This window comes from Colletes latitarsis, chromosome 7 (assembly GCF_051014445.1).
Source record: "Colletes latitarsis isolate SP2378_abdomen chromosome 7, iyColLati1, whole genome shotgun sequence".
Taxonomy (NCBI): domain Eukaryota; kingdom Metazoa; phylum Arthropoda; class Insecta; order Hymenoptera; family Colletidae; genus Colletes; species Colletes latitarsis.
Window position 1 is genome coordinate 15,551,542 of NC_135140.1, and position 269,146 is coordinate 15,820,687.

Below are 269,146 nucleotides of genomic sequence, written 5' to 3' on the forward strand. Positions count from 1 at the left end.
TTCTTTCGAATCAATTTTGGAATAATATTATGGTGGTATTCGCTATATTAGAAGAACTGAGTAGCAAAAGGAGAGTGCTAGTGAGAGAGCATAGCCCCCTGCTGGCAAATACGTGAAGTGTCGCGTTACTAATACATCGTATCGTTCCAAAATCCCCTTGTTCCTATATTCCCTACAAAATGAAGCGTACGATCAAAAATTCCCCAGATTTCCCCTACTTTTAAGACTACTCGAAGTGCAAATAACGAATCCAACGATACTGATGTACCCAACAAGGGAGCGTGATGCTCTAAGGTTACCAACGAAACTCCGCGTTGAGTTGTCCTTCTTCGCAGATGTTTATTGCCCGGTTAATCACGGGATTAGGTTTTTTTTTTCGAGCTAGACGGTGGTCTCGGAAGGCGTGTAACTACCTGTCCGTGAGTGTGGGTATCCCGGTACACTTGATGCATGAGAGATCTGTTGGATTTTCTGGTTACCGAGGTTGCTCACGGAGCCGGAGTTGCGTTGCAGCTTTCACTTCGCGCCGTGGCTGCGTTATTTAATGCTTTCGGTAAGCTTATATTCTTAGTTATTTTCACGCCTGAACCGTCCGATCGAAAGGCGTTTCGCGGTACCAGAGGCATCGGAGACCCCCGTTGACGTCGTCCACTGCGTTCGGTTTCTCTTTGTCTAGTTCTTTCGCGTTGGGTATACCTACGTAACGAGGGCTAGAGCCTGTATACAAATAAGCGTCGCGTCTTCCGTGCACACTTGGCAGGCGACGTTATTTATCACTAGGAAACGCAGAACTCTGATTAACGAAGGTCAACGACGGTATAGAGTCTTCGTACTGTTCCTTCGGGTCTCCGAACCCTTTAAACTCTATGCACGTCGATAAAAAATTGGTAACTCGTTGGAAGAAAAAATGTCGGATACAGCGCATTTCTACAGTTGAACGCATTTCTAAATCAAACGTTTTCGATCATTACCATATACCGGGCTACGAACGATCGAGGATCCAATCCAGAGGGACAAACACATTAATTAGTCCTTAAAATAATGGTACGGGATGCGACGAATGGTAACGAGCAACACTGGTACACGTGGCTCCTTAGCCACCGATGCAACATGCATCTCCGCGGCCCACGAGCAAAAAGGGCCCGGGGAACCACCATTTTTGGGCACTCCGGAACGCCCATTGCTTGCAGAGGCACATTCGAAAAGTCAACGAGACGGAAACCGAGGATGGCCATTAAACGAATCGACAAACGCGTTCTTTTCGACAGTGCACGAACCACGGGACGTAAAATATATCTTTTAGTAAGTTCGTCTCTAGAAGAGAATTAGAGCTACTATGTAACAAATATCGAAGTAGACTCAACAACCCATCGAGTATCAAACTATTTTTACAAAATTGATGTTCACTTTCTATACAGGGTGTTCGGCCACACCTGGGAAAAATTTCAATGGGAGATTCTGCAGGCCAAAATAAGACGAAAATCAAGAATATTAATTTGTTGATGGAAATTTCGTTAAAAAGTTATTAACGTTTAAAGTTCCGCCCGTACTGAATTTTTTTCTAGAAAAGGGGTAGGTTTTCGGGGGTATATCTATTCACCGAAAATGCTTGTAATTGACCCCTGCAGCCAAAAATATTTTTTTTAGAACGATTTGAAATTTTTTAATTCTGTCGAAAAATTTCACAACTTCTCGAATTTTTTTCTAAAAGGTGGGTAGGATTTCGGGGGTAGGTCTATTCACCGAAAATGCTTGTAATTGACCCCCACAACTAAAAATAATTTTTTTAGAACGATTTGAAATTTTTTAATTCCGTCGAAAAATTTCACACCTTCTCGAATTTTTTTCTAAAAAGTGGGTAGGATTTCGGGGGTAGGTCTATTCACTGAAAATGTTTATAATTGACCCCTGCAACTAAAAACAATTTTTCCAGAACTATCTGAAAATTTTTGATTTTCGTCTTATTTTGGTCTCTAAAATCCCCCAGTAAAATTTTTCCCAGGGGTGGCCGAACACCCTGTATATTGCATTTAAATATATTTTACATTAGTACTTAATACTCCTCAGTGAAAAGCAATCTCATCGACCAATTCCACAGAAGTCATACGAAAAGATACCTTTTTCAAAAAAGAATTTTAATTTTATTCCAGAGTCATTAATATCGTCTATTTCAAATTATGCCCGTAAGTCCTGGTGCACCCTGTATCCGCGTTACTTATTAATTTAAAATATATGAAACTGATTTATCCGAAGATAATGATAGATCATATCGATGAAACTCTAACCGACTTCGATCACGATAACATTGTAGCAAAAGACGGTTATCTGATTACTCGATAAGTGCAGGAAATAGAAGATCTTATCCTTCAAATAGAAGATCTTGTTCTTCAATATCTAAAAGTGGTGGAAGTTGCAAACACGTAGCGAATGGACGGTGAAAACGTAACATTACCGACTAGGATTACTCTACACTGCAATGCGTTCACTCTAATATACGTGTAGCTTATTATTTATGTGCTTGCAAACACTATTATTCGGACAGAGTCAATAAACTCGTAAATATCGTGTCATTCTCGTTTTACGAGCCCTGCACAATCAATGACAAAAATGAAAAAAGAATCCTACAACTGTTGTACTTCAAGGCTACCATCTTTGATCTTAATATGCCTTTGCACAGTGATAGTGTATGGGTCTCTGATAAAATTTGTCAAATAGGCGTGAATATTCGATAATTTTTAAGATACAAACAATCAAAGTCACCAAAGATACAAGATGCAAACAACTATTTCAAATGTTAAAAACTTCGATACAGTATTGTTCTACTATTGCTAAAGGAAATGGTTGATTTAAGAGTGTAAAATGGTTTCTGCAAATCATTCTGGTGCTAGTAAAGTTTGGTTCGTGCCGCAGGTTCGCCACTACCAGGGTCTTTGGTTCCCCGATTGCAAACAGGTTGCCCCCTGGCGTTCGATTGTAAAAGTAGAGCGATTTGGGGAACACCGGTGAATAGCTCGCGCCTCTGCGCGCTTACCGATAGAATACTGACGTAACCTCCGCGTAATCGTGGCGGTTGATCGACTCGCGTCTGCGTCTCCGTCGCTCTACGTTGGACGCTGTAGGAGTTCCCTCGGTAAACAGATTTTCTTCTCTTTTCAGTGTCACGGGAAAGAGACGAGACAGAAGAGGACGTCGAAGCAGGCTAAGATCGGGGGCCCCCGCGAGTACCGTTACCTTCCTCGGGGGCTCCCGGGACCAGACGTGTAATTTATATATCTCCTCGTGGACTCTGCGAAAGTATACAGTGTTTTTTACGACTCGCCGGGAAGGGAACGAATAAAAAGAGCAAAAGATTGGGGGGGGGGCCCGGAGAGTTGGCCAGCCACTTCTTTCTCCGCGCTGCCAAAGCAGCTCGCGAAACAATGCGCGCACGTCAATTACGATCACGGTAGCGGCTCGCCTCCCCGACGATGTTGCCTGTCATTATTCTGTTACGTTTTTCTCGGCTCGCCACTGTTTCTTATTGCGCCCCGTTGCCAAAACGATGACGGGGGGACGCGTATGATCGGTCAATCCGGAAACCAGATTTCCAACGGTTTGTTTACGACGTTTTTGCCGCTAACAAACCTTTGGATACCCTGAATAGATCAATGATCGCGAACCTGTGCCAAGGAAATCATTTCACACCCCCTAACTTTCCCCTTTTTGTAACGCGTAAAAGCAAATTTTTAAGTTTGCTTCGTTTCTATGCGATAATAAGATTAAATACGAGGTTTCAACATTTCTCAACAATATGTAATTTCCTTTTGTTAAAGTGTTTCGGTCAGATCAAGTGTTTCGTTCCAACGTTTTTGCACAGGGTACTGTAACACCAATATGGCGTCCATCGTGAGTCCGCAGGATATCGCAACATGCTACGAGACAATAATAATTATCTCTGGGATAGTCATATTGTATTTACTGTACCAGGCGTGATAGGTTACCAAGGTCGTAACCAGGAACTCCGCGTCCAGGATTAATCCTATTTAGTCATGGAACGGATTAGCCGGTGGAAAGAGGTCACCGGCAGCTTAGTCATGCTAGTTCTGCCAGGCAAGTTTTTTTCTTTCCCGGATAAATCGTTAGGTCAACCGAAGACGAGCAAAACAACGCGTCCAGCATCTCTGGTTAATTTTCCAGCGTGAGAAACCAACTGTTAAGAAGTATAACGCGAACGGAGTCCGTGATTTATAACTTGATTATTTAGCTACTCGTAGAATCAATCATTCCTCGGGCATTACTGATTCATTATAAATTACTTGTCCAGATATTGGAAAAAGTACTAAAATCGATTTTACCCTGAGAAGACTGAATCGAGTTTATCCGGGAATATTAACTTCAAAAATATCGCCGCCTCGAGCTTCAAAAAAAAGGGGTAAAATGGCCACGATCACTTAGAATTAAATTATAATACACGCATGAAGCGAACGCTTTCCGCGTAACTGTGTGCGTGCTTGCAAGGCCCACGCAGCTCGTTAAAAAAAAAAATGTATTAATTTAATCAAGATAGAATATGTTGCGTATAAAGTAGCAACATTATCGCGGTAACAAAAAAAGAAAAAAAAAAAAGGAACACGGACTCGCGTTCCCCCCCTAGCAATTCAGTAGTAACGCCGAGGCAGAAATAATGTAGAAGGAAATCCCACCGACCAGCATTTTTCCCATGCACATAATTCCCGTAATGAGGGACGCCGATCGTGCCACTCGCCTAACAGGAATGCGAAATCGCGCGCTTAACCCCACGTCGCAAGCTAAACGCGCGGACGACCAATCGACTATCACGTTTTTTCACCCGCGGTTCGCCGTATTCAGTGTGCTTTGACACGAAAAGATCGCGATGACCTGCGATTTATGCCGCTCGGTTGAGCGTAACTACGTCCGCGAACTACGAGGGTATACAGGGTGTTCCTCAACTTGTTGCTGGTAGCGTGAGAATGAGTCCGGGACTCGGTTAGCCGAAGGCAGGATAAGTGGTTACGTCGTACGGATGCTGCACAACGTTGTATTTTGTCTAGGGTCAACTATGTTTCCAATATGGCATCGTTCTTTGGTACCACTCTTCGGGGATATTGAATTTCAGCAAATATCAAACTATTAGTAAAACTATTAACTTCAGTTCAGTACAGATAGTAAATTATTATTATTTTATATAGATGTGTGTTGAATGGCAAGAGTGGTGTAAGTCGAAGAGGTTAATTTTTCGTGGCGACACCTCCTGCATTCGCCAGCAGAGGGCTACGCTCTCTCACTAGTGCTCGACTGTACTCCTATTCTAAGGGAGACTTTGTAAAATGCAACATACAAAACTGTGACACTTACATATGTACTGTATTCTGTGTCAATAAATTACTTGGATCGACTAACTTATCAATTCATTTAACCTTGCCCTCAGTTTAACACTCAAAAAAGGATAATATCAACTTAAAATATTAAAATTCACCCTGGATCCATTACCGAACATTTCTGTGAGGCTTAAAATGTTCATCTTCGATTTTGCTTAAAGAAGGTTGATTTATTCGAAAGCTCGAGGGGTGTTCGAAAGTTCCGAAGCGTCAGCGTGGCTGTTGCCAGAGCCCGTGCTGGCAGCGCGCATTAAGAAACACCCTGTATACGCATGCAAATGCACGTGCGGCGCTGATGCGACCACGTCTATTAGAATTGATCGGCAACATTAATACAAGTTAGTGCCGACATGCTTGGAACTCGTTGGACTCTCTTGGCTCGATCTCTCTTTCGCGTCCTCGTCTGGACCGTTGGTACGCCATTGGTACCGTCCCTTGCTGGCGTTCGCGTGATCTCCGATCTTACGATTCAACAGCGTGCCACGCAGTTTCGAAGCAGTCCCCGGTTCAGTCTACGTCGGGACGAGAGCTATCGGCCATCAATGTCTACTTCCGACAAGATACCTTCCCTCCTCTATCTGTACACGACGAGCAAGGATCGTGAGGAGTCTGCCAAATCACGGATTCAATGACCTGCTATGCAAACCGCGAGTCCACGGGACCCTGTTCGATACGGAGAAAATTAAGCGGCTCTTTTGATCCGTGCTTTTCCTATTTCAGGGCCCTGTTATCGCGCGATTATTCGTCGACCGTACGTGGACAGCAATGGCGGCGATCCGATCTTTCCGCGTGGACATCGGCCAACGATCGGATAGCGTTCGAGTTAGGTTAGAGTTAGACCGTGGAAACTGGTCGTGTTTAATCGCTGGTCGTCGAATCAAATTGTTTTTAAACGTCTTCTAACGGCGGAAGGGACTCCGGAGACGAACCGTGACCTAGGTACTGCGACGACCACGGTCACCATTTTGTTGGGGCATCGTCTCGTGGGACGATGAACTGCTGGGATACCCTAACTCAGCCACACTCGACCTATGGAACACTCACACTCGTCGATAAGTGAACAATTATACGGTGACTGTCGCTTAAAATCTGAAGATGAAGTATCTTTACTCCATTCTTTATTTAAGTAATTTTTTTAAGTAATATTCTTCAGTTTGATTATTGTGTTACTTGATTCGAAGGAGAATTGAGATTTTTGAGTTGACAATTTAAGAACACGTTAATATTCATTTAGAAAGGTATTACCGGACGTGAATAATACTTGTTGATTATTATACCGGGAAAAAAAAATGAATAACTATTCGACTCAGCAATGAATATTTCAATGATGAATCAGAGAATGTTGGCACAACGAGGAAAGAATTTCAATTCTTAAAATGCTAATAAGTGGGACAGATATTTGAATAAAAATTTGAATATATATTCGATTTTCAGGACAATGAACCTACGAAAGAGTGAAATGCGAAATTTCTTTGGAAACAAAGACTCGTTAAAATAAAATTAAATCTGCATAATATTTATGACTCTAGTAGTAATTAAATTTGAAGTTTCTGTTCAACGCATTTTCTACGAACTGAGAACTCGTTCCACCTATCGCATACATACACGAAACATCGCATATCTAAAGTTTGATCTCGATAAACAAGCACTGATAAAAAAAAATCACGATCACGAAATTACTGCTTTTCCGACGTATCACGGTCTTTTCTTCAATTATTTCTACTCGACGTTGGGGGCGGCAGAGTGCAAGCCGCCATAACCTTTATGTTTAACCCCCGATACTTACACCGATTTTGCCACATTGTATATAATTTGTGCACACTGTAATTTGTTAACGTCCACTCGTCCCCAATGATAGAACGTTCCATCTTTCGGTGCTAGTCGTGATACGTAACCAATTTAATCGCTATCACGAAATCTCATTCCACATAAATTCCCTAGTATCCATAACGAGAAAAGAAAAATAATAAACTACACAAAATGTGCCCACGAAGAGCCACAGGAAATATTCGAGAAATAAGAATTCCGCTTTAGGAGGTTCCAATCAAGTTCGACGTGAGTGGTTCGGACAGAGACGAGCAACGAGCAACAACCCTAAACTCGTAAACGTACGACACCGTTGTACCGTTCGCCGGCGTTGGAGAAACGAAAAACGCGATGGCTCGTCATCCGCGAGCACGACCGCGGTCTTCCTCGCCGAACGGTCAAAAGAAACCATCTTTCTTTCTCTCTCTCTCTCCCGGTGAAATGGCACAAAAACATAGTTTGCAGACCGTTACACGTCTCTGGCTCATAGTGCCCATACGGACCCAGGAATCGACGACGTTCAATCAACGTGTACCAAGCGTGGCACACGTGTGTCAAGTCACGCCGTGAGGCGGACCACACGTTCGACGTCGGGAAGTTGCTTTCTCGGAGTCATGCCAAAGTCAAGTCGCGCGTAATCGTGGCCGAACGATCTGTCGTCTAGTCAGGTAGATCAAGCGTGTCGGTTGGCATCACTCCTCCGGAACACCGTGGTAGATTCCACGACACACGTTGCACACGTGCACACTTCGAAACGTTCTTAAAACCTGGACGTTCGAGAAAGGATGCACGAAGACACAAAAATAGAAAAAAACACCTAAATATCTGCGTTAAGATTGGGACTGAGGAACAGTGTCGAAGAAACACTATGATGGTTGTTCATGTCACTTTGTAGCAACCTTAAAGACAAAGCTAACAGCTGCTTGTAAGACATTGGTGTACTTAGTTTACCTGGTTTCGTGTGAGTCTTTCTTCAGAGGCAGATGATGCAGATTATCAGTGGTTGCAGAGGAATTTGGAGAGGATCACTTTGTAGCAACCTGAAAGACAAAACTCTATTAGCAACTTAAAAGACACTGGTATATTTAGTTTTCTTGCTTACGTGCAAGTCTTTCTTCACAGATGATGCAGAAGAATTTGGAGAGTATCACTTTGTAGCAACCTGAAAAACAAAACTATTAGCAACTTGAAGAACATATTAACTTTCATTATACAATTCTCTATTATACAATATCCTAATTGTTTCATTTTTCTATTGTTTATTTAGCGTATAATAATTCCTAGAGTTAGAATAAGGTTCCCAGAAGCAAAAAGTTCGGATATGTTAGGTCGTGGAGGTAGAAATATTTTCCTCGCGTGTAGCCCTTGGACTCCTGGAGGGTGTTGCGCGCCCAACTCTCTCGGTGTCGACGAGTTGAAAATAAAGGCCACGGAGAAGGCAAGCACGTCGCTTATTATACCTCCGACCCTCTTAAGGACCACGTACGTAAACCGTGCACCCGCAAAAATTACGACTCGGTGAAACGATAAAAGTTTCACGCCACACATGCACGCGTACCCGGGGCGACACGAGGGGCTTTTGGGCAACCCAGGCTATTAAAGTTAAGGATTGGCTACGCCCACCGCAATCATAGTGATTACCCGCCGCGTATTACAATGCAAATGCTGGTTAATTCTCACGTGCCCGTGCGCCTCCAAGATCGTTGCGCTAAATCGTACCCTCCTCCCTCGTTTTTTGCCCTGACCCTTCTGCCCGGGACTTCGAACGTGATTTTCGTCGGGCGAAAAAAGAAAATGGACGCCGCGGCGGCGGAATAACCGAAGGGATTTACTTTTAACGGGTGTTTAGAAGGCTTTACGAGTTGTTTGTTGTGCAGGCGTGATTAGTTGAATGCATTTGGCCAAGATTTTGGCGAGATGGAGGAGCTGTTCTCGATTATTATCGTGGGTTGTAGAGAAAATAGGTCTCTAACCTCTACCATCGAAGTAGATGGCGCTAACATTCAATTATTTAAAGTAGAAAGCAAAAGGGGTAGGTGAGGTTTAATTGTAAGGTATTATAAGCTCTACTGTTTCAACTATTATATATAAATAAAATTGATGAAAAAAGATGGATCTTGTAACCTCTACCAGTGAAATAAGTTTTATAAAATTCGAGTATTCATAGTGGAAAACAGGACTTATGATAAGTTATTATGTTTCGATGATTATATAAGTAAAACTGATGACTGGAAACTGTAAGGATATTAAAATAATCGAACTTAATCTCTCATGCGTACATTCTACAACAAAGTTGATCGTTTTAGAACGTTTTTCTCTGGGAGAGCCAGTCGACTTATCTTTTACTTGTATTGCTAGAATGTGCGGGCATGTTCGTTACGGAATTGATTCGCAAACCGGATTAGTTAATTAAATAGTTTAGTCGGAAGTCTTTATTGTGAGTTTACTGCTGTGAACAACCAGTGGGTCCCGTACGCAAATTCTAAACGAACATCGTGAAAAGACTAGTTTCTCGTATCGAAAAATTTAGATACAAATTTTATTGGTAACAGTTACACCGGCGTCCATTTTGCTGAATATTCGCTACGAAAGAAAACAACCCTAATTGGTACCTTCGAGAAAAAGAAGAGAGAAATTCCACGGAACTCCCAGCTCGTACGGAAAAACCGGTGTTGCCAATTTCGTTTTCGTTTCGATGATATGATTTACGATAAGTTTTATTTATTTATTGTCGTGCTTGACTTTTCTTTTGCAGTTATAACATGCTTAAACGTAAAGTACTAGCCAGTCGTAAAAATTACGACACGCGGCCGCTCGCGTTGAAGTATTAGCCGCGCCCGCTGGAAGGTTAACCGCTTCCATGCCGAGTTTTTACCGGTAGTCTGTCTAAAAAACGCTACGTTTTCTTGTTTCGCCCTTTAAATGTTCAAGGGCAGTTATTAAAATTAAAAAAAAAAAAAAAATATAGCCAAACCATTATGCACTTAAAAAATAAAATGAAACGTTGCTGTGCTATTAACATTATTAATAATAAAATAAAACACGTAAAATGCAAATTTTAATAGTATAGCAATGTGAACTTCAAAAAGTTTTAAGGATCTCGATGCTTCAAAGCACAAATTAGAAATATTAAAATGAGGACACTGCCAAAAAATATACTTTCGTCTAAGAACGAAGTTATCTCTTCTTATATAACGTGTACACCTCGGTCTCACGCTGTGTGCAAGAAATTTACTTACAATTCTTTTTTTCTTCGATTGCAACGACTGTTCCCATACATAAATACTCGATATCTAAACACCGTTTCATTGAATCTCGAAGATTGTCTTTGTTCCATTCTCACGTTAATTTTCTCAATAGTCGTGTTTCTATCAAAGGTACAAAATTATACTTAACGTTTAAATTACTAACTTCTTTAATTACGTTCACACTCTTCTTTAAATGCACACAGGATGAACAGAACGTTTTCGCACATAACCGTGGGCAATAATTCGTTTCTGATTTCGTGGCGTCTAATCTCGATAAGCAATTAATAATTTATGATTCTCAACACCCTCTCCCCTTTGTTTCGTTATTTTTCTTTCGGATGGAAGATTTATTATCCAAGGATATTTAAAGAGCTGGCATTAATTAAAGATTTTTAAAAAATATTCTTATTTAAATGTACCTCTCATCGTTTCTTCACAAAATTTTATTAAAATATTCCCGAAAATAACGAAGTTACAATCTTTTATATCATTTTTCGAGAAATTTGATTTAAAAAAATGGCGAATATGAATTTGATTTAATTGGTTTAAAGAAATAATATTTGTTGTTTTAAGTAAAAATTAACAAAGATATCTGTGGTTGTATTGAGAAATTTTGAAACGCGTCTTGTGAAAGATGCCGAGGGGTTCATAATGGCCGACATGTAAACAGCGGGATAGGAACATTTGCCTCCATAGTTGCGTTAAAACGGCTGAATCCCTCGTCTTAAATGGCGTCTTCCTTTTGCACAACTTAGCGCGGACTTTTATGATTGAGACTGATGCTGCGATAATAAGCAGCCTTATCGCGTAGGGGACACCCGTAAAAAGGAGAATTAATGTTGGAAGGTAACGCGTCTGGACGAGGAACCGATAATCGACATTAATCGATTAGCTCGTTAGCAATAATTCGCCAGGGCTGCTGGATGTCTATGGACACCTTCCATTTTCTTTTTCATTCTATCGGGTGTAACCAAACGAAATAAATCTAGCTTCAATGAAACTTTAACCCCTATAGCTTACTATTTTAGACGCATAACATTACCAAAATTAGTACTAAGTTATTAAGCAATACAATTTCCCCAACTATAGTCCTCTGTCTCCAAAATGGAATAAGAATATTGCAAAAAAGGAGGGTAATGGTGACCTTGACTCTAACCTTATATCTGTCATTTCCACCTCCTGTTTCACTCGTAAGTAAAGATGCAACCAACCAGGTTGCATCTATCGAGAGTCTACGAAGAGATAATTAAACATGGCCTTGTTAGAATAAAAATTGATTAATGAAAAAGTCCCCTCATAGTGACCAAGAGAAATGTGGTCATAAGACTCGAAAAAAAAAGACACGTAACGAAGCTGGTAATTACACGTGTAATAAATAACAAGTCCGCTCGTTTAATGTGAACTGGGAATTGAAATTAACCATAGAATGACTTGATAATTCTCGTTAACTATTACGATTGGCATTAAGATTAAAACTCGATGTTAGGAACAACCGGAGCTTAAATTACTTACTAATCTTGATCGTTTTCGAATTCTTTCTTATTTCAACATAACGAGACGAAGACACCTTTTAGCTGCGTTATCATCTTCGGGGGATATATTCAATGATACCATGTGTAGCTCAACAGGTTTAATAAGGTCTCTGAAAGTGTGGCTCGAGCAAATGACAGGGGATGAGACTATCGTTGAGGCCTATAGTCTAGCTATCGAGTGGTACTGTTTGCAAGGTCTTTGTTTTCTACCCTAAGAGGCCTTCTTTAATCCCTCAGCTACTGATCCGATTCCAAAATAGCCGGGACTCTAGGCTATGATAATAATCGTACTAATCACGAAAGTGAGATCTGAATTTGCTGTTTTCAGAATTGAATCTCAACGCCAATTAATGAAAATAATCCAGCCATCTCGGTTTCCAGTTCACGTCAAACGAAGATTTCATTTATTTGGCGCACAGGTATCTAGTTTCTAATCTGCCTTTCAAAGAGTATTCTCCCTGCAACCACGCCGTCCACGTTGCTCTTATTCGCCATTAAAAGGCTTTCTATCAATTAATATTCTCGCTCTCGATTAGCATCTCCGAACGACACGCCAATAGTTTTTGATATAGTATCTATTAAATTAATGGATAATTTATATGCAGGTGCAAGTGTCCCTTCCCACGTCTCGCATTAATTAAGATTACCGCTAGCTAAGCAACCGCTTTGGATCAATTTAAGGCGTACGATGAACGTAAAATTATTGTTCGATTCGATAATTTAGTAATCGTTGCGAAGTTAATCGCAAATCATGGGCCCGTTCGTGATTAATTATCTTACTTTTCCACTTGCACGTTGCACCGGACTCAGATTTTTTTTAAAAAAAACTTCGATGAATTTAAATAAATAAAAAATTAAAGAACGACGTTGCAATTAATTTCTATGCGTGTAATTGACGACTGGGTCAACGGTTGGAGTTGAAACGCAACGTTCCGTGAAAAAACCGTGGACGCAAGGTGGCCGCGGGGACAAAATGGCGCGGGACAATGGCCCCAGAAAACGAAGACGTGCTCGATGGCCCTGAAAGGTTGCCCGTTGGCCTAAGAGCGCGTGTTCCCGTCGCGAAGGCCGCGTCCAAGGATTTTAATATCAACGGGTCGCGCTCGCCGCTAATTATAACGATTTCAAATTAACGGCGTGTGTGCATAGGAACGAGCAGTGTCGTAAACGACGATGTTTGTAGATACGAAAGAGAAAAGAAAAAAAAAATAGAAAAAAAAAAGACGGAGGGAGCGCGGAGAACATTTGCCGTGCAATTGCACGGGTCGAAAGTGTATCTAAATAAAGTTATTACTCGACGTGTCGCTCGCGTTACATTAAGCCGAGCAAATCGCGTCGTAACCGAGTGTACATAACCGAGCGAGCAACCCGAGAGTGTGTGAGCGCCTGTGTACACACGAATGGTCACGGTACGTAATAATAATCCGATGCTGATGAGCGGGAGGATCTCCGTTCGCGAGCTTGACCTCGCGGGTCTCGAGTATTCCACCGATGGCCGGAGTCGCCATGCTTGTCCTTGTTCGTTGCATCTCGAGATGTTTGTGGGACAACGGGCACCGCCATTACGCTTGAAAATGACGATAAGTCTTCCGGACAGGGGCACTTTTGTCGCCGGCCGGGGATCTCGGGGGTTGTTATTGGGCTAATTATTTACGAAAACTTATACCTCACCGACGACCTTCGTCCTTGAAATATACACACTATTACGGAGGGTTGGGAAGCCTGGATAACCTGCGCTTTGAATCACGTTGGAAGCCCGTGGCCGTTGCGATACGCTGCTTTAAAGTTCTCAAATTTATATATGGGTTGGCTCGATCACTTTAACCTCCGTATTGCAAGCTCGATCTCGGCTGTTTCCAATGGCGAGGCGTCGCCATGTTCGTCTTTGTTCGTTGCTGCTTGGGATGTTTGTGGGACAACGATACGATAAGTCTTCTGCCTTTGTATCTCCAAGCTGTTATTTGGCTAATTATTTGCAAGAACTTGCACCTCGGTGACCTTCGTCCTTGAAATTATGCAAGGTATGAGCCTGCGGTTGTTGAAACATGATGCTTTAACGTTATATAGGTTGCATTATCAAAATGTTTCCCATGATTATACTCCATATTATCTGAAGTGACTCTATTCATCGAGGTTTCGATGGCTGAACTGATGAGTTTAGGCACGTTTTAGATTCGAGTCGATTCCGTATGCCAGGTCGAAGCATCTCTTACGTATCAAAATATCGAGGAACCAGTTTCGTTCTCGTTTGCACTTTCATCGACGATTTTGGTTGGCCCGGATACACGACTGCCTCTCGTCGTCCTCCCCACCTCCCCCACCCGTTCGTCGTCCGGGTAAAAACTGGTTAACCCACGCCTCCTGCAAAATCCCCGAGGGCTGCAGCTGCATCGCGAGGTGTCGTTGCCACCTGACGTGCATGCGGCGTCGCGTGTGACGTAAGCGGAGAATAAACTTTCGTCGAGTCAGCGACGTCTTCGGGGTCCTTCGTGTCGTCGTCATCGGCCAGCAACCTTGAAAAGTTCATCGCCGCCCATATGGAGAATCCGCGCGCCTCCCGAAACTCTCCAACGGCACTTCTGTGCCTTCGTGCCCCGGGGATTCCAACGATTTCTTCGAGAAACATCATTTCCAGAAGCCATTTTGGTCCTAGAAACCACGCCACTGTTTGGTACCACGTTGCAGAACATTTACAATTACTCTTTAACGATCGAAAATATTTAAGACACGAATCTTCTTGAGGATCATTTAAATTCGTGGTTAATATAAATTACTGAAAATTTAACGTTGCATTCAATCTGAACTTATTACATGAAAATCATTATCCATCAATGATATTTTTCCAGAAGGAGTCTGGACATTATTTTGCTTTCAAAACATCGTAGAAAAATATTAACAACGAGAATTCCTGGGTGCTCTATGACCCATATTGCATTTAAAATCGCGTGTGACACGTTACGATTTCACAGAAAGTCAGTTGAAAAAAGCGACCTCATTACGCGGAATTACAACACGCGGTGCATGACGTGATCCAATTTAAGCTCGGGAGGATTCCTTGCACGCGATCAGGAAAAAGGAGGCGGTCTAATTAAGTTGACAGTCACGTCCCGATGCCGAGGATTTTAACAATGTAGCTCAATCAACGAACGGAGTGCTCGAGGTTTACGATATTGGAAATCACGGTCATTAATTTACGGATCTGATCGAATAATATATTCATGTACGGTCAACCCTCGTACAACACAATTATGCTTCCTACTATTGTACTTTGGTATCTTTAAAAAATAATTTTGTACGTTTTCCATTAATAATGCAGGAGTCTTACAACTTTGTCAACTTTGTACTTTTCAGTCCTTCATCGCCATTTTAACCAATGTTACTACATTGCTGACATTTTAACGTTTGGACATTCTGTCTCCAGTATTTTTTTCGGCTCTCTTTTGCATGATGGCATCATTGTGCACCTCCTTGAAGCTGAAACGTTCTTAATCACTTCAAGGTTCGCCAATATGACGTCGTCATAATTTATGTTCCACTGTAGCAAAGGAATAAAAGAAAATTTGCATTTCGTCACTTTTAGTGGGTCAAGGTAGTCGTTACAATGTAGCGTAGGTGCACGGGAATCACTATACCCCTATTATTTATAGGCTATTGTTATGTATGTACAATACTGCCACCCTGAACCAAAAAGAATCATCTCTAGTGAACACTTAATTCTACTAAAATTTGTAAAATCGACTAAATTACTATTGTAATCACTTCTTAATTTTGCCTAGCTTCATCCTTGACACCAATTCGACTAACAGTAATTTTCTAAGAAATGTTTGCGACTGTTTAAAAGTCTACCGTTACCGAAGAGTATAGAAGAACAATTTTATAATCGATTCGACGAACAGAATGTTCAATGCATAATGCCGTTGGTCAATTAGTATTCTGTTCTTGACAGACTGTTAGCAGAACCGTCGGTATACGTACTTCCTGCAACGAAATCCTCGACGTCGAATCGATAATTTGGCACACGATTAACGCTATGGCCGCGACATCGCGAAGAATTCCTGTGCAAACGATACAGGGAATTCCGACGATTAAATTTTATGATGTACTAACGCACGGAACAAATACATTTCGATCGAAACGAAGGGTTTCCGTGTGTACAATTTACGAAAACCGGAGGATCGCGCGAGGCTTCCTCGTCGCAGGGAATTAGCACGACCTGCAAACTGCTGTGCTAGTTAGGATACTCGTTGAAATTGAAAAAAACCGCGCAATATTTTACAACCTGCAGTCAATTTGGCGAAGAAACACGAAACAAAATTGAAACAGAAAAATAAGAAATTTTGGCACGCTACAGTATTCATCAGCATTCACGAATACATAAAAAAATCTTACATAAATATTTTAAATATTATAAAATTAAATTCCAACGATTCAGTTTTGAACATTACGAGATATTTATAATATCGCTATGATGATGACTTTGCATCGTTCCCACAGAAACAATAAAAATTTTCCACGCCGCCATCTTTGTCCCAGTCGGAGCATCCTCCCTCGGACCTGTTGTACCGTGTGACGCGCGGAAATAATCTGTTGCAAGTAGCACGATGAGGCGAACGACACCGACGGAATGTTAATTCATCGGTAGACAAAAGTATCGCCGGGGACGGGGCAATTCCGGAGCTCGAATTGGCGTGTCGCGACGTGTGCCTCCATGATTTTATGCTAATTCCAAGCACCATGCAACACCTTGCATTCGAATGGTATCTTTGTCAATAAAACAGCGTCGATGCTAATCTCTGACGAATCTCGGGTGCGATTCGAAACGACGCCGGAAAGTCTCGTGATCGCTAGACCACTGGCCGCCATTGTTACATAATTATAAAATTTTAATCTCCAAGAAGGTCCACTTATCCATTTGAAACTTCAGGTTTAGGGGACGAAAACTATCGTGGATGAAATACTTATCTATTTGAGCCTTTGTTGCATAGGATTGTATAGTGCAAGACTGGAAAGATGGCACCTGAGAAAATTGACGAATATAAACCCTTATCTGCAAACCTAGACTAACATAAACGTTGTTGTTATTGATCGAACAGTGCTACAAAGAGAATAACTGTAGCAAGTGTCAACTTTTCAGCTTTGCACAGTACATGTACAACAAAGCCTCTTCCAAGAGACTCTTACAAACAAAATCGTTTTTGGACTGTAAAAATTAATATGTGGAAATGTTTGATGACAAATCTGGAGTTGAGAATACCAAATCCAACATGGCTGACCCAATCTAAGGAACTGTATAAGTACCATTGAATATTTATTTCACCCTCCCTTCGAGAAAAAAAAACACCAGGACCCAGGACGTTAAATATTACTGTCACTCTTATTTTTGTCGTGAATATACGCCCAACGCCTTCTTACACCGACAGTAGGAAGCAAGTACATACATTAGGAAAAGAAAGAACGCGACAGACGTTGTCAGCAGGACGTGTCGTTCAATAAAAGGATCTGAAAGCTCTGGGAAGCATTAAACAGACGTGTACATTGTACGTCGAGTTTAGCTTTCGTGTGGGCGCATAAAAAGGCGAATTCTTTTCGTAACGACACGTCCCGTCGTATATCGGAAGGATTTTTACGGGCACAACGACCTGTCCAGACCTAACCTGCTATACGTGGCGCGTTCGAACGATAACGTTCGCGCTACCGTTTCGTCTTATCGGTTTCACGGTTGGCGCGTGGTACCGTTTCATCCACATTTGCATAGAGCCTCGTGCGGTCGCTATCAAGGACCATTCGAGTAATAAGTTTCGCGAGACTTTCGGAATAAATCTCTACACTTTTCGTTTCGACCACGGACCCATCGCGATATCGCGAGGATAGCCAAAGTCAACGATCGAGCGGACTGTCGAACGCAAAAACGAACAATTTTCACTATATTTATATTTTCGTAAAATTCGAAATTTAAAAATTTAATTCAAAAGCAATTTAATTAGGAATTACTATCTTTTGTTTCGGAGGAGTTAATAAAAATAAGGAACCCCGAAATATTCTGATTATTCGAACGCAATTGCGCTGGGTCAAAAAAGAAATTTTGAATTGCATTTATAGCATCGCGTGTTTGCAAATTAATTATTCGGTATAGGAATAATTTGTCATTAAAGAAAAGATGTTTAAGTTCGAACGATGAATATTGAACAAAAATTTTGTTTCTCCGTTACACCTCGCCGCAGACGAATAATTTATGTAGTAGGGACACGCAGGATGATGGCATTCAGATTACTCGCAGTAGCTGCGGCCAATTGACAGCGCGAGTGATGAAAAACACGCGACCTCAAACATATATTGCCCTTTGTCCATTCCCATTTGGAATTCTTAAGAGTGCACGCTTCTCCTCTGCATTCGTTTTTTCGCCTTAAAGGCGAGAACACCAGACAACAATAAGATGAAGAGTGCTCGGTCGATTAAAGTGGCGGTGAAGACGATAAAAATACCAAGTACCTAGCAATTACATCTGCAGGTAAGCAAGTGAGTAGTAATGGCTACGAACCATCCAGAGAAAATGATCTTTCTTCCATATTTTAACAAATCTATCACAATTCCCTACCAACTTCTACACCATGAATATTTCCCATGTCTCGAATTTGAAAAGTTCCCATTGAAATGGAATTGGAAAAAAACAATACGAAGTGATTGAAAAATTAACAAAAATAGTACTGATCGAGTAGGGATCATTCAATTTGCGTGTCCTCAATGATTATACATCCTAAAGTCATTTTTTCTCGAGAAAACATCAATATTCAAGCCATTCTTCCACCAACGCGACGCAGCGCCATCTACAAGCACGGATTAAGTTCCAGTTGCTTCGACGCTTGTTTTTCTCAATTACATCGTCGTAAAATTTCTACTTCTTTTTCACTATTACATATTTCAGACATAAAACGTATAAACTAATTAACTATTATATCTATTAATATAACCAAAATTTTCTTTCCCCCTACGTTCAGAACTAAATCACCGAGTATCTAAAACAGAATATATGTTTCCTGGAACTTGTTTATTTGTTCGTGCTGGTTCCATTAACGAGTCGAACTTGCATTTAGAGTTCCAAGGCGTGTTGTATATTAAAACTCGCTATTATAATTTTAACTCGAATAAGAAGTAGCTCGTACACGTTTCTATCGCTAGATACGCCATGACAGCTTTGTGGGTACGCAAAGCCGAGACGCTTGGCTTTTGCGGCTACTAATGGAAGATGTTCTCTGAAAAAAGGAGGGTTTCGCGCAACACCTGCTCCATCTTCCACTTCAATCGCTTTGCTTAATTGGTTCGATGTTGGGCGAAGAGTTCTTAGAATTTTAATAAAGTTTTGCAGACAACCGTGATCCTTGATATTTAAGTAACTTTATCGTGGATCAATTAAAAGCAATAAGACAATAATTTTACTTCGGATTCTCGCTCACGAATACCAGCGAAACTTAAATATTCAAAAGAACCTTTCCGAGTGGAAGGAAATGGCGTCAAGGGAAGATAACAAATCATTGAAAACTCTGATAATATTTAAAAGACAGCAAACTGTAATTTCTCACACGAATTTCGATGGAAATTTGACTTTTTCGGAAGACAGAACTATGCATAATTAGAAACTGAAAGTTTGTAGTGCAACATCAAAAGACAGAGTACCATTTCTGTGACGTTTTCGAATCGAGATACACGCGGTGTAGACAATTTTTCAACCTTTAAACGCGTTGGATCCCCTTGCTGTCCCATAATTTGTCTCCCTTTCGACATTTTACGGTCTTTTTTGTCGAAATCTGAGAAGAGAAATCGATATGACCTCGCGCCAAGTCCAATTAAATGGACGAGGTTCTCGGTAAGAAGCCGATGACCGCTGCAGGGATGGGATTCCCAGTACAGCAGGGTTAACCTTAGAAACGAATTCCTACTGTTCGACCACGGTCCCTCCTTACGTTCGCCTAATCGGAGGGAATAACCATACAATTTCTCTCAGGTAGCCGGAAAATAAACTGGTAATGGCAGCAACGACTTACGAGAACCTTTCGGCCATTGCGTTTAGTTATTACTCTAAATCTCGACGCTTACTAACATTACTATATCGCCATTAGGGATAATAACAAAAAAAGGCTCCAAAGTGAAACACTGATTTTTTAAAAAATTGAAATTAACGACGCTTTCGGGAACCATCAATTTTTTATGAGATATTCAATATTGAACTTGTTTATGTTAGACAAACTAATAAATCTCGAAACTTTATTTCTATTTAGAATTTCTAGAGTGAGACTGGAATGCTCGACATCTCGATTTCTCCTTCTCGTTTCGGTTCTAGATCCGTCATTTTGAGAACGATCACCGTACGAAAACAGTCGAATTTATCGCGAACGAAGAACGATGGATCATCATCGTCATCGTATTCATGCGAGAACGGATCGTGAGGTGCGCGAAGGTGCGGTCAGCGGTTTAACGTGACACTAATGAGCAGAACGGCCAGTCCCGCTGTAATTGGTTAGTTAGCACATTTATTTCATATGAAACGCCGAGTGAAAAATGCGAAGCGCGTGCGTCCTAATTGGCGACCGTGCCATTCTCGGTGTGAATCGTGAATCGATCGATCCGCACGATATCGAACCGTTGCCTCGCTGGTGACCGAATAACGTTGCCCTTAACCTTTTCAGACGTGCAATACATTGTACTGTACGTAGAATTTAAGATTAGTTTTCAGTAAGAAATAATTCATTTTTTTAAATGAAGAAACCGACCCCCCCAAAAAAGCTCAAACATTCTTGCAAACTGTTACACGTTTTAGTTCGTGAATTGTAATTTTGTATTCCGTCGATAAAAATTGTTCTGTTTACCAACAATTGTACAGAAAGACACGGATAACAACAGGAAATGACTCTCTCCATAGCATGACTGATTATTTCAATTACTGCCAACTTTCTCTGTAAACGAAAGTCATGTCAGTCTTATTTTTGCTCGAGTAGCTCATGGTGAAAAGTTGATTAATAACTCGTAGATTAATTTAGAGATTTAATGGCAGGTAGACTTTCTAGACAGTATGTTGATAAACATACGGTTGTTTTTCACCTGGCCGTGATAGAATTTATTGATCTAGGTAGATCGTTTTCCGCAACGAACTAAATCATAAACCCAAAGCCAGTATTAATACCTGTCTCTGGCTAACGTTCTTATTAACGGTACACGAAGATCTTATCTGCAACGAATCACTGGAATTTCAATCTCTATTTTCATTGGTCTCGTCAAAAATTACAATCAGAATTGCAATTCTAAATGATCTACAATAACTAAAAAGAATATTCGTGTTTACGAAAGTAAAAATATAAATTAAAAATGTAAAGTTGGTTACTAAAGTAGTGTAATACTCGTACAAGAATAAGACGAGCTAGAGCATGATCCCCGAGTACTATAAGAACGTAAGATCAAGTATAAGACGCGTTCATGGATAAAAACTATGTACAACATGGCAAATGTGTAAAACCATTTACAGAGTTTTATCGTGAAAAACAAACATTCCACGGTCTGTATGTCTGTGAACGTTTAAGGAAGTTCCTCTTTTTCTAAATGCGGAGAAACGCGTGATGAGAGGGTAACATTGAATACTGTTGGTAAACGCGAGAGAAATTGAATCAAATCATAAGTCGTAAAGAGCAGTAAAGTTCATAGCCTCTGTTTAACCTGCTAAAACTACGTATTGGAATGTTTCTAATACTCCCAATAATTCTAGTCCTCGCGAAACTCTTGAGTAATGCACTGCTACAAATTTTACTGCTTCTAATACTTCCAGTTCTTCCAACACTCACAAACCTCCTAATGCTTTTAGCTCTCATACTTCTTCCAACACTTCTAACTTTCGTAACACTCCTGGTATTCTATTTCCAGTACTCAAAATACTCTTGGAACACATTTTTAATACCTTTAATACATCTAGAGCTACATTGTCATTTTCATGTCACTCACAACATTAACAACAGGTTAGAGAAATTAATACACGAGGCAGTGAGACAGATATTAGATTTTCGTTAAAGAATTTTTTTCTCGAAAATACGTAGGATTTCGGGGGTATGTCTATTGACCAAAAATGCTCATAATTGACCCCTGCAACTAAATATAATTTTTTTACAACGATTTGAAATGTTTTAATTTTGTTGAAAAATTTCACACCTACTCGAATTTTTTTCTCGAAAGTGGATAGGATTTCGGAGGTATATCTACTGACCAAAAATTATTGTAATTGACCCCTGCAGCCAAAAATATTTTTTTTAGAACGATTTGAAATTTTTTTTTTCGTCGAAAAATTTAGGCACCTACTCGATTTTTTTTCTCGAAATTGAGTAGGATTTCGGGGGTATGTCTGTTGACCAAAAATGATTGTCATTGACCCCAGAATCTAGAAATAATTTTTTTAGAACGATTTGAAATATTTTTTTTTCGTCGAAAAAATTAGGCACCTACCCCCTGTCGATTTTTCTTAGTAAATTCGTTTTTCATTTGTAATAAATTTATTTGACGCTCTACAGATATGTTGTCTAATACTTTTTTGTAGGTACCCACGGGCTCTACTCTAGAAAAAAATTTCATTGAAATATATTCACTATTGTAAGAGTTATGGCTGTTTGAAAATTTGACCACTTTTATAGGGTTTTTCAAACTTTTCGAGGTTAAAGAACAATTTTTCAAATATTTTTACAATTTCTACATATTCTACACTAAAATACGCGTCGTTTGCTTTTTTAAACGTTAAAATCGTCCAATCCGTTCAGGAGTTATGGTGTTTTAAAGATACGCATGAAATTTCGGGGAACGATTTCTGACCTGAAATTAGATTTTACATAAGAGACCTGGAACAATGTTTGAAAACGATTATTTTCTCTGTAGATCAAAATTTCACGTTACACGAAGCACCGGAACTAGCATCGTTACTATCTCGGGGACATAATTTATGGTCGAAAAGATTGATTTCGTTCGCATTCTGAACGTCGCTCAGAGCCATTCTTTGCGACTGCTCGCGGTGCACCTGTACCGCTCGCGGCTGAAGAGACAAACGCGTGAAATAATTGTTGCACTCTATTACGATTCCTCGTCCCTGACCTTGGGCCCCGTAAAAGTCCTTAATCGCGCATTCTGCATCTTCATACCACTTTCCATCGTCCCTTGCGCCGATTCTCTCCCTCCCCCCTCCCTCCCCCCTCCCCCCACCACCATCACTCGATCGCGGCCAGGCGTCCAAGCGAGCTTTGTCTTCAGAGAGAAACACCGATGCCGCCACACCCTGGCTCACCGGGTAATAATAATTGTTTGCGCGCTTACATCTAAAATGGCGTCCTTGTCCTTGCAAGGCTGCGCTCGCGCCGCGGCGGCTACGCTTCTTTCCGACGATCCGGCAGCCAGCACACCGTGGGAAGATCGTCGTTGCGCGATCTCGATGGACCCACCGGCTCGCCTTGACTGATCCTTTCCACAGATTAGTACGCTATCTCGCGTACCTACTAAACGCGACCGCGGTAAATATAGAATTAAATGGACCGAGACATCGCTACCGACGGTATTAATAAACTCGACGTTTCACGTATCCTTGCTTACGCGTGCAGCGACCTTCCATCCGTTTCTAGGATCAACAGATTCCCCGGAATCCAGAATTCGGTCTCGTTCGGTCGCACAAACGTTACAACTACTATCGGAATCGAACTACTGAACCGAATCTCCGGTATTAGGTGGCCATTTTGTTTTCTGGCAATTGGAATCTACGTAACCTAAACTTTGTCGTAGTATTTACTCTTATAACTTTGTAGAAAATAAGTCCTGTACTGATTAAGTTTCTGTGGAACTTTCTATGACGCCATCTTGCTTTTGAGCAATTGCGAACTGCATAACCTATACTTTAGAGTGCGATATCTAACTTGGGATCCGTTGTAGTTTACCATTCTTTGCACTAAACTAATGTCTAATCGTTGCTTGGATGTTAATAGGCTAAATGGTTTATTAAAATGTATTTTTTAAAAAAATAACACGTACGATGCGACTCCTTTCGAGACACAACAACCACGATAGGGGTCTCAATGGTCCCGATTTCTTATGCATGCCCAAGGAATCTTGTCCAACAAGCCATAAAGAAATATAACGGTCAAATAAATGCTACTATAATGCATTGCGAAGCTACGGGAGCCCAGCGACTTTGTACTCATAAATGTTTATCAAGATGAGCTGTGCTGGTTTTGCCTGGCCCATTAGCAGCGCCGTTTCGATGCTTTGAATATCGCGATGGCCTGCCGGGCAACGTAATTTTCTAGAAGAACGAACCGTTCGAACGAACTTTTCTATAAAAATATTCTAAAAATCACGAGTACAAGTAATTCAAAAACTGTACCCGAAGCGTCTCGCGTTTCTCGATGTGGCAAGAAACTCGATTTCCACGTCGTTGTTACGCGCCATGACACACGCAATCAACGAACAAAAGAGTGTGATTCTCGTAAAAAAAAAAAAAGCGTCGCGAAAGAATCGTGCGAACTCGTATCACTCCCAACTATGACGCAATCGAGAACGCCCGTTGTTCTCGCGGGGATCTGTTCGACAATGAAACTCAAGGTCGTTCCACTTTCCAAGCTTCCCAGGAACCATTGTCGTTCCTTCGTGATTTTTATTATCTGGTAGCGTGCATCGCGAATTGAAAATAGGAGGATAGCGAATAAAACGATACAATTAAATATACATTTAGCAAAATGGGCCATGTACCATTTCCCTTTAGTGTCGGAGATAACTGTATAAGGGAAGGCAACGCGAGGACGGGTTTCACAGGCGCCATAAAGTTTTACTTTGGATCATCTTTTATAAGGATCCTGTTTCTCTTTGTGCATTTGTTGGCGGAGGCTACTTTTTAAGGCGTTACAGCCGTATCATTAAAAATTCAGGGTATTGAATTATCCCTGGGCGCTGGGAATATTCAAAAATATATATAAGACTTTTAAAAAATAAAAAATTTCTTTACCAAATAGTATCTGTGCTATAAATAAATATTCTAGTCTAGGCAGGATAAGTACCCTTGCAATTATTGTTTTACAGCAGTTGCTATGTGATTAGCACAACCAACTGCATCATTTGTCTAATACTCTATGATTTTAGAAGACTGGTGAGAGGTTGGTAATTGGTTACGATAATTTACTAAGAATCTTCTCTTTCGATTCGAGTAAAATCTCCTTTTGTTTGGCGTGTCGAGCAATGCAAAAACCGCGACTACTCGACTCCAACCACGCATGCAATTCTCCGGCTAATTCGCCGGTAGCGAACAGTATCAGCGTTCTTGTACGCTGTCAAACTATTGATACTCGTAACCGGAGACGCGTACACGCAGCAACTTCACTTACCACACCCGATTACGTTTCCAGAGAAACTATTAAGGGCGGTTCGCCGCTGTCGGAGACTGAACAGCTCCCCGAACACAATGGAACCTGTATTGAATAAGCCCACTTCTCGTAGGTCGGCCGCGCATAGGCGCGTATTCTGTTAGCCTGTACTCCAGGCAAAGTTCGCCAAGCGATGCTGGTAGTACGGCCACTGACAGTGGTACGTGTAGTGGAGGCGGCTCGATGCAAGTTGCGAGCGTGTTAGTGTCAGCGGGCCTCTTACGCTCCGCTCAGTCACGCTGGGCTCAGTGACTTCGCGTCCGCCGGTTCGATCGGTTCTTCCCCGGAGTCTGCACAGCGCCTCCGCGACGACTGTGACCCGTGCATCGAAAAAATTCTTTGGTAAACCTCGCCTCCTCCACCTGGGCCTTCGACGGATCGGGTACTCCTGCGGAAAAGAGAAAATTTTTTTAGTCATAGTCCTGGTGACCGATCCTAACATCGGTTAGGATGTTGCACGTGCCTCGTGGGCCACTGCAGCTTCAGACTCCTTGAGATTCGAACGTTCTGGCATCCAGGACTACCGGAATGCAGTCGAGACCCAGGAGTCTGAAGGTTGGCGGTTACGTGCCCCTTCGAGAGTTCTTGGATACGAGGAGATAAAACCCAGCTACATTAAATCATAAACGCCACGGGAATCGAACCGCGGGGCACCTCTTTCCCGTAGAGAGAAGGAACAGTTGGACGAACCAGCGGATCGGGTGCCATACGACGATCCGTCTTTCCGCGGAATCTTTAATTACCCCGTGGTTCCATCGTCGAAATCGCGACGCAATCGACCGAGTCAGCTGCTCGGGGAGAATGACGCAACGGTTGTTTCTCCCTGGAATCTTCGCGCGAGAGGAAAAGATGATCGTTCGACGCGACCGGTGCAACGTCCACGGCGGACAGTTCGCGAAGGACACCAAGGCGTTCAAGAAAAGAGTCGACGCGGTGCTAAGGATTCGTAACGCCAGAGATTGAACGACCCCGATCCATGTTTCGCAAGGACGCTCGGTCGTACCGTGATCCTTGGTCTCACTGCGTGCTGTTGCCCGCGGTAACAGTCAGTGTACAGTGAATGAACCCTAGGATTGCACGATCCTTTTCAGGTGGAATCGTGATAGTTCGTATTCTACGACCGCTGAGTGGAAAGTGACAACCACGGCCAGACACCGGCAGTGACACGATCGAGGAAAGTGTTCCGAGCTAATTGCCGAGTTCCCGTCCCGGATAAAAGAAAAGAAAAAGTGTTTGTTCCAAGTATACGCGAGATCCGTTCCTGTGAGGTTGAACGTGTCGTTCCGATAAGTCTTCCTGTGCGGTACCAGAAGGTTTCTCCGTGTAGCTGGTCCCTAGACTCTGTCTAGGTTTAACGATGCGCGATAGTGCCAGGGGACAGGTCTCGTTTCCGATCTGGCCGTAGAACGCGCGATCAAAGTGCGCAGAACAATGTCGTCGCACGGTGAGTTCTCGACGATGTCCAGCGAAGAGGTGCCCTCGCTGCCAAAGTCCCTGCCGAGTTCCAGGGAGGCGACAGCCGAGGGTAGTTCCAGTTCCAGCGGCAGTTACATGCCCCTTCGAGAGTTCCTCGATCGATTCTCGTTGCCCAGAGTGGTCAGGCTCGAAGGCACTAGTGGCAGACCGGTGTTGCTCTATAAGCAGCAACAGAAATCGCTACGAGTCACTGCTACCTTATTGATACATCGGTATAGGCACGACGTCAAGGTGGGACCGGAAATAGTCATCCCAGAGGGTTATCCGGGTAAGTCGCGAGTAAATTCCTTGAATAAAACTGCCTTGAGCATCTGTAGAGTTGATCGTTTCGGAGAAAAATTCTTTTCCAATTTCTGTGGAACGATGACGCAAGTTTTGGAGAACCACTTGCGAGGTATTGACTCTTGATCGTCTCGGGGAGTCCATTTTGATCCAAATCTGAATTTTATTACTTCATATTCCAGGACAAGGTTTCCAATTGAACTTGTGCACTCTTTTTTTAGTATTTTCTGTCGTTTTTAAAACTCACTTGTTATTTATTAAAAACTAGCATCGCACGACGCTGAAATGACCTGGGAAATGAACCTAGTTTTTCTTATTAAAATGGCTATCTAAATATGGCTGTATTCTATTATTCTATAATTTTTTTTATATCGAAGCATATATAATTTACTTCTCCCTTTCCCTTTTTAACCTCGAGTTGCAAGTTAAATGAGAATAGCATGAATATTCGCACTATAAATCTCATAAATCTAATATTCTGCACCTCAAAGCAATATGTATGCTTTCACCATGTAATTTCTTCAATTCAACACGCTAAGAGTGAGAAGGATTATGCTCGCCGTGCTTAATTAATTCTCCAGAGAACTCGTTTAAATAGTATGCCCAGGACAATTCTACGATCCACCATATTCGAATCTGAAGCATATTAGTGACCGTATACCTTCTATGTCTGGAGTATATAATCTGGTGAACACATAGGGTAGAAATAGGCAAAATTTTATCCAAAAAATAAAAATTTACTCGATCGTAACATCATTTACAAAAAGCAAATTCCAACAGCTTCAAAAATTTTCTTATATTCTTGTTTTAAACATGGAAAACTATTTCGAGAGCATTAAGTTTACTAACAAAAACATAACAAATAGGCTCTACGTTTCCCGAAAGAAAAAAGAATATAAATTACTACTAGTTTGATTATGCATTTTAACCATGACTTCATAAATTATATAAGCGAGAAAGATTACGTTCGTTATATTTAATTAATTCTCCTGAGAACTTGTTTATATAGTCTGCCCAGGATAGTTCTACCTACCGTGCTCAGACCTAGATCATGTTAATGACTATACACCTCCTATTCTTAGTATCTGTAACCTCCTGTTCATTGTAAAATATTTAATTCTATAAATGAAAATTTTATTCTCACTTAACGAGTAACGGATTAGGATTAACCGTTATATTTTATTTGTACGAAATTTCTATTCAAATTTGAGAAATTAAATATTTCTTAAAATACGATATAAAAGAAAATAATCATCTGGTATTCGACAAATTTTACATATATCGAAACATACGAATAAAAGTCGCAAATAATACGCTTCTACTTTTATTTAACCCCTTAACGCTCATATTTTTCGGGTTAACTAAGAATGATCAGTTTTTCTTTATAGGGTTTGTTTCTAAAAATGCAGTTTTTATTAATTACAATGTTGAAAACAAATATTATCATCCCCTAAACTGTTGGATTAAACAAACATCGTTTTTCAAAGCAGTCAGACAAGTTAGGGAGGGGTTAAGCCCTCCCTAACTTCCTATTCGTCAAACCGCGCGGAATCTTCTTCCCAATTTTTAGAAGCGATATCGGAGCGCGCGAAACCTGTTCCTAGCCAAATAGTTGAAAAAAATACATAGGAAAAAAAGGGGAGGAGGGTTGGTTATAGTTGACAGTGAACCATAATCGCCGACAACCAGCGGTTAGCTTTTAATGGGCCCGGTATCCGGTAGACATTTTCAGAAAAACGTAAATTATGTCCAGCAAAGCAAACGGGAACGGTTGTGATAACCAGCTTAGATCACTGAAACTGGTTATACAGTGCACTCCGCGAAAGAGTCGGGGGCCTCATGGTGGACGCTAATGCTCCGCCGGCGAGAACTCGGTTGCACTATCGGGGCCCCCGTCCCTTTCCTTTTGAATCGTAAACCACTTTGTAGGGCAATAAGTTGCAAAACTGGCCCTGACCACGGTCGCCGTCGACCTCTTCCAGACGATATCTTCGCGCGAACCCTTTATATTGGTTTTCTGACATCTGAAACGGAAATTACGAGGCAATAAAATGGGGTAATGCGGACCTATTAGTTCGAATGGGCGAGAGTAAAGCAGAGAAAGTTTAAGACCGCGATGGCTGTTCGTCTGACCAGCAGTTCCATAACGATGTCCGATTTCTGAAAAAGATGACCGGGCGCAGGGGCCCCGATTTACTAACGTTCGAACACGAACAAGCTCGAACGCGGCCTTTCCGACTTCGATAATGTCAGGACTAATGCACCGACGTCGTCTATTAACTCTTTAAAACGCTAATTTTTAGAATAAAATACCCCCACGTTGCAGAACCATTTTCTAGTTATTTTTATTTTTCACTATTGCCTACAGAGTTAAGGTTGGACTGCCAGTAACTTTAAACATTTTCTTTTGCAAACAAAAATAATTTAAAATGTACTGTATACATTTTAACTGAAATGAGGCATTTGTTTGACAAAATGGCCACCCACATAAAGAGTTACAGAATCGTTTACTTCTTCCAGTAATAAATTTTGTTTCGCACGATAAAGGATCTACTTAATATGTGTGAAAGATTTGAAGATTCATCGATCCATTCTTTAGATATCATGGCAGCCATTCAAAACAATAGACTGCAGGAAACACGCAATAACTTGAGTAATAATAAAGATTATTACACAAAAATTATATCGTGTTGCCTTGAAAAATTTTAACAATACTTGTACTGTAATTATATAATTCTTTGTTTTAAAAATCGACACCTCCAAATATCTCCTTGAGTTGGTCCAATGAACAGCTTTGGAAATTCTCTATAAATCTCCCAAAGTTGAGTGGGCATGATAGTTAGCGTACCAGCCTGTTACTCGAGTTGCGACACAACTCGGGTGTTATTGAAACGACGCCTATCCGATTAACCTGTTGATTCGATCGACCGTGATGAAAGGAGGTTGCAACGATCGCGTCACGCGCAAAAAATCCTGTTACGAATTTCGTTTTTATAATCGTCGCGTGATTCATCGGGAAAAAGTGTTACGTTGCAACACTTTTACTATTGGCGTCGGTCAATCGGCCCACGTCCCTTGTTTACGCGAACGAACCGTGAATGAATCACTGTTTTTAGATACTCGAACGACGATAGGTTCACAGCGGAGTGGCGCACTGACCTTTCCATCTGGAATATAAATTGATTCATAGAGTAAACATGGTTTCGCGCTGTGCCTCGTAGGAAGCGTACGAAATTCGTGGAAAGTACAGTTTGATGCATTGGAAAATTTTTATACGTACCGTGAAAGTTCCTCGGTGCGCATGCGCTGACCTTTCAAACTGAAATGAAGCGTAGCCCACAATAAAAACGACAGTTTCACTTCCTGCCTGTCGTTTGGAATCGTATTATTAATTTTCTCATGTAAACGAGCAGCTAGTTGTTATGTAGAAAATGGAGATGCTCGGTATCGAGTAATTATTGAAAATCTGCGTAGCACAAAAGAAAATAGAAACTTTTGTGTATCGTCTCCGAGACGTACGCTCCTACACGTGCTGTTGTAAATTATTCCGACAGACGATCGTTATCACCGCCAATAAGGATGATCATTCCGTAAAACCTACAAGCACGAGACAAGTTGGCCTGCTCCAATTTATCGTAGCAAATAGTGCAACACACGCGTCTAAGCGAACTTTACGGCTCGCTCGTAAATATGCGATCCGTGCTGGTCGATGGAGGTTATATCGAACAAGCACTAACAGTAAATTGACTAAGGAAACATTATTTAACGCCTACGAATTCGCTATAAGTGCCGCACAATTCACGATGAGCCTCGAATGATAAAAATTACCGGGGCCCGTGCCCACGTGACATCGGATCCATTCATTCCTGCCAGACCGTTCGACGTCTTCGCGACATTTAGACGCCGAGATGGGCAAAATTATCTGGTCGAACGTTTCGAACAATGAACGAAGGATAAACCTGTTATTCGTTCGATTTGTATTTAAACGATCACAGAGAAAGAGATAGACAAAGTGTTGATATTTGTATTGAAAAGATTGCATGACTCACATAACCTCGAAAACAGTTGAATCCTACAGTCTTGGGTCGGTCCTCGTTGAGAATGCACATCTTCCGTTAGGGCGATGAATCCACTTCAACTGAACACTCACTATGGTTTCACAGACGTTTAAAAGTATTTACAGACGGAAATGATACTAGTATCTTACGACGCGACGCGTCGACAACAGAACGCGCGCGAGCAATGCAAGAAGAACCGCGTGATTGGTTCTCGCCACCAGAGCGCGTGACCAGTAGACGCACAGCGCCAATACCGCGAGTTTCAAACGCTAACATATTCATAGAATAAATATGGTACATCGAGAGTGTTTTGTTTCTAATTTCTCTATGGGAATTTTATACGTGGGGCACGAACCAAAAGAGGTTGGGAGACACTTTACCCTGTGGATGCACATTACGTAAAAGTTCCTCTTTCCCAACGAGTTCCAAAAATGGCCATTTTCAAGCATTGTCCTTTACAGTCGGTTGGCGTACGCTCGTTCGGTGAAATTGATTTCTTCGTATTTCGTAGGCTACTTTCTTTCGCCGTGTAACACGGGACGCGGAGATCCGCGTTTCCTTATACCTCAGGTGGTTTCATTAGGCGAATCGATCTCACGTCGGGCCAATCAGCCAGCGAGGACTCTTTGTGATTCGCGTGCAGCAAGAAATTCTCAGGTGCTGGCAGCAAATAGAACGCGGGTCTCGATCCCTGAGTAACTGTTCCACCGGCCACTTTTCCTTCTGCGTCATCGTGGAATTTCAACCGGCCACGATCGGTTCCGTTCCGAGCCGTACACTTTCGTCACCCGACTAATCTCATTTGTCCGACGCACGTGCATAAAATGCGCGATCGACGCTGCCCGATCCGAATCCGATTACATCCAACTTCGCGCTACTCGGACGGACGATTCCTGCTGGGTCATTTCGAAGGGTTCGCGACACCGAACCCCCCGGGACTTAACATTTTTAACCCCTAACGATCGACGATCTGATCGTAGTCAATTTTCAAAGTTGTTCCACAGTTATTTCGTAAAGTATTTCGTGTGAAAAATAAATTGATACATTTCCAATTGAACGACTCGTTCGCCAGTTCAAAAAACAAATTCGCTGATATTACGTGCGCCATATTAAATTGATTTAGAAACGGATCATTTATTTTTCGTTTTCATTTTCATTTGTAGATACCTTGCACAATAACTTTGATATAACTGTTTGAAGATATTAATGGAACGCCAACAAATAAAATATACGTATAGGCATTATCTTTCATTAGAAACTAATAGCTGCTAATCAGGACTATGGTTACGACGAAAGTTTATTACTTTGTAAATAGTGCCGTAAAACCTGGAAGAATGTGGCGGTGATGAAACCTGAAATGTAGTGTTATGGCTGTAAAGTGACGTGACTCGTAAAATAATTAAAAGTCAGTAAAGAAGTTATTTTACCATCTGCGGGGATTCTTCACGGAACTAATGCCAACGTTCGCGGGGCATAAAAATCATGATGTGCTTAGAGAAATAAAGGACGTAACCGAGTCTATATTTGCTGGATATTTAAACAAACCACTGGAGTAGAACAATTGCAAACACTTGTAAATAGTCTTTTTCAACAAATATCGAGATTAAAAATAAACTTAATTTCAAAAGGCTATTACTTCGAAAAGCTACTTTTGTGTCAGAAAAATTCATCAAAGTCAGACTTCCCAGTTCGCGAATGCTACGTGGTAGCAAAAGGAAGACACGCGAAGAATAAAGGAAGACCACGAGGCACAGTGAACAACAAAGTGTACACCAGAAGCACGCTTGTACCCGCCATAAATCAATGTAATCAGCTTACGACGGGCAGCAAAAAGTTCTAAACATTTTTATCGCAACGAGGGAACGTTTTCCCGGACACACGCAGTAACCAGTGGAACAAAATGAAGACGTTCGAAAGGCGCAAAAAAAGGACGTCGCTGATCCCCGGGACGTATCCTGAATGAAATCGCATGAAACACCGCGAACGAATGGATCCTGCGGCAACCACGGATGCCTCCTGGACGCTACTTATGAAATTGTAATGACGGCTGAACGCCGATCGGCAAGGACGATGCATCGATTTTAATTTCACCTGAGGAGCCGGGGCTGCCGTTTGCCTCGCGACTCCGTCCACGAGAGACTTTGCTCGAGAGAAAGAGAGAGAGAGACCGCTGATTACTGTTCGAATCGGTAGTAAAAGGTAGGGGAAAACGGAATCTTTGTCGAGGGAACTTGAACCTTCAACCGGGATAAAATTACCGAGGAAGATTCAACCGTGCATCCGATTCCAGGGACTGATAGCGACGATGGACGATATCGCACAAATCACCGGCTCACTTAACTACTATTCGTGCAAACCCTCGGCTACGACTACGGGCTCCAGTTTACAGTAATTTATTAGGCGTGTAAACCTCCAGCTCTCGCCGGGGTCGACGGCCTCGTTCCTCTCATCAGGAGACCTTCGACTCCCTTGCATTTTTTTCCCCCCCTTCGCCGCGACGACGTTGAAATGCGTTCGTCGAAGAATGCCAAGTTTTGCGGAACTTGTACCGGGGAATTATCGAGCAGGGTAGAAGAGCGAGAGACTCGTTTTGTAACGACAGGGCAAGAGGAACGATGGCCCGCTCAGTTGTTTAAAAAAAAAGTGCATTGCAAGCAGGGTCAGATCAATACCAATCGACTATAGGTAGCTTTTTCTTGGATTTTATAGTTTAATATTAATATTGACATCTACGAGTTTGAGGTATATTGTGAGTAATATTTGACAGTATTTTTGCAATCTTTTGAAGAGTCAATTGGTGTCCCTAAAGGCTCAACATAAAAATAACTAGCTGTTCTAGTGGTTCCCTCTTAGGATTTGTCTTTAACTACACTTTCTAAACCCTACAAAATTTTAAAGATACCCCATTTGGTATCAGAAAAATATTTTAACATACTTCCATTTGTTGAGAGCTTGCAGAAAAACTCTAAGAAAACAAATACTTCTAATTTAACTTCTAAAGTTAAAAATGTATTATTAATCTCTCCAGTACCAAAATAATATGAAATAATTAGATTACTCAACGATGGAAACTATAAATTTGATATACCATCGTGAGAACAGAAAATTAGAACACACTGAAGCTTATCTTACGCCATACAATTAATGTATATTATGTGTACACACTATTGATACGTGTTACATATTTATACATTATTTATATGCACGCTGATAGTGTATTTATTTAATCTAGAAAAGAAGCAGCTCAATTAATAAAAGTGGCTACTAACATTGATTACAACAAGAACCGATAAACCAAACATGAAAAAATACTTAGCGAGATTACACTCATGCATTCATACATACACTAACTGTTACTTCGCAACAGCGATGTCAAGGAGCCAACGGATGTAGTTATTCATAGTTCAGACATTGGAATTTTCGTTTATAGCTACATATCACGAATGCAATCCGTTAGACAGAAATTTTCCGGTTTTATCTGCATATTCCTCAGATTCGTGTCTTTTATGAGTTTACGACTAACGAGACCATTTGTACGGTGCATATGGAATTTCTGTGCATAACAGGCAATGTATCGCGTACCCAACGCAGCAATTCCCGTTTTCAAGTGAAACTTTTTACATTTGGTTCGAGTGACAGAATCATTGTGGGGATAAAACTCTACGTTAGCACGTTGGTACAGTACGACCCGGATATATGAAACAATCTCTACCTCTATATGTGAAATGGAGCAAATTTCATTCGTTAAAGAAAATCAAAATTTGTATTTTTGGCATTATATCGTCATGAAAGTATTATGAATGGGTTTCTAAGACTTCCGTGATTAAAACGAGTACAAACACGACTTTATTCCGACTATAATTAATTATATAGGGTGTTCGGCCACCCCTGGGAAAAATTTTAATGGGAGATTCTAGAGGCCAAAATAAGACGAAAATCAAGAATATCAATTTCTTGACTGAGGCTTCATTAAAAAGTTATTAACAATTAAATTCAAAAATTTCAAATCATTCTGGAAAAATTATTTTTGGTTGCAGAGGTCAATTACAATCATTTTTGGTGAACAGACGTACCCTCGAATTCCTAACCAGTTTCGAGAAAAAAATTCATTACTGGCGGAACTTTAAACATTAATAACTTTTTAACATAGCTTCAATCAACAAATTGATATTCTTGATTTTCGTCTTATTTTGGCCTCTAGAATCTCCCATTAAAGTAGGTTTCGTATCTTTTATACGAAAGCCATTACTGAAATTGTGAATAAATGTTCGTAATTAAATTTACCAATGATATAATGCCGCAATATTGTCGTAAGATTGATCGGTGTCACGGGTCACGATTAATTTTAAGTTTTGCTTATTACAAACGAAATAATTCGTCCCTCGGGAGATTAAGATAATGAACGTATGAAAAGTTACAGAGACGGATAGTTCCTGTCACGTTGGTTATACACTGCGTCGACATCCCATCTCCTCTTATTCTCTTACATTTTGCTTTTATCTTGAATCCTAGTCGTACAAATCAATCATACCTTCCTGTATCTCGCCGCATCGTTCGCTGTTGCGTTTTAAAATTCAACGACTACTTTCCCTTCAGCTTCCCCCCTCGCAATGTCTCAAAAATGTTCCCCGCGTAGCAATAAACTTTTATCCAATTAATCAAATTAGTGGTGAGTCTTCTTATTACTTTCTTGTAATTAAACGCCACGATCTACCATTCTAATCAGTTTCGATTAGAATATCGTAGCATGGCAGCTACTTTCTTGCAATTAAATCCCGCGATCTAACATTCTAATCGGTTTTGAAAATTCCAAAACGAAATTCACGGATACTAAATCAATTTTTAAGAGACCTATCTTCGATATCTTCTCCCGATGATACGAAATTTTCAAACGTTTCACAACCCACTGCCTTTGCAAAATGCCTTCGTAGCACATCCAGCAGGACTTTAAGGCTACTGTATCCGAATTCATGGTCAGTATTTTACGCAAACTTGTTTGGAAGTCATTTAACGCTTATCTTCGGCTTCGTGGCTAAATCTGGTGTCCCATAATGTCCGATAGGCTTCGTTCGAACGAAGTCCCGTCTTCCGTTGACGCTAGACTCGGGTACGAATCCGAAGACTGTCGGTTGAACGACACGGGACGTACAATTTTTAATAAAATATCGTCGAGAACCGGACTACAGCAGCGCTAAAAACCTACACGACGTCGCCGTGAAAGCATTCGCCGCGGGAGTGGGCAGAGACGTTTAAAAGTCCCGTGCCCCAAAGGGAAGATAAACATCTGGAGTTGCGGGGGCCATTGTCCGTTTCATTGAAAAGGGAGGCCTCCTTTCACAGAGCCACAGAAAAATCTGAATCAGAATTAATTCCTGAAGAGCGTTACAATGTGACGTGGGTCTACGCGGGCGCACCTGGATCAAGCGAACATCTGGTTCCTCGAGGGGTAACAACCTTAAGCACAGTTCCACCCGTGATCCTCGAGGCCATTTACAGTTTCTAGACGGAACAAACGCGCGACACGGCCTTTATTCGCCGTCTCTGCCCTGAAATTTATACCCAGACACGTGCCGCGAATGCGTTTCCAACGCGGTTCCGTTTCGTAACGCAACGGCACGCGCGTCAACCGCCAATGCGTCATTTTCGATTACCCGGGGAAATTGGTACTCGTTAAAAATACCGACTGAGTCAGTAAACATTGAAATCCCCGTCCACTGAGTCACTTATTCGTTGACACATCGTCGAAGCTTTGATATTTCTATTCTTTGTTACCCTTCGAATACTTCTAGATCCGCCATTCTGTTATTTTCGAAAAGAACTGTGCAAGGTGTTGTGTTTCGAAAGGGGCAAATAGTTTTTCCCTATTATGATAATCAACTTGTTGGATGACTTCCCGTTTGCAACAATGTGGATTGAAAATGTTCCCGGAAGAAAATGGGTGAACCAAATTGCATTGTGCATTCGGCTGACAATGACTTTGACGCATGCTTAGACCCAGTCCTTTCTCAGACATTACCCGCGGAATAATCAATCAAAAAACCGTGTAATTGCGTAATTAATTTCGCGGTAGCATATACTAATTAGTCGTGGAAGAGGCTGACTCGCGAAATCGTTACCGGGTTCACGTGACGCGTACTGGCGTTCGACTTGAAATTTCGAGGCGTTTTTCCAACGGATACGACGATCTTTTCGATTAGAATCTGAACAAGTCGCGTCAACTGTGTCAGGTACGCGCGTGGAGATGGAAAGTGGAGGAAGCACTCTTGTGTAATTTTTTGTTGATTACGAGGGATACGCGACGTTTCTTTTCCGGAATACACGGTCCCGGAGTATCCTGCGTACCGCCATGCTTAATTTCCTTGGAACTTGGCCCTCTATGACGCCAGGTGGCTCTTAAATCGCACACACATATATCAATCTTTGCGAGAGCCATTGTTTATAATTGCTATTGGTTGCAATTTTGTACACTGGAATCTTTCACAGGCTAATTTTGTTAAAAATTATATTGCAATTGTATCTATGATCTATTATATAACTCTTTCAGAAGCCAAAAATGTTTTGGGCCATAGAGAGACAATTCTTTAACGAAATTCCAGCATGGAATTTTTTCTTTGATCTTAAATATCCTGATGAATGCACCCACGTCACATTAATTCAGATATTTGACGTATTTAAATACCGGCTCATACATGGATGCACGAACTATTTGAATACAAAAACGATTCTGCAAGTATAAGCAACGCCTATAAGTATATCCTCGAGGCCTATTTCGAATCACCATTACCACCGCCGAATCTTCACCGGCGCACTGAATAATATCTTACGGGGAGCATCGAGGACGAAAAAAAAAAATAAGGCTCCGTTGTCCAAATGCATTCTCCGTGTTCGCGTTCCCGTATCAAAAACAAATTCTACAACGACCGCGGCGGCGCGAGGGGGGTAAAACCGAGAGCTCGAGCGAAAGATTTAGGTCCGCGCGCGGCTAGGATCGTCCGTGGAAGCCCGTGGCATTCCAGGACGGACGATCAGCGCTCGCGCGCGCGCGCGCTAAAAGGCCGGATTCGAGGCGCAGCGTGCGTGCATTCGCATCGGGGCGGCATTCTTAAATCAATTAGCGACAACCAAAAGAACCAGCCGACCTTCGGTCAGCCAACCACTCGGCTACCGTGTCCCCGTTGCCGCGGCTCGCTGGCTATTACCGCCGCGGGGCGCGCGCCTGCTATCGTCTCGAACTTTGGAACGCTTTTTACAGACGAACCGAAACACGCCGCCGTGTATTTCCTTCCTACTAAATGGCTACATCCTTTGTCCTTCTACGAAAGACCACCAACCGCGAACACGGCGGAACGCGAGCCCCCCGATTTATTTAAAATCTCTAGACCAAACGTTTTTCCACGGGGAGTTTCAGAGAGACAGTTCCACCGACCAGTCCCCGAATAAGGGGACTCGTAGGATCACCGTTTGCGTCCCCGCGATGAGATTCACGACTCAGTTTCGTTAGATTTTAGATTATCGGGCCGAGGAACGTCGTTTGAAAGTGGCTGACAAGCTCGTGGGTTCGTGAACACGCTTGTAACATTAATCCTCGGTTTAGATAGTCTGTTGGGACCAGTGGTTCTCAAGCTTTCTCTGGTTTATCGCTCCCTTTGGTGTTGCGGCGATTTCCTGTGTCGTCCTGGGTCTGCTTGTGGAACTTATCGGTAAGAGCTTGCGAGAGAGAGGTCCCTCTGGTGGCGAGTACGCGAACTGTCGTTCACAGTATCGTACGCTGATCCCCCAATGCTTGGAAATAGGCTTCAGAGTCCATTTGTCTTCTTTCTTCGACATTAGTTTAGAGAAATATGTTTCACTTTGTACTGTAGGCTCTGTGTGTCTATACTGATCGGTTCCAAAGCTTTTTAAAACCACTACTGTCTCTAGATGGACCCAGCTGATTAACCGTAACTCATAAACTGGCATGATGGTCCAACCTCATCAGCCTGCTGGAGGACTAAAGTTTATGCATCTTGCCAATCCTGAGACTTCAGAGGGTTTGAGATATAAATACTCAACCTTGTGAGGTACCACTTCCAGTCTAAGTAATTTGCAGTCCTCAGTACTGATCAACTAGCATAGTAACTAGAGACACTATACATCATCAGCCAGTAGTTTCCAAGATGCAAAAATTATACCAGGTCGTTGATTATTGTCCCAAAGATCACAAACACTATTTCTAGGAAGTTATTACACCGAGACTTGTCTTCTCGTTTTTCAAACGATTTGTTGTCAGTTTGAATTCAATCAATTTTCTTGATTATCAAATAAGGGTTCACGATAAAAGGCATCCCGTCGGTTTCACCGTGCAGACAACTTATAAATTCGCTCGAAAATTGCTGTTTAATGAAGTGCCTTCGGTGGTTGATTCGCGATCGCGGTACAGGATGATTACAACTAAAAAGAACAGCGCAGAGCACGAACCAGGGAACAATTTGTGCCAAACTTGACAGAGGATGAACAACGTGGAACGGTACACAACATTTAGAACGTCGTAATTTTATTTTGTACGCTGATCGCTGCGCAGTTACCGTAATTGCACGCGCATCGGGGAGCGCGCTAGTCTCCAAGGAGTTCGTAAATTAGCAGGAATAACAGAACAACGTATTACGCGCGTTACTTATGATCCGCAAAACGAAATGGAAAATGCGAAACGCGCGGAGCGTAAAATTGGCGTTTGCCAGTAAATCATGCGTAAGTATACACGCCTATCGTTGGAACGTTACCATACCGATGGTTATACCCGAAGACGTAGCATGGAAGCCCGTTACGAATGACATAACGGCAACTTCGATCTTATACCAGTCGGAGAAAACGAGGCAAAACACGAGCAATAGTCCAAAGCACGGTAATACTTGGAAGTAGATTGATATTTCTTTTCTTCGGCGGATCGTTTGTGGTCGACTAGATCGCCCAAGAGGACAAATCGAACGAGAAACAAAATGGAGATGCTTAACCAGTTTCGAATAGGGCTGTGACTACTCGTTTAAATTGTCGTTCAAACGTTTGGTAAATATAACTCGTAATTCGGAAGCTGCGCACGATAATTTACATTTGAATTTTACTGTTCGGTGAATATGCAATAGCTTTTTGCTTGTATCTCGGGAACTAAAGTCACCCTGCACTTTTTTCAAAGCGAAGAGTTTAAAATCTCTTGCTTTATAGCCTTTTTAAAAATCAATATAAGTTGAACAGTAATATACCGAATACTCAAATATTCGAAGTGTATTCGTAGCCTTGGAATATCCACACAATCTCAAACATTCGTGAGAAAGTATTTGTGGACCGTTCGAGGAAACTGGTAAACGGTAAAGTATAGTTCTGGGGAACAACTTCACGATCGCAATAAGGAAGGAACATGTAACCTGAAGTTACTCCTCTGTACATTGTTACTATTCTGATTTCGTATTATACTACGACTCGTGTATCCTGGACCAAATGGTTCGTCCATCTTTATCTCTAGTACCCAATAATTGCTTTGATGACCAATTTTGAACACAAATGTGACAAAATAAATCTGATCATCAAACTTTCGCGACATTTCACTGCAAAATACAATACAAAATATTAGATTACAATATATATGTATGTATAGTACAAACTGAAAAAAAATACACCTAGAAAAGAAAAATATTTTATAATTCACTGTAAGTTTTGAAACATGTTTTATTCGCGAAGAAAGGCTTAGTAAAACCGAAAAACCATGCACGCGCTATATTTCCAAGATCAAAACAATCTCATTGTCTCCGAGAATAAATTAAACGGAAACGCAATGACCAGTCGCATTCCGGTCCCGCAGCTCGCGCGAGCGCGCCTCGGAGAACGCGACCAATTACAGCCAGAAGAAAACTCGACGGTTTCCGGCGTGTTTCAGTGGAAATCCCGCGACATTCACTATCCAAACATGGAAAAAATTTTATTTCCATTATGGAATTTCTACGCCCGTGATTTACAGATTAAAAAACCGGTTACGTAAGGATCTTTTCTCTCGGGTCTTGCTATTCCGGTAAAAACTGATTTTTACCACTCACTCGTTCGCACCCTGTACTAACGTCAGTCGATACAGGGTCCCAGGGGCCCCACGTGGAGGTGAGGTGAGTGGATTTGACCAGAATGGGCCCGCCAACTTCGCCGGAAATTCTCTGCGCCAGGCTACTACCGAGATAATAGCCCAGATATAAGAGAACATCAGCTCGATCGGGGTTTTCGACCTGACGGAAGCCAGGAAGTCCCAATTCTAGCCTCATGCCCCCATATATTGCTACAGTTATTGTAAATTGACTAGTTGCAAGTCCTCACCAGTTCTTAAAACTGACTTCCTACTTGTTTCGATGGCCAAAGTTTATATAATCTCACTTGCACTCTCTGATTACAATTGTGGCTCTGAATCTAGTGAACTCATCGGTAAGGCAACCCTAGCAGGCCTTGCCTTAGGCGCCACTTGTGAGAGAGTCAAGAGCGTAGCCCTCTGGTGGCGAGCGCTCAAAGTGTCGCTGCATTCTGATCCTTCTATATATAAAATATTCTTTCGCGCCCCGTAAGATCCCTCTAGGTGTCGTGTCCCCTTTCGCGCATCGAAAGACACTGGCTTAAACTGTATCGCAATTACCCGAATCGCGGCTGTAACTCGTTGGCGGCTATAATAACAACGCGGGGTAATTTTATATGCATAACGTGTATCGGTTAGCGGCCGATACGAGGCCACACACCGTATTCACCGACGCGTTTAACTATAATTTAAAAGCATCTCGTTATATTTCTTCTCACGTTTCTCGTTACCCGTCGCACACCAGCCTCAAGACGGAGGCCCCCGTTCGCCGAATACGCATGTGCGTGAGGGTGTAATATAATTCAGCGCCTGCCTGCCTGCCTCCTCCGCCCCGTCGCGGTAACGTTTCGCCTGGACGATATACCGCGTGAATTACTTGCGCGTAATATACTGCGAAACAAAGCCCGTTAACGTCACGAAACGGTAAGCTGCAAGGTATTTTGTTTAGTGTCCCGTAACTTATGCTGTCCACGGACGACTTTGTAAGAGCCGGGGTAATTGAGTACTCGCGCTGGACGACGGGCTAATACGGCCGGGTTGTTTTTATGCGCGCCGAACCCGAACGTAAATCTGTTTCGTCCGGGGCGATATCTGAAAATGTTCCCGCTGATTTATGCCCCGGATCAGCTACGCGAGTATATAAGACGTTTCATTATTGGTAGGATATCTCTGGGTAAATGGATTCTGCGTTGGTAAAAAGAGTCTAAAAAGTTTGTATGACTCGTTCGACCTTGCCTCTGAGTTACAGCTGTTTTTTGCGAATCATCGTTTTATAGCCATGCACGAGACGCGGCTATAAAATAACCAGACTGATGCAATAATGATGGTACCATATTTTTAGAGAATTTTACATTTTAACTCTTATCTGCATTAATGCGCACCCGATGACACCGAATCGTATACCGCCCGAGGGACCAATGACTCAGTTCGCGTTACCCCCTCCGTTGTCACGCTATTCGAACACTAGATGGCGACGCTGCAACGATGCACCGATTGCACATAGTGGAGGGGATGAAACCGCACAAAGCATATGTACAATGGACCAAAGAATAGTTGTCCCGATGGAAATGACAACTATACCTGCGCAGGAGCTAGCTGGAGATGTATCTTTCGCGCAGGTATAGTCGTCGCGCTCTATCGTACTCTAAGAATTAACATTCCATAACTAATTCTGAAAATTAATAGAGCTACGTCCTCGTTCGCGATATGAATCATATATGAAAATAATTTCCTTTTACTTTCATCATAATTAGTCTGCTTCTATTTATCCGCTATTAAACGTTACATATGTAACTTCAATGCAAAATTATTTATCCTTATAACATCATCTTCGTACTCAAAATTACGAGCTCATAATTTATCTTGCTACCGAGCACGATCGCTGCATTTCATTAACATAATCTTCATAAATCTCGGATGAAGCTTTTATCACGCGTGTAAGTATGTTCATTCTCATCTTTTTGCTCTGTCCCCTTGCGTACCCTGTCCAACAAAAGGGAAGAGAATAAATATTTTCTAAGCTAACATTTAAATGTCGAAAGGAACATTCCTTATATTTTTAAATAATTAAAATTTCCAACTACTTTACGAGGATCAATTTGAACTACTACTTGGTTACCGGCGTCATTCAGCCACTTACTCCATCATTCATTAATTATGCCGTGCCTTGACGTTCGATGCATTCGTCAAATTTTTCACAAGAAGAATTATTCAACTTTTCGTTCCATGAATGATAGTTCAGAGGAAACAAATACTTTCAGCGTAACGATTGTGCAAGTCGATGCCTTTGAAAATCGAATACACAGCAGAATGAACTTACTTCGTGTAAGTATACGAGCGAAAGATTCAATAATAATGAAACTGAAATGTCACTTCCTTTATTATAAATTCTATTAACATACTAGCAACGACCACAAACGTTCGCTGTTAGAATCTGAATATCATTATTCCCCAAGTAATTGAGTAGTGAAATTTGCATTCAATCGTAGAAACTATTATTCCTATACGCCTAATGCTTATGCAGGGAGCATTCCTTTTAAACGTTATAATCGAAAGCACGAACTCTTACGACATCTCGCTTACACATCGCGTTAATTTTCACCGTCTAATCACAGGTATCTATAACATGAATTCAAATATTAATCGTTAATCTGAACAATTATATCAGACGTGTTAAAACCATTTGCGTTTACTACTTCGTTTTACAAATGACCTGAGTTTCCGTTTCCTTTGGTTTCAGGATGGTTTTCTGTGATATCTGGCACCAATACAACGGGTGGCGCGCGCGTTTACAGAAGAGTGGATTCCCTAGTGCGAGCAGGAGTGCCCACGTTTCTATTGGCGGCGCCACTGCGAGCGTATATTTTGACGCACTCGAAAATGGGTAAGTGACAATATCGCGGACACGAATATCTAGCAGGCTTAGAATTGGACGTGTCGTTGCGACATACGCACGAGGCTGTGCAGGACCTCGTTAGCCGAGCGATCCGTGAATTAACTTCTTGCACCATCGCCTTTTTACCGATCTGCTCGTGTCCCTCTGGGGCCTTAATTAAGAGCACGGGTCAGCGAATGAAAAAATCCGATCGAGATTGACGACGGGAGAGTGTACGAAAGAGGAGAAGCAGAAGACAATAAGAGAGTGTAGAATAGGGTAAGAGAAGATAAGGACGGGCGTAAGGCAGCCAAAGAATGGACAAAAGGGAATGAGAGAGGACTGTAGAATACGAGTCCTCGACTTACACGGTTAATTCGTTCTGCAGCTTTACCTGTAAGTCGAATTGTATACCGGGTGAGTCGTTTGAATCGATCCCCTTCAGAAGTGGACCAACCTGTAAGCAAAATAAGCACAAGCTTAGGAGGCTGCTGGGCCTGATCTAGCTCTACACGGTACATTTACTACACGCTCTTCGTTACAAAAGCGAATGGGTTGTTAAACAGATCCATAGATGCTGTTTTGCGAAGGGAAGAATCGAAGAAAACTTGATTTCATATATGAATATAAATGCACGCCCAATGTACGTAGTGTATACCTACACTGCAGACACCTATTCGCTCTCAAAATCTGTATGTTTTGTATTCAATAACAACCGGGAAAGTAATAAAACCTGTTTTATAACCTGTTATAAAACCTGACCTCAATTAATCCTGTATCTTATAAAGCTGAACTCATCAGTTTATCTAGCGAATCCAATCGAAACTGAAATTGAAACAAAGGTTAAGTGTTAATGGATTGTAAAAAAACTTTACAGTTAGAATAAAAGTGATTAAGGAAAGAGCAAAGTATAGCTACAAGGGGTAATGAATAATAGTAAATAACAAACTATGCCAGAAAATAAACGGAAATACATTTAAAATGAGAATAGAAACGGGCAAACGCGTAAAGATAGAGAGAATTGTACAAGGAAGCAACGACCAAAGGGATAGAATGAAAAATAATGACACTCGTGAACGTAATACCTTTCGTGATATCCAGGAACAACGTTCTTGACCCAAATGCATGTATAAATATCAACGTGCGTACTCTGGGCTCCGGTAAAAAGATAAATACGAGGAATGTGCAAATTACACGTTTGTAGCGGAAGCAGAAAGTTAAATGCGTTAAATAGATTGTACAGAGACAGAAATGCATAAAGCAGCGATAAAGGTGACGTAAAGCCGCTGGTATCCGAGTTTCGATTTCTGCTTTGAAACTGGAACTATTAATACTGCTGCAGAAAACTCTGCACGCAGACAGAGTACTTGACGATATTAACTATCGAAAATAACTACGAAATAACTATCTAGTCGAATTCCTTGAAAACTAACAGTGTACATCCGCAATAAAGATTGCCATTTTTCGGCGACTTCGGCCATATTGTATTTATATTTATCTTCTTCCCGCGTTACTAAAAGTGTTATCTGTTCGCAGAAAATGGCAATTTACGAGCTCACTACACGAAGACTACGATCAGGGCCGGAGAAATTCTAAGATTAATAGCGGTGTTCCAGGACACGAGGAAGTGCAGCACGGTCTCCTTCGGGATTTCCGGTAGCTCTTCCGAAAAGGATCAGTACGCGCAGTGCTTGGATCCGCATGGTCGCGAGGTGTTTGCACCATTGTCGGCGAGAGGCGAATTTTATGCCATTTGTCAAAACGGAAGCATCGATACCGGAAGCGACGAAGTGCTGTACAAAGTGCACCACCTAGCGAAGAGACCCTTACCTCTAAGAGTGAGTACTCTTATTACTCTGTCGATTAATCTGTGTTAAAGACCTACTATAGCAAAAGCAACCTAAGCCTAGCAATTTCTGTTTTAAACAACAGGATATTAAATAGTCACTCGAGAAGCGTTCACTCGGAAAAATTTTAACGAGAGATTCTAGAGGCCAAAATAAGACGAAAATTAAGAATACTAATTTGTTGATGGAGGCTTCGTTAAAAAGTTATTAACGTTTAAAATTTCGACAGTACTGAATTTTTTTCTAGAAAGTGGGTAGGATTTCGGGGGTAGGTCTATTCACCAAAAATGCTTGTAATTGACCCCTGTAACTAAATATAATTTTTTTAGTATGATTTGAAATTTTTTAATTTCGTCTAAAAATTTCAATACCTACTCGAATTTTTTTCTAGAAAGTGGGTAGGATTTCGAGGGTATGTGTAATGACCAAAAATTATTGTAATTGACCCCTGCAGCCAAAAATATTTTTTTTAGAACGATTCAAAATTTTATAACTTAATTTTTTAATAACTCTTTAATGAAGCCTCAGTCAAGAAATTGATATTCTTGATTTTCGTTTTATTTTGACCTCTAGAATCATCTCTAATTAAAATTTTTCCCAGGGGGTGGCTGAACACCCTGTATATAGAAATAGGAGGTCGGTTAAATGCTTGTGAGAGAGAACAGCCCTCTGCTGGCGAACACAAGAAGTGTCGCCACAAAGAGATTAACTTCTAACCTCTATAAACCTTTGCAAATTAGTCTTTCAAATAAAATATTGAAATTATATTTGTTGAATCATTAAAATATTCGAAACAAATTTGACATGCAATACCAGAGTCTTAATCTTATTTACGACTCACCGTTGTTGACTTGTCACCGTCGCTGAAGATTCATGTTTTTCAGGTTCGTTTAATAGCTGGTCCTCTTCCTGTACCTTTGCCAAGAGAATATGGTGGTTTAATGCAGCTGGAAAGTTCGACACGAGGACCCATAGTTCTAGGATGTATCGTACCAGAGAGGCCAGTCCACAATCCCGAAATGCTCGAACTCGTAGTGACAGGAAGCGGTGCTCCGAGAGTGAGAAGAGCGCGGTTAGGTTATCCATCGGAAGCTAGGCTGTTGGCATCGCCAAAAATGCAACGATTATTATCTGCTTGCAGGTAAATCACATTTCTGTAAACATTATTTTACCTTTAATTCACTATATCGATACTTTGATACGTATTCAATGCGTTCCCGGTTCCCCCGTTTACATTACTACGTTCGTAGTCGCTCGAATATCGTGATGTTAGGTACGAACCGTTTAACAATCGATAAATCAAAGGAATATCGATTCCATGCATACGTAGGCGCATCGATAGAGCAGAAATACGTTATACGCGATCACCGATGTTAGATAATATACCGTACTCTGTCCCGTATTACCGCGATATTCGAAAGATGCAAAACATTTGAAAATATATAATCTATGTTGCTTAACCTGTTCTTCCACTCCAGCCGGGCGGTCGGGGATCGTGCAACGGAACCAAGAGTGGCACCTTTGAAGCTGCATCCAACCAGCGAAAACTTGAAGGAGATGCATTTGAAGAAGATCAAACCCAAGACGGAAACGAAGCCCATCTTGCAGAGCTTGAAGGACGGGCTGGAACAACTGAAAAAGACCACCGTTAGAGAGAAGAGTCAGACTAGACAGAATTCTCGGAACGGGTTCCTGGAACGTATCTCGAAATTCACTCAGGGTGGTCGTAGCAGAAATCCAGCGAAGAAATCGGCCTCGTTTACGTTCGCGGTGAAACCGGAAGTCGCAATAAGGTGTCAGGAGCGTTACTCCAGCCTGGAGCCAGAAACTACCTCTCATCCGAGTCATTCCAACTCCAAGCAACCTGTACAAAGATCGGTATCCACGAGCGTTTTAGAGATGCCAGCGAACGTCGAACTGCAGCCCAATTATTCACGAGTCAGAGACAGTCTGACGCCAGTGCCATCCCTTCCAAAACTAACCAGGACCAAAGCTGACGATATTTACGCGGAGATTTGCGAGAACGCGGCTGCGCAGGTCCAAAAGTGTCCCGGAAGTCACGTGATGGCCAGGATTAAAATTATCGTGAAAGGACGCGATTCGCCCGCGGAATTACCGAGCAAGATCAGCAACGATCGATACGCGAACTCGATGGTAACGAGCGAGCGAATCGACTCGATAATCAGCACGGAAGACGAGGTTATTTACAACACGATATTTTAAGTACGATGAATTTTAGAATTATAAGCAGGGATGGGCAAAATGTATTCGTGCACGGTAGAAGTAAACGGGAATTTTATAATTACCTGATCAACGAATGCAGAATACATTAACATTCGATAGCTGAGTAAGTACAGAATACTTTATTCGGTTTCGATACCCAGTAGATATTAATTTAGGTAACAAATAACGAATGAATGTATTTCAATTACAAAAATCATTCAAACGTGCCCATTCCTAATTATAAGTTAACCGGCTGTGTTTGATGATTGAAAATCCGTTGTTTTTTCGACGTGCAATTACGAATTGAATGTGTATTATATTATATAAAGAGCACCATAAAATGACACTTAATATTGTAGAAACCATAATAGTTGCATGTACATACCTCTGCCATATGTACTAACAATAACAATGAAATTTGATAGATTCTAAAGAGTGAAAGGCTCAAGTTTGTTTTCTGAACGACAGAATCGATGTAATATTTGTGAAAAACTTGAAACAACGTTTTCGAAAACTTGTTTCAGCTAACGCGATAGAAAAATATAAATGATTACCCAAGAAACCGAGTGTAGACAATAAAATAGATCTATAAAAATTTATTAAATATTTGTTTATTTTCCTTCGTCGCAGGAATCCACGTTACGATGCTTTTATTTTCGATTTTTTTGATTTCTTGTTTTTGAGAAAAGTTTTCTTATACCTAGATTTTTTATTTTCCTCCTTCCGTTTCTTTGGAATTTCTTCGATAACGTGTTTCATAACGTCAACAGCTTTCTGGTTTTCTTCATTTAACTTATATTCAATATTAGTGTCAAGATATTTTCCAGAAAATCCTTTTGGAAATAGCGGTTTTGATATAAGAGACTCCAATTGGCGCTTTTTCACTTTCAATCGGTGTTTTAAATCTGCTACTTCTTTTACTTCTAATTCCAGTTCGCTAAAAAATAAAATTATCTTCGTTGTGAGAAAAGATAAGTGATGCCAGGTGATAACTATGAATTTGTTGAATCTTACTCTTCATCTTCCTCTAAAACCAAATCCATATCCTCAACTGCTTTACGTAACCAGCCCTTTTGTGAATTATCTCGGCGACATTTTAATTCTAATTTATCAATTTCTCGAGCAATATCGACTCTTTCTTTGACTGCAATTAGCAGCCTATCTACTACAGGAAATGTAGGTAAATCTTCCGCTAAAATTAAATTATTAATTAATTCACCTCAGAATTATCGATTAGCAATATTATTAAATTTGATCACTTACTACGATCAAGCGTTTTACACAATTTGGTGTAATTTTGTTTCTCAGATGGTTCCATCATAAGAACTGTTATTCCTTCTTTCTGTGCTCTTGCAGTCCGTCCACTTCTATGTACATAACTCTATAAAATAATTAAAAGTAAAAGACAAGAAGTACGTACGCATAGTTAATTAAACTCATTTGTACATACTTCACTTGTTCTGGGGACTTGATAATGTATCACATGCTCAACATTCGGAATATCCAAACCTCTTGCAGCTACATCCGTAGCTATTAACAATCCATCCTTATCTGCCTGGAATCTATAATTATTTACTGTTTTTTATCGAAAATTTTATTTATTAAAATCTTATTACCTTTCAAGATTTTTCAATCGTTGCCTTTGTTGCATACTGGCATGCAAAGGTAAAGGTTTGCAGTCAAGAATCCCGAAAAGAGTAGCTAGGCGTTTTACACAGCCGATACTATTACAGAATACCAATGTTCTACCAATATGCCTTTTCAGAAAATAGTAAAGATAATAATCTTTATGATCTATTGTGCACACTATTCTACATTCTGTTAGATTACTAGCAGTACCTAAGAGTAAAACATCTTCATTCATTTTGTATTGCTACACTAAGTGTAACACGTTTGATTAGTTTATGTAAAAATACACAACCTGTTTCTTTCGTGATGTCAACAATTTTCGGATTTTTTATTCCTACTAATTCTATTATTTTTTGTAATTTCTGACCAGCCGTAAGCTTGGATATCTTGCTTTTATGATGCTTATTTTTTTTTCTTTGCAAATACTCTGGAATATCATGCACCATGGTTAATGTAGCAGAAAATACAAATGTCTGTCGTTTCTCTAACTTGTTTTTATGCATATTTATTTTTTCTAGCAATTGTTGCAATTCTTGAAAATGCCCCTTTTCCAACATTCTATCGGTTTCGTCAATAGCTAAATACCTATTGTAATGTTGTTAATTTTTTTATAATTTCAAACTGAGCACAAGAAGAAAGTACAGTAGTGCCCAGATAAGTGACCGAGGCCGGGCCCAAGCATGGTCACTTAAGTGGGCACTGCTGTACTCGACAAAACTTACTTAATCGAATCCACTTGATTAAGGTGTGGATTACCTTGCTGTATTAATTCCCATAATCTACCAGGTGTAGCAATTACAATTTCAGGACCTTTACTTAATATTCTTTCCTGTTTAACTGCAGCCATCCCACCTAACACTACTGCTATCTAAATAATATAAATATTTAGTGAGCATTCCTGACTGTCTGACTCATTTCATATGTCAAAATACTCACTTTAACATCAGTATATTTTGCTACTTTAGTCAGGTGATTTTTTATTTGAACAGCTAATTCGCGAGTTGGTGTTAAAATTAATGCATACAATGGCTTTTGTGAATAATTTCTTGGTTTATTAATTTCTATATTATTGATTACACGTATGCAACCTATACTTTCGTTAATATCATCATCCCCCTCATAATCAGATTCAGATGAACTATGATTGTTTTCTACAGTTTTACTTTCTGTACAAATCCAACCTTTGTTCTTAGAATCAATAGACTTTGCATCTGATTTATTAGACTCTTTGCTTTTCAATTCCAAAATGCCATTTATAATTGGAATTCCAAAAGCTAATGTCTTCCCACTGCCTGTTTCAGCAGCACCCAATATATCTCTGTGACCTAATATTGCTGATGGTAGGGTTAATGCCTGTATAGTAGTAGGTGAACGAAATTGTTGATCTTTTAATGCTTTTATTATAATTGTAGGTACACCTAGATTACTCCATACTTGAACATCAGTATCATACATATTACTTTCATCATCTGTACTTTGATTACAATCATCATTAGAATCAATATCTAAATCATCTTTTACAGACTGATTTGTTATTATCTTCTTATTGCTTTTCTTACGTTTTTTAATCTTTATTTTTTTTAATACAGGCTCGTTATCATCAACAGTATCTTCTTGCCATTTATTTAAATTTTTACGCTTTGATGACGCCTATAAACCATACAAGAATTATCCATACCGACTTTCCACAATAATAAATCTCATCGCTGTTAGTATCATACAAATCATTTTCTTTCTCACCTTATCTTTTTCTTTATTACTTTTCTCCTCGCAAATTGAAATTTTCGTTTTACTATCTGTTCTTTCCAATTTATAATCAGTTAATTCTTCTATGCCAATTAAACCCTCTATACCACCCGAAAATACAGAACCTTCTAATTTCAGCGGCTTCCATCCACTTAAACTATTTTGTTTCGTTTTAGACATAGTTTTTACAACACTGGTACTACTCGTTATAATTAACAAAAACCGATTAAAAGATTGAGAAACAATTATTTTGAGCGTTATAACCTTACTTAGTCAACATGAAAGCACGTGCTCAACGTTGGACACTAAACACCGATGCAAAGACGATTTCTTTTTTGCGTGGACTCCTTTCGATTGGCTAACATCTAGTATATTTTTCCGGCTTGTATACCAACTACAATGATTTTTGTCATTTACAGAAAAAGTTACTAGCTTTGAGACGAATTAAAATTCCTGCCTAAAAAATAAAACGTTCTCATTAGTGCTAAAACTAGTGACTTTCTCTTGCCAGGGCAAACATCATTGTTGCTTAACGTACAATATGTAATATCATATCGATTGTTTTATTTTGAATTAACACACCACGATTGATATTACAGGCGGAGGTTAATTGTATACAATACAAAAGTGCGAATTCTTTGTTGCGATAGTTATAAACGAACTTATCGCAAGTATAGCATAGTTTAAGTATAATTATTATCTGCTTACAATGAACAATTAATGTTGAATAAGTTATGTGTTTCGTTAAGTTTCTATAGATTGTTGTTTTCCTTTGCATAATAAGATACTATTTGCAAATGAGTTAAAAAAGAAAAGTAATAGAGAAACCTCTAATGACTATGGTATATGTGTTACACATTTTAAGGACAAAGATATGTCCAAAGAATTAGCACAGTGCAACAATTTAAAACAGTTTTTCACCTACCAACTTCATGCAAGCAAATGCAAGTATGCATCAGGAGGTTAATAACTTAAACATACTAAAAGATGGTAGTGAAGAAAATAATCTTTTGACAATGCAACCACCTACTGTAATTCCTAAATTAAAAACTCAGTCTCCAAACAACTTGGGAATTAGAAAACTAATTCCTATAACCCAAATGCAATTTAATGAAGCTCTATCAAGATTCAACTCTAATAAAGTAGTAAATTCAAAATCCAACAGAGCAGTATCAAGTATTAAGGATATGAGTACAAATACAGTAAAAAAAGTTTCAAATGTAAAAGCCACAACAAAAGTCCCAATTTTAAAAATAACTATAAACAAACAATATAATAAACCTCCTAGGCCAAATTTGAATGAAAGTAAAAATGTATTGAATGTTACCAAGAATATCAGTCATAGTAAAACAAATATAACTAATAACAATGCAAAAACTGATCAAAAAGTTTATGTACCAAACATTGTTATTTCTCCAAAACCAGTTATATTTAAGTTAATACCTATTGTAGTAGAGAAACCTATTAAGTGTGAAAACACTGTAGTGGAAACAAAAAATACTTGTACATCAAAAATTGCATATACTAGGAAAGGAGAGTTAACAAGAGATTATACGTATGTATCATAAACAACAATAAATATGATTTTTAAACTTTAATAAATTAAAGATTTTTAAAGTTAAAAATTGTTTAGGCGGATTCAAACATCAACAGATAGAATACGATATCTATATACAAAAGCACAACGAGACTGTGATGTATTAAGAATACGCTTGAAAGCATTAAGGGAAAGGCATAAACAAGAGGAAGAAGAAATAAAAAAGTTACAGACACATTTAGATAATCATTATAGAAATACAGAGGAAAAATCTTGTGTTGAAATATCTACGAGACATTTCAAAAGAAAAAGATCATATATGTCTTCAGAAAATCCGGAGGAGAAAGATGAATATGAAAAGTTGCTTAGAGAAGTTAGAAAAATTAAACAAGACATTCTAAATCCAAAGTATCCTGTCACAGCATCAAATATCGAGTTAGAACAAACAAATATATTTAATCACAATGAGAGTAAAATAAGGAAAGAATATAAAAGACTGATAATAAACAATATGTCAGAAGCAAATGTTATGAAAAGTAGACAGATAAGTACCAAAATTTACAACAATGATTTTAAAAAAACACGTTTTAACGTTAAATCTAGTGATATTGTAATACCAAAAGCTGAACAAAATTTGGAGCTAGTTTTTATGGAATCATGATATTTTGAATGACACAAATGAAAAATTAGTTATTTAAAATTCTTTGTACAGTAGTGCCCACTTAAGTGACCACGCTCGGGACCGGCCGCGGTCACTTATGTGGGCATGGTTACTTCTTAAAATTTAACGAAATTAAGGAAAGAGGATAAGTGCGAGTGAGATACCGACTCGATTGGGCTTCTAAGAATTGCGGGATAATCGCGGACATTTAAGTGGGCAAAAATGCGGTCATTTATATGGGCACTACTGTACATCTATTTTGTATTCTGTAATAATATTTAGTGGTCTTAACTAAGACCTCTGTACTAAATGACATTAAGTATGGATAGTTTAATTATTTTATGTAAATTTTGAAAAAGACGCAATAATATTTACTACAGTTGAACATAACACTAAGGTTTAATATCTCTTACGATACTACTGTATTTTTCATTTTGAGTAGTAATTAACCATAGGAATAACGAAATATTTTTTATTTTGTAATAAAAAATAATGTTAAACTAATAAATTCATAAAAAATGTAAACATTAAGTTTCTTGCATTGGATTGAGTTTTAGTAAACGTGTATCAGAAAAAGAAAAGATATTAACTTAAAAAACTATTCTTTTTTATTTACAATATTCTTGTATACAACGACATGGAGCGAAATTGATAACAATTTACAGTTACCTATTCTGATTTGCACCATCGCTCGAGCTATTTGCATTAATTTTAATGTCTTTGTTTGATACCACAGTTTTTTCTTGCGAATCGGTAGATACCATTGTTTGCTCTGCAGATTCGTGTAATTCAGACTGTTTTATTTGTTTCGATTGTTCAAAAGTTGCATCTACTTCCGTATTTTCAGACATCGAAGATACTTCATTGGAAAGTTTTTGCATTACTAATGATCGTGTATTAGAGGTAGGTAATGAGGAAATGATAGAATCTTTCCCGTTTTTTGGAATTGGTAATAAAAGAGCCAAAGGTTCCAAGATACTATCTCTATTTAAATACGTGATTCCCTGTAGAAAATGTACTTAATATTTTTATGTATTTGTATATTGTTAAATAATATCTATAATTTGACAGTAAAGTAATTCAATTTTTTTATTACGAAAATTTTTAGAAATTAATGACATCTTTGCATACCTCGGTTTGTAGCAAATTCTCTGAAATGCCTAAATGAATCGCAATTTGATTTGGCGGGAAAATAACATGAATACAGTACTGTACATAAGGAATCAATTGTTCGCTTAAACATTCTGTGAATTTGAGCATATTTTCTCTTTCTGCTGCAGCAAATGCCTGAAAAGAATGCATTAAACCAAACACATAAATTATATAATTAAGGAACTAAAAAATTACATAAAATAAAAGTATGGATTTACTTGTTGTTCCTGTTTATAAAAAATTAATATAGATTTTGCTACATTGTATAAAGACTCCTGTAAAATGATTGTACAGAAAGCAGAAAGTGCTACCGGCGGACAAAGTCGTATTTCGTTGAAAGCAGATATAAGACCATTACAGTATTCAGCTAAAGGGTAAAATTCCACTAATTGTTCTGGTGGATACTCCTATAGAAAATAATTTTCTATAATATAAATCCGTGAATAATCAATGAAAGCAATTACTTACGGATTTTATTGTAGTGTTCATTTTTATATTAGTTTTGTATGTTTTATTAATTAGTGTAAATGATTCCATGTCTTTTTCAAACTTCTTTGTCGTTTTACGAACACCCGACTCGAACTTTTCACCAATAACACGTACAAATATATCAGACATTCGTCCAGTAAAATCAGCACCCACTCTACCAAATGATAAACCAAAATATGTACATTGGCCTAAAATAGAATCTATGGACGTTACGCCAGGTAAATCTTGTTCCAAGGTCATTAGAAACTGAGATATCTAAAAGGGAAAAATAGTTAAACTATAATACCATATCGTAGCTTAAAACACTGATGTACCTTTTCTTCTAGCCAATGATAAAATATGGCACTTTCGTTTACAGTCGGATCTCTCCCTGGTATCATGAGTTCGTCATCATTAAACATAGCCCTATATTGTGTTATTATATTAAACAAATGTATCCTCGATAACTCGATTGTTTTTGTAATATGAAGATTAGCTAATAAGAATAAACGTTTAATGTTACTAAATCGTACCATGTAACAATCGGTAGTTACAAAGTAACTTACGATCATCTTTGGGTATAGCGTTCAGAAGACTTTGAAGCCAACTATCGCGCGCTTGAAGAAATTTAATACGTAATTCTGGTTCTGTAAAAGCATCCATTGATCGTAATAATCCGACGAGCTGTAAACATCTTGGAAGCGGTAAATCTCCCCTTAATGACCCTACAACTTGTCCTACCATGCCTGACCAACTGCTTTCAATTTCTGCCACTATGGACTATATCGTTAATGAATAAAGTGAAATACAGTAGTGCCCACATAAGTGACCGCACTTTTGCCCACTTAAGTGTCCGCGGTTATCTCCCACCAATTCTTAGAAGCACTTGACGCACTTATCCTCTTTGCTTATCTCCGTTGAATTCTGATAAGTAACCATGCCCACTTAAACGACCGCGACCGGTCCCGAGCGCGGACACTTAAGTGGGCACAGTAGTACATTTTTCATTATTTTTTTTACATTAAATCATACCGATATAATCGGAATATCTCCATGTTTGGTTCCTAACTGACGTGCATACTGAGATAATTCTAATGCTTCATTATATTGATTACTCCTTAAACAAGATTCCATCAATTGAGGCATTTCAAGTACTTCCAGCAATTCTGCATTTCTTGTTAATGTTAAACTGTTTACTCTCCTATGAGAATTTATATCCTTTGAAGCATCACAGAATAATTGGCACTTCTCTACAAACTTCGGAATTTTTTGTACAAGTCCATCTAGCCGATTTTCAGTTTGATTAAACTTGAAATTATATAACAAAGAATCAGTAAATATGTCGCTAATGCTACTGAAATTGTCAAAATCTATTTTATTATTACTTGTTTAAATATCTCCCTGGAACTTTCTGCTGTTTGAATAAATGTTTTATAATTAGCAAATACTAACTCTTGTGTTGTTTGCAATACTGATGTTCTCTCATCATTCAGATGGTCAGGTTCTTTACCTAATAAATATAAACATTTTTTAAACTCTGTAAATTCTTTTAATATCTGTAAATTAACTTACTAAGCTGATCAACATCGTAACCACCAAGTTTTGACAAGTACTGATAAAACTCAGGGTTTTCTTTCCATGATTCTATTTAAAAAAAAATACATTATAAGTATATGTTTAAAAATTACAATAATTTTGAATAGTTTAACTATACAACAACATTAGAGACACAAACAGTGAATAGATTTTCAATATTAAACTCTATGAACATAAGTCACCTTGTATACCATCCGGAAATATAAGGTTTATAACATTCTCAGTTTCGATATCCATTTTTTATTTAAACAACACATTTATATTTTCTTGCGGAATGCTTATCGTCTTTACACGTTACATGTCTCATACACGTCTACAATATATTTCTCGATCTTGACATATCTTCGTAACTAGAATAGCGGTACTGTTATGCAAAAAGAACCTGTCAATAATATTGTAGAAACAATGAAAAGACTAGGCGCTATCTTATTTCTGATTGGTAGAATGTATAGAAATTAATTTTCTAACTAGATTTTTAAGAAATTTAAAGTCTTATTGTAATGGTATTATGGTACTTATTCTTCGAAATAGTACTTGATAAAAAGCATTTATTGTAACAATAACTTCCATTCATGAAAATTGTTCATAGTGTGTTCAACTCAAAAGCCTTTCCGTACACTGTACCATGTGAACAAGGTCGAAACTACGAGCTGTAAGTTCTATCGGCAGTGGTTGTCAACCAGTATCAACTCGATACTAACAAATTGTATCAATAAAGTCAAATACACGTGGATGGGCGTTAAATATCTACTTCAACGAATTTGCCTAACATTGATATTAAATACTTATATACAAATTGTATAATTATAATTTTTAACTATATACAAATATTACACGGTGCATGTTAAAAATTATATATCGATGATCCGAATTTGACACATATTTCCAAGAAAAGGTTATAAATTAAAAAACATTATTTTGTAATTATATGTGAAAGACAGATTTGAATTACTGGTGACAAAGGTAAGAAGAATAATTTTAAGCATGTACAGTTACGATGTTCACAAGAGAAATAATTTTTTTTTTCGAATTACTACCTCGCGTATAACTAGAATGTCTTCATGTATTTCTTAATAATATTGTAAATTACACAAAACATAATAATAATAATGTGAATTAAACTTTAACTTAAAATTTTCCTTTAAAATACCAAAGTATTTCATAAATATTTTAAAGATCGAACGAATATACTCAAAAAAGAAGTTTACTTTCATTTTTTATTTCAGAATACAAATTTTTATGTACTTCATGTAGATATAAAGGTACTAGACAATGGTTAAAACAAAAAAGAAATCTTTGTCCGAGCTTTCTCAGCAAAAGCGAAGTCAACAAAAGAAAGAACGCTTGAATCCGTTTGAAGTACATATAAATAGAGACAAACAGAATGTTTTGGGAAGAAAAAGCAAGGCAGACAATGGACTTCCAGGAGTATCACGAGCAAAAGCAATCAACAAACGCAAAAAAACACTTCTACAAGAATATAAATTAAAAAATAAAGATAATATATTTTTAGATAAACGTATAGGTGAAAAAGGTTTTTCAATGAATGAAGAAGATAAAGCTATGGCAAGATTTGTCAAAGAACGTATGAAAGCTCACAAGAAAAAAAATATTTATAGTTTAAATGATGAAGAGGTGTTAACACACAGGGGTCAAACTTTAGAAGAGATTGAAAAGTTTGATGACCCAAAAAGTGATGATGAATCTAGCGATGATGGGAATAGGACTGGAAAACTGGAAGATAAATTTGTCGGCGAAGCTCATTTTGGCGGCGGTGTTTTGTCAAAATCAGAATCTGGAAAGTCCAGAAAAGATCTCATAAACGAACTTATAGCTGAATCAAAAAAACGAAAAGCTGAGAAACAGATGATACGCGAACAAACTGTTGATTTAACAGAGAAACTTGATTCTGAATGGAGGGATCTTCTTCCAATTGTGACGGCGGCTAATAAATCTGCCGAGGAAACAGTTGATAAGATAAAAGCTGATGATTATGATATTTCCGTACGAAAATTAAAGTTTGAAGCCCGAGGTACGCCATCGGATAAATTAAAATCGGAGGAAGAAATTATAAAGGAAGAAAAGGAAAAACTGGAAGCCCTCGAAGCAGATCGATTAGCGAGAATGAAAGGATTTGTAAATGATCCGAATAATGAAATTAGGCACAAGTCGGCGGACGACCTTGATGATGGTTTTACAGTAGAAACCATAAATGATGAAGCATCGATTGGCGAAGAAAACAGTTTGGCCAAGAATGCAGAAGGCGATTCTAGCAGTGATGATGACGACGACGATAATGATGGCGATGATGATGATGATGACAATTTAATTTCTGACAATGAAGGAAAAGCTATAAATGACCAAAAAGACGACCAATCAGACACTCAGATGAACAGTAACACTGTTAAAAACAAAAATAAAACAAAGAGTTCTGCAGAAAATGAACCGGACGAAAATTCGGATGCAGAAGTCTCGGAAACTACGAGTTCCGAAGAAGACAATTTATCAGATTTAAAAGAATCTTCTAGCGAAGATGAAACCATGTCGCCTAAAAAGAGTGTTACATTTGCAAAAACTAACAAAGCTGTTTCAAAGGAATCTAATTCCAGTTCTATAGTAGGAAAGTCAATTTTGAAGACAAAAAATGATACGAGTGATTTTCAGTTAAGCAATGAAGATAAAAAGCAAGAAATTAGAGATGACTTATTAAAAAGAAAAGAAATTATGGAGAAAGCGAGAAAAGAATTACCTTATACTTATAAAGTACCCGAAAATTACGAAGAATTGCAGGAACTATTGGTCAATCGTAATGCCGAATATCAATCGGTTATCATAGATCGTATTATAAAGTGCAATCATTGGACATTAGATGGTAAAAATAAAGAAAAATTATCAAGTTTGTTTTTATTTTTACTGCAACACTTAAATGATTGTGCCGTAGAAGACGATGTTGAAAGCATAGTTAATTGCTTTCAAATAATAGATAGGTAATACACAACTTTACCGGTAACAAAACTATTCAATTATAAATTTAAGTATTTGTATTACCTACATTTGAACGCACATATTATTTTAGATTAGCCCCTTTTCTGTACGATCTTGCGCAAATGAATCCAGAAAATGCTAAAACTGTTATACAAGAAATAATTAAAGAAAAACACGAAGAGTTTGAAAACAATAAAAAGAAATATCCTGATTTAGATACAGTACGCGTACTATATTACTCAACTAAAAGAAGCACATTAAAAAATGTAAACTTATGACAAATATTCCTTGTTTCAGCTTATTTTCTTCAAATTAGTTTCTTTGATATTCCCAACATCTGACTTTAGACACCCTGTGGTTACACCTTGTTTAATATTTATGTCTCAAATATTACTTAGATGCCGTGTTAGAAATAAAGTAGATATTTCGAAAGGTCTTTTCATATGTACGCTCGTTTTAGAGGTAAGAAAAGTCTTAAATTGTATTACTGTAATAAGTTATAATGCGCATCGTAAACGTTTATAAATAATATTTACAGTACACGCTTTTAAGCAAACGATTTGCACCATCTGTAATAAATTATTTACGTGGTGTCATTTACGTATCTATACCAAAGCACGTAATTCAGGGAATGAAGATTATACCACCCTTTAAAAGAATGGGCGAATTAAGCAATTTATTAATAGTTAACGAAAATCAAACTGATTTGGATATTGATCCCAGTAGCACGCTTATGAAAGCAGCTGATTTAATACACGGGGAGTTGGACGATGACTTTAAAATAAGAAGTCTACTAACAGCTGTAAATTTAATAGGCGAATTTAAAAACCAACTTGAAGAATTGGAAGCAGTGTATACAATATTTGAGCCAATTTTGAATTTACTTAAGCTAAACGCCTTCGATAGGTATCCGTTAAAAGTGAAAAAGCATATTAAAAAATTACGAAAAGACTTGAAAGAATTGAAAAACAAAAAGTTAGAGTATATGGTGATCGAAAAGAAGAAGCCAAAACCACTAAGGCTGTACGAACCCCGAATCGAGACCGTGTATGTAACAAGTTTGGATTACATTATTCATATTAATATACTTCTTGTAAGTTGTAAGTATTAAATGCTTTTACAGATACGACGGTAAGAGACACAAGACCATGTCCAAAGAGAAAGCAGAGAGAGAAAAGCTATTGCATAAATACAAGAAAGAGATGAAAGGCGCTGTCCGTGAAATACGAAGGGACAGGGCCTTCATAGCAAAACTGCAAATCAAACAACAAATTAAGAATGACGAGGAACGCAAACGTAAAGTAAAGGAAATCTTTGGCGAAGCTGCAATGCAACAAAGCGAATTGAAAAAACTGAAATGGAAGAAATAAAAGATATAGAAGCAAAGCATGGAGGCATACTACAGTTGTAAAATAATTCTATGAGATCATAATTATTTTATTTGACGATCTTGGGCAAGCTAATGTTAATGATAAAATAATCGTAAACGCTATATTAGCGACTCATAAGATTTTTGTAATTCGAAAATTAAATTAAATTTTGTTGAAATTAAATATTTCCGTGAAAAAATATATCGACCCCCTTTGCTTGATTTTAATACAATACAACAATTGTACTATGCAGACTGATATCTAAGACAATAGACTGTACATACATAAACGATGTATTTATAATAAAACAATTTATATAAATTTATTTCTTTCGATCTTTATTGTATTCTGAGAAAGACTGGACACAATGTATATCTTTATGAAAAATGTTATGCATAGATGTATAATTCGATTTACACGAATTAAAATAAAATTTGCTGAAGGGATAGAGGTAGAGAAAACTAAACATGTGCCTTCGATGTCGAGTATATTGTTACACGACGATCGAGGATCTATAAACTGGAAATAATCATTTTTTGTAACTTCACATAAAAAGTTCAAATTATTTTTTAAATAAATTAAGAAGTGTCATTTATCGAAGTATTCTTTTAAACTTTTGTAATTTTTATACTTGTGGCCCCCTTCGAAATTATTATTTTTTCCTAACTCCAATCATAAATCAATATCAGTATAATTCAAATTTATGTTTTTTATTTCGTAAAATACTGAGTGTTGGTACCTATGATCTCGGTATTGTAAATTGTCTTTTGCATAATTTTCGACATATTGTTATATTTAATCGAAGGATTTTGTGATACAACACGCTTATACCAATAACGTAGCGATTGTAATTCTAAATTATACATACAATTCTTATTATCTGTTGAATTCATTATTCTATCATTTTACTACACCCTAATCTTGCTGTTTAAAGATTTTTATATATTTATATAATATATAAATAATTATTATGAATTTGTATAGCATCGGTCATTTAGTGGCAAAACTGGGAACTATTTCTCTAAAAACTTATAACTATTTTCTAGCACAAAATTAAGTTTATGGCAAGAATACGTAATCAATGTTTTGTATATTTTATTTAAATGGTATATACACAAATGTATTCGAATGAAACGATACCTATTTAATAAACAATAATTTGTTCATTGTATTGATAACCTATTATAAAGTGAAATAACGTCATTTGTAGCAACGCTTAAATTTTTTTACCTACATCCTCATTTTAAAAAACAATGTAAGCTTTATGGTTTTTTTGTTATCATTACCGTGTTTCACTAATTGACCAAGAGTATCGATGAGGTATGGACAGCAAAATTTTAAAAGCAATAATATACAGTTCCGAAAACGTTTCGAAAGATCTTGAAAAATCGGAAGAATATCAGAAGCTAGGTCAGGAAGGAAAATTTTTACCAACGTCCGATAGGATATTTAATGTATTGTGTTTATCTTTGACGAATTTGTTGTCTTACAAAGTATCGAAAGAAGCTTGTCAGCGTTATACTGTACGACTTAACGTAATTGTATGTACTTTTGCGATTAGAAACGTTTATGCAATTTCGTTGTGTTATTTTACAGCCTAATTTTGTTCTAGGATGTTCTACGGGATTGGTGTAGAATTACGGATGTCTTTAAAAATTTAAGAATATTTACAGATGAGAAGCACACTTCTGCATTCTTAAAAAATCTATTGGAAAAATATTTAACAAACAATGTTTTAGACACCTGTGAAACCAGTGATAATTTATTGCCACTTACTAGTGCATTGATGTGTTTAACATCCACAAATCCATATTATAAACGTTATGTGGAAAAATTACTTTTAAAACTTTTAGAATTGGAACCCTGTGATGAAAGTGAACGATTATTATGCTATGCAGTGCAAAAGAACTCCAACTTGAATCTTGAGTTTTTAACAACAGAAAACATATATGATTCTCAAAGATGCAAGTTAATAGAACAACCATTGTTAAACTATTTTGTGTCGTCGTTTGATGTAAATAAAGATGGTAATATGGACAATTCAGAGAACATGAATTTGGTAGAACAATTGTTTGAATTTGCCAGTATGTCTCCATGTATTTTCTTGTTAATATGTGCCTTTTTAAAAGAATTGTTAATACAATTAGAGTATTGTCCTACAGTTATGAATTTTATACAGACAATTTTGACTAATATTAAAAAATGTTGCAAAGATCGAGACAAAGATATACTAGACCTTTACCCAAGAAATTTGCAATCTGTTATAATTTTATTACGAATTGAACCAATGTATCATACAATTGATTCAAAAAATTCTACATTAAGAATATTAGAAAGCATACATTTGGAAGATAAAGATACTGCAACAGTTTTGTTGTCGCATTTCCCTCAGTGGTTAAAGCTATTCGGAGAACTTCTACTTTCAAATTCAGACATTTAATGAGAAACATACATATGTACAGTTAGAACATTTAGAAACTTATTTATACTCGTGATATTAAAAATAATGTATATTTTCTTCTTTTAATACATATAATTTATTTCGAACGCAGAGAAATGTATTTATTTATTTAAACTATGATTTCATAAAAAACCAACGTATTAAAATCAAGATTTAAAAGTTATCGTATCAAAAGAAAGTATCTTTATTAAATTATTATTTGACTGCATAATATAAATTTAATCGTCCTGAACATAATGTAACAACTAAATTAAGTCATTACTCGTGTACAATAGGTGTTCTTGTTTCGTGTTTATCCCTACTTAATTGTTTCTTACTTGGTGCTACGAGTATCTCGGGTCGAATCCAATTATTAATCAGGTATTTTTATCACAAAACTTATCCCTATATCTCACGCAAAAACAAGCAACGTTAATCTAACAACACCGATCCATTTTTATTAGAACGAGAGAAAAAAAAACAAACAGAAACTTCGCGTCAAATGATTCGAGACTTCTTTCCTCTGCTCTGACAAAATTTACGGTTTCTTCGTTTCCAAGTTATGAACCATCGAATGAAAATCGTACGAAAGAGCTGTACTTTGAATTTTTCAACAGTCTTAAATCCACAAAGGTAATTATAATTGTTTGATGCCTAACATTTCGTTTGAAAAAGTGTTTAAATTCTCGGATATTAAATTCATCGCTAATCAATGTCGCGTTGAAAACGGTTTCGTTTTGAAAACGTTTGTATCGTTAAGTCACGCGTTTGAAATTTGAATATGACCGTTAATCTTTAACCGTCCATGAGAAGTAGAATCCTTTGAACGCGCGCGCACGCGTATCATTTGCCTCGGCAACTCAAAATCCGCGTTCGTTCGAAACTAATCTAAACGTTTCGACAAATTAACAAGCAACTACACCTGTACAGGTCTCGAATTAGTGATGTGAAACGTATACGTATTCGAAGTTATCGAAGCTCAATCTAAAATACCGAGACTTCGAAGCTTATAGGTACTTACACGAAGTTCGAGGTTCGAGGTTCGAGCCTTTACGACTTAAACCATACATTGTTATTCGAGATAGCTAATAACACTTTATGCAGATAGATCTTATTAATTATTCTTACTCACTATGTGAATTAGGGCTGTCGAATTCGTGATCCGCGGGGCCACACACGCTGCTCCTTCTCCTACCACTTAAATACTCCTTTCGCCATATCTATGAAGCTTCAAAAGGGGACTCGAGACTCGACGACCGTTTCAACAACACTAACTCGAATTACCCGCGTCGACGGAGAAACTAAACTATGCACGAAGTATTCGCTACACGGCGTTGCGAAATGCAACAGAACAAATTGAACGATGGTTCCGTTTACGAACGGATATAGGCACAGGTGGCGCCAAAGAAGGTGAACCTGCACGGTATTAAGCTTGCGCAGTATCTAAGCGCGGCAATCCTTGGATCTCCTGCGATGCCGTCGAACCGTTAGAAACGTTTTCCTCGGATGCCGTACTTTTGCTTGCGCTCGACATCGTTACAACGGAGCCAGAAGATACCGGGATATCGTTGGACATCGGGACTTGGGAATCAGGAGCAGAGATGGACTTTTCAGGATTGACGGAGGTTGATTGTTCTGTCTGGCGTGGCAAGGATTTGCGTCTTTTCAAGGACTCGCGTTGCCGCTGATCGGCCTGCCGTTTTTCCGTTTTGTTCTTAACACCACCCGGCGGCTTCTGCGTTACCTATCGAAGCCAACATATCAGTGCAAGATCTTCTATGGGTAAGTCGATCAATATACCTTAAAGGATCATTTATAAAGAGAGAACAATAACAGAGTACCGGGAAGAATGTACACTGGATGCAAACGGAATCGTTATGGCGGGAATTTTTGAATAGTAATGGCGGAAGATCAGATTTATGACGTCGGATTCAATAACTTCGAACATTAACCGATACCGGGAGTTCTTGAAATTTGTAGCGAAACGTGGACCATATCGCATGAAATATCGATGGAAAATTAGAAAACATTAACAATTTAAGAATTGAATTACCACAAATACATTTACACTAAATTTTAGATAATTATCTATATTTGCTTAAACATTCACAATCTAGCAATATTTATTTAAAGATGTTTATATTTTCGTGCTTCAATATTTCGTATCAAGTTTCGAAGCATTACAAATTTCAAAAACTTTGGTATCGAATTACGTTCGAATCTGTTTGAAGCACCAGATTCCAACGCTCATTACTGCATACAATAACATCGAAAATAATGTTTGTAGGGCTCACTCTTTCTTCCAGGAACTCTATTCGTTGTACAGGGTGAGTCATATAAACGAAATCATTTGTAAACGTTTCTCAAAATGAAAGATAGAAAAAACAAACGATAAATTTTCAAACGTGGAAAATGAAAATAACTGCAAATAAAGTATTCGCTTCTTTTTGATAAACTTTATCCTTGCAAAGCTGATTCGAAGAAAATATAGTTACAGTTAAAATAAACATGTGTAATTGCAGTTTACCGAGTAGCAAAGTCACAGAAAGTTAACTTCCGCTGACAATACTTTCCTCTATAAATGTTTTTCGTCAGATTTCGCCTTGTAATTAGATACAGACAGTCGTATGAATCGCCCTGTACACAAAACATGTGATCAAAAAATAAGCATTCATCGTGAAGGTTCAAGTAATGTTACTCTTTTGATTTAATCATAATCTTCACCGTGTTCGGTTTCGAATCCTACTTATTTTTTCTTCTTCTCTATTAACAGAAGCGATCAAAATCGTTTAAGTTCAACATTTAGTTTCTACATGTTCATGCACGTAACGTGCACATACCGTTCGTGGTACACCTTGAAAATATAAAATGTCCTTTTTCTAAAACAACTCGCGTGGACGTTTAGAGACGAATTCTAACTACCGACAAGACCTCTAAATGATAACTTTTTTAGAATATCGAAGGCGAACGCCCGAATAGCCACTGCTCTTTTCTTGCACTTTTGGTGAAAAACGAAAAAGAATTATGGCTTGTGTTCGGGACTCGTTATCGCGGCATATACAAACGTTCCATTCTTTTGAACATTAATCGATTCTTTTGGAATCGAGTACGTTCGCCACGATAAATTTTTATAGCATTCGAATCGAAATGGTTGCTCAAAGCCACTTCTTGATAACTTGCCTTCGTATTGAAAGCGAGAGAGGTGGGATTTATTTTTTAATCGTCGAAAGAAACGCTTGCAGCGATAACGTGTGCCGAACACGTGCTTATGCGTAGCACATTTGCAATCGATAGAAAGAGGAGGTGTGGGGGGGTTTTGGAGGGAGCACATGGACCGCCTACTTCTTTCGTCTACTCGTGAGAATGTCCGGGTGAAAGTATAGACAGTAGAAATGTTATAAAATGAAATGCTCTGTTACCTTGTAAAACGTGTTACATTTAACATCGAGGCGATGAATCATTTTTTTTTTTTTTGTTTTTTGTTTGTTTAAATGTTTTGTTTTCAAACGTGTGAGCCGTCGCAGTACTGTTACTATTTTTTCCCATTGTTTTCTCGTTTCCATTTTTTTTTTTTTTTTTTTTTTTTTTACTTTTTTTTCGTCGAACACACAAGTCAAATAGACGGACAGCTGTCGTGCTTAAAATGAGTATCGGTTCCTCTTATCGTTACTTTTTTTCTTTCCATCTCTCTCTCTCACTCTGCCTATGTATTTTGTTTCCGTTCGATCGCGATTTATCTTGTCCTTCGACCATACAATTAATCCAACAAAAATACGCGCGTACACGACCGTGTATACGTGTACCCAGTGGTTCGTTTTTTATTTTTTTTTTTATCGCTTTTAGTAACACTCTTAGTATTTCTTTTTTATTTTTTTTTCATCGTTCTTTTCCCTTGCAACGCGGGCGAAAGGTCGTCGCTTATTCGCGATCCGCGCAAGTCGATCAGCGATCGCAAGGCGAGCTAGCAATCATCAACCGTGCGCCACGCGGTCCGATCTTTCGCCCCACCCGACACGGACTTGCTCCCTCTCTTCTCCTCTCGTTTTTTTTTTTATCCCTTTTAATAATTAATATATTAAAATATTACAAACTATGGCGAGAAAACGTTGATCCGAAGAAATAATTAGTATGAACCGTATCCGACAGATCATCCTCGTGCTCGTAACATTTTGAAAACTTGACTCGATTAGTTTATATAACAATAGTATTATGCTGTTATCGATCCTCGAAATAAATAACGTTTAAGAGCTGCGAACCGTTTAAACGTTCTTAGTATCGCGTCTCTGTAACGTTCACCCGATATCGGAAACGATGCACCTGAAGTTCAACGAAAGTCAGTTGGATTTTTTCATTTAAAAAAGAAAAAAAATTCGATTACGTTGCTGTGATGGATTTTTTGGAATTTTCACTCTACCGAGCAAAAAGCTGAAGATCGGGATCCAAAAGAAAAACGGGCGAATAATTTTGCAAACGACGTACAATTGCGCGAAAGCTTGAATTTGTTCGATCGCCTATCGACTACTTTGCATTCTTTGATAGTAAACGAATGCAGAGTGCTGAGTGCTTACTATTATCCCTTAGAACTATTTACAAAGTTCGTTAACCGAAGCTTATTAAGAAACACTGAAACATGACCGATGAAAAGGCACGACCTGCTGGCATTTGCAAAACTTATTTAACAGCGCTCAATGAGAAATGCTTTGCACGCTACACCAAAATATTAATCCTCTGGGGGACGAAGGCCATCGTACATATCAGGCAGTGATATCATTTACACGTTTAAACGTTAGTCGATAATCTTTTTCAAATTAAATTGAAAAAAACGTATCTTCTACGAGTATGCTAAATAGTTTATTAACCCCTTGCACTTTGAACTTTTCCGGGTTAGTTGGCCAGCAACTTCAGAAAAGCTTTGGAACCAAAGACGACGGTATATCGTTAAGGAAAGAACAATTTTTAAAACTATCGTACACATTTTTAAAACATTGCCGCCTATCACGAAGGATGCAATTGTCGGATTAGTCGAGACTGTTCGAGGAATGTGTTGCTGCGGGATACACGTTAAGTGCGAAGGGTTAAAGCAACGGTTTAACCGTACCCAGTTGCACTCTACATTCTGACGATTACGTACACAATTTGCTCGCGGTGCAAAGCAACGGTATTAAAAAAAACAACGTTAAATTGTCGTTACATATACATTCGGTAATTAATTCGAAAGATTGATTTCTAACGCCTACAACGGTGCATCATTCCCGCGATCGGTTTTCGTATTTATTACTTCCTTGCCTTAATGAAGAGACAGCTCGCTCTCTTCGATTATCTCTATACACGCACATGAACACATACACGCACGCATGCACACACGCGAGAGCGCGCCTAGAGGAAGAAAAGAAAACGCCACGCTCAAAGGTGATCCCCTTATGTTTCTTTCATTTTCATGGTTTTCATTTTCATTCGAAAAAGAAATGTGGGGGGAAGGTAGGTGGTGGGCGATTTTCGTGAAATCGCGAGCCTAATTCTAAAACGTCGTCGATCGAAGTTTTCGGGTTGGCGTCGTTCGGTCATCCGGTCGTTATCTTGTTCTCTCATTCTTGTGTTCGTTTTCTTGCCCGTTTCCCTTTGCACAGAGTTTGCATTTGCGCGTACGTTTTTTTCTTTTTTTTTTTATATACCTTGACTCTACGCCAGACCTGAGTGGGCCGATTGGAAGGTGAGAGAAGTGAACGATACTGGGGAAAGGGGAGCCATCGAGAAACGATGAAAAATTAGAAGACAGAAACAGAGACAGCAGTAGTATTAGGAAGGTGTGAAAAAGATTGTTGTTAAGAGAGACAGACTGACGACAATCGACGTGCGAGTTAACCCTCTATTGCATGAACTTCATTTTATATATAATACGTATGTACATATGACAATCATTGTGTCTTATATATGACTCTATCAGTTTTCATAGATATACAATTATTATGATTTTATAGTTTTGTTTACATATATAACATAGACCATTGTCAGTCCAAACTCTGATGTTTTTTTTTTTACTTCAACGTAACTTTTTTTTTTCTTTTTTTTTAATATTTACAATTTCTTTATATACCGAAGAGGACCCAAAACCTGGGGTCTAGAACGTTTTAATGAACCTTGCTCAGACTACACTGATTACGAATAATAATTATTATAAAGCAAACCATCAATCTAATTCTGAATTTCATTTTATCTCTCGAAGAAGAAATTATTTCTTAATTATTTATACATATATATATATATATACTCATGAATTAATTAAATGTATGAACTAAACGATAAGTGGCTGAATATGCAGAGCTATTAGATGTCCCTACGAGAAAACATGGTACGCAAATCCTCTAAAATGTCCTCGGTGAACTTTACAGGGATTCTTTTTTTTCTTGGGTTCCCGATCGGGCACATTATGCAATAGAGGGTTAAAGAAAAAAAAAACAAAAAAAAAAAAAACAAACAAACAGAAGAAAAATCAGCCCGCTCGTGGCCGGTCCTGCGATCAGTGGATCAGGACACACTTGCTAGTGCTCTGGTAATAAATGGTACTAATAGTAATAATAGTAATAATAAAGAGGATAATCGTAATAATAAGTATAATGACAATATAATCGTAATAATAATAATGATAATAAGAATAATCGCAGCGAGCGCAGGGTTTTCATACCGTGGCATTTTAATCTCCTGTCGCAAGCTGCGAGAAAAACAGCTTAATGCGAGTTAAAAAGTTTGGCGCGATTAGGTTTACAATTAATCTAACGTTCCGCCATAGATAAGAGCTACACTAACAAGAAGTGTAGAATTAATGAAGGGTAACATGCACACTCTCTCTCTCTCTCCCGTGGGAGACCGATTATTGTATAATTAGTAACAGGACATCATTGGTTCTACGCGCACAGCTTGCGAAAACACCGTGGCCATGGTATGGAAACCCTACGTGATAATAGCAGTGATAATGATAACAGTAGTGGACAAGCCCCACCAAATATAAACGTAGGCGTGGACTTCGGCTACCTTTTTGACATCAACATCTAGCAAAAGGTTCGCCGATTGCCAACCATTACAACGTTTGTAAAACAGCAAACGAAACACCAAGCTATTCTCTAACAATCACCTTCTCCGCTATATGAAAAAAAAAAAAAGAACATTCGATAGACAACTAATGGTCATTATAAACTGTGTTAATCCATGTGTGGCGATAGTAAATTTTTTGTTTTTTTGTTTTACTTCAATAGTACTTCTCTCACTAGACACGATTCAACATATAGAAAGTTTATCGTTATTATTTAATAATAATTATTATTTATCATTTATAATTATTATCTTAAAGCTGTCTAAGGACTCGCTGCGTGGCAGGAGCGTCGTGTTTTCATCTTTCTTTCATCTTTTTTTTACTTTTATATTACTTTGCTTACTTTTACGTGTCAGACGATTTTTTTTTTCCCCCTTGTTTATAATCTGTCTCTCTGTGTTTCTTTGTTTTTTATTTTTCTGTTTTTTTTTTGTTTTGCTTAGTTAGGTACGTTGTAGTCGTCCTCACTTTTAATAACGTGTTTTTTCTTTCCGTGTGTACATGTCTATACACGCGATCGCGAACATAGTTAGACAATGTGTCTAGGTCACCGTAGGTGTACGTGTGTGTATTTATATCTTAAATATCTACTACTTGTTGATGCTTTGTAATTTGTAATTTGTATAGATCACAATGTCATACCATCTGCGCCAGTGAACGATTTTTCTATGCCTTTTCTTTGCCGTTTCCATCAGAACGCTCGGTTTGGACAATATGCTTGTGCACAGATCGCGGGCTTATACACCGACCCCCTTGAACTCAACAATGTTTGACAAGTTGCATACAAGAAAAAAAAACAAACAAAAAAAAAACGAACAAGTTGTACAGTCAAAAACACTAGCGTGCAAACAATCGATTCGAGGTTCACTCTTCAGCGTTAGCTATTTCATTCTACGTCCGGTACTCCGTCGACATAATCGTTCGGTGTGTAAAAAAAAAAAAAAAAATAAAAAAATTGACAACAATAATAATAATGATAATAGTAATAAAATAATATTAATAATAATACAACGAGAAGAAAGGATAATCACATAAAGTTCAAACTATTCTTAAATTGAAGAGGATCGGGGGATCTTCGTCTTCGACAGTTTACCCACTCGTGCGTATTCGAATTTGTTATTGTGATTTATATTTCATTATATCATCAAAAACCTACGTGCTAAGTAAATTCAGACCAGCCGAAATTGTCGATTTAGAAGGAAATGCAATCAAAGAAATATCTTATCGAAATAGATAATAGGTTCATTGCTAAAAAATAAATAAAATTTTACTCATCTCTTCAAACGTGAGACGCGTCCGATAACGCACGAACCGGACGCGTCCTTTAATTAAATAGCACTTTATGCGTTTAATGCATCTATGCCGTTCACTGCTCGATTAATTCCGCACCAGTGCGAAACATCCACGATTAATTAGTTCGGTTTATCGTTTCAATTAGAAGAAACGCAAGGGAACGGATAGATATCTTCACTTATTTTTTTTTTTTTTCTTCTTTTCTTTTATCATTGTTGATATTAGCACAGCGTTGCAGAATCAAAGCGTATTAAGATTTTCCATTTCCACTGAGAAATAACTCGACTGCGTTAATTCTCCTCCAACTCGGTCGTTCGTTTTGAAATATTATTTGCCTTTTCCTTTCCCATTCGTTTTGTCTCATTAATCTTTCTTCCTGCGTCCAGGGACTTTGGACCTAAGCGACTGCAGGCCCGCAACACCTTCAATTCGATTGATCCACACGTTGTCAGGTGATACAGTTGCCTGGGTCCATGGACATTGGCATTTCGTTACAATTATACAGTTATATAGATTCTATATAAATACCTAATATGCATTCGTATAATACATACCTAATATGCAATTGTGTTAGAACTCGGCCGTCACTCAAACGTAACGTAATTACGTACGCGTGCACACCGTCTCTTGTACCGTTCATCTTTCATGATGGAAATTATTTCGTGTTTGCTCTGTGTGTGCGTGTGTGTGTATGTATGAAATTTGATTTCCCGTGTGTCTCCTGTGTGACAGTGTATCTTTTTTCTTTTTCATTTTTCTTTCAGTGCATGCGTGTACATGTCTAATGTATCGACGTGTGTGTATATATGTATATATATATATTTATGACTCGTGTATTGCATTCTGTACTGGCGTCTCTATATCCAGACACCATGCATTCGTGTCTGTACGCGCACTTTTCGTACGAATCGATGAAACAAAACATAACATAATTAACTTTTTATAATATACATATTATAGGGATTCGTATTCGCCTAGCATCATTTTTTTTTTTTTCTTCGCCTATGTTATATATTATTTCATAATTACTTTAATAGAGACGTCGTTCAGTTTGTAAACGAGTGTGTGCGGCGTCGCGGTCTAAATTGTGATTTAACGTTCTCGCGCGGCGAGCGTGTAAACACTTTGCTTTGTCACTAACGACTAGACTTTTGACAAAGAATAACGCGCGCGCGTGCGCGCGTTCGCGCATGCTTGAAAGGAAAAGAAATAGAGTGAATCAACAGCGTCGGGTCACGCAAAGGTACTGTAAGGAGCTACAAAGAATTCCCCATTAGCGATATTTGCATCAGATTTGGGCACTTTTGCAATAATAATGTTTAAAATATTATTTAAAATATGTCATCTTATTCTTTTAAACAACGTTGAAAATAATATTTCTGCATTTGAAGAATAAAATAACGAAATACTCCTGGGAATGGCTAATGTGTTCACAAAAATTAAATGCTTCGAAATACCTCTTATTTCAAATAGAATTTGTCGAAGCTTGATATTGCGAAATAAACCCATACTACGTTCAAAAATTCAATTTCCACGACAGTAACGCTGCCAATTGTCAGTCTACGCTTTACGAACTCCTGGTCGATATTCGAACAAACTATTTTCCCAAAATTTTCGTCACCAATCCTGAATTTCATCCAGTGGCATTCTCATCGGCTCTCCAGTTTCGTTGCGCACGACGAACGATAAATTCGACGAGATTTTAGAAACGTCCGAATCGCCACGCGCGCCAGCATATTCTCTCTTTTAAGTCTATGCAACGTGATACCGCTTTCCAACGCTTGACTTTTGTCTAACGCGACTACCCCACACCACGCTCTCCTTTCTCCCTGCGATATAATCGTTAATATAACAATTCATTTATTCATAAATTCTGAACGATCAAATTCAATTGTAACGTGATCTTCGCTACGGTTCATTTCCCGCCATGAATTTGTCTCTTTTTCAATATTTTCTCGTTTTCTTTTCGTAACACGTCGATCGAGGTTTAGCAAGATTCTTCTTTTTTTTTTTTACAAGCGGAAACAAGCGTGAAGAGTAAAGGAATCGAATATTAATGCGTGGAAAAGGAAAGAAATAGCCAGGAAATGAACGGTAGCATTCATAACGTTAATCGATGGCAACTTGTATCCACCTAAGGACGTTATCGCGCGATAATTCTTATATCCTCGATTCCCGTCGTTGCGTTATTTTTCTATCTCCTGTGTTAATCACACGAGCGGCAGGACTCGTTTTTTTTTTTTCGTACACTCACACACACTCACACACACACACACATACGCACATACGCGCGTGCGCACGCGTATGCGTACGCACATCATCATCTATCCTCCTTCCACTATTCTTCATCGTTTCTCTTCAACGTGCGCCGATATTATCGATCGGTTGATAACGTTTGATCGGATCACACGACCACTTTAGCGAATCTGTGCGATCGCGAATCTATGCTCAACGATCAGCTGACGGTTGTGATTTCTCTGCGATAATATATAACCATTCCAGGCGAGTTTTGGTGTTTTCAGTTGACGACGAGTGACGGTGATAGTGACGGTGACGATAACGATGACGGTGATGGTGACGGTGACAATGACGATGACAATGTCGATGTCGATGAAAATGGCGATGACGATGGCATAGACTCTGACAAGTTCCTTTAGTTCGCTTAATGACTTGAAAACGAGTTACGGTTATAATTCCAATATTCGAGTTAAGTTAAAGCCTTTTTCACTTCATTAAGGGAGAGTCTAAATTTGGATTGGGGTTAGGCTGTTGTGAGGTCGATGGTGATGGTACCTGTGCCACCACCGAGCCCCTCCCCTCGGGCAAGACATTTCCTCCGCCTCCGCTGTTCATACCAACGTTGGTTCCGGCACCCCTTTCCCTCATACTTTCGCAGTAATCTGCAAATATATCACGGAAACGCGCCCAGGATTTCTCTGGTACAGTGATTGCTGTTCTAAAGTGCGTCTTCACCTGGAAAAAACAAAATTACCCATTTGCGTCATGTTTATCACAACTGCATGGGTAAATTAATCCCTTGCCGTACAATGACGAAGCTCCACTCGTCACCGAACTTTCGTACATTAAAATCAATACATTCCCGAGACATTTGCAAAACAAATCAACAAATCATTTGCATACAAATGATAGTACACGTCAAGGGATTAATAAAATTGCTAAACGTGTTGCAATAAGATACATATTCTCGATCACTTTCACACAAAACTCAATGAAAACGCGCGTCGAAACGATAGAATGGCATCTTCTTCCTAGACACCTTGTTTACTAAAGGATTTTTGCTTACTGTAAGTACTTGCTATCACGAAATGTCAGCTCCAAAAGTAGCAACTTAAGAAAAAAGGTAACCATAAACGTTGTTAAATTATTGGAACGGTGAAGCCTCCGTTTGTCAGAAGGTTTGATTTCCACGATAGCGTGCTTGTGATATTTTTGCAAGCTACTCGCGACAAAATACACAGTTTAAAGCACAAGGTAGAGAATTCTTGCTCGAGTAGACGATCCTCCAATTATATCGAGTAGTATGTCACGCATATATTTTCTGTAAACGCTGCTCGATAGCAAAGCATAAGTTGCTCCGGGTGGAGAGATGTGCACCCGAAGCTGCAGCCTATTTTAAAAATAGGTGAATACTCATGGCGGTAAATAAAAACGGCTGCAACTCGAAAGCTGACTGAAATAGGACATTGTTCCGAATCCACCCCTGAAGCGATGCTCGCGCGTTACGATACACCCAAGTGTATATCTTTAGTCTGCACTGTATATATACCTCGGAAATTCTCATGTAGATACCACGGTTATTCTGGCCGATATCAAAATAGAAATTCTTGCTATCCACGCGCATGTACCGTCCCTCTGGCAAGTCACCCTTGAAGCCGTCGTCCGTACCGTATTCCTCGAGAAGGTCCGTCAACGCGTCACGGAACTCGATCATACCCTGTGCCGGTATCGCGATCTGCGTCCTGGGACCCCCTCGTGTGATCGTCTGCGACACCTGTGAACCAAACGTTGGGTCTTCGATAAATGTCTCCAACACGGTTCCCTTTCAAACGTGTGCGTGTACATGACGGAAGTCCACCGGTGACAATGAACGCTCGCTCCCTAAATTCAGAACTGACTATCCTAAGTGCTTTTTACCCTGCGAAACAGATTGCACCTCAAGATGATATCCACGACAGACTGTTTGCGACCCTCCTTATCACCTATCGTACAAAGTAGATGCATTGGCTGGTACATACAGGGTGACTCACCCGCAGGAAACGGCCGCGCGTATTTTCCTTGAGGTCCAAGTAATACCGCCTGTTATCCTTCGTCATCACTTCTGACTTCAGTTTCCCATCGTTTGGTACGTTCTCCGAGCTCGGTGGACCTACAAGGTACCAGACCCGGGACAGAAGAGAACCTTTAGTTTACACGTTATCTTTCTTAACCCCTTAAGGCACGGCAAATGTTTGCAAACGTATTTAAAAATAAATTACAGACGTCAGGCACCTGCAATGTTCACTATTTTCTACAATTGACGTTTAGAGGTCCTTTCAACATTTGTTGTGCATCTTATTTTTATTGACTAGGTGCAAACAGGGATTGTCTTCGAGTAGTAAATATGAAGAAATATTTCATTACAAAGTTTAAATTGTTCTCTTATGGGACTCGTTTGGCTCCTCCTTAGGAGAATATCTCATTGATGCCTTAAGAGGTTGAAGACGCAAGTGACGATAAATAATATTTAGGTAACATTTCCCTCCCCCCTTTACCCTATCTTTCTAAGGACAAACGACTATTTTACATGTTATTAATCTTGCGAGAATCGCAGTTTACCTAAGGATGCATAAAAGTCGCTAAACGTCGAAAGGTAGTTCCGAAACTCGGACGCTGTGCTGAGCGCCAGGTAGATTTGGCTTCTCCTTCCGTCTACACCAATCTGCAAAAAGAACAGTCACCTTTCCATTCCTTTCTCTCTGCTTAAGACGATTTCTTATCCGCTAGCGGCTCGTCACGAGCCCCTTAAGAATATTATAAAATACCTCGGCTACTTTGATAAACCTCCCACGTCTGTTCTGCTTTACATCGAGATAGAATCTTTTACTCTGAATTTGAAGCATCTTCGTCGCCAACTCCTGCTCGCCCTGCTGACTCTGCTGACCTGGAACGTCGTACAAACGGAGTTAGGCTAATCACCGCGACTGTATCGGTTTTTTTTTTTTACAAAGACTGTCTCAGATATTTAGCCTCGAACGTGAATAAACTTTCTAAGATAAAGCGGATAATATTAACGAAATAGGAGCAAAAAGTCCTCGATTTAATAGAGAATCGTTTCTAACAAATTCTGTGTATTATCGAATTTTAGTATACCAGCCGTTATCGGCCATTGTCACGTGTACGTGAGTTTCCGTTTCGGCCATCTTGTCATCATCCATTCAATTTAATACGCTTGTCGAGGTTCGAATTTTGCACCGTGTGCTCGTTATGGCTGCCCAACGTTTATTGTTCTTTGTAGTAATATTCCCAAACAAATTCCACGACCCACTTGTTCCATGGCCGTAGCAATCATCATGGCTGTTTCATGGCTGTCGAAGGGGACGACGAGGAATGGGTGGGATAGGGAGTCCAGAAATAGGTCACCCAGTGTTTATTGGGTCAGCCTGCGCTCGAAGCTCTCTCTGCTGAATTCCCCCAAGCTTTCTGGGTCGAAGCAGCGAAATTCGAAGATTAAGATTCGAACAAGAATCAGAGTAACGAGGAGTAATTGTCGGTTGAATCCGAGGTTTTTCGCGCAGGAGAACAGGTCCTTCGGGACAGGACGAACGGAGTTCGACAAAACGGCGAAGCGATGTTGCTAGTCCTCGCCGATCAATAACAGCTGCAGAGAGGTCAATGACCTCTTTGGTACCCCACTACCGGCCGGATACACCTCTACCTACTTTTTCGCGCTATCGGCGTCGTCTTATCCTTTCCCTCGAGCAAACCACATCTCTGATTTCGACCCAGAAATTCGATCGAATCGCGTACAGTCGACGGGGATAACGGGAAAAAGACTAAAGGGACAAAGTTCGTGAGTTGGGTACTTGGGTCAGCGATGACGTAGAGGAAATAATGGATGTAGGTCATGGGTGTCCATGTTTTGAGAATATTAATCGATTCGTAACTAAGGACGAAGCGTGCTCGGTTTTTCAGTATTTAAAAGAGTGTTCCTATTTGGGGGATGTCGACTTTAAGCGATTTTTAAAATACAGAATTATTATACAGGGAGTTCGGCCACCCCTGTGAAAAAATTTTAATGGGAGATTCGAGGCTTCGTTAAAAAGTTGTTAAAAAATTTCAAATCATTCACGGAAAAATTATTTTCGGTTGCGGGGGTCAATTATAATCATTTTTTATGAATAGACATATCCTCGAAATCTTAACCAGTTTCGAGAAAAAAAATTCAATAAGTGGATAAATTTTTCGACAAAATTAAAACATTTCAAATCGTTCTAAAAAAATTATTTTTAGTTTCAGGGGTCAATCACAATCATTTTTGGTGAAGACACATACCCCTGAAATCCTAACCAGTTTCGAGAAAAAAATTCGAGAAGATGTGAAATTATTCGACAAAATTAAAAAATTTCAAATCGTTCTGGAAAAAATATTTTTGGTTGTGGGGGTCAATTACAAGCATTTTTGGTCAATAGACATACCCCCGAATTCCTAACCAGTTTCGAGAAAAAAATTCCTTACCAAAAATATAATTTCTGGCCAGAAATGTCTGCCCGAATTTTCATGCGAATCTTTAAAACATCATAACTTCTGAACGGATTGGACGATTTTAATGTTTAAGAAAGCAAATTACGCGTATTTTGATGGAGAATATGTACAAATTGCAAAAATATTCGAAAAGTTGGTCCTTAACCCCGCAAAATGAGAAAAACCCCATAAAAATGGTCCAATTTTCAAACAGCCATAATTCCTACAATTGTGAATATATTTTAATGAAACTTTTCTGAAGTAGAGCTCATGGGTATCTACAAAAAAGTATTAGACAATTTTTCTGTAGGGCGTCAAACAAAAATACTAAAAATGAAAAACGAATTTTCAAGAGAAATCGACAGGGGGTAGGTGCCTAATTTTTTCGACGAAAAAAAATTTTTCAAATCGTTTTAAAAAAATTATTTTCGGTTGCGGGGGTCTATTACAATCATTTTTGGTCAATAGACATACCCCCGAAATCCTACGCACTTTCGAGAAAAAAAATTCTTTACCGAAAGTATACTGTGTGGCCAGAAATATTTCTATAACTTTTTAACGAAGCCTCAATCAACAAATTAGTATCCTTGATTTTCGTCTTATTTTGGCCTCTAGAATCTCCCATTAAAATTTTTTCCAGGGGTGGCTGAACACTCTGTATAATAATAATATTCATAAACAATATATATAATTATAGATTGAACGCTTTTTATCTAAGATGTACAATCAATCAGCGAGGTTTAATCTAAATATTAAATTTACAATAGAAAAAGTGAATAGAAAATGTAGAATAAAATTTCTTAATACGACGCTTTGTACTCGAGGAAATTGATTTTAAATATTCGTTGGGCACCGATGCCATCGAGTACGACTAATATCTGACCATCGCTCGTTATTTCTACTTACGTTGGTATTTTAACATCGATTGTGGTACGGCATTATCTATTTTTCATTGATCTTACCGTCTTGTAACTAGCTAGAACCAGTCGAAACAAATAATTCACGTTAAGTATGACAAAGTCAATAATTGCGTCCGTACCCAATAGATTTTCAACGTCGTTCGCCTCGAAAACAAGAGCTTGCACGAAACAAACTTTATTCTATACTTTTGATTCATGTTTTTCACGCGGAATTACCATACTATCGTTCGTTAAAATGTTTCGGACAAATGTTGGACGGTTTTGGGGGGCCACATAATCTAGTATCAGTTATATATATACTTTTTAATATATTAATTGCTGCAACTCGTAATTCCCTAGATCAATCTAGCTATGGAATTAAAAAGTTAATTCATAGATGTTGGTAAATAAAATTTCTTGCACCAAAAGTCAGCATTAGAAAAAGACTGCTTCTGATAGTTTGTTATGTACCAATTACTAAATCCAATATGATTGTATAACAAAGAAAAGGTTTGTTTAATAATTCAAGGGCTCTCGTGGAAAGCAGCGTAGGTGCCAAAATTATAAAACAAATGCCACGTGTAAGAGTACAATTTCATTTCTTCGATAGTAAAAAGCCCCAGCATTAGTTTTCATTTGTTTACAGTTTGACCAACAGACTTTCGTGAACAACGTGGAGCATACTGATCAATGCCATCGTTGGTCCCCAGTATTTACTACTAACACATTAACGACGGGGCATTTTCATTAAATATGTATACTAAAAACGTGATAAATATTTTTGTAATTAATATATTTTATTGAATTGTTTTCTTGCATTATCGGAGAAATTACTAGAAAAGCACACACTTGTAAAACGAGAATGTGTTGACACGTTCACTACCAGACCCCTCGAATCGTCCACGAAAACGAAACTTTGTTTTCGAACAATTGCAAACTAGCATAGAGTCCTACCTATCTTGAAAACTAATATTTTTAGCTCCTAGATGAAAATTCGTGTCACAAATGAAATTGCACTCGAATTGCATACAAAATTTTTTTAACGAGTAAAAAGATTCCCTTTTTTTCTCAATTGTTTGGCACTTACGCTATTCCCCCCCGCGACCCATGAATTTATTTTCGAGTAAAAGGGCGGGGTGCCGAGTATCCGAGCCAATTCCCGCGGTGGCCCATAAGTCAGAACCCTGAAGGATTGATCCCCTGCGCGAACAGCGCGACGAACGATCGATCAAACCGTAAGGGGTTTCTCTGATTACGTACTGGACTGTTGCAGGCTGCCTGGAATTGGGACAGGGCTGAGGTCGCCCTGGAAGATCCTGCTCTTGAACATTCTGTCTATGCTACGAAAGTCCATGCACCTGCACATTCTTCGCGTTCGCCGCGTTCCCAGTCCTCCCTCCTTCTCTCCTGCCCCCTGACCCCCCTTTGATAGCTTACTCTCCGCTACCCCTAATCGATTACTATTTTCAATTCTGGACGAGAAGCTCCTTCCCCCGTCTCCGAGACCCGGTCAAGCGCGGCCTCGTCAATCCGTAGCATCGTCCCTATCGAGCCTCGGGCCGGGAAATTGGGACAGGGTCGAGAACACTCCGTGACGGAATCTCGGCTTCGCATCCCCGTCGATACGTCGTCGCGCACTCCTCTTCACCCTTCCCCTTCATAACAGTCTCCGGTATTTATCAGCGCCGGCACCAGCGCGAACAATATACGGACTCGACGCGACAGACGATCCTCCTCGACTCGGTCATGATCGTTGGCTAGGTGTTCATCTCCCTCGGGCCTGGTGCATGTCCCCCCCTGCGACCATTACACCGACGATTCACCCTGGTCGTCCTCGTCGCCGTCGAGCTGCGTCTCCGCGCAACCTGGCTCGCCTTCCTCCGTCATCCTCCAATCTCGCGTGCCCTCTCGCTTCGACTCCACCTTCCGTGCACCTGCCTCGCCTAGGTCACCATCGGGAGACCAAGGATTCATCGGAAGCTCCCCAGCCGCGAGCTTACAGCCATACGGCTACCATTCTCGCTACTCGGACAACCAAAGGGTTAAATGTTCTTCCTTCGATCACTGCCTTCCTCCGAGCCTAGGATGCGGTTACTTTTCGAGAGTATCGAACACCGGTCCGCGGACATCTCCGGGTGTACCCCTGCCAGCGGTTTCACGACGTCCCTTTCGCGTGCTTTCTTCTTACGTAACCGGGGTATCTTCCCATTTCTTCTCGTCCAGGCCCAGGCGAGGCTAGTCCTCGCTGTACCGTTCGCGGATTTACGAGGCGGACTCGACGTGGACGTCGACGGCGAGCCGCGAAGGAGGCGGGTGCATTGATCTCTGCGCCTGGAGCGCGACTCGTGGCGCTGCACCGACCTGCCTCAATACGAACTGCATATTTCCGTTCTCCCTTCCAGAACGGCCCCACCGCCACGCCGTTTCCATGAACGACCGCCCCGACGACGGTTGCTCTGCCTTCGACGCCTCGGCGCGTCGACGCGTTAACCTTAGCGCCTCCGCTACCGTCGGTAGCCACCGCGACGCTCACCCGCCAGAGAGAGCTCGTCTTCCACGAAATTTCCACCGATTTCGGTTCGAATTTCGAATCGGAAGACGGCCAGGAACGTTCCGGCGGTTTCCACGGGAGCAACAGGTTCGCTAGACGGTGATGCTCGCTGGAAGGGGAAGGGACTTCGAGCTGAGTATGGTGGATACGTTTCAGCGGATTTTTCACAATTTTTTTAGATATTCAGAATTCGATACTTTTTTAAAACTCTGCGTAGCTAATCGAGACATATGTGATCAGGACTTTCAAGACTTTGAAAAATCTTACTTTCAAATTTTTTAATTATTGTCACTGAAAAGTGTGTCTCGAGTTTGATGGATTTAACCCTCCACAAGTTTAAACTAATATTGTACAATATATGTCAATATTAGTTTGAAAATTTATGTAATCCTCCATCAGTTATAATTAATTCTATTTCCCTAATTCAGTTGAGATTGGGAGTCCACTTAAAGAACCTTAACTCTGACCTTTTGAAAAGTTTGTAAAATACAAATGAAAATATTTGCAGAAATTTAAGTCTTGAAAAATATTAAGTCCGTGCGCGGTCAAGGGCAGTAACATTTCAAGGGGTGTAATTTTTCGCATTAAAATAGATCCCGAGACTTTGCAACGCGTTCGAAGCGATTTAAAGCGTCTTGAGCACATAGTTAGGTATATCTTCTGATCTTGCTTCCTTCCTGCCCCTCGACCCTTGCGCGTTACGCATCAGCAATAGTTGAAGCTTGACGTCCGTGCGCTATGAATGCACCGCTCCGCATGCATGATTCATGATGGGCACGAGCTCATTGAATTTTTGTACCGTTAGTGGTTTTCTAGCAACGCCTTCCGACCATGCCTCGGGTTCGTAAAATTTTTCATATCCCAAACCTAATTTGAAAATATAGGTCAACCTTTCCGTCACACCGACCTCGACGTATGCATTTGAAATATAGAAATGTTTGATGTCTCGGGGCCCTCGAAATTTTACTCTTAGGTACATACGTTCCCATGCGTGCATAACATAGGCAACTTGCCACAACGACGAGCGTGAATGTCCACGTCATAACATACAGGATTTTCCTGTCCTTGAACTAAAAAGGTCGCGCACACTCTATTTTTAACCATTATCGAGATAACTGTCGTTAAGATTTCTATCGTGCGGGCAAACGTATTCGATTTGAAATTAAACCACAACAGAATAAAACTATAGAACTTAACTTTCTTTTAATTAATGTTACGATATTACATTTTGATCAACTTCGAGGCTCTATCGGAAACCTTTAATTTTTCTGGGTCAAGCATATTTTAGATTTAATTATTGAGTTAATTGTTTACGTTTTCCTCGGGCCAGCTGTTCGTTATTATTCAATAACGTCCTTTAGTTTTGACGTTGAACGTTGTAGTTCATGCAACACGATCGGTATAAAATCAAATAGATCAAACAGGATTTCTACGTTTGTATTTTGTCTTCTTCGTTAAGAGCCAGAGGGCGTGTGTTTCGCAGAGACAAGACACACAGTAGTGGGGGTAGTCAAGTGTTATAGTAGAGGGGGTGGCGTTCCAGTGGCCTTGAGCGGCCAACTCATATTGTTCGAACTGGAACTACGGACTATTCTACTTCTATTTACTCTTCGCAGTGCTTTGATATTTTTAAATGCAGAATACACTATTATCGTGTCCATATACAGCTTATAAGATGACGTTCTTGTATTCTATGAACACATACAATTGTGTTGATACTTCAAACTCCAGATTCTGGATCCTACGTTTCTATTTTTCTTTTTTGTTCTCATTACACATAAATTGTGTTGTTTTAGCTCGTTAAAATGCTAAGACAGCTTTCACTCAACAGTCGCCATCCTAGTGAATTGTTTTAATTAATTTATCCTTTCCGTAAATCACTATCGCTTCAAGTGCATCACGTGGACATCGTGTAGGACTTGGTACGCCCTGGCATTGTGTTTCTACGACCTAATTAATTTAGAAAGATGTAAATTGAAGGAGGAACTCAGCTCTTGGTGCGTATGTAGAACATCGTCGTTTGAATAATAATGAGAATCTCGTTAACAGGTCAGCATAATACGCCGAAAATTACATGACTCGATAGCTAAATTTTTAAATATGCATGGTCCAGCAAGAATTTAAGATTTTGGCAATGAACTTGGAAGTAGGTCAAAAGATATCGTTGCGATTATAAGAGTATAACGTTCAATTATAAGAAAGTTAATTTAAAAACTGAAGAATTCAAGTTTTATCTTACCTTAATTACAAATCGAATAACACGTTTGCCTATATGATAGACATCTTTATTGATTGTATGACACTACAGCCCTAGCACTTGTAATTGTTCAAGGTCACGGCCTTCGAGGTAATAACTGTCATCCATATTTATGGTTTTCCTTCATAGGTTATTGCCTTTACATTCCAATTGAAATGAATTGTTCTCAATTTAGAAAGTATCAACAACAGCATAATAAATACTACTCTCAGACAAAGATTATTTAGGTTATTATGTTATACGTTCGTAGAAATAAATATTTGCGATATACTGCTTATCAACTTCGAAGCGGAAGCGTGGTTAATCATTTGTTTTGTCAGCAACAAGAAAAGTCACTTATAAACGAATTTTTCTTTCCCGCTGGCTCAGTGCACAAGTATCGATATTTCGTTATCACTGACAGTTCATATTTAAAATGAAAATATTATCTAAAACAATAAAAAGAAAAAGATTAAATATTTTCAGATTCTTAATATATAATATGTAATCATAGTAATTGATTCGAGTGTAATTCTTCGATATTGTTTTCCTGATTTTTACCTGGAATTTCGAGACGCCTAAATACCAACTTCTGCACCGCGTTAAATTCCCTATAAAAATGAGCGATTGAAATCCGCCTTTAATTTTTGTCAGTACTTAAAACCACGAGCTTATCGCTTCACGCGAGCATTCCAACCGTTCAAAGTCTAACGACGCTCGTCTAAAAGATCGCAATATCATTCAACAGAATCGAAGAGTAAACTCACTGACGTAGCGAGCATTAATTACGAGACAATTTTTAACGAACCCCGAGTCGGGATAAATGTGAGGTTATATCGGGCACGATTCCTGATCCGACGATTATCCATGCTAAAAATTTCGAACGACGTGTTCCTACGCACGAAACGGAAAGTGCACGTATTCGTCGTGAAATGCAGTGGCCCATAACCTTTGATACCGTTACAATATTCGTTAGAACGAGTGACGAAAGCGCCAATGGATTTCTGCGAATTCCGCGTTCGTATCTTTCTCACGGTCGGTAAATTATCTCCGTGGGAGACACGAAGGCTGATAAAGAACGACACCCAGATTCTCCAAGCTGCATGCACATCGTTTTCCAATTAGTTTAAATTAATATTCTGTGTTTGTCAACTTCGATTGTTGCTGTGCAAGGGATTTCCTAACTATCGTAAGATACGAGTGAAAAGCATATTCCTCTCTTTTTACAACGAACAAATTCATCATTTTGAATATGAAATTCTTAACATTTATCGTAATTGCCGAATTATCGAGCAAGTATTTCAATACTTGTGCTCGAGTTTCTAAAACTTTTTCCCAACTTCACGAAAATGCCAACGTTTAAGAAATCCAGACGTCGGCTTATTTCAGACCTTGCGTCACGCAACCTAACCTAGACCGTCCACGTATTATTTCTAGGGATGTTTAAGAGTGATCGTTACGACGAAAAGGGAATTAGAACTCGTAATATTTATCGTATTTAGAATATGCCCGGAACTTCGAATCGTTGGTCAGCCGTTTCGTAATGTCTCCGCAGAATATAGTACTAAAATTATTTGTGTACACTAATGTCAATTTTAGAAAAATTAAAAATCGATCAGAAAAAGGTGATTTTTACTTAAATATTTATAATTCGTCGTAAAAACTGAAACAGATAAAACTGACGATAGAAAACGAATATCGTTTCGTATTTCTCTCGAATGACATATGATTAATCTCGAATTACCACGATTAATGAATAACAGCTACCTTCAGGACACCAGTACTGTATTTTGCCCATAGTGTCGCCCCAGCCATTCACAGCATCTGGTTGAGTATCACTTTGCGATATTTCTATAATTTCACCCATTGCATCACTTATTTAACGAAAAAAAAAAAATAAAATAAAAAAAATCCACTATATTGTCGTTGCCCACTTCGACAGAAGTTTTATCCGTGGCGTAGTATTACTTGTAAAATTTCGTAGGACGAAGGCATAGGACGAATTTAGGAAGGCACTTGGTAAATTGCAAGTTCAATGTACTTGCGAGGGCAAGGGCACTAACAAAGGTGAAACTATAAAAAAAATTGCGCACAGGTCACTTTTTCGTCGAGAAGAAAGCCACAACATTTTTCTAAATGCCACTTATTCGATTTAGAACGACTCCGCGCTCGGCGATAAAATAAGACACTCCCGTAACCGTTCCGCCAGAAAATTACTCGCAGATTTCACGCGCGTCGCTGTGAACACGATTGATCGCGAAAGCGACTCGTGAGTGAGTCGGCCGACCGATCGCGGACACGCGCTATCTTCACAGTGCAACGGACTTCAAGCCGGCTTTGCCGCTGACAGATTAAAGCAGGATTTCCAAGCGACGAACGAGAATACACCGCGGATGCGATCCACTCGAAACTTTCACAGGGACGGGGAGAACAAGAGAAGAAAAAGGTGTAGAGAGAAATCGCCGTGATGATGTGTCACAACGAGAACTGGGTGAAAAAAACCGTCAGCGCAACAGCACAGTCATCTCAAGATGACACATCGCGTTTCGTTGACTGGTCGCGCACGTTGTGGTCGCGGTTCCTTCCATTTGTCGGCGCACACCACGACGCGTGACCATACGGAACATATTGTCCGACGAGAAGCTGGACACAGGAACGACACCGAGCGACGACGACGTGTCGTCGGACGCGAAATCCTACACGAATGACGTGCCGGTCATTCATGGAGCCCGCCGTCATGCCGATGGAATGCGTACATCATGGTGGTGAAATCGTCCTGACCAATCAGCGATCGCCTAGCACCGGCTTCTGCGTCGCGAACCACGCGCGCCACGTGACTTCACAGCCTGACCACGTGACACCGTTGCACCTCCCACCACGCGACCCAGCTCCACGACATGATCGCGTGACGTCACGACCAGCTGACTGCGCTAGTACGGTTCCCTACTCCTTTTCCTCGTCCTGCCGCTACTGCTGCTACTTGTGTTTCTTCTCCCGTCTTCCATTTTTCGATGAATCCGTTTCTAACGCACCGAAATTGATGCGACGCGTCTCGCGCGCTATGCGAACCGAGAATAGGCTCGTGATGTAGCTTTCCCGCTGGAGGTGCATTTTACCGCAGCCAGAGGGGGAAGTGTATACGAAGACGAGTTTTGAGACTAGATTCTGAAAACGGATCTATGATTTGGCGCACAGATATACAGATCTAAATAGTATCCTTCGCTGCCAGTCTTCCACATTGATATCTTTCTCCGGAAATTTTGTCAAACCCAAAAGTATAATGCAAGATGTTTCTATTATCTTGCACATTCTAATGTCTTGTAGCGGAATATGGTCAAAAATAATCATAAACTGAGTGTAATGAAAAAGTACAACATAAATATAAAAATGTCACCAAAGAATAATCCGAGTATGTCCAACATCGACAGTCATTGTCCTTATTTTAACTCAGTACGTGAACCAATGAATATTAATTATATCAACTTCTTTTGTATTTTATTTATTTACTCACTAGGGTCGAAGTCAGCTCCGCCCGCATCCATTCCGCCTGGATTGCCATATTCTAAAGAAAAATAGAAAGAAATCACTATTAGAAATGGCTACAAAGAAAAGATGAACATTGAAGTGGTCCTACTTGCTAATGATGTCATTAAATATTTCCTGTTTTATAAATCGGAAAAAGTACGCCAGGTAGCGTGTACATCGTAATAACCTAACCCATAAACCTCGTTATAAAATTCCAATATTTCGTTTAAAATCGAAATTAAAAACCTATCTCAAACTATACGGATATAGTTTATGAATGCATACCGTATATTATATGATAGAAAGCGCAACACACCTAACCTAATCAAATTCCATGTTACATTAGTAAAACAAATGGAATAATCAGAGAGATCGATGTCGTAGTCATGACATTTTGGAATACTACAACAACGAACCGAAAATGAGAGATAATAACAAATAATTGATTCGATATTGAACAGTGAAAATGGTGTCTTTACAAATGGCAATAATTTTGAAAAGAAAACACGAATTATTATAGATATTTGGTGAAAAAATAATATATATCACTTCATTGCCATCTTTGTATTGGTACAACATTCGTATATGGAAAGTATTATATAATCCTTCACATTGTCAACTAGATTACATCGATTGAATTTATTTCTTTATATTTGACTTACAAACGTATCTCTGATTTAAGTATGTAGTTATAAACATTGAATATGTAGAGCGTCAATATGTGTTACTAAATACCGATCGATCATTCGCCTCGCTGAATATTAACATTGTGGAATCGGTGTTGGGCTCGGGTTACGTTTCCAGTGTCAATTTCTACCCGATACCGCCGAAAGATTATCTAGCCTCGAATCGATTGAACGTTTTTAAACGATAAATTGAATTACTCCCGTTGCTAGCAGATACATGTCGTGACCGTTTCGTTTCGAGGCCAAGATCCACTAGCTCCTGGGGGTGGGGGTTGCCTATGGCACGTGTGAAATTTACGCGAATCGTGGCCAGACGGTTCCTTCGTTTTGCATGCGCGCATTTATCACGGTGTTGGTACAACTTCCGTGGCTGTGTTCCGTGCGTGTGTGCCAGATATGTGGATCGGCAAGTTACATCACGCGTGTTCATTCGAGGACCATTCCGGTTGTCTCGTCTAGCGCGGTCAGGGTGCCTGTCACACGGAACTGACAACAGAGAACGGTTCCCAGAGGCCGCGACTTTCAAAAAGAACACCTGGAGGGAACTGGCATCGTTGGTGCACAACGCATCGGTGATGAGCAAAACTCTTATTTAGACTCTGGACACGCACACACATCAAATAAGAAATAAAAGATGAACAACATTCGATCCGTTCTGTTTTTGACGAAAACTACAATTTTAGTTGTAAAATGAGGTTAGGCCTGACAATGAAACTTCCAGCTACCCTTTGTTTTGCCTTTTTCGTAGCACATATGCACTGTTCTCGCCGTGTATTTATTTTGTCCGTATTATCAAAATTCGGTGCAATAAAAGCATAAGGTATTGAATGTACCAAACATGTTTTCATTCGTCATTTATTATTCGAACAGAATTTTGCCCATGCTGTTGCGAATGCGACTCGGGGCTGAAGGGAAGAAACAGAATTGGAGAAAAGGGGGAAGAAAAACTTAAAAGCACGAAGTAGAAAAAGATGAGAGTGCGTGCGAGCGCGAGGGGTGAACAAGCGATAAAGAGAGAGAAAATAGGAGTACGAAGCGCGAGGTAAAGAGGGAGCCAGAGGGGAAGAAAGAGACCAGAGAGCGTGCGAAAGAGACGAGGTGAGAGCGAGAGGGTACGACGCAGGAGGAAAGAGGACAGGGTTTGTCTCTCGGCCGATACGCGGCCGGCCATCTTGGATCCTGGGTATCGTTGAAAAATAGCGATTCTTTTCGGCGGTTGACAGAACGCCACGAGGGCTGAAAGGAACGATCGGGCGTGTGCGAGCCCGCGGTGCTCACGGACCGTGCGCGGAGTAACCGCGCGGGTCAACCGCGACGGAGGTCGTCGCGTTTGCTCATGGAAACGACGGTCCTGGTGACCGGAATCGCAGCACACGGTGCCACAGCCACAGAAAGATGTCGGTTCGCGCACGTTTGCAACACGTATCGGAGATCGTGCGCGATACGGGACACGTCGAGCAATCGTGCACGCAGGTTCGTGCAATCTCTGGATCCTTACTTTGCTGTTGATCGTCCAGGCTTTCCCGGTCAGACATTGCTCTTAACGCGGTCTCTTTCTTCGGTTCCACGCGTCGTCCCTCGACGTCTCGGCAACAGGCCCCGACGACCAAAATCCCCGGCACTGTCCGTGGCGCGACCCCGATATATCACCACTAACCAGCCAGCTCACCAACCCAGCACACCACTTGCGAATTTTTCACTTCTTCACACACCACGGTCCGACCGCCGACCGACCGTCCGTCCACGGCACCAGTCGTCACCACCACCACCACACGCTCGCTCGCTCGCTCTACACCGTTCCACGCTCGCTGGCCCGACTCGCGCTCGCCCTCGCTCGCTCGCTCGCTCGCTTCTTCGTCTTTCACTCGTGCTCCGCCACCGATCCCCGTCGCGGTGCGAGTGAGTGAGATACCGCTATTACTTACTCTACGCGAACGCACACACTCCTGACCTTTCGTCGTGAGACCTGCGCGTGTCCATCTATATAAGACTGCTTCATAGCCACGGTACGATCCACTATGCCCGACTTCTTCGCTCCAACGCCAACTCTACTTTCTACTCTCTCTCGCGCCCGTTCGCTCTTTTTAGCGGTTCCTATCGGTTTATCTCTTTCCAACCGACTGGTAGACTACTCTTCCAGCCGATTGGTGGCACCACGGTATGCTCGGTTAATATCGTTCACGTACTTACGTATCGTATCGTATCGCGCTCGCGTCCATCTTGCGTTCGAGATATCGAATCGTCTCGGTGGCAACAGAGCTATACTTCGTCCAGCAAACGAAGACTCGAATCAACAAAACCACGTGACTCACATCAGGGCCGTGACGATGCGAGCGTTGGATTGTGCATTTGGGGAGGCCTCAAATTACTAGTTAATATAATAATTTCTCATTTGTGGTGAATTGTTAGTTCTATTTAATGGTTCTGAGGTTGGCAATAATTTCTTAACGGATGCTCCAGTATCAGTTTTTCAACACTTTGTCAAGTATTTTTGTGTTTAGAGTCGAAACTTTCGATTCACTATACGACAAACCTATGACACACTCCTGAACAGAGACACAAGCGGACCAATAAGATCGTATCGCAGTCATATGGTTTTGTTTATTCAGTCTTTCGACTCACTGAACGAACTATAGACGCCTGTAGACGTTGGTTGCAGAGATGCCAGAAAGGCACCGAAGGTGCACTCTCACACTATGTCAGATCACGCGTACGTGAGCTCGTGGAGTTTCGGAAACCCGACAAAGACAAAATGACATATGCCCTCTTTTTCGATTCACCGAAGCTGCCCAAAGTAAGTTCGAACCGTCTCGTGGGAGTCGAGAGAGAAAGGCTCACACTTCCCTTCTCGCTCTTGAACAACTAATATCCGACCTCCCGTCAACAGGTCTCCACTGGCCTCTGCTGACGGCTGCTGACCACTCCTGGAATTTCTGACAACGTATAACGATTACGACTGGCTACTGTTAGTCTCTCCCAGTCTCTGCTGACCGCAGCTGACCACTCCTGGAATTTCTGACAACGTATAACGATTACTACTGACGTCTGCCAGCCTCCGCTGGCCTCTGCTGACCGCTGCTGACCACTCCTGTTGCTTCTGACAACGTATAACGATTACTATTGACTTCTGCTTGCCTCCGCTGGTCTCTGCTGACCGCTGCTGACCACTGCTGACCACCGTTTATATTTCTGGCAACGTACAACGATTACTACTGGCTACTGCCACCCTCTACTGACCCCTGCCAACATCTCCCGACATCAGCTGGCCTCTGCCAACATCTCCCGACGTCAGCAGATGTTGGCAGAGGTCAGCAGAGGGTGGCAGTAGTCAGTAGTAATCGTTGTACGTTGCCAGAAATATAAACGGTGGTCAGCAGTGGTCAGCAGCGGTCAGCAGAGACCAGCGGAGGCAAGCAGAAGTCAGTAGTAATCGTTATACGTTGTCAGAAGCATCAGGGGTGGTCAGCAGTGTTCAGCAGAGGCCAGCAAAGGCAAGCACAGGCAAGCAGAAACCTGCAAAGGCAAGCAGCGACTTGTAGGGACATGCAGTAGTAAGTATTAATCGTTATGCATTATCAGAAATACCTGCAGTGGTCAGTAGCGCTCGGCAGAGGCCAGGAAAATTCAGTAGAGACAAGCACACGCTGACAGAGATCAGCAAAGACCAACAGAGGTTAGCAGAAGTCTGTAGTAATCGTTATAGGTTGTCAGAAATATAAGCGATGGTCAGCAGAGTCCAGCAGAGGCAAGCAGTAAGCAGGAGCAGTCAGTAACAGTCGCTGTATGGTGTCAAAAGTTGTCGGGAGTTTTGTTCTTTTGTCAGCATTGGTCATCAGAGGTTATCAGAGGCAAATAGAAACCAGGAGTAATTTGCAGAGTTCAGTAATGAACTCTAGGAAAGGCAAGTAAAAATACCTGGCCAGTCGAGATTCCAAATCGTATGCCGTAGACGGGAGGTCGGATTTCAGTTGTTAAGAGCGAGAAGGCAAATGTGAGCCTTTCTCTCTCGACTCCCACGAGGCGGTCCGAAATTACATCGGGCAGCTTCGGAATAATCGAGAAAGAGGGCATATGTCAGTTTGCCTTTGTCGACTTTCCGAAACTCTACGAGCTCACGTACGTGTGATCTGGTATGTGTGAGTAGGGCACCGGGTGCTGAATCTGGCATCTCTGGTTGGTTGCTAATATGAATTCGAATAAAACAGTATTTTAAGTGCAATGAAAGAACTTAACAAATACAATTTTATAACGATCGATCGTAAGGTAGATTGGTACTCGTTCGTAGCAATATTCTGCTTAGTTTGACGTAGAGATCTTCGATTTCTTTTTTCGCGCGCGATGCTTCCCTCATCCTCTCGGTCCTTTAAGCCAATCAGAAGTAGTGGCTAGGCTATCCTTTGGGTGTCCCTTCTCTCTCGCGCGGTCTTCCGCGTTTTCGCGCCATTTTCGGAGTGGTAGTGGAAAGCGCGCTTTTTCGTTACGACACGGTGGGCACACGTGGGAAAAGAAAATATGCCCTGCGATTAATTTTGAGCCTTGATTTCTTTCCTGTTCTTATTGATATACGTATCACTACAAAATAAAAGGCCTTTTAAATTTCGCTGACTATAGAATCTCCAAGTTTCGATTCCATGCCTATATTCACATCATATGATATACATGTCGTTGGTAGACTTGCAACAGGTTAATCCATCTTGTGGTGTTTTGTTTTATGGCGCGTCTCCATGCTCGTACATGAATTTTCGAAATTTGAAATCGTGATTAGTTCAAATTAAAAGTTTATTTGTTAAAAAAAGTATTTTACGCATAAAAGCAAGTTTAGTCAATTGTAATTTCTAGACTTTATACGAACTCTGTGTTGTGACATTGGTTCCCGCTCTTTTTACGATCCGAAGAAATTGCAGACGCAACAAATTCAACTGTTTTATGACGAGGTAAGCAAATAGTTTACATACATGAAAATTATACTTTGAAGTATTAATTATATAATTTTTAAATTACGCTTTATTCGTTGCTTGCGAAAATCGTAAGCGTGAAATATTCGTTCACAATCGAATTATATTTTGGTGACGAATTAAAAATACCGTAAGTTAATTGAAACATTTTATTCATATTTTTTAAGCAAAAACACAAGAAAATTCAAGTACACTTATTCCTTACACGTTTACTTTACTTCAACTAAAATGTAATTATACGATAACATGACTCGTGCAAGATGTAATGTTAATGCCTATGTGCTTAATGAATGTATGCATGTCAGTTGTAAATACGCAATGAACATGTTAGTTGATGTATGAAAAAAAAAAAAAATAAAATCAATGTACTCGTTTCTGTATGCGTGCTCAGATAAAACCGTCAACGTCACGGAACATAACAAGCTCCGCTTAATCGCTATCATTTTCTTATTTTAACAAATTTCAACTGTTCACAAATCACTTGACGACCCCTTATTCTCATATCAAGGAGGATGCTCTGAAATGGTTACAAAAATGGTAGCCGCAGAATAAGGCACACAATTGATGCAACGTGCATGTAGTATAGCAATATATTTATCTTTAATGGTATTTGGATGTCAATGAATTTCTATAAGTATATGGATCGTCCTGAACATTATGTTATGCATATGATGCCTAGGGAATCTAAAGCTTTGCAGGAACGATTGTGCCTATATTGTTGTTGTGATAATAGTTTTATCATTATTATTACCAGTATAATAATTATTATTATTACCATTATAATTATTATTAATATTATTATTATTGTTATTATTATTAATATTATTATTATTATAGTTGATGTTACTAATGCTCGGATGATCAGTAGTTTTGTATATACAGGTTTTTTGAGGTATGTTTTGCACCTTATGATATGGGGTGTATGTATATATGATTTTCACGAACCACGTCTATCAATCAACTTATATAATATGCAACCTGAGGTATTCGATCTACTTGACACAACTCAACTAAAGCGTGAACTATGTTGTAACAAGTGCAATTTCCGTATGTGTACATTTATGTGTATAGGGTGAAATGTGCTCTCCTATTTCAGATTCAAACATCTATTACAAAACAACATGCTCGTCCGTTACTCACATAACAAAAACCAGTAATGTAATTCAGTTTTTTTTTATAAGTTTCACCTATATACATCTTATGTCAGCTTGTAACAGCTACCATTACAGCTAATTAGTTTGCTGCTTTACCAATTCACATAGTATCTTCAATGACTACTCTGCACCTAGCAGGATGTATGACTCTATCCTGTATTGCTGTTGTACACTATTATCCAAAGCATAGCACAATTATTCAATCGTTTCTGAAATCTGCTAGTTTCATTTTTATTGTTGTTCTGGAAATTTAAAACGAAGAACGCACGTTACAGATTACAATTCTTACGTTTAAAATTGTCTACAAGCAGACCTGGGCAAATTTTATTCGATAGGAAAATAAGAAATATTTATTTGAAATAACTTTTCAGTCTTCTGTTTCCCCGCAACGTTAATTCGAAATAACCGAAATATCGATTTATTTGGAATAATGGATACACGAGAACCTATTGGATACCTTGTATGATTATAATTTGTATTAATCTGTGGTTTTCAAATTTTTTTTTTTAAAGGCACCGCGCTAAAGAAACGAGAAAATCTCTGCGCCCGAAATGTATAAAGAAGCGAGTGTTGGCTTCATTTTAATTCACTCAAAATTAAGATACATCGAAGATAAAAAATTACTTAAAGAAAGTCTGAATATTGCAAAATGATGTAAGACCAAAAACGATGAAAGTCCAAGTAAAGTAATTGTAAAAGGTCTTTTAATAAGAGCTATCGAATGTATCTTCACTTCCGAGTCTCGTATTCTGAATAAACGTACAAATTATAAATTATTATCAAATGTGTATTTTAGGTTCTTATGACGAATTTCATTCATAACAATAGAATCGTAGAGATAATTGAATATTTGAACTCGAATCTTGAGTTGTACGATTACGAAATGACTATACCCGCTAACCTACCTGGATGTCTACCTAATGCATCATTGGACGATTACAATCTTTATTGTTAAACATCTCATAAACTATTGAGCGTTGACTCCTGGTAAGAGTCTATGGAAGCGTTTTTTTGAGGGTTTATACAAGATGTTTCAAAAAGATGGGAAAAGCCAAAACATACAGATTCCCCGTACGAAAAGAAATCGAAAAGCCTTTTACTATTCAAAAATTTGAGGCCTCGTTTTCGAGATATAAGCAATTAAAGTTTAGTGACGGGGGGTTTCCGGGTCGCGCCATATCTCAGTCAGCTGATCGCCCGGCGCCATTTGCACGCATTCAGTTTTTGCTCCTCTAAAATCTCTTCTTAAAATCCGCAAGCTCTTATTAAAAGACCCTATACAATTTTCTTGGACCACAAAATTAGAAATGGGAGCATTTATTAAAATAGATATTTAAAAATATACTTCTACAGTTATCAAACTTTAACCACGAACGTATTAATTTGAAAACGCTGTAATAAATCGTTATCGCCTCGTGTATTTGAAACTGTAAGTATATACGATGGACGGTTCTTATATTAATTTCTTTCTCATTTCGAATCGTTATCACTTCGTCGTTTCAATGACGCAAATAGATTTGTAATCCCATCCATTACGACAAACAGAACATTCCATTATTAGAACACGTCGGTTATTTCCAATAGCACTTTGTTATTTCATTAGTTTAAATACAGAAATATTATTTTCAAAGTTATTTCACAAAGGTAACGCAATTGTATGTCGCAAATGAAACAACCATGAAACATGACAACGTTATTTCAAAGGTGCCTAGGTCTGTTTACGAGTAGTCGACACTTCCCTAAGCAAAATGTCTTTTAACGTGGTACGTGGAAAAACCCTACTGTTTCTCGTGCTTTAAAATTTATGTTCTAGATAAGTTTTGTAAAAAATATGCCTTAGTCACTTTGATGTAGGATAATTCGTGTAATGCTTATAAAATATTACGGCGAGAACAACGAAAGCAATAACGTGACACAAGTATGCTTCGATCATTTTCTGTTTATTCTCTTCCACAGAGTTTCAGACTTAACAATTCATCGTATTTATAATTCAGAGAACGGATTACTCGAATCTCAATAAGCTCGATTCATTCAAAAATTATACTTAATAATGAAACTTTTTCATAATGAGACTTACAATGAAACAACCGTTTTTTTTTTTTTCGAAAGAAAGAAAAAAAGAAGAATATGTGCACCAAGTTATATTGACAATAACGTCAAAAAATATCGTATATGCTTCCATGCATACGTAATAATTTACCGAAGTTTTCGTGAAGCACGATTTGCAAACGATCTCTTAAAAGCTATTTACAAAAATGAATAGCAATACGTAGGCTTCCGCTACATCATCAGCTGCCCTTGAGCATATGCCTCTAAGTCAGTAAATTTTTCAACTTACGTCGATCCACAGGGTTGTCTTTCAAGATTCCTTAACGCGATTAAGAACGTAATAATGAATGCGTGGTGTGTATGTCCATCGATACGCGCTATACCAGCAATGAGTACAACGTCAGAGGCATACGTTATTCAGAAAAGGACGGCCTTGACATCGGTACTGTTCCGCGATTGTCCCTGTGGAGAATTGCTCGTGACTAGAGATGGGCTTAACGATATAGTTACTGATAAAATATCGATAACTCGGCGATATTAAACGCGAACATTGCATTATCGACACATCGACAACGTATCGATAACTAACATGCAGTACCGTCAGTCTCCTCTATCGAATGTTCGAGCATTAGCCGCGTACGCAAACATCGATACATTAGGTCATATAACATTTTTTCGCGTTCTTTTCTTTAATACGTTAACCGCCGTTACAAAAAATGAAACGATGAGATTTTCATAGCAATCAATATTTTTAGAAAAACACTAACGAGTGTTTACATCCCCACTTTAGTTTACCAGCTTCTCTACCAATCATGCGTGCGACGGGAGGGTAGACTATACACTAGAGCAGGGGTGTGAGCAATCGTCATTAATTTCAACAGATATGGATGACAAGACTCTTCACTGTGGAATTAAAACAATTAATTTTCAAGCTGAAACGTTAAAAGAAATAAATTTGATTAGGATCCGTGAGTATTAGCTATGTTACAAAAATAAATACAGCGACAAATTTTAGGTTTACTAGTTCTCTAAAATCAAAGTTCTCATTTTGTAGAAAGTTTTATGGTTAATGATGAGAATTCTAGAACTCGAATCACTTTTGTATCCGTCTTGTGATGATGACATTTATGTTTTTATTTTTACGAGCAACAAAATATAGTAACGAGTTAAGCTAACTCCTTACAAATGCACTGTTGCTCCACGATGAGAGCTCACGGCTCGTTGCACCGCCATGTTTGACGCTGTTGCGCGGCGTAGACGGAAAAATGAACCCAGTTAGCTCGACGTTTAACGTGTTAAGAGTCGCGTACGATAGTTTCAGATGTCTGAAAAATGCACCCTCACAAGAGAAAATTTAACCCTTTGTTTTGGTGGTCTAACAACATTACTATATAATATTGTACGTGTTCCTCAAACATTTTAAAGCACTTATCAGTATGCTCGCGCGGTGGCATTGAAAGTGACTCGCGACAAATTCAATGCCGCCAACTGCATAATAGGTGGCGCAGCACTTGTTTTGGCGCGAAGGCTTCCCATTGGCGGACCACGAATCACCGACCAATCGGAAGCTCCCGTGTCCGTGACTCACAAGTCTTGGGCCTTTTATCGTCTCGACCAAAGCGGACGAATATTTTCCATATAGCGAGGGAAATGCCTTCGAACCGTAGTACGCGATTACAACCGAAACGTGTAAATGCTCTTACTGCGATCGAATAAGAAAATAAATGGATCGAACATAACGAATTGTACATTCTTTTATTGTCGATATTTAAACGCGATATCGACAAGGTACCGATAAACCGGTAAACCCATCTCTATTCGAGGCTCTCAACAATCATTGAACGTTGCAACAAATCGCTCTGCATGGTATAGGACCCTCGCCATCTTGACCGTATAACGTTCGTGACTTGAAAACTTTCGTATCGATGCCCATAAACGGGGCATTCCCCGTGTAACAGCTCTCGTATATCTCGAAAGCTTCGTCGATGGGTATGTCGTTCTTCTCCCCCTGGACGCCCGTCTCCGTCAGAATCTCCACTTGCTCAGACTTATTTGGCACTGATTTCGATGCAGACGGATCTACGTTTACCTTAGAGGTTATCTCCTCCTCCACGCTGGTGGCGCTACCGCGCGCCAATCTATAGTACTTCTGCACGTAATCCAGGTTGATTTTCTTGGCCACGATGTTGTCCTCTTCGGCGGCCTCGCCCTCGCACGATACTCCTCGACATTGCAGCATCCTCTTCGGGGTTATCACAGGTTCAATCGTTTCGGCTTCCCAGCACTCCAACACGTCAGGCTCCTCTATGCTGCTCAAGGAATTCATCCTGCTACCTTTCTCGTCGTCGTTTTGTCTCTTGCTCTCCGCCTTAGCCGTCTCTCTCGCCCCATCGTTGCTGGTCGTTTTCTCAATCGTGAAAGCATCGTTTCTGGAAGTCGTCAACAACTTCCCGTCATCCAACACGATGATCGTCCCCTTCTCGTACGTCTTGATCACATCCTTCACGATACCCTCGTCGTTCTCGTCGTCCACGTCATCTATACGTCGTATCTTCGTGTCGATATTCGCGGGATCCTTGCCGGATCTACCTTGTCTTTTCGTTCGCCTTGCATTGACTCTCTTCGAGTCCGTCATCCGAGAGCTTGAAGCAACCCTCATACCCGCAACGCTATCCTTCTCAGTAAATTCGCAAACGTCACCAACGTCCTGCTGTTTCGCAGGGTTGTTCTTCCTTCTCGCGGCGTTCGCGGGGACCTCTCGCTGTCCGCAGGAATCCGACGACGACATGGCCTCGTTCTCCAGCTTGCCCTCGACGTGCCTGACCCGTCTCCGTTCCCCAGACCGTTTCTTCGCGTCCCTCTTCTTCCTCAAACCGCCGTTGCTGGCCTCCTGCTCCTGGCCCTTGACGTTGCTGATCCTTGCGAATTCGCCGTAGCTAGTCGCACGCGACAATACCGCATTGTCTGCGCCGCTATTAGCAGATAGTGCAGGCATGGGGTTGCCTTGCAAGTTTTTTGGCGGCTGTTCGTCCACCTCGTCCTCGTCTTCCGTCTCGCTGTCCGACGCGTTCGTGATGAACACGTCGGGCGAGTTCGCTCTTCGTAGCCACTCCGTCACCGCCTCCGTGATGGGAAAGTCCGACACCCGTGTCTGGCTCTCGAAACCAGAGTCCTCGTTCATCGCCTCGACGTGGTCGTCCTTGCTTCGATGATTGCTCGCGTTCTCCGACGCGAAGTTGCTCGACACGTCGATCTTGTCGCTGGAGTCGAGCGTCGACTCCGTCTTCAACGACGAGTCGTTGGACAGGTTCACGCCGTTCAGGCTCTGGGTCAGATCGTTCATCGCTTTCTCGTTCTTCAGCGCGTTCTCTGGTTGTTCCGCGGTGTTGTCCAGATCGGGCCCAGGCGTTGGCTCTCTCACGAACTTCGTACCCTTGGCGCTGTACTTCCTCTTTGGCAGTTTGATGTTCGACAAGGATTCGTGGTTCTCCAGCTCCTCCTTCGGTACAGTCTTGGACGTTTTCTCGTCGTTGCACGAAGACGATGATTTCGTCAGCATTTTCTCGTTGCTCGAGTTCAATTTCCCGTTCACCAGGGTCTCCTCGACCCCGTTCATCGCTTCGTCCGTCAATCGTTCGCGCGACTCGTTCGCACTCGCTGCATCTTTAACGCACGTAGACTCGACCTCGACCAGCTCGTCGACTGGCAGAACGTCGTCCTTCTCAGCGAGGCAACACGTCAATCCGTTCGTTTCCGCGTCAGGATCAGCGTCGTGCAACGTCGGTTCGTTCTTCTCCGACGGAGATCCAGATGCTTGATCGGAATTGCTGTCCGTCAGCTGCTCGTCCTCCTGCTTCTGGTTGTCGGAATCGACACCGTTGCACGTCTTTTGGTTCTGGTCGATCGATGCCGTCTCCGACGACAACGTGCTCGACTGATTCATGGCTGAACCCTCACCGGAGGTCGACGAGGTGGCGGACGTCGGCGTAGCGGACATCGAGGCGTCCAGCTTCACTGGCTGCAACTGGAACTCCTGGCTTTGAGGGTTCAGCGGTCGATTGGTGGCTGTTGTCGAAGTTGAGCACGCTGTCCTGGACAGCCGGGAAGACAGTACACCAGTATCATATTCGGAGCTGTATTCTGCCTCCTCTTCGTCCTCCGTGTTACCCTACGTTACAAAAAGAATTTTAGAATCACTCAAGTTTCAATGAATCGTTTGTTTGTTTGAAAATTCGTTTACGCAATCGTTTCTATAATCAGAGAAACCTGTGCTGAAATTTTTCGGTGAAAAAAAAAAATTTCAAATTGTTCTAAAAAAATTATTTTTAGTTGCAAGGGTCAATCACAATCACTTTTGGTGAATAGACATACCCCCGAATTCCTACGCACTCGCGAGAAAAAAAATCCTTATCGAAAATATACTGTCTGACCATATCATTGACACGTTTCCCTGAAATTTCATGCGTAATCTTTAAACCGTCATAACTTACTCTTGTGTTCATTGTATTCTATGAACACTTCCTCCTAGTATCTCATGTGAGAAGTTTCTTTAATTTGTAATGGATATGCGCATAAATAGACTTGCTTGGTAAAAGACAGTGTTTGGTAAAGCAGGTTTGCAAGCTTGTGCTTGTATGCAAAGACACATCTTTGCCCCCCCTCTGAGAGTGTATAGAGATTGATATTTACCACAGCTAATCTTCTCTGGTTTCTTCCCTTTTTTTTCTTTTTTCGGTTGGTATAGGTCGTCGACATAGCCGCCACGTCCGTAATTCTGATCATAGGCCCGCCCTGTATTGTAACACCTTGGACAGCAAAAATACCAAGCATTATCTCTCCGTGCGACAACGTACACGCAGTATGGCGGAGCGTCGATGCGACCAAACGTCTCTCGGAATTCGACCAGGGTGCACCGGGTCGAATTCGGAAACCACGTCGGAATCGACGCGCGTCGAAGGGCGCGAAGACTGAACTTGGCTTTCCGTGGCCGCCTCCTCACCCTTCGCCTCTTACATCAAACAGCTTCGCGCACGGTATCTATTTAAAACCATTTCTATTCGAGGCTCGGCGACGCTGCCCGAGGCTCTGCCAAATCCTCCCTTGACGCCCCTCGCGCGACCAACAGACATTATTTCTAACATTAAATGTCGATGGAACAGCGGCATCCTCGTGATATCGTTATGAGTCAATGGACCCCCGGGTGAATACGCCTCTTCGCTTGTGCTACGTGCGCGGCTGCGTGCTGGAGAATATATGCTCGATGTCGGAGTTACAGTGAAGAATGACGGATCAGAAATTAATCGTATGCACACACACGCACACACACAGACATACGCACACATACCGAGCGTGTATAGAATCTTGGACTTTAGGTACGATCGTCGGATCGCGATTAGCCAATTTTAGTTCGCATTACGATCCCCAATGATGAAAATTACAATTTACTTCTACGATATTAAAAATTGGAGCAAAGTTGAACGTTCATTGCTTGCATTTCCGTCTGGATTGCTTTCCTGGAAATTGTGAAGCAGTGAACGATGAACATGGCGGGCGTGTTCGCCAATATGGCCGCCATGGAGAAGAGTGGTACCAGGAAAACTCAAGTTTTAGCAGACCACCGAAGTATCGAATTTAAGTTAACGAACAAATTTTTGATCTCGAAAATAAAAAAATTATAACTTTGCTTAAGAGAAGGTGCGTCTCTGCGAATTATTACCTTTTACCTTGACTGTGGTAGAGGCACGGCGGTAATAAAACAGCAATGATGCCGATGGACGGGACAGCAGTCGTGTATCTGGGTATATCCCTTTCCCCTCGCCGCGCATCCGACCGACACTGTTCTCGTTTAACATTAGAAACAGGTACAATCAAACGTACTAACGCCTAGACTGTTGCAGTGCGGGGAAGGAGCGTCCGATGCATCTCAGCGCGCAATGTGTCATCCGCTACAATGTACTCTTTCGTTCCTAGTTAAATATAAACTTCTTGGCGGGCAGCGTGGGTTCTCACGCGGCCGACAATTTAACCGTCGTTACGCAATACGTACTTCCGATATTCTTGCGACTATGGGCGCTTAACGATCTCCGTCTGTACGTTCTATTATTATTTACGTGCCATGCTACTGTTACCTTTCGTTATCGTTTACCGATTCACGGAGATTCGTATTAGTGACAGGGCCGGGGAGCATGCAGATCTCACGACTCGACGTCAAGCGCAACAAGGGGTGAACGCAGAAAGCTGGCTGGGATCGACTAACATCGCGAAACTCTGATCCTGAGGGGATCGGAGCTTCCAATGCAACCGACGATTAACCCTTTCGCTAACAGACTGCAAAACGCACCGTGCAAACGGCAAAAAAACATTTCGAAATGTCTCGAATACTCTAAACGCTCGATACTGTTGCACTACAAGTTGCGCTTCTTGCGTTCTCAGCGAGAAAGGGTTAACATCGACGTGCAACGTCAGGATGCATCGCTCCCTCCCCAGGGGTTCGTGTTTGCGCAGATTCTCTCAGCCACGAGAACACAACCTTCGCTAGTTCGTCCGTTGTTCCGTCCATCTGTCCGTGAACAGAACGAAAGCTACGAGAGAGCGAGAGCGTTCGTCTACCCATGCGGTAGCAAAGGAGAAAAACTAAATAGTAACTTTCGAGAATCCACCGACCCGAGCAGAGACTTCGAAAAATCAACTAACCGTTCAGGTTGACCAAAGGAGGACCGAACATGTAATGGCCGGGATACATGTACGGTTGAGGCACCGGTATCACGTGCGAGACGTGCATCGGTTGCTGCACCAGGACCGGCTCTAGGTACTGTTCCCCGTTGAAACCGTTCTCCAAAGGCTGCTCCTCCACCTGGTACTCCATCTGTTCCTCCATCTGGTGCTCGTCGGTCTGATCCTTCGTCGCTGCGTCGATCTCCGTCGGCTGCTTCTCCGTCTCGCCCGTCACGCTTTCGCTGCAGCTCGCGCTCCATGTACCGCTCTCGTTGCACATACCGTTCGTGTTCTCTACTGGCAATAACGTGCTATCCTGTTCCATCGCCAGGGTCGAGTCCTTTGTGCTTTGCTCGTTCTGCAATTCCAACCAACTGTTTCTTAAGACGGTTCTTGTCGATGAAAAACGGTGATCGGAGGAGTATTGGGCAGTGGGTGACATGGCAAAGCAGTTGGAAAGGGTATAGGAGTCTAGATAGAGCCGATTGGGTTCGTTACTTAGCCTTTCTAGGGTATAAGAATCCTATAGAACCACCTAGAGGAGAAGTAGGACTCTGGTGAAGCCTTTGTCTTGGTCCTCCACAACAGTTGCATTGTCTTCTTTGATGAGACACAGGGATTAGAGAAGTTCTGGACAGTAGGTAGCATGGCAAAGCAGTTGAAAAGGGTGTAGGAGTCTAGATAGAGCGGATTGGGTTCGTTACTCGACCTTCCCAGGGTATAGGAATCCTATAGAAATACCTGGAGTGGGAGTAGGACTCTGGTGGAGCTCTTGTCTTCGTCTACAACCAATGGTAGTTTAAATTACTCTATATTTTTGCCAGTCTATAACCGACCATAGTGTTAAAGGTTATAAGAGGCCAAGACAGTGGATATATTACACATGATATTTCTATGAATCTACTTATGTCAGTTCCTGGTTTTCAATCGATTCAAGAGGGTATTTTGGTCTCAAAGATAGGAAAAGTCAGTCACACGTAGCATACTTAATTCTCACTATAACGAGACTTGGAAAAGGTTCCTGACAAAGGCTTCTGTTTTCTCAGGGCGTACCTGGTAATCCATCATGCAATAGTGTTGTCCAGGTAGTTTAGGCATAAAGGCAGGGTTGATCCATTCTATCGGCCTCAGAGGCACGGGATCACAAGGTACAGCTGCTAGGATATTTGGTCCAACCTGCGCTGGAACTGGTGCAGGGCCAAGCAACATCACCGGGTACTCGTAGTAGTAGCCACTATTGTGGTCGTAGAATCTTCCGTAGGCCACGTGCGCCCCGGACTTCATCATCGGTGGATATTCTCCGGTACTGTAGTCTCTGTCCAACAGCTGATCCTCAGTCGTTTCGCTACCATCTGTGTTCCCAGGGGAGAATAGAAATGTATTAAAGGTCTAGACTGGTCAGCTTCGTTGGTGTTATTGACGTATGGCAGTGAAGCGCAGTCGTCGGTAAATTATCGAGTGTTTTATGCTTCAGGGACGAGGAATCTCAAAGGATCGTTTAGAACTTGAACGCAGATCAAGCATAGTAGTTTCAGGAGTGTTCGTAGGGGTTCAATCAAATTAATAACACGAATGTTTGCTTCGAGTCGACTTAACATGGCTGCACAAGAAAAAGTCTAATGGCGTCGAGTCGTAAGATCTTGGCCACCAGTTGACAACTGCATTCCTCGACATAATCTTATCGTTGAACTTCGATCTCAATAAGACGATAGTTTCAGCAGAAGCGTGGCGTGTGGTATCGTCTTGTTGAAACCACATCTTAGACAAATCAGATCCACGCAATTCGCGTTAAAGAATAGATGAAATCGTCGAACCTTCTTCGTTTTGAAAAAGGACCACACCACGTAACTTTTTGTGGGTAGAATGGATCGTTGACTGAGGATTAGCATCTTCCAAAATTCATCCATCCGAAAATGAGAAAGTGAACAAACGAATAACAAACATGGCGGCTGTGATAATTGAAAGATCTATCGCTCTTATTGGAAGACCCTATACGTATCGCCTTAACAATTTAGACTATCATTGCCTAGATAGGAGCTACAACCTGGTCCAGTTCCCAGTATCACCATATACGTTTCTCGACCGACCACCGAACGTCCTGACGTCTAAAGCAGGGTTTGCTGGGTAGCCTTACCGACGAGTCCTCTAGCAGGCCCAGGACAACACGTACACCTTCCTTCCTTCATTTCCCCTCTCTCATCTCTCTTCTAGCTTTTCCATAACCAACCCCCGAACTGTTCGATCGTGATTGCCTACCTGCAACGTTAGAAGACAGTTTCCAGATGTATGACTCTTGACACGGCTACCTTAATAGAAAACAGAATAGTTCCACTCCAAAATCGTGTGCCTAGCCGTCTCGTATTGCAACGCCTGCCATATTCTGTCCAAATACTATCAAAACTTTAGATTGCCAGAGATACTTTTGCTTTTTAATCGAATTAATGACTCGTCAGCTTCCGTATAAACAACAGCTTGAAACAACCCTTAACATCGACAGGAATGAACTGGTCACTCGAAACTACCAACGAGACACCTCCATCGTGCTAACGATCTACAGACTCGTGGAGACAAACGTAATACTCTCTTTTAAGTGGCAATCTTAACCCCGGATTCGAGCAACTCCATCCCCTCTTATATCATTCTTAAGTAGATTCCAACAAATGCTCAATTTTCTAGCTCCAATTAAAGACGAAAACTCGAGGAAAAATAGGGATTCGAGAAACGTTTATCCTCTCATACTTATCTATAACTGAAAGAACACTAACCAAAGAAGTTTGGTTCGCCTCCCCCCCAACTAAGAGAAACTCCATGTGACTTTTGGGGATCCGTGTTGCGACGAAGGATGAAAAAAAGACCGGACAAAAAAGAACAGAAATTCGATGAAATGCGTTACGCTTCTACCTATACCTCTACCTGCGGTGGAGTGCGAAGCTGATTGGCTCTCGGTGGTCGAGGGGGTGGCGCTGGTGCTCGCGTTGCTCGCCCAGAGCTTTCTGCGCGAGAGGTAGCCCTTCTTGAACAGCATGTCCTGCCTGGGCGTCGTGATTTTCGCGTACTCGTCCTCGTTGAAGATGATCTTGGGCTGCGACGGCGACCCCGAAGAATCGTCCTTGTGGGACCTGGTCCCGCCCGCGTACCCGCTACCGCCCACGTTCCCCGCCCTCTTCGACTTGTAGGTGCCCTGGCCATTCCGATTGAAACTATGGGCGCTCGTGTCATTATCCTGGTCCTTCACGTAACCGTTTCGCAATCCTTCCTCCTCGTCTTCCTCGCCGGGCGGAGCTGTCGACAGAAACAAAACAACACGTTAGAAGGTCCATTTCGCATTTGAGTTAAGCAGACTCAAGCGTTGTGATTTTATTCCATCTTTGGTTGCTACCACACAGTGCACTCGTTTTATTACAGACATACAGGATGAAAAATTCATGGTACAAATTAGACTCTATGGCTTTGTTTTCGAGAAAATTAAATTTGCTCTGAAAGCATCGCCAGTCTGGATCATTTAAGGGTGAATACCCCTCTAAACCACAATTTTTTAATAGTTTAATACTTTAAACATATAGAGTCAACCTAACCCAGACCCTCTGTGCCATAAATTATGAAACACCTTGAATACCCCTTGTATCAAGGGCCATATTTATCGCGGATACGTTTCGTTCACCTGCAATGGCGAATGTACAAGTGTTATTAACACTCGTTAGGCTGATAACGCGTTCACGTACCCGGGTCAAGTTGCGTAGGAATTCGTTACACGAGTGCACCCGGTTATCTGCGAGCAACATCGTACATTCGTGATAAGCGTCACACGAGGACGAAGAAATCACACTCGACATTCCTCGATGGGATGTTTGGCTGTCGCCTCTGGTCTAGCTTGCAATTAGATTCCTGAGCAATGTCATCGAGCACCTAATCGCGACGCGTGTCGAGCTAAAAGTTTCGTTTTGGGTCGGTCGCTAGGGTGTTCGAGTATCCGAAATTGGTTCTTTCCACGACGTTATTTATCATATTACATAATACGATAACACCTAAAGTCTAAATGGAGCATCTGAGAAAAGAATCAAGAAGCAGAAGGAAAAGTAATTTCGAGTAATCGAACACTCCTGCATTGTTGTGCAAGTGGTATTTAGATCCCGATGATATCAATCGGTGTACTCTGCTCGAATTATAAAAGATTGTCTACAAAATTAAAAAGCCGTCCAAGTGCACGGGCGTAATCTAAAAAACTATAATACCTCTCAAGGTGCACCTACGAAGCTTGCATATAATTCGATCACATTAACCCATTAGCAGCCAATGTTCCAATCTCTCGACGCGGATACTGTCCCTTCGAGCGATTTCCATCGACACCAATTAACGTAACTACCTGTTACCACGGTATAAAAGGCGTACGGTTTCGTACTTTCTGCTTAACGTGATCCTGACTGGTCATGGGTTAAACGAAGCGTACGCACTATCTCCAGGAACATTATTATCTACAACGAAAGAAAAGATCTAAGCTTCCCGGGCGTCTGTACAACTAAAGAAAAAGTGTAAGCTCTTCGTTCAAGTCCATGATCAGCCTCTTCCTCAAGGTTCCGTACCGTCTTGGTACCTCGCTAATAGTAGAACGTGATTGGAGGAGCCGATCACGTGGGTGATCCTTCGCTGTCGACGCCACTGCATTTCTCCCCTTCCGCGCCCTCTAAGTCACACTGTCGCCACCGACGCAGTTTCAGAATCCTCTTTTCCTCACCCGCGCTACCAGGACGACCACTCCTGCACCCCGATTCACTCCGGACACTAGTTTCTCGTCTCTGTCCTTGCACGATGGAAAATTTCCGCGGCACTGGTACCGAGGTGTCCCGAAAGCGCGATTACGCCAATGGCTTTCGCGGCCAGCGGTCGATCTTCGCGTCCTTTCTCCCGCCGTTATCAGTTTCAGGGTAAACGTAACGCGACTGATAACGCACCGGATAAAACGAGGATGTGCACGGATAATCTGGCGCACGCGATGCCTCGAGAACGACTGCGGTTGACACGAGGAACGGGGTACAGAGGGGGATGGAGCAGAGGAGAACGTTCACTGGCGGACGTAGCCCATTGGCCGGCGTTCGCGAACTAGAATAGCATCAAAATTAGAATAGAAAACGGACGAGGACCAGTGGCCACTGCTGCTCGCCGTTCCCTCGAAGATGAGCCCCGACGCGTTCAATAGACTAGTTAATTAGCAAAATTTTACGTTGCAACAGACTGTGAACGCTATTTCGGAAATAACTTGAATTTTAGAGAATAGTTTTAGATCGTAGAGCTAACGAATCATTTAGATTTTTGATCTCGTCTCGTGGCCTTTCAAATTAAGTTAGTTAACGTGGAAAGTTTATAATTTGCATATTTTACTTCTGTAATTTCGAAACATATCCTGACTTTCTAAATTCCTCCAAATTGGATGAATCTAATTTTTTAGAATACTTGCTTGCTTTTTATCTTCTTTAATCGGCATAAAAGGTATTACCTAAATTTCGTCCCAAGAGGATATAATACAAACTACATAGAATTTGTAAAACTAGAACCAGTAATAGGTATACCAAGCCTCGCAAACGTGATTTTAGAAATTGCTTGAAAGCTTTTCCTCCCAAGTGATCTTCTGGGAGCAGGTTTACCCTTTAAGCTTATTCCTGAAACGAATTTCTCGAAAGAGGTCATCGGACCCTGCACTCTTTGACTGTATTTGGTTTCCTTAAAAGGCCAAGGCACGTTTAGAGGTTTATTTAATTAATTTAAAATAGAAATACGAGACTGAAACACTTCAAACGAGAGTGCTTGATTTCGTTTTATAATCTTGAAGTTAAGTTTTCCCTAAGTGACTTGTGTTTACGCAATCTTACAGGCCTGAGGAGTTCGTGATTTGTGTTTTCAGTGGAAATGTAATTTCGATAAAACAAATGAAACGTTTTACATCGTTAGAAATTTTAATCCAGATAAGAATTTGGTTCATTTCTGTTTCTGACTACGGTGCACGCAAAGCAGGCTGTTCTAGTTTTAATCAGATTTTAGGGTTCAACGTACCCGGGGCTGTATTTTAAGTAGCAAATAGAAAGCGCTTCAAATACTTTGCTTCATCCAGTTACACTCAGTGTGCCGAAGACTTTCTTGCAGAACTGCAAGCGTTCGATAATTCGTGCATACGGAAAAGGAAGAACAATTAATGAGATAATTTATGTTTAATCCAAAGATAATTTCTATATTAGGGTATCCATTTTTGGTGAATTTTTATTTCCTCGTTAAAATATTTACATTGCGATACGTAAGAGTTAATTTTTTTACAAATTTTATATCGAGCTTTTAATCAAAGTGATCAACGGATAACCAACGTCCAAAAGTTTCAAAATTCATGAATGTTCGTTCGAACTACGATACGTCGAATTAAATTTGTTGGCAACCGAGGGGGTCGAAGCGCGCCAGCACGTGAAATAACTAATTTCGTTTCAAGTAAGAGAACAATTACATTGTCTTAAATGTTTGACACGCAGACAACACCCCGTTGATACCCCTGAGAAGAAATACGACGGTACGAGAAACCTGTATTATTTGTTGCACGATAACTCGGCCGCCAAGTAGGTTGCACGGCGATTTATTGTCGCGTTACATAAAACGCGACACCATTTATTGTTTCCTCGGAGAGGGACCAGAAGGACTGGTAACCCTAGAACGCCACGTGAATCCAAACACAAACTGTTAACAACAGTGAGATCATTGAACCATTTTATATTCATGCATTCCATGCTGAATTAAACACTACTCCAAGTGCCATTTTTGTTGAAATCTAAACACGTCGAAGCTTATAGCAATTTTGAAAAATTATTTGCGAAAGTGTCTTTGATCAATTGGCGAGGTTTTCCCGGTGAAAACGAGACCAAACACGACCTTATTCCGACTATTTTTAATTTTCACGTTATTCGTGTCAAATGTTATCTAATTTTTTATTTTTGCTAATAAAACACAAGCCTTGTGGAACTTCGTAAAATGGTAACCATTAAAAGAACTTGAATCTAAAATAAAAATTTTACTAGTGATCGTTTGACGCCACTGAAGATATAGCTATTACTGTAGAAGGAGGATCATTTTTAAAAACATTAGAATGATTATTTCAAAAAATGGTGTCAGTAGTACACCTCCAAGAATGGCAAAAATGGCACCACAATGGAACTTTACGTTGCAGTGGTTCAAAACCTTCTGGAACAATGTAATTGCAGTTGACTGTTCTAAATACTACCAAAGGAGATTTGCTACGCCTTTTTTTTTAAAATGGCCGCAATTTACCGAACACTGAGATTTAAAAATCTTCCTAGTTTCCTGGTGCTCGTTCAACGCGATTGAAATCACAATTGGTGGCCAGAAATTCTTCACCTGAGGTAACGATAAACGCAGAAAGGTCACGAACGAGAAGCAACGCTTCAGCGCGCTGCAATTATGGCATCGCCACTAAATGACACTAATTTCTGCTCGCAGCACTAGCTCGCCGCGATCTTTAATCAGTGACGCACACACCGAGGGAAATTGTTGGCTCGCGTTGTTTCTACTTCTCTTTAGCGACCAACGCAAATAACACGTTCAGTGTGACCACGAACGAATCAAAATTTCGATGCACGTCGAAATTATAGCAATTATTATCCCAAACTAAATTACATCGATGTTTGTTATACAAATATAAGAAATTAAAAATGTAATTCAGCTATCGACTGATTACAAATTGATCGCGCCAAGTTTGAAAATATGTGATAAATTCCAGTCTTGAGCCATTTTTGGTCACATTTCTTTTTACATTTTTAAAACCGTATCAATTTCTAACCACAGATTTTGGTGAATGGTAATTCGAATTTATCGACCCAAGAATATGAAAAATATTCTATTGGATCATTTTTTGGTGGCCGAAAGAACTCTTAATGGCACCTTTAAAAAAAAAAAACTCATTGACACTTGAACTTCCATGAATCTTTGAGGCGTCTTGTGAAACTCAGTTACAAGCAAAAAGTGGCTACAACTGTGTCGTAACTGCGTCTTCTAGACAGATATCATCAAGAAAAATGACGGAAAAGTGTCTTCTAATAAAACGATCGATAAACCCGCACATTTTGGTCGCGCGTTCTATGATCGATCGTGTCGCTTTTCGAAATTCTATTGATAGTAATACGTTTTGTTCGAATACGCACGAGAGGATCGAGCAAATAGGTCAACCATCGAATGGACAGACATCCGTGCAAATGAAGTTGCAAAACAAAATGATGATGCAGAGATCGATGAGCCAAATGTCGAAAGCCTAAAAGGCTGCCAGAAATTGTTATGCGAAATGAATCAATGATTGCTCGTGCAAATAAAGTCTAGTATTGCACTAGGTTTCGTTTTCTCGAGTGTAAGAATACACTGGGTGGTTCTTATGAAACGTGGAAGTTTCAAGAATTATTCTTTTAGTCCAAGATATTTCTTTTTAAAGTGTGTGAAATTTTTCTGAACAATTCCGAAAGAAAATGTGTGTAAATTTGCGAATTTATAATAAAGAAATAGATTGGAGACAGTGGGTGTAATAACCTTTCGCCAACCTTGAAAGATGCTCGACGCAACTATAATCGTATCGAACTCAATCTTCGACGGTTCATATATTTTTTATAAACTTTTAATTAAACATTTTTCTAAGCACATTTAATAATAATTATGTATACTGTTCAGTGTAATTGAACAATTTAATTATCTTCGTATCTTGGCTAACGGAAATTACAATACACCGAAATACTGATAATGATTTTTTCCCCCTAAATGAAGGTGCTTCGAAGATATAGAGGTCATACTTGCTTCATTTATGTGGACTACTTTTCACTGTGATAACAGCTTTCGAAACGAGACGTTACAAAATCGGTGAAATATATCTTGAGCAGGAAGATTATCAGGGTTGTGTAAGATTTTCGAAATCACTAAATTGGTCACAGTGAACTCCGGTCAGGTTTGGGCCATTTTTTAAATTTTAAATAAAACTTAAGAAGAAAAATGTTGGTTTGGTGGAACTAATATTTTCATTGGCCAACAGTGTCAACTTGCAATGGCTACCAAAAGAAATCTTTCATCTTCGTTAACACTTTAACTGCCATTTACTATTGCGATATAAGAAAACTTAATTCTCAAGTTAAGACGTCGAGGGAAATAAATTTCAATAGAGTTTGTGAATTTTAAGGTTACGAAAATAAGTACTGAAACAAATTTTAAGTTATGTAGCTTACAATGGTCCAAAATCAAAATTTTACTTCTGCAGAATATTATACGGTTTTGATCTGGCAGTGAACGTGATAATAAGTATTTGATCTAATCGATCTTTGTATGATATTCGTATCATAGAACTGTGGTCACGGAAATTCTGCATGAATATTAACAATTCTCACTTAACCCCCTCGAATAAAACCGCTTGGAACTGGCCCCTTTTGTTGGCGACACGGCTGCCACGGAATCCACGCACGCTTTAGATTCCCATACATCCTACATTCGAGTTATAGTCGTGCAGTCCGTGTGTGATCATATCTAGTGCATACCGGTATAGTAACACATTTCATTGATCGTCTGGAATCTTAACTTTTGCTTCCAGCCAGGAAACAACTGATAAACGCAATTTTTGCATTACCCGATGCAACACTTGCAATTTTACAGTCCTAAATAGTTTCAGGAATGTTTGTTTTTTCTGATTTCAGACAGGATGCAAGCGATGCACACGGTCTCGCAATTACGCGATTTAAAAGATGCAATTTTCTACCTCGAGTAAGTTGAGAATTTTTATTTTTATTTCCTCTGACGTCCGATCGACGTGGTTTTTCTATTTTCCGATTTAAGGGATGCAATCTTCCCCTTTCGATGTTTTTATTTTAAACGAATCCCAGTATCTTTTTTTTATTTTTTGTTACAAGTGTAAAATGGTGCAAAAGTTGCAGTTTTCCACCTTGAATAGAATCGAGTGTCAGTACTGTGTCTTTCTGTTCTCTCAGGAAGCGAGTAATGAACGTAGATCCTCTATCTTGTGATTGAAGAAGTAATTTTCCACCTCCAGTGTTTTAAGTTTCTCTAATATCGCAAAACGTAATTTTTCCAACGAGTCCAGAATTTTCTTTGCATTTTAGCTTCCCCACCATAAAACCAATGATCCTGATTTGCATTGTTTTTGATTTAAAAAAAAAGTAAGCAAATGTATACACAGGGTGTTCGACCACACTTGGGAAAAATTTTAATGGGGGATTCTAGAGGCCAAAATAAGGCGAAAATCAAGAATAACAATTTGTTGATGGAGGCTTCGTTAAAAAGTTATTAACGTTTAAAGTTTCGACCGTACTGAATTTTTTTCTCGAAACTGGTTAGGAATTCGAGGGTATGTCTATTGACCAAAAATGCTTGTAATTGACCCCCACAACCAAAAATATTTTTTTCAGAACGATTTGAAATTTTTTAATTTTGTCGAATAATTTCACACTTTCTCGAATTTTTTTCTCGAAACTGGTTAGGAATTCGGGGGTATGTCTATTGACCAAAAATGCTTGTAATTGACCCCCACAACCGAAAATAATTTTTCCAGAACGATTAGAAATTTTTGAATTTAATTGTTAATAACTTTTTAACAAAACTTCCATGAATAAATTAGTATTCTTGATTTTCGTCTTATTTTGGTCTCTAGAATCCCCCATTAAAATTTTTCCCAGGGGTGGCCGAATACCCTGTATAATTAAATATACTCTGTATGTAACAGAGAATAAATAATGTAACTATTTATTAACTAAACACAAATTGTGTTCACGTTTCCAGCATCTCGTATTTTTGTCTCACCGGCTAGACCCTTCTAAAATTTAAGTTCCTCGGTGTAGATAACACGTTATCGGAGGAGAACATACTCGTTATCGTCGGTTACGTAACAGACCGCTATCTCGCTCACCTACTCTTGCAACGTCCTTACAATTACGTTCCGTGGAAACGAGTTGCGTGCAACGAGACACAGATACATTTCAGACACACATCGATCGGTATAATGACATTTGCAGAGAGCTGAATCGGTCGACTATACCACAGACTTCGGATTTTCATCGTTCGAGGCTGTTACGAGAACGAATTTAGCTCCTAATTTGATAAAACATATTGATTTACTGCTCCTAGTGATATTTTACGAATCGTGAAATCATCAAGATAAGTTCTTAGTTTAAACACGTCACACTATTTTTTCGTTTGAAATCACGAGTTAATTATGCCTCTGCTCAACGTTTTATCTTAACTTATACCTGGCTGACGTTTTGTATAAACATTTAAGTAATGATTTATTGGAATAGACATTCAGATTTGTCTATGCAAACAAGTGAATTGGGCCCTTTTCGGATACATCGTTAAATTCTGTATATCAAAGCTGCAGATATTTACAACGTCTGTGTGTTTGTGATCTCCCTGTAACTCCTGCTATTTTTGTTGGATTCGAATGAAATTTTATTCAGTTGCTCTTTATGTTGCAACGAAAGGTATGGACCATTTAATTGACAGAATCGAAACAATATACCGAAATTAGGGACATTTAATTTCGATAAGAGGGTTGTTCGTTTCGCGGACGCCCCCGTTGAGTTTCTGTCGACGTTAGAAATTTTTGAAATCATACTTGTCAGGTTTCCCGGGCTTGCGTGAAACACGTTACGCCCCCCTTCCCCCTCCCACGTGACAGATGACGTATGACACTGTCACTTAGTCGTTCCACGTGCTCGCTCGGTCCTCTAATTAATCTTGATCCTTGCCAATCTTCGAGAAAACAGTGTCAATGTATTATTTGTAAAACAGTATCATTGCTTTGTATAAATATTTATACGAAACTATTGTACTTCTTGCAAGAAAATTGGAATCGACTCTAGATCGAAGTACATTCATCCAAACGATACGAAGCAGCTTGGAACGTGACTCGAAAGTGTAGTAAAACGATCAATGAACGAGCACAGCCTCCACGTTTATCGGTACCCATTTTATCTACACATTACTCGACAGATTCGAGATCGACGACTCACTGTATGAGTCATGCAACAGTAGACTCGCCTAGTCAATGACGTAGCATGTGGTTCAGAATAGTACAGCAATACCGTCGACCATTGGTGACAGACCCGTAATAACATGTCTGCCGTTTTGGGCACGTTAAGTCTTATTTACGAAGTCGACGATGCGTGTAACTACGAGCAAAACATCCAAAGAAACGTGCTACGAGTACCAGCGACAAGTCCCCGATTTCCTAGCTCCTCTCTAATCTCCATTTCTCCCCTGTCGACTCAATAATCGCGCGACACCGGCAGCCAATCCGAATCGAGGGAACCGGATTTCCATGTGTTCGAGAAAAATTGAAAATCGCGACACGATCGTTCGACCTCGATGAAAATCATGTTTCCCCGTAAACAAAATGGCGGTCGTGGATATTTTATAGAATCAGTCCGAGGATCGATCGTAGCCACTGGTAACACGGAATCGGTCTCGCTCTGGCGTTTAAAACGTATCACCGACGTTAATCCCGTGGACGGACACTTCCGATCGGCGATCTTCCTCCCGATTGGGAGTCGCGAGTCAACCAGCGTCGAGCAGCATGGCTCCGAATGGTCGGTCGAAGACGCTCGATCGAAACGGAAGCGAATGCTGCGCTGGTGTGCGGCACACTGGCGCGGCGGGCTTCGATTTTCCTGCGACTGTGCAGCCAGAACGATTTTGCATCGGCCCACCCTTCCTGCGCACGCTTTCTATCCGCCAACCCCTTTTCTCTACCACCGTTGTTTCCCACTATCTTGTTACGGTCTAACTTTTGCTTCTTTTTCATCAACCTCCCTTTCCTATTCGCGATTTTTACTATTATTCCCTTTCCGCAAATCTAACAACTCGTTTTTCCCTTGCAGATTGTTTTAATAATTGTCCTCTTTAGGGGGAAAGTAATTTTAATTGAAAAACGACAATGACCAACCTTCGTTTTTGGGGGGACTCGAGAATAATTATTTTTTTACACTGCAAAGTCATTAACGACAAATAATAGAGATTTAATGGCACGTTTAATGGATACACTCGATACCTCGTTTATTTTACAAGTATTTGTGGTTAAATACGTCCTCGACATTTTCTCAAATTATAGCGTGAAATATAAAAATATTCGCGTGCCTCGTATTTTACAGTATTCCTGATGTAAATTTACAATTTTACGTATACTAAAGTTACACGAATTAATATTAAGTTTTAAGCATCGTCGCCAATTACAATCGTATCAATAATGACAGAGATCGGTAAATTTCTACCTCGATCTTTTTTATTTCCCAACCACCACTTCCATAATTCACTTTTCCCCCAGTTTTGATCCATCCTGTCCAAATATTTCCCTACGTTCCTCATCCTCGGTGTTTGCATTTTTCACCCCTTCCATCGCTTTTACACTTTCTCCCTCCCCACCTTTTTATCCTCTTTAACTTCTCCACGGTGTATGTGCATCTCACCCCCTCCTCCCCCTCTCCTCCGTCTGTCTACCCCTACTTCCCCCACCCTCGTTACAGATGCATTCGGCCAACACCCCCTGTCGCATGCGTGATTCCGAGCCAGTTCTCATACTTCCGCTCGCAGATCTGCGCAAGACGAGTCTTGTCGTCAGGCGAAGTCGCCTCGGTGTCTACGACCGAGAGTGAATGTACAGGGTGATTAGGGTATCACGGTTTTCTTTCGACCCCCTCGTCGTGCAATTATTTTCTCGGTTCAAGAACCCGCGACGCCCCGGAATAATTAATTACGACCTTCTGAATGGGTTAGCTCATCGTATAAGGGCAATTTTAAAACTGCAACCTCAGGAGCAATCGTTTATTTTCATACCATGGAACTCGAACCCCCCGATCTTTTGATGTTAAATGCACATACGTTCGAGCTGACTTTTTACCCCAAAAATAATCGTAACTGTATTTTATAATATAAAAAATATGAAGGTGTAAAACACCCACTATTTGCTGTAAATTGCAATTGCGTAAGATAACTTGATGAATAGTAAACTAAATAAGATTACGGTTGCGAGGGGGCTAGGGAAAGAGAAGGCTCGCAAGGGGTTATCAACCCTCTAATAAAAATTTATTCTGGCTCGTGGTTAATCCGACAATAGCAAAGCTTAAAATACCGGGATTAGATGTTTGCCAAGTTAAAACAGACGTTGCTTCTTAACTTCTCTGCAGTTATTAACCGCAGAACGATAGTATGAATTATCACTCTTATTCACCCCTCGTTCGCCTGGTGTGTTCGCGTAGTCGCGTGCTTCTAGTCTCGTCAAGATATTACGAGGTAAAAGAACAATAATCCGTTTAACGTTACCCCGCAGACGCGTTATTCGATTATATTGTTACGACGATAGTCCGATGTCAACGAGCTCACCCCTGCAATTCAACTTTTTTCCACCCTCCTTTCGGAACTTTCCTCGACGCTACATCGTCGCGTTGTAAAATTCTAAAACTTTCAAATGCGCCAAGTGCTATCGCCGCCAACGATGGTAACGGTGTTAGAGTCTTTGCATTCGTTATGAAGTTTCGTACCACGTCGATCAGCGTGGAGGAATTTTCATTCTAATCGATGTTATTAACACTAAAAATACGACGTTACCAAACGAAAGTAGTATCGAATTTCTATTTAACTCGTGTGATATACAGGGTGTTCGACCATCTATGGGGAAAAAATTTGATGGGAGATACTAGAGGTCAAAATAAGACGAAAATCAAGAATATTAGTGACTTGACTGAGGCTTCATTAAAAAGTTATTAAAAAATGAAATTAAAAGATTTCAAATCATTCTGGAAAAATTACTTTCGGTTGCAGGGGTCAATTACAATCATTTTTGGTGAATACACATACCCCTGAAATCCTACCCACTTTCGAGAAAAAAATTCGAGTAGGTACCGAATTTTTAGACGAAATTAAAAAATTTCAAATGATTCTGAAAAAATTCTTTTTGGTTGCAGGGGTCAATTATAAACATTTTTGGTGAATAAACATACCCTCGAAATCCTGCCCACTTTCGAGAAAAAAATTCGAGTAGGTGTGAAATTTTTAGACGAAATTGAAAAATTTCAAATCGTTCTGAAAAAATTATTTTTGGTTGCAGGGGTCAATTACAAGCATTTTTGGTGAATAGACGTACCCTCAAAATCCTACCCACTTCCGAGAAAAAAATTCGAATAGGTACTGAATTTTTAGACGAAATTGAAAAATTTCAAATCGTTCTGAAAAAATTATTTTTGGTTGCAGGGGTCAATTACAAGTATTTTTGGTGAATAGACATATCCTCGAAATCCTACGCTCTTTCGAGAAAAAAATTCTAGTAGGTGTGAAATTTTTCGACAAAATTGAAAAATTTCAAATCGTTCAAGAAAAATTATTTTTAGTTGCAGGGGTCAATTTCAAGCATTTTTGGTGAATAGACGTACCCTCAAAATCCTACCCACTTCCGAGAAAAAAATTCGAATAGGTACTGAATTTTTAGACGAAATTAAAAAATTTCAAATCGTTCTAGAAAAAATATTTTTGGTTGCAGGGGTCAATTACAAGCATTTTTGGTGAATAGACATATCCTCGAAATCCTACGCTCTTTCGAGAAAAAAATTCTAGTAGGTGTGAAATTTTTCGACAAAATTGAAAAATTTCAAATCGTTCTAGAAAAATTATTTTTAGTTGCAGGGGTCAATTACAAGCATTTTTGGTGAATAGACATACCCCCGAAATCCTACGCATTTTCAAGAAAAAAATTCATTACCGAAAATACAATGTCTGACCCTGACACTCCGATTCCTCTGAAATTTCGACGAAAATAAAAAATTTCAAATCGTTTCAAAAAAATTATTTTCGGTTGCAGGGGTCAATTGCAATAATTTTTGGTGAATAGACATACCCTCGAAATTCTACCCACTTTCGAGAAAAAAATTCGAAAATGTGTGAAATTTTTCAACGAAATTAAAAAATTTAAAATCATTATAAAAAAATTATTTTTGACTACAGGGGTCAATTACAATAATTTTTGGTCAATAGACATACCCTCGAAATTTTACCCTCTTTCTAGAAAAAAATTCAGTACATGCGGAACTTTAAACGTTAATAACTTTTTGACGAAGCTTCCATCGACAAATTAGAATTCTTGATTTTCGTCTTATTTTGATCTCTAGAATCTCCCATTAAAATTTTTCCTAGGGATGGTCGAACACCCTGTATACTTTCTATGCAGTCTAACAAAAATATCAACATTAACGAGATGTACGTATTCCAATATTTAATAGTAACATCATGTACAGTGTAATCATCGCGTGCAGTGCACTTATTATTATACAGGTGATCGGTGACCCGCGCGTGACCTTTTATTTCGAGTAATACTTTCGCTATCGATAGAATTGTTCCGTTTTGAACGAGGGTTTTCACTGCACAGTATAATGCAACGCGCGAAAAATCGATGCAGCTTACCAACAATAAGCCACGGTATTCCTCCTCGCGAAAGCAAATCGCCAATTAAATCTTCACTGACCCAAGAAAAGGAATATTGCCGGCCAATGTAGTCGACGTAGTGGCTAAAAGGGAAGAGGGTGGCTACTATAAAAACGGAAGCGCGGCTGCGCGAACGAACGATTGGCCACGGAGCAAGGAACGAAGTTGCCTTCTGTTATGCAATGTACAATGCACCTCGTGCAACGTGTACCGCGTGAAATATTTTTACCTCGAATAAAATATACCGTGCAATTTACCTACAATGAAAATATCTCGACGCTAAAAAATATTTCGGAGAAACGTCGATGGAGGGGAATTTTGTTTTTCTTCAAATTAAATGAATTTGTAAACAATAGCCACTTTGACGACCTATGCCTATGAAGTCTTTCAGAGACATCAAGGATTTTATTAGATTTTTGATAACATTTCTCTAAAAGTTAGTTGCTTTTATACATTTTCCATTTTTAGCACTCTAGATAATAGTATGTTTATTTATGAATAATTTTAAGATGCTCAATAAGTCACGTAAATATTCACATTAGTTTCAATACACTACTTCCTTGTTTATTTTTGAAATCTTGTTATAAACCTATATAACCAACCCAGCATAATATTTCACATGTGTATATTAATAAACTACTATTAATAGTAGTTAACCCGATTCCTGAATGACTAAACTTAACTGCACAGATGCCTCTATTCTCTCCACATTCTTTGCATTCCTCTTTTCCATCAATGTACAGAATCAAAAGTTTCGTAAATTTGTGTAAAAAAATTAGTCGTGCCATTTTGGTAAAGCAATACATAATGTAGAAAGGTAATAATTTTAGTTATGAAATCGTCGAATGGTTGTCAAAATCAATGTGAAATCATTTCGTAAACTCGAATGGTTCGCAGAGTTCACCGACCGACGTTTGTTTAAAAAGCCTAGAAAAGCTAGTAGCGGAGTTGCCAGGATAAACTAGCGGTCGATATAACGTGACAAATAGACGCAGTTGAGAATCTGTTGCCGGGTGCAGCCTCGAATTCGCGTCTACGATCCGACACTGTATCATCGATGAAAATGGAAAAGCGTCTGCGCACACGAACCGTTCCTACAAAATGAACAACCTGCCCCCGATAAGTTCCTCTCTTATTTCTATTTTTTACTTCCTTCGTGCTCCATTTCTTTACCGCCATTCACTTCTATCATACTCCCCCTGCATTTCCACAGTTTTTTGTATTTTACTGCATTCAAACAACAACTCTCCATAACATTCCATCAATACATCAACTTAATTATACAACAGTGACGTCGATACTAAACAGTTGACGTATAAATCGTTGGAATTTTATATATTTTATTTTGTACTAATAAATTGTATTATTACATTACCCATAATTGAGCTTATTAAAAATCAAAAACAATTTTTGAAAAAAATAGACGTGATAGCTGCTGAAATTTTTCGATGAAAAAAAAAACTTTCAAATCGTTCTGAAAAAAATATTTTTGATTGTGGGGGTCAATTACAAGCATTTTTGGTGAATAGACATACCCTCGAAATCCTACGCACTTTCGAGAAAAAAATTCGAGAAATTGTGAAATTTTTAGACGAAATTAAAAAATATCAAATCATTATAAAAAAATTATATTTAGTTACAGGGGTCAATTGCAAGCATTTTTGGTCAATAGACATACCCTCGAAATCCTACGCACTTTCGAGAAAAAAATTCGAGAAAGTGTGAAATTTTTAGACGAAATTAAAAAATATCAAATCATTATAAAAAAATTATATTTAGCTACAGGGGTCAATTGCAAGCATTTTTGGTGAAGAGATATACCCCCGAATTCCTACGCATTTTCGAGAAAAAAATTCTTTACCGAAAATACAATGTCTGATCCTGACATTCTGATTCCCCTGAATTTTCAAGCGTATCTTTAAAAAATCATAACTTCTAAACGGATTGGAGGATTATAATGTTTCGAAATGCAAACAACGCGTATTTTTAGTTCTCTTAATATTCAATTTTCTTTTCACCAATTCTAATTCCATAAAAGTTGGAAATTTCCAATAATATGAGATTCTATTTTCGCAAACGATACAAATCTGCGATGTTACAGGTTTTTCTGTTCAGTCTGGCGGCAATCGCATTTGTCGTGTCCGGGGTTCCTGCGTGAGGGTTGTCGCTTACGTAACACGCCCACGCATCCAAATATTCTGAGAGGAACATTTTATCTGTATTTGTAGAGCTTATCCTTCCAACGTGTTATCACACTACTGTCCACCTCTAAGCTGTACAACCTTTCAAGTGGCAGAACAGATGTTACTGTATGCGTCCATTACATTTTGTAACCTGATGTTTCCGTCGGAACAACAAACAAATGAATCTAGAAGTTTTAACTACCAATGATAAAACGTTTCTTTTTCTAAAAAATTCTCAATTATTAACTGGTATTAGCAGAATCCTCGTAATATAATCAGAATGGCTGACGCCTTTATTTGTAGTTCATTAAATAATAAATAAAGTAGCTAGTTCATCGCATAATGTATCGCTTTATCAATCAGCGAACAAACAGAAGCTTCTTAATTTTCTAATCCTAAATACGATTTTCAGGCGATTGATTACTCCGACGATAGTTACTTTGTTATCCAGATACATGGTTTGTTCTAAACTTACTTTGACGCGTACATTGCATCAAAGTTTCTTCGACGAGCCTATTCAGGATCAGAGCCTGAATTGTTCGATCGATTTAAACTTCTGCAATTTAATAATTAATTTCTAATCATATCCGGGATCTGTCACTATATCAACGACAATCTCGCGATCGTAACGAATTAATCGTTTCGAGATAACGAACCAAAAATAAATACGATATCTGTTTCTATTTAAGTACTCTCTATTTGTTTGCAAGTCGTCGAAGATTAGTCACTATTTTAAATCGCGCCTTTCAATATTTTCTACGAGCACACTCTTAACCGTGACTGCTAAACATTATCGATAGCAAGCAGTCTTATCAGAGGCGATGGTAAAACGAGGATAAAGAGTTGTGTAATCATACAATAGTCACAGACAACAAAATCAAACGTTTTAAAGAATTATCAAAAATTCTCCAGTCGCTATATATTCCTGCTAATGTAATTGCAGTTTCACTATTTTGCAACTTCTATATTACACTACTGCCTCGCGAAGTAATTGAAGAAGATTGCAACCTTCCGTTCATAGCCGAACAAGTGTTGACCCGATTCACGATCAGTTAGCGAGGTATTACTTTATCCCATGTTTCGCTTCAATAGTTGACAACAAAGACACGCAAAATTCAATAACACAATTTTTAATAAGGAACGAAGGATAAACCACTATTTGCCCATTATTCGTTGAATAAATCTAAAAATTTCAACCATCGAACGAAACATTTTGTGTTAAACTTTTATATCATTATGTGCGTATGTGTACTTCTTAACAAATTTCATGCAAGATAACTTTGTTAAAATTTTAATGAGGGATTCTAGAGGCCAAAATAAGACGAAAATCAAGAATACCAATTTGTTGATAGAGGCTTCGTTAAACAGTTATTAACGTTTAAAGTTCCGACCGTACTGAATTTTTTTCTAGAAAGTGGGTAGGATTTCGAGGGTATGTCTATTCACCAAAAATGATTGTAATTGACCCCCACAATCAAAAATATTTTTTTCTGAACGATTTAAAATATTTTAATTTCGTCTAAAAATTTCACTTTCTCGAATTTTTTTCTAGAAAGTGGGTAGGATTTCAGCGATATGACTCTTCACCAAAAATGATTGTAATTGACCCCTACAGCCAAAAATGTTTTTTTTAGAACGATTAGAAATTTTTTTTTTTCGTCGAAAAATTTAGGCACCTACTACACCCCCCCCTGTCGATTTTTCTTAAAAATTCGTTTTTCATTTTTAGTAATTTTATTTGACGCCCTACAGAAAAGTTGTCTAATACTTTTTTGTAGGTACCCATGAGCTCTACTTCAGAAAAATGTTTCATTAAAATATATTCACAATTGTAGGAGTTATGGCTGTTTGAAAATTTGACTATTTTTATGGGGTTTTTCTCATTTTGCGGGGCCAAGGACCAACTTTTTGAATATTTTTACGATTTGTACATATTCTCCATCAAAATACGCGTAGTTTGCTTTTTTAAACATTAAAATCGTCCAATCCGTTCAGAAGTTATGACGTTTTAAAGATTCGCATGAAAATTCGGGCAGACATTTCTGACCAGAAATTATATTTTCGGTAAGGAATTTTTTTCTCGAAACTGAGTAGGATTTCGGGAGTATGTATAATGACCAAAAATGATTGTAATTGCCCACTGTAACTAAATATAATTTTTTTAGTATGATTTGAAATTTTTTAATTTCGTCTAAAAATTTCACTACCTACTCGAATTTTTTTCTAGAAAATGGGTAGGATTTCAGGGGTATGTGTCTTCACCAAAAATGATTGTAATTGACCCCCTGAACCGAAAATAATTTTTCCAGAACGATTTGAAATTTTTGAATTTAATTCTTAATAACTTTTTAAAGAAGCCTCCATGAACAAATTGGTATTCTTGATTTTCGTCTTATTTTGGCCCCTAGAATCCTCATTTTTACGGATAATTCAAATGGCAGAACTCGAACAAATATTTCGTCGTACCACTCGCGAGTCGTTCAAACCCATCGCTAGTCACGAATAATAAAGAACACACCTCCTATTACCAGAAGTTTATGTTTCGATTTTAGGGCCCAGAACTTTCTTAAACGACTCAAACGGAAGCTTGGCGTTCCCAACGAGCCTCGAGCTGCTCTCAATCGTCATTTTCGTTTTGACTTTCGTAATCTACGATTAAGCGCGAGTCAATGAAAACGATAAGAGACCGCGTGAATCGAGTTAGACCGTTTTACGACGTTGAATCGTTATCGCGCGGTTGTGCAAGCCAACACAGAAACGAAATTTTTTCTTTTTTTTTCTCTCGAAAGATGCATTTCACAATTGCGAGTGGAAAAACGGCGTTTCATGCCCGACAAAGCCCGACGCGGATCTAAAATTCTAATACATTCCACGGTTGCGTTTGAACTATGCACTTTAGGTTGCGAATCGATTAAAATAAATTATGGCGCGTAAAAATTCGCGGCTACGGCCGCGGATTATGCGACCAACAGTTCGAGCTTTGTTCGCGTCACAAAGCTTCCTGGATTTTGGCACGAAAAGGGAATGTTCATCCTGTGGGACGGAACCGGTCCTTTGAAAAATGCACAGACTTTGTGTTACTTGTCGGAACAAGTTTTTTTCGTTTTTTTTCTAGTATTATTTTAGCCGACAATCCGAGTACAATGAAGATATCGTTACTCTTACTATTAATGTACTTTACTGGAAAAAATATGACAATAGATTCGTGAAATATAAAAGTTTGCAAGGAAACCCAGAATATAGAGATCATGTAGAAAAAAGAATAAGCTAAAGACTGAAGCCAATGGACTTTCTAGCAGATCCAAAGAAGAGAATACACAAGTATGCAGCTATGACCTTAATACAAAAGAATTTGTAACTGCTTAAGGCAGACTGGGAACATCAATCTACTTGTCATAAAATAGTGGAAGAAATAACTCTATTTTTTTGGAACTAAATACTGGATTCACGATTGCTTTTATAAACACGGAATTGGTAATGGTAATAAGCGGATAAAAATTTTGCAAGAATACTAGATATCAGAGAAAAAGAACAGTGGCTGCAGAGAAATAATCCAAGTTGGAAAGAATACGTAAGAACATAGTCTGTAGGCATTAAGGTACAGTTTAGAACTGCTTAGAAATAGCAGAATGTAGATCAGTAATGCTGGACAGGAGTTGCAAGCTAGCAAATCGTGGAAATACTGAAACAGGAACAAACTAAAGTTCTGAATAGTTGTGAAATATTCAAGTACTGAACTCTATATAAAGAGTTGTGGGATCATGGAAGCGTACCACTGTGTGGAAATGGTTAACATATAAAAAGTGTTCAGCAAGAATATTAATGAAGCTTGAACAAGCTCAAAATTTGAAAATTAATCTACGTGGAAAATGGTAGCAATAGTTAAAAAAAAAAAATGATAGATAGTATTCAGAAGAGGATCAATTTTTCAGCAAGTGTAATATAAATAATCTAATGGTGTATTTAAGCTCGAGGAACTAATAACAGATGCAAAGACGAAAGTATTCCACAACAACTATGCCTTCTGGTCATAGTTCACAACTGCCTAGAAATAGCAGAATATAGGAACGGTGCTATGCAAAAGGAGATACGGGAACAATTCAAGTACTAAACTTTTATATAAAGAGCAGCGGATGGTGGCGATAAAAGCTACTTAGGAACATCAAAACATATCGAAAAGTGAAATGTACGCAACAGGGGTACTAACCAGGTTCAGAGAAGGCTAGAGTTTGCAAGAATGCTAGAAAAGAAAATCAATTGCACAGAAGGTGCGATGTGCCTGTATACTCATAGCATATTAAAGCATGCAGAACTGGTAGCAGATGCAAAGACCAAAAGAATGCTCAACTATTCAGATAGTAGAGTCCAGAAAAACGATACTAGACCAGGGGAACCGACAGCCGGAAAATGGACGACTAACAATGGATTGCTAGGAAGGGAAAACAAAGTGGGCAGAAATTGCACGGTGAACAGTTGTAGAGAGTTTTCAAGTCAGAATTTGAAATATTTATCGCAAATGATTATTCGGATCAAATAGGGGTGAAGGCCGAACGGTATTCCATCAGCAAATAAATAAATCAATATTAATAGCATGTCTGCACGCTAAGCACAAATGCATTTAAAAAATGAAACAATCAGTAAAACTTTAACGGGCAAACATGCATTTGCTTTCAATCCTACATTACCTAGTAAATAAATTAATGTTTATGTCCAGTCTTCCACGCCACTATGAAAGACAAAAATATATTTTTATTGCAGAATTGTGTGGTAGCAAATGCGAAGAGATGAAGACAAAGACTTCAAAATTGCTAGGGGAGGATACAACACAACAATGGCGACCAGAGTTCAGAGTTACTGAAGAAACCAAACAAAAGTAGTATCGAATTTCTATTGAACTCGTGCAATATATATTTTTCACGCATCGTAATGCAAATATTAACTGAAATGAAATATATTTAGCTTGGGTCACCAAACCATATAAAAGTAGTACCGAATTTCTATTGAACTCGGGCAGTTTTTCACGCATCGTAATGAGAATATCAACTGAAATGAAACACATTTAGCGTGGGTCATCGACGACCCACGCCAAACAAACGAAAGAGTGGAATGTCGAGGAACGATGGTAGAGGCTACAGGATTTACACCATGTAGAGAAACATGTAAAATAATATTCAACGTTGACGATAGTTTGCAGAGATACTAGTCGCTGGGAGGGATCGATCGTGGAACAATGGTGGGCAAGAGCAGAGCAGAGGTTCGCGAAGCGTGAAGTAAGAGATTCTAAGCTGCGACACGGGCTCGCGTTTCGAGTAACGGAAAATCGATTAAAACGACGAAGGAACGCCGTTCATCGTGGTCCTGGCGGGCTGATGATCTTATAAGGTGGCTCGCAGATAGAACGAGCAGACATAAGTGATTTGGAACGTCGGACTATTATAGAACCGGCTAGCTACATTGTCGAAAACATCGGTTGGCTGTCTTCCCCCACCGCAAGAAGAGGTTACTAGATTCGAGTTCGTGACACCTTCGGCACGATTGTCGCACAATCACCTTGCCAAGTCAGCTTCTTCATTATCCCCTTTGCTTCTTCGACGCGTTTCACGCTAGTAAAAGTGACCACCGTTGAATTATGCGGTCCCCAGCAATGCGGTGGCTATTACATATTTTGATCGAGACCGCATACCTGTCCGCATCGCGCATCAATCACTATGATGTACGAATGTGGTTGTACCGGACAATAAGATCGTGTTGTTAGCGTTGATTTATTTATTTGGCGAGATACGGGCAAGGACATTAACCCCTACCTAGGCTCTTCATTTGTATCTTGAACGAGACCAACGAGAGAATCGAGTCTAATTCTAATTCTAATTCCGACTGGCGTGTCTAACTTTGCGTCGACCGGTTTGAGTAATTGCTCGTAAAGAAATTTATGTAGCAATGTTGTTTCGCGTAATGGGTTACACAATATGGCAAACATTGTTGCTGTATAAATTTATTTTCCGACTTGGTACGCGACACAAAGTCAGGTTTGAAGGTTTGGAGTTGAATGGAAATTGGTGAATTTGATTTTGGGAGCTGGTGGGAATGTAAGTTTGGTGCTTGAACTTTGTTTAAACGAGATTGTAAGATTCTAGACTTTGCATTTCATTTTCCATGCATGCTAAGCTTGGTTTATTTATTATGGAATATGAGTTTTATTAAGTGTAATCGTATGGTTCAATACGATAAACTCTCTAACATTTATCTTCCATGGACACGGTTGTACGAACGATGCTAATATATTGTTAAAATTTATTTGCTTGACGTGGACGAACTTTAGACCATAACCCTATTAAATCGATGATTACATTTGGAATAAAGTGAAGTTAATGAGAGAATATATTAACTCCAAGTAGAATAAAATAGGATAATTTTGTTTCACTGAAATGCTGTTTACAAAGCTAGTCTTAAACTTTGTAAGTAAACGAAATCATTTATCTATCGTGTGTTTAGGTTAATGAGGGAATATATTAAATTGATTATACCGTCACTATGTATGCATGGCACAAGTATGCAAACAATGCGAACATATTAACGTCGAGGTGGACTTCAGATCTCAACATTTATTGTTCTAATGATTTATTGCTTCCGATACATGGAATCAGAATCTTGGTAGAGTAATATTCTATCAAAAAAAAAAATAGATCAATGATGCCACACTAATCAGAGGAGACCTAAAAAGATGAACAAATTAATTAATTGAGAATAGAATTTTTTGATGAACACTTTTTGAGATGAAAATATATTTAATATTTGAATTTTGTCAAAAGCAAATATGAAATAAAAATTAAAAAAAAATGAATTATAAACAACCTAGAGGGGGCTTAAATTTAATCGAAAACGTTATATGAAATATTAACTTAAATCTCTATAATAAATAATATTTTATCTTCGAAGAGATTCGATAATTCATGGACTCTCTGGTGCTATGTCCATCGAGGAAAAATAATGTTAAGTACTAGTATGTACGCGACGCCCCAAGAGTGCAAAGAAGCCGTAAAAGAACTCGCGTACATTCTCGATTTGTATTATTTAAAAATGATTTCCAACCATTCTAGCGATTTTTACGTTACCAAGGCATGAAATACTTATTGGTATTTAAAGGTACATAAAATTGAAAGTATTTCTATTGCAGTGATACTATGTTAAAAATATTGTTGATTGACCTATTTTAGAAGTATTTTTAATAGAAAGAAAACGACCAGCGTTATGATTCTCTTGGTAGGTAATAATTACCGAACGTTGCTAATTGATAGTAGTCTATGGACGAATTTCCGGGCTCCAAGAATGAACAAGCGAATCGATAATGTATCTCGGTGAGCAGCCGTCGCTCAATCGATTCCGTTGCACGTGAAAAATTAAAGAGGATGCGTGGATTCCTCCAGTTGCTGGCGGAAAGAAGAATTCCCGTAAAAAGTCGATGCCCTGATTGGGAAAAATACCCTCACGATTTTTATGCTATAAAACCTTCCCTCGTATCGTTTCCCCCTTTCCTTTACGGTATATTATTAATTAACAGCGTGGCAAAAAGAAGAAACATGCTATAAAAATTCAAATCTTGCTGTAAAAAAGATTCTACGACATTTTCGAGTCATAAAATTTTAATGGGAGATTCTAGAGGTCAAAATAAGACGAAAATCAAGAATACCAATTTGTTGATCGAGGCTTCGTTAAAAAGTTATTAACGTTTAAAGTTCCGCTCTGTCTTTCTCATGCTGAATGAGAACCACTATCGTGCGCGCGCAGCTATTCGCAAATCGCCGTTCTACAGGCGGAACTTTAAACGTTAATAACTTTTTAACGAAGCCTCGATCAAGAAATTCGTATTCTTGACTTTCGTCTTATTTTAGCTCCTAGAATCTCCCATTAAAATTTTTTCTGTATAAAAGAAAAAATAGAGAACTTCCGTTTCATGTTCTCCATTAGCTATCAGAAATGTTCTCCAGACCTCTGTGCACTTTTATCGCATACTTTGCATGCGTGCACCTCCATTATAGATTGCAGTTATCGTTTATATTTTATTCCATCGTGCTTCGACTATATTTAACTCTCCTTACATGTACCTTTTTATGCCCCGTAGATTCGCGTGTTTCCCTTTTATTTATTAGTCGCGCTCGCTATTAATTATTTAACGTTCCACACAATGTACAGTGAACAATGTTTGCGAAGCACGAAATCGGATTGCTGGTTCGAGCCATTCGGCCGAGCAAATCAATATCATCGACTGGCGACTTCCTTGCGTTCGTACGTGCAATCGCGAGAAGCACATACTGCTGCGACGACCTCGAATCATCGTACATATTATTCGAAAAAAAAAAAAAAAAAAAAAGCTACCCATTCTCTGAACTTTGGAACCATCGTTCGAATTCGTCGAAGTTCGTAAAATTCATTTTTTCACACATTTTACTCTTTTCAATTTCTTTGTATGATTTCTAATCCTGCGTTTGTTTAGATACGTCATTTTCCTCTTAGTATGTTCCATGGCTCTTGAGCAAAATTCAACAAATAGGACGAGCAAAATTGGAAACCAAAAGCAAAATTTAAATGTTATGCTCTGATAAAAGATAAAAAAAATAGTGTGTTCAGATGAGTGAAATGACTTGGAATATTTGTAAGAGGGAAAATCTGAATCTCAGAAAGATATAAAACAATGTAAAAATCTCTCAAGATTTAATTACACAAAATTTTCAATTTGTACGTAAATGGAACAATTACCAAAGTGAATTGTAAATGAAAGGCTTCATGATATTCAAGCAAATCAGATGAATAGAAGTTCCATAAAGTGAACATATTCCAGTGAAGTGACAAAGAGCATCGTAAATGGACACAAGAGTCAAGAATCTCATAAAGGGAGTAAGTACCCAATTCAGTGAGATAACCAGAACCATCACAAATGGAATTACAATTATTCATAAAAACCTACTCAAACGTATGAAACGAGCGAAGACCTCGTAAACAGATCAACTAGTGACTCTATCAGTATTTACTGATCTATTTATAGTGCATTAAACACGATTATTCGCATAAATGATGATTTAATAAAAGCATTATCTCTCATGATACGTTACGTTGCATCAATGCCAAATTATTTGCAACGTTTTTTGTCAGATGTCACTAACTGTCGCGTTAACACTAAAAAGAGATCATTATAAATCCACAATCATGGACAGAGATGGACAAACTTTTTATTCCCATAATGGAGAACAAACAACTATACAACAATTTATCGAACGGTCAAATTTGTATTTATAGTTAAATACTTCAGTTCAAATTATAAATTAAGAGAAAATTTTTTGTTTCTTTCCAGATACAGATTCGCGTCAACGCGCCTCGCGAGAATGGCTCCAGCGTCTTTTCGAATAAATTAACAACATTCTTCAATATTATCATCCTCTTATTTTTCCATCCATTCAAAAAACAAAAATCGTAAATAAACGCTTTATTTCAGGTTTTTACAGTGGTGTTACCCCTTAAGGAATAGTCTTGGAATTAAGATGCAGTGCAATGTACAGGTGATTCGACAAGATTGAACCAAGCTGTGGACAAATTAGACGTCACCGGTTCATTTCACCGACTGTGAAAATTCATCTCCCAAGAGCAAAGCAAACGAACGTCAACATCGAGAGCCGGGGCGACGTCGAGCCAAGAATTTCTCATGTTCCCGCGTAGTGTGAACGCATCCCTTGATCTCCGATCGGGACGATTTTTTACGCAGCTGGACAAACGAAGGGAGCGTACTTTCTTGGAAACGAGCGCCCACGGGGAATCACGGTGTCCGTCTGAAATAACAAATAACCAGCCTGCGACACACGACACCGAAGGATTCGACTCTGTTTTGGGAAACGTGGATATTATGCCCCGGTGGCATTCTCGGTAATTCGATACCCGGGACGAGCATATGTGCGAAAACAAGGTGTGTTGTGACACGCTTAGACGGAGGGGAAAAAGGATCTTCGCGCTCGGTTTCGTTTTACCACTGATACAAGCCCGTAATGGCGTGCATTACGCTTATTAACGTCATTAAGTACTCAGGTTTTTTTTTCTTTGCGTAGAAAAAAAAAAGATATTCCTCGTCCCTTAGTTATTTAGGGATCGATAAATATTATTACATCGAAAATTTATAACTGAAAATATCAACTTTATCTTTTCAATGCTTTGACATTAACCCCTAAATCAACACATTTTTACGATTATTCAAGTCATTCCTTGTACGAACAAATTTAAACAAAATTAAATAATATAGGTTTGACAAATTATTTGATATTAAATAGTACATCAAGGGGTTAAAGTAGCTGAACTAGCAGACTGAAATAAATTTTAAATTCGACGTCCTGGACTCGCTGTTGTGTCTTGAGGGGGCATCTTTGCAAACACTTCCGAACTCTTACAATAATTATTTTTATCTCGCTAATGTGGACTGTATTGAAAATGCAATCGACAAAAGACTCCTTGAAGAGCACCGGAATAGCGAAAGCGTTGAACGAAGCGACTTTATCCGATAATAATTTGAATACGAAACGACCACCTGCTTCGGAATAATTTCATTTTCGATTGTTCCCAAAGTCGTGCAATCTGCGAGGCGTTAGACTTGATAATCGACGAGACGAAGAGCACAACATCCGTTCCGAATCGGACGCCTCTTAATTTTTCTTTTTTGGTACGGTGAACTGTTAATGAACTCATTCACGCCTAGCCCCAATAAATTCATCCCTCGCGAAACGGAATTCGAACAGGCTAGAAGCGTTTTCCGCGGCCAGAAAACCACGCGGCTATTTCGGTGCGGCAAGCACCACCGAAATATTTGAAGAAGTGTTACTAAACTGTGCTCAATGAACTCAATGGACCAACCCTTTCGTTGGCAATTGTACAGGACGGCGGCCGTGCACTGCCAACTGATTTCGCGCAACAGCTCACCGTGAGTTACGACTTCTCGAGTCTCATTAGACCATTGAATAATTATCCTCGGCATCGCGTTCGCCGCCGATGGCTAGCCTCGAAAGGAAGATTGTCGCGGACGCGTCGAACGAGGACGTAAAAAAAACTCGCGCAAGACGATTGGCGAGGCGTAATGTTCGCGGAGTAGGAAATAAAAATGTGGTCGTTATGAATTTCGCAGACACGAGCCTTCCGTGAATCGCTTTCGCGCGTTCATGTAACGCTTCCGAGAAACCGCATACCAGAATTCAAATACCTGGTGCATCGTCCAAGTTAAGAGCCGATTGCGTCGACGGTGAAATAAAAAAACCGAGACACGATTGACTATTGAGATTGTGGATCGCGTTAGATGGGATAACAAAGATTTGATAACTGGAAAGTACGGTACTCGAGGTGGTCCGTAATTAAAATACTGGTACTCGCAGTGTTTGGTATTCAGAGCTCGATATTTAGAGTATCTGATACTTGGGATCAAAGTGTTTGGTACTTGGAATTATGATATTCAAAATGTTTGGTAGTTTGAGCTCAATATCCAGAGTATTTGGTACTTGAAATACTGGTATTCAAAGTATTTGGTATTTTGAGCTCAATATCTAGACTATCTGGTACTTGGAATACTGATGCTCATAGCGTATGATACTTGAGATAATGGTACTCAAAATGTATGGTGCTTGGAAGTGTGATATTCAACATGTTTGGTACTTGGAACTCGGTACTCGAAAGTATTTGGTATTTATAGCGCTGGTATTGACTCTATTTGATAGTTAGGGAACCGATATCATAGTCATCAGTAGTTTGAATACCGGTATTTGATATGCTTTGGTACTTGAAGTGTCGATACTCAGCATTTTTGGTATTGCAATACCGGTATTCATGAGAGATACTATTTATTACTTCTCACGTGTTTCTAGGTTTCTTTTTTTACCGATAGTTACGACTATCGTTGCTACTTTCCAAAGAAATTGTACTTTTACCAGTTACGCAAACTTTCATTATTTCTTTCCCATTACACGTTACATAATTATTGTAAAATAATTGTTACATAATAGAGGGTTCGATACCGAACACGTGTACGTTTAACTGGCAATGGAAGAGCAATTTCTGAATTGAAATTAGACGTCGAAGCTATGCAAACAGAAAAGCACAAAAGGAGAGCGTCGATAGAAGCAACGAGAGTCCGGCGACGCTAGATTTGGCAAATTGACAAAAGTTCTTCAACCTCCCGATGCAAGAGTGAAACCGCGAAAACAAATTCCCTTCTTTCGATCCACCGTTTCACTAAAAACAATTAAAATACACAATGGACAGAAAATAACCCTGATATTTAACAAACAAGAGATATTGGAAAACAATTGACCGTATCATTGATATAACCAACTATACACATATTGGTTTAAGAAACAGAAACATTCACTATGATTTATCGTTCCTCGTTGTTCTTATTAATCCTTGTAGAGTGTTTGAATTGTTGCATATTCGAACAAGGATTATTACAATATTTATATTTATGCAGGGCCTGCATCCAGATCTGACGCAACATCGAACTATCCATGCGATTGCATTCCAACGGAAAGTTACAGAAGCCTAACTATATCTATGTAACATTTCTGATCAACAAAATTCGCCGCGATTGCAACCGGTGTCGTAACACGTCGAAAATTTGGCGTCGTAAAACGCGAAAACGACGTTCGGCTGGTTCGTCCACCCCGCGCGGGATTCCCCCGTTCGCGTGTCGCGCGGCACACCGCTCAAAGTTAAGTATAAACGTCTCGTGACGGCCGAACGATTCGAAAGTCGAATGGCCGTGCATGTGACGGTGGCCCTCGTGGTCACTCACGTGCTATTCATAACCTGAACCCGAGGCGGCCCGTTCCGCACGCAGTTTTCACACGTATCACGGACCAGACGCGTCTCTGCGCCTTGCATTCCCACGTGCGTCGATCAAACGCGCGCGCCGCCAAGCGGCGGTACAACAATTTCCTCGAAAAACAGCGACGCCAACTGCAATTGTCACGGGAACCGGTAATACACCATTGCCTCGTTACAAGTCGCACGCTCGGGCGACAAGAACAGAGGGACGAGACTGAAACCTATTTTAACGAGTATAGAGCGATGGAATTATCGTTTTTGAATAAGACAGTCGACTGTCCGGACAGTTTTGCAAACGGTTCGATCACTGGAACACACGCGACGAGCCCGACGGTAACGCGAACGCGTATTGTTGGCCGTCCTGTAGTTTAACCGTTGACCTCTCCCCTCCTCTGGCCAGTACCACCGCAAGAAAATGAAATCGTCAGGGTAAAAGTGACGAACAGTATGCACTAAATCTTCCTAGCCGCGACAACGCGGCGAAACCGATGCGCACTCCGTACAGCGCACACAATACGCACACAGTGACACACGTAGCGCGCGTAAAGCCGCACTTTATTACCGGCGCGGCCCCCGAGCCGCTCGTTACGTAATACGCGGGAACGCCAGAAAGGTCTACGATCCATGACACGTGCAACGCCGATGCAGAAACGCCACTTCTACGCGCTCGACGGAAAAATTGGCTTCCCGCTTTTTATCAACGGTCGCTTTTGCCCGCGTAATTGTTCCTTCCGATTGTCGACGTCGTCCAAGACAGTGTTTCTCAAACCGAAACGCGCCACGAGGCGGATCATTACGCTATGTATAGGGCGATTCGCGTGCCAGTGGACTCGAAAGAGAAACGATAGCAACGCGTGGTTCTGGAGGCTAGCTATCTACTATAAGACACACTGTAACCCCGTGCCTAGCTTTTCTAGTTCGATAGCAGGTCCTAGTATAATAATTTTTAAAGTATTTCCCGCGTACATGGAACGGATAATCCCCCATCACGTTCGTCGATCGAACAATCTACCTAAGCGTTTTCCTAATCTCACAGCAGACTTTACTATGCAATTTAGTTAATTTTAAGTATACGTTTAATTGCACCCAAGTGTTTATCAACAACGATGAGTCAATATTTTAAGATACATTCAGAATTATCGTTGAAATTCGCTTTGTTGGCGCCGTCCAATTGTTGTTTATTTTGGGATTCCGAGTATTTACTGTAGTTGATCTAATGCTTCATTTTATGCGTTCATCGCGAATTGTGTTTGTTTTGAAAATAATGTATAAATACGCGTAGTGGCCGATCCCAAAAATATTTAATGTTGCCTGTTTCTTGTTTAAATCTAAATTCCTTAATTCGCCTCGTGTACCGTTTCCATTATTTTTTATGGGAAATTTATTCACCGAGATTTAATATTTGTTTCAGTTTCCAGACGTCCGGGGGACCCCTTGGAATCGGGCCACCCCAAAACGCGCGTTCGCCAGCGATCCGCCTTGACATTCACGGCCTTTTTTTTGCGACACACTCGTATTTGGGAGAAGGGGAGTCAAAGATCTTCGCGGAAAGAGGGTGGGAGAGTGTAAGGGAGGAGGGGATGGAGAACGAACAAATCAATAGGAGCAGCCGACGCGCCTCGATCGTCGTCGTGCTCGAACTTGGAAATGAATGCTACCATGAGAGCCAGTGATGGGACCACGAATACCATAACGTGCCTGTTCGACCCCATACAGACGTCTTGAGGTATAATGGGAATGCTCCCGAGAGCTGAATCGAAACTTTGGAGACAAGCATTATTGCTAAGTAAAAGCACGATAATATCGAATGCCGAACAGAACGAAGAGTGAAAGTCATTTAGAATGGACGGGTCAGAGACGGTCAATATTCTTATCTAGATAAAAGTTACGTCGAATAACAAACTTCCGTTGTGTACAAATTTCAATTCGAATTATGCAGCGAAACGTTTCGCAGCGAACAAATGGAAAATACGTTATTCCAAGTTGACTTTTTAATAAAAATGTTAAATAACACTGCACAAATACACACGGTGTTTTTCTTTATGTCACAGATACCGTAGAAACGGGTACACGATCTTTGACCCGCGAACGCAAGTAGAATAGTAAAACGTGGTCTGAGCATTCAGTAGTGCGAGTCAATTACCGAGACTACTTAAGGGGTCCGACGAGAACCATAAGTCCAGAAAGGATTAAAAATTTTCACAACTCTTCCGACTAAACTATTTCTAAGAAGCTAATTTTAGTGTGCGCTTAATGAAAAGGGAATAGAATAATTACAAGTTACTTGAACGATAATTATAATTGTAATAAATATTTGATACCAAAGATCGCTCTGAAAACGATGGCTTTCTAATGGAAAATATCTTTTTTAAAGTTTCACGAATAAGTTTAGCCCGAATATGGATGCAAAGTCTAAAAATATTGAAAGCATTTTCTAAAATTGGAACAATTGCTCGAATAATCGTAAAATAGTCATCAACTTAAGATGCGCAGCGCGTGTAGAGAGGTGCTAAGTATAACATTGACAAAACAGCAGAAACGAGGATGAATACGCGTGAACGCACGTGCGCTCGAAGTTGGGCCATATTGCTCGTTACGTAACCGGCCGAGCCTCGCTTCTCACCTCGATATCGATTCTCGAATAACCCAGCGCGCCGTGGCGGCGACGTTGACGTAGCATTTTTGGAAAAAATTCGACCTGTTTAAATCGTACTCTTCAATTGCATTTTTCAAACAAGATTTAACCGTGGTCGCGGTCAATGCGTGATCAAATAAAGCTCACGCAAACAATTGGAAGACATATTTCGAGCTATGCCGGTTTAAAAATAAAAAATGGCGGATACTCATTCGAATATACCGCATTTACGAAGGTACGAACAAGAAAATACAACCAACAGTGTTCAAATTCTTTAAACATGTTCATACCATAATAATTATATTATTTACCAGTTTTTACTATATATAGAGTGTTTGGCCACCCATGGGAAAAATTGTAATGAGAAACTCTAGAGACCAAAAAAGACGAAAATCAAGAATACCAATTTCTTATTAACAAAATTATTAATAAAATTTGTCCACCTACACGAATTTTTTTCTCGAAAGTGAGTAGGAATTCGGGGGTATGTCTATTTACCAAAAATGCTTGTAATCACCCCCTGCAACTAAAAATAATTTTTTTAGAACGATTTGAAATTTTCAATTTCGCTGAAAAATTTACCCATCTTCCTGAATTTTTTTCTCGAAACTGGTTAGGAATTCGGGGGTATGTCTAATGACCAAAAATGCTTGTAATGGCCCCCACAACCAAAAATATTTTTTCCAGAACGATTTGAAATCTTTTAATTTTGTCGAATAATTTCACTCCTTCTCGAATTTTTTTCTCGAAAGTGGATAAGATTTTGGGGGTATGTCTAATCACCAAAAATGATTGTAATTGACCCCCATAACCAAAAATAATTTTTCCAGAACGATTTGAAATTTTTTTTTTCCGTCGAAAAATTTTCCGATCGATATGGAATTTTAAACGTTAACTTTTTAACGAACACCCCGTATGTATTTCTTTTAATTTGTAACCAATCCCTGTACATTGATCGAGAGGCCTACTTGTATTTATCTCTACCTTTACGGACTATATTCTATTTTATTATTCAATTTCTAAGACAATCTGGTATAAAAAAGACGTATTATTAAACAAATTTACATCACCGTTCTGAAAGTAATGGCATATATTGTATAATATATGTCTGCGAACTTTGGAGTATGATTCTCTGTTACTTCGATCGGTTAGGTTAGGTTAATGACAGGATATAGTTGTAACTCGTCCTTGCACAGTAAATGTGTATTCGCGTCTACTTCTACACATTGCACTTTATTTTATTATTGAACTACTATTGTATACGCGATTGTGTACTGATTGCATTTGGCGTCTTATTCATTACGCGCCACCTTATATATGAATGCAAAATATTAATCGTGATCCAACAACTCTATTAAACCGAACGATTCAACTTCTCGTATGAATGCTCTTTCATGCGTCTGACTGCATACCGATTATATTTAGCATTGTGCTCCTCGTAACGCCACCCTCTATAGTACGGCATATTAAATACAATTAAACGATTTTATTAAACCGTTCTGCTTCTGTTACGAAGATCCTGATTGCATTTAATCTTCTGTTCGCTATACACCAATCTATGCAACATATCAATCAACACATCGTGACTTTGAAATCGGTAATCCACTCGTGAACGAACTTAACCTACAAACGTTCGAAGTTTTATTCCGTACACGGCATATTAATTACAATCTAACAATTTTATTAAACCGTTCTGCTTCTATACAACGTATCAATCGTGACTTTGAAATCGGTAATCCACTCGTGAACGAACTTAACCTACAAACGTTCGAATTTTTATTCCGTGCAACGCAAAAAGTTCGATCCTCTCTCTCACTTTCAACAATTAAAGCGTAGGTTACGAAGTAGAAAGCGGCTGTTGAAAAATATTTGTCTCGCGGAAGGAACGACGAATTATTCAAGCCCCGATGAATATTAATGCAGCGTAAAAATATTGCGTAATGATACAACGAACGCCGTAAACTTTCAAGAAAACATTTTCACTGTCAGAGAAGTGCGTTACCCTCTGGTGAAAAAGTACGAGATTTTACTTTTTTGTCGTTTTGTAGAAAACGAGAGACACGAGAATGCTAGCCGCCATTTTTTCCCCCCCAAGACTTCGAAAGAGATTTTTCGCGCTAGGGAAATTCGTCGCCGTTCGCGTGCGAGGACTGGTTACATTAACCTGCGCGCGTGAAAAAATCTATTACACAACTCCACCGGTACATTGCAGTTTTAAAAATAAATATTACCATCGTGCTCGAGAGCACGGAGCCACAGATAAATATTCGTCGAGCGCCATTTTCACTTGCGGCGAACAGGAAAACGCACGAAATTATGGACACGAGGAAGAACTTGTGTTTCTTTGCCCGACTAAACCGCGTTATATTGAAACGAACGAAACGTAGATAACTAAAACCATGTCACGTTCGGGCGAGTTTTCGAGATCATTCGAAAGAACAGTATCAAATAACTGCAACCAGACACGCAATACTTGGCGGACCACTGCACCGTCTGTGTTTATGTTTTCGTTTACGCTCGTAGCCTACGTTGTTTGCCCTATTCGAAGCTCCCCGGTCGGCGATTATAATAATTCAGTCGATAAAAACGAAAGTAAACGAAACTGTGTCTCGGTTATTTCAACCTTGAGTTTCTTTTCTTGTAAACCACCAATGCGAAAAAATGAGCCTAAATATAAACGCGTACGAAATAAAAATCTCCGTGAAATGTACAGTCTCGATTTACGTATTTACGAGCACGCTGTTTCATTTAAATAATTTCTTCGTTTAAAGCAGTATTAAAACGACGCGTTAAAAATTATTTCAACGTACATATTCGTCTCTGTCAATTTTTAACGCGTAGCTATAATTCGATAAACATATAATGATATTTAAAATGACGCAAGGTCAGATAGAAGAAATAATTTTAAGACCTTTGTAGCATTATGTGCGACAGCAACGAATAAGTCTATGTTGCGTGTTCGTTATCACTCTCATCTTCAAAAATGTATTTATCAAATGTTTCAATTACACTTTCATTACTCTCTGCTAATACTATCCAGGACGTTCGTGCACATAATTCTACTGGACTCGCGTCGACGAAACTTTTAGAATATCTTGTTTTTTTTAAACAGCAAAGTGTATGATTCGAATTAAATTTTATCAATTGAATATTATTTTGGAATTTGATCGCATGGAAAATTCCTTCGACAAATTTTTAAGCATCACGATTATCATCGATACAAATAGTCTGATAGAAACGAGGCCTTGTAACTGCTTAGACTAAAGAACCCCCATAACATTCTCGTGCGTAGATAACACGTGGTAGTCCGATAAATTCTGATCCAAGTAACATAAATATGAGATGTCGGAAAAAATACACGATAAAGAGGGCAGACACTGTAAAAGCGTCTACGATAACACTGATACTCGATCGTTGTTAGAGCGAGCTAAACCGGTGATTCTTAAGAATTTTTATCTAACGGGAATGCTACTTTGAAACTGACTAAATTGAACCGTGAATTTAAAAAGTGGGTATATTGTACTCTGGAACCTTAAGATTTTTTTTTAACCTCTTGATACAAAAATATTTTAGAATAATCTCCTTAAGAACCACTACTCTAACTTAACATTGGTCGCGCGCGTGTCCGTGTCATTCGATGTTGACCGTGAACGCCAAACGCAACATAGAAATAAAGAAATTCCACTACGGGCCAAGTGACAAACAGTACAAATTAATCAGCGTCTTGCTTTTGTAATTTCGATCTTCCGAGAAATAATACGATGTATTCACAAACACGTGTTGGCAGGACCATTTCTGGCGGGGGTGCAAAAGATGCCCCCGCACTTGGTGGCCGCAAACCGTATATTATACATACAGGGTATTCGGCCACACCTGGGAAAAATTTTAATGGGGGATTCTAAAGGCTAAAATAAGACGAAAATCAAGAATACCAATTTGTTGATGGAGGCTTCGTTAAAAAGTTATTAACGTTTAAAGTTCCGTTCGTATTGAATTTTTTTCTCGAAAGTGGGTAGGATTTCGAGGGTATGTCTATTGACCAAAAATGATTGTAATTGACCCCTACACCCAAAAATATTTTTTTCAGAACGATTTGAAATTTTTTAATTTTGTCGAATAATTTCACATCTTCTCGAATTTTTTTCTCGAAAGTGGGTAGAATTTCGAAGGTATGTGTAATGACCAAAAATGATTGTAATTGACCCCCGCAACGAAAAATAATTTTTCCAGAACGATTTGAAATTGTTGAATTTAATTGTTAATAATTTTTTAACGAAGTCTCCATCAACAAATTGGTATTCTTGAATTTCGTCTCATTTTGGCCTGTAGAATCCCCCATTAAAATTTTTCCCATGAATGGCCGAAGATCCTGTATAATAATATTTGAGCAATGATATTGGAATATTTGATACTCCTGGTATTTGGAAATTTATAAAATATTCAATGGTATGGTACTGGAATAATAGTTCCAGGCCTAGTTCGAAACGACGCAACCCTGAGGCTAGGCAGGCTGTTCTATCTTTGGAGAGTTTGGCCTGCAAAGGTCGCGTTCCGGGATACTGAAATTCGACTCGGTGAAAAGTATACCGGCTCTACATAGTAACCGAAAAATCGCGAAGAATGTAAAATAGAGAAACAGAATTCAGTTCGATTAGTTTAGATAGACGTTCGAACAATCAGATTCGTGTTAAAAAAGATTTTATAATTACAAACGTAACTATATCTGTGCATACAGGTGTACATTTTGTGAAAACAAGTACATTACAAGTGAAATTTTTATAACGGTGTTTCCATGGAGTCTTCGTTTCGAAATGATTTATTTTGTAAAACATGATTCAGATGCTTAGAGAAATGCAAATCTGTTGGTAGCGGGTCAGGGGAACTGGAACGATGCGATAAAATTTCATATTCCAATAGCTAAGTTTTTGTATCGTCGTATATACTTGATGCACAAGGTCTTGTGTTGCATTGCAAATACATAGATCGATTTCAATCTGTATATGGAGGTTATTTTACGTATAAAATTTTCAATTTCTATGCAATAAAAAGCATAAAAATTAATCGTCATTAACAAAATTTCAGATTGACTTGTTATTTTCTTTTTTCCTTTCTATTTATCCTCGCTGGATACTTCGTTTCTCATTGTCTATAGTTATTATAATTAGAGTTATTATCGAACATTCGAACGTAGCTCGCGCGGTCTCCACTTATCCATTTTCTTTGTTTAGCCAATCTTTTCAACGATCATTTGCGAAACTATCTTTTGTACGATTTGATATGCACTATTTTCAGCACTTTTTTCGAAAATTTCATTATTCGTTATTCCCTTCAGCCTTGACTGTATTCGCTGACATGCTTTGAATTTTTAAAACAGGTGCAAAGATAGGAGTTTATTTTTGCATCGTCAGGATTACATGTGAAATTAATTTCATCGAATCCTGTTCGTTTAAAAGGTTGATGATCGTGAAAAAATGTGATTATTATTCTTATATATGGGAAAAATTTTAATGGGAGATTCTGGAGGCCAAAATAAGACGAAAATCAAGAATATTAATTTGTTGATGGAGGCTTCGTTAAAAAGTTATTAACAATTGAATTCAACAATTTCAAATCGTTCTGGAAAAATTATTTTCGCTTGCGGGGGTCAATTACAATTATTTTTTGTCATTACACATACCCTCGAAATCCTACGCATTTTCGAGAAAAAAATTCGAGTAGTAGTGAAATTTTTAGACGAAATTAAAAAATTTCAAATCATACTAAAAAAATTATATTTAGTTACAGTGGGCAATTACAATCATTTTTGATTATTATACATACCCTCGAAATCCTACGCATTTTCGAGAAAAAAATTCCTTACCGAAAATCTAATTAGATACCTAAATTTTTCGACGAAAAAAAAAAAATTTCAAATCGTTTTGAAAAAATTATTTTCGGTTGTGGGGGTCAATTACAATTATTTTTTGTCATTATACATACCCTCGAAATCCTACCCACTTTCTAGAAAAAAATTCGAGAAAGTGTGAAATTTTTCGACGAAATTAAAATATTTCAAATTGTTCTGAAAAAAATATTGTTAGCTATGGGGGTCAATTACAATCATTTTTGGTGAATAGACATACCCCCGAAATCCTGCGCATTTTCGAGAAAAAAATTCAGTATGGGCGAAACTTTAAACGTTAATAACTTTTTAACGAAGCCTCCATCAACAAATTGGTATTCTTGATTTTCGTCTTAATTTGGCCTCTAGAATCCCCCATTAAAATTTTTCCCAGATGTGGCCGAACACCCTGTATATTTGCACTATTTAACCCTTGCCCAAAGGATTCCCCACGCAAACTATTAGTGTCATAGACATTAACTTTTTAATCAATAATTTTACAGTGAACTTGTACAACAGCATTAATAAATAAAGAATTTACAAAAAATATGATGATTAAATTCAGATTCGGGTCAAAATGGACCCAGAGTCCGCCATTCGAGAGTCGAATACCGAGAATACTGGTGAAGTATTTAAATTGTATACGTATTTTGTCATCAGGTGATCGGGTCGCGCATACGAATGAACCATCGCGGAGGCTGATCTATAAAATCTGTGATTTTTAGATCCACGATAATCTGCATGTGTACAGGTTGTTTCTTTTATCGTGACAAACGTGAATCACAATGCACAATATTGTAATTCACGTTTGTTTATTAACGTTTCGTATTAACATTTTTTTGTATAGTATAAACCTTCCTATATATTAGTTTGGAAAAAAGAAACTTTAAAAACATGCGTACAGTTAATTGCAATCTCTTCGTTATAATTACGATTACAACGATGTAAATGTAATTGTCAAGCAATTACATTCGACAGTTACAATTGTAATTGTAGCCAGAACCAATTAACGATGACAATGTAATCTTTAATTGCAATTAAATTAATCGATTATGCAATCAATAACAAAAGTAGCTGGTTACGGCCAACTCGGATATAAACACATATAAATACATGTTGTGTACACGCATTCACAAATACATCAACTTATTTGCGTCTTAGATTAGCGCAGCGGTTCTCAAACTTTCTAATTGGAACTTTAATAACTATATATACATATTTATTAACACGTTCGTAAGGTTATAAATTCGAGCCCACGGTTTCGAACGTGCGCTGATGGAACACGTGCGCACCGAATCCGTGTAACGTAAAATACACGTGCATTTTCAAGCTATATTATTATTGTATATCCGTAAATATAATCCCTCGAAGTACTCGGGGGTTCAGGACGTCGACGTACCCGCGTAATTTTGGAACTCCCCTCCCTCTTCGTCCCTCTCTTCAAATCTCTGTTAACCGGAAACGATAATACAAGGGTTAAGGAAGGAAAGCACAAATTCATACATGTATTATTTACACCTTACGAAAGTACACTGTAATTTTGGTTTAGCACGTCTCTTCTTGCATTTATTTAAAAATATTCAAAGCACCAATTCATCTTCTACACTTTCCTTTAATCTCGATGCACGTATCACTGGGCGGTCTGTATCGTAAAGACCGCGAAAAAACCGCGTACTTCGAGGGACAACCGTAATTCGTAATCGCCTCTTCTAATTTTCTTGTTACCCTATTGTCTCAACAAACATTGCGATAACATCTATTCCAAAACACGGGCACGTTAAATTAGACGGATACCCGTGTATTTGACTATCAGAATAGAGGTTAGGAATGTCCGTGTGTTCCAAATTGCATGGATTCAAATACGGAAATCACATGGATACCCAATCTGTTTCAGCGAAATAGAAATCCCTGTTTATATGCTACATTTCATAAACAGAATTAGAGAAAGTTGCGGACTTTGAAAAATGTGCAGATTTTCCGCTCGAGTTTAAACCAGATATGTCACGGTGCCGTGCATAGATGGAAGCAGCGTATATTGCAAGGGGTCATCGACGACGATGATACACCTTCGACGACCGAAAGAGAGAGACAGAGAGAGCGAGAGGGGAGACTTTCTATGAGAATCAGCTTGACGGTACGTAAGGTCGCGTGTAGAGCTCTTGCTCTAGCTAGACAAGCACGTTGCAACGAAGGAGGAAAGTCATGGAGGGTGCATGGATCGATGGTCGGCTGGGAAACAGCTCGGTCCCGGACAGAACGGTCAATTTCGTTTGTAATATCACGCGTTCTATCACCGGACGAAACGACCACTGCGTGAGCACGTTCATCTGCGCCACAATAGTCCCCGTGCCCTTGTTTATCGTTACGAAAACGCATTTTTTTCCCCCCGCTGTCTCTCGATCGTCGAACACTTCACAGGATACGCAAAACAACGGGATCGACGAAAGTGTTTCTCAAACGTTCAGTTCGTCGACAAAAAGACACACTCGCGTCACGCGGTGTTGCGGGGCAGATAGAGTCCGCACGCTCGATAACAAGCAGACGACAAAATGGCAATTTTTAACAGAGTTGCGTTCCAACGATGACACGTTTACGGACGTGTATCGTGGGAAGTACACTTATTTCTGGCAACAGATCAATGGAGTAGTCGAAACGTGCGACCGTGGGGATGTACGCACGAGAGCTGGAGAAAATGCCCCTAGGATGAGAATTCAGATTCACCGACTTGGAATATTTGGTATAGGTTATTTCACTATCGATTCCGTATAAACTAACGATCGACCATCGCGATAAACGCAATTTACGGACGATTAGAACGATTTTTCTCGCATCGCGAACATCGTTCGGTAGCATTCTTTACAGCTCGTTTGCGGTACTTGGAGGGTCCCGAAAGCATGCCCGGGAAACGACGATCGCATGTTCGGTAACGAATTCGATTGACAAGCAAACACTCACTACCAATGCTGAGAGTTCTCCATCGGGTTTTCCGCTTAGAACCCTTCTTGCCCATCTCTCGTGAAGACCGAGCTGGTCCTCCTCCCTTCTGTCTCTCGTCTTCCCAGCGATCTCGGCCGACTTTCTAGGACGAAAGCTCCACCGAAATCATGTCGATCGCGACAGTTCCTCGCCACTACCTTCGCGGTAGCATCTTATCGACTGTTCTCCGACGTATGTGTCTCGCGATCTTCCAGAGAGAAAAAGCTTTGGAACGAAACTCCCGACGAACGAGGCCTGCCCGTAGCAGAAGACAACTCGAATACGTAATCCACGCCGCACGAATAGCAACCGCACACTGCTGTCCCCACCTCACCCCTCCCTTACGGTCCCCACCCTGCGCCGACTGCTCCCCTACCTCACGCCTCTGTCATCTTCGACGCGTGTCGTGGCACGTCGGTTTCTCGTCGTGTTTTTCCAACACGAAACTGATTGCCCGCCAAAAACGCGCATCCATAGATCGTTTATGCCAAACCGTACAACATGGTCACGCAAATATTGTATGTCATGCGAGCTTATGGTCGTATATTCGGCTCGAAATTTTTCCTCGCTGCTCGAACGATTCGAATGGCGGCTACTAGGCGCGTGCGTGGACACGTAGCGATTACTGCGCCGCGATTGGCTGTTGCCATGGCGACCGCTGTAAACTATCACATGCCATTTTATCCGGCTTCGGTCGAACGAGGTACGAAAACGATCTTTTCGTCAAAATAGAAATTTTAGAGCGGTTTTCTCGAAATCGTATTCGTTCCGACGATTGTATAAATTTTGTATAAATATCGCCGCCGTAGAAACGTATTATTTCGTGCTCGAAGTCGACGAACTACAAGTTTTTCTCTTTCATGGTCTGTATTTGTAGGTTAAATAAACAGAGTACGTTTAAAACGGTTAAAGATGATGAAAATTTTGTCGCTACACGACTTCGAGTCTCCTACGCTCGACGAAACAGCCGTTGTTGGCCTTATAGGAAATAGTGTGCATTATTGTGAATACGATGCTATGCAAGACGAGTTGCAACCTTTTGCCAAGTACATACGTCAGTATCCTGAGGTTTCGATCGCACCGGATAGTCTTACTACTCGTGAAACAGCGTGCACCGTTTGCGCGGGCGACTTATTTCTACCAGTTCATGATAGTATCTTTAAAAAAATTGCTAGCGTATGGAGGGAAAAGGGCTTGGCCGAAGCTATCTACCTTGCTGCGTCCACAGATCCTGAAGAAATTACAAAAACTATACACTGGATAGCTACAAGGTTTTGATAATGATGTTACGCTAATCTAAATGCTTGTAGAAGATTATTACATTTTTTATTTCAGACTTAAATGGATGTTAGATTTAATGGATAAAGGAATCTATCAAAGAGAGATTTTGCCTACCAGTGGATCAGGATCGGTCGCAGATGTTGTTCAAACAAGAGACTGGAATTCGTCGCTTGTAAGATATCCATGCAATCAACACGATAAGCTTTTATGGGATGTATACTGCACGTCTGAATATTACTTTATAGATTAGGTGTCTTTCTTGGCATCCACATTGCCCGCGATTAGCAGTAGTCACAAGGGACGATCGTATACGTATCTTTTCTCAAGGAGTACCAGTGGTACCGATACTGAGACATAGTGCTCAAAAATCAGTATGTTGCATTAGCTGGAGACCCTATGCTGGTAGGGAATTGGCAGTAGCGTGTCACGCGGGTGTCCTAATTTGGACGATAGAATTGGGTGCAGCTAGTAACTCCCTTAGTCATGCAGTATTACTAAAACGGAGAAATCATGTACCCGTTACGAGCGTTACATGGCATCCACAGGGTGACCTGCTGGTATCTTGTTCACCAGCAGATACGAATATGATTATATGGGATACTTCTAAGAGGGAAGGTGTCCCGCTCAGACGAGTAGGGGGTGGTGGATTGTGCTTCACACGTTGGTCCTCCTGTGGCTTTCAACTGTTTGCTGCTACGTGTAGAAATATGTTCAGGTATACCGACTTTCGTATGTATTTCTTTATTTTATACGATACTTCGTTCGCTAGTATACAAATCGCTACACACAGAGTTTGGAATACCGAAGTAGCGACATTATGGCATGCGGATAAATGGACAATGCCTAAAGGTCGCGTCGCAGCTGCGTGTTTCGGCCCCAATTTGACTCTATTGTTTGCATCGACCGAAGAATCCGCGACGGTTTTTTCCCTACCGTTGCAAGAAAATATTTTCGATGTCAAAAAAATATCGATCGACGATCTAAAACTTGCCGTACCCTTGATAAGTCTGACACAAGTCTGCAATGGTATTTTCGTTGGCGGAAGGATAGTTGCAATGGAGTGGGATCCTACAGGAAGATATCTCGCTATACTTTTCCAGGTATGACCTCTCGTAATTTCAATTCAACGACATCCAAAATCTCGAATAAAAAATTCTAACGATATTTCGTGCTCGTTTAGGACAGCCCCTGTATCGCGTTATTTAGAACCAAAATAGGAAACATGTCGCGGGTAGTCGACGTCAAACCAGGTTGCCTGATCAAAGGATTTCCCGGAGAAGTACCGAACTGTATGAATTTCTATCAAAAGCGCGACGAACTCTCCCCTGCAATTTGTTTAACAATCGCTTGGAGCAGTAGCCGTGTACAACACTTCCCTATCGTCGAGAAAGAAATGGCTCGTTATTAATGCACTCGTTTTCGATGAGAAACGAGGCGTATAATTTAAATACTACTTATGGTTAAGACAAAGGTTCCATATTTACGTTTTGATACATTGTTTAATATTTGTATATATGTCTGTATATCAAGTGTACTCACGAGAGTCTAAATATTTTTATTACGATTAAACATAATAAAATAATACATCGTACGAAGGTGTCCCGGAGTCTTACGTTGCATTTCATCAGAGATTACGTAATATTTCATGATCTGTTCCCTAATTCATTTACAGAAAAAAAAAAAAAAAATCGTTGGTCCCTTGTTAGACTCTTCGATGCTCTAGCTTTCTAACGTATGGGATATACAACGCGACGGCTCGGGTTCGGTACCTAATTATACGAAGTCACATGCAGAGCGCACGTCTTTCTATTTTTACGTCGCTTGACCGAATGCTGAACGCCGACACGTACGTGCGTGATGCGTCCCGCACTATTTCCAATACGCTCTGTCTACTATACTCACACCGTCGCAACTCCAAACACAAATTAACCGCTCCATCGTTCTAGAAACCCCTCGTCCTAAATATATATTTCTCAAACACAGTTCATCATTTTCGGCTGACACTTGACTCACGATTTTCGGAGGAACGAATGCCACCGAGGCATGCAAGAAAATTACAAGTTTAGCCCAACAATTTAAATAAGATCCCTGGACTCGGTTGGACATCGATCCTTGTCATTCTTACGTAGTCTTCCTTGCTCTAACCAGCGTCGAATGACACTGATTGGCCAGGCGATAGACCAATCGTTCAGTCCCAGCCAGAGTTGGGCATCGTTCGAATTGTTCGAATAAATTCGTTATTCGTTTGATAATTATTTATTATTCCTAGTATTATATTTATTAGGCTAGTAATACGAATGATTATTTGCTTTCGTCAACTTTGTAGCGCTAACGTATTCTCGTATCTCTACAGAAATACGCTCGCAATCGGTTACATAGTAGTCCAGTGTAAGCACTGCGTGTTTACTTTTCGATTATGTTTTTTTATATCATCAGTTTGCTCAGATATACGCGAAGTCGTTCCGTGTTGCGATAGCAGCAGATGTAAATATAACTCAGATAGAGAGATAGTACCGGAGCTTCGAGTATGAAAACATAGATTTCAATAGTTCAAGTAATTTTTAAAGCATTCATGTATATATATAATTGTAAATGAAAACTCTGATTCAACGTTCGAGCTAATGTTATTCCTGATTTGTAACAGTTCTCTGAATGCTCGTGGCGCTATCTCCGTAGTTTAATTTCGTCCTACCAAAGGAGTCGAAAGACACCTATCAAAATTTCAACTTGAAATTATTTTCCACGGTTATTTGCATCCACATAGAAAGGTGTCTTTTGACACCTTTTGGTCGAAATAGATATGCATGAAAGCACGATGGAAACAGTGTTAAATTGCAAAACTTACTTTCCCTGCGCACCGATTAAACGTTCGTTAAGATACCTATCCATTCCCCTCCATCCTCTCTTTCTGTTATTGCATCCGTATGGGGTGTACGATCGAAATCCTTTTTCCAGTATATTTATTTTAATGGCAGTCGTACACATGCGGTGACTATGGTACGAACGGAGTTGACAGGTGCCTGGACAAAAAAGCGTGGCCGAGAGCGGGCATAGTATGTATAATGTAAGCATAGAGGGCTGGCAGGCCACATGTGCCACTCTATCACTTATCTACCCGTAATATGACGTATAACCCGACCATAAGATGCAACTGTGAACGCATATGTGCGCGTGCGTGCAGGAGTCAAGATGCACGCGCGTGTGTATACAAGGGGTGAGTAGGAGGACGCATGGAAGATGCTTCTGTGTGTGCCCGCTTGGAAGAAACTGGGAGCAACATCTTGTAAGATAATGCTGTCGCGAGAATCTCTCTGGAATCATAACAATGCGTTTTCAATTAGGTAGCCGATGAGTGGAATGTCAATTCGTTCGTAATTCATTCGTCCCGATGCACCTGCAGTGAAAAGTAACCCCTCAAGTAGAAACTTTCGGGAAGTAAATAATAATTTACTAATGAGAAAGTGATTCATCAACTACAGATCACCGCAATAAAATGAAGTTCGAACATGTTTAACGTGTGCCTTTTTAAAATATTTCCTCTGTAAATTTTAACCATATCTGGCATCGCTCGAGACGCTCGATTAGACTTCAAGTGCTCCTTAAATTCTAAATAAATTCCACTTGTTCCGGCTACTAATCCTTGAACGTCTCGAGTTACGCGTCAAAGGCCGCCCGTTTGGCGATGATGTCCGAAACAAACCGCGGATCCCCAATAAAAGTCAACGATATCGGGCGTATTTGCGTGAAAGCCTGAAAGGCAACGAAAGGAGGAGGAACGGGGAGGTCGGTGAAATAATAGTAGGCTGTAATAGGAGGAAGGAGTGAACGACTTGCCCTCATGTGTGCGCGCGAAGAAGCTGTTGTTAATAAGTGACGCGTGTGCGGCAGCTGGTTTTACGTTTTTTGCCCTGCACCCGATTCTCGGGGTTCGACCGACGAAAGATCGGCCTAACCACCCCCTCCCCCTCTTTCCCTTTCTGCTTCTCACTCCGTTTGCTGCACCTCGGCTCGGAATATTTCTACAATCTCAAAGGGATGCCGATGCCCGATATGCAATCGTCAAATTGGCAAATAGATCAACATGGGACTCATGGGAGGGCCCGGTGGGTCCATTACGTGAAAAACGTGGCGAAGATTTTGTGATACTCAAACCCGCGGAAAGGGTATCAGGCCCAGTGGGCCCTGAAATTCGACAATTTTTAAGAAATTTTGTATATTAAAAACTTATAACGAAACTATTCATTGTATGTAAACGAGAGAGTCGTGGTAGGGCCCATTGCATGACAAGTAGTACCCTGATACAAAGAAAAGGTATCGAAACGATCCTTAACTTATCGTTGTAGGAGTTATATAAAAGGGCCCAGCAGGGCCTGATTTGCGTGGCCCGAGAAAATATTGGAAAACTGAAAGAAGGAGCGCCGAGACAATCCAAAACATCATCGTTCTAGGAATGTGTGCTAAGCGGGCGGAAAAAAACGACGGCCACGAATTGGAAAGAAGCACGAAAAAGGGAGACGACAGACGTGCGCGCAGATGTGCCCCGCGCCCCAAGTCAGAAGACCGAGGGAGAAGGTCGCGATGCAGAAGACGAGCGCGTCTCTCTCTCGAGGGGGAATGAAACGGCCACGCGAGTGGGCGGCGCGTACCCTTCTCGTCGTGCTTCTTCCCTTGCTCCTCGCGGGCAAGAGAGCCCAGCAAGGGTGGAGGGGAGAGATCCTCTCGTCCGTTGTAGCGTTGTCTGCTGGAAAAACGCGACGATGTCTTGTCCTGGCTGATAGTCTTCGTGGAGACGCGGGAACGGGTGTAGTCGGACCGGGGCTATCCTCTTATCTCGGGGTCAGTTACATCGCGTGGCGTGGACGCGTTCACAAGGCCACCCTGCAGCTTCGTCGCGATTAAGATCGCCGCCGCGCGTGCCGCGCGATCCTGGAATCTGCCATAACCGATAACAGTGGATTAGGACCTCGGATCGTTCGTCTTGTAAGTGAGGACTGTGATACTTAATCTGGACCAGCGATGCGGTAGTGCGCGATAGCTCCACAGTGTCTCATGCATGTCGAGTGTAGAGTGGATAGTATCTCGTTGTCGTAAAGACATTAACTTCCTTTCGTAGCCGGTTACCGCAAAGTTCTAACGTCTCTAACAAAATTTTCAGACTTCACTCGTGCATCAAGATGCACCTCGAAGACTTCCACGCGGACAGGAACGAGGAAGACGTTCAGCGCGCCGTGTCAAGAAGCATCAAGCAGGAGAGCTTCAATTCCTTGCATCTAGCTCCGATCGCAGCGATGAACAGCAACACTCAGCAAGCCTGTTGGGCGACCTCTCACGCGGACACCGGTGTCTCCTCCCCCATAATGCCCAACAACTGCAGTCCACGGGAGTACACGGACTGGGAGCAACTGACAGCCGCGTTCCAGTACCCCTGTCAGCAGTACTCTGCCACGGACAGGTCACCGGGAAGCACGGGCAGCGAGGCGACCACGCCAACGTGGATCAACATCGTCCACAGCGACGCCTCTGACTGCTCGAATGGAAGGCTGCCGCCCGTGGGTTCTGCGTTCTCCTTCTCCCGCAGCTTCTGCAATACGGTCTACCCAGAGTATCAAGGCTACCAAGACTACCAGGAGTACCAAGACGACATGACCGTGTCCTTGCCCCTCATCTTGCACTCGCAAGCTGAGGTTCAAGGGTTCACCGGGTCCATGCAAACGGCTACGGACGAGTTTGACCTCAGTTTGATCAGAGGCGACCCCACGTCGCTGTTGAACAACGTGGACTCGCCCTCCTCGCCTTCGTCGACCTACCTGGAGGAACTCCAGGACCCGTTCTCCAATCTCAACGGGTCGTGCTACGCGGTGGGACATTTGGTATCCGGTCAACAGTCGGTCTCAGCGATGACGTTCATCAACGATGCTGGTTTAGGCGATGGTTTTGGGAACCAGGTTGTTCTTCCTAGGAACGAAGGACTGCTGCTGACCGATCGACGCGTACCTGTGTCGAAGGCTGCGTCCGAGACGGAGAAGCGAAGCAAATCCTACGGTGAGTTATATTGTTCGTGCTTGACGAGGAATCTGAAAAAAGTGTATTGAATTAGAATGATATTGGACGTGTGATAGGTTTTATTAGGGTTAGGGTTAGATAGGACTGTCCTGCATCAGTGCGTCGTCAGACTCCTGATGAAGCTAGTGTCGGAAGACTCAAAACAGTGTCAACTGCAAGAAACTTAAATGTATCATTTCTAATTGTAGATATTAATTTGTGTAATTTGTCAATAGGCACGTAAGAAGTATCGTATATTTAATATAATTTTTATTAAACGTTTCTGTAAAGTTTAAGCTTCAAGTAGATAGTGTCTTACTTACTTTAGTGCAATACTCACTGCTCGAAACAATAAGGGACGAAAATGTAATTAGTGTAATGTTTTAAAAATATAAGTCTCCGACGTAGCATTACAAAGTTTTCAAACGCGTTCAAACCAGTGCAAACTCATCCAACCCGGTAGTTCGGCGTACCTCGATGCAGTCAGAAACTCACTGAAAGGAGCAATGTTATTTTAAAAAGGGTAGAAATAAACACAGACCAATTAAGAAGCACAAACCTCTCTCGAGTACTTCCTAACAAGCGTCGCGACGCATTCCAGACTGTTCGACGGCCGACGACAACCTGACGTCGACGTACCAATGCCGATGGATAGATTGTGGCTGCGCTTTCGCGGAACAGGAGGGCCTGGTGCGCCACATAGAAAGAAGGCACGTCGAATCCTCGTCGTCGAACGCCCACGGGCACGGGAGACGAGTTCAGAGGGACAGGGACAAGGACAAAGACAAAGATGGCGAGGGCTTTACTGGCGCCGGAAGCGGGCAAGACGAGTTCGCTTGCCTCTGGCAGGGATGTCCGCGAGCACGACCCTTCAACGCCAGATACAAATTACTGATACACATGAGGGTCCACAGCGGAGAAAAGCCCAATAAATGTCCGGTACGTACTTTTCAGCGACGGATCTATAGATCACCAGCTCGCGTCACCAGACGTAAACAAATACACGTGGTGGTATTTTGACAGAACCACCAGCATCCCTACCCACCTTTCTTTAATAATTCGGATAGTAGAGGTTTTTGTCCTGGTCTATTTTGTTCGTTATACTATTCGTTTGCACGAATTTCCTGGACAGTAATAACCTGAACACCGTGTATATGATCGATAGTGTACTATCGTTCTTCGATTAAATTTATCTACGCCACGACTTATCTGTTAGTTTGGCCATGAACGACTCGGAATAATTGCACTTTAAACATAACTTCGTAAAGAAAACAAATATCAGTAATAATTGTCTGCGATAATTTATTCCTCGTTTAATGTCATTATTTTATCGTGAAATTAAATAAATTCTTAAGATACTTAAATTTTCTTTAATTCTTCCAGTTCACTGGGTGTAAAAAGGCATTTTCGCGGCTGGAGAACCTCAAGATCCATCAAAGATCTCACACGGGAGAGCGACCGTACGCTTGCCAACATCGCGGTTGTTCTAAAGCTTTCAGTAACAGCAGCGATCGTGCAAAACATCAGAGAACTCACTACGATACGGTACGTTTTAATTTTTTTTTTCTTTCCAAGGCTACTCAATTAAATCTCCGATTACCTAACTAAATAATCTATTATAATAGTATGTAACTTAACAAACTTCAGTTACCAAACAAACCCGAGTATATGATATACTCCTATACGGAAGAGCAATAAATTTATTCTGGATTTCATATTTAACTAAAAGAAATTAAGTCTAAAGTACTACATATTGCGTACAACTAATTGTTACAACAATTGTGTTCGTATTCGATACCTGAGGAATATTTTAATATCCCAAAATGGCTGTAAAGAAACAACAAATCATCATTAAACACATGTAATTATATTACAAGATTTTCTTGTATTTAGTTCCTGAACTAGTTGTCTCTTAATATGCGTATTTACATAACTATGCAGCTATTTCAAGGCAACAGAGTTAATTCGATGCCGCATTAAACGGTAATACATACTTGCGGTTAGGATTAAATTACAACTGAACTGGTCACGTTGGAATGTGGTACGAATATTTAAGCATAAGTCTTGCTTATTCCAACGAATCAGATTTGCAATTGATTTTCAACAAAGAATTCTGTTGGTATTCAGCGTTTGCATGGAGATACTCATTTAAATTTGCAGAAACCGTACGCGTGCCAGGTGGCTGGTTGCGGTAAACGGTACACGGATCCGTCGAGCCTCAGAAAGCACGTGAAAAATCACTCGGAGCCCGCGACGCCGTTGCCCGGCCTGTCGGAATCCAAAAATCCCGCCAACCCGACCAACACACCGCGACACGATCTGATTTCTACGACTTCCAGACAACAGGCGCAAACGGCGTCCACCTTCGCCGCGGAATCGAATTATCGGTCGTATAAGTCTTCCGAGTCTTACGCGGACGAGGACGCGGACCTGTTCCAGACGAATCTGTGTCAAGTCGATAGGATTTCCATGAACCTTGAGAGCAATCAAGAGTATGTCCCGATCGAGTCTGTGAAACGTTTTCTCATCGACGACGTCAGCTGCTCGCACGTGGACGGCACAGGTAAGGGAAACATGCACGAGAGTCAGGTTAGACCTAAAAATTAATTTTCGCCCCTTGAAATTTATATTTATAAAATAGTCAAATTAGATTTAAATTATCAAAATAATCTCCTTCAGCATCTATGATGATACTTAGGCAGACAGCATAAGGAAGTACTTCTGAAGTATACATCCACCTGAAAAACCATTGTTACATAACGTGTAAAAAAAATTAATAGAACGTGTAAATAGTAGGATAACGTACGTTAAATATATTCACGAGCTTTCCGGGACGGTGTAGACGATACAGAGACTAAGATATGGCAAGTAAACGGCCGCCATTGTAAAATAGTTATTTTTGGAACCTTTTCAACTTCTGGTACGAACCGTCTCGGTCCCATCGCTGGTCGACGTCGGCCATAGTCGGGAGTCAGTGCTCCTAAACCGTGGACAAGGCGGCGTTTACACAAAAAGTCAGCCAAAGTTGTTCTTGGTACGAATACGTTATTGTATCGCGGTCGCGCGTGCTGCCTTTTTCTGTCTCCTTGGTGAACGGCCGCGTGGTAACGACGCCGATGACAGTGCGCTAGCCTCGGGGTCCTCCATGCTTAATCTCAGAGGAGGTTCGCCGCTTTATGCCTTTACCCCACACCGAGTCTTAAAATAATATTCCTGACTTTTTTGGCCGGAGCACACGCACGTACGCACGCGCCAAAACATACGACGCGGCGCACCGCCACGTGCGACACACGCGTATGATGCCCCTTTAAATTCCAGCCCTCGCGGACGCGATTTTATCATCGGAATAAAAATATGGTCGATCGGACCCCGAGGTACCGGACGAGGAGCCATTACACGCGCAGTATGACGTTTCTGTTGCAGGATACTGCGAGGAGGACGTGCCCGACTTCCAGGAGCTCGGCTCGGACATCGAGCAACAGTTCCTCGAGCTGAGCAGCTTGGACGACGCGGTGTTCATCGACGGTTAGGCGCATCATAGCGAAGCAACGAGGACAGAAACTATAAACGCTTCCATTGCATTACGTTGGTTCGATCTCGTCGCTATCCTCGTTCCTCCGCTGTAATCGTACAAGATTATAAAAGACAGAGGCCTCCCGCAAAACGTTGTGCCATACTTCCAAAGACTCGTTTTCCCGTTTTGTACTCAATTTTCTATAGCCGCTGCGACGGAATCGTATATATTTTTGTACATAGGCATTTTGTATATATTATAAGCAAGAAAATATAGAGATTTTGATTATCATTTGCTTTCGTTCTCTCACCCTATTTGATACAATTGTTTTACCCATAGTATCATTCTTCCGCGAGAAGAAGGCACAACGTATTTACATCCCCACTCCTGTTGCTGTCCGCTGACTCACGGGTATTGGTCGAAAACGGTGACGAAGATCGGTGACAGCCAATCAGCGGATTGCAGCAAGAGTGGGGATGTAGACACACTGTGCATTCTTCTTGTGGAAGGACGATATATGATTATAGTTGTTTCAGAGTAAAACTGAAGTATTCAAAATAGTAGTAGAGGGTTCAAATAACGAGATTTGCTTTAACGAGTCGTCGGAGTTTAATTCATTACTCAATTTTCATCTTAATTTTATTGAATGCCAAGACTTCTTCGTCGCAAAAAGATTTTATTGCCGATATGAACGTAGTCACATTTCTAATACAGAAAAATATTTAAACGTACATCATAATAACGATGTTCCCTGATAGTGGAATTGCATAAAATATTTCCCAAGTCCGCCATGACAGTTTGCCCTACGAAGGCTATTAATAGCCTACTATAGCGACGTTTCGATTGGATAGTAACGCTGGCAGACTGCAATAGACTTTGTATAAAAAGCAATGACCCACTATAGAGAGTTTTCAGCGGCGAAAGGGTTGAGCAACCGTTTATTTTCAAGCGGCGCTGCACTGAGAGGGCTTCGTCCCTTCCAGATTGTCGCAAATCAGTTTAAGGAAGTTATCGAGCGCCTTCCTTTGATTCTCCTTACTGTACACCTGGGAACGCAAGGAACGGAGAAAAGGCGATTAAATGTTCGTACGATCCTCTCGAAGCCTACGTGCACGAAATATTAACTACTCACTCCATTCAGCGTTATCGTTGGAACAAAGGAAAGGGGCGGTGTCAGGGACGCCGTTTTCTTGCCATTGGCCGCGTGAAGCTCCTTAGCCAGTGGGCCCGAGATACAATCCTTAATGCTATTCCGCGTCTGCTGACTCAATCCTACCGTTTCACCGCACTGGAAATGCAATTAATACTATTCCAAAAGAAGAAAGTCCGTTTCGCAGACATTGCAATTTTTAGAAAATACATATCTGTCAAAAATTAAAAAATTATACCCATAAAATTGTTTGCTTTCAATCCTCAAAACGGGGATGCTGAATACATACTTTTCAATCGCATAAAATTTAAACAAAATTTACATTTGTAAATAATCTATGGAGAAAAGAATCGATAGGGCCCTATTTTTCACCGTTTCGTACGATGCAAATCGATCGAGGAATCTGTGTAATTTTTTTTTACGAGTCGTAAAAATAGAACCAGTCGCCTAATGAACGATTCGTAATGAAATGTGAAAGTTCTTGAGCCCGCTTCTTTTGTCCGGTCCAGGGACTATCGATTAACTAAATGTGAGATCCCCCGTGTATGGTTATCTCTTTATTGCGCAAGGAATCGACGATGCATTCAGCAATTATGGGACTGATGAATGCCCAGGCAATCATCGAGAAAAGAAAAAAGATAAATGGCTACCTGGGGAACGGCCGTGGACGGGAAACTCGAGGTCATTGCGCAAACAACGAGGGCCTCGGTGAGCTGTTGAACTCTGTCGGCCGGTTCCTCATTTTGGATCGCGTGGATCGCGCAGGCCTGAGCCATGTTGCCCTCGCACTCGTTGGGCCCGTGTTGGCACGTGAACTGCCATTGGCCGTCTTCGAGATTCTTCTGCTACAAATCGTCTCGTTAATTTTTTTTCGAAATAAGGTAACCACGAATTCGGATTCTGGCCACCAAGAAAACGGTGGGTTTGGACGGAGCCCGAGATATCTCGGGCGACCAAACTGATTCGAAGCTACTTCACTTACCGATGCTTTTCCGTACGTAATGTAATTAACGTGAATGTTATTCTTCAAAGCATCGTACGACGGAGCCAGTTGATTCTTGATCCATCGCATGCTGTCGGGGCATAATGATTCATAGTAGACGTCTACCTCGATCACCTGCTTCGATAGTCCATCGCCAGCCACCTGTACAATTATCGAGGGAATATCTGATAACCGTGTGCCTGTTTTAGGATATTAACCTTTAACTATAAAACGAACAAATTTCTATACTCTGTTCTAGACTTTGTTAATTACTTTATACAGGGTGTTTTAATGGGGGATTCTAGAGGCCAAAATAAGACGAAAATCAAGAATACCAGTTTGTTGATGGAGGCTTTGTTACAAAGTTATTAACGTTTAAAGTTCCGCCCGTACTGAATTTTTTTCTCGAAAATGCGCAGGATTTCGGGGGTACGTCTATTCACCAAAAATGATTGTAATTGACCGCCACAGCTAACAATATTTTTTTCAGAACGATTTGAAATATTTTAATTTCGTCGAAAAATTTCACACTTTCCCGAATTTTTTTCTAGAAAGTGGGTAGGATTTCGAGGGTATGTGTAATGACAAAAAATAATTGTAATTGACCCCTGCAACCGAAAATAATTTTTCCAGAACGATTTGAAATTGTTGAATTCAATTGTTAATAACTTTTTAACGAAGCCTCCATCAACAAATTAGTATTCTTGATTTTCGTCTTATTTTGGCCTCTAGAATCTTCCATTAAAATTTTTCCCAGGGGTGGTCGAACACCCTGTATGTTAAAAATTGTAAAATAATCTTCTCTATAATTTTTAATTTATTTTTCTCGATCGATGTCACGAGAAAAGTATGATTCTATCTATCAATTTGGAATGTCGCTAATTATATTTATCGATAATGTATTAATATCCATTATCACTGAAATTAGAACGTATTAAAGTAAAAAAAATTTCCATTTCCCATTAAAGCGAAACAATCTTATTATCTCCGGATAACAAGCGTCTGATTAGATTCTTTGCAAACAGCTAATGCCCGGCGATTTTAAACAATCGATTCCAGTAATTATACAAGGTAGCTCATAATTTTATGCCAATAATTCTTGGAACAAAATCACCGTGCAAAATGAAAAAGATTGCTTATGTAAACACAGTATGTTAAGATTAGGTTTTGCAATGGCATTATTTTCCACTTTGCTACTTTATATTTTTAGTCTTTGCATATAAAACTTGTGCAACGAAGACGTTAAAAGTAAAAGATTACGTGGAAACGTTGTTTACAAATGTGTTGGGCATAGTTTAATCCATAGCTGTGACAAAATCAACTAATTGCTCAAGGTCGCCCCCCTTCCCATTGTGAATCACCCTAAATGTAAACTACACTCTTAAAACTATGCAAACTCGTTTGTCTGGAAGACGAATAACGTCGTTAATAGGTTTTCACAAAGATAATCTTGATACTTATTAATGTTATAATTCCTTGGTCATTATCAACGAGCGAAAGTATTAAACATTCCATGCCTAAATGACGTTTATTGCTTCTACTTAAAGCGGTCAAACGATACAATAATAGAATACACTCATAATACAATGATATACGATGCACCATGCACTGTATTTAATTTATTATGCTATGAAAAACAGTTTAAACAACACGTGTTCGTATAACATATTTCTTCCGTCTGGTTTACATTTTCTTTCTAAACTAATAAGCGTATTAATTATGAATCATCTTGCACAGTATTAGAACATCGACGATTATTCATATATAAATTATTATTTTGGTATCGTATTAAAAATCTTTTATTATTGTTGGAACAAAGAACCACCGAGTACATCTCTGTTGTAAACAGGTTTTAAATATTGCAGAACGTTCAGGAAGGAAAAAAATGATCGGAAAACCGGATTCCCTTTCATTTTAATGTCTACCGTCAATGTACAGCGCGCCAAAATAGGAAAGTATCAGAACCCTAAATCGAACCGTGTAGAAGTATCGAAATACGAAACAATGTTCAAAAAGAGACACTGAAATAAATAGTCTTAGACTTTCAAGGTTTAAAATTCTTAAAATATCGCGTTTTATTACACCGACATAATTAAACACGTTAACTACCACGCTGGTTTGCCATACTTAGAGATGTCCTCGATGTTTATTCAAATTACAGTGTGACAATTGGAAATTGTCTATAATTTACTAGTGTATTAATACGCTATGACGCCTCTAATAACAGCAACATAAATTCAAGAGAAAAAATAAAGGCGATGTTTACTTCCAAAAAATACTGCAAGAACGTGCAACGCTTTTTAATGGTTAAATTTGGAGGGAAAATAGAAATATCTCTACCATTTTGTTTTACCATATTTAGTGACATCCTCGATGTTTATTCAAATTACAATGTAACAATTGGAAATTGTCTATAATTTACTAGTGTATTAATACGCTATGACGCTTCTAATAACAGTAACATAAATTCAAGAGAAAAAATAAAGGCGATGTTTACTTTAAAAAAATACTGCAAGAACGTGCAACGCTTTTTAATGGTTAAATTTGGAGGGAAAGAAGAAATATCTCTACTACTCGGAATGAGGTTATAAAATGAAAAATGTGTAAATTCCAAACAGAATTGTTTTAAGAATAAATTACGAGGAAAATATAATCTATGGGATCGAATAAAAATAAATGTTTTTGACTCACCAGAACACTGGGGAAGGCAACAAAGGCTAAAGCTGCGATTGCGCAGCTCGACGCGAATAGGTAGCACCGCATGGTCATTCTGGCCCGGTGATAAAGCGGGCACAGCTTTAAACCAACTTGCTTATAGCATCGTCGGCCGATGCCAAGGTGGGGAGAGGATTTCGAAAATATAGAAGGGGCACACGCTGAGAGAGAGAGGGGGAAGAAGGGTTAGAGAGTAAAATGAGATAATCAATAATACGCTCAGCAATATTTGAAATGTCTCCGCACGATGCATAATATATCTTGCATTGTTCTTCGTAACGACACTCGTCTTTTGGCTAATGCTGTACGAGAATCACAACACGTTTCGTTAATGAGGAAGTTCAATGAAACCTGTTTTCTCAGAACCAACGTCGAGAAATAACCGTAGGGCATTATGAAATTTAAACTACCGTTTCAGGCAACTTTGAAAACTAGTAATTCTGGCCCAAAGCAGAACTATCAGCTCCTAATGTAACCTAACAGTATTTGATACGATAAATCCATATCGTTTGCATTAAACGAAGCAATACGAATAAAGAGGTATGTATCTCTGAGCGTGGCAACAATTAGCTTATCTTGCTTAAATAGGCTGAGAGGTCGTTGATAAAGTTATTGATATATTTTTATAAAAGTTATTGTATCTACATTAGTCAGCTATCGGTTGATTCGAACTGTGTTTACATTTCGAATAAAAACACCGAAGAGAAAACCTAAGCTGCGGGAAGGTACGGGTACAAATAAACAGACTGCAGCGAGTGAAACGTTATTAACACATTTCTCTAGTTGCAACGTGGACGTGCAGGTTGTTTGCCCTACGAGGGGAATGTTTCAAGTAACCCAACAATGTGTGAGTGAAACGCAGAAGGTGTCTACGACTTTCTCGCTGAAAGTGAATGTTTTGTGTCACGAATCGTCGATGCACGGGCTGTTTGCAATCTACGTAATTGCAAACATCGTAAAACTTAATCGTTCGCGTTCAATGTTTTCGCGATCAACGTATGTTCGTACACGAAAATTTACGATGCATATTTACAGAGTACAATACGACTCTGGCACATGTTATTAAACACAATAAGCAGCTTAACTCTTTACAATTACTCGAGTATAAAATTCTCCGAAGCCAAACCTTGATTTAACAAACTTTGGACTTAACGAACAGAATTTCACGGGCCTACGTCAATGCATACTTAATTTATTCGACATTCGGTCCTTCCCTGTGTTATTTTTAAATTGGATAATTTCTTGAGGTCTCCCGCCTCGATCTACCACGTCCTCGGTAAACGGTGTTAATCTCTTGCCAGTATATATTAAAATAAACATGAAAGATTACCGAGTAAAATAAATATTTCTATGAACAATATTTTACAGTGTCATATATTGTAATTGATTAAAAATGGAAGGGGAAAAATTCAAAATTTAATTGATAAATAACAATGTATTTATCTACTCCTAATAGGTACTGAAAAACATTTTTCTTTGGTTGCAATTATTTGCGCGATATTTCAACATTAATTATATATATACATTTCCTTCGTACAATGCATAAGAATAAATGCAAATATCAAAATTGATATTTCATTATGTTCGCAAAATAAAGGCGGCGAGTTTTAAAATCTACAATTTGTTTTAATATTTATTTCCTATACAGAACAATTTCGATTGGTAAAACGCAATTATGGATCAATGCCCTGATGGAATTTTATTTGCTTCTTGTATTTCTTTAATTCGTTCAACAACAATTCCGCACGTTGTTGAAAAACTTTTGCTAGGTCTGTATTTTGCTGCACACCGTCACCTTGTTTGTGCATTATAGATATATTACCACAAGCATAGGGATTTCCCAATTCGCAACACTTCAAAGACAGTTTGTAGGCTTCTCTCGAATTTTTATCAACATGTCCTTCTATACCACTTAGGTAAATGCTTGACAAATGAAAGCAAGCTTTCTCTTCCCCTAAGTCGCAAGATTTTTTAAGCATTTTCATTCCATCTGCGACCTGAACAGCTCTGTCTTTCTCCAGCTTCTCCATACTTATCGCAAAAACACCTGCATGATGGCAACCCTTTGAATCATTGAGGTCACAACCCTTCTTCATATATTTGTATGCTTCTGTAACGTTTTTCTCGCATCCTCTACCTATTGTGTACATATTGCACCTTAAATATAAAATTCCAATAACATCGATCAAGCGTTGCATGTAATTATTAACACTCAGAGGGCATCGCCGCGGGGCGAAAAATAATAAAACTATTCTTATCGAAAACGCGGGATCCGTACAGACGTCGCACCGTCGTATTTCAAATTTCGCGGGGAACCGTGCACTCCATCTTGGGAAATGTACAAAGTACGAAACTTACCGATCAAGCTGTAATCTCCATACTTTGTACAACTTCTGCCATAATTCATATCATCGCAATTCTTCTTGTATATATCAGAAGCCTCCTTATAGTCATTCTTAATACTTTCGGTGTAGTCGCCCAACAAATGACAAACTACGAGAACGAGCAAAACGTTTGAATCGAGAGGTTAGGATCGTTGGCGACGCAGTGCTTTTACCTTCGGGATTTTTCTCGTTATAACAACCGAATTGATACTCGATATAAAGGTTTTTCAGATATTCTTTGACTTCGTTGGCGTCCTTTAAGTTATATGCCGCCATATCAAATAAATACAAGCATATACTAGACACGAAAAATACACTCGGTGACACAAATTCGTGCCCTATGAGGAAAATCACACAGGCACGTTTATTTTTATCCTTTACAATGTGCTTCTTGTTTCGCTGATTACCCGTTAGATGGTGTTATTCAAACTTTAGAAACAGCACATTGCACTCGTATGTATTTTAAACGATATAAAACTACAGACGAGGTATACAATTTGTATACTCAGTTATGATATTAGGAATACCTGTTACAGTGTCAGGAAACAGAAGTCGACGGTGCTTGTAACGACAGCTATTTCTTGACAAACTTGGACATTTTGCCGTTGATGGCAGTGTAATCGTTCGTATAATAGTGCACTCACTCGTTTTTATTATAGAAATAAGCTTTGAACCGTTAGTAATTGAATTGTTAGAGCGAAAATAATCTAAATACGAAGCACTGACACGGCTAACAATTCCAAACTCTTTGTACAAACATGCAATGGCACTCACGGTTTCGATATTTGATTCGAGACGACCTATCGAACGATAGTCCGTCGTGCGCGCGCATTCCTGTGATTTTTCGAACGAGCGCAAGTCTACGACGGTGTCGGTAATTCACAACATTGGAACTCGCGTGTCAGTCCAGGTGTGCTCGTCATTCGGTACACTGTACGTTTCGAATTACATTCTTAAGACACATGAAAACGTACACTATTGTGATTACAGAACAATTCATATGTCGAGAAAGAAATTACGTGCTCCGTTGAAGTAAGTAGTGAAAGCAGCCTCGATTGTATTCGCGTTTTATGCCAAAGTTTTGTCGACTTGTTCATTTGTTATCGTTTTGTTCAACGATTTGGCTGTTTCGTTAATAACCTCCCAAGGTTACCACGCTACTGTTGTATATATCTCACGATGGAAATTGTATTTTTTTCAAGCACAATTTTCATTCGCGTCGCACGTTTGTAAAAGAACTTTACGAAGTTGTCAGTGCAACAAGGAGTTTTATAGAACACCTGTTCAATTCGCAGCGCTACAACTAGATAAGCTGGCCAGACAGCTGTTAAAGAAACCGATAACGATATATAATTGCATTCATTATATAAATAATAAATTCTGGCTAAAGAAAAATAATTATATCACCATTATTGTAACATTCTAAAATGTCAAAAGTTTTATACACATTATGATTAACGATAAGAATATATCCGTATATATAAAAAAGAAAGCATTTTCAAAATGTACAATTCGAAGGTTAGTCGTTAGATGGCGGTAATGGTGTTGTCAAAAATATCATTTTGTAAATAATGTAATTTCCCGTGATTTTTTAAAAATCTTATTTGCTACGCCGTTCAACTGGCTATTATAGACGATAACTATAGCCAACGTAAGTATTCCTTCTACTAGGTCAAACTTGAGACTTTACTCGGTTAGGGGGTCGCCTTCTTATCTACCCTCCGTGATCAGAATTCATCTACATATCAAGTGCCAACGCAATGTAAAGTACGCGGAACGAATGTTACACGCATTGAACTTATACTTGGGAACTTCATTCTTGAAGTTCCGCAATATATCGAATGGAAATTGTTGATCGTAACTATTACGTCACGCAACCTTTCTTACGAACACATTAACGACGTCTGCACGGATTACAGTAATTCTATTATTTACCTACTGAATTTTCATTAATATTCGGTACACAGTCTGCCTTTAATATTAATTAAATATGCATCGTTCTTGAGGTTAATATTGGGACACTCTTATCGGTGTGTTTACATAACGATGGCGGATAGTTACGAAGTAAGGTCTCTGACTTTCTCATCAGCGTCGTCCTAGAATTCTTGGAAATCGGCTTGCAACAACTAATTATTTGAACGATCTATGAGTAGGACCCACGCACACGGCTGTCCAAGGATCTCTATTTATGGCAACTGGCAATAAAGTGATTTCAAAACCACGAGATCCTCGCGACCCTTGCTTGCCTACACCCAATTACCGCGGGTCATCAGCTTTCTTAAACTTCATCGCTCTTACTCAAATCTGTATTGCACATACTTCGTCGTTATTATATACCGTTGTTACCACACAGTTGCCATAAATCAATTTATTTTCCAATTCATCGTACATTCTTTCTTCATTCTGGTATTACAATCGTTAAAATCGACTTATTCGTTATTCGAAATAACTTTTGGTCAACACTAGTATTACAATAGAACAGTTATACTATTCAATTTTATTTTTAGTCGTATTTAAAGTGTCTTTTACTTTATTCACTTTATTATTTTTTTATTTTGCGTTTTTTCTGCTTGATCGACAATGTCCACATTTTGTGAAGCACCCTGTATAGCACTGTCTGGTCGAGTCGCGCTTGGCAAACTCGATTCCAGCACAAAAGTGTGTGCGTACGTCATAATTCGGGGTGATTCAACGCGTAACCGGGTTCAAGGGCAACCCATACATTTCGGTGGCACACCAATGAAACACTTAACGACCAAAAACGAGCGTGCTCTTGAAAAGCACAATGCCCAGTGGCGTCACCGACAAGGGCGTCGAAAACGACGGAATTGATTGAATTTGTGATTAGGGACTGTGGAAACATCTGACGGCGGCCATTGATTTATCGACGCGATCGTCGTCGAGATAATGTCGGCCTCCGTGTAATTTCTCTAGTATCTTTTTTTTTTCTTTTTGAATATTTCAAAACATTTTGCAATCGTACGGACATCGCATTTACATCGGTTACGCGTAAATTTTTTTATATTTATGTCCAAAGATATGATCTGGTTAAGCATCCCGGGTAAAATCATTGCAATATTCATGAATTTTTAATTTATAATCGGATTAAAATTCATATTAGATATGTATACTGATAGCGCGTGAATTATTGCGTTGGATAAAAAGTCTCGTTCATTTTCGAGACAGTCGATCAAATGCAATTAGTATTTTTAATTTTTTTTTTTAAGTATTTGTTAAATATTAATTATTAGATTATACTTGATAGATGCTATTTATTGAAATAAGTTAGACTTTTTATACGATTCGATAAATGAAGTATTTTAACAGAATTGTGCCCTTGCGATAACCCTAAATTACACGTCAATTTTACGTATGATAAATTGATTGCTTAGGGGCGTCTATGCGTCATATACCGATGATTGTTGACCATACAAAGTACACGAAACACATAAAATAATAAATTGAAAAATGTTTTTTTTATATCTTGTTCAACAACTGATTGTAAAATCTGAAATAAAGCAAAAATTGGAACAGATTAAGAAATAAAATTTGAAGTACCCCCTTCCCCATTCTCCTCAAATAAATGAAAAAAAAAAATGAATTATACCTAGTATTGGCCAAAATCCTCCACGCGAACTGAATACTTCATCTTTGCAATCTTTCGTCTGAAACAGTTGTGGGGGGAACAAATTTTGAAAAACATCTTGTACTATTGCACGTGATCCACCCTGTATATTCGGTTCCCAACCCTTTCACGTTCAGACCATGCGTCCCCTCCCTCAGGATTCTCGCCTCGAAGGCCATCTTATAGGTAGCTAACACTCAACTCGAATCCTGACCGCGGACACGGCCAGTAGTCCAACTATTGTTCTCTTTTATTTTTAGATGAGCGAGTCCGTGAGAGTGGCCGTGAGATGTCGGCCGATGAACGCTCGGGAACTGCAGCAGGGATGCAGGGTACGTCGGGAGAGGATGACGAGGAACGTGCACCTTGCGTTTAGCTTCCACGCGTGCACCCAGGCCAGCCAGTGCACCATGCACTTTCGTTTATTTCTCGTTTTGTTTATCCGACGAAGTGTGTGGAAAACTCGTCATATCGAACGCGGTGTAGCCTAGCGACCGTATCAAAACACGCGACCAACGGCATGCACCGCAGCTGCAATTTTCCTGCTGGACGATTTTCCAGAGACACCGCACGGCTTTTGAGAACTTGAAGCTCACAGAGTTGTTGGACTCCAGCTTAAACGAATGAAGCCTGTAGGTCTCTATGATCTTGACATCTCCATTGTGAATCTAGTTTGATCAGATGAAGCATGTAGATTTGATTTTAATTGATCTTCATAGCTGCGTTGAGCAGACTGACTCTAGTTTGACCAGATGAAGTCTGCAGCCTGGATGTACACTAATCTCATTGTAAAGACTCTTTTGTGTATGCTTCCTTATGATGCAAGTTGTTCGACTGACACTATAGTGTCCAATGATTTGACCCTGGTTTAACCAGATGAAGTCTGCAACCTGGATGTACACTAATCTCATTGTAAAGACTATCTTTTGTGTGTGCTTCCTTTTAATGTAAGTTGTTTGATTGACACTGTAGTGTCCAATGATTTGACTCTAGTTTGACCAGACGAAGTCTGTAGATTTGTCTTTAATTGATCTCCATATCTACATTGTAAAGGCATCTTCTTATGAACCACATTGTGTTTGGTGTAAGTTTCTACTGAATCTGTCGTTAAGTTAAACCTATTTTGGTTTAAATTACATTTCGACGTGTGAAGCTTCTGGTTCCCCACGCAAGTACTCATAAGTGTCACAATGATCTCGACAACGGAGTACCGAGAACGAAATTGCTTCGATTATGTACTTAGTCATACGACGAAGTCGCACACACGTACACCTAAATTCGTATGCACGATCTTATATGTGTGTGTGTGTGTGTGTTCTCGCGCCACTGTGTCACTCACGTGTGCCATCATGCATGAGCGTAGCAGAGGTGACACGACTGTGCCTCTTATCGATTTGACATATATATTTCTTCCCCATCGATAAGCACGTGGACGTACATACGTAAAAACGTACGCGGCGTTGGCTCGATACTGCTATCTATGCACCGTGTGTGCACTCCGATCACCGATTCGCTGGCTAGCGTGCAAACGTTCCTCGTAGCTCGCTGAATATATTATGGAATGGTAAATTTAACGACGACTTAGGGCGCTCGCTGCCCAATGATAGACCGTAGGAGGAAATGTTGATGGACGTCCAACAAAGGCGTGCATTCTTCGGAGTTTGAAGCCAAGACAGGCGACGTTGATAACGCGAGCAAGGCTCTGACAAGGGTTATAAAGCCACTAAATCCCTCAGGGCGAGAAAGGATTGGTAAACAGTACCGCCTCGATATAAGAAACAATTACACCCCGATTACAAGGCATACTATTTTATCCCCTACTTGTCTACCAAGATAATATTTTCTACAGAGATATGCAGTGTCCCAGACTATCCATCCGCCATTTTTAACCCCTTAATGCCTCTCTATCAACGATCAGTTTTCAGACCAACAGAGCCAATATTTTCATTATTGGAGTTAATTGCCTAAACGAAGGACACGTATTTGCCATTGACCAGTATAATCCGGGGATTCCAGATCTGTACTATCGACACTCTGGACAACATCCAGGTTATCGATGGACGGCCATGTTAAGTAACCAATGTTTGGTTAATCGGCACTCTGCTGTATCGCAAAACTTTTAATACCACGTCGCCACGTTTTCACGAGTTTTTAGTTTTCCGGGCTTCTGAATGCAAGCCACGTACCGAAAACTTTCCAAAAGGACACACAGCTTATACCCGGAAGCCTCCTAAACTGCGATCTCTGAATTAACTTCTGCGAGTAGATATATCAAAAAAAAAAAAAAAATTGATAGCGGAGTTTCCGTTGAGTTTACCATTTCTGCGAAACCGAATCGATACGGGCACGAACTATCGTCGAACTGATGCCCGCGAGTAATGGACACGTTCCGCTAATGCGTTCAATGTTATTTGAATGTTGCACAACATTCCCGCCTTGGAGTAATCGATCGACTTGTTTCGCAAATAACTTATGCTCGGTCTGAAATAAGCATATTTTTTTATCCGTCTATGAATTATTTTGTACGACACCTTGATTTACTGCGACATTTACGTTTCTGTGTCGGTTACATGCATCGAAGGCGATAAGAAAAATTTCAGAACCGGAATTCTAGTCATAGTCACGGATAGTAATTATCTATATTGCAAAAGGATCTAGAGGGATCTGTCGAAAAGAGAACATAAATAACTCATTTGGTTCTAAAGATAAGAAGCTCAAGGTCGTTTCAAGGATACGTTATTGCACATCACTAAACGTCACGTGCACGATACCATCTTTAAAAAATCGAGGAAAATTCTTAGACCGAGAACAAATCCTTTCTGCTTCTGATAAGTAAGTCTGATCAAGATAAATTGACTACTCAAGGTTACTCCCACTATGTATACTCTTTCAAATAAGATCTACCTTAGTTTTCTAAAACATGGTGGAAACCACAGATGAATAAAGGAATTGAGAACCACTGATTACAGAATGGATGTAAGTCAAGTGGTAAGAAGGTATAGCTCGACAAGATAAATAAGGCCCCTGAACTTACTCTTGAACTCCATAGTCTTGCTGCTTTAAAACATCATTTGATGACATCTGTTAGCCGAGTATAGACCTAGGCGATGATCAAGTCTGTTCAAACCTCCACCATTCGCCTCTTCACCCAGCTAGTTGAGCTACAAATAGAGTAACCAAGAAAGCAGTGTCAAAAACATTGATCAATTGATTAAACCAACTTATGTAGTCCACACTACAGATCCTAGTATCTTCGACTCTGTTAAGGTCTGCAGAACAACAGACCAGTAAATTAGCCTTACGACAATAAAGCAGTGTTTCACCTACCTTAACCCCACATCTAATAATCACATCTCCACACAGAACACTTATACAAATGTTACCAAACCTATCCTTACACTCGCTAACTTATCTTCTTAGAATGTAGTGACGATCGACGGCCTGACAAAATGTTGCACACTGGAGTGTCCAGCGGGTGGGACCGGGAATGGCAAGGTGTACCAGTTCGACGCAACCTTTGACCCAGAGGCCAGCACCGAAACGGTGTACGAGAACGTTGGCTCAATGATCGTGGAGGCGGTTCTGGACGGTTACAATGGGACAGTATTCGCCTACGGGCAAACGGGCTGTGGGAAGTCGCACACGATGCGAGGATTCATCGAGCGCACCTTGGACCACATCTTCGAAGCCACTTCGACCGCCAGCTCGGAGATGAGGTACCTGGCGTTGCTCAGTTACCTGGAGATTTACAACGAACGGTTACGAGACCTGTTGCAAGACGGTATGAGCGATCTTCTGACCCTGAAAGAAGATCCAAATCGCGGGACGTACGTAGCTGGTGGTCTGAGGGAGGTCACCGTCAAGGATGCAGCGGAGTGCGCCCGTTTGGTCGAGCAGGGCGACAAGAGAAGAGCTGCTGCGGCTACCAAGATGAACGCAGCCAGCTCCAGGAGCCACGCTGTTTTGACGTTGTCGTTGGAGACGCTGGCCATCAACGACGACAGCAAAACAGAGAACACGGTGAAGAGAGGCAGGCTTCACTTGGTAGACCTGGCTGGCTCGGAAAGACAAGCGAGGACGGGAGCCACTGGTGATCGCCTGAAAGAAGCAGCCAGTATTAATTTGAGCCTCTCTGCTTTGGGAAACGTGATCAGTGCTCTGGCTGCTGGCCACGGACGACACGTACCATATAGGTACGTTGATTCCTTTTTGTAGTCTTCTTCCTATTTCAATACTACTGTTCTTATTGGACAACCCGTTAGTTTGTTGAAAGGCAATCTACGTATGTAAATTGGAACAAAATCAATTGGCCGCTCAAGACCACTTTCTGACCTATGGCTATGACGCTCTAGGTACGACCTTCAGATTTATACCAATGTAGCATGAACTTCGAAGTTAAAAAAAACTTCATTCCTAGCACAGCTAACTGATATTGCGTGTTTCGTATAAACGGTCATCCTTTTCACGATGAAACGGCGGGCTATACTACCGGTATAGTGGCGATAGCTGTTCGCAATCAGTAGGCTCGAGTGGCCAATCGATTCTATCCTGACAGAATAGTGTAGCCGATTACTATTGCAATATTAGACTAGCTATTCGATTCGAATAATATCAATGACAAATTAAAAATCTCTTCAAACTTATCTTTCAGAGATAGTAAACTGACGAGACTCTTAAGGGACAGTCTCGGCGGTAACGCTAGAACGTTGATGATCGCTTGCGTGAGCCCCAGCGACGTAGACGCTGAGGAGACCCTTAGCACCCTTAGGTACGCAGCCAGAGCCAGATGTATAAAGAACAAACCAGTGATCAACGAGGATCCAAAGGATGCTCTGTTGAGGCAGTACCAACTGGAGTTGCAACGTCTTCGCAAAATGCTAGAGTCAGGTGACCAGTCAATTATAAAGCAGATGCTTGGGAAAGAAGAGGGCGACGATGAGCGTCCTGGACCAGGAGAATTGGAGGAGGTCGAGAGACTAAAGAAGGAATGCGAGAATTCTCATCTGTCGGCCCAGAGGCTCCGAGAGGAACTGGAGAATCTCAAGTCTCGCTACGAGGCTGGGGTAATCAACAACGCGGGTCCTAAACCCGTTTCCCAACAACCAATGGACGAACAGGACCTCGAACGCGAGGAGAGACGACGGAAAAAACGGGAAGCTGCGATGCAAGAAGTGTTGAAGAGGCTGGAGAAACTGACTATCGGTGGGGAAGAGCAAGCGAACACAGAGTTGAGGAGACGACGGGAGAAGAGGAGAAAAAAGCTGGAGGCTCTTGCTTCGGCATTAGAGGCTAGCGCCCAAGAGGGCAACGGAAGTGTCTTCCAAGTCTACGGTCAGCTTAGGTTCGTTGTACATTTAAGTTGATCCGAGGAGTCAAAACACTATAGTATAGTCGCAGCAAAGTCAATTGGTCGCTCAAGACATCTTGGATTAACCGTAGAGTCTTTCTTACTGGTAGTGAAACGGTATGTTGAGGAAGTCAGGCACCATTGTGGGATAGTCTATATGGAGTAACTAAAGAGTATCGTGAGATAGACAAACAGAATCGTGGGGTAGACAAACAGCATGGCGGTGCCTAACTCCTCGGTGGCCTTAATTGGTCCCATTGAGTTTAATTCGTACATAGTAGGGCGTTGAACCACACACAGAAACTACAATGATAAATTACATTAGCGTGTCAATTGACTGTGCTCGTAAACAGGTCCACGGAAGACGCTCTGAAGCGGATGGCGAAACGGGTGAGGCAACTGGAGGTCGAGGCAGCCGACCTCCAAGCTTCCTGGGACGCGGAACGTCGCGACCTTCTGCGCAGAGAGTTGCTGACGTCTCAGATCTGCGACGTGATGGTCCCTCATCTTCGACCCGGATGTCCGTTCCGCGACGTGGCCGCCGTGCGTGCCGCGGCTACGTGGTGCGACGAGCTGGGTCGTTGGCGACTACCGGACGTTTCTTCGCCCCACATTCCTCTTCCTCCACCGTCGCTGGTGCCCAAGGATAATAAACCGTACTCCATAGTGCCTTCCACGCCTGACCTTAACAATAATAGCAATAGCAAAACCGCCGAGGACGAAGTGAGCAACGACGCCGACAACGAGGAGAGCAGCGAGGAGACCAAGAAGCTGGACATCGCCGACACGTACTTCCGGCGTAACAGAATCGACAAACTTCTGGCGCACGTTAGAGAAGCTAAAACTTTTGGTAAAGTACCCTGAAAAAAAAGAAATATTTTATTCCTTCCATCCAACTTAATTTAGAACTTGATATTAGAAACCTAGATAAATACGTAGACGATAGAAGGTTAATCGAAAAGTACTTACCAAAATCTACACTACACTCTGGCTTCTGGTTAAACGCAACGATCAATCGATATCTTTAGTTGTTCACACGCGATTAGAACGTTTTGAAAACCAGATCGTTTTTCGTTCTATGTCGTTGCTTTTAACATTGCAGAGCCCAATAATCGGATTAGCAGGTCCGGTGGTTCCGAGGACTCGATTCCGGTCGGAGGCAACTATCTCCAACTGAACGCTCTTAATCTACAAAGTAGCGCGCCGGTGACTGGCGATGCGGATACCTACAAACCTACCCAACGTCTGCCAACAGGACGTTTCACTCGACCAGGTTGGATGGCGGAGGAGAACTCGCTAAACAAATGTCCCTTCCTCAACATGGCGAAGAAGAACCCTCCGCGAATATTGGAGGCGTTGCCCTCCTACCCACAGGGTACAAACGGTACCATTAAGTTTGGGAATAAGGCTGTGTCGGAGAGGATATCCGACAAGTTATCGACAAGGCTGATCCAGAACGAAACTGTTGAGAGTCGACCCACGCTGGTCGGGCATGCACGTTCTCCCACGTATTAACGTTAAGGATACAATTACGATGGAACCTAGAGGCTATGGATCAGGGAAACGTCGATGGACGTTCACGAGGTACCTTTAATTAACTAATAAAAAATATCGCGTTAGGGTGGTTCAAAAATGGTTGATAAAAATTTTAATCAGATGTCGCGGATTGCTGAAAAGATAGGGTCTATTATCGAAAACGTGTCCAGATTTTATGGTATACCCTGTACAATTGCTAAGAAATTTTGCCCAGGGCCATTCGCGTGCTATTAGAGGCATTCGAAATGGTATAACGAAGCTGTATATACTTCGACGCGTGACCCATTAAATTGCTTTCTACGATATCGTTTTATAGAACTGGCCTGGTACGTAATAAGTTTGTGGACTTTCTCGTAAAAGTGATGGTAAAAAAATTAATTTCAGTTGTACTTCTTTTTCAGGAAGTCGTTCTGAAATACGTACAGGCTGTCCAGCAACGAGCGGCGTCACGAAGAAGTCGATCGTTCGCGTAAAAGTAAACGAAAAATGTGGTATGCAATTTTTTCGCGCAGGACTTTTCGTTTTCGAGAAAATTTTATTTCGCGATTTCGATGTATTTTTGCGCGTGGAATGGCCTTCTTAGATTTACTCATTATGGGATATCGTGTATACACAATGCAAGTCGGTAACAATTGCCTTCTGAACTTATTAACGATTTAAGAAAAATTGCATAGACTGTATTCTTTTTCTATCTTTCATATTTTCCCGGATTTTACGATGATCTTGAATATTTTAAATAGCAAAACATATTTTTATTAGTTCTGTATCGTAACAGGCAAAAAGACGAATTCATTAACCTATAACACGAACTTGAAGCAAGCTTCATGCTTGAAATACGCATTATTTAACTTCTGGGCTCGTAGAACGAGTATTTTCTGTAACGTAATATATTTCTAGACCATTATAGACCATGTAATTCATATTTTTATCGGTTAAAACACTGTACATTAAGAAAAATTTCAAGGTTACCTTGATAGCTCTGGACATATAAAATATGAGAAAAGTGAAACGCTTCGAATCCCATCGAACAGAAAAACAAATTATTTCGAACAATTGTTATTGACGAACCCTGTACATGTATCCTGTCAAGATAGGATATTAATAACGAGATCTGCCTTCCTGTGTTGGGACCAAAGTCGCCGGTCGCATCGTCCGATGTCTTAGGAATTGTCGAAAAAGTGTGAATATCATGGGATTCATGGGTACTGTTTCGGTCGTAGAGAATCTTCGAGCTGGAACGATCGCGATGATTTACTTTCGACGAAACTAACCCCGTTGGTTACTGTTGCATAAATACACTTCTACGCTTCTGGGTCTTTTGCAATTCGACACACTTTTAAGGGAACGTTGCCCGATAAAAATTTCCAAATCGTCCGAAATAGGCGCGATGCAATCGCGTGCGTATAAAAAGGAGAAACTACGGGCAAGAAAGTCACGCGACGCGAGAAAAAAAACCGTAGTTAGAGCAACGGCCGTTTGGCGGAGCATTTTCGGCGCTCGTTACGTTAGAACGTTTCCACCAGGGACGTGATAAAGCGAAATAAAAAGGGGCTCCTGGAAAAAAAGGAATTAATTATATGTCTTGTCGTCGATTATTATTTTTATAGAACGTTTCCGATCCTTTTGTTCGAGTCAGCCTCACGAAACTGAAATAAAACGCTTGATTCGACTGTGAGACATATAATTTCTTTTAGTAGAAACATCGTATAGTAACAAATAAAAGATCAATACGTGTTTTTGATAAGTAAATAATGAAAACAATTTAACGAAGTCATTGTTGATCGTTCGGATGACAGTAATTAGGTCTTTTACCATGTCGTTCAATCAAGGCCGCCACCTTTCCGCATTGCAACGCCCGTAGATTGCAGGACTTGGTGACAGAGGGCAGTAGTAAGGTCGGAAAGCTGCAAAAATTTGTTGGTAGGTTAATTTGTTTACATAACTTGACAGTTACCGAACCTGCCTTTCTGCGAATCGAAGCAACATGAATAATAATGGTTTTCCATTGTCCTATTGTTTTGTTCCGCGGCGTACTGGCGTTCTGTGACACATTGTTCTGCAAGCATGAGAATCACTATTGTGTATTGAAAGAAATGTTTTAATATTCCACTATGCTAATGAAAATATCTTGTAAAAATTTGCTGAACGGTCAGTATTCAGTTCTTCGTCGTAGTAAAAAAAAAACTGAAGGTGATCTAAAGGTCTACATAATTAACAGTTTAAGAAAAACATTCGTATGTTCTAGTTTGAGCTATCCTCTTCCTAAACGAACAACTTCCTTGTCTCTGCAGCGATTAAATAATGAATCATGCGTGTACGTTGAAAGGACGTGTACTGTACTCTGTGACGACGATCAAGAACTGTTATTCGCTGTATTTAGTTACAAAGAGTTGTAAAAATTAAAAATTTTTTTTATAAATCGTCAAGTACTAGTATCGAATCATGATTTGTTTAGTTTGAAATGCGTAACTTCTATTTTTTATACTTCTACCAAAGCAATTATCCCATTTCTATCTACATTCGTATTCGTAAATGTCCGTTCTAATTGAGTGGAAACCCAGGCATTCGAAACCGATAAACCGAGTCTCCGAACGAATACCGGAAAGATGGCAGCACTATATTTATCTGCGATTGTACATAAAACGAAATAAAAACTGCGAATGAGTCACGATTTCTTTCGCTGTTCGTGTCACGTTATTTGCCTCTTCCACCGAGAAAAATGTTACGACGTGTGATTAAAGAAAATAATAAACGCTTGTAATAATTTGTTCGTGGAACAATTAAGACGTAAATGCGTCGCAATGTTTTGCCTTTCGTAAGTTATTATTCATTTAAATGGTATAATAAAGTGGAATAATAATAATTCTGTAAGCAAATAGGTTAGTAAATGCCTAGATCTATTAAGACACGTGCAATTATCGAAGTAAGCAATGCCTGACGCGTATGATCCTCCTAAGCCTAGGAGCATTCGTCGTTAACACTTTGACGGCCGCTGTCACGTATACGTGAGTTTGTAAGCCAGCAGACGTCGGCCATTGTCACGTGCGCGTGATCTACCGTATCAGTCACATTCAATTACGTTTGTTAAGGTTACATATTTGTAATAATATTCCCAGCATCTTCGTGTATCTCACTTTGGTCTACAATATCAGTTCTACAACGGTCATCGCGTGATACGTGCGGCCATTAAAGTGTTAAGATCCAGTGGTGTCAGAACAGAGGCGATCGAAGATCAAGCATCTCCTCTCGAAGCACCAGAGAAATTACACAGTACCGGCTACACGGGTTCATTGAGCAGCCGAGTGACTCTCTCCTAAAATAACGCGCTTACTTTCCACCGATTCCGTGGAAAAGATGGAGCCCATGAACCGCAACGGCGTCTGCATAACCGATGCGCGGTCATTCGGCCCGATAATTGGGCTGCGCGATTACGTTCCCAAGCGAATTTTCATTCCTAATGGCTACCCTGCCAGTGACTCACCCGTACGATTTTCTAATCGTAAGACTTTCAGCCGGCACAGATGCTACGTTTATCGTTGGAGAGCCGCAGGAAAAATAGACCGGACCAAGAGAGATCTACTCGCCATCGTGTTGCGTCGCGTTTTTAAATCACTCGATTTTCGACATCAGACTCCTAGTATCTGTTTACAGAAAATACAGAAATGAAAAATGACACGTATTTAAACACACTGTACGCCGGGATAAATATCGACAATTTATGGTTGTTCGTGAGAATATTTCAAAGGAACGTTTAATAACAGTAGTCCACTAGTCGTACAGTATAACCGAACGCATGGTATACTCTCAACGGTATATTTGTGAAAGTGAGAAAAGGAATAACGATAATGTAAGAAATAAATCGTTATATAAACAACGTCAGTATCCGTACATCTTTACTAATATGATTAATATTAACACTGTACAAGCCTCTTGAAAACTGAATTGATAGTAAAATAAAAATTGGACAAAATTGATCTGAGATTGTTCTGAACGTTGTTTTCTCAGATTTGGCAGAAATTGTGAAATTTACAGAAAGGGGAGTTGGATCAATTTGGACACCGAGAGGCTCGTTTAACATTCACAGGTGACGCCACTGTGGTGTCAATGGCCATTTTAGCATTCACTTGTCCAGTCGCTTTCTTTCACGCGAGAAGATGAATGTGCTCGTGGAAGCTGACTGAAAGATGCACGTTTAAACTAATAAAGATAATCCAAAAGCCTCTATAAAACGTATTTCAACTACAGTTGAACCAAATACGAAATACACAAGCTCGTGAAACAACCCGATAAAATATCCTGCCGTTTGAACTTTTAAATTTCATACACTATAACTCCGTATCACTAATGTACCGAAATATCGAGTTAAAAACGCCGTCAATTATGAAACATTCTTTTTATTTTATTTATCAAGTGTAAATATCTCTGCTCGAGATTAACTGACCTCCATTTATCTATACACCGTTTATGTATAGCTCTTGGACAATCAACAAAACACTGACATAAAGATTTAAGTGCAAGAAACGAACGAAAAAACGGAATTACGAAGACATCGTTAATGTCACCGTGAACACTTTAAATGTTATGAAATATATCGTACTCTATTTTGTTTTCTCTGTCACGCAGACGTGGCCTTAGATTATCGCGGAAATCGGTGACGCATTAGCATAGATAAGGATCGAGGAGTATATTATCTCGACTCTCGCTTTTAAAAGATCCCAACGTGCAAGAAACGGTGCACGCCTTTTACGTCGGTTCGAGAAATTGATCTCGACTAAATCATCGGCAGTGAAAATATCGTAAACGTTTTGTCGAAGCGCCACAGAGGCGTGCGTCCCCTCGTTAAGCGCAAACATTCGGAGAGAACGAAAGCGAATGATGGAAGAAACCAGCCAGCCGATGGGTTACTTTTACTTTCTCTGTTTTACACGAAGCGCGAAACAGCATCGCAGCCAGTAAAGGCCGAAAGGAGTCCGCTTTCCCTGTTGTGCCGCTTCATCTCGCCGTGCCCGGTCTCAAAATCCTTTGTGATTCACATTACATACGCGCACGACGAGGAACGCTTTCGACTTGACTATAGTGGAAGATACAAAAAGAGGTCGTAAATTAAATTATTTTCGCAGTAAATAATAGTGTAACACGATAGAATTTCAAAGAATCGGCATCGATTGATGCTGCGGCACTCAGGGCTGTAACATTGAATTCGATACCCATATGAAAGATCGCCATATGAAAGTTAGCAATAACACTTTAATGAAATAAATTTTAAATGAAATAAAAAAAGAAACTCACGTAATAACTTATCTTCTGCTTCTTTTTAACTTGTTTAAAATTTGGCAAGTCCAAGTTTCGATGTTTCTTTAATGCCGCTTTAAGTACATATTCTTGCAATCCAGCCGTTGGCCAACCGTTGCAAAACACATTAAATAACACAAGTCCTCTTCGCGGTCAGGTCAATTCTAGAATGTGTTACAAACACAACTTTTTCTACAAGGAAGCACATGATAATTAATTTTTTCAAACGTACCGTGATATTGCAACACGCACGATTAAGAACGTTTCCTTCTACCGATATACGCTTTCTGGAGTTCATGACATTAACTATTTCATTAACTGTTATCGTTACATCCACATAATTAATTGGTTAATTATTTGCACCGCGATGGCGTTGTTCCCGATACGTAAATGTCAGTTGTGCTTTTATAAATGTCATTCGACAGTTTATTCACTGGTAACACAATAGTATTATTCGTCATTAACGTTGAAGAAAGAGTATTCAATTATCACTAATGATGCAGAAATTATTGATTCTCTTCGACTACTCTCAGTTATGTATCTACACATTTTTTAATGGAAATGATACACGTGGTTTACTTGTATTAATTATCTGCTGTAATATTTAAAACATTATGGATATATTCTCGACGGATGGTCGAATCATCTTTCTCTTGATATCTACTAACAACAATGTATTTCGAAATTATAAAATCACACACAAAATGCTATCTTTCGTATCATAGATCGTCAGAGATATCCAGATCCAAAGAAACACGAGTATCTGGAGATTGCATCACGGTAGACATGACTTCAACTTGAACTTGCAAAGAAGAAAATAACGCGGAGTTTGGTTCGCGCAATAAGTTTCTTCGTTGTAGCCTTCAATTTCCAGCTGTCTTCCTCAACGAAACGTGAAATTGCAGAAAATGATGCTTCCGAGAGAGTAAGAAGACGCTCCGCCACGTAACATGAATCAGAGCAGAGCGCTGACCTTGTTGCTGTTCGTATTTCTCTACACGGTTGCTACGCGAAGGCCTTTCCTAACAGAAAAACATTGAAGTTAATTTGAAACATTGAGTGCCACGGTGGTCATCGACGACCACCATAACTCTAATACTAATGAATTTTTAAATAATGCGATCGTCTAATTATAAACTAGACATAACTCCGAGAAGAGTAATAATTATCACTCCATTTATCATCGAATTTAAATCGTTTCATAATTATTATTTCATTTCACGTTTCCATAGTACAGGTCACATTTTTTATAATTTCGAAACAGTATGTCGCATAATGTTTTGAAATATGTCTGACATTTCTTTGATGTATTCACACTGGTGCATATTTGAACAGATACATATGTATTACGAATACGAGAACCGATTACATATCAACGACTAAATTTTTTAAACACGATTTTGCGTATAGCGGATAATATTCAAATTTAAATTTAATGCTATGTCGCAAAATATTTTCATATTCGAATTTACGTACCATGGAATTTTGAATTTGTCTAAATCTGTGAAGAAAGTCTAGATTAACGTTTGTTTCGCGCCCAGCTTTATTTCCAAATATATAAATGGATGTTAAAGAAGCGTCCAGTTCGCGTGCACTCACGCATGATATCACTTACGCCTACGTCGAAGAGATATCGCTGTTAATACTTAATTTGTTATTCGAATTTATTAGATTAGATAGCTGAAGATTAGCAATGAAACACAAACAAAACCGAGAACGGTTTCAGAAATATTATTATACATGCGCATAAGCTGCACGCCCGACTGAAAAAATTAGATAATTTTATTAAAAAAAAAAACAAAAGTGAAAGGTGTAACTTTATAAAACCACTCGCAATTCTGATCTCCAGTTTTCTCTTTTAAGACCAGGTATCTTTTGACATCATTGCTTCTGAATGCAAATAACCGTAAAAAATAATTGTTAAAAGAAAAGATACTCTAGGGATCGCTATTTACATCGTTACGACGATCCCGTACCGTCCAAAAATAATCAACAAGTTTACAAACACGCACACGAACAGTTTCGTGCGGTGTACAAGATCTACGACTCTCTACAAGGTACAGTGAGTCACAAAATTATTGACACGTGTATACATTTGAAAAGGAAAGCGTCGATCGAATCGTTTGCAAAAGTATATTCAATACGTTATCTGCCACGACATATGCTTCACACTCACAGCTAATTAAATAATGCAAAATAAACAATTCATAACGTAACACGTATTTTTTCGAATACAACGCTTCCTTCTTTAAATATACAGGGTGTTCGGCCACTCCTGGGAAAAATTTTAATGAGAGATTCTAGAAACCAAAATAAGACGAAAATCAAGGATACTAATTTCCGGCTACACAGTACATTTTCGGTAAAGAATTTTTTTTCTCGAAAGTGCGTGGGATTTTGGGGGTATGTGTATTGACCAAAAATGATTGTAATTGACCCCCGTAAGCGAAAATAATTTTTTTAGAACGATTTGAAATTTTTTAATTTTATTTTTTAATAACTTTTTAAAGAAGCCTCAATCAACGAATTGATATTCTTGATTTTCGTCTTATTTTGGTCTCTAGAAGCTCTCATTAAAATTTTTCCCAGGGGTAACCGAGCACCCCGTATACCTGTGTCACTAATTTTGTGACTCACTGTATACATATATCATTCAACATCTATGCTACTACAACCAGGAAGATCTATTTAAATAGAGAATTTTTAGATCTCAGAAGACGAAGTGTCCGCGAGATAAAAACAATTCACGGAACGCTTAGGTCACTGTACTCAAGGATCGTCGACTGTAGACTCTTACTAGAGACCAGCGTTTCCCAATGTTTTTTAGTCTCAGAGCTCCTTTCATTTAACAGTATAATGTATGTACGAAACACTTGATTCTCTTGTGGTTGGTTTTTTTAAATGTATAACACATACATAGGTAATTGGACATTTGCATTCAGAACAAAAACTAGATTGTCTTTTTAAGGGGGTATTCCCACTCGGAACCGTCGTTTTTAAAATGATATTTGCATATTAATGAGTACTTGTATGTCCGTCATTGTAACTCTTCGTATAGAAAACTGCGTGTTGTGCCAATGCTTATATCCAACACTGTATAGTAACAATAACCGTCTTCGTTTCTTGAAACAGCCGGTAGAAAACGTGCATGCCGTGCGCAACGTCGGTGCCTAAAATAAGAGTTAACTGTAGATGCCAGCCACGAGTATGTTCACGGACGGACGAAAGTCTCGAGAATCGGCCAGCATAACTGGCACTGACATTTCGCCCTTAACCGAGCAAAATCGGAGGAGGGGGCGGAGCGATGGCGAAGGAAGGGACGAGGAAAAGGAAAGGACAAAGAGACTCGAAGCAGTGCATACGAAAGTCGCGTTTAGAAGATGTCTAATAACTCGTTTAATCTGCGCGTACGTGTAATCTTATCTCCGCAGCGAGGAGAGGAAGGTTACAGATACAGTTAAGTAGCGGCACTTTGATCCAGAAATGCACCATGTGTTCAAGTTTCAAGCGAGCTGGTGATTCAGATGCTAATAGGAGTTTGCCCAACGGTCCAAAACAGTAATATAAAATCTGCGCTGAACCGCGGAACTTAATACAAAACATTTTTACACTTGTTCGGCGCTAGTGGGCCATACACATTATGGGAGTACAGTTGGTCCCAATAGTATCCGGCCCCCTTGCGTACCAAGCGAGTTTATGTAAAATTGTAATATTTTATAGCTTTGAGTCTGCTTGGGAATGACTTCATTCATGTTGAAGATGCCTCCCAAGTGTAGTCAACTAATATTATTGTGGGGATGTTTTTAATCGATAGGGTATATTATAGAGCAGCCGGTAATACCGATAAGCTACTCGTTATTCGAATACTTATTAAAATATATATATATATATATATATATATATATATATATGTTTATTTTTAACTCGCCACTTACAGTTTGAATTTTGTACTCTGTCCTCCGCTCAACGTGCCAACGATTTCACGATCTTTCGTCGTGATCTCATTGTGAGCAATGGAAATGCGAATGATTGGATCTGATTACATTCCTCGTAACTATTCCTTGCGACGAAAAGCATGGGGGACGGGCAGAGGGTCCGAGACTCGTGGAATTTTTCTCTATCGAAATACTCAGCGAATATAAATCAAATACTTCGCTACTTGAATATAGTTTGACTTCTGCTGTAACTTTAAAATGTCATGACTCTTGAACTATTAGATTTACGGTATAAAAACCCTAACAGTTTTTTCGTATCTTTGTAAATAACGTGCATCAGCAAAAAGGCTTGGATACAAGTTCTTTTAATAAAAAGAAAAAACTGTATTAGTAGATATTGCGACACAAAAAATCGCGGTGAACAGTATAGTGGATCGGTTCGCGCGTGGTCGTCTAGGAACTCCAGTTTCAGGATCGCGACGTGTGACGTACGATCGACGAGCTCGGATCCAAGTCCAGCGATAGACAACCAGTCACGGCTGCCTGTTGCCGCGGAGAGGGTCCAAAAGAGAACGTAGCGTCAAACCAGCAAGAGACGTAACGAGCAGTCGCCAGCTGGTGGCCGGTCTACGTGGATCGCGGAGTCGTCGAGAGCGTGTGGCAGTGTGTATTTTTTGTTTCGTCGCGCGTACGTCGTGCACGCAGAGGCGATCCGCGCGCGATAAGCGGTATTCCACGGGAGAGAAGCGATCAACATGACTAGTTTCCGTTGACTCGCTTTCGAACGAAGTGAGTTTCGTACGTTACGCTACGCGAGCACGATATACATGTATATACAATATATACGTTCTACCACATAGTATTATATATATATATGTATATATAAATATATACACTCCGATGAGAGTGTGGCCACGGGCAGGATGTCGTCGGTGTTTTCGAAGCTAATCGACAAGACGTCCGCTAAATACGGCATCAGGCAGGAACTGCTCACGCGTGGCGTCGTTGGCGCGGTGACGACGCTGTATCTTCTAAAGATCGGTTACCCGTTGATAGCTTCGAGCATCGCGCCGTACCTGCAAAAAACGAGGAAACGAGATGACAGCCCGTCGAAGGTCCCCAGCCGGTGCAAGACCGACGTTCGTGGCAAATCCCCCATCAAAACAGGGAAGAACGTCGGTCTGGACCGGAACTTCGTTAAACAGCTGATCGCGCTGTTGAAGATCATGGTCCCTGGATGGAGAACGCGCGAAGCCGGATTACTCACATGCGCCACTCTCACGTTACTCACGAGGACTTTTCTCTCGGTTTACGTCGCCACTTTGGAGGGTCAGATAGTGAAAAGGATCGTGCTAAGAGATGTACGCGGCTTCTTAAGGATGCTCGCGAGATGGTTCGCCATCGCTTTTCCCGCTACTTTCGTGAACTCGGCGATCAGATACCTGGAGGGCCGACTGGCTCTTAGCTTTAGGTATATTCGCATCGAATATATTTATTCATTTAATCGATGGTCAAGCTCGTGAAGTGTATATAAAGGAACAGAATTTAACACGCTCGCTGTTGTGGTGGCCACCGGTGACCGGTGCTTCAAGCTTATGTTTTTTTAAAACATACAGAATAAACCTTAATACTTCCGGAACTTTTAAATAATGCCATTCGGAATGCTGTAAGATAACAAGTACGCGTGTCCAAGAGCGAATTTTACCTAGAATGGAAAATGCTAGAGTTAAATTTAATTACCGATTACTTATATTAAAAATTGAATTTAAAATTTAGTTATTTATAAATAGCTAGGAGGAGGCAAGTGCCCTATTTACCTAATCCTTGCATATGTTACTGAATTATTAAATCTTTTTATTTTTCACGCTATAATTTTAAAAAATACTTGGGATGATACTAGACGATCTATACTATGGCAATCAACTCGTTCGACCCTCTTAATTGTGCTTCGTATTTACGTTTTAATTTACAAGATCATTTTTCGAAAACAATAAATGATTTAAGAACAAACATTATTTAATTTCTCAATTAAAATTAAATAAATTTGTGTTTATAATCGTATCATTTAAACTTGATTATAATCTTATCACGATTAATTACAAATAAAAGTTCGTGAAAATAAATTTCAAAATCATATTCGATAAATAAATTATTTTGTAACTTTAACAATTATAAAAAAAATGTTTCATTAAATTACTGACTTGTTTGGAACTTGTTTCTAAAGAAGGGAAATAGTTTTTCTGTACAAAGGTGGTCTGTTAACTGGTCCAAATGTCTCTGTACATTGTTCAGACACAGCAGAATTTGAAATTCTGCACAAATGGATTGTTTTGTTACCAATTTTGCTGCACATTTGTCTTCTGCATTTGATCCAAGGTTGAAATCATTGTCTGTTTCGACAAGAATACTATGTAGGCGCAATGAAATGGTTGCATTTATTGCATTCAACCACATGATATGAATTGTGAGTTACTAAAAACATTAACTGTATTAAGCAAGAAAAGAGAATAAATGCTGTAATTAAATGCATCTTTTTCAAAGTATTCTCATTTCATTTTAATTGGATTTTTGCTAGTTATATTTTTCATGCTATTACTTCTCTTTTTCTTTGATGCTTTATATTTGTAAAAATTTTTCTTGCTTTGTTTTCATGTCTGCTTTAAATATGTTCTAAAGTTTAAAGCCGATGAAAAACTGTCTTTACTTTCAATATTCTTTGGTGTCCACTTTTGCTAGGTTACTATGCTCAAATCATTAGATACTTTTTAACAATTTACACATTACAACTGTACAGCACAAATTGAACAAAATGAAGAAACACAAAAGAAAATGGATTTAGACATTAGAATATCAACATTTGCATTAATTGCAAACACAGCTGAAAATTTGTGGTTATAAAACAGAAGTTTGACTGTTTTATTTTTCCCGAGAAATCAACTAACAAATATTAAAATAATCTAGCTAGGCTAAAGGACTCAGTTATTGTCATCTTAAATTGTTTTACTTAAAATACAAAATAAATCGTACAAAGATAATATGTAAAGAAGAACCTAAACTACGATTGTAAGTGTAACTAATATGCTAAAAAGGGCAGCTTTAAAAACTTAGAATAACATAAATTAGATACTTCGTATTCATAATACACTGTTGTCTAAAACTGACCTAATCATTGGTACGTTTACCTTACGAGTGATTTGATTCTTTCTCGACAAAAAGATCCGTTCTCGAATGTTTTTGTTGCGTGATGAGAAACTAAGATTTTATGATAACGTTATTTGAAAATAACAATGGCGCATAATAGGGAAGGTACTAGAATCCAAGGATTGTAACTGTTGCCTAAGCCAAGTGAAAAACCGGGTTACCCACGTGAGGTTAGTGTAACCCGTAATGACCACGAACCGACATTCACAAATAGAAAGAGCGGGTTATCCGCTCAGAACGGGTTTTGAAGATCGATGAGCAAAATATATATTTTAAAAAGTATTCGAATGACGAATAACTCGATGTTTATTCTTTGAACATTATCTAAATAAATAACTTTAAACGATCAACTTAACTGTAAACGAAATTCGATCGTAATTATACGAAAGTCTAACATACTATACGTTTTTAAAAAGATTTATAGATTTCATTACTTATCAACAATCATATTTTTTACACATGTTTTATAATTCTCCAACAAATTTATTAAATTTCATATTAAGCGCGGAGCTAGTTTTCGTTTCTAATATGTTTAAATAAAATCCAAGGACCGATGTCGCCTAAATGGAAAGTTTAATGTCGGTCGTTAGGGACAGTAGCGATATGCTGGAAGATAAGAAAAGTATAAAAAAAATGATAGAAAAATTGACTACCTTGCGAACACTGCATACACGCATGATCTTGATCCATTGTTTTTAACATTCGAAGCTGTCGTGTGGTTCAAATTGACGAACAAGTGTTTCTCTTCTGTTTTTAAAGGGGACGCCTGGTGGAGCATGCCTACAAAATGTATCTGAGTCAGCAAACATATTATAGAGTAGCGGCGTTAGACAATAGACTCGGTGGTGCCGAGCAAAGACTGACAGACGATTTGTCTGAACTGGCAAGCTCTGTAGCGCATCTGTATTCGAGTTTAACCAAACCGTTGTTGGATTGCGCGTTGGTGGGCCTTGCGCTTATTTCGTTTTCGTCCAAAATGGGGGCAAGGAGGATACAAGGCAAGATAATTCTCAATTATCGATATGTGCCTGTATACGTTGGAATTTAAATTCCATTTTTATTTTTGCAGGACCATTACTGGCGTCCACGGTAATTGCTCTAACCGGGCAAATCTTGCGTCTCGCTTCCCCCAAGTTTGGTCAACTGGTAGCCGAAGAAGCATCGCGACGCGGACGGTTGAGAGAAGCCCATGCTCGTATCAGTGCTCACGCGGAAGAGATTGCATTTTATGGTGGACACTGTACGGAGCATCGCTATTTAAGTACCGCGTACAAATCGCTCGTTTCACATTTGAGACGAGTTCTAGGAGTAAAATTGTGGTACGTGATGCTAGAGCAATTGCTTATGAAGTACGTGTGGTCCGGCACTGGGCTTCTCGTTATTGCTATGCCGTTACTTTACACTACGGTCACTTCGGGGAGTGCAGGCGATAATGACGACGGTGACGGTTTGTATACATCGACAGCAAACGCATAGCGCTTAGAAGAAGGCAGCTATTCTTTTCTTATTGATCTTGATTATCAGTTGTGACGAACAACGGTCTTCGCGTGATACGTGCGGCCATTAAAGTGTTAAGAGCTATGATACGAATGGTAGTATATGTTCAGGATGGTGGATAGTCTGCAAAGAAAAGTTATAACAGTGTCAGTAAATATATCATATAAAGACCAATCCTTAAGAGCTATGATACTTACGAATTGTAGTATGTGTTCAGGATGGTGGATAGTCTGAAAAGAAAAGTTATAACAGTGTCAGTAAGTGAGTAAATTGAAAAGTAGTCTAGAAGAAATCGACGAGAAAGGAATAGTTACTTTTCTTTAGGTGTCTGTTAAAACTGCGAACGAATTAAATACCAGTAAAGTTATTTATTTGCGAAACAGGCGGCGTTAGCGAAAGAACTAGATATTTGACGACTTCTAAGAACCTCTTAAGTTCTGGAGCGGATGCCGTGGAGAGACTTATGTCGTCTTATAAAGTAAGAAATCTGTTAAAATCGCAATTGCGACTAGTATTAAAGTGTCTAATAATTTAATTGTTGTAGGAACTAGTAGCACTGGCAGGATACGCGGCGCGAGTCAGTGAGATGTTAGATGTATTTAAAGACGCTGCGCTATGTAAATATAGAAGAAACGTCGTTAGTAGTCCGATGAGAATAGCGAATGGTACTGGAAATAATGCTTTAGACAAAATAATTGAAATGAAGGACGGCGCACCGGTGATAAAAGGTAAACTGTCTCCACGACCTGTAACATAAACGTAGCTCGTGAAATACTGACATACGAACAACAATTTCTCCAGGAATCGTCGAGGAAAGTACGGATGGCAGTATAAGTGTAATCAATGTGCCAATAGTTACACCAAACTGTGAAGTCATTGTGCCTAGGTTAACGATTCATGTAAGAAATTTAAAGCCAAAGTCAAGTAACCTTTGAATTACCGTAACTCCAAGAAACAACGTCTCAAGGAGTGTACATATTTTGATTTATTTTTGTAGATAAAACCTGGTGATCATATATTAATCACCGGGCCCAATGGATGTGGAAAAAGTTCACTGTTTCGCATTATCTCTGGCCTGTGGCCAGTATACGGCGGCACTTTAATTAGACCAGCCGAAAGTTACTCCGGAAGGCCAGCGTTGTTTTATATACCGCAAAAACCGTACATGACCGTTGGTTGTTTGCGAGACCAGATTATATATCCCGCAGAATCGCAGACGGAAGACTGCTCGGACGTGGAACTCCTGAAACTGTTGGATGAAGTCGATTTACGAGGATTGGCGGAGAGGGAACCGGAAGGACTCGATGCATTCGGTGATTGGGACTCTACTTTGTCCGGTGGTGAGAAACAGAGACTCGCGATGACTCGATTGCTCTATCACAAGCCACAATACGCGCTATTAGACGAATGTACCAGCGCCGTGAGCCTCGAGGCTGAGGGAGTCATATACGAAACTGCTAAAAGGAAAGGCATAACGTTACTGACCATCACTCACCGTGTGGCTTCGCTTGCGAAATACCACAAACTGCTGTTACGCTTTGACGGGGAAGGCAGTTGGGCTTTCGGCCCGTTAGACGCAGAAAGTTCAACGCTGTTGGTGAATCATGCTCTTGATCAAACCGAGGAACACGAAGTGAAAGGAAGCCTAATGTTGCACGTACGTTCAAAAACTCTTACCTCCCATTATTAATAAAAACAATCTTTGCTCCAGCCTCACGGGCACAAAAGGAACGTGACTTTGCATGATTATCGTTTCTACTGCTATCTGTTCTATTTCCAATGAGCTAGTCCTACTCTCTAAAAGTTGTTAGCCTATGTGCAATATATAAATAAAATACATATACAAAGTATAAACACGCAAGAGGCAAACGTCAACTAGAAATGTTGTTTCCAACACGTTTTTCTATCGTTGCAGGAATTTCGTGACATCCACCCGGAAGACTCGAAAGTTGGAATTAGCTGAAATGGATTCAGCGTGATGTTTCAAACTGTTCTAGCAAATTCATGTAGAAATCTGCGAAATTGTAAATATATCTTCGAGAATGTATTTTGTACAGAAGTTTACTGCGATTTCTGATTAAATAATCTATTTTTATATGAGGAAATGTTGCTATTTAATTACGTGAAATATAAATAAAAATTGTTTGAATTACCCGTGCCTTGATGTTTATTTGATCAAAGACATTTAAATGTTACCTACTAAGCCAAGGTTTGATTAATAGTATCAGCGCATGCATTGTGTTTAATCGATTCCTACATTTGCATACAATTAATTACTCCCGGATTATTAATATCGAAAATGTCAATAGGAATGTGACAATTACTTCCCATTCTATCCACGAGTTTTAATATACAACCTTGTATATATGAATAAATTAGTTTTGAAAATGATCTTGGCTTTCTTTTTTAGATGCAGTGTAACACATTTGTCAAAGATTAGCTTGTTAAGATAACGTATCTTCGAGCAATAAATCATTTTTTTTGGAACCGTGATTATTTGCACGTAATGAATATAAAAAAATAATTGCTAAGACATTATTTTCTCAAATAATACTATTATTTATTACAAAGATATATGCAAAATAACGTGCGTACGTTTCCACTCATTTACCTTTGTAGCTTCCACCGAAAAAGCAAAATTCCAAATAATGCGAAAAATCAAATCTAATAAGAGAAAACAGAAGCACGCTCTAGAAACATTCATTTAATTCATGAGAAACAGCTTTCTCTTCATAATAGACCTAGAAAAGCAATAGTCAAGAAACTTTGTCACGCTACTAACTGTATGTATACGAAATGATAAGTTATTATATAAAATTGCAAAAGGAATAAAACATAATCCCAATAATCAATTTGCTATCAACTGTTATCTAACAAATATCTATTCCAATTAATCTAAGACGTTTTTCTCTTATCGCTTTACGAAAAATAACTTGGGATTATCGGTACATAATTAATCATTGATGGTGGGATCGTTCCACGTTTATAACTTGGTAGAAACATTGTAAAATGAGTAATCGAAGACGGACATAATACAAAAATAAGGAAGAGAAGTGGAATAAAACACGAGCGAAGAGAAGTGATTGCGAGGAACCCCGAGAAAGGTAGAAAACGATACGAAGAAAGGGTGCGAGGTTGGGACAGACGGGAGCTCGATTAAAAGTCGGATCGTGGATTAAACTTCCATTGCCAGTGGTGCAGCTGCGGCTGGCGGTGTCCACCGTGGCGCACACATTAATTTGCGCTGGACAAAAATTTAATTACGTGTGTTTCTTTGTTTTGAAGGGCCAGCAAAGGCGGCGGGGGCGATGCCAGGGGAGGGAAGACCCACAATTTCCGATGAGCTTACCTCTGGGAAACCCTCCAAACGCCAAACGTCGATACGCCCGGGAGCAGCCATCTTGGGGGGTTGTATACCTCTCTGCAACGTTCGAGCTAATGCTTTAAAGCAATTCCAGAATGCTGGCGCAATTAGACGCGTCTCTCTCTCCCGTGGTGCACCATGGTTCAAGTCCTCCTCTCTCTTACAGATCCTGTTTAACAATTTAAATAATGTAATTTAAAAACTGTAACGGTAACGCGACAATGGTAGGAAGTACCGACGCCTAGAATATCCGTGAGCAATTAAAGCTAGCTCTAGAATAGGTGTGACTGGGAATGGAACTTTTAATTGAAGTTTCAAAGCATTTTTAAAGAGAAGACAGATGACTTACAATGCCAGTATAGTTAGAGAGTAATCAAGACATTAAAAGAGATTGTTTTATGGAGGTTCAACATATTATAAGGCTTAGTGGTTGTACCATTTAGCCTTTATAATAGTCTGCACTATTATAAGCATTTTGTTTAATTTATTTTTCAATTGTACCTTTTGCTATGTGGTTATTGTAATGTTAGCTTCTAAAAAATTGTAAGGATATTACTTTTAGGTGAATAGGTAGGTACTGCATGGAGCTATAAAGATTGACAGCAGTGTTCACAATGTGAGAAGAAATATGTTTTCATTGAGATTTATGATCATTGTTTATGTGATATGAAGTCACAACCATGCATGGCCATTACTTAATAAGTACTTGTGGTCAGATATGCCTACATATTTTGATTTACTCTACATGCAGACAGGTAAAACACTTTTATGAGGACAACTAAATGTTAATTACACTTTGATGGCTTATATTTTGAACTCATAGAAAGCCAGATTAAACAACAAACAAAGGCACTAGGTCTAATAGACTAAGACACAATGATCTCTACTATCTAGAAAAGTTAACGTCATTACTCGCTGTATAATGGGATCGTTACCAGCTAAAAGTCCGAATCACTCGGATATTCCTACCGCGATTGTACGTCTAAAAGCCATCGACTGCCTTGTTATTTCTAACCTAACCGCCGTCGCGGATACCAATTTAACCGAACGTCTTCGGTACGTATCGAGTTTCGTTATTTTGAGAAAGGGTTGAAGCGGCGAGCCGACCAAGTTGCATCTGTTCGAATAGCCGGCTAAGAAAATAAGACAAGAATCGTCGGGATGATTACCGGAGCCCGTTTGTAACAGTTTCTCGGGGATTAAAACCTCGTTCACTTTCCACCCTGTCACCCCCCTGCCTCTTCTCTTCCTTTCCCCCCCTCGTCCTCGTCGAAATACCCGATTGAATTACACACGGCGCGTGCCAGCCAGCCGCCACCGTCACCGCATACGCCAAAGATCTGCGGAATAAAGAACGTAATAACTCGTCGTCCGATCGCTATCTTGTCATCCGATGGGATTTCCAGCGACAAAGAGGCTCTCGTGTTTGCAAATCTCCAACGATCGCTGGTATCCCGCTAGAATGACCGTGTTCCTCCTCAGCCGTTTTAACGTGGTCGCTCGTAACCTCAAAAGTATGGGGCGCGACATCTAGGTCTGGGGAGGCGAGACAAAAATTTAGGAAATAATTAAAAACTGAACCTACTAAGTAAATTACAACTTAAATAGGAAATATTACTGTATTAACTGTGTTAGTCACTTCGAAAGCTATATTCTATTTGGCATTACGGACACTAGATTCGTTGATTGTTTCGTGCAACTGGAAAACCACAGATTCTGGAACGAGGGGGGATCTCTGTCAGAATTACACGGAGTCTGGAACATCGACCTTGTTCCCGCCGCAAGAGGTGGTACGCCGCAAACGTAATTAAGTACCCGTGACGTATTTGGTAACATCTCCATCGTTCAAAGCGGGGTTTATCGTACCGTCGGAGATTATCCGATACGCAATCACTTTAACGCAGGGAGATGGGACCGGTAGGAGGAACTTTTGATCGCGAACAATACGGGCACTGTCATCCTATCATGTTGGCTAATCACTCAACTTGGAGTCGCGACGATGAACACGTTCTCTGTACGTGTACGAAACCGAGGCTAAATCGAGGGGGTATTGCCATCTAGAACTACGAAAATATGCGTATAATTTTCGCTATTTTTAGTTGAAAAAAATACTGTATATACTCAAGACATCGATAAATATGCACGGTGTTCGGCCACCCCTGGGAAAAATTTTAATGGGAGATTCTAGAGATCAAAATAAGACAAAAATCAAGAATGCTAATTTGTTGATGGAGGCTTCGTTAAAAAGTTATTAACGTTTGAAGTTCCGCCCGTACTGAATTTTTTTCTAGAAAATGAGTAGGATTTCGACGGTATGTCTAATGACCAAAAATGATTGTAATTGACCCCCGGAACCAAAAATAATTTTTTTAGAACGATTTGAAATTTTTTAATTTTGTCGAAAAATTTCACACCTTCTCGAATTTTTTTCTCGAAAGTGGGTAGGATTTCGACGGTATGTCTAATGACCAAAAATAATTGTAATGGACCCCCGTAACCAAAAATAATTTTTCCAGAACGATTTGAAATTTTTTAATTTAATTGTAAATAACTTTTTAACGAAGCCTCCATCAACAAATTGGTATTCTTGATTTTCGTCTTATTTTGGCCTCTGGAATTCCCCATTAAAATTTTTCCCAGGGGTGGCCGAATACCTTGTATACACGGACCCTCAATGCAAAGCAGTTCTTTTTTCTCTTTTTAAAAAATAACAAAAATGGTTTAAAAATAATTGTGTAGGCGACGTGGTAGTCAAAGTGTTAAAAATATTCAACGCCCCGTTCTTTACATCCTGCGATCACGAATATTTGCCCAAAGTATTTAAGGAAGAGGTATTTGCCGGTTAAGTGGTCACCTAACGCGCACACGTGATCGAAGCGGATGCACGACGCATGTTTGCTTCATCCGAATCGCCGATGTAACGATGTAATCGCCTCTTTGATTTCAGGTGCGAGCAAACACAGGTGTGGCCTGCGAGTAATTGTGGCTTCCAGGGGGTGAATTTACGCTGGTTCGTCGTAGACCTTATCTGTGGCTATGAATGGAAGATTCCGCGTCCCCAAATTGGATGCAAACAGAAACAAATGCAGAGCTCGCATCTATTCTTTACGTATATCAAAAAGCTACGCTGTTGCACAATTACCCTCCGCGTTAATTTAGTATACAATAAATTCTCTGGCTTTTAATAGTTAAGACGATCTTTGTAAAATTTCAATAACCTCCCTAATAGTTACTATACAATTTTCATTTTTAAATACTGAAAGCTCCATACATGTCCTATCATCTAAACGTAGCTACAAAGTCTTAGTAAATACTTTTAAATACGTAGAAATTAGTCTTCTTAGTTAAGTAATTAAGAGGTGCACTGTTGGGCTGTGCTTAGGGCATCGGTTGGAATCAATCCAGTCCTGACTTCCGCGGAACAAACTTCAGGAGCCCGACGCTAAAGGTGTACTTCCGCAAGGAGTACCGTGTGGAAACGAGTGGAACGTTCAGTCGAACCTTTTTTTCTCTTTTTTTTAATGCACACAGTTCCTGGATAAAGCAATCGCCTCTCACGAGTCGCGGCGCATCCGACTATCGAATGTCCACATAATCGGGACCGTCAGGCCGGACACCTGACTACGTAGTTCCGACGTGGGCACAGGAAGAGGAAGTCGACCGCACGACGGCGTACTGGCGTCGACCGTGTGTCACCCATTGCCGCGGTGTCCAACGCCAAACGCCCGGTATACCACGGATCGTGTTCTCCTCTTGTCCCGTACCCCTACAGGGTTAGAAAAAATTTCAAAAATGTAAAAATTCAAAATATTTCTCTTGTTTTGTACATACGAGGATCATGCAATAAATAAAGAAACAAAGGACTATGGTATCGGTATGGTTTAAGATCGATGAATTTCACAACTTATGCACTTCTTGGTATAACACCTTGCTACAATTATAAATGATATGAGTTTGTCAATGATGCGGAATTATGGGAATGAATATGGCAAACAGAGAAAAAGCGTAAAAGAGTGAGAGGACAGGGTGTAAAGATGAGAAGCAGGAGGGGGGAAGGGTCGCATAGAAGAGAGCAGAGCCCGCAGCACGCCGAGTGTACACCCTGGGTATTGACTTACGCTTCCAGCCGATTGGGCCCACGGTATTTACGCAGGACCCCGTAGAAAACCGGACCCCGCCCTCTCTCTTTCGGCCGTAACGTGCAATTCCACGGAACTGTAACGTTTTCAGCGACCTGGAGGAGTTCCTTGCACCGCGACATTCTTGCGGGACCAAACGTGGGAGGGTGAACGACGGTTGATGGCGGTTTTGGGTCGTGGGAGACAAGAATGGGTAGCCCGGTTGTGTTCCTTTTATGGGAAACTTGGGCATGAATTGCTTGAGGTAGGCAACCGTCCACAAGGAGAGTGCAAGACCTTCGCGCCACCAATTTAACTGTAATTTTGTGTACCTTATAATCGGTGCATAAATATAAATTGTATTTCCCAATTCCGGGAATATTTGATCAAAAAGTCTGATCAGATCAATGCGTAGCGAACTCTAACACGATTTTAGATGCGCTATACAGGGTACACGTAACGCTTTAATAACGAACCGCAAAGGTTTCGTGCTTACACTTGATCTTAACGAAGACACGAGAAAATTATATGGTATAATTACTGTTTGCAAATTGTAAGCATACACTTGTAGATCAATTATTTCGCGAAAACGACGGAACAGTTTCGCAGGTAGAAACGTGTATCCAAGACGAACGTAAGTTTCAATCTTTTCATTACATCGAAGAAGAAAACTCGCCGCAGAAACGCCGAAGAACCTCAAGTTAAACGATTAAATTCTGTCTTTTTTGAAAAAAACTTATCCACTTGGGAAGTGTTTACCTTGAAGAATCTGTATCAGGGAACTCAAGAAAGGTACACACCTTTTTATGAAGAAACATGTACCTGAGAAACCCTGCAATAGTTTCCTCATCGTCTACGGTGAGGAACATTGCACAGGGCAGAAAGTCTCAAGCCGAATGACGAAATTTTGGATTTGTTCAGGCTTCGATTAACAAAGTCTTGATGTTTCAACCCTATCTTCTGGTCCTACCTCTTCGTCTACAGCTTGGTATCCTTGAGTTGGTACCGTACATCTTACGGAGCTCGCGATCTTCTTGCAGAGTCTTCTCCGCGATCCAAGTAGATTTCACAAGTTGGGGACAGTCGTAGAGGGTGGCGGTTCGCGGCAGCAAGTGGAATAGGTAGCGTCTGGGTCTCTCGTAGCCGGGCTCACCGTTCACTGGTCAATAATCCACGAAAGGGAAGGCATTACAAGCCAGTGATCTCGAGGGTATCGGGGCCACTCGTCTGCGAGGCAGGACCACCGTGATCGACGTGGTAATGGTATCTGAAGAAAATAATATCCTACTTCCCCGTCCCGCTCTCGTACGAGGATATCGGTGTAGCAGAGACGTGGCTCGAAGGAGACCCCCGATCACTGATCAGCGATCGCCGAATGAACGATTAGTATCCCGTGTCGTCGGCATCGACGATGGCTCGACCCGTGTATTCGAAGCGTCTTGCGTCTTGCGCGCTCGTGGACATGGATATCGCCTCAAACCTTGCGCCTTCCTTCTCCAACGACCACCGTTTTTTACAGCCACGGCATCACTCGTACCGAGCTTTTCCTAAAATGAGTTCTTCCGTATTCGATTCCCAATTTCTCGCTCCCCAACACGTTGATCGCCGCATCCCTTATCTATGAGTGTCAGGGACTTTTCAACCGGAAGCTAAAAAAGATCCTTATTGTGAGATGACCCATGAATTTCAAATTGTACAAATGGGTTAAATATTAGGACATACCTTGAACAGAATTTTATGTAAATGTAGTTAAGCGATAATATAGAAAAGATGTTTTGTATCCTTTCTAGATTCTTGAAAGTAATCAGGTACTTCTTATTAACGAAATATAATGTATACTTGGAAGCCCTGATTCTTAGGGGTTGGATTCTCTTTTTATAGGAGCATATAATTATCATTTGACTATGAAAGGTCCTCTATATATTTAAAGTTAATAAAATTGCACATCTACAAATCGACCCACAGATCGATTTTATAAAAATAATCCTAATATATTCCTGTATGTAATGCTCAAAATATATTTGTGACAAGGGGTGGGAGAATAATTAAGGTTGCTAAGACTAAAGTATAACTACACATAAATGATGTGGTAGAAGGATGTAGAGATATCTCGTTAAAAAACCGAACATTTTGCAAATCTTCTGAGCAAACACCTTGCTGCAGAAGCATGGACAGAAGGTTGCTACGTTGGAGTAGGGGTACGCACGTGGAAGACGAGGATGGCGCGCACGTGGAACGAAGGGAGCCGAGGGAGAGGAAAAAAGAGAACGAAGAAGAGGCCGGCCCATGGTGGAGTGGGGTTCGGATGGCACGTAGTCAGTAAGGGGTGAGAGTGGGTGATAGTAGGTGGTAGATCTCTAGTTAGCCAAGACACATTGACAGGGCATCTTGCCAGCATGGCACCCAGCACGCGGTAGTGGCCCTCGGGACTTCCCGTTGTTCGAGGATCTTCGTCTTCTGCTCGATGCCCAACCTGAAACAGAAACGTCGTCAGTATCGGTTCACCAAATTCTAGTGTACTCTATGTTCCTATGTTACTGTGATTCCCCTTCGATAGTGTAGTGCCCAGGAAGATACGGTGTCGCGGGATCCGTAGTGCAGTTGTTGTGTCTTCCCAGCGTTTCTAGATCGAACTTCAAGATGTAAAATGAAGGGACGAGATGGGACCGAAAGGAGTCTGCACTCTGTCCAAATAGAGAAGAGAACTACAGATATGTCCGAAAAGAAGATAAAGAATCTGTATAAGAACAGGAAGAAGCTCGTGAGGGATCATTAGAAGTGTCTGTGATGGTGTTTTAAACTCATAGTGTAGATTGAATACAAAAGAATCGAAGTAACTAAGCAACGAAGTAGATTTTAACGGTGCCAAAGGTGAAGACGTTCGATGCGTTTCAGATAGATTGTATCAGCAAATATTGAACCGATCGTTACAGTTTAGAATTCTACGTTAATTGATCCGAGTGAGGTAACATTTGCCTTTTAAGATTTCCAAGGGATCGAAACAAAGTGCCATTTTTAGTAGGGGACGTAAGAAGGAACGACCAAGGAATTTCGTGATGTTCGTTTCAGCCCGTCGAGCACGAAGACGCGAATCACGTGGGAAGATGCACATGGTTTTCAGGCTATGAATGAAAATATCTGGCAGATTTTCTGCAGAAGCCTTTAGAGGAAACCGGGCAGGTCTTCCAAGCCATAAAGGTACTTCTATACGCTCCGGTCCACATGCACGTGCATTTTCCTTTCAGTCATTCATAAAAAAAGTCATTCATGAAGTCGTGCTGACTTTTTTTTTTATAATTTTACTATTAAGGAACTTGAGAGTCTTTCAGGGCGGCAACAACGCGATTAACAGTTGGACTTACTAATTACCTGCATGGGGATAGTATTAATGATGAAATACGAAGGATATAATGTTTAAATAATTTAACGACAGTTCATGATAGTTTACTTGGGATAATCTTTTAGCTTGTGTGCGATATTTGGTCAAAAATTTTAGAGGACAGAGTCTTGATTTACTATGAAATAGTAAAATAATATTTAAAAGAAACATTTATGATGGAATCGTGAAGTTTAAAAGAATATAAAGAAGTGAATTATCGTAAATAATGAGAACTCATATGCTTATGTAATTTGTTAATATTCTTTGAATTCTATTGAACTATACAATTCCATTCCAAGTACTTGGTTCTTTTTCAATTCTGCAGCTACAATTTTTGTGGAAGACACGATATAAATTTTGAAAAATGTCCAGAAACTATTCTTAACTATTCCAGCTGCCTCTGTAAATACATTACTATTCTAATAATTCAACATTCAAATATTCGTGCAGTTTAAGATCCTTGGTCGAATATTAATGCTACAAATATCTAGATACCAGAGTATTGGACACCACATTCGAATACATAAGAATTCCAATGATACTTAAATAGTCAAGTATTCCAGTAGTATTCGAAAATTCAAGTATTCTAATACCATATGAACTACACTAATAGTATTTTATGTTCTTGAATAACTCGATTCATAGCCCACTCTAAATACTCAAATACAGAAAAATGCAAGAAATTAAGCCCAGTTCGATTTGGGTATGGTTGTAAAATTCAGAAGCTTGATTTGTAGTTCACAGTGTTCGAGTAGTGTTCGAATAGCATTCGAGTTACACTTGAGCGTACGAATATTCGAATACAGAGAAATCGAAGAACTCCAAAGCCCTGAATCGTCCATTCTCCTGCAAACAATATCGCGATTAGGAACGAACCATTGAAAGTATTCGCGAATCGCGACGGTATCGGCGGTCGAATTGGAAATATCGCGAAATGTATTGACGAAGAAGTCGGTCATACTCACGGAGCAATGTGCGGTTGCCAGGACGACCAGAGGGGCTGGACCACGTCGTCTCCGCGGAGAGGAGGAGATCCGTCCGCGTATTTCACAGGGAGGCGGGGTGAACGGGGGTGTTTCTAAGGGAGGCTGCGAGCAGATATTTCACAGAGATGGAGTTTCTGCAGAATCATCACGCGGTGAACACCTCCGAGCCGACGTACACCCTCGGCACAGGTGAGCCACAGTGTCGTCGCTTGGAACACGGTTCGAATTATCACTGTTTTGTGCCAATTTTCAACGAATTTATGCGAGCAGACAACACACCGAGCAGATCGCTCCAACAGTATATTTTTGTGCGTCTTGTGCAACCGTGAGCTGAAAGATGTGCAGAAAACTACGGTCGTTCTACTGCCCCTAGAACCCTGTGAATTTTTCGTTTCCTTCGATTCTTCTCCTCGACAAAGTATGTGAGTATTCCTTGGCAATAGCAGAACTACAGAACGAATTACTATAAACTTTTTGCTCTGAGTTTTATATGTCTTTTTTTGGAATGTACGATTAAAATTCTGGCTTAAATGTTACTCGAGAGGGCTGAGTGTAGAAAAAAATTTATAGTAATTTGAACTATGGAGTTACTCCTATTGTCAAAGAATATTCATGTACTCGAGTTTAACGCTAATTGACCCTTTATTCCGTTTCTTATTCATTTCTCCACCCATCTTTGAATGCATATTTACGATCAACATATTCAAAGTGTCTGATTTTAATGAAGGTACACTGGTCAAAAATAACAGAAACATAATTTTTGAACTGTTTTTCGCTATTTCTTTTAGCGTGGAAGCTAAAGCTTGTCTACTTACTATTTTATTTCAGTAGAACTAAAATACTACCAAATTCTTGTTCCCCAAAGTACTATTGTACCCTATTTATTCTACTGAACTTCTCTTCTTTTTTAATTCATTTAACTACCACTCTGCTTTATTTTATTGTAGTAGAGTACCATCCAATACTCTATTCTACATTATTTCGTTGTTTAAATCCAGCTCACAAGCACAAGACGTCTCGCAAACACACTAAACTCCTAAATTACAATTATACTCCTATCATCGTAATATTTCTTTACAATCGTTTCACACAGACGTTATTGTTAACGTTTCCTCGACTGTTAGGTTCCGTGGGAAGCATCGAGGCCACTATACCTTCCGGCCTCTGCACTGGACCCCTCGGGGTGCTATCCAGCGAGGATACGTTAACAGACAATCAAAACGAAGAGACTTTAGGTGCTCTGCAAGGCACCCTTCGCCTGCAGGACCTTCAGAACTCCCCAGAGGACATTGGTGCCGATCAGAGCCATCAGATTCAGAATTCGGGACAGAACCAAGTGGTCAGCGAGTTCGGAGCGAGCTTCTGGGTCGACGACATGGCTGGTTTCCCGTTGCCACCTCTGGATTTGGACCCTTTGCCACCTGGCCTCTTCAGTCCTTGTTCAGGGACTTACAAGTGAGTCGCAGAAACGCGTCCTCCATTTTGTCCTTACTGGAACTTAAATGGTCTGACCCAGTCGTAGATGATACGCCACGTCCGATGAGCCTAAAAATATTAAAATATTAGAGCAAGAACAGAAGCCCAAATAAAATATATTCTTAGATTTTACAATCTTCATCTCATAAGAACGAAGAAACTAGTCTAATAAGATTTTAACGATGCGATAAGCACGAGCGCGCTCTCGTCTGATCAATGCCTGGCTTTTCTACTTGGAACTACAACGCTGCCGTCTGCGTAACTTTCCCAAGTATCACGATCACTTTTACGGACAGACTGTTGCACAAAAGTATCACCAATATTTCTCAATTCAAGGATATTTGTTATTGTTGATAGTTTTGCAATATTAACTATTTGAAGAAACATCAATCGGATATCTCGGATGCTCTGCAGTTTTAGAGCTGTTACGCAACAGTCTCCCTTAAAATCTTTTTTCTACTTGCAGTTGGGGCTGCACCAGAGGAGAATGCGCGCCAAGACCAGGAAACGTCAACGGGGAAGGCGTCGCGGACGTCCTGCTGTCTCTGAAACACGCTGTGGTCCATCCTGGGAGCCCCACAGGAGGATATTACACCACTAGTGGATCGGGTCATCATTATTCTCAAGATTACACTCAAAATCTCGGTCCACCAGTTCCTCCGACGCATTACGCGACCACTCCAGCCATGTCGGTCAACGTTTCCATGAACATGACGATGAACATGAACATGCACTCTGGGTGAGTACGACTCCTCGATACTTGATAATAATTTCTCAGATACTTCGTTTATTTACAATAAATAATTACACTTACCTTTTCAATTTATTTGTCAACGACGTTGCATTAATAATGTCAGAGCTCACCTCAAATAACATAATTCAATACACATTGAAATCACTTGAACTTTAGCTGCTTTCGTGTATCGAAGCTTGTAGATATAATTTTTCTTATATTTGTACGCAAATGAAAATTTAGACGCGTTTAATAACGGCTACAGGGGAACACAGATGACTTTATTATTTCCTGAATCATTTCTATACAGCGAAACTGTTTGCGAGAAGTCGAGACTTTATTGGAAGCCATACGAAACGAAACGTGAACCAATACTGCGTTTCGTGATTGTATCGGGAAAATGAAGAGGGGTGAATTCTTTTTAATTACATCGATTCGAAATCATATATGTATATATCTCCTTTACTGCAGTTCATGCGTTAAATAATAATCTGCGTTCTCCGAAGAGTAATAAAATATATTATTTCGTTATGGTCGAGCTGGAAATAATGATTGAACATGGAGCGACCGATGCTCGAAATTACTAAAAACACTGCAAATATCTCTGAAAATAATTAACTGCCTCGAATGTCCATATTCGGATTAAAAAATTGCTTATTATTCTTATTATTACTCCAATTATTTACAGCAACGTATAAATTATAGAGTAACTAGGAATGTCTCTCCGAAAAGGCAAGACAACTACCCGCCATTTTGGCCGCCCGTAGGGTCACGCGCTCGAGGGGTGCAAGAGCAGAGTTATTCAGTCGTTTCTGTGTGTGTGTGCGTAGGTACGAGCAGAGCTATTCGTCGGCATGGGGCGTGGAACCCCTGTTAAGTCCCGCCCAGCAGTATAATCCCGTGGAGCAACAGACGAGGGTGAATCAACCCCCGGCCAATAGCCTGATCGGCACCAGCACCCATTCGCATTCTCATCCCCCGACGCACGGCCATTCCAGGCTGCAATTGTCCAGCGAGCATGCGCTGTGCATAGGCGCCACTGGAAATCCGGTCGCGTCCGACGACAATGGCAGACCTAATCTGTGCAGAATCTGCGGGAAATCGTATGCGCGCCCCAGCACCCTCAAGACGCATCTCAGAACCCACTCTGGCGAGAAACCGTTTAGGTTAGTGACGGTTGGAATCCAATTATCGCTCGGAAACGTTCGATCGATGCAAGTTTCGAATTTCGTCGAGCGACAATCGAAACGGGAAATGTAATTTTTCAGTACTAAATACCACTACACGAGGGCGATTTCTTTTTGGGAAGATAACTTCTAAGTTTACTACACTATTTTCGACACTAATGTAGATTAAGTTCAATACTTCGATCCAACTCAATTTTGATCAAACACATGCTTAATCAGAACTCGACAATTTCTTTATACATTTTAATTGCCGTTTCCATTCGAATACATAATCATAGTTGCAATATTTGAGCTTCGAATGGAATTAGATAAATGTTGTTACCTTACCTGTTACTCGTTGTCACCTCCACGAAGCAAATTCATCGCGACTGCCAGTATTCACCTACAACACATCATGCCACTCGTATAGCTTCTAAACACATTCACAAAACAAACAAAACTTTGTTTAACGCGGAGACGTTGAAAAATGTACGTTTGTTTAAAGGTGTCATGCGTGCTCAAAGGCATTTAGTCAAGCCGCGAATTTGACCGCTCATGCGAGAACTCATTCCGGGGAAAAACCGTTTCGATGCCCGGTGTGCGACCGAAGATTTTCACAGAGCAGTTCCGTTACGACACACATGAGAACGCATTCGGGGGAACGTCCATACAGGTGAGTTTGTTAAGTGTTACGCGAATGGAATTTCTGTGTTCTGTTCCCTACTGTTCCAAAATTTATGCAAACGAGTGCACGAATAGGTTAACTCGTTCGCGCCTACGGGTACCACTTATGATACATGTGTTCCTCATACACGAGGTTAATTCAGTGCTCGCCACTAGGGTGCGACCTAGTACAGACGCGTGTAATCTACAGCCGATTCGAAGCAAATTGAAGACCTTGCAGCAAGAGGGTGCTCATTAATTGTTATAACGTTCATAAAAAGAAAAACAAAAATGTTACCGATTCTCACGGGATGAAAATGACGTGTCAAAGTAACCGCAGACAAAAATGTCCTGAAAACAGATTCAAACAAACAAGAAAATCATTAATAAGAAACAATAAATGTAATTATTTCATTGATGCACGTTGAAAAATTTTTTCAAAGGATATCACACCGTAGTAAATTATAAAATGTAAATTTTAGATGTTATTTAGATTAACATAAAGCACATTTATATAAAAAATTCAGCAGTTTTCACTTCCAAGCGTTTCACCATATAAAAATGGCGGACTATGCTGGGCGGAGCGTTAAGGGTTAATAATCGTAGCAATTGCGCGAAACGAAATATCGTATCTCGTAAATAATTTTACCTTTTAACAATTCTTCCGTTTCCAGATGTCGATTCTGCAAGAAAGCATTCTCGGATAGCTCTACGTTAACGAAGCATCTTCGAATTCACTCTGGCGAGAAACCGTACCAGTGCAAGCTGTGTCTGCTGAGGTTCAGTCAAAGCGGCAATCTCAACAGGCATATGAGAGTCCATGGCGGTTCTTTGACGTGACACAGCTCGATATCGATTATCGACAACGATCGGGCCCTGCCGCGATGTTGTCGAATACCTGTGATTCAACTTGGCTCGAGCTTACCGGAAAGAATGTAAAATAAATAAATTTGCGACAGACGATGCTCGTAGGAGTTCTGCCACCTGACTGATTCGAATTCGCGAAGCGTTCACGTGTACGCTTTTGTTATTTAAGGGCTTACATTTGGATATTTTTTTAAAACGATACATAAGACAAGTAATAATCGCAGTATGTGCTGTATTTGGCATTAGGAACTTATTCAAGAATTCATTATACTCATCTCCTTGATCGTCACAACGAATCGAAGGAAATAAATAAACGGGAACGTCGACACCGTTGTATTTTAGAGATTTTTTGGACTTGTAAAATCTCCCACGATCGTTCGTTTATATGCTACGAATTATTACAAACAGGTCAGGATAGGTGAACAGGGTATCGCAGTTTTAGACCTACAGCATCCACCACAGCACCGTTGATTATTGTACAAATATTGTATTTATTATAATTATTATTAATTATAATATTAATGTTGCTGTTTTTACCACCTTCAATTTTCATCATGTGGCTTTTCTTTGTCAGTTTGCTTCTTTTTTTTTTTTTTTTGTAAAATGAAGGTGTTTTGGCGCCATTTTGATAAAAAAAAAAAACGATTCTCTCTCTCTCTCTCAATCTCTCTCTTTCTATATATATATAATATATATAGAATATACACTATATTCTATATATATATAATATATAATATATATATAATATTCGTATGAGAACAACTGATTAAAAAACAGATGAATGAATATGTGAGTTTTTTTGTAATCCCACAGCATCAGGACCCACGTTATTTCTTGTGGGAAGAGGGGGTGAGGAAAAGGAGGCTTCATGTTGCTGGCTAGTTGGTAATTAAGTGGGTAGATATTGGTTCATGAACCCTCACATTAATTTGCCTCTTTTTCACAATTAAAACTATATAAGAACAACTCTGTCTTCTTCATTAGAGTAGCGTCTCTTCTTCACTCGTCAAAATTCTCTCGCTCGCTCTCGTTCTCTCTTTATATATAATGATGTATTTATAAGTAATAATATTCTTGAAAAAAAAAAAAAGTATGTATAATGTTTCTACGTTATGTACTGGTACGACTGTGCAAAGACGAGCTGGCCCTCACCTCTATAGAGTCCTCTAAATAAGCATGCAGCTTCCTGGACCATCTCGTCGCGCGACAGACGTACCTCTAGTATTTGTGTACGTAGCGTATTCTATTTAAAAATGTATAATGTCATCTCTGTCACGCTGTATGTGTCTGTAATGCTTTACGTTTTTTTTTTGTTTACGTTTCTCTCTCTCTCTCTCTCTCGCTCTTGCTCTCGCGCTCGTTCGCTCTCTTTCTCTCTCTCTCTCTCGTTCGCTCCTACATCGCCTCGTATTATCGATCAAGTGTTGCTTGGTAATCTGATCTCTACATCAGTTGGAATGGTTTTTCATTCGCTTGAAAGCTTCAAAGCAAAAAGCTCGTGTAAGGTGCATCCCAGAGGCATCGATGAATACCAAACGATTCAGTCTATGTTTTTTTTTTCTCTTTTCTTCCGAACAATTTTAAATAACAACGAAACTCTTCCATTTTTTTTTTTCTTTTTATCTGGCATATCGACCACTGAGAATAGAAAATTAATTATCTATACATATATCACTTCTCGCAATTTGTGTCCCGGCGGAAACACGGATACACAATGTGTTCAAGTTCAACGCTTCGCGACCGCTCTCATCAATTTTGGAATTACACAATGAGAAATGAATGACCAACGCCGTTATTCCGGGGTTAACCTGTAGTTCTAACGAAATCATATAAAAAAGAACCGAATAGATATGTGTGTCTCTAAAATAGATCTTTCATACTCTTCTTCTCTTTTTTTTTTATTTTTTTTTTATTTTTTTTCTCTTTATTTTTATCATTTACTTATTATCATCGCTTTTTAATAATTTTTCTCAAAAAATTTTCCATTTTCTTTTCTTTTTTAATGATTTATCTTTCGATAATATATTCAAGTGTTCGTAACATCGCATTACTTTACTTAATACAATAATTAATCATATTATAATTATCAATTAATAAAACTTGTTTCTGTTCGTTCTATCTTTCGCTCGTGTACTCTTACTTTCTCTCTCTTTCTTCCGTTTACAATTTCACACGCTTAAAGACTGCTAACCGATAGGTATTATATTTCCTTCATCGAAATAATAAATGGTTTCTCTTCCCCATCGGAAACACAAATGATACCTATTACATTACATTTACCTATTATATTACGAACTTGAAATTTCGGATGAAGATGCTGCATTCTTTTACAAAACGTTAAGGCATTCATGAATGTAATTCGAAAGAAGTACAAAAATAGATGCCACGAAATCAAAGATGACAATGTTCTTCGGTTTGTTAAAGCAACTGGTTCTACTATACACTCGCGCATAAAGATTCAATCAATACCAATAAACTCTCAAAGGCAGATAGCATTCGCAAAAAGGCGGAAAAACAGTCTTGGTACACAAATTGTTTATATAAATCATCCTCATTCAGAAATATATATCTTTTGTCTACTATTGCTCTTGGTATACATAAAAATATAGCGTTTAATGCAACAGATTACATTTCTGTTACTCAAACATCTGTTGTCCACGTACACCTGAAATCCACTGTAAAACACACGAAGACTTACAACATATTTTTCTTCCTTTTTTTTTTTAATCAAATGTTCTAAAATTACATTTAACGAAAATTTTTTCTTCCTTTTCACGAACACTGTCTCCTTCGAAGTTTGTTAGTACATTTCATTGACCAACTGGTATCTGAAGACAAACAAACCTTACTTTAATTATACACGAATATGTAAGGCAATTGAAATGCGTCTACTGCATTGATATCGACATTTAAAAATACAATAAAGAAGGCATTCAATTTTGACGAACTTCTACTCAGTACTACCAACGACACAGCGAATGCCCCAACGATTACACACGTTTCCTTTTTCTTTTCGCAATGTTTGTTACCTCTGACCACTTTACTACAAATAGGACATACTAGTGACATTTTCTTAATTTCTCTTTTTATCACGGTTTTGTCGTGTACGCAGCATTTTCATGATCACGAGTAACACATAAAAACATATTTATGAGCAACTACGTTTCGGTTTAAATATAATATACCAAACATTGAGAGTTACAATGTCCACGAAAGAAACAAAGTTTGTCAAAGTTACTGGTGTTGCCAAAATCGTATATGCTCTCGGGAGTATGGTTCTTTCGGAAACAAGAACTAAAATAGCATGCGCGAACCCAAATACAGTGTGGCAAAATAATGTATGACTCGCTAAGAACATGTTTGATTTCATGTTCCAAATGAATTAATATCTGCATAGAAAATGAAAGATTCCTATTTCGCTCGCGTATGAAATACTTAAACGAGTACGAATGGAACCAATACGAGTAGGGAATAATAAAAAAAAAAGAGAAAAAAAAACAAACAATTCAGCGACACTTATTCCCTACGTTTCGCGACCTATCGACTGGAAGAGCCATATATCATCGATAAAATTTGCACAGACATTTAGGCTAAACTCGCTTTAACATACTTTTCAACTACGTGCCAGATGTTTCAACGTCACCCATGTTTGATTTGTACTCTATGACTAGCCAATGTACTTCTCGATGCTGCGGGTATTCGTAGGAAGAACTGATCATGGGCTCGAGGAACTAATACCAATCTTCTCGATCAAAGGTGTTTCGAACTTTGATAGGGAAAAGAAAAAAAAAATAAAAAAAAAGAGAAATAAGAGGAACGAAATATCGTTTTTTTCCCCCCCTCGTTTGCGTTGTCCAGCGTCACGTGCGCGTTAAATACGAAGTGATTTATACAAAATTACGACACAGAGAATTCTTAACGTTTGTCATTCCCACCGCTTGTCATTTCCAACTCTAGCCAGGACAACTCGCAGCACGCCTCGTCATCATTACTGCCCAACTGTATTTGGTTTGGTCACAATGTTACATCAAATGCACTATTCCAGGAGCCCACCAAACGCAGACTCAAGCTCGAAACATACACACGGGGCATGCACGCAACACTGACGTACGCAGGCAACCTCGCTCTTTCTCTCCCTCTCATTCTCACTTGTTTTTTTTTTTCACTCCCTTTTTACTTTCTCTCTTCCCGCCTACCCCCCGTTCTCTCTTTCACTCTCTTGCTCAAGGATGGATTCCCTCGAGTTCCTCGGAAGCAGCGGACATTATTATTTTTCTTTTTTCTTTTTTTTGGGGGCACATCGTGCACGACACACGTTAGTCAATCGGCCATTTGTCGTCGGAGGTCGTGTGCGAATGGCTAAGGGAAATTAGATCGGAGGGTGGTGCTGGAGTGGACGTCGGGGGTTCAAGGTCAACGAGGGCTCGGTGCAGGTGGGCTTGGCCGGGGGTCAGGCTCGCTCACTATGCTGTGTGGTATACCGGTTAATCCAGCAGTAGGAGGAGCTGAAGCGGGGCCTCCAGCCCCACCGCCGCCTACCGTTGGACCCGTAGGGCCTGTCGGACCCCCGGCGCCTGCACCGCCTGCAGAGGAGTTCGGTCCGCCACCACCCCCACCACCACCGCCGCCGACGACGGAATGCCCACCAGGAGGTGGGGGTGCAGAATCGTGAGGAGTCGTTGAATGCGCCTGTTGAACGGGCAGCCCCCCGGAATAGTATCCGCCGTTGATCCCCTCAGGGTAGCTGCTGGAGAAAGCGAAAAGAAATTGGCCACTTCGATAAATGCCTTTTACAAAGTGCCCAATCGATCTTAGGAAATCCAAAGAGGTTCGAACGCTTCTAACCACGTTACTTTACACACTCGATTCTCTTTCCGTGTAATACGAGTTAACATCTGCTTGAAAATCTGTTTCTGTAAAAATTACGATATCTTTTTCCCCGGTGTAAGAGAAACAAATGCAACGATACTGAAGTATACCCTACGCTTTTTTTTTTTTTTTTTTTTTTTTTTCTTGTAATAAGCTGAATAATACTTGCTCGTAGACTGAATCGTTTCAAGCGTTTTATCGCAACTGTAAAACGCTTTCGACTCTTGATTCCGAGACGTCCTTGATAACATGAGTTTTATGGTAAAGATCCAGAAAACGGAAACTTTACAATATTCTTTTTTCTTTTTGCATAGGTTTGGTTAAAAGTAGGATCACCTACATTTGACCGTAATAGTCGGTTTCACGCATATACATGCCATTATCTTATTAGGTTTGTAATTTATTATAATAATGTTCTTCGTATCCTGGTATGTCACACTTTAACAAATCGTTATACCATCCTGTTACACAAACGAGTACAGTTTATTGTCTCATAAATAAAGCAATATTACTTTTTGATATTTTCTGTAATGGCAACATAAAATTTACCACCGATAAATAAAATTTAGCGAGCTCTTTCTTTCTTTTATCAGCGATTTTTTATTGTCAGATAACGTATCCAACCTTTACAGGCCCTCTTCGGATTTCCTGCGTTCGATCTTATATCTAATAAGTATCAACAATGTAAAGAACTAAATTTCTCGTCGTTTCATTACGGTTTCTCGTATTATAGCTGGTTTAAGTTAACGATCAGTATTACTGGTATCTGTAAATCACATTCGCTACAACTACTACAAGATTTTTGAAATAAAACTCCATTTAAACATAAGCTACAATACTCTATGTTTGTATAATTAAATACATAAATTTCTGTTTGCATAATTTTATTTTTATTTTTGATCTTACAAAATATGTTTACGTCCTTCTTCGTAGAAGTACACGCGAAGAAAAATGAAAACATGTATTAGAACGTCTGAAGAGAACCTGCAAACGGTCGAAACGTTATATTGCAATTTCTAAAAACAGTACAAAATTGTTCATATAAAAGGAAAAGCTACGAAATTGCATGTATATATTGGTTCAACCACGGCAACTATAAATTCGCAACAACCATCAAGTTTATCGCACACGTGTTACGGAAGAATCAACAATTACGAACAAAACTAAAGAATATTAATCGTAATAGTAATCCGATCACCAATAATGAACCAATACATTATGTTTCGATTCCATATATACCTAAGTTCTAGGGGGAAAAATCAAAAAATAAAAAAAAAAAAAAAAATATATGTCCACCGCTTTTAAATTGTGATTTACGTTTGAAAAATTAGGCGAAACTGTCGGACACACTCGTGCAGGTTTCATCGCAACTTTGAATTTAGTAATGTTTCAATATCGATTAAAGACAAAATGTTCCAAAAAGACTGCTATCAGAAATGCTCGATACAAAATTATCTACTATTTAATTAAGGGTTCCTTCACATGTACAAATAGCGATAGATGTTTTTCATACATGATTTAACTCTCGCGCCAAAAACTCATCATCAAGTAACCTAACCTATTTTCGCCTAGCTCGACTGTATTAAACTTCCATCTTTGTAAATACGCGTACAATTAAAAGTTTCTTGTAAATATCAGTTTCAATTTAAATTCAACCAGTGCATAGTGTTCGTCTCACATAAATAGCCGTTTATAAATTCTAGTAACGATTTATATTTTCTGTTTCTCTAGTAGTCCTACTTTACACGAAACGAAACAAACTTATAACATTGAAACGTACGCGTTCCCTACAGGAAAAAAGTAACTATAAAAAAAAAGGCAAACCTGCCTTATAATTAATTCTAGTTTTCAATCAGTGGTAGATATAATTATGCTTAAATATCTCGAAAATAAAAAAGTACACATGTAAATCTCTCTTCTCGTTTTTTTATTCGTCATAAAAATATATATATATATATTATTTTCTTAATGCGTATATATATATATATATATGTTGCGCTCCACATTTTCAGTGTTTATAATTTTCAAAAATATTGTAAAATTCCTTATTTAGATCTTCATCATAAAACTCATGTACCGAGGACGATTCAATACCCAGAGTCGAAAACGTTTTACAATTACAATAAAATGCTGGAAACAACTCAATCAACAAACAAGTTTTATTTAAACACAAGCATGAATCAACATCATCAAGCTGAATAATAGTTCTCTTATTAATGTGAACAGATGCTTACCCGGTCGAGGAAAGGAAGTATTCCTTGTTCACACAGTTTCGCAAGCAATCAGGTATGCGACCGACAATGGCTCTTCGTATCTCACTGGCTGCCATCTCACGAAGCTCGGTGCAACTTGCATCGCTGTAGAATGCTGCGTGTGGCGTACACAACAGATTGGGTGCATCTTTCAAAGGACCTGCGATGCAAACAGATACCCGTTCGATCAGTATCGTTTCAATATCAATGAATCAAATCGACGTTTGCGTCTGCTGTTTATATTAAAAAAAATTCGATCTTACTGTAGTCAAAGCGTATAAGTATGCAATATTTCGACGATAATAGAAATGATTCATTAACGATCTCATTAACGTTGAACAAGGTACTTTGTTAATGAATCATAAAGGAAACGTAATTGTCAACTCCGAGCATTTTGAGAAACGACACAATCGGAATTCAGCTTTTTACGTCTGCTAAATGCCTCTCTCCTTCATTTTAATGAAATTTTGCATGTTCGTAGAGTGATCGAAACTAAGGAACGCACAAAGAATGTTTTTTTGCTTTGAAAGGACACTTGGCGTATGTTCTTTACAAATCAGTGGTAATTCTAATACCATATCAATAATATCGTACCAGATAGGGGATTATCATTTTGTACCTAACCATTTTTGATATCTGCACTAAGGTGGTATCGATATATATCGATTTTCGATACTGATACTTCTGTAATGAATAACGATCGACAATACCACATAAAACGAGTTAGGCATTGATAATAAGTGTATAAAAAATAAAGAACTGTCTAGTCGTCCGTCAAACACGAAATAACCTCAAACGATTATATTTCATATCTACTTAAGATCGTATCCGACTAAATACCGTTTCTTATTATGTGTCGTTCCAGTTTTATTACTAGTTCTAATACCTCCGATTCGCGTGCTCGATATATCAATCAACAATGAAGGAGGACCAGGAAGATGAAGGGACATATTAGTTAGCATGAAGGGGGTTAGGTATGGACAGATAAAACTCACACTGCGAGGACTGACCCTGAAAGACGTTGTATGGCTCATTTTCGTGTACATCAAGTGCTGCTGCACGAATTCTGCCTTGTTTCAGCGCTGCGGCTAATGCGTCATCGTCTACCAGACCACCTCTTGCTGTATTGACTAAAAAGGCGCCAGGTCTCATCTGTAACATAAATCGTAAAGTGAACGAAACATAACTCTATATACGTTTTATATAATTTGTTTAAAAAAAAAATCCAAATATGCAAATAAAAAAAAAACTAAAAAACTAAATTATACGAAAACTTTTTGTATCTATTGTACCTGTTTGATAGTGAATTCGTTAATTAGATGATGGTTGTGCTCGTTCAAGGTACAATGCAGGGATACACAATCTGACTGGAATAGTAGATCCTGTAATAAATCGCAATTGAAGTATTACACATGTGCACGAGCTGTTTCACTATTACTTTAACAAAAACCAAAATTAATATCGAACCTGTAACGTGTAGACCCTGTTAAGACCAAGAGATTTTTCAATTCCATCTGGTAGATAGGGATCATAAAAGATGACAGTGAAGCCGAACGCTTTGGCACGCAGTGCAACCGCGGAACCAATCCTACCCAACCCAACTATTCCAAGTGTGTCACCCCGTATCCTTGCACACCCTGTTGCTGCTTCCCTGACCTAACGTATAAACATTGGAGTTAATTAGATAGGGTCGGAATAAGAAGATCCACAAGTTGTACGCATCTGAGAATATCTTACCTGTTCCGGGCCTGTGAATTTTTTTCCTTCGCGTACCATATTTGCCAACCAATATGTACGCCGATATAAATTTAAAATGAGGCAAAGGGTGGTGTCAGCTACTTCTTCGACGCCATAACCAGGCACATTGCACACAGCGATGCCAAGTTCTCCTGCTGCCTTGACATCTATGTTATCTACCCCAGATCCAATTCTTACAATGATTCGTAAAGTTTTGAATTTTTCAAGATCTTCTTTTGTCAAAATTATGGTGTGCCACATTAACGCACCTACTGCTTCGTTTAGTACCTATAGAACGAGAACGGTTGTGTCTTTTTTTTATCAAATTTTATGAAAAAAATATATCCTTCCCGCGATCGAAATTATATTTAGCGCTGTACGTTTGAACACAAGCAATTTACCTTTTCATGAATTTCAGATGTAGACTGTGCATCACAGAAGGCCACAGTTGCAACATCTTTAAGGATAGGCATTTCGATAGAACAGTCTCGGCCATCTAACAAAGCCACTAACGGTCGTGTCTGAATGGGTCCATTTGCAATAGGACCCCTCAGGTTCTCCATTCGAGGGCGTTTGGGCATCATCTTCCGTTTGTCCATCGGTCAAACAGCCCCCCCAATTGTTATATTTTTCACTTGTACTCTCAGTGTCACTAAAAATATTTGTTTGCTTCCAATGAAGTCCTATTGTCCACTGGTAAGGAAGCCTCTTTGTATGTCTTGAAGTATGATTTTGCACTTTTATGCTTTGTCACACAAATTGCTTTTCTAACACTGATTTCTGGTCGGTTTTTGGACAAGGACCGCCGAACCTCCAACGCATCACGACTTGTTGAACACCGTCTCCTGAAAATTGAATATATTCAAATTTTTAAAATGAATCATCAAATTTGTTCTTGATTATGTTGCTAATATAATGACAAATTATCAAAATTATCGCAACAGAACCATAAATGTTATTTCTATTCACTTCATTCGACTGCATCAACATTTGTAAACAAACTTGTTACAGCAATTGATAAAACACATTTTGCAACTAACGTAAACAAAACAAAGTTAAACACATAATATTTTACAACGTTTGGGAAATAATAAAAGCGCAAATAAAAATGGAAAAAAAAAATCTGAAAAGGATTCGTCAAAACGTTTATGCAAATATATTAACTACGTAAGCAAAAATTTCACAAAAGAAAAAAATGCAATACGCATAAAATACGGACTTTAGATTAATAAACATACATTTCGACGCCTTCATGAATTTCTTCATGGAAGAGAAATCCATGCGATACGCATAATTACAAACGTTTCGCACATGAACGCGATATCGTGTGCTCGAAAATCTATCGAGATCCACGAAACACCGATATTTAATTATCCGTGAAAATTTTACGTTACTTTACGTTACGAAAAGGGAAACACTTAACAGCGTGTACAAAACCGAACGTTTTAGGTTACCTTGAAACGCGCCGGCTTAACCTGCGCACTGCGTTGTGTTCAGCACAGTGAAAGAAACGTTCGGAAAACGCAAGAAAACCCAAGAACACAATGTCCGTGTTTTAGCAAACAAAAATACATACGAACTTCCTACACTTGGTTCCTAAACAGAGGAATTAAAGAATCGCACAGAACACACCGAACATTGAGAACAGAATTACTAGCTGGGGCAAATGTTTTCAGAACTGTTAATAGAGTGCCTGGCGTTGGTTAGTGGGTCGACATTTTCAGCCCATTTTCGGCAGGAATTGTAAACCAATCATAGTGCGTTCGCACGCTTGATATACCGATCAACTGTTCGATAACCCATAAATACGCGCTTCCAGAATATTTGTTTATGCTAAAATGTTTACTACGCAAGCAACTATACGAAAACAGAAAAATATGCTGGATCAGCGTCGATTTAGTACCCCGGTGCTTTTATATGGCGGAACGGAAAAATGCTGAACCAGCGAAGTTCCATAAGAAAGTAGAGAAACTGACACGTGGCGCCCTCGTCAGACGCCGTCACCACGCAATACTTAACCAAGATCATCAAAAATAAATCAAACTTCTAACAAGAAAGTACTTTGACATGATATTTTTTACAATCGAAATAATCGAAATTGTAACATTCTCTATACGGTGTCAAAAAAATATTCATCGTTCGAAAGTAACTCGGAAAACTTTCTCTGTCCCATAAAAGGAAAATTCAGCAACTTTGTACGATAAAATTTAGGTCGAATATATCGAGCACGAAGAACCAAAATTTCCTATCAAACCGATTACATTTAGGATTCAACCGATCGAAACCTAATAACTTTTGAAAGATTTAAAGATTTTCTCTTGTTCGTTTGCGGGTGCGATACAGATCGAAATCTGCTAGTTACGAGGCGTTTTCAGAGATTTTGTCGACGGTTGCAGTCAGTCTGGCCCACCGAAGCGGGAACATTCCATGTGATTGGTTTAATACGAGATAAATGATACACATTAAGATTCGTTCACGCACGGCCGTGACGGGAAAGATGAGCAGAGGAGGAATGTTTGATCTGCCGGTCAATACACGCAAGTAATCGGAAACACAACCCGCGGAGAAGGCTACAAAATGAGATCGCTGCTAGCCTCAGCGAAAGCGAGGATGCGATACTAACGCAGAGTGCAAACCCAAGCACTTTGACTTGGGCACATGTTGTGCCAACTCAGCGAAAATGCTGCAAGCTCATATCATCAAAAGGAGGAGAGGCAAGGAGGCGAGATTAAGCCCTTGTTCGACAGCTGGCAGCGTATATCATACGTAATACACGGTTAGTGGCAGGGAGAGCAATGTGTCGAGGAAGTGCGCTCAGAAAGAGACTTGTAACGCTGTATTTACTATACGCGGTTGCGCGCGGTTAACTAGTTAGAACAGGAATCCACTTAGCATTACCGTACTAATTATTTTAATGCAATAAGAATTTTATAATTAATTTACCTAAATCGGATACATTTGTTTTTGTTTACACAGCCTCTGAAATAAAAATAAAAAAAAAAAAAACACCTGTCGCGTCACAAATCGTACGCTAGACTCTGAAATGAGAGAGATCAAATACCAGACACCGCCTCGAGCGTGAAATATCAACATTTACGAATCACGAGGCTAATGGTACTGTGGTTTTACGAACCACCGGAGGGCTCATCGAAAGTTATCAAGACGTTTTCGAGCAAGTTAAAAATTCATCGAGCTTTTAAAACGAACGTTTCGGGTAAGCGGTTGAATTCAACCCTTTAGCTTAATCTCGGGTGTGCAACAGAGTTTTTCGAGTTACAGATACAACGACGAAGGATGGCAGGAGAGGGGGATCGGGCGGCATAGCAAGGGTGGGGCGGTGAAGCTGCTGTGGTGGGATGGGGAGCTATGAGGGCGAAGTTATCCAATTATTGTCTAACCTGGGAGCAACTTTACTTGGCGGAGAACCATTGGTGGAAGGGAAGCTCGTTCTGCCGGCTCTCTTTCTCTCTCACACACACTCTCTTTCTCTCTCTCTCTCCCTTTCTACAATCGAGCCACGATAAAGTAAAGTTTGTTTCAAAACTTGCCGCGCGGAGAGGTGACTAGGTTTTTGTTAGTGACACGTGAAATTCAAACGACTTCGTTGCGATAATAATCGCGGCAAGTTTTTTGCGTTAAACGATAGGAGAATTAAAACTCGAGAAAGGCCTCGCAAATTAAGTTGACGGTTCGTTAATAATAGGTTCGCGAAACTTTCTAGGTGGGATCGTTTAAGAAAACTGTACCGTTCGGAATGCAATCGACGAAAGAAACGTTGTCCGACTCTTTACGATCGAAATTATATTTGACTTGTAAAAGAAAATATACGATAAACACTGACGATGGGTAAATTGAAAGATAAATTTTAATAAACGCAAAATCAACCAATACGATTAAATCACTTTTTTTTTTAAAAGAAACACTGCGTGTTAATGTAACCATCAACGTGACGGATTTGAACGAGAAACATGTGCAATAAATGTCCGTGAGTCTTTAAACTTGCGAGCATCGACTACAATTCTGTAGTCTGTTAAACGCGTACAATAAACAGTACGCTTAAACAAAACGGCCGTTACAAAAGGTAGCGAGAGTTTGCTCTAAGTTGCGCAAAACAAAAACAAAAAGGAGGAAAAATAGAAGGGAGAAGGAGAAGAAACTCGTCCAATTATAATGACGAGTATCGGTGTCGGCGTTCGTGCATTCTCATCCTTGGCCACGACGGAATGGTCGGGAAAGGGGTAAGGAGAGGGGCTGTTGCTCCGTACCTTCCGCCTCCGCGTACGTCTCTCCAGCGGGCAGCGGGCGAACGGCCATGAGTGCAGGAAGGGAGACGAGAGGAGGGAGAGGAGAGGCGACTACTTAAAGTTGGCGGAAAGTTTGGTTCGGCAGCAAAGTTAACTCAGTTAAGTTCTCCGCTCCTAAAGCGAAACTTCGGTTCTCCAACGCCTGCCTGCCTGCTCTTGCCCTCCATCCTCTTCTCCCTTTCCCTCCGCGCCTTCCCTTTCTCTTTCTCCTTTCGTCTCGCGCTTCGTACAGTCTTGGCTATCCGACCCATTCCGCCGGTGCTGCGGGAATAAGTAATGTGTTTTGGAATTACCACTGTTCCGCGAGCTTTCGCATAGAAAATCGATCGCCATTGACCGACTGGAATATCACTCTCGTTTGGTTATACAGATGCACGCGTCAATTTGTGACCTCGCGCGAAGCGAAACGGTTAGCGGTCGGAAATAACATTTTCGACTGTACCAACGCACGCATCTGCGTGCAAGAGGAACGGACGAGGGGGGGAGAGAGGGGGTACGTTTCCCCGAACCGCGAGTGTTTGAGAAGAATTTAACGACGCTTTGTCGCGATTTACTTTTCCGCCGTTCGGTGGACGGATGCGAGTTACGCTCTTCGAGTTAGTTAATTTAAAGCTTGTTCGCCGTAACCGTAAAACGAAACGGACAATTACGTGCGAGACTGTAAAAAAAAAAAAAGAAAAGCAAAAGTGACTCGGAAACGACTAGGTGAAACCCGTACGCTTCGAAATGTTTCAGGAAGAAGGATGTCTATCCCCCGCCTCTCTCTTTCTCCCTGAACTCTCCCCACCACTCTAAGCGACGATCGAAATTCCAAGACAAAGTTTGCGAGATTCTGAGGAAAGTACGAGTTCGCTTTAACGTTCATCGTTGCCCTTCTTTGCACATACGCGTGTAGAAGCTTGTAAGCATCGTTTTGCAACAGATACCAGTCAGCATGGCCGAGTACTGTCCCTCCTTTGATGGCATGCCAGAGCAAAAAAAGAAACCGGTCCAGTCGGTACTTACGAGGAGGTTTATCTTTCAGGGTTCGCGTATGTGGTTCGGAAAGAAGTTACGAGCGTTCTCCCGCGAAGAAAAAAACATTCGCTGCACCGACGCGCTCCTGGAGAAAGATCCAGAAGTAACAAAAATATATCGTTTTAACTGTTTCGAGCGAACGGCGTTGCAAAGTATTCCAACCGTTGCATAAAACCGATACCTACGACTGATTTATAACTGTCAATATAGCAATTAGTGAGAAATGTTAATTTTCTGCATTATATTATAACATGAACGTTCTCTTTTTTGCTGCAATTGGATTCGATATCGATCGATTGTTTTTGCAGTAAATTTAAAATGAAAATAAGTACGTTCTTGAGTGTTTATGCATATTTACCGAGATATCAATCAGTTAATAGAGTGAACGATTTGATTACTTCTAGTAAGAGATTAAAAGTTGTCAGAGTGCAATAGAAAACTGACTTTCACATCAAATTTTTTTTATATGTTTTAGTAAAGTACTTAAATGCTGTGTACAGGGTGTTCGTCCACGTCTGGGAAAAATTTTAATAGCAGATTCTAGAGGCCAAAATAAGGCGAAAATCAAGAATATCAATTTCTTGGCTTCGTTAAACAGTTAATAAAAAAATAAATTAAAATATTCCAAATCATCCTGGAAAAATTATTTTCAGTTACGGGGGTCAATTACAATCATTTTTTGTGAACACACATACCGTCGAAATCCTATCCACTTTCGAGAAAAAAATTCGAGTAGGTTCTGGAATTTTTCGGCAAAATTAAAAAATTTCAAATCGTTCTAAAAAAATTATTTTCAGTTGCGGGGGTCAATTACAATCATTTTTGGTCATTATACATACCCCTAAAATCCTACTTAGTTTCGAGAAAAAAATTCGAGTAACCTAACCCTGTATAGTTGTGAATTATATTTCGCGAAGGCATTGTTAAAAATAAAACTATACAGGAAATTTTACAATGTATCATAATATACGTTCTACTCGTATAAAAAAACTCATTCATATTGATTTAGTTTTTCGGTTTGTTTTGTAGCTTCGCATACTTGTTTACATAAACAGGAGTCCTTCATCGCTGTCGAGAGTTAAGATAAATATGCATAAGTGCGAATAGGAGATATCATGGATTTTAGAATTATATGGTACTTTTAAGAAATTTTCTCATTAAAGTCGTTTAAAACAGTACTTGGTACGTTATAGAAAAAGAATATATCATATCTGACGACATTAAAATGTTCTTTGGCACATTTACAACATGACATTTGGTCAAATCGACTCTCGTAGTAACTCGTCACGTCATGCAGACGAAGTATTCAACTTCGCGAGTTAACTTTGAAAACATTTCTCGGCGCATCTGAAGTTCACCTTGGCGAACTGTTCGCTCGCGGAACTTACGATCTACTAGAGTGTCGTAATTACCAAAAAGTTCGATGTAAAGATTTGAAACTTGGTCGAAATTTTTAATTAGCCGTTATTGACACGTTGGTTGCCGGCAAAAATGATAAAAGACCTTGTAAAAAGTATAAATTTCTATATTTGGGTAAGTTATTACCCTCGAGAGTTAGACAATATTGATTATATTACATCTATGCAAGTTTTCCTCGACATTTGTCTAAATAGTCGTGTAAAAGATAGGAACGTTCAATAATTCAACAGTGTATCTGTTGTTTTATAGCATAAATATTGTATGTATTTAAAAATTTGGATAAAAAACTGTATAAGTAGGTATCGAATAAACCAACATTCGAAACGATGATGGTAAAGCGATGTATAATCGATGGAAGCGATACAGTGAACTCTTTCATCCACGCTCGACTCGTATGAAATTCGAAACCCTTGTTTCAGCTACTGAACACAGTCGATGTCGATGAACGCGACGAAAGAAAGGAAAGGTAGTATTTGTTTTTGGTTACTTTCTTTTTTTTTTTGGCCTTCTGTCCTCTGACGCGCACCCTTCTTCGCGCCTTGCTTAATTTACGACTTCGCTATCTCCTCCAGCGACTACGCAAGGATCGTTCATTCGCATGACGTCGGGTCAAGAAGGACTCGATCGAGAACCATAGACAAAAAGAACAATGCCAGTACGTTCAAGACATGTGCCAGCTCATGTCCCCTATTCATGGTAGGGCACGCGATGAATATACCCTTGTTAAGTTTCAAAGTTACATACACTCCGTCGACTTTGCCAACCCCTCCTCTTTACGGTTCCCTATATCCTCTTCCGCTCTGAATCAGAATTTTCCACATAAACCGCCAGCCAACTTTTCTTATTGTTTCCGCACCCGTTCTGGATGTGCTTCATAGAATAAATCACTTCCAAGGAAACAAAGGGAGTTGCTTGCCGAACCTTCGATACATTGCATATTTAAAACAAAACAAACGGCACTCGAAATTTGTTTATACCGCTCGCGAGTCTCGTGGAGTCGCGAACGAGACGTTTCGAAAAACCAAGTCACCTCGAACGAGACTTCCAAACTTTATGGAATTTTTAGGTTCTAATAAAAAAAGAAGCAACAAATGGGAATCGACCCTTTTAACTCCCCCTTGTTGGAACAGCTACGAAATAAATAACAAACAACTGGCTGAAGATACGATATGTCCCGACTTTCGGCGACGCCCGACGTGTCAATTACCGAACAAGATTTCAAATCGTTCGAGCGGGAAGAACCAGAGTAGGTCTTAAAAGGAACGATAATCCATTAGCAACACCTAATGAGCTATAACCCATTAGTCGCAACGGTTGTTACAACGGGAACAAGTTCGTCCGCGTATTAGAGGGCCAATTTATAACTTACTTCACGCTCTCCGCCGTCCACAAGAACGTCGTCCACGAACGGCCTAAGTATGTACGCGCGCGTATATAGGCGACCTCATGGGACCCGCGAGTGTATACAAACGATTTTCTCTCTCCTGTGCGCGCGCGAGTCTCGCGGAAACAGCGATGAGCGGAGGCCCCCGGTACACTTGTTTCCTCGTACCCCTAACCCATACACCTACGCAGCCTTGCACGCTACGTAATACGTACGCAGAGGACAAAAAACTCGCGTCTTCTCGGTTTCTCCTGGGCCCGTTTCCCTCTACCTTTCTCCTTTCCGCCGTCGTCGCTGTTCGTCTCCAACCGGTCGCGTACGTTCGTTCCACCGGCTCCGACCTATGCGCGCGCGCGCGACCCACACCTATACAGAGTTACAGCGGGTTAGGACAAGTGCGTAGAGAGCAGCAGAGAGTAGTTCATGGAGTTTAGTTCCTCGTAGTGGATATGGCATCTTGACTCCTAGTAGTGGAGTGTGGCAAGCAATGGTCGGCTCGATCGATGTCTCGGCAACTTCCCACCCTCGACAGTCTGCCCCTCTCTTCAGGATACGTCGCCCCCCCCCCAATTCTCCCACCCCACCCCTCTGTCCAACCATCCAACTCCGACTCTCCTCATCCCAATCGTCAGACTCCCCGTCTCGCTCAACCACCTCCCTCTGTCCCCATCCTCCGACACATCGAACTAAATCCCGGAGCTGCTTACTGCTTCCAAGTCTGTTTACAATGGCGATGCGCTACCCCCATTATCCCGGGGTCATACTTCACCTTCGGACTACATCGCGACGACGAATCCCTTTTTCTTTTTTTTCCCCCTGCACTTCGCAGACCTATCTCTATTTGTTTTGGCTCGTTTATGAACCGATTACGGTAACAACACCGAGTGTTTCGAACGCTTCCAGACCGTACCAGTGCATGGAACAAATATAGATCTACTCGAGAGGCACGCTCGAGCGATCCGTTAAGCGAAACTCGTGTCGGGCACGAATCGTCGAATGTGATTTTCCTTACTGAAAAGACGTCTAGTTCGCTACAGGGCAGACCGTTTAGTGAATTCGTATCGGATTCACTTTTATACTTCCGACGTGGAGCTACGCTTATGCGTGGTAATGTTATACGGTGATACAGCGGAGTTATCTAACGCGTGTTGGTCATCCAAGTCATACTTCTTCAATTTCATTGTTGTTACTGAATGTAAGCTCGAACGACTGATGTAAACAAAAAGATTGACACACGACGGACATCTTGTTCTCTGTGTGCTGCATTTAAGAAAATTAGCATGAATTTACCTTGACTCGTCGAAGAGTTTATTTTACGTATACAGGGTGTACGATCAACCCTGGGAAAAATTTTAGTGGGAGGTTCTAGAGGCCAAAATAAGACACTGTGCGTCGTGCAGACCCGCGAAAAGATATATGACAATTTCTACGTAATCAGTGCGCGGAACGATCAAACTGTTACGCGTGCAACGCTGATTTCTTTTCGAGAATAGGGAAAAGCGTAATTACTGGTAGCGCTATTCAGGCTACAGGCCCGATCGATTTCTACAATGACCTGTACAATGGATCGAGAATGTACATAGATATCGTTGTTCGTCTCTGCCGCTCTTGCGAACATGAATAGCTATAATAATAGATAAATGGTCATGCATTACGTAAATAACGCAAAACAATACGTCTAGAACACGCAAAAGGTATAACGCCGTTTATTACACTTAGAAACCTGGCCATCCGTAATCACGCCTACTTACTATTCGCTCTATTATGGTATAGCATACTTTTATACAGGCTGAGACGGTTCGCGAAAGAAAATTGAAAGTTTATCAATAACGATGTAAAAATTGTACGCGTGAAATTACTTGTGCATCCCAGGAATTCGTATCGTCTAAGTAGTCAAAGGGGGAAAAGTTATCACGAGATACGGTTAGGTAGGCGTCAACGGATGCCATGAATCCCCATGTTTATTGTCAGGTCGTAGAAGGGTCGCCATACTATGTAAAACTATTTTCTGGAATAGCCTCGGATACGATAGGTACTTGGTATCGTCCATGTACACTGCGTGGAACAAATATAGCGATCTCGAAAAACAAAAACTGTAGGGAACGATGACGATAGTGCCCTTGAGGGCTGGACCTACAGTGATCTTTTTAGGGCGCTAGAATTAGAAAGGCGTGGACCCCCTGTCTTCTATTTTCAATTTGGTAGTAATTTACGAACAAACTTTGGAAATTGTAACTCGATCTTTAAGACGTTAAACCTTTGCCGTATCTCGAACAGAAAGCGCCGCGTTTATTTGCGTTAACGTTAACACGATTTAGCAACGAGAAAGAATAAAACTCAATGTATGGTAAGGATTAGTAAATAACGTGTTTATGTTTATTTTATGCGGCATAGTTGGGATAATAATAGAGTTTGCGTTTTTTTCATAATACTCCACAATTAGATACGTGTCACGTAAACTATGCGATAAGCTGGATGTGTGGTAGAGAACATGTTAAGCATGGTTCATGAATCGTACAGGTACGACGTAAGAAACATTCTGGTAGCGCGAATAACAGATTATAACTTTAAAAAAATATATCTGTTTCATCTTTAGAATTATATAGGGTGTTAGGCTAACCCTGGGAAAAATTTTAATGGGAGATTCTAGAGGTCAAAATAAGACGAAAATCAAGAATACCAATTTGTTGATTGAGGCTTCGTTAAAAAGTTATTAACGTTCAAAGTTCCACATGTACTGAATTTTTTTCTCGAAAATGCGCAGGATATCGGGGGTATGTCTATTGACCAAAAATGATTGTAATTGACCCCCGGAACCAAAAATAATTTTTTTAGAACGATTTGAAATTTTTTAATTTTGTCGAAAAATTTCAGAACCTACTCGAATTTTGTTCTCGAAAGTGCGTAGGATTACGGAATTATTATTATTATTAATAATATTATTATATTACGATGCGTTTATGTTATCGTTAAAACCCGTAAATATGTATAAAAAAACAAATAGTGACAAGAAATTCATGATCATGTATCTCAAGAAGTTTATCCATCAAGATCGTTTAAATTGCCCACTGTGCGACGCGCTCCAGTATTTATCAAACGCTTATTATTTTCAGACGATATTAGAGATCGAAATAAAAAAAAGGAAATATAAAGAAACTCGATTAGATTTAACCTTGGCTTCGCGAGCACGCCGCGCGTAACATCCACGCTGCGTAAATTGCTAACTGAATAAGTGGAGTTGTCGTTTCTTTGAAATACTTCGTCGGAGACTGTTTTACATATTTCATCGTTATCCTCGTTTCTAGTGCACGAAACACGCGAACGTTTAAGCGTGCACTTTTCTCAATGACATTCGAGGTTAGGTTAATAATATAATTGCACGTTGCCTTTGTACCGAATCTACGTCTATTTTTACTTCTGTGCGTTGATTTACTCTTTTTTTCCTCCGTTCAAAGGCGCAGTAACAGGACGTACGATAAATAACAACAGCGTATTGAAAATGCTCCCCCTTTAAAAGAAGCAAAGTGAAATATGAAAACTCTTTTTCATATGAATTCTGAATCGTTTCCTGTACCTTCCTGATCTAGAAAGTTCTCTCCCATTTTTAGATTGTTCAAGTAGTATTATAGTATTGTTCAAGGAGGTTCTAAAAACCAAAATAAGACAAAAATCAAGAATATCAATTTCTTGACTGAGGCTTCGTTAAAGTTATTAAAAAATTAAATTAAAAAATTTCAAATCATGCTAAAAAAATTACATTTAGTTACAGTGGTCAATTACAATAATTTTTGGTGAATAGACCTACCCCCGAAATCCTATCCACTTTCTAGAAAAAAATTCAGTACGGGCGGGAACTTTAAACGTTAATAATTTTTTAACGAAGCCCCCATCAACAAATTGGTATTCTTGATTTTCGTCTTATTTTGGCCTCTAGAATCTCCCTTCAAAATTTTTCCCTGGGGTGCCCGAGCATCCTGTATATACTTTCAAAAAATGAAATAAAAAAATTGATTTTTTTGTAGTCTCACACGAGACTCCCCGCTTAAGTTTAACGGAAACTTCGTGCCCGTTAAAATTCAACAACGAAACCGAGAAAAAGAAGGAATGGAACCTTTTACTCCCCTCTTCTTCGCGAGAGAGACGTAGCAGTAGGTTGTAGCATACCCAATAGTTGAGTCAGGTCAGTTTACTAGCCTTACATAAAAGAGGCTAAGTAGCGACGGAGGGAAAGAGGATAGGAAATGTTATAAGATATACACGGGACGAATGAAACGAACCTAAAGAGAACAGTGTGGGAAGAGAGGTAAAGAGGAGGGGGGCAACAAGGGGACGGGTGGGGGCACCTGTTACAACGTCCAGGCCGTTCTTTCGCTCTCCCTTTCCCTCTTTGTCGAGCACCCATCCACATGCCACTTAGGCTGTTACATTGAAATTTCTACGGAACGATCTGGCATATACAGTATTTCCAACATGGACGATCAAACTTTAAAGAACGCGATCTGGCTTGTTAACTATAACGGGACAAGGGGAAGACGCGTTCTTACTGGCCTCCTCGGATAAATGTTACTAGACCAGTGGCAGGCTGTTCGAAAAAAAGGAAAGAAGTTATTAAATATTTTTCTTATTTAAAAAGTTATTTAAATATTACGTGAATTTTAAGGTATAAAGTTAACACGTCTATGAATGTAAATGTAGTTGGCGTCAACGGATATTTCTCATTAGGATGACTCCCGGAGTTTGCAACAATAGTCACCTTGAGGATGAGAAAAAGGTTTCACGGATAGAGGCACAGAACATTCCCTTCCGAGTCGTAGCCATCTTTTGTTTGCGACAGAGGTTTACAAAGACGCCTGGCAAGTTTGCAAGGGCTTAATACTGGAATGGGTATTCTTAGTAAACTGTTGAAAATGGCTTTCTTCCCTAACGAAACACGTGTCGTGCATCCTCGGAACATTTTCAACTTTGAAAATATAATCTTGAACATTGTCAGCGACAGCGGCGTAAATAAAGCATTTTCAACGTCCCCGTGAACCCAACTACGAAAGAATTTAAGCGGGGAGGATGCACGGGCCATGTAATTGACCTCCTCCGTCAATCTCTAACAGGCCAGTTAAAAAGTATTGTTTATATTTGCCTGTGCATATTTGGCGATGTTACTTTTTAAATTTCACGTTACTTTATCGTCCAGCTTTATTTAATAAGAACAACTATCGCACGAAAAGAATTCTATTTGTTAAAGTCGCAACGCGTCCTATAAATAGATCACTGGCACCTGGAAACATCTAATAATATCAAGACACTTTTGCAGCACACGGTGTAAAACAAACAACAGTGCCGTAAGCTTGTGCAAACATACTTTCAGTAAACATCCGATGTTGGGTTTTAAAACACCATTTCTATCTGCACCTCGCCATCGCCACACTTACGTATTTTGGGAATGTTTTAACGAAGACGTTTCGATAATGATAATGAAAATGGAGTAAATGTTCTTTTAATTCAGAATACATTATTAATAAATAACGTTGATAAAAACATTGTGCATTTAACTTTATACGGGTTACGATTTTATACCTTGGAAATTGTGCCATGTTCAAATCATCTTTACGGTTAGTAAAATATTTCGAATGCCGTCTAAGTAGAACACTGGTACTTAGTGGATTGAATGAAGATTGCCCAAGAAAAAAAAAAAAAAAAAAATGGCTACGGTTCAAGCGGGAGGCGTTTCCGTGTCTACGACCGCGGGACCTTTTATCATCCCACAAGGTAACCAGAATACTCGTCCCCCACAAAAGTTTGGTCACTTATTTTCGAACCAGCCTGTAGAACGTCGCTTCTCTGCAGCTCGTGGACAATCGACGTAACCACTCTCTCGTGCCTTTTACCGCACTTGTACGGATCCCGGACGAAGTGTAACGATGCCGAGAGATCGATAATAACCGCCGCGGTTTGGTTCCACCCGAGCCTCGTACGAGACAGGGACACTTTTTCCCCTTTCCCGCCATGCCTCTGTCTCTCTCTTCGTCTGACCAGCTTTCGCCCATATCGTCTCTCCTTTTCACGGCGATTTCACGCTTTAATTACGCGACAAAAAATGATGGAAGACGAGCGACGACGGAGGACAAAGCCTACAGAAACTTTACTGCTTTCTGCGTCCTTGTTTACAGCTGTCTTTTATTTTCACGCCCCTTTCCTTCGATCCCTCCCCTTCCGTTGGCGATTTCAAATTAACTTTTTCTTTTAATGCCTGTATCCGATCTATTCGACAGATCGATCGGGTGTTATTAAATATTTATTTTCGTTACGTATACAGGGTGTTCTACCACCTCTGGGAAAAATTTTAATGGGAAATTCTGGAGGCCAAAATAAGACGAAAATCGAGAACATTAATTTGTTGACTGAGGCTTCGTTAAGAAGTTATTAAAAAATTAAATTTAAACAAATTTCAAATCATTCTGAAAAAATTATTTTTGGTTCCGGGGGTCCATTACAATCATTTTTGGTGAATAGACATACCCTCGAAATCCTAACCAGTTTCGAGAAAAAAATTCAATAAGTGGATAAATTTTTCGACGAAATTAAAAATTTCAAATCGTTCTAAAAAAATTAGTTTTGGTTCCGGGGGTCAATTACAATTACTTTTGGTCAATAGACATACCCCCGAAATCCTAACCATTTTCGAGAAAAAAATTATTTACCGAAAATATACTGTGTGGCGGGAAATGTTTCTATAACTTCTTAACGAAGCCTCAATCAACAAATTAGTATTCTTGATTTTCGTCTTATTTTGGCCTCTATGTCACAACTCCCTGTATATCACATTTTAAAATATTAGTATAACTTGTCGAGTAAGTTCTATAAAGAATTGGCAATATTTAATATTCTTACGAAGAAACGCGAACAGACTTATTACATAACCTAATATGTACTCGAAGAACGTTCGATATCAACCAATTTTTGATCGTACAAATTTAGTAATTAAAGATATAAAGCTACAGCAGACGTAATATTTTTATAAAAAAATATTTCTTTATACAAAAAATAAAAAGGAATCTGCTCGATAGTAATTTGTAACACGTTGCTCACGGATAGTTAACTTTTTAGAAACCGCGAAATGGTTATCTGCTGTAATATACTCGAGGCTATAAATATCAAAGAAATGTTAGATCGCGAAATAAGGTGTGCGTAGAATTTTTCGCAATATCGTCCCGTTATCAGTGCACGCGATAACATTTCTAAATAGGCGGTTACGTGTTACCCGAGGCACATCTGTATCCCATCGAAGGCTTATGCAAGTTGTATAACGAATTAATTTCGCTCGGCGCATTACGTCCGGCAAAGGGAAAATATAATCGAACGAGTTCTGCGAACGCTCGAAGCGTGCTCTTACCTCGGTCGTCGAGTTTGCAGTGATTAATAGGTAGGTATGCTTGAAATACTTTCGCGACGGAGCCGCCATCGTTGTTACAGTTTTCAACGATAAAAAAGAATCAACACGACGCCGTATCTCTTTCGGCGCGAACGGGAGACTCGACAAACAATAACAGATCCCTGGCGACCTCGCCGGTCGGGCGCGGAACCATGAATCATCGATACATGACGAATCTTGCGAATCACGAAAACTCTGTCCAAGCGTCTCGCGACCAGCGATATTTGATTATTTGACCCGATTACGTTCGACTCGGCGGATAACAAGTCCCCGGGAAGACTGCGCGTCGACCAGGCGAAATTGAACACCGGATTAGCGTGTTTACATGAAACGCTCGTCGACGATAAACGCCGCACAGTGGGCCAGATTGAAAATTTAACGGCTCGAATTTTGTACAAAAATTGAAACGAACGTCCAAGGACTAAATATGGAAAACTGTCAGTAAACGTATTAACAACCACACGTTTTATTTAACCTAGTACTTTGTATCACACTATTCGTACGCTGAGTATATCTAGATATTTGATCGATGCACAAAACGTCCGTATATAGAAGAGTTCGATAAGAAGCGTCGGGCCCTATTTCGAAGCGATGAATCTCGGTGACATGCCGAAAGATGCTAAGTCGGCAACGAAGATATTCTTCCGAACCGCGAGAGGACCTAAAAAAAACTCGGCTGGTCAGTGACGGTGGTGCGGGACGACCTCCTTCGTCGAGTCGAACGACTTAACTTTCTCGAAGGATAACGCTTCTGCTAGTTTCCTTTCTCCGTGGACGGCCGCGGGAGATGAATTTACGCGGCGTCGACGAGGAAAACGTAAATATAAGCGACGACGCGCTCGCACGGGCCCAAGCCACGAGTGGGTTTCTAGTAAAAAGAAACAGAAGTGTCGCGACGTGAATACAGGTCACAACATCGCTGAATAAGCAACCGAGCGTACACCGCTGCTCTCCGTGTTCAGCAAATTACGTAAGGCCAGAACGGGAGCTCGTTTAAATACCGACACAATCAACGATGAATAAGTAAGTTACGTGCATGCGGCGCGCACACCGCCATAACGAAATAAGGAAAACGTGCACGACGTTCGTTCCATATTCGCGTTAAATTCGGCGAAAGTTACGCAATCCGGCATTCCGCTTGGCGCCGACGTCCTTTAGGACTTATCGTTAATCTTCGAACACAGTTTGCCACCATTTTTATCTAGACAACGAATAACGTTTTATCTAAATAAATTGTCGTCCATGTGTCTATCTAAATAGAAACTTATTATACAAACAAATAGAATAAGTCGATAACAAGGTCGATTGTGTTTATCTGGTCTGCATAGTTATATACGTGTTTCTTTATTATCTAAGAAAAAATTGCAAACTATACTCCATGTTGCGCTATTTTTAAAATCTCATTTAAAAATGATGTCCCGCTTGGATGCAAGCTTGTCATCGATAGACAATTGAATTTATTACTCTACGAAGTTCCTCGGTATCTCACCGAGTTTCGATAACTGTGTCTTTAATTCTTTGCTTAAGCTCTTCGTACGAAGTCGCTCCCGTCGAGTAAACTTTTTTGTTTTAAAGTTCCAGAAACGTAAAAATCGAATGGTGTAATATCGCTTTTAACTCTAAAACAAAGCGTTTATTCGCAAACTTTATATAACGTTTCTTTCTCATTCTGACCTCTAAGTTAAGTCCAGTTTGGTGGAAATATCACGAAACATTCTGTGTAGTAATACGCTTTACCTTTGACTTTATAGTTTCTACGTATGTTGTTATTCGATTGATTAATTTGTATATGATTCCTACTAGTCTAAATGTATAGCGAAGTACACCTGAACCAAAGGTCGAAATGTTTATTATTATAAATAATAACTCTTGCATGTATCATTTGCATACTTGTTTCGAACATTTTTGCAGTTTTATCTAAATGATTCGAATCGTGGCTCGTAGTTGAAATAGGTGTTTGGCCAATCCCGGGAAAAATTTTAATGGGAGATTCTAGAGGTCAAAATAAGACGAAAATCAAGAATACTAATTTGTTGATGGGGGCTTCGTTAAAAAGTTATTAACGTTTAAAGTTCCAGCTCGTTCTGATTTTTTTTCTAGGAAATGGGTAGGATTTCGGGGGCAGGTCTGTTCACCAAAAATTATTGTAATTGACCCCTGTAACTAAATATAATTTTTTTAGCATGATTTGAAATTTTTTAATTTCGCCGAAAAATTTCAGTACCTATTCCAATTTTTTTCTCGAAAGTGGGTAGGATTTCAGGGGTATGTGTATTGACCAAAAATGATTGTAATTGAGTCCCGAAACGGAAAATAATTTTTCCAAAACGATTTGAAATTTTTTAATTTCGTCTAAAAATTTCAGTACCTACTCGAATTTTTTTCTCGAAAGTGGGTAGGATTTCGAGAGTATATCTAATAATCAAAAATGACTGTAATTGACCCCCGCAACCAACAATAATTTTTCCAGAAAGATTTGAAATTGTTCAATATAATTTTTTAATAACTTTTTAATGAAGCCTCAGTCAAGAAATTGATATTCTTGGTGTTCGTCTTATTTTGGCCTCCAGAATCTCCCATTAAAATTTTTCCCAGGGCTGGCATGTAAGAACAACCTGTATATCGGACGACATTGAAACGTTTTGGAAAAGCTTATAGTCATCGGACGCGCGGTATAGCGTCTCCAATATTGTGCAGTCATTCGAACCCTGCGTTTCAGATTAGTAGGTCGTTAACATGCTTTATCGCGTCGAACGGAAGCTTGTTAACCAAGTCCGGCAAGAACGTCGAACTCGTGGAAAAACTAAGCACACACACACACGCGCCCGTTAAAGTATTGCCACGCTTGTCAACGTTACCTCAGAAATGCTAAAGAGTGATTATTTAAATTCTTAACATTTATCCGCGCCTACTTTACAAAATCGACCTTACCGTCGCGTTATATATTTATCAAACGTATCTTTCTCGATCTTTCGATACCTATTTTATCGTATCAATTAATCTACACGAAACAACAAGTAAAATTAAATAAAATTCCTGTAACCCTATTTATTGTTCACCCGAAAAAAATAAACCAGTAAAACACTATTTTAATCCGACTTTTAATTATCAACGCATTGACTACCACTGACCCTGATATTTGATAATGGTGTACCCATTATTTTACAGCATTCCTAATTAAAGTAGCGTCATTTATGATTTTATAATTAATTGGAACGATCCATCGATATGGCAACGCGTTGTAAATTTATTATTAAAAGAACAAATACTGTAATAAAAGATTCTTTGAAAGAACAAAAGAGGCTACGGGTGCTTGGGAGGATTCATCAACACCATAAGAGCGAAACACGTGTTATATCGAATTAAAGGATGCGGGCTATTCGAAGACGCGTAAAACAGTGGCTCGCAGATAAATACCTGGAGGTTCACGAGTTGCACATAGAAATTTTAAATATTTACATTGCGTAGATTTAACGAATATTTAACAATGTTATTCTGGGGAATATTGCATAGGAAGGGTCCATAAGTTCGATTAAACTGCCCAAAAATGGGTCGTGAAAAACAGAAAGATTACGAACCACTGGTATAAAAAATTCACTCGACGTTACGGGGACACTTGGGAGGTTGGAAAAGTTGGGAACCAGCACGCGTTCGCTGTGTCACCCGTAATCACGAACGACGATAGTTTTCAAAGAAGTATATCCGAATTCGCGGAAGATGTTAATTCGTAGCACGAACGTAGCGTGATAATTTGCGAAGACGTGCGAGATGCGTGCTTAAATTATATCGCGGCTTCAGAAAATTTCCCGACGATTGGGCGAAAAGTTAGCGTACGTCGGTTGACGTACAGTGAAATAAATAAATACGCGGAGAAAGATGGATCGTCGACAGAAGAAGAGCCGGATACAAATGAATGATATTCTAGAAGCGTCTATCCAAATGGCGGTCAGCCACACGACACGTACACTTAGCAGAATAAACGATTTATATCGGAAACTATACTGTATCGGGGCCACTTTGCTCTACCAACGTATCCCTCGAACAGTAAATCAAATACTTTCGGTAAGGTAATTTATTAAAATGTAAGAGGAGTCACGCGATCTCGATCCGACGTCGGGACGCGCGCGAGCGTATACACCGGCGGTGGGTTAATTGAAAATTCTGCGAGCGATTCTTCCTGTGTAAATAAAACAAAAATTTCGAAGCACGGCGCAAAGTGCTGCCATCTAACAATATTTCATAACAATTTTCATACTCGAACGATAATATGTCAGAAAATCCGTCCCACGCTCGCACGTGCGCTTGCTAACAAAACGTGAACGAGAGACGGTGGTATTTGTTGCACAGCTAGTTTACTTAATGGAAATAGTTGGTTCTGAATAAACTCGTGCTATTATAGTCACCGCAGATAACTAAACAGATAAGCCACTTAATTACCAGTCGTGATGCTACGACATTAACATATTGTAATGAACTTGCAAATTATACGGATGACTGTTTTTTTTACATCCGTCGATCCGCACTGGGAAAACACGCCGAGAGAAATGCGAGGAGCGCGTGCATGCGACCATTTCCAACGGAAAGGCCGAAGACGTTGGCGAAGGTCAACGTCAAGATACGATTTCACAGTTCATTGGAAAGGAGAGCACTCGAGCGCTCGACGGAGATCGGTGTTCCGTGAAGTACAGACGAAAATTCAGTAGAACTTTCCGATGGTTGGAAAGTGGTTAGGGGTAAGAGAGGATACGATAATCGGGCCAGTGGTGAGGCGAGCGAAGGGCCGAATAAAAAGAAAGGCGCGTGGCTCGGTGCTGGCGCGGCGTCTCCCGCCATATCACACTAGTTTAGCATACTCGCACACCGAGTGTCATACACACGCACACGTAAAGACCGTGGAACGGTTAAACGAAGAACTACGTATGCACCGTACGCTGGTACGCGCACGGACGGAAGATAGAAACGCATACGAATACACACGTACGAACCCGCGGAATTTTCTCCGGTGCGTGTGTGCACGCATGCACCGTGCACACCAGGGGCCGCGCGAGCGACGCACACGGCGTACACTGGGTTCTTCGGCGGCGCGATCTACGCGAGAAAAACGAGCCACGGCGAGGGCCACTCCACTAACCTGTCGGAGGCGATTCCCCTTATATTCCTCGGGCCACAGTACTCCTGAGTACTCGTGTATTTTCACCGGCTACACTGCGATCACCAAACTATATTCACTCTCTCACACGGCGTTCTTACGATGTGTCTCTTACGGGAGTATACGCGCGGCGCCTCGACTCTATATTCCGATTCACACGGCTGGGCTCTCCCGGCGTCCACGGGTGACTTCGAGTCTCCCGTGGAACGATACTCGCTCGGATACGGGCACTGGGGTCACGCGCGCCCGCCCGACGCCCCAGTTATTCGCGAAAATCCCTCGATTCGACGAAAAAATTGGTCGACAATGCGCGGAACTACGCTCGCGACTGTCTCCCTCGCTGGAGGAAAATGGCGGCCCCCGGCCATCCGAGTGACTCGCGCGCGCCACCGATACTCTCCGTCACCGGCCGAACGTACCCGAGGATAACCGATTCTTTCCGATTACGACGCTGCCGAACGGTTAAATATCGGATGAATTCTTACAAGACTTTTCAAAATTACCACGCGGAAACGTCTTATTTTCTTCTCCTTCGATACAATGCTGCTTGTAATTTCCAATGATAAAATGGAAAATTTACTTTGAAATATTATAAACACGATGAATTTCTTTACCAGACTATTCTTCAACCCTAATGCCGTATCTTTGTAGTGCTTACGTATAGTAACGATGTTCATCTTGTTTTCTTTTCTTTAGACACGTGTTGTTGACAGTACTTTGGAAAATTTTCTTGAAATTTACACTTAAACTTACTCGAATTAGATATCTTTTCAATCTTATACTTGTATAGTATGTTCTATGAAACGATGAAGTTAGATGTAAACAGAACTTGTCACGTGACCGAATTCTCATTGGTCCGTTATGTCGACACGATGCTATCGCCAGAATCTATCGTACGGTGGATCGAAAATCGAAAAGACACCATAAACGATGGAAAAACTAATAACAGAGATTTTTTATTTAAAAAATCGTTTTAAAATTGTTTTAACCAGAACTTTGTATCAGATACATTATAGACTTATAAATCAAAACTAACTGAAGACTACTCTGAAGAATTGAACGACAATTCTTTTGAACAATAGTTTTCAAAAATTCTGTCAAAACTTGAAAACCACTCCGTATTTGTAATGGACAATACATCTTATTACTGTAAAACAATGATAACGTACCGAATTTACTTCGTCGAAAATTAATTAAAAGCTGAATTGCTTGCAATTGTTCATTACATTAAAAATATGTAGAAAGTTTTGTTGGCAAATATCTACTTCGACGGAAATTGAATAGAAGCTAAATTAAACGTAATTATTAACAATGTTACAAATATGTATAAAGTACATATCGTTAATGAAATGACAAGAATTTATAATAAAATTATGCTTTGACCACTACTGTATATTGTAAATTAAACCCAATTAAACAAATCTGATTATACATTACAAATTATGTAGTCTCCATTCTCAGAGGTAGTAACTTCAATAACTGCAAACAAGAGAAGTAATTAATAAGTAAAAGAAAAGATTAGGACAAAGATTTGAGAACTTAAGACTTGATGACAATGATTCGTGCCGCACGAGGGCTACCAATCTAGTTACCTTTATCTCTTTCATGATTCACTAGATGGCGTTATTATTACATATTGTGACGTAATTCACTAGATATACAATGTGCTGACAATCAAATCATTTTGAGTTCAATTTGATCACTGAATTCGAAAAAAATCAATGTCGCTTACAAGTTATAGTCTTAATTAAAGAGAGATTTATCTACAACAAAAATTGTTAAAATGAGCACATAATGTAACAAAAAAAAATATCAGAATGTGTACTTAAAATTGTAAGATAGATCTTTTGTTGCTTATAATGTTGCAAGGTTTATTTGGTATCTTAAAATCGTAATTACAAAATCAACTCTTGGAATAATAATTCCTTCAAACAATGTTTGTACTAGACATTAATTTTACGACAGATAATCGATTCTTTAGTTGGTAACGAATAGTTAGATCTTATGATTCACTTTAAGATCATCCCTTATTTCTTTCATTAATGGAGCCATCTGGATTTATATTATAACACTAACGTTTTCATCATGCGTAAACAAACTGCTGACTAACTTTGTTAAAAGAGAATAAGAATTTTAACGACTGTTTAAAACAGTCGTGTGTCAAAATTGTCCTACTCGCTATCATTGTATACTTGCATGCGATATTTTAACGAAAGGAGATGGACGACTATGATACGTGACTGCAAAGTATATTAGTTACGATACATTAGACGTAATTTTTTTCGGATTTTTAAATACGTCTTTACGCATACTTCGAAGATAACCAATATGTCAGATGTTAAAAGTCTTGAGCATCCAACATTAAAGGTACCGAATACTTCTTAAATTCTGTTTTACATTTCTTACAACTGAATTATTTAAAATTATTTATTAGTAGTCGAAGACGCGTTATTATCTATGATACGTACAATGATTACATATGAATATCGTTTTTTTTTTTAATTTTTATTCCTAAGTTTATAAATATTTTATTGTAATTTAAACGTAAAGAAAAGGAATAAATTAACACGATATTTTTAGGTTCCTTATGAACTCCTCAATAAAAAATTTCGTTCTGCACAAAAAACCTTAGATAGGGAAGTCTCGCATGTACAAGCAGCAGCTAATGAATTGTTAAAGGGTGATGGAGCAGGTGTTCCTGCTGGAGAAATAAGCAGACTACTGGGAGGAGTTGTAGCTAGGCTTCAGGTTCTGAAGAGAAAGGCAGAGGAGTCTATAGCAGAGGAATTACAAGCAGGAATGGTCTGTAAAAGACGATTAGACCATTTAAAGGAACATGCTAATACTGCACCAAGTGTTGTAAATCAATGGCGGCGACAGAGACTCGATAGAATGTTGGTAGAATACTTCCTTCGTAAAGGCTATTACAAAACAGCCACTAAGTTGGCAGACAGTAGCGAGCTTAGGGATTTAACAAACATAGGTGTGTTAATTGTTAATATGGTTTAATGGCTGAAAATACGAATATAATTCTATATCTTCTTCCATATTTTTAGACGTTTTTATGGTATCCAGAGAGGTCGAAAAGTCTTTAGCAAATCATGAGACTGCAAGATGCGTTGGGTGGTGCCATGATAATCGATCTAAATTAAGGAAATTAGGAAGTACTATGGAATTTAATTTGAGAGTACAGGAGTTTATAGAATTAGTGAGAGCCGATAGAAGACTCGATGCCGTTAAGCACGCCCGAAAATGTTTTGCTAATTATGACGATTATCAGTTGCAAGAAATTCAGTGTTGCATGGGACAGTTAGCTTTCCCAGCTAATACATCTCTCAGCCCATATAAAGATTTATTAGACGAGAAAAGGTAAATATACTTTATATTTAATTATAAGGAATAAAAATAACGAATACAGCGATACCTTAGAAACTGACTAGTTACTATCCCCACCAATTCTTGGAATTGGCTTCCCACGTATCCCAGCGGCCGCGTATGTTTATGTCTTTAAACTTGCGAGATATCGATGTACCGTGTTACGCATCTCTATCTCGCGCTCTCTAAAAAACAGAAACAGCTGGGATTTTCTTGGAAGATCTACCTCCTTCCAAACTCTGTTCAGATTCGGTCTCGAACGTCGACCAATATCCAAGGCGTTACTGTAATACTGTATCTAAGTATATTTTTATTCTTGGGTTGCGAATAAAATTTTATACGGGACTCGCAAAATAAACGCTACGAATAACGAATAACTAATATTCTGATAAATTATTCGAATAAAAATCTTCTACCTAGATTGACAGTATTACATTGTTTATAGGTGGGATAGATTAATAGAACAGTTCAGACATGAAAATTATAGACTTTTCCAATTGGCAAGTCAGAGTGTCTTTACTGTGGCCCTACAAGCAGGTCTGTCAGCATTAAAAACACCTCAGTGTTACAGTGCAAATAAAGAAGGCAGAAATCCAAACTGTCCCGTATGTAACGAAGCACTTAACGAATTAGCTTCTCCGCTGCCTTTTGCTCATTGTTCGCAGTCCAGGCTCGTTTGTAGTATTAGCGGTAAACCATTAAACGAGTATAATCAACCAATGATGATGCCAAACGGATACGTGTATGGGGAGCAAGTAAATTAAACCATTCGTTTTTCATAGAATACCCTTATTAAATTATACTTCTTTAAATTAACTTGTTACATTTTATTCCAGGCATTGGAAAAAATGGCTCAAGAAAATAATGGTACTGTGATTTGTCCAAAAACCAAAGAAGTGTTTCCATATAAAAAAATAGAGAAAGTTTATGTCATGTAAAATTTTCCGATTTAACTACAACTTGTACTATGTACAGTGCATCCTTATTTTATTCTAACTCTAAATATTTACTGTTTAATACTGTGTACCAATATTAACAAAGGGAATAACATCTATTTTTAAGGAAATATTGTTTTTGTAAATTTTATTTGTGATTACCTACTAGAATAAAATACAGAGCTACGCGACGGATTGTGCGTGTAATGGAACACGTTCTAGTTTTTCAATATGAAATGGTGTGCAGATTATTATAATATAGTTGGTTATTAAATATGAAATCAGAATGGTCCTTATTCATTTATTTAACATCATCTCTACAATGTATATTAAACGGTCAAAACAATTCCATAGATTTACGTTTTAAGACGCATTTGTAACCATAAACTTTTGTAAGTATCTTACAGTGGTTTATATTTATACTATGCATGTCCAAAACATTTCGACATAATAATGGTAAGATTTATAACAACGTTAATGTAACCTGATCGTTACCTTGTTACATAATTTATTGTAATACCATTTTTACGTAGAAACAGATGCATCGCTTGCATTCCTTTTTATAATAAATAACTTTGAAGTATGTATTTTACTGACGAATGCCTAATCTAGATAATATATGATATGCATTAAGCAATTTTGGATGTAACATGTCCACGACTGAATCAATATAAAAATATCCCCTCTATGCCTCTATCAGCTTTAAATTCAACGATCTTTTATTCATGGGTTTCATGAAATTTAATTTATAATTTATTGTCTGAATTGCTTTATGCGGAGGATTGTCCTTCTAGGAATTCGGATTCTATGTTTTAGAATAAAATTTGTGGTCAACGTGGGATACAATATTTGAGGTAATTTAAGTAATTTAAGTCTTTTCCTTCATCAGCAAGATTTAAGTTCGTGAATATACGATTACGATAACGAGTTTAGCGAAGTATAATTTGAAAATGTATAAGAGTCTTGGTTACAATTATTTATGTATAAGTTGATAGAAATAGATGATAAACAGTATTATAAATGGTGAAACAGTATAATTTACAAGTTACCAAACGTATACGGAATGTTCCATCAGAAACAACACATCTAAGTATCTCAGTTACTTCTTTACAATATAGAAATGTCTCGGGCATAATAGAAATAGTTTCAAATAATTACTACAAAACAATAAAAATTGTTTTTTCGAATCAGTCATCGACACTTTTTCACACTTAAATGTGTATTTTTTTTTCTTACATTGATATCCGAACATTTTTCTTCAACTTCCGTGAAATAACGTATTACGAAATATTTATTACGTGGATAGATTATCGTAATAATTTAATAATAAGTATGCAAATTTCTACATATTAAAAATTTTAACTCAAAGGAAGCAAAGTTGATATTCGATTGAAACTTGTTAAATTCAAGGTCAACTTGAGGTCTTAATACTACAATTGATTACGTAGTAATTTGCACGAGACAAAAAATGCAGGAGAAGTTTGAAAACATCCTTCTGTTTCATTGTATTCACATTTTGGAATCGATCTCATATATTTGCCATATATTTCCATATTGCTATAAATAAGAGACAAGTGTATTGTTTTGATGGTACAACCTGTATGATAAAAATGTAAATTTGTAATCATCACATGTTACAACATGTGGAAGCACTTAGTCGGTATGTATTTACAAATTCTGTTAATTATGCCTGAACAAAAATCATGCTCAATGATGTATATTCTTCTTAGTTTCACTAAAAACATTTTTACGACGTACGCGCAGTAAAACTAGGAAAAAGTAATTATTCCCAGTTCAAGTAAATTTTAAGCTATTATTGATCAAATGGAAACTTATTTTTCGTATAAATAAACGAGATAATACAAATGGTATACATCATTTACAAATTATTTAAGGAAAATAAACTTATTGTTAAATGTTCAGTACGTGGTGTTTCAAATCTTCAAGTCAAAGATTCAGTAGACATATGTGTAAATAAGTACAATACATCTTATAAATGTACAGAAAATATTGTAGTGGAGCTTTATTGAGCTTGTAACATGTCATGTAATTTTACCTTGGCATGTTACTATTCATTCATACATGCTGTCTTAGTCATGTTTCAATGCACAGTATGTTGATTAAAAAGAAGTACATAGTAAGAGTATAGTATTACATATTATAAGAGAATTTTTAAATGCAGAAAACGAACAAATTAATACGAAAATGTATAAAATGATATATCTGGCAAAGAAAACAAAACCTTATTGTCATAACCTTTATAGAAACTATTGACAATCAGATCTTTTCATAACCATTTGTACCCCACTTTCATGAGTTACAACTTGCTTAAAATGATAAGCATTAATGGATCTCATGTTTCAGTAACCATAAATATTAGTTCTAAATACTACGAAAAATTTTAATGTAAAATTAAAATATTAAAGTACGTAAAATTGCTATGATATAACATTTGTAAAAGATAATACAACCTGGAAATTTCTACAATGAGAATATAAACGTATAAATTATAATAAAACAATGTGCCTTACCTTGTCAAATGTTAATTAGTTTGCGCAAAACTTACATGTATTTTAGTAAAAAATAGCCTGATGTGCTTCTCAAATGCATATGTATGCTTTCACAAAATTGTAAATATTTTTTTTCAAGTTATTTATTACAGTTACCGAGCGTGTAAGACTGCAGCAAATGATCGTTTTTTTTTTTTTTTTTTTTTTTAAAACATTTTTGTCATCCAAATTATATACAGTGCAGTTCTGGATCAATTACATTATTAGTACAAAAAAGTTAACAAAGTACAGTCTTATCTTAAATTCGGTCTATGTAAATAACAATCATTGACCCTTTGCACTCGATAAACGACCCTCAGTCATCGCTAAATTAATGTAATTTTTCCAATTCGGGAAAATGAGGTCGAGATTTAAACACGAAGCAATTTGACAAAAATGTATTTTTACATTTTACAAGACATAATGTTTGAATTTCAAGCTCATTTGTCTGAATTAGGAAAATTACATCTGATTAGGCGGCGACCGAGAATTGTTCCTCCAATACAAATAATTAAATGTACAAATCTCCGATGGGCTTATTTTAGTGGCTTTGATTCAACTTATGCACATGAAAAACTTAGTAATACGTGGTTAGTAAGGCTTATTGGTCCAATCTAGTAGCAATAGTTCCATTGGGGTAGTGATTAAACATTAAGAATTTCAAGTGATAACAAGCTTCTATTCTTTTTTTTTTCAAATCTTAAATATTAGTTAATCGTGAAATATTAAGTTGTTCTTTTGCAATTCAAATTCGATAATTTCGGTTATTTTTTATATCTCTTGTTTACCGTCAATACTTTTTACTAAAAATAAAATACTTCGCGTTGATTTAGACTCAAATTAATAAATATACATAATTTACTTTTTACTTGATGAAATTATCGTACAATTAAATAAAATTTATTCTCGGTTTCATGTTTGCACGAGAAATCAATTAAATTAGAAATCTTAAAAATATTGTAAACAACAAAAGTCAATGAATTCAGATTTTCATTATTTTTTTCTTGTGGCCTTTTTGATTCTTCTATTCGATAAACGTCTTTTAAAACGCGATCAGTTTTTTATAATTAAATGGTGCACATATTAAGACGATTTAAATGAAATATGTGCTACCAAACTGGGCATGACTGCGGAAAATAATAGTCCAGTAAATATTCCTGTAATGCATGTTGCTGCACCAAACATGCCAGCTGTTGCAGAATATTGGGAATCTACCATTCTGAAATTAGAATATGTAATTACGAATTTACGAAAATATTTATAGAAAAATATATCCTCCTCTTCGTTAAGAAATTAACGAGTCTCACCTAGGACAATACATCATAGATAGCGATGAGAAATAGCCGCTACTCAAACCCATTGTAACGGCAATCGCGAAATAAACCCAATCATTATTAATATACACAGGTAATACTCTTGTAGTATTGTTTGGTTGATAGTTACAGAATAAAAACAATGGTATGTACAAAATGCGTAAAACGACTGGGATCACCAGATACCTTTTACTAGGCTACACAAATGGGAATAAAAATTAGGCAATTAAAACGATTCTTGCGTATAAATTTGCTAGATCGAGAAATCAATAAAACGAGTCTGCGTTTGTTATTCGAGCAGTGAAATTTAATATCCTTATCAAACATACAAAACATTATACCTTTCGACGTGCATGCATTATTCTAGTGAAATTTAATATCCTTATCAAGTATGCAACATATTAAACGTTTCCGACTGCAAAGCGAAAAGATATGCCAGAAAAAATTCGACGTGCACGTATTACTATCGTTTTGAATTTTATCGAGAACGTAAAATAATATTGAGTATTTTAAATTAACGAAATCATTTTAAATATTATTTTAAAGACGACTACGCCGCGGTTAGAAAAGTTTAACATATTGTTTATTTAATAATGATATTAAATTTCGCTGTTTGTATAACCATTGAAGACTCGTGTTATCAAAACAATTACAGTAAAACCTCCGCACCCGCGGTTTGCTCTCAAAAGAAAGCACAATATGACCATTGTATTTAACTAAAACGCAGGAAACAACTTTCAATCGCTATAGCAGCTTTATAAAATTCTCATCCAATATCTCGAAAAATACGGACGATATGAAAAAATGGTTTGGATGAAAATCATATGGTTTCGAGGGGAGCAGACTGTGCAATAATTCATTTCACCTTGCAGTAACTTTGGAATACCTACAAAAGTTAACTTGAAATTTTTAAATTATATGTACAGTATACAGAGTGTACAATCAACCCTGGGAAAAATTTTAATGGGAGATTCTAGAGGGCAAAATAAGACGAAAATCGAGAGTACCAATTTGTTGAGTGAGGCTTCTTTAAGAAGTTATTAACGTTTAAAGTTCCGTCTGTAGAACGGCGACCTGCGAACAGCTGCGTGCGCGCGATAGTGGTTCTCATTCAGCATGAGAGACTCTACTGACTGACGTATCGACAGCCGTTCTACAGACGGAACTTTAAACTTTAATAACTTTTTAACGAAGCCTCAATCAACAAATTGCTATTCTTGATTTCCGTCTTATTTTGGCCTCCAGAATCTCCCATTAAAATTTTTCCCAGGGGTGGCAGAATAGATAAAATTTCATATAAAGTTTGCTATTATCCGCGATAGGCTTGAAACCGAAACCCGCGGATACAAAGGTTTCACTATTTGTGAATCATTCGAATAAATTTACTCACCCACTGAACAACCGACGCGATAGAACTTCCGATCAGGGCGGTTACGTTAAATGTGAGGAAACACATAATAGTACTGTAATAATCCGTTGGGACTATAAAATTAACATCCGAATTCTTTATATCGGATTGAACGGAAGGGAACAGACTAAGAGTTACAAAAAACACAAGAAACGTATTGAAGCATTGGGGAAAACATTGGCAAAATATTTTCCAATAAGGCGGTGTATCGGTTTTGCCTCTCGCACTATTTTCCAACTGTCTCTTATTTACTCCTTTTTGGTATAATAATTCACGATATCGATAAAACCTCTACAAACGATAACAATTAATATACGTCCCGTATAATTCATGCTGGCGCTAAATTTATAAGACGAATATATCTTACGTTTATTGGAAGTGCAAAATAAGTGTCAAAGCATGCAAGAAGAACGAACAGAGCCGTTATGAAGTAATATATTGCAGCAGTTCGGGCATTTGGTGCCATATATTGAGCAAGTAAGTTAATCAGAGCTGTGAATGTTCCACTTATATTCTGAAAATAGCGTGTAAATAACACATTTGCATCTGTATATCTTATGTAAATGTTTTTATCGCAAGTTTATTTACCGAGCCTAAGACAACAGCTCCTGTGTATTTTATGGGTAACTTTGCAACCATACCATACACAGAATTTTGGTAGATTCCGTTAGCGGCTGAAATAGATTTTACAAATAAAACTACCGTATGTACAAAGACAAAATAATAAAAAAAAATTGAAAAATTGATAGCATTTTAAAAATGATAAAATGATGAATTGTAGAATGTTATTATAATTTGAAAAATCATACGACTTTTATGTAAAAAATTTTGAATAAACAAAATGTTTTACATCTTACTGTTTAATACAATAACAGAAGCCATGGTGATCCAGAAAAAAATACCAGGCCAGCCAGAGCTATCAGTCATTGCCAAAATAACGGTACATACAAATATTAAAACTTGTATGAAGATGCCCCATACAATACGTGTTGTCAAATTCCCACTAAAAGTACAACACACATTTTAAGCGTCAACATTGTTTTCTCGTGAGATTTAATTTAATCAGAAACTGCAATAATCTACCGAACGATAAAGACACTAGAGTCTATGTTCGTTGCGAGTACAAAAAACGTTATGAAACGTTAAACGATCGTTATTAAAAATACATACCCAAATTGTATAAATACATTTAACCAATTAAAGAGCAGATTCGGTATTTGCGATGCAAACCCTAACCAGGCGGGAAAATTTGTGGCATAGGTTGTATCAATTCCTGTATATTCCTTAGATAATTTATAGTTAACAAAATACTGAAAAAACGATTAATATAATCATAAATATTTGATCTGTATAAAATTGGAAATTGAAGAAGCTAGAAAAAAAAAAAAAAAGAAAGAATATATACGGAAAACGTAGTTTGAAACTTCTTACATTTTTTGCTGTTATGAACATATTCCATGGCATCAAAGCACCGATTCCATGAAGTACCATTATACAGAACACTATATTTAATCTAAATTTATATATACAAACATTTTAGTACAAACAATTAAGAATATTAAAATATATTAATAAAGTTAGAAATAAAAGACTAGTTTCCCAATTTACACCTTTTCACGCATATTCAAACAAAAAATAAATTTTATGGAACTATGTTGGAAATACATAGAAATAAATAACATGTATCAAGTACAATTTTAGATAAGTATTGCTTACCAAAGCACATTTTTTTTCCATGTTCACTTATTACTTTCTATTTGCCATAAAACATTATTTCATTGACTTTGCTACCACTAACAATTCTTGAGCGTTTAAGGTAGAAACAATAATTAATAACAAACATTAAAAAATTTATTAAAACCTGAGAAAAAAAAAGTTAAGACTGAATTTTACCATATCTATCTTCTACGTTTGAACGCGTTTAAAAACGTGTAAATTGAAAATTTTATTTTTGATTCTATTTATATTCTTATACTTTTGGTAAAATTTGTTCATCAATAACACCTTTTAAAAAGTGCTAAAAATTTGGTACTTCTAATTGTTATCCAGTGTAACTTAAAGAAAAATGTGTAAAAATATAAACTAGTATTTACCTATCCCTGGGAGGATTCAATTCAAGGTCTGCTTGATCCATTGTAACTCCTTTGAAATTCAATTCATCGTCAGGTCTACCTGTACCTTCCCATCCAGGGGAAAGCCGAACAGGTTCGGTACCTATGATGAAAGATTCAGATCTTCTATATGATTTGCACAACGCCCGATACGCATTTAGTACTGCGTCAGTTAGAGATATACTAACAACACTTTAATGATGCTCCAATTGAAAGCAATTCATTAATTCAATGAAGACGACACGAATATTAGATACATGCATTATATATACGGAGTGCATCCGAATAACGTGTACAAGCAGGCAAGAGTTGATTCCATATGAAAAAATAATAAAATTTTGTTAATTTTCGGCTTCGTTTTCGAGATAATCAAGTTTGAAAATTGGTCGTGTATATCACGCACTTACGGCTAAGATACGATTCAACCAAACGACGTATGATACCCACAGGATAAATAATGTGTTTATTTACAATGTTTACAGGATTATTACAAATTAATGTAATCCGTAAAGAACAAATTCGTTCTATTCTTAGTACCGTTCTCCGATCGGGAATCTTACGATTGGGATATTGCTTTCTCTAATAATGTACAGACTGACGAATTAATTAGCATATTAAAAATTATAGAACATTGTTTACAAACACGATAGATGCTATACGTTGTTTGTTAAATCGTATCTTACAATTAGCGTAAAATACTCGAACGATTTTCAAACTTGATTATATCGAAAACAAAGTCGAAAATTAACAAAAAAATTTTATTACTTATATTTTTATTATTTTTTCATAAGGAATCAACTCTTGCCTGCTTGTACACGTTATTCGGATGCACCCTGTATATACATATATATATATATATCATATTAATAGAATAAGCTTATATAATGCGAAGCATGAATGCATACAATGCAAGAATATTTAACTTTGGGAACATAGATACAAAATTGCTTATACTTTAAAAGAGATGAAACATTAATTACCAGTTGGAACTTGAACCCTAAATGTACTATAGGAAGTTTTAACGTAACCTATGGAGAAGACATTCATACAAGGTTTGTGTTACTTGTATTCCATTTTGGTTTAAATTATACTCCTGTATAATATATACAACACTATGCTGTAAGCATGTAACACAATATAATGATACCAAATATCATGAAATTATGAAGATATCAAATAATTGAATGCATTATGGTAGAACGATGAAATTAAGAAATTTCATTTTCTTGATTTGATTATTTTAATAACATTATAAATTGAAGGGTTTATTGGTTATAGAAAACAACATTGGTAGAACAGGAAATTTTTTTAATTATTAAGATGTTTCAGAAAATATTTTGTGCTTACCAAAATTTTAATTTATGAAATCAAACAATGACTTTCTGTAATTTAACATCAACATGTTTTACTACTTAGCATAAGATAAGTATCTGCACTGTTTATATTTATTTAATTGCATGTTGTTCTTGTTAAATATATATACTTCTTACATTTCTTTAAAAATTTGGGTACAATATTCTGCATAGATTTCTATGTACAATTTGGTGTTCATTTGAAAAGTTACAATCAAATTACATACAAAAGGTAATATAAGTCACCAAAAAATAGAGATTGTAATCAAAGCAAGAGTAACAAGTAGCAAGTAATATTATTGTTTAAATGCTAGAAAATAATGTCAAGAAACATATCTTATGTTTATCTTCTCTTGTTATCTATTTTCTTATCTTTTCAAAGTTTTTTAATTCATGTAATAGATATCCTTGTAGAGATAGATACATTTACATCCAGATAACGATACTTCAAGGTACTTCAAATTAAGAAAAAACACTTTGAAATTTGGGATGTGTTGTATACATATACAAACTATTATACCTACAATCTAATTAAAACATTATTAAAGAAATTAAATATTTTTCTTATCGTTTCATTGATAAATTTTATTACATCATCAATTCTTTAAAAAAAGCAAGTATTTTATCAGTTTCATAAAATGAAGAAAGACAGCTGCCAAGCAATTTCAACATTCTCTTTATACAACATAACACTAATTTATATAATAATAAATAAATAAATAAACGAATTAAAAAAATAAAATATAAAATAAATATCTATGATTTACGATTTTTACGAACTATTTTTCAGATTTCAATTTACTAATTTGCGAGAAAAGAAAGCGTTTCGATTTTTATACTTATTCTTATTATCACAAGTAATACTTAACATTTCATAATAAATATTCAATTCACACTGTTATTTACAAGAAAGTACTTGAATAAATCAATGTTATACTCTGAAACGTTTGGAGTTTATCACCAAAGATACACTGTGTAAATCTTCTCTGCTAAGGGACCGGTTTGATCAAGTATTTGTAATGAACAAAAAAAAAAAAAAAAAGAAAACATAAGAACATTTCCGAGAAGGGTAGAACCCCCGTTATTTAAAATATAGAAGCGAGGCTAAAACGATTACGATTCGGGAAAGCGTAGAAAGAAAGCGACAGAGAGAAAATATCATATACCTTTTGTAGGTACGATGCGGGTCTCATTCGAATCTTTTAACAAAGTTTGTTCCTCGCTACCCACGCCGAATTCCTTCTTCGTGTAACTGCCAGCCATTTTTCCGCCGAGTTTTTAAACTTGAATTGAATTAAGGGCCGTGCAATATCGTAGGTTAATGTACTTCACGTGTCGGTCAGTCGTTGATAAATAATCGTGGCTATTTCGTCTAAATGCGATTTTTGTTTTATCAGGTGGACGGGCAATCGTAAAGATTCAATTGATTGTTGAAGAATGTAGGTGCGAATGATATTTAATCAACATTTGTGGAGTCCTCCCAGTTACTCTCTTCGAGTTAACCTTCGCAAAAAAAGGCTTTGCAACAACCTTTTATAGTATCACTGCATGATCCGGTGGTTAAGGCGTTGAGTTATGAATAGAACTGTTCCCCAATGTGCACGACGTACCATGTTTCTGCTTTATTTTTATAGGTTAAGATAAGACAGGGTTAGAATTCGACGATTCAGCTCCACGTTGCGCGGAGATTCACGAACTGATCTGAGAAACACTTACGACTACCGCGCGCGCCTATGATATTTAAATCGGAGAAAGAGAAAAATTTTCTATGATGAATGACGGTTGATGCTATTTATATAATGAAGTAATTACTATTCCACGGTCAACGCAATAAAACAGGTATTTTATTATACATACGAAGGCGTTGTTTTTCCGTAGCTTGTAACTTCTGTTATCATATTAAAGTTGCACCATTGTTGCATCATATTAAAGAAGTTTCTTAACAACACACGTGTATTAATGATTAATGATCGTGCTTAAGAAATTTCAGACATTTTAGAATTCCCGCAATTTGTCCTAATCTCAAGAATTTTAGAAAATCTATATTACACTTATATAGGTTATAATTCCGACGTAGTTTTGTTGATCGTATCGTATTTTTTGAAATTTAAAAAATTTTGATATTCCAGTTACTTCGTCGGTCAGACTCACGATCCAAAAATAAAGCAATAAAGTTATATACCATGTGGTCCAAGCAAAATGTAAAATGCTGTTTTCTCAGAAAACAATAAAAATATTAACTTCATTTTTTTTTTAAACTGAATGGTTCAAGGAAGCTAATCTTTTCATGTGCAACAAATACATAGACATAAGTTGGGACTAAAACATCATTGTATTATTTACATATATTTTTTAACAAAGGAGCGATTTAATTACATAATTATTTACAAGATTTTAATCAGCCCCACGTTTCAACCTGATATCGATTTTCGTTTTCTAATCGTTTAACAAAACTTTCTGCTTCTTCATCAGTTAGTTTTGTTATTTCTTTAACTAAATTGACGAATTCCTCGCGAACAGAATTTGGCATATTTTTGGAATTACCTGCTAAATAAATATTACCGTTTTTGCTAAGAAAATTCCAACATAGTTGTTTTTGATCTCGTATCGTGTGTTGTACATATCTGAAATATTTATAAAGCTCAGTCATATGAAAAATAAACGTACAATAACAAAGCACACAGATTTTAAAAATGATCTTACATTTTATGTGCTTGATCTCTAGAAAATGCACAAAACAGATTTAAATGTATTTTTTGCGACAAATACTCAAAATCATTTTTACAATGATAATCTTTTTCTTTGTTTCTGCAGCCAAAAAACAGAACACAATTACTTAAATCGTTGTGAAATGCTGATTTGTCTAATAATACTGATCGAAACGGCGCTACACCCGTGCCAGGACCAATAAGTATCATTGGTTTATCATATGCAAATTTAAACGTTCCCTTTTGAATCCAAAATATTATTCTATCACCTTTTGTTAATGTTGCCAACCAGTTGGAGCACAAACCATATCTTGGTTCTAGCAACTTTGTTTTGTACTTCACTACAGCCACCAAGAGATGAATTTCATTCTCAGTGGCTCTTAAACTTGAAGCTATACTAAAGGCACGAGGTTTTATGGGAGACATAATCTCGAATAGTAGCTTTACATTTAATTTACTAGTTGTATGAGGAAAGTCCGCGAACGTTTCTAAAATATTTCTTCTTGGTCTATTAATGTAATTATATAGTTCTTCTTGGCCACTTGAAGTTGTAAATTCATGGAACTTTTCCTTCTCTAATTCATTTTCACTAATAAAGAATAATATCTGCATGGTAGACCTCCGTGGTTTAAAATTTAAATCCCAATATTGCTCCACAATTTGTTGTAGAGTCAAAGTTTGTTTTAAAACAGTAGGCACTTTGACTTCTTTCTCGGATACTTGAATCTTCATATCCGGACGTAATTGCACATTATTATTATTTAATATGGTAAAAAATTTGTCAACTTGCTCCTTAGAATTTTTTGGTCTGACGTACACTACATCTCCAGGTTGATAATTAATATCATCCGATTTAAGTTTAATTAATCTAACATCCTGGAAATGATCTTCTGTGGTAGTTCTTTCATTTTCAATCACTGTGCCTATTCTCATTTCATTGTTTATAAGTACTTCGTTCATGTAAATATCATTATCTAAGTAATATCCATTGTTGACAGAATTTACATTTATCTCAGAAACATTGAATCTTTCAATTATTTTATCTAGATCATTAATTAAATCCAGAGTAGAAATGTTAAATATATCTTTAATCTTTGCCCATAATTCTTCTAGCCAAGGATCCACAACAGCATCTATTCCTAAATCATGTTGATCGTCTGCTAGTCCAATAGGTAGCAATTCCTTTGCTCCCAATTGCATCAACCTTTTGTTTAACTTTTTTGCTGCAAAGTTGAACTTTTGGTATGAACTATCACCTAAGCCTAATATTCCGTATTTTATATTAGCAAGCAAAGTCGCGGGAAGACTTTTGCGCAATAGGAGTCTCCAAAACTGTCTCATGTTACCAGGAGGATCTCCTTGGCCTGTTGTAGCAGCCACAAATACTACTACTTTTTCTGTGTCAAGATTTTGAATGTCATAGTCATTCATTGCACAGACTGTACTATGTAAACATTTTCTGAAACGGAAATCAGAAATTAATTTATACGATTGTATATTAAATCAAAACAATCTGCGTTCTTTGTATACAAAATAAAGGAAGGACAATGAAAAAACCTTTTGGCACTTTTCCATATTTGTTCAGCTACGTCTTGAGCAGTGCCGGTTTCACTACCGTACAATATTGTGATCTTCATATTATTCATTTCGGTGTTCTATGTCGTATAAAACATTCGAGTAAAAATTTATTAGAATGAAATTGTGTCGTTTTGTAAATAACCATTACGCAAGTGATTTCCAGCTGATGCAAAGTGACGTCATTGGTCGCTTAGCAGACGATATTTAGAAAAACGCAACTATTGTAAGCAGGGTACGTAAACTTTAAAGAAAAAAAATATTGTTTCCTTCCGCATTAGTTGTATATACATTGAGTACGGTGACAGTCATAGTCAATCAAATGTCAAGGATAAGTGTCTAGGCTAAGTCCCATTTGGCTTGTGGCCCAAGATATTTATAAATAAAAAATAGCTTTCCCTGTACGTTGCTTGAACGAATAGTTCTTAAGTGAACATTTTGCATATCTTAATCAACGTACCGAACGAACACTTATGAGTCTTACACTTCAATAATTTGGCATATTCCTGAATAATAGACGTAGCCGAACGTTCTTGAAATTGATATCAAAGTGTCAAGGGCAAGATAAAAAGAAGTGCGTGGTGTGACTTAAAAACCGGAAGCGGACATGGTACAATCAGTGTAACCATAATATGTAGCAATCGAGGAAGTTCGCTCGTTTTCGTGTGTTTCTAAGGTGACGATCGTTGGTGTGAGGATTCTGATCTCCTTCAAGAACGAGTTAATTTAAAGGAATGGACGGATAGGATTGTGGTTAACAGAATCGCGTGACGTAACTGCACGGAACGTCGACTTTTACTAATGAAGTGGCTGTGCCGACTAAAATTGAGCTCAGGAATAAGCAACATGAGAAGAAAGGGATTTTCGCTTTGTCTGGTGTTTGCTAGTTAGAATTCATCGGTTAAGTTAAACGCGGGAAAATTTGAATATAGAAGGATTTTCTATTTTAAAGAAATACTGTGAGAGAATTTTCGAGAATCGATTGTTGTTTGTAGCCCTCTGGTGATAAGTTTAGAAGGTGTCGATAGTACTACGGCCCCCGGAGCCTTATGGTAACGATATTTTAAATCAACATCCTTTTGTGCTTTTATGATATTCGGTTGATTTTTATTAGTGATTATGGTTTTCAACGTACATTTAAGACGTATGTGTATACGTGTGCGTAATTAGTATATCCGTGTTAACATCTGTGTATTATTTAATACATGGGTATTGAACTACACGTGTTCCCGCCAAAGTTGACCGTTATTCAGATAAGGAGTAACAGATAAAGTTTTATTTATTATTCGTTTATTCGTTACTCGATTATAATTCCAATTTTTACACGTGTACACGTGTATTTTAGATCTGCAGCAGATAGTTTCCTTGCTGATCATTTAAAGATTCGATCGCGTATCAGGAGTTTGCTTTAAAATGGCAGTTTTAGGATTCAGTGACGAGTATAGCAGGGATAATTCTTCATTGTCAATAATAGTGATCAGTCAGTTGATTTTGATTCGATTATAGTTAAAGACATCAATAAGACTTATCTAGTAAACCCTACTTCACGTCTTATTAGATTTGGCGGCAATTAAATTAATATTCTTGGTTTAATCGATTGTACAAGGTACCTGAATAAACGATTAACCGTTTAGAAGCCCATTGTTCGGTTAGAACCGATATATCTGTAACAGTCATAATATTGTTCGTTTCTCGTAATTGTTTTAGTTTAGGACCGACATAGAATAGTTTGAAACAAGTAATTTTTGAACCGTTTCCCAACCACTGCTTGCATTTGTCACGTTACAATTTGAAAAAATGTTAAGATATCCGTAAACAGTTATTTCGATTAAAAATTTACTCGACACGAATGTAAAGTAATTAAGTGCTATTGAAGAGCTTGTGAGAATCAGTTGATGTTTGTAACCCTCTGACGACGAGTGTGGGAGTCATCGTCACATGACGTTGGCAGCACTGACATCTGTTTGCGGATAATTGTCAAAACCTACTTTCTCAGCGAAGTCCGCAGCTTTGCATGCCAGTTCGAAGGAAAATATCATGACTGCATTTGACTCGTAGAAGGGAAAGGGGCGCTAAAGTGCAGCCGCAAGGAAAATCGCGCGTCTGTTTTTCAAGGAGTGAGTGAGTGCAAAGAGAGGTTTCTCGTCTTGTTTCGTACGTCGCGTTTTACCCGTTCGACGAGTGACGTGCCTCGGGTCTTCGTCGGTGGGGAAGAAGTTTACTTCGATTCCAACGCGAGGAGAGAAGGCGCGGGCTTTCGTCCTCGCGGAAATTGATTTCATGACTGTGCCTTAACCTGCTCTCTTGTTTAAATGCGATTACAGTGGGCTGGCCGTAGTGTGTGATACCTTTGATCCCACGTCTGTTCACACGTCAGTTTCACAACGATCGGCCGATACATCGTGCATCGATGGAGCTTATTCGCGCGTGACAACAACTTTTGGGGCACCAGGTTCAATTTTTGCCAGGTAGCATATCTCTAGCGATCTATAAGTTGCACGGAATTCGCTTTGTTCCGTAAATCGTGTCCGCATTTCTCTTTGACGTGACGCTCGCGCGACATAAAAGCGCCAGAGGTCAGTCACATTTCAAACCTCTGTTACAGTTTGCCGCGTTTTGGTTTTGAAACGCTTAAAGTCTCGCCAAAGAATTCTATATCATGCTCACTTAGAAATGCCCGTTCGCATACTGTCATCGTTTTTATATCTATGTTATTTATACGCCCGATTGGAATCTGCGATGTAAATAAATAGGCTCTTTTAACGAGTATCTCGTTTTGCGTCGTTCGCGAACGTAAATATGTTAAGGTTACGATACTATGTGTATTAATGAAATTAACATTCGTTCTTCTTTAACGGGCACACGTATTTATTTGTATACGCCTGTTTTTCGTCAAATTTATACCTCCTCTTTTTTTTTCTTTTCAGATTTTGGTAGCTGTCTACATTCACATTACTGTGGCAGCTTTTATTTTCTTATATCCAATCGACATGTTTACCACATGACATAAACTTCATTCTATGATTAACGAATAGTATCATCAATGTTTATGGGAATTATCTCCGCGCTGCATTTCACGACAAAAAATATGCAAAATTCTATTATTATAAGTGCTGATAATTTGTCAGATATTTAATGTAACTTTCAACTTTATCTCCATGCTTTATAAATACATTTGATTTGAGAGTCGGTACTACACTGTTTATGCGTTAGAAACAATAGAGTTTTTCACGATAAAGGGCCATACAGAGAAAATGAATAACAGGATCGATGAACAGGAGTCGAAATGGACCTGTGAATATTGTACATACGAAAATTGGCCTTCATCTTTGAAATGCACAATGTGCAGAGGTGCCAAACCTTTATTAGGTGAGGACATTTATCGTCTTCGAGATCAGAGTCCGCAACGCTCTGGATCAAATGTTGCATCTGGTCCAGTAACTCATTTAAGTCCTACGGATTCTTATAATCTTAGTCCTCAAAACTATAGTCAAAATGTACCATCTGGTGGAAAGTGGGCTTGTGCAATGTGTACCTACCTTAACTATCAAAATACCACACGTTGTGTTCAGTGTGGGAATAAAAAATCTATCAAAGGTCTTAATCAGTCGATACACTCCATAGCCTCGAATTTGCACGAGCATCTAGCACCCCTCAGGTTAGGAGATCCACCACCAAATTCAGGATCTAATCCACCTCCGATAAATTTACATCCAGAAAAATATTACAATCTACAAACTAATTTACATCCTGAGAAGTGGTCTTGTATTGTGTGTACTTACGAAAATTGGCCAAAAGCCACTAAGTGTGTGATGTGTGGTAATCTTAAAGAAAAGGACAAACGGGATAAAACAACTAATAACATGGGCGTTATTTTGCCGAGTCCGGAAAGGGATCATAATCAACGTACCTTATCGTCTCCACCGCACGCACCGTATATTCATCAAACCCAGAGAGATGAGAACATGGCTGTAGGCCGAAGGTAAATGTACTTTTCGATTATTTTTTTTTGACATCGTGTATGATAGCTTTGTATAACAGTGTAATCTTTATTCAGACGCGTCATTAGTATTTTTACATTGTAGGAGTTCGCATAGATATCCTGACAGCAGAAACGACAGTTTGTCGACTCCTCAATCCCCAAATAATTGCGACTACGAGCGTAGAGTGAAACAATTAAGACGCCATACCGATTGGTGCTGGTTAAATGCATGTCTCGGCATTGTGGAAGGTGATAATGCTCCTGTCGAAGCTTATTTGGCAAGTGGCGGCGATCCTGCTCGTCAATTGACGCATTCGGAAGTTCTGCTTCTAAATAGAAGTAGCGCTTTTGATGTCGGACATACTCTAGTACACTTAGCTATTAGGTCAGTGGAAAATAATTTTTATCAAACGATTTCTTTGAAGCTGCTTCAGCTTATTTTATATACAAGGTGAATGGTTTAAGAGAGATCACCTAAATAACTCATTTACTTTGGGTGATAGATAAAAATCTTTTAAATACATCTTGCTTAGTTTCAAGGAGGATCAGATCATAAATCTGATGTTAGCAATTTTTTTTTATAACTGGAAATGTGACTAAAATATTTTGTCACAAAAACTAGAATTAACATTAAGTATTTTTTTTGTATTCTTCCCGCGGGCCCGCGCGAAGAGAGGGTCGGCGGGTAGCGTCGGACTCTTACCGGCTAAAATCTCACGGTGACTATTAGACGCCTGGCGGGGGACCGGGAACTCTACTGAGACATCACAGAGTCCCCCGCCGCGCTATACCTTTTCAGACCCCTCCCGGTGGGAGGCACTCCTTCCACCGCATTCCCATTCAACCGCAGGCGCCTGGTCACCAGCGCCCGCGGTCCCGTGACATGGGACTAAGCCGTCGTCTGTGGAGGCCATGTTGGCCGCAGGACTCACCCGCGGCAAATATCCCATGCCCCAGCCCATTCACACACACATTCACACACTCAAAACATTCATACTGGTGTTTGGTCCGCCATGCGTGGATGTGGTCACCAGCCCTCTCAGGCTGATGACCCCACACCCGCATCCCATCCCAGCGGCTGCCCTTATCCGCCACCTGGGGACGCGCCACGTAGGGGTTCACCTCCTCTGCCGCCTGGACAACCAAACGGGTGCGTGGATCAGATTGTATCCGCGTTGAAACCAAGCAAGATTTGTTTGAATTACTTTTCTCTGCTATAAAAAGTAAATGTGCAGTTCAAGAGGTCTAATCTAAGTGCCTCACCCTGTATTTGTACGACCGTATATTTTCTTTGGCTGTGTTTCAACTTGTTCGTTATATGCGTAGTGCAATAAAAGTCATTGTATATTATATAGTATTATTGTGCTAGAAAGACAAAATTTTCCAAGCATTTCTTATTCAATTTGTCATAACTTTGACAGATTTCAAAGAGAAGATATTCTAGCGACATTATTATCACAAATTGAAGGTTCTGGTTCTGGAATAAAAAGGGTACCAAGCTATGTTGCACCAGATTTGGCTGCTCAAGTACGCAGACACGTCACCAATAGTATCCGATTGCGCAAGGGTTCTTTTCCATGTTATTTTGTCACTGACATAGCTACATTCGCTTTGCCTGCCGAGGTTACTATAACATTATAATTCTTTTTTCGGGGTATTGTAGTTTATTAAAACTATTAATTTCTTGACGTAATGTAAATTATGCATATTACACGGGAATGTAAGTATAGAATTAATTGTCAGGTTGAAGATTTACCAAGCATCGTGCAAGAGCAAATGTTAGAAGAGTTATTAGATAAAGAGGCTCAACAACAATTAGAAGGTGGAGATGGAGAACCACCGGCGCTGAATTGGTCTTTAGAAATTACCGAGCGTTTAGGAAGTCGCTTACATGCACTTTGGAATAGATCTGCTGGAGATTGTTTATTAGATTCTGCAATGCAAGCTACTTGGGGTGTTTTCGACCGAGATAACGCTTTAAGAAGAGCTCTTGCCGATTCTTTACAACAAGCTGGTCAATTGTGAGTAATTTCCGCCATTAACAACTAATTTTATTTCGAGAATCGATTAGTTATATCTGATTTCATTATCACAGTTTTTACCCTCGATGGAGGGAATACGAAGCATCGCAAGCATCTAGAATGTTAGATTTTACATTAGAAGAAACTCAGTGGCAAGAAGATTGGGAAAGCTTGTTAGCAACAGCTGCTCAACCGGGAAGCGCGTTGGAACAGTTGCACGTGTTTGCTCTTGCTCATATTTTAAGGAGACCTATTATTGTTTATGGTGTTAAATATGTTAAAAGTTTTCGGGGCGAAGACATAGGTAGGTTGTTGCACGTAATCTGTACTTTCTATAACAAAATCTTAATTAATCATTTCGCGACTAAATAAACTATTTTTTTTTTTATAGGTTATGCAAGATTCGAAGGTGTTTATCTTCCACTCTTATGGGAACCCTCATTTTGTATCCGATCGCCTATTGCTTTAGGTTACACACGTGGCCATTTTACGGCTTTAGTTCCCATCGAACCATATACATCATCTCGAATACCACCTATTTCATCTCATGGTGGTGTAGGTTTAGGTGGTGGCAATGGTCCGCTTCAGCAGTTGCAAATACAAATGCAAACTACATTCATGCCGTTAATGGACCGAGAACACAAACTCTTACCGATACATTTTCTGAGTCCAGAAGAGGTTGGCCGAGAGGAATCTATTTTAAAGGAATGGCTCGACGTGTGTAGGACCGAAGGTGGTGTACTGGTTGCGCAACAAAAACTTCACAAGAGACCTTTACTCGTAGCACAAATGTTGGAAGAATGGTTAAATCATTATCGACGGCTCGCGTGAGTACAGCTTTTGTTTTTAAATTATATTTACCGGATGTCTTACCACCGACTTTTCTACTTAATCTTGCGATTAAGGAGGTAGTCTCATGTGTTGAGTCGAAGACGATTTTTTAAACTTATTAAATAAGTTTAAATAAGTTCTTCATTCGAAAGAGTAAAAATAGCAACTATAAATATTTTTTATTCTTCAATAAATATGAAGTATTAATTAGTAAATATATATTGTATGTTTTGTGAATTATAAGTAGAATTAATCATTTTCATTTAGGGACTTTACAAATGCCTTAATTCATGATTCTTGAAATCTTACAAATATTGAAGATTAATTTTATTTCTTTCCAACTGTGGTTTCAACAATTTAATAATTGCATTTAAAGAATGGTTTGCGTCAATATGTTTGGGAACTAATTCATTATTACAATCATCACTATCTCGTGCATGTGAATAACACCGAAGTATAAAATCGTACGCGTTCGATGTATCGTTACGAAGTCCCCATTTCCCATATTTTCTCGGACATAGCAAATATCTTTGTCTTGTTTCTTGAATTTTTATTGATTTAAAGATTCTTTTAAATATTATACAAGTGCGTTAATAAAGTAAATACATAAAAGAAGAAGAATACTCACGACAACAGGAGTGGCTAGCATATTTTCGGTTTTTTAAAGAAAACAAGTCCATGAAGCGACAGAAATAGATCGAAAAAGATCAAGATCGCAACGTTTACATCCACGAAGACAGAAAAACGTATTTTTAAAGAGAATCAACATACCGCTGAACAAGATACACAAGCTTTGTTTGCAAAACGAGGAACTTGCTATCAATCAAACGCATACATATCGTATTTTAAATACGTTTTCAGCTCATTGGAATACAATCGTGAAATTGATCGACGCTAGAGAAATTCTTGTCTAGCCGTAAATAAGTAATTTTGAAATAAATCGTCGTATTCTTCTCGCAATGAAATTTTATTAGGAGTTGTTCATTTTAAAGTGTTAATTTATTTTGAAGAATCAGTACTATTCAAGCTTTCGACGCGTGATCATAGCTATTCAAGATATGTATGAATTTTTGATATACAAGGCAGTGAAAGAAGAAAAAGTGTGCACCTGATTGAGTCTGGAGACTGTATGAAGGAAAAGAAGGATTTACTTCACATTCGAAGTCGCAACTTCGATTAAAAAATACAGTAATAAACCGATACTTACGAAATGGAATGTTGATGCTGTTGAAGGAATGTTTGACACGATTGGAGGATGAATGATGACTGTTGTATATGAAACTAGGTGATCGTGTAGAAGTGAAAATGAGAGAGTGTGAAAATGTGGAAGCATGCCATACCTCCTTAATCCGATATCTCGTAGCAATACAAATAAAGCTTAACTCTTCAGTATACGATCGATTTAATTAATGAACAAGCAAAACATGTATACAAGAAAAATTAATATGAAACAAATAACTATAGTTTTCGCAATTGCTAAGAAATATTTACGCACGTTCGCAATATGGCTTACGAAGGAGAGAGCAACAGTTGTGTCAGAACCATCGATTAAACTTCGCTTGTATTACTACGAGCAATTTCGATGAATTTCCTACCACAAGCATCGCACAGTGTGAATTAATCATATGATGGTTAACCTTGCAGTCAAACGAACAATGCACCCTTCTTGAGACCAGCCGTTTTGCAAGATTACAGTAGCGACGGCGACACGGAAGACGAATAACGAGGTGTAATCGGTTAAGTTACTGAATTTACACGAGAAGACTTTTCTCCATAATTTCATTGTTGCCGCAATATTCATAAATGCAAGATCTCGATGATATGTAATTTTCTGAATGTGGACAGAGGAAGTGTACAGATGTTACGACTCGCTCATTTTTATTGGCAATATATTATTTTCCGTATAAATTTTGTACATTAACATTGGTCAGCGGAACCGCTGAATATTCGAAATCTTATTGATCCGTACTATTAATTATATCGCATGTTTATGAATTAATATGAGTATTTGTTGTATTAATTTATTATTAATCGTATATATACATATACTAATTGGACTATTGATTATTGTAGCCAAAGTACGATTCCGCGTCATGGGCAGCGAGTTAACAAATTTAACTTTTGTTACGGCTGAAAGTGCTTTAACCTTAGTTAGTTGTTATTTGATAAGTTCGATGTGCTGCAAAAGAAAATACGGCTCTGTACTATATAGACGATATTTAATTTTAATTTTCGTAATAGTACGTTTATAACGAGGCAGTTATATTAAATGTTGTTGAAAAATATAGTGTGAATTTTTGCCAGTTTTGGATTGCGAATCCACGACGATGAAAATACTGGTGAATGGAAATTAGATGTTAAAATTAATATATAATCAAATTCCAATGCAAGAATTCATTGGGCATACTGACCGCTTTCGGAAAATTTCTTTGGAGATTGAAAACATTATTCTGTCTTTGGAAACCGAACAAAATGTTTAATATATTTTGTATAAGGTTTTTAAGTGAATTTTTGCTCCCCTTTAATGCAAATAAATCTAAAATAAAGTTCATAAAATTTAGGATATGACCTTAGTGTCCAACGGTGGCAAATACGCACGGAATATAAATTTAAAAATGGCCGCGCATCTACGAAACATGAAAACAACTTCAGAATTGATTTCCTATTTGCCCTTGCTTATCGAAATTATTTTAGGTTTATTTGTACCGAACGCGGTTGAAAATTTACCCTAAAACGTTATACGAACCACGTTAAATAAAAGACTAAATAATGTTATTTATCTTTAAAGTTGGTTGTTTGTATATCGAGCACGATACAAAGATCTCTTCGCGGAGGAAGCACGTCGATACGTTGTATTCGTGGCGATAGAGAAATTAGGGACAAAAGAATTCTCGATTGTTAGTCGTGAAAAAAAAAAAAATTATTTGTTTTCGGAGGTAGCATAATTATAGGAGTTTATGAAGACCGTCTGGTCGATCGCACTCTTCGTCTGATCCGAGTGTGAAAAGTACTTGGAAACTCTGGTACAGACCATGTGATTTTTAAAGATAGTAAATAAGGACTGGAAAACATTCTGTAATCGTCTTTGAATCACTTGTTAACTTCGAGCTGTGTTAATTAGCGTAAACGCGAAATTACAACGACACATTTCTCTGGCGGGGGACAGGGGGCGGAGTATTGTGTTTTCTCTGTGGCCACTTCCGGTGCATTGATGTAACGGTAACAATGGTACCAGTTGAAGCGTACTTTCTTTTTGCGCGACGAAGAAACGAATAAAGAAGCGAGACCAACATGGCGCGCGGGTGGATGGATCGCGCAAGGTGTGCAGTCTTCGCGATCGTAGGAGTGCTAGAACTTTTATAAAAGTAAAAAATAAAAAAAAGTGATGGTCGAGGGCAGAGAAACAAGTAGTACTATTCAAGCACCAAAATTACGCGTGGTATACACACTGTATTCGCGAACGGACAAAGATATGCAGTAACTGGCTCGGCCAAACGATAAACCCTAATCAAAAAAGTACAAAAAATCGTAAGAGGGAAAAAAAACCTGTTTGTTTACGAACGTGTTATATGGGTCGCTTAACATTTAGTCTTCGTTTTTACTAATTCTAATGTAGCTTCTAGTCCTTTTTAGCACCGTCGTTTTTTCTAATCACACGTGGCATGTGATTTAATTGCGTGATTATCGAAGGGCTCGATAATGTTCATATAGGAAAATATTCAAGTCAATTCCAAAATGTTTTAACAGTACAGGCGCCATGTCGAGAGATTGAGAATCGATGATGTCGCTATTGTTGTATTTTGTTTTTTTTTTTCTTGTATTTTTCTTTCTTTTTTTTTCATTCTAGTATAATTTTTCATATGCACGACTCGCGGAGCCCGTGCGTGCCTTTGTGATCGGTGATATTCAACGTTCTCGGACACGGCGCGTGCATAATTAAATTGTAAATGTGACGGACACGCTATGGTGGTGTATTTTCTTTCCCCGTTAAATAAGTGTTTCTCGCTCGTGTTGCCAGAATTTACTCGGCAGGTGATAAAACAAAAAAAATTATAAAGATTTAAGAATTTAATTGAATCAGATAGAAGTCTATATTAATATAGAATATATAAAATAGATTATATTAAATAATATATCGATGTACAATAATTCTAAATGACGATTTATTATTATTATAATTACTATGATTATTATTATTATTATATTATATTATATTATTATCAGCATCATTATTAAACCTACAATAAGAAGTATGGAGGTGAATGAATAAAATTTAAGTTACTTCATGCCCTTCGTACACCGATCCTGATGGTCACAAGTGGAAATAGATTATATCGACAGTACGATTTGAGATCTGTAATCGAACCATCCAGTTGATTCTTCGACGTAGACGTACATATAAGACTTGAACGATGTAACTTCGTTGAATAGTGAAATTCTTTATTTCGTGGCTGAAGCCTATGAACACCTGCCAGATTGAGGGATCAATTCCAATGGTACCACCATGAATAATCCGTGTAACGGAATTTTGTATTTTAACGTTTCGTTCCTCTTTTTACAGAGTATACAACATTGTACCAAATCTTATATTGTATAAAGTATCATTATGGTATCGTTTGTTTACACGTCCGTTGGTTAAACACAGCTTTTCAATTATGTATGTTGCTGCATCGGTTGAATCGTTTCTGGGAAAATTGCTCCAAGCGGCATAACCCTTGGTTAACTGTAACGTCGAAAAAGAAAAGACAATCCACGACACACGCTCCGCGTAATCTAATCGATGTATATTACGTAAGGCAATCAAAGACTTACGTAAAGCAAGTATTAAGTCCAACGAAACGTTCTCAATCCGTCTTTTGTAATTTACGTTATTTTGCTACGATGAATTCTTATCTTTTACTTGAAATTTATGTTTTCAAACAGAAATTTCTTTCTTGTATCGCGTAGCAGTCAGAAGAATGCAATTGCAAACAGTTAACGAGGCATTGAATGGTCGCAAATTGTAGTAGCTGGAACGCTTAACGACGAGAGATGCGTTAATACTATAAATCACGTTTCCGGATTGTTTTGACAGTATCTACTCAAATTGAATTATCATTTGAAAATGTCTTCTGAAGAATTATATTTTATCGTCGATCGTCTCAGTTAAAATTTCATTTTGGTATTTAGTATCATTGCCAATATAATTAAAAAACTAATTAGAAAGGAGATTATCAAGCTTTTCTTGTGTGACTTCATTAGAATGAAGTTCCAACGATTAATCGTATAAATACTAATTGCAAATTTTATAACAAATTGTATATAAATTACAAATAGTGAAAACAATGCCACCTTTATTTTAACATTTGGTGCTTTACCATACTCATAATTGGCAATATATTGTATTACTATTATGTCTTGTAACAGAGTAAGCTTTTCGAGTATTATGCTCTTAATTACCCTTATCGAGTGTACTGAGAACGTATTTAAGAGAACACTTTACGCCATTTAAAATTTAAAAAGAAAAAAAAAATAGTTGTCCAAGGAAATTTGCAATTTCAATTTCCTTGGAAAAAGCTGCTGTGATTCCTTTGTGTTATATTACCGTATAAATATATATGTAAATAGAGTTTATCTTATGGAATTACTGGAATACAGGAGCACTTAATAAACTGCATAACAATAAATCTTAACACATAGAAACTTGTTACTTTTCAATTGTCCATTTAACATCAATTTACATTTGTATTCTAATATCTGCTAAATTATTTTATTAGTATAAAGTATAATTGTAAGTACATCCTTCCAACTCCTTGTGGCGTGAACAAGCCTCTAAATACCTGTTAGCTAGAAGCTTCCTTAATTCCTTGTAACATAGTGATTTTTATGTCAGCTTTGCGTTATGCAATCTTAAATGACTCAGAAAATGAGCTCGATCAAATGTATACATATTTTACAGAATTTTAATAAATTTTTAATATCAAGAAATGCTTTCATTGCATGCACACAAATTTTAGTGTTCTATGATTTATAGTTTAATAAAATGCCCTTTTTTGTGCTACATCATTGGCGGTACCGGTATATCGTTATAGTAAGTATGAATAAATATTTATATTATTACTTTGTGCAAATTCATTTAGTGTGATTAATTTAGCAATAGAGATTATTAATTTCAATGCCCTGCTTGAGCTTATTGGAAGTTTATGACCATAATTTATATGTAATTAATTCATTTCCAGAAATCTACATCTTGAAAATTCCTCATCGTGATCGATGGATTGGTAATTTTTATAATCTGTTCATCGATCGATCAGGAAAGTAATGGAGTAATCAAATCCTGCCCAAGTACGTAACGAACCAGTCGATCTTTCTATGCTCGCCAATCAGGCATCCACTTCTCGAATGCTGTTTCCTAATTCAGAGTGGCTCTGGAGACTCTCGTAATTACTGTCGTTTTAATGATGGCCCATCGTTCACACCGGCGACCCAATTTCTGAGTGGTTTTCGGTTCACTCCTCGGCCGTCCTTCTCTCTTCTTCCCAACTAATGGGACAATTCACTCTGTTTTTCACACGCTGGGAAATCCCGTTCGATTGGTATGCACGCCGAGTTTCCGTGGGCGTTTTGTCGCTCGAGTATGCCCAAGACTGTTTAATTACCACGATAGTTAACACCTTGCCCTCGGCCCACTTTTGCCCGTCGTTGACAGTAAACTTGACTGTTGCGTATACGTCATGCTTAATCTTGGCCCGACGATCGAAGATATTTCACGCGACGAGACTTTATTCACGTGCTTAGGGATGCTAGGTAGCAACAGTTGATTCGAAATTTTGTTAGAGAAAATTCTATTAGTTCGATTCTGCCCCTCATCTTGTCACATAGCACTTTATTCACCTCGATTAAGATAACTGTTTTGGATTAATTTTGCGGAAAGAGATATATATTATTGTCTTTTAGGTTTTCATCGTGGTTGTCCATCAGGTTGTCACTATATTGCTTTTATTATTATTTCATAAAGTTATTCCGTTATTCCTACGTCGTTGAAGTTGACTTTCGTTCAACTTTTGTTCAGGACCCGCGTTTCTTTTCATTGACAGGGGACTAAGAGGCGAACAAGTTTTTTTTTTTTGTGGTGCAAAGAGATTGGAGCTTCAAGTAGAAGGCCTAACAGCTCAGCGTCTATTCATCCGGCATTTTGAGTGAAAAGGGTTAAGGGTTTGGACTCTGCGTTCATTCTGAAAGTTGAACGAAATGTTCAATAGGCTCTTCTGGAACGCTTGAATCGCCTTTTGAAGCGATGGCTGCCGGAAGATAAATCTTCCCTCGAAGTGTTCGACACTGTTGTTAAAGCAATTTAAAATTAGCAATCGGATACGATCGAAATTAATTAAATAGAGTCGAATAAAACACGTTATATAAATGCTAGATTTTCAGATATATCGGTTTCCAGATAAAACTTGCTTCCATCGAGAACACGTTATACTCGGTTGCCAGACGTTTAAAAATTGAAGAATCGTCAGGAATTTTTTATTAGTCCTCTAAATACATTTATCAATTTCTTACAAATAGAAATAGTAAATTAGGAGGGTTGCAAATTGTATCGCCAAGCTTCTTCTTTATCCTCGATGAGTCGATTGAAACGTCAGACTGATAGTCGAAGGAAATCGATGTTCAGGCTGCGATAAATTCGATCGACCCTGTTGAAACTCCGTGAGCTATTCGAATTGATAAATGACTCGTGATACGACTGTGTTCGCAGACATTCATTCTCCGTCGCACTTTCGACGAGTTTAACGAGGCTCCATTCGATCTACCGCACGGGAAATTGCAATGGATTCGACGAATTAGGTATCAGATATCATTCATTCACCAAGATTTTGTCAAGCAACAAAACAAAATTCCTCGCTTGTTCGATCAAACGGTTTCGACGGAGTCTTCCTGTTCTTTAAAATTCAAAGCCACGAAACACAATCGACAGTATTTTCTTTTTGGTAAATAAAAAAATAATCCAACATGCAATTTTGAGTGCAACAAACACGGTAGAAAAGGCAGATTTTTTTTTAAACAAAATACTAGGAAGAAGATATTATCATTGTAATAGGTAAGTTACAAATATAATACAATGTTTTTATAGAAAATAATAGCAATTGCAATACAACGATTGATTTTATTTATTTTTTTTCTAATATTTTTTATTTAATGTTTTAGGTGAAAGTGAATAAAACACGGGTGTGTGGAGGAAGCTTCGTCTGTTTGTCTTTAACGAAGATCCTCGCGAAACTTGGAACGAGTTGATCAAAGAAGCGACTCAAGGTATTGTTGACCTTGCGTCACAACTTTATTTGGAAGTTGACGAAGGGGATGTTCTCTATTTATTAAAATCGCATAATCAAGAACTTCCGTTTGACGATCTTACTGAAATTAGAAACGAGTCCACGTCTGAAATAGTACCCGAAGAACTTGAAGAAACATCAAACATTGCAGGAAGAGCTGGAACTAATCGAAGACGGTTTAGCAATTTTAGAAAATACTCAAAGGTCAAAAATGGCATAGAAAAATTGCTCGTCGTTTACTATGAGATTTTACTTAATCAATAATCGTATACATAATTTAAGGCAGTTCTGCATTATAGTATGTAGAGAGCATAAATATTTATAACCATCTATACGTAAATGATACTAAAGAATAGTATACTAATAATAACAGCACATAAATATTATTAAAATTTAAACAGACAGAATTCGTCTTGACAGGAACTATAATAGCTATAGCCATAACTTAAATGTCATCTAAGAAAATAAAGGTGGCCTTGATTTATCATTGAAATAAAATTTGTAACCAATCGAAAGTTTCGAACTAGAATCACAGACGAGGCAACACATTATATCTTCGGTAAAGAATTTTTTTCTCGAAACTGCGTAGGATTTTGAGGATATGTCTATTGACCAAAAATGATCGTAATGACCCCTGCAACTGAAAATAATTTTTCCAGAAGGATTTGAAATTTTTTTTTTTCGCCGAAAAATTCCAGTGAAACATGTCAACGTATGGTCAGACATTACATTTTCGGCAAGGAATTTTTTTCTCGAAAGTGCGTAGGAATTCGAGGGTATGTCTATTGACCAAAAATGATCGTTATTGACCCCCGCAACTGAAAATAATTTTTCCAGAAGGATTTGAAATTTTTTTTTTTCGTCGAAAAATTTAGGCACGTCCTGTCGATTTTTCTTAGAAATTTTGTTTGATTTTAATAGTACGGCTGCCAGATTGGACTACGAAAGTCCATAACGAGACGGACTTTATGTAGTTTATATATTATTTTTGTAACAAAGTCAATTATGAAGTCCGAGTCGTATCAAGTACGAAAAAATACAAGATGCATTATCTTTTTGTCACGGCGTGTAATTCTCTGCGATTCTCAGGCCGTCTTCAGTAGCGTGAAGCGAATGGGAATCCAGTTCGTCGGTTAATGTTGCGGAAG

The 269,146-nt window shown here is 39.2% G+C and overlaps 19 protein-coding genes and 3 long non-coding RNA genes across 54 annotated transcripts; 11 read left to right on the forward strand and 11 right to left on the reverse strand.

Annotated features, from left to right (window-relative positions):
* Positions 1 to 25,660: 25,660 nt before the first annotated feature.
* LOC143343831 (uncharacterized) lies at positions 25,661 to 48,391 on the forward strand. The gene is made up of 5 exons (XM_076769106.1): positions 25,661 to 27,132; positions 44,026 to 44,169; positions 45,697 to 45,998; positions 46,892 to 47,148; positions 47,486 to 48,391. The coding sequence occupies exons 1-5, from the start codon at positions 26,820 to 26,822 to the stop codon at positions 48,228 to 48,230; spliced, it is 1,761 nt and encodes a 586-aa protein (XP_076625221.1). The 5' UTR covers positions 25,661 to 26,819; the 3' UTR covers positions 48,231 to 48,391.
* Positions 43,042 to 47,862, reverse strand: LOC143343836 (uncharacterized). 2 transcript variants are annotated; one of them, XR_013080016.1, is made up of 6 exons: positions 47,723 to 47,862; positions 47,469 to 47,639; positions 46,849 to 47,161; positions 44,823 to 44,985; positions 43,426 to 44,617; positions 43,042 to 43,268 (listed from the first exon to the last, which is right to left on the reverse strand). It is a non-coding gene; the product is annotated as an uncharacterized LOC143343836 (long non-coding RNA). The 2 variants fall into 2 exon arrangements; XR_013080017.1 differs by lacking the exon at positions 44,823 to 44,985 and having other exon boundaries at positions 46,849 to 47,104.
* Positions 48,392 to 48,737: 346 nt separating the features above from the next.
* LOC143343829 (ATP-dependent RNA helicase DDX24) lies at positions 48,738 to 51,905 on the reverse strand. Its single transcript, XM_076769104.1, has 9 exons — positions 51,600 to 51,905; positions 50,796 to 51,509; positions 50,582 to 50,727; positions 50,152 to 50,444; positions 49,847 to 50,069; positions 49,681 to 49,792; positions 49,494 to 49,611; positions 49,245 to 49,422; positions 48,738 to 49,167 (listed from the first exon to the last, which is right to left on the reverse strand). The coding sequence occupies exons 1-9, from the start codon at positions 51,783 to 51,785 to the stop codon at positions 48,870 to 48,872; spliced, it is 2,268 nt and encodes a 755-aa protein (XP_076625219.1). The 5' UTR covers positions 51,786 to 51,905; the 3' UTR covers positions 48,738 to 48,869.
* A 281-nt stretch (positions 51,906 to 52,186) lies between these two features.
* LOC143343832 (uncharacterized) lies at positions 52,187 to 54,264 on the forward strand. The gene is made up of 2 exons (XM_076769107.1): positions 52,187 to 53,160; positions 53,239 to 54,264. Exons 1-2 carry the CDS (start codon positions 52,538 to 52,540, stop codon positions 53,801 to 53,803), a joined length of 1,188 nt encoding a protein of 395 aa, XP_076625222.1. The 5' UTR covers positions 52,187 to 52,537; the 3' UTR covers positions 53,804 to 54,264.
* A 124-nt stretch (positions 54,265 to 54,388) lies between these two features.
* Positions 54,389 to 57,675, reverse strand: Cog8 (conserved oligomeric Golgi complex subunit 8). Its single transcript, XM_076769105.1, has 10 exons — positions 57,202 to 57,675; positions 56,996 to 57,067; positions 56,809 to 56,933; positions 56,456 to 56,731; positions 55,990 to 56,203; positions 55,759 to 55,919; positions 55,424 to 55,699; positions 55,174 to 55,362; positions 54,935 to 55,090; positions 54,389 to 54,807 (listed from the first exon to the last, which is right to left on the reverse strand). The coding sequence occupies exons 1-10, from the start codon at positions 57,254 to 57,256 to the stop codon at positions 54,469 to 54,471; spliced, it is 1,863 nt and encodes a 620-aa protein (XP_076625220.1). The 5' UTR covers positions 57,257 to 57,675; the 3' UTR covers positions 54,389 to 54,468.
* Positions 57,676 to 57,713: 38 nt separating this feature from the next.
* On the forward strand, positions 57,714 to 61,688 carry L(3)07882 (Nucleolar protein 14 homolog l(3)07882). 2 transcript variants are annotated; one of them, XM_076769102.1, is made up of 6 exons: positions 57,714 to 57,982; positions 58,246 to 60,006; positions 60,096 to 60,225; positions 60,302 to 60,466; positions 60,543 to 61,051; positions 61,128 to 61,688. In XM_076769102.1, the coding sequence occupies exons 2-6, from the start codon at positions 58,292 to 58,294 to the stop codon at positions 61,372 to 61,374; spliced, it is 2,766 nt and encodes a 921-aa protein (XP_076625217.1). In that variant the 5' UTR covers positions 57,714 to 57,982; positions 58,246 to 58,291; the 3' UTR covers positions 61,375 to 61,688. The 2 variants fall into 2 exon arrangements, with proteins under 2 accessions (XP_076625217.1, XP_076625218.1); XM_076769103.1 differs by having other exon boundaries at positions 58,274 to 60,006.
* Positions 61,689 to 61,903: 215 nt separating this feature from the next.
* On the forward strand, positions 61,904 to 63,863 carry LOC143343835 (uncharacterized). The gene is made up of 2 exons (XM_076769112.1): positions 61,904 to 62,915; positions 62,987 to 63,863. The coding sequence occupies exons 1-2, from the start codon at positions 62,697 to 62,699 to the stop codon at positions 63,812 to 63,814; spliced, it is 1,047 nt and encodes a 348-aa protein (XP_076625227.1). The 5' UTR covers positions 61,904 to 62,696; the 3' UTR covers positions 63,815 to 63,863.
* On the reverse strand, positions 63,814 to 90,828 carry Pur-alpha (Purine-rich binding protein-alpha). Of its 4 annotated transcripts, XM_076769111.1 has the most exons (8): positions 90,331 to 90,828; positions 88,133 to 88,183; positions 77,237 to 77,355; positions 77,031 to 77,133; positions 76,451 to 76,581; positions 75,982 to 76,206; positions 74,988 to 75,167; positions 63,814 to 65,558 (listed from the first exon to the last, which is right to left on the reverse strand). In XM_076769111.1, the coding sequence occupies exons 1-8, from the start codon at positions 90,365 to 90,367 to the stop codon at positions 65,241 to 65,243; spliced, it is 1,164 nt and encodes a 387-aa protein (XP_076625226.1). In that variant the 5' UTR covers positions 90,368 to 90,828; the 3' UTR covers positions 63,814 to 65,240. The 4 variants fall into 4 exon arrangements, with proteins under 4 accessions (XP_076625226.1, XP_076625224.1, XP_076625223.1 ...); XM_076769109.1 differs by lacking the exons at positions 88,133 to 88,183; positions 90,331 to 90,828 and adding an exon at positions 86,389 to 87,866; XM_076769108.1 differs by lacking the exons at positions 88,133 to 88,183; positions 90,331 to 90,828 and adding an exon at positions 81,095 to 81,224.
* Positions 90,829 to 93,922: 3,094 nt separating this feature from the next.
* Positions 93,923 to 147,021, reverse strand: LOC143344160 (uncharacterized). Of its 8 annotated transcripts, XM_076769936.1 has the most exons (7): positions 109,640 to 109,812; positions 108,285 to 108,801; positions 106,612 to 106,986; positions 104,758 to 105,056; positions 103,684 to 104,062; positions 101,680 to 101,795; positions 93,923 to 101,158 (listed from the first exon to the last, which is right to left on the reverse strand). In XM_076769936.1, exons 2-7 carry the CDS (start codon positions 108,364 to 108,366, stop codon positions 98,825 to 98,827), a joined length of 3,585 nt encoding a protein of 1,194 aa, XP_076626051.1. In that variant the 5' UTR covers positions 108,367 to 108,801; positions 109,640 to 109,812; the 3' UTR covers positions 93,923 to 98,824. The 8 variants fall into 8 exon arrangements, with proteins under 8 accessions (XP_076626051.1, XP_076626054.1, XP_076626052.1 ...); XM_076769939.1 differs by lacking the exons at positions 108,285 to 108,801; positions 109,640 to 109,812 and adding an exon at positions 146,696 to 147,021; XM_076769937.1 differs by lacking the exon at positions 109,640 to 109,812 and having other exon boundaries at positions 108,285 to 108,984.
* A 396-nt stretch (positions 147,022 to 147,417) lies between these two features.
* LOC143344101 (aladin) lies at positions 147,418 to 149,583 on the forward strand. Its single transcript, XM_076769782.1, has 5 exons — positions 147,418 to 147,987; positions 148,052 to 148,169; positions 148,243 to 148,712; positions 148,788 to 149,097; positions 149,178 to 149,583. Exons 1-5 carry the CDS (start codon positions 147,629 to 147,631, stop codon positions 149,403 to 149,405), a joined length of 1,485 nt encoding a protein of 494 aa, XP_076625897.1. The 5' UTR covers positions 147,418 to 147,628; the 3' UTR covers positions 149,406 to 149,583.
* A 3,036-nt stretch (positions 149,584 to 152,619) lies between these two features.
* LOC143344097 (uncharacterized) lies at positions 152,620 to 157,814 on the forward strand. 2 transcript variants are annotated; one of them, XM_076769774.1, is made up of 6 exons: positions 152,620 to 152,977; positions 153,153 to 154,039; positions 154,641 to 154,978; positions 155,423 to 155,584; positions 156,200 to 156,602; positions 157,463 to 157,814. In XM_076769774.1, exons 2-6 carry the CDS (start codon positions 153,172 to 153,174, stop codon positions 157,567 to 157,569), a joined length of 1,878 nt encoding a protein of 625 aa, XP_076625889.1. In that variant the 5' UTR covers positions 152,620 to 152,977; positions 153,153 to 153,171; the 3' UTR covers positions 157,570 to 157,814. The 2 variants fall into 2 exon arrangements, with proteins under 2 accessions (XP_076625889.1, XP_076625888.1); XM_076769773.1 differs by having other exon boundaries at positions 152,620 to 154,039.
* LOC143344109 (uncharacterized) lies at positions 153,949 to 154,972 on the reverse strand. The gene is made up of 3 exons (XR_013080062.1): positions 154,599 to 154,972; positions 154,363 to 154,533; positions 153,949 to 154,071 (listed from the first exon to the last, which is right to left on the reverse strand). It is a non-coding gene; the product is annotated as an uncharacterized LOC143344109 (long non-coding RNA).
* Positions 157,815 to 158,209: 395 nt separating the features above from the next.
* Positions 158,210 to 162,511, reverse strand: Gilt1 (Gamma-interferon-inducible lysosomal thiol reductase 1). Of its 2 annotated transcripts, none has more exons than XM_076769803.1 (5): positions 162,377 to 162,511; positions 159,686 to 159,847; positions 159,354 to 159,545; positions 158,686 to 158,841; positions 158,210 to 158,599 (listed from the first exon to the last, which is right to left on the reverse strand). In XM_076769803.1, the coding sequence occupies exons 1-5, from the start codon at positions 162,452 to 162,454 to the stop codon at positions 158,498 to 158,500; spliced, it is 690 nt and encodes a 229-aa protein (XP_076625918.1). In that variant the 5' UTR covers positions 162,455 to 162,511; the 3' UTR covers positions 158,210 to 158,497. The 2 variants fall into 2 exon arrangements, with proteins under 2 accessions (XP_076625918.1, XP_076625917.1); XM_076769802.1 differs by having other exon boundaries at positions 159,354 to 159,548.
* A 122-nt stretch (positions 162,512 to 162,633) lies between these two features.
* On the reverse strand, positions 162,634 to 166,152 carry Coa7 (Cytochrome c oxidase assembly factor 7). Of its 2 annotated transcripts, none has more exons than XM_076769801.1 (3): positions 164,958 to 166,152; positions 164,755 to 164,893; positions 162,634 to 164,533 (listed from the first exon to the last, which is right to left on the reverse strand). In XM_076769801.1, the coding sequence occupies exons 1-3, from the start codon at positions 165,058 to 165,060 to the stop codon at positions 164,074 to 164,076; spliced, it is 702 nt and encodes a 233-aa protein (XP_076625916.1). In that variant the 5' UTR covers positions 165,061 to 166,152; the 3' UTR covers positions 162,634 to 164,073. The 2 variants fall into 2 exon arrangements, with proteins under 2 accessions (XP_076625916.1, XP_076625915.1); XM_076769800.1 differs by having other exon boundaries at positions 162,634 to 164,537; positions 164,759 to 164,893; positions 164,958 to 166,145.
* Positions 165,699 to 178,569, forward strand: LOC143344095 (osmotic avoidance abnormal protein 3). Of its 3 annotated transcripts, XR_013080059.1 has the most exons (7): positions 165,699 to 165,816; positions 168,670 to 168,741; positions 171,830 to 172,602; positions 173,061 to 173,750; positions 174,110 to 174,606; positions 174,859 to 175,340; positions 175,694 to 178,569. XR_013080059.1 is itself a non-coding variant. In XM_076769769.1 (6 exons), the coding sequence occupies exons 2-6, from the start codon at positions 168,670 to 168,672 to the stop codon at positions 175,269 to 175,271; spliced, it is 2,445 nt and encodes an 814-aa protein (XP_076625884.1). In that variant the 5' UTR covers positions 165,699 to 165,816; the 3' UTR covers positions 175,272 to 178,569. The 3 variants fall into 3 exon arrangements, 2 of the variants coding, with proteins under 2 accessions (XP_076625884.1, XP_076625885.1); XM_076769769.1 differs by having other exon boundaries at positions 174,859 to 178,569; XM_076769770.1 differs by having other exon boundaries at positions 165,748 to 165,816; positions 168,670 to 169,041; positions 174,859 to 178,569.
* Positions 176,957 to 179,683, reverse strand: LOC143344110 (uncharacterized). The gene is made up of 3 exons (XR_013080063.1): positions 178,774 to 179,683; positions 177,252 to 177,348; positions 176,957 to 177,196 (listed from the first exon to the last, which is right to left on the reverse strand). It is a non-coding gene; the product is annotated as an uncharacterized LOC143344110 (long non-coding RNA).
* Positions 179,684 to 184,979: 5,296 nt separating this feature from the next.
* Positions 184,980 to 191,369, forward strand: Abcd (ATP binding cassette subfamily D). Its single transcript, XM_076768763.1, has 8 exons — positions 184,980 to 185,990; positions 188,480 to 188,718; positions 188,790 to 189,167; positions 189,601 to 189,695; positions 189,762 to 189,945; positions 190,019 to 190,116; positions 190,215 to 190,874; positions 191,133 to 191,369. The coding sequence occupies exons 1-8, from the start codon at positions 185,443 to 185,445 to the stop codon at positions 191,178 to 191,180; spliced, it is 2,250 nt and encodes a 749-aa protein (XP_076624878.1). The 5' UTR covers positions 184,980 to 185,442; the 3' UTR covers positions 191,181 to 191,369.
* Positions 191,370 to 199,031: 7,662 nt separating this feature from the next.
* LOC143343187 (uncharacterized) lies at positions 199,032 to 206,600 on the forward strand. Of its 2 annotated transcripts, XM_076767808.1 has the most exons (8): positions 199,032 to 199,664; positions 199,769 to 199,897; positions 201,065 to 201,253; positions 202,189 to 202,519; positions 203,007 to 203,279; positions 204,104 to 204,439; positions 204,945 to 205,112; positions 205,777 to 206,600. In XM_076767808.1, exons 3-8 carry the CDS (start codon positions 201,190 to 201,192, stop codon positions 205,940 to 205,942), a joined length of 1,338 nt encoding a protein of 445 aa, XP_076623923.1. In that variant the 5' UTR covers positions 199,032 to 199,664; positions 199,769 to 199,897; positions 201,065 to 201,189; the 3' UTR covers positions 205,943 to 206,600. The 2 variants fall into 2 exon arrangements, with proteins under 2 accessions (XP_076623923.1, XP_076623920.1); XM_076767805.1 differs by having other exon boundaries at positions 199,032 to 199,897.
* Positions 206,601 to 206,873: 273 nt separating this feature from the next.
* Ctbp (C-terminal binding protein) lies at positions 206,874 to 235,881 on the reverse strand. 7 transcript variants are annotated; one of them, XM_076767803.1, is made up of 8 exons: positions 235,509 to 235,881; positions 215,229 to 215,672; positions 214,828 to 215,115; positions 214,558 to 214,746; positions 214,383 to 214,472; positions 214,101 to 214,242; positions 213,073 to 213,250; positions 206,874 to 210,716 (listed from the first exon to the last, which is right to left on the reverse strand). In XM_076767803.1, exons 2-8 carry the CDS (start codon positions 215,424 to 215,426, stop codon positions 210,383 to 210,385), a joined length of 1,419 nt encoding a protein of 472 aa, XP_076623918.1. In that variant the 5' UTR covers positions 215,427 to 215,672; positions 235,509 to 235,881; the 3' UTR covers positions 206,874 to 210,382. The 7 variants fall into 7 exon arrangements, with proteins under 7 accessions (XP_076623918.1, XP_076623917.1, XP_076623913.1 ...); XM_076767802.1 differs by having other exon boundaries at positions 206,874 to 210,713; positions 214,086 to 214,242; XM_076767798.1 differs by having other exon boundaries at positions 214,086 to 214,242.
* Positions 235,882 to 237,522: 1,641 nt separating this feature from the next.
* Positions 237,523 to 240,123, forward strand: Kaz (E3 ubiquitin-protein transferase Katazuke). Of its 2 annotated transcripts, none has more exons than XM_076769748.1 (5): positions 237,523 to 237,893; positions 238,206 to 238,509; positions 238,583 to 238,895; positions 239,347 to 239,656; positions 239,738 to 240,123. In XM_076769748.1, exons 1-5 carry the CDS (start codon positions 237,855 to 237,857, stop codon positions 239,837 to 239,839), a joined length of 1,068 nt encoding a protein of 355 aa, XP_076625863.1. In that variant the 5' UTR covers positions 237,523 to 237,854; the 3' UTR covers positions 239,840 to 240,123. The 2 variants fall into 2 exon arrangements, with proteins under 2 accessions (XP_076625863.1, XP_076625862.1); XM_076769747.1 differs by having other exon boundaries at positions 237,524 to 237,893; positions 238,107 to 238,509.
* Positions 240,124 to 241,826: 1,703 nt separating this feature from the next.
* On the reverse strand, positions 241,827 to 252,971 carry LOC143344089 (NADPH-dependent diflavin oxidoreductase 1). 2 transcript variants are annotated; one of them, XM_076769746.1, is made up of 12 exons: positions 252,835 to 252,971; positions 251,273 to 252,736; positions 251,114 to 251,193; positions 247,200 to 247,320; positions 246,538 to 246,619; positions 246,277 to 246,416; positions 245,964 to 246,109; positions 245,695 to 245,780; positions 245,474 to 245,620; positions 245,089 to 245,397; positions 243,693 to 243,895; positions 241,827 to 243,604 (listed from the first exon to the last, which is right to left on the reverse strand). In XM_076769746.1, the coding sequence occupies exons 1-12, from the start codon at positions 252,921 to 252,923 to the stop codon at positions 243,469 to 243,471; spliced, it is 3,003 nt and encodes a 1,000-aa protein (XP_076625861.1). In that variant the 5' UTR covers positions 252,924 to 252,971; the 3' UTR covers positions 241,827 to 243,468. The 2 variants fall into 2 exon arrangements, with proteins under 2 accessions (XP_076625861.1, XP_076625858.1); XM_076769743.1 differs by lacking the exons at positions 251,114 to 251,193; positions 251,273 to 252,736; positions 252,835 to 252,971 and adding an exon at positions 249,736 to 250,674.
* On the forward strand, positions 252,949 to 261,878 carry Trbd (ubiquitin thioesterase trabid). Of its 7 annotated transcripts, none has more exons than XM_076769740.1 (9): positions 252,999 to 253,087; positions 255,177 to 255,320; positions 255,780 to 256,834; positions 256,938 to 257,219; positions 258,256 to 258,457; positions 258,578 to 258,855; positions 258,930 to 259,159; positions 259,247 to 259,682; positions 261,331 to 261,878. In XM_076769740.1, exons 3-9 carry the CDS (start codon positions 256,107 to 256,109, stop codon positions 261,407 to 261,409), a joined length of 2,235 nt encoding a protein of 744 aa, XP_076625855.1. In that variant the 5' UTR covers positions 252,999 to 253,087; positions 255,177 to 255,320; positions 255,780 to 256,106; the 3' UTR covers positions 261,410 to 261,878. The 7 variants fall into 7 exon arrangements, with proteins under 7 accessions (XP_076625856.1, XP_076625855.1, XP_076625854.1 ...); XM_076769739.1 differs by lacking the exon at positions 252,999 to 253,087 and adding an exon at positions 253,114 to 253,528; XM_076769735.1 differs by lacking the exon at positions 252,999 to 253,087 and adding an exon at positions 253,959 to 255,057.
* The last annotated feature ends 7,268 nt before the right edge of the window (positions 261,879 to 269,146 follow it).

What these genes read in the sequence shown, in the direction of transcription:
- LOC143343831 (XM_076769106.1), top strand. Translation starts at nt 26,820, where the DNA reads ATGTCGTCGCACGGTGAGTTCTCGACGATGTCCAGCGAAGAGGTGCCC. An exon ending in TTTGACGCACTCGAAAATGG is followed by an intron (nt 44,170 to 45,696) that starts GTAAGTGACAAT and finishes ATCTGTTCGCAG; the next exon opens with AAAATGGCAATTTACGAGCT. An exon ending in AGAGACCCTTACCTCTAAGA is followed by an intron (nt 45,999 to 46,891) that starts GTGAGTACTCTT and finishes CATGTTTTTCAG; the next exon opens with GTTCGTTTAATAGCTGGTCC.
- LOC143343829 (XM_076769104.1), bottom strand. Translation starts at nt 51,785, where the DNA reads ATGTCTAAAACGAAACAAAATAGTTTAAGTGGATGGAAGCCGCTGAAA. An exon ending in CGATTGAAAAATCTTGAAAG is followed by an intron (nt 49,793 to 49,846) that starts GTAATAAGATTT and finishes AAATAATTATAG; the next exon opens with ATTCCAGGCAGATAAGGATG. An exon ending in GTTTTAGAGGAAGATGAAGA is followed by an intron (nt 49,168 to 49,244) that starts GTAAGATTCAAC and finishes TTTATTTTTTAG; the next exon opens with CGAACTGGAATTAGAAGTAA.
- LOC143343832 (XM_076769107.1), top strand. Translation starts at nt 52,538, where the DNA reads ATGCAAGCAAATGCAAGTATGCATCAGGAGGTTAATAACTTAAACATA. An exon ending in GAGTTAACAAGAGATTATAC is followed by an intron (nt 53,161 to 53,238) that starts GTATGTATCATA and finishes AAAATTGTTTAG; the next exon opens with GCGGATTCAAACATCAACAG.
- Cog8 (XM_076769105.1), bottom strand. Translation starts at nt 57,256, where the DNA reads ATGGATATCGAAACTGAGAATGTTATAAACCTTATATTTCCGGATGGT. An exon ending in ATTTCCGGATGGTATACAAG is followed by an intron (nt 57,068 to 57,201) that starts GTGACTTATGTT and finishes TTTTTTAAATAG; the next exon opens with AATCATGGAAAGAAAACCCT. An exon ending in TTACGATGTTGATCAGCTTA is followed by an intron (nt 56,934 to 56,995) that starts GTAAGTTAATTT and finishes TATATTTATTAG; the next exon opens with GTAAAGAACCTGACCATCTG.
- LOC143343835 (XM_076769112.1), top strand. Translation starts at nt 62,697, where the DNA reads ATGGACAGCAAAATTTTAAAAGCAATAATATACAGTTCCGAAAACGTT. An exon ending in CTGTACGACTTAACGTAATT is followed by an intron (nt 62,916 to 62,986) that starts GTATGTACTTTT and finishes ATTTTGTTCTAG; the next exon opens with GATGTTCTACGGGATTGGTG.
- Pur-alpha (XM_076769108.1), bottom strand. Translation starts at nt 81,200, where the DNA reads ATGTGCAGGTGCATGGACTTTCGTAGCATAGACAGAATGTTCAAGAGC. An exon ending in TCTACATGAGAATTTCCGAG is followed by an intron (nt 75,168 to 75,981) that starts GTATATATACAG and finishes TGTTTTTTCCAG; the next exon opens with GTGAAGACGCACTTTAGAAC. An exon ending in GGGGCTCGGTGGTGGCACAG is followed by an intron (nt 65,559 to 74,987) that starts GTACCATCACCA and finishes TGGCTTCGATAG; the next exon opens with GTAACGCAGAAGCCGCCGGG.
- LOC143344160 (XM_076769936.1), bottom strand. Translation starts at nt 108,366, where the DNA reads ATGCAGTGGCGTCGACAGCGAAGGATCACCCACGTGATCGGCTCCTCC. An exon ending in GCACTCCACCGCAGGTAGAG is followed by an intron (nt 105,057 to 106,611) that starts GTATAGGTAGAA and finishes CTGGGAACACAG; the next exon opens with ATGGTAGCGAAACGACTGAG. An exon ending in ACCAGAGAAGATTAGCTGTG is followed by an intron (nt 101,159 to 101,679) that starts GTAAATATCAAT and finishes TTTGTAACGTAG; the next exon opens with GGTAACACGGAGGACGAAGA.
- LOC143344101 (XM_076769782.1), top strand. Translation starts at nt 147,629, where the DNA reads ATGATGAAAATTTTGTCGCTACACGACTTCGAGTCTCCTACGCTCGAC. An exon ending in ATACACTGGATAGCTACAAG is followed by an intron (nt 147,988 to 148,051) that starts GTTTTGATAATG and finishes TTTTTATTTCAG; the next exon opens with ACTTAAATGGATGTTAGATT. An exon ending in GAGACTGGAATTCGTCGCTT is followed by an intron (nt 148,170 to 148,242) that starts GTAAGATATCCA and finishes ATTACTTTATAG; the next exon opens with ATTAGGTGTCTTTCTTGGCA.
- LOC143344097 (XM_076769773.1), top strand. Translation starts at nt 153,172, where the DNA reads ATGCACCTCGAAGACTTCCACGCGGACAGGAACGAGGAAGACGTTCAG. An exon ending in GAAGCGAAGCAAATCCTACG is followed by an intron (nt 154,040 to 154,640) that starts GTGAGTTATATT and finishes GACGCATTCCAG; the next exon opens with ACTGTTCGACGGCCGACGAC. An exon ending in CTCGCACGTGGACGGCACAG is followed by an intron (nt 156,603 to 157,462) that starts GTAAGGGAAACA and finishes TTTCTGTTGCAG; the next exon opens with GATACTGCGAGGAGGACGTG.
- Gilt1 (XM_076769802.1), bottom strand. Translation starts at nt 162,454, where the DNA reads ATGACCATGCGGTGCTACCTATTCGCGTCGAGCTGCGCAATCGCAGCT. An exon ending in CGTCCACGGCCGTTCCCCAG is followed by an intron (nt 158,842 to 159,353) that starts GTAGCCATTTAT and finishes TTGCATTTCCAG; the next exon opens with TGCGGTGAAACGGTAGGATT. An exon ending in CAACGATAACGCTGAATGGA is followed by an intron (nt 158,600 to 158,685) that starts GTGAGTAGTTAA and finishes TTGCGTTCCCAG; the next exon opens with GTGTACAGTAAGGAGAATCA.
- Coa7 (XM_076769801.1), bottom strand. Translation starts at nt 165,060, where the DNA reads ATGGCGGCATATAACTTAAAGGACGCCAACGAAGTCAAAGAATATCTG. An exon ending in TAACGAGAAAAATCCCGAAG is followed by an intron (nt 164,894 to 164,957) that starts GTAAAAGCACTG and finishes TCGTTCTCGTAG; the next exon opens with TTTGTCATTTGTTGGGCGAC. An exon ending in GATTACAGCTTGATCGGTAA is followed by an intron (nt 164,534 to 164,754) that starts GTTTCGTACTTT and finishes CACAATAGGTAG; the next exon opens with AGGATGCGAGAAAAACGTTA.
- LOC143344095 (XM_076769769.1), top strand. Translation starts at nt 168,670, where the DNA reads ATGAGCGAGTCCGTGAGAGTGGCCGTGAGATGTCGGCCGATGAACGCT. An exon ending in CAAGTCTACGGTCAGCTTAG is followed by an intron (nt 173,751 to 174,109) that starts GTTCGTTGTACA and finishes GCTCGTAAACAG; the next exon opens with GTCCACGGAAGACGCTCTGA. An exon ending in TAGAGAAGCTAAAACTTTTG is followed by an intron (nt 174,607 to 174,858) that starts GTAAAGTACCCT and finishes TTAACATTGCAG; the next exon opens with AGCCCAATAATCGGATTAGC.
- Abcd (XM_076768763.1), top strand. Translation starts at nt 185,443, where the DNA reads ATGTCGTCGGTGTTTTCGAAGCTAATCGACAAGACGTCCGCTAAATAC. An exon ending in GGGGGCAAGGAGGATACAAG is followed by an intron (nt 188,719 to 188,789) that starts GCAAGATAATTC and finishes TTATTTTTGCAG; the next exon opens with GACCATTACTGGCGTCCACG. An exon ending in GACTTATGTCGTCTTATAAA is followed by an intron (nt 189,696 to 189,761) that starts GTAAGAAATCTG and finishes TAATTGTTGTAG; the next exon opens with GAACTAGTAGCACTGGCAGG.
- LOC143343187 (XM_076767805.1), top strand. Translation starts at nt 201,190, where the DNA reads ATGGAGTTTCTGCAGAATCATCACGCGGTGAACACCTCCGAGCCGACG. An exon ending in CCTTGTTCAGGGACTTACAA is followed by an intron (nt 202,520 to 203,006) that starts GTGAGTCGCAGA and finishes TTCTACTTGCAG; the next exon opens with TTGGGGCTGCACCAGAGGAG. An exon ending in AACATGAACATGCACTCTGG is followed by an intron (nt 203,280 to 204,103) that starts GTGAGTACGACT and finishes GTGTGTGCGTAG; the next exon opens with GTACGAGCAGAGCTATTCGT.
- Ctbp (XM_076767798.1), bottom strand. Translation starts at nt 215,426, where the DNA reads ATGGACAAACGGAAGATGATGCCCAAACGCCCTCGAATGGAGAACCTG. An exon ending in AATTCACAGGCCCGGAACAG is followed by an intron (nt 214,747 to 214,827) that starts GTAAGATATTCT and finishes TTTATACGTTAG; the next exon opens with GTCAGGGAAGCAGCAACAGG. An exon ending in TACTTCCTTTCCTCGACCGG is followed by an intron (nt 210,717 to 213,072) that starts GTAAGCATCTGT and finishes CGCTTTCTCCAG; the next exon opens with CAGCTACCCTGAGGGGATCA.
- Kaz (XM_076769747.1), top strand. Translation starts at nt 237,855, where the DNA reads ATGTCAGATGTTAAAAGTCTTGAGCATCCAACATTAAAG. An exon ending in TTGAGCATCCAACATTAAAG is followed by an intron (nt 237,894 to 238,106) that starts GTACCGAATACT and finishes CGATATTTTTAG; the next exon opens with GTTCCTTATGAACTCCTCAA. An exon ending in TAGGGATTTAACAAACATAG is followed by an intron (nt 238,510 to 238,582) that starts GTGTGTTAATTG and finishes CCATATTTTTAG; the next exon opens with ACGTTTTTATGGTATCCAGA.
- LOC143344089 (XM_076769746.1), bottom strand. Translation starts at nt 252,923, where the DNA reads ATGAATAATATGAAGATCACAATATTGTACGGTAGTGAAACCGGCACT. An exon ending in CGGTAATATTTATTTAGCAG is followed by an intron (nt 247,321 to 251,113) that starts GTAATTCCAAAA and finishes CTTTCATCATAG; the next exon opens with GTACCGAACCTGTTCGGCTT. An exon ending in GAGCTGTTGTCTTAGGCTCG is followed by an intron (nt 245,621 to 245,694) that starts GTAAATAAACTT and finishes CGCTATTTTCAG; the next exon opens with AATATAAGTGGAACATTCAC.
- Trbd (XM_076769741.1), top strand. Translation starts at nt 256,107, where the DNA reads ATGAATAACAGGATCGATGAACAGGAGTCGAAATGGACCTGTGAATAT. An exon ending in CTAGTACACTTAGCTATTAG is followed by an intron (nt 257,220 to 258,255) that starts GTCAGTGGAAAA and finishes TAACTTTGACAG; the next exon opens with ATTTCAAAGAGAAGATATTC. An exon ending in TTTTCGGGGCGAAGACATAG is followed by an intron (nt 259,160 to 259,246) that starts GTAGGTTGTTGC and finishes TTTTTTTTATAG; the next exon opens with GTTATGCAAGATTCGAAGGT.